At 37.4% G+C, this 237,255-nt stretch overlaps 2 protein-coding genes, 1 non-coding gene and 1 pseudogene across 16 annotated transcripts; 2 read left to right on the forward strand and 2 right to left on the reverse strand.

Moving 5' to 3' along the window:
- The first annotated feature begins 8,498 nt into the window (after window positions 1–8,498).
- LOC103793855 (bublin coiled-coil protein pseudogene) lies at window positions 8,499–9,129 on the forward strand (annotated as a pseudogene). Its single transcript, XR_013519306.1, has one exon. The product of XR_013519306.1 is annotated as a bublin coiled-coil protein pseudogene (transcript).
- Window positions 9,130–47,952: 38,823 nt separating this feature from the next.
- ZSWIM2 (zinc finger SWIM-type containing 2) lies at window positions 47,953–175,878 on the forward strand. Of its 10 annotated transcripts, XM_035304327.3 has the most exons (11): window positions 47,953–48,188; window positions 49,395–49,471; window positions 53,457–53,497; window positions 65,767–65,977; window positions 67,070–67,318; window positions 70,584–70,668; window positions 71,591–71,703; window positions 74,695–74,848; window positions 75,611–75,648; window positions 120,888–121,004; window positions 175,447–175,878. In XM_035304327.3, the coding sequence occupies exons 1-10, from the start codon at window positions 48,024–48,026 to the stop codon at window positions 120,973–120,975; spliced, it is 1,221 nt and encodes a 406-aa protein (XP_035160218.1). In that variant the 5' UTR covers window positions 47,953–48,023; the 3' UTR covers window positions 120,976–121,004; window positions 175,447–175,878. The 10 variants fall into 10 exon arrangements, with proteins under 10 accessions (XP_035160218.1, XP_035160217.1, XP_078183316.1 ...); XM_035304326.3 differs by lacking the exons at window positions 75,611–75,648; window positions 120,888–121,004; window positions 175,447–175,878 and adding exons at window positions 82,184–82,490; window positions 82,567–82,861; XM_078327190.1 differs by lacking the exons at window positions 75,611–75,648; window positions 120,888–121,004; window positions 175,447–175,878 and adding exons at window positions 82,184–82,370; window positions 82,567–82,861.
- On the reverse strand, window positions 134,326–134,432 carry LOC118154855 (U6 spliceosomal RNA). Its single transcript, XR_004745107.1, has one exon. It is a non-coding gene; the product is annotated as a U6 spliceosomal RNA (small nuclear RNA).
- Window positions 143,993–228,247, reverse strand: FAM171B (family with sequence similarity 171 member B). Of its 4 annotated transcripts, none has more exons than XM_035304317.2 (8): window positions 227,910–228,247; window positions 179,799–180,032; window positions 173,740–173,832; window positions 170,034–170,192; window positions 167,274–167,444; window positions 164,816–164,932; window positions 148,697–148,820; window positions 143,993–148,463 (listed from the first exon to the last, which is right to left on the reverse strand). In XM_035304317.2, exons 1-8 carry the CDS (start codon window positions 228,133–228,135, stop codon window positions 147,119–147,121), a joined length of 2,469 nt encoding a protein of 822 aa, XP_035160208.2. In that variant the 5' UTR covers window positions 228,136–228,247; the 3' UTR covers window positions 143,993–147,118. The 4 variants fall into 4 exon arrangements, with proteins under 4 accessions (XP_035160208.2, XP_035160207.2, XP_035160210.2 ...); XM_035304316.3 differs by having other exon boundaries at window positions 170,034–170,207; XM_035304319.3 differs by lacking the exon at window positions 227,910–228,247 and adding an exon at window positions 189,761–189,868.
- Window positions 228,248–237,255: the final 9,008 nt, after the last annotated feature.

The raw sequence follows: 237,255 nt of genomic DNA on the forward strand, positions 1-237,255 counted from the left end.
AATGTCTTGACCTTGTGATCCGCCTGCCTCGACCTCCCAAAGTGCTGGGATTACAGGCGTAAGCCACCGCGCCCGGCCAAGGCTATGTATTTAGAATCACTTCTTTTGAATTTTTATTACAAATGGGTAATAAATACACATAATCATACTTTAATAAGTTTAAACCACATGAGGGAAAAAAAAAAAAAAAAGAAAACTTGTGGGAAACTTTGGGAGCAGTGGGTGGGGTGGGGAAGCTCTGGCATTTATTCTGGATTCCCAGAAGTTTGCATGGAGTTAGCTGATGTGTGTAATAGCTAAGGCATTAAAAACCATAACAAGTGTTTCGTTTGCAGTTCAGAGTTCCTACTGTAAAATTAAAGTTTAAAAATGAAAAGCAGTCAGCAAAATTCTTCAGATAAATTTAACTAGAAATGACTTGTAACCAAGACCCACATTTTTATTAAATCGTTTCCACAGATATTTCAAAAAACAAAATTTTTAGGTCATTTAATATCTATATATTTAACCGGAAGTGAGAAAGGATTTATATATTAAGCTATAAATTTATTTTAATGAATATTTTGCTCTACACATGTTGCTCTACAGTATCTTGCTCCCGTATTCTTGTGGAATATTAGATAAGAAAAACATCTATAGCTACATTAAAGCTTAAACAATGTGTCGTGCAGTTGCAAAGATGAAATCAATATAAGTGCCCATCAATCATTAAGTGGATAGGGAAAATGATGTATACATACTATGGAGTATACCTACCACAGAATACTACTCAGCTGTAAGGAATGAAATAATGTCTTTTGCAGCAACTTGGATAGAAATCAAAGCCATTATTCTAAGTGAAGTACCTCAGGAATGGATGGGTACACTAAAAGCCCAGGGGTACCAGGGGACGGGTACACTAAAAGCCCAGACTTCATCACTATAAAAGTTATCCATATAGTGGAAAACCATTTGTGTCCATAAAGCTATCAAAATTAATTAATTAAATTAAATTAAAAATGTTTTGTAGCATCAGTTCATCATAATGTCTGTACTGTATTCATAAAGCGAAACATATACATTACTCATTCAATTTTAAGTTTGGGAAGCTGTTTTTTTTTGAGATTTTTAATAGAAATGGGGTTTCTCCATGTTGGTCAGGCTGGTCTCGAACTCCCAACCTCAAGGTGATATGTCTTCCTCAGCATCCCAAAGTGCTGGGATTTACACGGCGTGAATCACCGTGTCCAGCCGCTTTTTTTTTTTAGAAGGAGTCTCTGCTTTGTCTCCCCGGCTGGAGTGCAGTGGCACAATGGCTCACCGCAACCTCTGCCTCCTGGGTTCAAGTGATTCTCCTGCCTCAGCCTCCCGAGTACCTGGGACTACAGGCGCGTGCCACCCTGCCCGGCTAATTTTTTTGTGTATATTTAGTAGAGACGGGATTTCACCATGTTAGCCAGGATAGTCTCCATGTCCTAACCACGTGATCCGCCCATCTCGGCCTCCGAAAGGGCTGGGATTACAGGCGTGAGCCACCGCACCTGGCAGGGAAGCTCTTTTCTTAAATAGCAGCAGATTCTCGAGTCTTACTATTTTATTTTTAAGCTGGAAGAAGCAATCTTCTGTGGAAATTATGCCTAGGGTATTAAAGAATATAAGATAAACATCCTTATGTGATCCAAATACCTAAATTCTGAAAAACAGATTTTACAAATTTTCATTTCCTAAGAAGCTTTACAAAGGTCAGCAATTTTATACTTTCCATAGGAGATATTTTATACTTTTTCTCAAAACTATCTAATGATTTGTGGAATGTCAAAGTAAAAAAGTGATTGTGTATACTTTAGCACACAGCTTTTTCAAGAAAACAATAAAATTAGAAGGGGAAACAGCAAATTTTCATAAGTTAGCAATATCCTAGCAAAGGAATTTCAAGTTTTTCTCCTAAAAGCTTATTTTTCACCTTTGAAACATATTTCATTATTATGTTGCATCATTGTCACTAAAACAGTTTTGCTGCAATAACCTAAATGCTAAAAACATGATAGGGAGATTAGTAAGCGGTATAAAAATATAAAAAATACACTTGGATCTTTCCAGATCTTTTGTAAAATCATCCTTTATTAAATGCAAAGATTCTAATATTTTCATGAATTTAACATTTTTGTTTGAATACATTGTCGTCAGTTTAAAATTAAGTGCTAATAAAGAAATTCTTAGATGAATTAGGGAAAAATAAATCATTTCATCATTGGCACTCAAGGGGGTTCATTTTACACAACTTATCTTGAGAAAAGCTTGAAAGTATGTAACATTAAGCAGAGCTCTTCCTCCCCCTTGTGGTAGCTAAATGAAATGTAAATGCTGCCTAAGAGTTTTAACAGTTTTTAATGAAATCCCCCAACCTTGGCTAGATTATAAATGTTAACTAGAATTCAACTAATACAAAACACTTCACATTTCTTGAGAGTATTTAAGAATTGAAAGAGGAATTCATCATAACTTATTGGCAGTATCAAAAACTTTTGTATTTCTTTTTTATTTTAATTCAACATGCATATTTCTAAATATCTAAATTTCTTGATGCACAAAAATAGAGCACAAAATTAAAACTAGGTAGCACAATTATTCAGAAGATTTTAACTAGAAATGACTTGTTTCAAAGGGCCACATGTTTACTGAATAGCTTCCACAGGGTATTTGTATTTTAACATGACCAAAGAGAGGTGATAGACGTAAGGAATTGTTAACCTGAAAACATTGAAAGGGTCAGATTCACAGAAATGCTCTAAAATGCAGAGATTGGTAGCCTCCACAATGTTTCCTTTTGGGTTTTCAAGAGCCAACTGAGATAAAGCAGTTTAACTAAATTAAAATATAAGGAGGTTGAAACTTAGCTGCACTCTTCCCTGTCCAAGAGTCCTGCTGTCGGCCTCAGAAATGAGGCTTTATGTCCCTCTTTTCCAAGGATCCAATGTTTTCTATAGAGGCCTAGCATGGAGGTATAGGCTTAAACCTCACCCTAGTCAATGTCTTATCACACCATCTCTCATACCTCTTAAAAGGCCATAACACACTCTATCCACTGTTTTTGCTACCAGCACTCAGTATTGTATTACCACAGAGAAGAATAAACACACACATGCACACACACAAATTGAAGCTAACGTGTAAATGTTTGCTTGTCACGTTTGATAATTGCATTTAACAGGGATTTCCTGGAGATATGATACTTTAACCCAAAATAATGATAGCATTTTAGGTGCCACTGTATAAGGAACAAAACTATTGACCATCTACTTTAGCAGGTACTTTATTTAAAACTTTTATACATTATCTCATTTAACCTTCATGATGGCCCTGTGATGCAAGCTTACTTGTATTCAGTTCACAGATTTAAAACTGAGGCTTTAGTAGCAATTCACCCAAGATTACATGGTTGGCAGTGGATTCAATTTTCACAAACAGGTTTGTCTAGATCCAAAGCCTGGGTTACTCACCTTTAGCAAATAAGGATATATTTTTGGCCCAGGATTTTCAGGTGACTTTCAGACCTCAAATAAACATTGCTTTCTTTCTCTATCTATGCCTACTGATCTTTCTGGTGAGTTGGGAATCGTGTTCAGTGCATCAAATATGGAAGAAGTACTCAAGAATAAACATATAAACAAAAGATCACTAAAGTAATTTTCACCCAAGCCCCAGTATTTTTATTATTATTTATAGTTCTCTACGGAGTGTTTTATTACATTATGAAATTCTGTGGCATTCTAATTGAACCATAATATATAATAATCATTAGAAGCATTTGAATATTTAGCTGAATTTACTCACAAGTATTTATTAAAACCTATTAGGAATCAATTCCGTGCTAAACATTGGAGACAGAGTGATCATTATTGTCATCCCTACCCTTAGACCACTTATAGTTTATGGAGACTATATATGAGGAGTAAAAAATCTTCAAAACAACAGGATAATCACTCTGGTAGATGTAGAAAAGCCAGGAAGAATGACACCAAGCAGAGGGGCCACTAGACCCAGACTTATTTAGGGAATGACTTCTTAGGAAAAGGGATGCCAAACTGAGCCAGTGGAAGAAGGGAGAAAATAGTGTTCCAGGGGAGGGGACGGTACTAAGTAGACAAACATTTAAGGTACATAAGCAACTGGATTTTGTAAAATGCTTGATATGAAGCAGCAGAGAAAGACAGAGGACAGATTGAGAGACTTTAAGCCCAAATCAGCAATTTAGACTGGTTGGTTGTCTGTTTTTGAGACAAGAGTCTCACTGTTGCCCAGGCTGGAGTGCAGTTGATATAGGAGGTAGAAATTATTTAGGCAGATTGTAAGGGCAAAAGAGTCCTTGGCAAAGCTTCCCCTCTAACAAACGGCAGCCCCAAAAGGCATCCCCAAAAATCATTTCTTTTCTAACAAGAGCAGCCTGAAAAATCGAGCTGCAAACATAGATAAGCAAGCTGGAAGTTTCCACGGGGGAATACTGGCATCTATGCCAATAGAAAAGAGCCACCTGGGGGCCAGGCATGTCCAACATAAAGGCTCCATCTTCCCTTTTTTGTTACCACATGTACAGTAATAAAGAAATGGGCAACATGGCAAAGCTCAGGCAGAGGCATAATAAAAGATTAAGGTGGGGACTACCAGAGATTCACATCCTATGCAAATGGAATATCTGTTCCAACCAGTTTTTCATGTCCTGTGTAAATAAAACACTTCCTCCTCACCCACTCATCTATAAAATCCCCCTGTTTTCACTGTGGATCTAGCAACCCGTTTTTCTGGGACCCCTGTCTGCACCAGAGAGCTATTATCTATTAATCTTCCATTCTCAACCTCACTCTCTGTGTCTGCATCCTTGTTCCCGTGGCTATGAGACAATAAACCTCAAGTGTTACTCCAGACGATGAGGTCGCTTCACAGTGACATGATCTCTGGTCATTGTAGCCTGCACCTCTGGGTTCAAATTATTCTCATGACTCAAGCCTCCCAAGTAACTGGGACTACAGGCGGGTACCATCATGCCCAGCTAATTTTTGTATTTTTTAGTAGACATGGGGTTTCACCACGTTGGCCAGGCTAATCTTGAACCTGAGTTCAAAGCAATCCACATGCCTCAGCCTCCCAAAGTGCTGACATTACAGGCATGAGCCACTGTGTCTGACAATTTAGACTTTATAACGAAGGTAAAGCTAGTAAACTGATTAGCAAAAGAAAGACATACTATGATATGCATTTTGGATACATTACTCTAGAGAATTGCTCAGAAAGAGGCCGGGCTAGAGGTAGGAGACATATTGGAGACTATCTCAGGAATCAAGAAAATAAACAGATGACCAACTGAAGGTTATAATTGCAGCAATACTGAGAAATAGATGAATTTTTGGAATATATAAACCACATGATTTTTGAGATCTCTGATATAAGAAGTGAGAGAAAAAAACTCAGAGTAGATGTTCAGATTTTTGCTAACTGAATGAAAACACAAGTTGTGAAATATAAGACAATGAAGAAGATGGTTTAAGGAAGGGAGGAAAAATGAGAACATTTGATATTTCAGGAAAAATAGTTTGAATTGTTAAAGCCAGGTAATTTGTAGTCTGAGAAAAGTAAAGCATGTTTTACATGTGTATTGTAGAGAGTGGAAACCTGAAATAACTAACACTGAGAACCCAGGTGCGATCAAAAATGAAGAACCAGCGCTGGCCCCATCCTGACCTATTCTGATTTTTCACCACCAGTGCTCAGCCAGCGACACCCTGAGGCATGCAAGCACCTTCAGGTTAATCCAGGATGGCTGGTGCACTGGTGAATGAAACAAGAAATCAGTGGGGCAAAGAACAAGGGAAAATGAGGCTTTGAGACAGCTGAGGGTTCAGTGTTTAACAATAACAAGGACAGTAGAATAACTGAAAGGAAGAGTTAAAAATGTGGTTCTTGTCTGTGGCTGCATATCGGTATCACCTAGGGAGCTATATAATATACTGATCCTTGGATCCCACTTCTAGAGATTCTAATTTAATTAATCTGAAATGTAGAAATTTTGAAAATGTCTCCAGATACTCTACAGTGCAGCCAAGACTGAGAACAATTGAACTGTAATGGATATCGAATTGGTAATTGGTTGACTCTAAGATTTTAAAGGAGAAGTAATGAATTCTTCTTATGATTATTATTTAAAGTCTAGGATGTAGCTTAGAGAATAGCTGGATGAAGTGGTGTGGAAGTAAAGGACACCACAGATGTGGGAATCAAAGATCTGAGCAGAGAAGCAGATGAGCCATCTACATGGACAATAAAGTTACCCAAGGTGATGGCAAACTTGGAGTGGGAAGTCGGTTGTCTAGTTTAAGTTAATCTTAGATTTAAAAGACAAGTAGAAACCAGAAGTTGGTGATTCACTTTACAAATTATATAACATAACTCCTTAAACAAATCTAAAACTTAATATCTTATATGTATTTATAAAACGTTTATATATTTCATATTATTGTGTATAAAATAAAAAATGAGATAAACTGTAAAGCTAAATCTGTGGTATTAATAAAATCAATTCAGATTACTTAATTGACCTCTTCACCGGGGAAAATGTAGTACTGTATCGGTGACCTAGTCCCCCCCAACAGACCCCAGTGTGTGATGCTCCCCCTCCCTGTGTCCATGTGTTCTCATTGTTCAACAACTGCCTGAGTGAGAACATGCAGTGTTTGATTTTCTGTTCTTGTGTCAGTTTGCTGAGAATGATGGTTTCCAGATTCATCATGTCCCTACAAAGGACACAAATTCATCATTTTTATGGCTGCATAGTATTCCATGCTATATATGTGCCACATTTTCCTTGTCCATTATTATATCCACCACATATTAGAATGTTATTTAAAGATGCTCAAAGAAAAGACTAGATTGTAACTAGAGTAAATGTATTTAGAAACACAAGGAAAAATGTATTAATCATGAGCAATATAACCAGAAAGATAAATGCTGACATTGGTCCATCCCAGCAGAGATAAGTAGACATTGTTTACTAGCCTACACTTATTTCTATTGTAGCGATGCTGGTAAAGCCTCAGATCAAATATGTAACTTACTCTGATTCCATGTGCATAAAATCTATTTCTGGTTATTTGTGGGAAAAAACACTCTGACAAGAGGACAGGAGTGTTGGATTATGATGGCTGTTATATTCCTTGCTGTCAAATAACATGCCGGCTTTCTGATTTATACACTGCAATCTCCTGTGAATTTAGTTAATGTGAGTCATCCAATACATCCTTATTGTCAAATAACATGCTGGCTTTCTGATTTATACACTTCAGTCTAGTGTGAATTTAGTTAATGTGAGTCATCCAATACATCCTTATTGTCAAATAACATGCCGGCTTTCTGATTTATACACTGCAATCTCCTGTGAATTTAGTTAATGTGAGTCATCCAATACATCCTTATTGTCAAATAACATGCTGGCTTTCTGATTTATACACTTCAGTCTAGTGTGAATTTAGTTAGTGTGAGTCATCTAACACATCTGACTAATTATAGGGTATTGACAAGATTGAGTTTCTGGCCTTGTAAAGTTGGACCAGAGTAAAGTCATAAATGTCATAATTCTACTCTGTGTGACCTGTTGACCTCTTGGAATTTGACTGTCTGCTTCTGGAACCTCAAAGCTTCAAAAATTCCATAATGAAATTCTGTATTTACAGGAAGAGATTAGCTACAAGCAGATAGTAAATGGGGTCTCCTTCTGCCAATCAAGATATCTCCATGTGATTGACATAAGAACATTATAATTGTACATGTACATCAAGACTTCCCTCTCCACCCTACCAATTCATTTACACAAAAAAAGTCAGAATAAATTACTGTAGTTACAGATTTTTTTATTGTAACGATGCCTTTACAGTAAACAAATATCGTTGGGTTTTCTAAAAGTGAAATCATTTCAAGCATAATGAAGAAAAGGGGAGACAATATGATGTATTTGAAGAAAAGCTTTTAAGATATTAAAACTTCTAATATCTTTTAATATTTTAAAAATATGTAAACTTTAATATTCTGGGTATTGTGTTATGTACCCAGGAATGGACAAACCTGGCACTACACAGCATCATTCTTAGGTGGATGGCAGGAGGGTTCTGTACACCAGGACCAAGAGAAGAATGAGAATCAAAGGATGACTTCAGTAATGACTGGTCAAGGGCACCGGGTAGTCAAAGGAGCATGGAGAGGCAGGATTGGCACAGAATAGATCAGCGGAAAATTCCCCTAATGCACAGTGTAAAGAGAAAAACCTCAGGCTTTGGTATCAGATGAATCTGAGTTCAGTATTAATTCATTCCTAATTGGCTGTATGGTTTCTATATGATCCTCAATTTCCAAATGTGTGAAATGTGAATAGTAATTTCTACTAGGAATATCATGAATATTAAATACCAAAACAATAGTGACTGGCACAGAGTGAGTCCTCAATGATAGATGTTATTAAAAATTTGTTGATCGCCATCCGGCGCCGGCTTTCGGCACGACGATCGCCGCGTTCCATCGTCGCGCGGCCCTTCGGGCGCCCGATCCCGCAATGTCTGGCCCGAACGGGGACCTGGGGATGTCGGTGGAGGCGGGAGCGGAAGGCGAGGATGACGGCTTCGGGGAAGCAGAATACGCCGCCATCAACTCCATGCTGGACCAGATCAACTCCTGTCTGGACCACCTGGAGGAGAAGAATGACCACCTCCACGTCCGCCTCCAGGAGCTGCTGGAGTCCAACTGGCAGACACGCCTGGAGTTCCAGCAGCAACTCGGGGAGGACCCCAGCGATGCCAGCCCCTAGGCTCCAAGAGCCCCTAACCGGGCCCCCACCCTGCCTCCCTGGGCTAGACTCTGGCCTGGGTACTCACCCCCTGGCTTAGACACCTTCTCAGGGGTTGGCCTTCAGGGTCCCTGGGTGGGTCTGCCTGCCTGGTCCACCCTTCTGGCCACTCCCCTTGGCCTATCTGGGCCAGCCCCCACTGCCTGGCATTCCCTCCTGGGGCCAAGAGTGGGCCTGCAACCCACCCACTTGCCTGCCCACCCAACTCCTGGGCACTCCCCACTCTGCCCAGGCCTTGAGTGTCCAAATTAAACGGGTCTCCCACACACACACACAAAAATTTGTTGATCACACATACTTTGTTTAAAGGAAAGTTCATCTAAAAGATAAAGAGCCAAATTTGTTATGCTCAATATTCATTTATTTAGCATTTTTATATGCTAAAAAGAGCTTTAAAATATTTCCCTTAAGTATAATTTTCTTTTACTTACTACCAAAATCATTCTAATAACTTCATTTCTCTATAATTCTCTAAGGACTGAATCATTCTGTCACATATATTCACTTTCATCCATTCTTAGGAGTGTCTAAGAATATTCATTTGAGATCAATCTAGTCATACCATATATGTATTTAATCTGTTACATTAATTGAGATAAATATTGTTAGTCATAGTCACTACAGCATTTTATTACCTTGTCATGAAAATATATACAAGCCTTTTTTCATTTTATAAATATGAATTTTATTCAACATTGCCATCCCCTGGGATTTAGACTCACACCAAAGGTTGCATAGCATCCGATTATTTCATCATGGAATTGTGAAATTAAGAACTGTTCTGCCAGAGACTCCTGGTCGACAATAAATGGTGAAACCCAAGGCTCTTTTACTAACGTATGCCCTTAGTAGCTTGTTTTTAAGACAACAGTACAGAATGTTTCAGTGTGATTAAACTTGAGTAAACCTTAATTCACAGTTAACTTTTACCCACCTTCTGTTCTCTATCATTTCTCTTTCTTTTATGTTTGTATTTGTATGTGAAGAGATCCCAAAAGAAAAATGTGTATCACACAAAAAGGGATTTGTAATCAGAAAATATGAGATTCATTCTCTGGTTCCAACTCTGTGACTTAGGTAAGTTACTTAGCCACATTCAGCTTCAGTTTCTCATCTGTAAAATGTAAATTGTGTATACCTCAATATTAATTCATTCCTAATTGGCTGTATGGCTTCTATACATTGAAAAACTTGAGTAAAACATCTGTGAAGTACCTAGCCTCTAAGAGATATTCACCAAATGCTAGATGACTACTTTCCTTGTTTTATCTTTTTCTTTTCAGTAGTAATGATAATAGCAACTACCTTCACTACTTTGTGACTGCTTTTAGAGTAGGAAGAACGTGATCAATTTAACGAAAACTTATTCAAAGCACAACTTCCACTGTTATTCCACTAATCTTCATACACTTGGAATGTGGTTACAGAGAGGCTTTATATCTCTCAAAGAGTTATGAGGATTAAAAGAGAACTTTTTCAAAATACTGTCAGCTCTTTGAAGCATCTCTGTGCCTCAAAGTGAGTTTAAAGTGGTCAATAAATATTTGTTGAAAAAATGCTTGCTAAAGACTTAATGAACAAATAAAGATGAGTGTGCTTGGTTAATTGCGTTATACAAACACACACAGACAAGTATTCATTTTATATATATATATTTTTTATTATATATATAATATATATATTTATATATATTTTTTTATTTTATTTTTTGATACAAAGTCTCACTCTGTCACCAGGCACCAGGCTGGAGTGCAGTGACATGGTCTCGGCTCACTGCAACCTCGGCCTCCCGGATTCAAGCAATTCTCCTGCCTTAACCTCTCAAGTAGCTGGAACTACAGGTGTGCGCCACCACGCCCAGCTAATTTTTTGTATTTTTTAGTAGAGATGGGGTTTCACTGTGTTGGCCTGGATGGTCTGAATCTCCTGACCTTGTGATCTGCCTGCCTCGGCTTCCCAAAGTGCTGGGATTACAGGCTTGAGCCACCGTGCTCAGCCTCATTATATTCTTAAAAAGTTGAGAAGTAAATTTGTTTGGATCAATCTTCCATTTTGTATTCTTCCCTTTTGGTTTGACTTGAGCCAGTTCATTGAAAATGAAGAGTTACCTTAGATTACATACAAAACCCCGGGCTTCTAATGAAAAGACATTATCATTAATGAAATAAATGTCTATGCACCACTCTGAAAACCCAATTGTAGCAATTATTTTTTTCTATTCATCAGTGACAAAAAAACCTATTAATGGAACATGAATTGATAGAATAATATCTAAAGTTTCGTTTTTATAGTTATAAAAATAGAATTCTATTAGATTAAATCATATTGACTATAATAGTTTCATAAATACTATATCATCAATGATCTCTTAAATTTTTGATTATTTTTATTGTAGTATTCTAGTCCTAGTAATATACTTTGGAAATCAATAGCATTATTGCATGTAATGTTTTTACATCTAAGTACTAAGTATTTTCCTTAAGTGAGGATATTGGGGGGAGTCAAGGGAGGAAAGGAGAAAGAAGATGAGGAGGAGGTGGAGGAAGAAGAAAAAGGAGGAAAAATAGGAGGAGGAGGAGGAATCAAGCAGTCTCAGTAATAACAAAATGTAATGTCTTTAGATCCAAGAGGGCACAGAATCATGTTCTAGAGGACCATGATAAATACTCTAACAAATTGTTCCTTGTTCTTGCAACATTAACTTTGCCCTAAGAATCAAGTCCTTCCTTAAAAATGTTGAAACATCTGTTCTATCTTTCAAAGAAAGCCAGTAGTGAGTATATTTAGGACTATTTCAAAATGTGCTTTAAAACAGAATTATATGAGTTTTTTGCATTTTCTGTAATCCATACTCTGATTAATAAAGTATCTGTAAAACTTTAATACTACAGAGATGCAGACTTCTTTAAACTGACAACTAAACTTAAGTTTCTTCTTTGAAATAAACCTACTGATATACCATTTGTCATTAGACTTCTGAAAGCAAGTGAAACATTTTTCAAACTGTATTAGCTGCATATGTGCAGTATCAAGAAAAGGCAAGCCGTATGTTAACATTTAGGGTGAAAAATCAGTTTACCAACAAACCTCCAGGGATTACTTCTAAAGTTTCTCAGGGTGATGATGAGAGGAGGAAATAATGTACCATTGACCCCACACCCTCAGACCAAAGAGCTCTAAGTGTAAGCACTCCACCCTCACACAGCTGCATGGCCCAATTTAAGCGTATGATCTTGAGAGGAAAAAGTTGGGAAAAAAACAGAGAGATTGCACAACCCCAGAGATTTTGCCAAATGCTCCCCAGTTTGCCTGAGACACCCTGGATCTGGCTCTCAGACACGTTGAAAGGGCTTTCCTTGATCTCCACAAAGCCAGAAGCAGGGCCGTTCTAACAGCCAATTGATTCTCCTGGGTCAGTTAAACGCAAGTTCAGTCTCCTCGTAACATCTGCATGCAGCAGAGAAAGACTCTTTGTTGTCATGTCCAGCATCAGCCCAACACAAAACTGAACTAGCTAAATCATATTCTCTCTTCCTTTTGATATTCAGTGTATGATTTTCCTAAATAAAAATAGGCAGAGTTTGTTTTTTAATCAAATTAGGACATTAGGCTTCTCTTTTCTTTATATTGTTAGTTTTCAAGAAAAATTCTTTGTGAAAAAACGTTAAATATATTTATTCAATGCTACAATTAGAAAAAAATAGAATTTTCCAATGGTAAAAAACTGATAATGTCATCAGAAATTTAGAGCCATAATAGAATTATTTAAAACATCAATAGTCCTATGAAGATAAAAATTATTTATTTATATTATCCTCTGTGGCACAAGATACTCAACAGCTAAAATGTAAATGTTTTTCAAAAAAGTCTGGTTTTCGAGTCCTCTCCTTCAAACCGAGAAAGAAATGTAGGTGGGGTAAGGGCAAAGAGAAACCAAAAATAGAAAGGAAAAAAAAAAAAGAAGGAAGGGAGGGATGGGGAGGAGGAGAGGCAGAGAGAGAGAGACAGTAAAGAAATAATTCTTTCTTTTCCTTCTTTCTTTCCTTCCTTCCTTCCTTCCTTCCTTCCTTCCTTCCTTCCTTCCTTCCTTCCTTCCTTCCTTCCATCCTTCCCTCCCTCCCTCCCTCCCTCCCTCCTTCCTTCCCTCCCTTTCTCCCTCCCTCCCTCCTTTCCTTCCTCCTTTCTTTCCTTCTTTCTTTTTCTTTCTGATGAAGGCTTGCTCTGTCAGAGCAAACTGGAGTGTAGTGGCACGATCTCAGCTCACTGCAACCCCTGCCTCCTGGTTTCAAGTGATCCCCCTGCCTCAGCGTCCTGAGTAACTGGGACTATAGGCGTATACCACAACACCCAGCTATTTTTTTGTATTTTTAGTAGAGTTGGGGTTTCACTGTGTTATCCAGGATGGTCTCCGTCTCCTGACCTTGTGATCTGCCCGCCTCGGCCTCCCAAAGTGTTAGGATTACAGACGTGAGCCACCACGCCCAGACCACTACTTACTTTATAGTCTGAAGGGAAACAGTAATATTTCTAGGGGGATGATGACAAGCACTCTCTGATAAAGGTGTGCTGTGGTTAGGACTTTTGTGTTTGGTTCTTCATGAGGGACAGTCAGAGAAAATAATCAAGGTATGACTATTCAAATTTTCTTTGGGTCCTAAGAGCAAAAGTGCAAAACCAGCATAGTGTTTCCAATACAAACAGGCATACTCAAATTATATATATCCCAAGTGTGGTATGTAACACAACCAAACAAGAAAGCACTCATTTAGTCAGAGGTGGGTTTTTTTTTTACTTTTTAACCTGGGTATTATCTCAAACATGAGTTTTGTCTGTCTTTACTTTGGCAGAAAACCTACAAAATTCTGTTCTGACTGGACAATATCTATTTTAAGTCTCTTCAGAAGACTATACTCTTGAATGCAAACTGGAACTAGGTCATGATTTTGTACAGAGTCACAATACTTCCTATGCTACACAATTAACTATCCCCTAGAAGCAGCAAATTTATGTTTTACTATTTCATTCCTTTATACTAAGGGCAGGTGCATTATAACAGGTCCGCTATGTCCGATAGTTTATCCACATGACAAAGCCTTTCCTGATCATGGTCATTAGAAGATACAAGATATAGAGAGGCACTGTTTCTAAGGTACTCAAAATTTAAGTGTCCCAACTAAAAATATATATATATATATATATATATATATTTGTGCATCCCCTACAATTGCTCACTGAATAAATAAATTATGGCTTGTTCAATCAATGAAACCAGATACAGCTATTAAAAACGAAGACTATGAAAAACATAAAAAACATGAAAATGTTTGATATAATGTTAATTTGTTAAGAGAAAGTAATATTCAAAGTTATAAATGTATGTGTATATATGTTTGTATGTGTGTATATATGTGTATATGTGTGCGTATACACATACACACATATGGACTGAAATCTTGAAAACACATTGAAAAATATAGATAGAAAAGGAATCAAAATGTTCACAGTGACTGCGTTAATGTAGAAGTCTATATTATTATTTTTGTTTATTTTCTCTTTAGAAGTTTTGGCCGGGCGCAGTGGCTCAAGCCTGTAATCCCAGCACTTTGGGAGGCCGAGGCGGGTGGATCACAAGGTCAAGAGATGGAGATCATCCTGGTCAACATGGTGAAACCCCATCTCTACTAAAAATACAAAAATAATTAGCTGGGCATAGTGGCACGTGCCTGTAATCCCAGCTACTCAGGAGGCTGAGGCAGGAGAACTACCTGAACCCAGGAGGTGGAGGTTGCGGTGAGCTGAGATCGCGCCATTGCACTCCAGCCTGGGTAACAAGAGCGAAACTCCATGTCAAAAAAAAAAAAAAAAAAAAAGAAGTTTTGTAATGCATAGTTTTAAATATTTTTAATAGAAGGAGTTTAGAACACATATGCAAAACTTTTCATATCATTTTCTTAAGAAGTCCAATATGGAGCATAAAACTCTATTGTATGTATCTCTAGGATATATTCAGCTTGACCAAGGTAACACTTTAAACCCAGATACATAACCCTCCCTGAGTGAAGTAAGTTCTTTAGTTTTTAAAAAGCAAATTTGTATTTATGACAAAACATTAATCACAGACTAGAGACTGAGTTTTCTTTTGAAATAATATAATTAGGAATTTTTATCATACAAAGCAGAGGGGGACAATTTAAAATTATCAAGAACTTTTTAATTGCATGTTTTGAGAAATTGTGCTATTTCCAAACATAACTTTTTAATTCAACTGTTGTTTTCCTTTTTTTAAAAATGGGGACATCATTTCAAATTAAAGAAAATAATATGGCCAAAGCCACTTTTTATATCGTTTCTTTCAATGTTAAAGGGTTCCTAAGTACTGTATGCTGAAATTTAATCATATATCTTCAGTTCTGTCTGTAATGTTATTAGCATAATATTCTCCTAGCACAGCTCTACCAGCTTTTAACCTGCCTGACACTTTTCCTGTATTTGTGCTCTGTTTAACATAAGCAAGCCTGCAGCTTCCTGTGTGGTGGTGATAATGTATGCCTGGTTTTGTTGTTGGCTGCTGGACTGAAGGGGAAGACAATGCCCTTTGACCTCTGTCAAGTAGAATAAAGCTTATCAGATCCTCACCAGACAGCATTAAAGGAAGTGGGCTGAGAAGGCTGCTTCTGGTAGGAAACATATATTTTATAAAACTGTCACTGCTAATCTTTTTTACTATGGCACTAGAAAATCACTTCTGCAAATTTTAGTCCTTCCAGACAATGAAACCATACTAAGGTAAACTGAAGAAACTAACAAGAAAAGCATAACAGGCAATAAATTACTCTCTTTCAATGCCCTTCACCAAAAAAATGTACTCACTGTAATTATTGGAAATTGATTCTTAACTCCATTAAATGTTTAAAAGGTCAAAGACTAATGTAAACTTTTATAAATTTTTAAATCAAAAACAAATATATCAATTATTTACATTTAAGTTGTAATTGGCTTATTCTGAACTGAGTTCATTCAATCTCTTAGGAGATTCTATTAGGCGGAATATTGATAATCACCCATTCAAATCTCCTTGCCCTCTCCCCATCCCCACTCTTAAATGTACATCTTTTATTGAAACTATCCCAAGAGAAAGAACTGTGCTGCTGTGTTAAGTCAGTGTCACAAGACCAAAAGGCCACCCACACTAGAAAGAAAATGTAAATGTGGATAATGGACAGGGGCAATTGGACAAAATAATTAAGTATTCCTCAAATAAAGAGGGCAGCTCTATACAATTTCAACCTATTATTACCTTAAGGAAATTGAGTTCACGCTTTTGGATCTTTCATTTTTCAGCAGAAATCTGGAATCCAGATTGCCACATAAAACAACCCAATTAAAAAATTTAGGCAACATACTCAAAATTATTTTTTTACAAACAAAACAAAACAGATCTATCAGCTGAAGTTGGCTCATTAGCCACCATTTTGCAACGTCTAGTCTGGGAGGAACTAAATGACGAACAATTAGTCATCCTTTCAACATTACATTGAGTTTGTGGTGAGTAAGTAAAATGTGTCTCTACTTCTTGCAGGAATTTTGTATCTTGAAGCTAATGGGGTAAGATAGGTCCTAGAGGTTCCTTCTACTTGGATTGGGTCCAGGTGAAACCAGAGAAAGCTCCAGTGGAAAAGAAATAGAGAGTGGGAAATTTAGGCCAATTCCATTTTGCATCTTGGGATAAAGAATAAGAGGGGCCAGGCGCGGTGGCTCAAGCCTGTAATCCCAGCACTTTGGGAGGCCAAGGCGGGTGGATCATGAGGTCAAAAGATCGAGACCATCCTGGTCAACATGATGAAACCCCGTCTCTACTAAAAATACAAAAACTAGCTGGGCATGGTGGCCCGAGCCTGTAGTCCCAGCTACTCGGGAGGCTGAGGCAGGAGAATTGCTTGAACCCAGAAGGCGGAGGTTGCGGTGAGCCGAGATCGTGCCATTGCACTCCAGTCTGGGTAACAAGAGCGAAACTCCATCTCAAAAAAAAAAAGAATAAGAGTTGCTTCTGAGACTGCTTTGAATTCTAGCTCTGCTCACCAAGGAAACTAAATTGGGATTTAGTCTAAAAATCATTGTCATAGAAAGGACTGTATGTTGGTCAAATGTATCTCTTAGGCATAAGTCATTCCACTGCTAGGTGTGATAGGGTAATGGGTCACTGAACAGGGATTTGAGTTTTGGATTCAAGTGCTGATGAAAATTAAGAGGAGTTCCCCATTAAAATCTAAGACTGGAGAATTAGAAATATTATTAATAATAATACTTTAAATGTATAAAATGTTTACCAATATTTTCTATTTCCTAATTCATCAAGTCCATGAATAGTCAAAACTAGCAGCTTTATATAAACATTAACTTCTGAGAATGATTAAAAGTAAAATTATTATCAAATTTTTTAATGTATATGTAATTATTTACAATGAATCAATACTAATGTTAGTTTCTACACATAATATTAAAACTCAATCATACACACAAAAAATGTTATATGTGACATCAGCAAGATGTCAGAATAAAAAGCCCCAGACCCTTCTTCCTCTCATTGAGATAGCGATTCAACAATACCTGTACCAATTTCCTTTGTGAGAAATCTAGAAATCAGTCAAAAGGCTCTTTTAACCCCAGGAAAGCAGCAAACCAATGATATCAGCGCTAGTAGAAAAATTCATAGCATTCTATTCTCTCTTCCCCCAGTACTTTTCCCTGGCACAGTACCACATGATCAGGAGGAAACACTCAGCTCCTGGCTTCTCCCTGGAAAGTAAAAGAGAAGATGGAAATGTATTCCCAGTGTTTCAACTTTAGTGGAGGTTGCCAAGGGAATCAGCATCTGTCTGATCTTTCTTGAAATGCTAATGGAACCCAACAATACTCTGGCTCCCTGGGGGCCACTAAGAACACTACAGCTGAATAGCATGCTGTTACTTCAGAGGGACCACAGTACAGCAGGCAGAGGCTGATAGTGCCTGTATGGTCTGTTGCTTAGGGGCAAAGAAAAGAACAGGACTGGTGTTTTGCCTTTTGGGGGAGCTGCCTAAGGAACTGATTTCTATCTCTGTAGTCTCAAAGCCTGGAAAGCACTCAGCATATTCTAGATGCCTAAGGATCAATTAAAAGAAAAAATAGCAGAGCAATGTGCTCCTGTTCTAGAGGGCTCATGGTATAGCAAAGAGAAGCCAATATAGCTCAGTGGCTTCTCCCTCAGGGGGAAAAGAGAAGAGAGGAATATGCATCCAAAGATCCAGCTTTTGGGGGGGATGTCTGAGGTACTGTTTTCTGTTTAGTAAAACTCAGGGTGCTGATAAGACCCATAATCTTCTAGATGCCTGGGGGCCACTGAGATCAAGAACAAGCTGAGCAACATACTCAAGAGATGATACATCCAAAGAAAATTCTCAAAATTTCTAGCTAAGTTGATTGTGAATGGCTTTTCCTTTTATAAAGCCAATCTGTAAAGACTAGGAGAGGTGACTGTCTTTTCAAATGCGTGGATACCAACAAAAAGTTACAAGGAGCATGAAGGAAAATAGGAAAATAATCCAATCAAAGATACAAAAAAACAAACAAAAAGACCTCCATAAACCAACCATAAAGAAATGAAGGTATGTAAATTTCTCAACAGATAATTCAGAATAACCTTCATAAAGATGCTCAATGAGCTGAGAAAAAATGATACATGAACAAAAAGATAATTTCAATAAAGAAATAGAAAATATAAAAAGAAGTTAACAGAAATTTTGGAGAGGAAGAATGCAGTAAGTGAACTAAAAAATTAACTGGAGACCTTCAACAGCACACTTGATCAGGAAGAAAAAAGAACGAATAAACTTAAGAGAAGTCATTTGAAATTACCCAGAGTAACAAAAAGGAAAAAAAAGAAGTGAAGAAGACCTAAAATTCTTATAGTGGGCCATCAAGTGGACCAATATATGCACTATGGAAATTGTAGGAGAGAGGAAGAGAAGCGTACAATTTATTTGTTTTTAATTGAAGAAAACTTTCCAAATCCTAGGAAGAAAAGAAACATCTAGATTTAAGATGCCCAGTCTAATCAAAATAGGAGGATCCAAAGAAGTCCACACATGCTACATCATAATCAAATTGTCAAAATTCAGACAAAGTCTTTTGAAAGCAGCAAGAAAATAGTAACTTGTGATTTACAAGACAACCCCCATTAGAGTATTGGCAGATTTCTCTACAGAAATCTTACAGATGAGAAGAGAGTGTGATGGTATTGATGGTATATGCAAAGTGCTAAATGAAAAAATGGCCAACCAAGACTATTATATCAGGTGAAACTGTTTTTCAAAAATAAAGGAGAAATGCAAAGTTTCTCAGATAAGCAAAAGCTGAGAGAGTTCATCACTGTAAACCCTGTTTTACGAGAAATGCTTAATCTTTAAGTTGAAATGAAAAGAGGCAAAACAGCAACAGCAACTTTTATACAATTATATAAAAGTATAAAGCCTGTTGGTAAAGGTAAATATAGAGACAAATACAAAATACTATAATACTGTAATTGTGGTAAAAAAATAACTTTTAATTTTGGCATAGAGTTGAGACAAAAGTATGAAAATATCTACAACTATATTAAAATGATAATAGATACACAATACATTAAAAGATGCCAGCCGGGCACGGTAGCTCATGCCTATAATCCCAGCACTTTGGGAGGCCGAGGCGGGTGGATCACGCGGTCAAGAGATCGAGACCATCCTGGTCAACATGGTGAAACCCCGTCTTTACTAAAAATACAAAAAATTAGCTGGGCATGGTGGCGCGTGCCTGTAATCCCAGCTACTCAGGAGGCTGAAGCAGGAGAATTGCCTGAACCCAGGAGACGGAGGTTGCGGTGAGCCGAGATTGCGCCATTGCAATCCAGCCTTGAGTAACAAGAGCGAAACTCTGTCTCAAAAAAATAAAAAAACGATACACAAAAGAAAATGAGAGAGGAATCAAAGTATGTTCCTCCCAAAAAAAAAAAAAAAAAAAAAATCAAAGGAAGGCAGCAAGAAAGAAAAAAAGGGCAAAAGAACTATGAGATAGAAAACAATTAACAAAATTGAGGTAGTAAATTCCTCCCTGCCAATAATCACTTAAAGTGTCAATGGATTAAACTCACCAATAAAAAAAATCTAGAGTAGATATAGTGGTTAAAAAAAAGACATGATCCAACTCTGTGTTGAAGATTTAATGACACACACAGGCTGGAAATAAAAGAATGGAGAAAGATATTCCATTCAAATGGTAATCAAAAGAGCAAGAGTAGCCAAACTTAGACAAAATTGACTTTAAGTAATAAAGTGTCACAAGGAGACAAAGAAGGATGTTATAATCACAAATTAATAACATTCAACTTTTTATTATAAAGGAAGATATAACAATTTACCTATCTATTGTCTATCTATGTGCACTCAGCATCAGAGCACCTAAATATGTGAAGCAGACATTGAAAGAATTGAAGGGCAAAATAGGCAATGGCATAATAATAGCAGACTTAAATATACTACTTTTAAGATAGATGTAAAAATGCTCAACCAAATACTAGCACACTGAATTTATTATTTATATGTATATGTGAATATATATATATGTATATATGCAAACACATATATAAACATATTCTACCCAACAGCATCAGAATACACATTTTTCACAAGTTCACATGGTACATTCTGCATGATATATCACATTAGGTCACAAAATAAGTCTTAACAAATTTAAGAAGACTGAAATCATACAAAGGTCTTTTTCCAACCACAATGGAATGAAACTAGATATCAGTAGCAGTAGAAAAACTGGAAAATTCACAAATATATGGAAATAGAAATGAAACAGAAACTAGAAAAATATTAACAAAGAGTTGGTTTTTCAAAAAAATTGAGCAAAATTGACAAATCTTTAGCTAGACTAGAAAAAAGATAGAAGACTCAAATCAGAAATAAAAGAGGAATAACTGATATCACAGAAATACAAAGGATCACAAGAGACTATTGTTAATAGATTATTATATGCCAACAAACTGAATAACAGAAAAAAATGGATAAATTCCTAGGCATACATTACCTACAAAGAATGAATCATGAAGAAAAAGAAAAATCTGAAACAGATCAATAACAAGTAAGGACAGTAATACAGAGACTGCCATCTAAGAAAGGCCTAGGAACTGATGACTACACAGCTCTACTCTACCAAACATGTAAAGAACTAATATCGCCAGGTATGGTGCTTCATGCCTGTAATCCCAGGACTTTGGGAGGCCAAAACAGGTGGATCACCTGAGGTCAGGAGTTCAAGACCAGCCTGGCTGACATAGTGAAACCCTATCTCTACTAAAGAGACAACAATTAGCCAGGCCTGTAATCCTAGCTATTCAGGAGCCTGAGGCAGGAGAATTGCTTGAACCTGAGAGGTAGAGGCTGCAGGGAGCTGAGATCACACCATTGCACTCCAGCCTGGGCAACAAGAGTGAAGCTCTGTTTCCAAAAAAAGGAAAAAAAAAAAAAAAGAACTAATATCAATCCTTCTCAAGCTCTTTCAAATAATTGAAGAAGAGGGAACACTTTCTACCTCCTTTTATGAGGCCAACATTACTTTGATACTAAAGCTAGATGAGGACACTAGAAGAAATAAAAATTATAGATCAATACCCTAATGAACATAGACGTGAAAAGCCTCAACAAAATACTAGCAAACTGAATTTAACAGCAGTTTAAAAGGATTGTTCACTATGACAAAATGGAATTTATCCTAGGAATGCAAGGGCAATTCTACATATGCAAATCTATAAATGTGATATACCACACATTAAATAATGAAGAACAAAAATCACATGATTATTTTAATAGAGATGGAAAAAGCATTTGACAAAATATAACATTCTTTTATAATAAAAACTCTCAACAAATTAGGTACAGAAGGAACATATCTTAATACAATGAAAACATAAACAAAAAATAAAAGCCAACATGATAAACCCACAGCTAACAGAAGCTTTCCCTCTAAGATCAGGAACAAGGCAAGGATGCTCATACCTACCACTTCTATTCAACATGGTACTGGAAGTCCTAGCCAGAACAATTAGGGGAGAGAAAGAAATAGAAGGGATCCACATTGAAAAGTAATTTAAGCTGTCCCTGCTTCGGGATAACATGATCTTATGTATAAAATACTCTAAAGACTCCATAGAGAAAAAACAACAACAAACTATTACAACTAATAAGCAAATTCAGGAAGGTACATTGAAAACTCAAACATTGATGAAAGGGATTGAAGAAGACACAAATAAATAAAATGATATCCTGTGTTCATAGATTGGAATAATTAATGTTATTAAAATGTCTATACTACTTAATACAATCTACAGATTCAGTGCAATCCCTGCCAAAATAACAATAACATTTTAACATAAATTTTAAAAAGTCTTAAAATTTTATGAAAGCACAAAAGACCCTGAATGGCCCAGGCAATCTTGAACAAAAAGAATGAAGTTGGAGGCAACACACTGCCTGACTTCAAAATATGCTATGAAGCTACAATAAGCAAATACTGACATGAAAATAGACACATTGACCAAGAGAACTGACATGAAAATAGATTAACCAAGAGAACAGAATAGAGATTCCAGAAATAAATCCACGTTTATGGTCATTATTTTTTACAAAGTCCCAAGATACAATGAGGAAAGGAATGTTTCTTCAGTAAATAGTTTTTGGACAACTGATTATCCACGTGCAAAAAAATAAAATTAGATCCTTACATTAGATACAAAAATCAACTCAACGTGGTTCAAAACTTAAGGGCAACACTTGAAACTGTAAACGTTGCTAAAAGAAAACAGGAGAAAAGCTGCCTGAAATTGGTCTTGGCAAGGATTTTTTGGATATAAACCCAAAAGAAAACAAAACTAGACAAATGAGATTGTATCAAACTAAAATCTTCTGCATAGCCAAGAGAACAATCAACAGATTGAGACACAACCTACAGAATGGGAGAAAATATTTGCAAACTGTATATCTGATAAGGGGTCAAATTCCAAAACTCAGACTCAGTAGTAGGAAAAAAAATAACCCAGCTTGAAAATATACAAAGGACCTAAGTGGATATTTCTCAAAAGAAGATATAAAGATGGCCACAGGTATATTTTTAAATGCTCAAAATCATTAGCAATCAGACAAATGCAAATTAAAACCATAATGATATATCATGTCACATCTGTTAGAATGGCTATTACTAAAAAGTAAAAAGATAACAAGTGTTTGGCAACGATGTGAAGAAGGAGGAATGCTTGCGCCCCGTTGGTTGCAATGTAAATTATTATAGACATTATAAAGAACAGCACGGAAATTTCTCAAACAATTAAAAATAGAACTACTATATGGTAGATCCAGCAATTTCGTTTCTGGGTATATCCAAAGGAAATGAAATCAGTGTGTTAAAGAGATACCTGCACTCCCGTGGTCCTTGCAGCATTATCCACAATAGCCAAGGTATGGAGTCAACCTAAGTGTTCATCAACAAATGAGCAACGAAAATGCATATACAATGGGATACTTTTCAGGTTTAAAAAAGAAGAAAATCTTGTCATGGATGAACTTGAATGACATAATGTTTAGTGAAATAAACCAAGCACAGAAAGACAAATACTGCCTGATCTCATTTAGACGTGAAATCTAGAAGAGTTGCACTCATAAGAAGTAGAGAGCAGAATGGTGGTTAGAAGGGGTTGAGGTGGCAGTAGATGCTTGTCAAAAAGCACAAAATTTTAGTTAAATAGAAAAAAATAGGAGTTCCCTCTCTCAGCTTTGGAGCCTACCTCCCTTTGTCTCTGTACAGGGGAGCTGCTTTTTTCTTGCTTCCCACTTCTTTCTTGCCTATTAAACTCCCTGCTTCTTAAAACTGGAAAAAATAAAAAGAGAAAGAAGAGAAAAGAAAAAATAAGTTCAAGAGATCTATATGGTGTACTACATGGTGATTATATTTAATAATAGCATAGGCATGAACTTTTAAAAGTTCATGGAAAATGTGTATTATAAAAACTATGCAGCTAGGCTCAGTGGCTCACACACCTGTAATCCCAGCACTTTGGGAGGCCGAGGTGGGTGGATCACAAAGTCAGGAGTTCAAGACTAGCCTAACCAACATGGTGAAACCCCATCTCTACAAAAATACAAAAATTAGCTGGGTGTGGTGGCACACACTGTAATCTCAGCTACTCAGGAGGCTGAGGCAGGAGAATTGCTTGAACCCAGGAGGTGGAAGTTGCAGTGAGCTGAGATCATGCCACTGTACTCCAGCCTGGGCAACAGAGCGAGACTCTGTCTCAAAAGAAAAACAACAACAACAAAAAAACTATGCACAGATTTCAAAGTTTTCCTGCACCAAAATAAACTCATACTAACCTGTTATGGCATGTCTGAATGGGACCTAGTTACAGGCCTGAGGAAGAACAGCAGTTTGAAAGGAGACCCTAGCCCTATTTGAACAATATGAATTCTATTAAAACTGAAGCAAAAACAAACATCAAATTTATGGTGAACCCTGAGTAAAAGAATGGTGAAATCATTGGTACTTTATGAAAAGTTTACAGAGACAGTGCCCCAAAGAAATCAGCAGTTTACAAATGGATAAATCATTCTAAGGAGAGATCAGACAATATTGAAAATGAAGCCTACAGTAGCAGACCATTAATACCAATTTGAAAAAAGGAAATTAATCTTATTCATGCCATAATTGAAGAAGACCAATGATTAACAACACAAAAAATATCCAACATTATGGAGATCTCAATTGGTCCAGTTTACATAATTCTTACTAAAAAATTGAATTTGAGCAAACTTTCTACTTGATGGTTGCTGAAACCATTGCACCCAAATCAACTGCATATAGGAGCAAAGCTTTCAATGGAAATTTTATACAAGTAGAATAAGGATGCTGAAGCATTTCTGTGAAGAATTGTATCAGGAGACAAAACATGGCTTTACCAGTATTATCCTGAAGACAAAGCGCAATCAAACCAATGGCTACCAGAGGTAGAAATGGTCTGTCCACTCAAAACACAGAGGGCCAGTCAAGAACAAAGGTCATATCAACAGTTTTGGGGATTCTTGAGGCATTTTGCTTCTTGACTCCCTGAAAGGCCAAAAAATGATAACATTTACTTATTATGAGAGTGTATCAAGGAAGTTAGCCAAGCTTTAACCAGAAAATGCCTAGGAAATCTTCCCAGAGAGTTCTCCTCTACCATAACAATGTTCCTGCTCATTGTGCTCATTAGTCATTCACCTGACAGTGCTGATTTGGCGTCTTCAGCTTATTTTTCTTTCCTAATCTTAAAACATCTTTAAAATGCACTCATTTTTCATCAGCTAATGTAAAAAAGACTATATTGATACGATTAAATTTCCAGGACTCTCAGTTCTAATGGGATGGACTAAATGGCTGGTACCATCACTACAAGAGGGTCTTAAACTTGATAGAGCTTATATTGAGAAATGAAGATTATGTTTTTTTATTTTTAGCTTTTGATTTTATTTTTTATGAACTCTTTAAATTCCCCTCATACTGCATTCTTAAATTTGTTAAGAGAGTAGGGTTAACAAAGGTTTGTTAAGGGTTCTCACCACAAAAAACAAGAATGTGAGATAATGCATGCATCAATTAGCTCAATTTAGCCATTCCACAATATATACCTATTTCAGAACAATGCTTTATGTGATAATATGTGTAATTTTTATTTCTAAATTTAAAAATATAAATTTATTAAAATATGGTTTATATATATATATATATATATATATATATATATATATACAATGAAATATTTTTCAGCCATTTAAAAAAGAAAAATCTGTGATATGCAACATGGATGAACCCTGATGACATTGCTGAGTGAAATAAGCCAATCACAGAAGGAAAAATACTGCAGGATATTCCACTTATATGAGGTGGTAAAGTACTCAAACTCATCAAAGCAAAAAGTAGAATGGTGGTTTTCAGAAACTTGGAGGAGAGGGAAATGAAGAGTTGCTCTTTAATGGGCATAAAGTTTCTGTTATACAATATGAAAAGTTCTAGTGATCTACTCGACAACAATGTGCTTATAGTTAACAATACTATATTATGTGCTTATTTATCAAGATACTAAGAAAAAGAGTACTATAGTTTTATAGCATACAAATCACTTTGCTTGATGATATAATTGCAACCCAATGATGAAATTCAAAGAGTAGCCATTGGGACAACATTTGAATCAACTTGTCCATTTTTTCTCAAATGGAATTGTTCAGGTAACTTACAAATCTGTTTCATGGAATGTATAGCACTCAATATATTTTGACCACCTTATAGGTGTCAGATAATAGTACAGCTTTATTTGGGGACCTTCTAAAACTGATACTTCACTCTACTTTCAGCTCTTGGGACTCTAGAACAGTGTTAAAATTCTGAGTCTAAATTTGGCGCATAGTAATTCTCAGAATTTCTAGGATTTCAACATAATAATTACTTGTAAATCCTCACTCTCTCCATCTTTGCATTATTTCTGTAATCCATATCTCTTACCTCCAGTTGGAGATGTCTTTGTTAAAATGCTGCTGTGTCTGGTATCTCATATGTTGTGTAAGTAGCTTCCATAGCCTGTTTCTGCAGTCTCTACTCTCAGCACCTAATTTCCCAACATTTAGTACAGGCTCTTTTTGTTGAAGGAATAAACTTAGCTCATGTAAACATGTGGAAAGAAGGTATAGAGTAAATCTCATAGAACACAAAAAATGAAGAAAATACAGCCTTTAAGAAACTAGACCTGAACTGAAAAGTCTGTAGTATCAGGCTGGTCACCACATCTTGGCTTCTCTCTCTCCTCAGGAATATGTGCCTTGAGTCAGACTACCTACGTCCAAAATCTGGTTCTACTACTTACTAACTATATGACCTTAGATAAACTATTTAATCGTTTAAATAAGTTTTATTTTCCTCATCTGAAAAATGGGGATCAAAATAGAAGCTTCCTAAGAAAGCCGTTGGAACATTGGAGATGTAAAGTGCTTATTGTGATGCTTATAGTATGTAGTGAGTGTTCCATGTATGACTATCTCTCCTTATTTCTGTGTCTACACTGAATTACTCTGACTCATTGTGGCTGCCACTTTAAACCCGATCCATCTACTGTTTGGTTCATCATCCTATTTGAGTCAAGCAGCACAAACAAGTCTATGGTTAATGTTGGTTAACTCTCCTCCCGTGACCAAAATAATTGTGGGCCACAGTCAGGATTCTGAGACAGATGTGAACATGCTCAATTTACACAGGGAATGGGACCTTTCTTGGACATGGTGTCCTGAATCTATAAACTACATGCATTTGGTAAGTCCCTGGTCACAGTTAGAGTCATCTTTCTGCTGCCATTTCTAACACGTTAGTGGCGCATATAGGAGTAGGTCCAAAGTGTACTTATTTCTACTTGAGGATCTTTTTTTCTAGGTCTCCGAATAGCTATTTTATATTAAGTAAGTTATTTTTTCATCCCTCTGACCACTGGTTTTCTCAAATAAATAGCATAATTTAAGTGGATCTGTTGTTTCTCAAACTCTATCTCCATGTACCCATGGCAGATGGTGGCTCTCAAGGGCAACACTCTCCCTGGACTGTGGCACAGATGAGATGTCACAATAGATTACAGAAAACTGTAGGTACTTTCTTTGTAACTTCACCTCTTTGCCTCCAACTCAGAAAAAAATGTATGTGCCTCACTGGTTTAATTAGAGGACTTGAAACAACAAAAATAGATGTTCTCTAAGACCTTTTTGATTCTAAGTTATAAATCAAGACAAGCTCAAGACAAATTCAAAGACCCATTAGATAATGTACTTTCTTATTCTTAGCACTATTTCAAGAAATATTTCATGAAATGTCTTAAATATAGAAGAACAATTTATTTTAAATATCTTTCTAGTTTATTTTTGGATCATAGTTGAATATGGGCACTTTCTTTAGTCAATAACATTGGCCCTATTTGAAAAAGAGTTTGATATAAAAGTTTGAATTTCAGACTTACACCTGAAATTATCTTCTTTCCTCTAAATTATTGGTATAAATATGTTCCATTAACAAAAACATTTTTTAGTTTTTTATCATCTTCCAGTATTTCTGTAGGGCCAATTACTTTCTCAGGCTATTCCCACTGGGCACATCCCTACATTGATGCCAAAGAGAACAATTCTTTAAGCACAGGATTTCCTGTGCAGTTGCTGCAAAATTACAAGGACCTTGGCTGGAATAACTTTGAGCCAAGTCCTTAGTAGTAAGTAATAATAGCATATGTTGGACAGACTCCAAATAAAAATGTAGGTCTACCCACAGAAATTATTTTCATTCATTTTCTATTTTGTTTTAAAGATATTAACATGTTTCCCTAGTTCCACAAAGTAAAGGATATTTTCTATTATGTAAGGTTATGCATTATGCCTAATCTAAGAAAATGTATTCTTAACTATTAACTATTGTGAGACTCTAATGATAGCATTGCTAAGACTTTCTGATCTAGACGCATTAAATTTTATAGTTAATTCTCTCCTTTATTCTAGATAATAATATAAAAATCATGCTAAATTTGACTATAAAAGATAACTGCAATATCTTAATTTTTATTATTTAATATTTTTACAAATATAAATTAATTATATTTTATATAAATATAAATTATATATTTATTTATTATTCACTAATAATATAGTTTTCAGAGATCTGAAACCAGTACAGGAAATATTGGAGCAAGTATAGTAAGTAAATACCAAGCCAAATTCCAAAGAAGTGGAACTGTAATCATTCAAGTTAATGGATAGGTTGGAATTCCCCCAAAATGGCTTAGGTACAAACTCATTTCAAATAAATATGAAGTTAGTGTAGAAAGTAGTGGTGGAGGTTTTCTGACTATGGTAATCAAAATTCTATAACTGTGTGCTGCAATTGCAACCCAAACTGGCTTCTAGACTGAATGGCAATTTTCTCAGCAAGAAATGCCATTTACTGCAAATAACATAATAAAGTGACTAAATAACAAACACTTTCAATAATTTCACATAATGTATCAATAATCTGGTGAGCAGTTTCAAGGTGTGTTGTTGAGCTAATGATGACAAAGTTCTGGGGCATCCTACAGTTCCCTCGGCCTTTCCTTTAGACTTACAAGTGTCCTACCACAGCTCCAGATATAATTTGTCTAGAAGTGGGAATCTGGAAGGGGGAGGGAGAAATCTGGTACTGGAGTATGGGAATTTGTGTTTGTTCTTTTTTATACGGGAGAGAGACATCTTTCCTAAATTTTCTCCAACAGATTTCCCCTTGCTTCTCCTTTGTCTGAACAGTGACATGATGATTCTCAGGTGAAGAGTTATGAGAAATGGAGTACCTGACTAAGGAAAATAGGATTGCCATGATTGGCTCAGACCACTTCTAAGTTAGCAGAAACACATGTTGGATTTCATTAGCAATGAAGTGTCATGGCAAGGAGAAGAAAGCAGAAAGAAGGAGGAGGAGGAGGAGGAGTAGGAGGAGGAGGAGGAGGAGGACTGATACATACAAAAACATGAATGATTCTTAAAAGCATCATTCTAAATGAAAGAAGCCAGGCTCTAAAGCTACACACTATGTGATTCAATCATGACATTCTAAAAAACAGTCAGAACTAGAGGGATAGAAATAAGATCACTGGTTTTCAGAGACTCTGGAATCAGAAAGGGTATAGATTACAGAAGCATGAAAAAGATTGTTCCAATAATGGAAATGTTCTCTATCTTGATTGTGATCATAGTTATACAGTTGTACAAATTTTCCAAAATTCATAGAATTGTATACCCAAAAGAAATTACTTTTACTACATGTATATTAAACTTAAATTTAAAAAAACAGTTGGGGGAGTTTTCTGGTAAAGGCAACTAGTAGTGTATATTACAACTTTCTACATTAATCTTTCTCCTTGAGACCTCCAATATAGTCTGAAACTCCATCTGGGGAACTAGAATTAAATTATATTTTAAAGACCCTACCCCTACCCTTAAAGTAACCTAGGTCTAGAAAATCATTTCAGTAGAGACTAGTTAAAATGTTTCTTATTAAAAGAAACCTTTAACTTCTCATTTTGGGTTAGATGTCTCTGAATTAACACCTAAGGTCATATTGGAAGAAATTTTGGACATATTTCTTAAACGAGTATCAGCCATTGGCCTAATGCTTAAATGGAAACAGTGTTGGCACAATGCGAATGAACAGAACAACCACGGAAACTACTCAACAGGCCTAAAAAGTGTATAAATGACTTTCCCTATGACGTTATTTCTTTTGGTTTGGTTCACACAATAATGTTTTGTATAATACAAAAAAAAAAGTTACTAATCAGTTACATCAGTTACTAATGTGCTAAGTATATACAATAGCAAGTTTAAATAAAATCAAAAATTCAATTATTTCTGATTTTAAACATCCAGATGTTTTAAATCATGTAGACCAAACATTCAAATATTTCACTATTTCTTCTTCACTCCATCTAGATGTTTTATAATTTTAGAAAAATACTAAAGGTGAAAAATAAAGGGACTAAAATGAACTAAGTAGAACTGTTACTTTGACGAGGTTTTGAGAAATAGGCACTAAACATTGAAATAAATATCTTTGTTTTTTTAAACAATGGAGAATCTCCAGTATCCATTCTAAAACTTGAATTTGCTACTACCTTGCATCCATTCTCTAATCCTGAAAAGTAATTTGGAGATGAAGCATACCCTATCAGTTTACTTTTATCTCTTGAATGTGCAGTATCTCGCACCAACTTTCCCGAGCTTCCCTAGTTGAAGATTCAAACATAGTACTCTTACAAAGGCAGCAGTTTTGCTGAGTAACCAAACTTAACCTCCCAAAACAAAGCATTCTATTAAAATAACTTGTTTGGCACATATTAGGCTAGTGCTATTATTAGTTTCAGGCAAACAGATGTCTTCCTGGATAAAATCCAAGCAGGCATCTTTTATTTTTTGGCAAGCAGGTAACATATTAAATTATACTTTTTCCAGTTCAGTAACTTTTTAGCATTAGAAAGAGATAAAATCTTTTAATTCTATTAGATCTGAATTTTTAATCTACCCTTTTACAGTAGATATTATAACAATTTGGTTCTTTGTAAAATCAAGACAGTTAATTTTGTTTTCTAAAAATATTGATATACTAGCCAATGATATTAAAAGTACAAAACCAAAATATTTATAATTCTTTTGAGAGTATCAATATCCATTCTTTTAAAAGTAAAAATAAGTTAATATTCCTTCTGAAATGTGCATAATAATGTCAAAAATTAAAACATCTCTCAATTGTACAGCATACATGAAGGACTTTAAAATATACTAATCGCTTATACTGCAACAGATTCTTTTAACATGCAACCGAAATTTTCCTTTCCATTTTCCCATATTAAGAGACATTTTTAGCTATGTCCTCCTGTAAAAGTGATTTCTAAATTTAATCTTTAAATATTTGTATATCTGAAAGTTAACAGAAGTAAATGGTACAGAGACAACTACTTGTCCTATGATACATCCTGACCTTCCTCCTTTCAGTAACCAAACTCTATTTTTCCTGGCCTCTTCTGCCATCAGGAATGGCCATATGATATGAAAAGAAGTAATGTCAACAACTTCCAGATCATTTCCTTAAATGGAAGTTACTTTCCTCTTTTATCTTTCCTCTACTTCCTCCGTCCGCTTTCTTAGGGGCTGGCGCCAATGAGACAGCTTCAGCATTAAGGAACAGAGAAACCACAAAAGGGAAGGAACTTCAAATCCCAACTGACTTTAAGGAGAAGAGCCACCTACAGTCCCTGAACTGCTTACCTTCCTTACCAAATACAGACCAGCTATTTGGGGTAGGTGGTGGTGGTGAGGGGTGGTGTGTGTCAGTATTTTTAATTTAAATGGTTCAGATAGGGATGCCTGTATCACCAGCTCCTATGGTTTGAATGATGGTGTCCCTTCCAAAACTCATGTTGAAACTTAATCCCCAATGCAACAGCATTAAGAGATGTGGCCTCTGGGAGGTGATCAACTCATGAAGGCTCTGCCTTATAAAAAAGCACTGTTATAAAAGGGTTTAAATTTGAAGGGAGCACTTTCTAGCCTTTCCCTCCCTTCTGCCACATAAGAACAGCATTTCTCAACTCTAAAAGGTGGAACAGCAAGGCACCACTTTGGAAACAGAGAGAGCAGCCCTCACCAGACAGCAAACCTGCTGGAACCTTGATCTCGGACTCTCTGGCTTCCAGAAACAAGAGCAACAAATTTTATTGTTTACCAGTTACCCAGTCTGTGGTATTTTGTTTTAGCAGTACAAACGGATGAAGACATCAACCTTTTCCCTAGGACACAAAGAGCCCAGCTCTGCTCACTCATTGGACTGCACTGTTCTGACCATCATAAATGTTTCCTGCTAGATATATGGCCCACACTAAGCCTGCAGAAGCCCTCTTAGCTGTTTTGGTTAAATGTATCAGTAAAAAATATCTTTTCCTTCAGAGCTTCAGGTACCATACAAGCTCGCACTCTTGAGGCTCTCTGATTAGGGAAAGTCTACCTAGAAATAAATGCAACACAGAAGAAAACAAGACCAAGAAAAGAAGAGAGAGGATTGTCTTAATGATATCATTTAACCCCCTGCATCCAGCTGCGCTAAAGCTAGGTATACTCTAAGCTTCCAGGATGCAGGTTTTTGGGGCCAATAAATCCCCACTTTTGGTTAAAACTAATTAAAATTGGATTATTACATTATAACTAAACAATTCTTGACTCCCACAGCTCTGAGTTATAGACATTTTAATTGGCAGAAAATAATACCAAGACTGTTCTTTTAAAAACAATTTTTAACTTCAAAGTCATTCCCATGTTTCCAGGAATGTCAGGTTAAGATTGTTACTTGTCTTATTTTACACAGTCATTCTGGCCTTATATTAAAAGCTAAGTCTCTGACAATATCACCTCATGACACCAAGTTTAAGTGACATTTTTAGCCTTTTTTAGGGTTTGCTGTCACCCATACACACAAATACTTTTCTTTATGTATATTGCCATAGCAAATAATGCTAGTATATATAATTTATTTTAATTAATAATATTACAATTTGAGTTGTGGTTTATTTTCTTTTGGGGGATTATATGTAACATTTCTATCTCTTTTTTTAAGCTAATGAAAGACATGTGAGATTTATTTGAAAGAGAACTTTTAAACTGAATTATATGAAGATAAATGTATATTTCACCCTATTTTTGTTCTTCTCTATATAGAGTGTACACATAATTCATAAATGCAAATAGGCTCTGTTAAAAAGGCCACTCTAGTTCCACTAAGTGAAGACTCAGGAGTCTTGGCTATTTCCAGTCATTGCTAATACATTCAACCTAAAATATCTGAGCACCCTGTGCCAGGGAGACTTCTAAGCTTTGAAAATATTGTAGTGAAGAAAACAGTCAGGCTCTTACACCTCAAGAGATGAGTTTTCTCGGATAGATTGAATCTCCTCCCACCATCTGATCAGAGTACTCTCTTCAGGATTCAGCCCGTCACAGTCACCATCTTGAATGCCTTTCAAAAATCATGAATCCTGAGGGAAAATTAGAGTCACAGGTAGCTGGGAAACCTAGAGAGTTCCCAAACCTAGAGTCACAGATTCCATTATGTCCCTGTCTACCCAGCCCGGCACAGAATTCAAGCCCCTTACTGACCTAACCTCTCATATATTCTCATTCCCATACTACTCAGTCTTCCTTCGGATCTGACTGCCAATGCTCTCCTCTTTCCCAACACTCTTCTTTGTACTCTCTGAGATTCTTTTTCTTTTTTTTCTTTTTGTTTCATTTATAATTAGTTTATGTAGCAATGACTCGATATTACTTAGGCTGAAGGACAGTGATCAGCATAAATTTAATTCCTAGTTTGGCTGTTTGTATAAGTACTGAGAAAAATTGTTCATGTAACAACATGGGATAGGACAGATGGAGATGGACCTTTAGGTATTAGCAATATAAATCAACTATTGAAATCTTTTCCTGTTATATGCGAAAAGTCACATAGGGATGTATTATGAAAAATAATACCTTAATGATATATCAGTTCCTTCAATTGTTTTGAAAGCAAATAATTTATAAACCCCTGGTGTTCAAAAAATTTGTTTCTGAATCATTAGGGAGATTCACTTTCTCATCATCAATACAAATTTTTCTTTTGTTTGATGTCTCCATGATTTTATAACCTGGGATGATCAACATCAGATTAGATAATATATGATTTTGTTTGATAAAGCAAGAGAAATGTAGTTGCAAAAGGAAAGTAGAAGGAGAAAACAAGTGTGATATTTTCACTAATGCTCTAAGGCCAATTGATATTAGCAAAGAGTATACGTAGGAGTGGAGGATCAAGACATTAATCTCTAAATTATTCCAAGCCTATGTACTTGATAAAGTCTTTGTGCACCTCAAGAAGTGTGCATATCTCAGTTTGAAGACTGCTGATTAACTATTCCATAAAATCTCAACCTTGGGGCAGCTGGCTTTAGCAAATCTTGAGCTGCCATGTTCTTTGTTCCCTTTCTTTGAATAGTCATACTCCATTGAAATAGAGTCTGCAGTCTATACTCACTGTCTTCACTCTCTCATGTCCCATGTCATCCTCAATCTTGCTGTAAATAATAATATATTCTTATAACTACATAGAACCAGCTCATGTCAGAGTCACCAACACTTTCTTAATTCATAAATAATGTGACGGTCTCTTATTGCCCACATGTTTGGACTACTTTGCAGCATTTGACTGTGGTGTACCATTCTATTTTTCTTGAAATCCACTATTTTTTATGCTTGCCGCTTTATTTTATTTCCAGCTTGTTTTTCAGGATTCCCTTTTATTGCACAGTACTCCTAAAATGTTATTCTTCAAGGTTTCTGCCTTTGTCCTTTTTGTCTCCTCATTGAACAAACCCTGCCTGGGTGAATTTATTTACTTCTCTGACCCATTCTGCATTATGATAATTATTGTATCTCCAGCTCAAATATTTTTACAAAATGCTTGTGCTTTATAGCCAATGCCTGTCAGAACAGCTTCTGTTTGCTGTCCACTCCACTACCTCAAAATGGCAAAATCTGAGCTCATTATCTATCCTGCTGAACTCACAACTCCTCCTGAAATCCAATGTAGTTATGAATACCACCACCAAGACTTCTAAACTGGAAACTTCAAGAGACTTTCTCATTGCCTAGTTACCCGCATCCATAAGTGGCCAAGTCTTAATAATTAACTCTCTTTCACAAGTATATTATCTAATGGTGTCTTTAAATAATTCATTCCACTAACAAATATTTATTGCATACCTATTATGTTTCTGCTACTTTTTCTAATTATAATAAACAGAAGATTAAGATAAATATGCTCCTTGAATTTGTAGATGTTTATATATGTGTGTGTATATATACATCCATATATATATATGTATAGCTGATGAAGCAAGGTCAAGTCAACACAAAGACAAAGGCAATGATACTACATAAGTTAAAAATATCTAACAATAATTACCCAACACGTCCTCTTAACAAGAACACTTATCAGTCACCATGGCACTAAACTAGTCAATTATTGCTCATATCCTTTAAAGTGTATTTATAAACTAGATAACAGAAGGTGGAAATGTTATACTTTTGATTTTCCTCATCAGCCAAATGCCTCTCTTAAACTACAAAAAAAAAAAAAAAAAACAACACTGACTGAAAACCCAAAGTTCAGATGCAGGAAACACATTTATGGCTGTCCTTTCTGTCAGCAATTGTTTTTTTTTTTCTATTCCCTTGATGTAGATTAGCACCAAAGTTTAACTAATTTAAGCCGCTGACATTAATCTGAATAGGTAGGGGGGGAAAATAACATTTGAGTAGAGAATAGTGATTACAATGCAGAAGATGATTACATTATTAAATCTAAGTTTCACATAATAATTTTTGGAAAGATGAATAAAAACATGTTTATGAACAAGCAACGATTTAGTATTCTGTTTAGCTAGCCCAACAGCATTCAGGTTTACGGTGCTATGCTGCCACCTAGTGGAGTAAAAATAGAATCCCAATGCTTCCAAGAAATCTATTTTCAAGCTTTTCAACCTTAAGCTGTAGAATAAATAATACATACACACACAGACTCACGTGATATACTTATCATAAATATGCTAGAAGACAAGATGTCCTTGGTGCCAATTTAGTAAAAAATTACTTGAAATAATTTAAAACAGATGCTGTTTTCAAATAATATCTCACCAAATTCTATAAAAATTTGGTTATTTAAAAGTAATGAGTAGCTTTTTCTTCATTTTTATCTTAATCAAAGTTGTTTTTTTAAATGTAGCTAAATGAATCAGTTCGTTGATATAAAAGTGATCCTTGCCTCTCTGCATCCCATTTTCCCTTCCCCAAACTTATCATTATGCAGATAAGAAACATTTTCAAACATGTAAGATTTTATTATACTTTTGCTTTTTTAAAAACCTTTATTTTAGTTCAAAGGTACATATACATGTTTTTTATATAGATAAACTGCATGTCACGAGGGTTTGGTGTACAGATAATTTTGTCACCTAGGTAATAACTATAGTACTTGGCTATGTATAGAACTCTAAGTTAGATATTACTTTTTCTTACAATTTTGAAGGCATTTTTCTTTGTCTCATGGTTTCATTGTTGTTGATAAGTAAAAATCAATTCTGATTCCAGATCCTTTAATTTCTCTCTCTTTCTCCGCTTTCCTTCCTCTCTCCCTCCGTCTCCTTCCCTCCTCCCTCCCACTTCTTTCATCTCTCTCATTCTCTCCCTCTCTTCCTCTCCTCTCTCTCTCTCTCTGTCTCTGTCTCTCTCTCTCTCTCTCTCTCTCTCACACACACACACACACACACACCCCCCCCACAGAGTGTTGGATCTTCTGTCATTCCCCAGGATTATGAAATTTCACATCCATGAGCCTTGATACTGAGGACACAGAGCCAACCCCGTAGGTGTGAACTGCATAACTTCAGTTACGCATACGGAGTGCTTCCTTGGAGTGGTTCCATGTCCAACCTACACATCTGCACTCAGCAAGTGTGTTACACTTGAGGAGTCCTAGAATCAGTTCCAGGAAATGTTTTAAAATTATTTTTTAACAATTACTTCCCATTTCTTTTATCTGGTCTCTTTCTGGAATTTCTGTTAATCAGGTAGTGAACATGTTGTACTCTCTTGCAATATTTCCTCATTAGAATTCTTATTCTGTCTTTTTGTTGTTGATGGTGATGGTGATAGTTAGTTTTTGTTCTTTTTTTCCATTTGATTATTTGGGAGGAAATTTTCTCAGCTCTTACAATCATCTTGAGTTTTCTTTGTAATAATTTAAATTACTAAAATCTCTTTTCTATTCTCTTAATATTTCTTTATTATATCATTCTGTTCCTTTATGTTTCAATAGACATCTCTCTGAAATGATTATGCAAATTTTTAATAATTTTCTCTCTGCAGAATCTGTTTCTTCCTCATAGTTTTTTACTTTTCACTATTTGATCTGTATCTTTTATGTTAAAGGTCACCGTTAGATATCCAAGACTTGACTATCAGCTCATATTTTAAAGTGGGTGATGAAAAACCCCAGTTTGAAACACTGAGTGGGCAGGTGGGGCTTTCTGACTGAAAACATCACTGCAGGTAATCTGGCTGGACCATGCCATCAGGGAGCCCCTTTAATTAATATTTAGATATTTCATCAGATCCTAGGGAAGACTCTTACCTTTTTTTCTTGGAAGGCAAATTTCTGATAACCAGTGATCTAGTTATTAGAATAAGGAGGGGCTGAGATTCAGCCTCCAATATGCCTGTTAACGTAATATATTTTTTTAGTATGACATCACTAATTATGCTTTGTATCCCTCAATGTCCTTTTGTTTGGCCTCCCCCAGAGAGCAAATTTCTGCTGATTTACTTGGATGGAGGAAGTTACCTAAATGTTCAGAGAGGAAGGAGACCTGGGAATGTAACTCCTTCCTAAAGCAGCTTTCAATCAGTTTTCCTTTTTATAAAATATCATCCCACTGGACCCTCAGCTGCCAGAGGTAGCTAATCCCATAAATCCTTGGCTCTTTTAAAATTCTTCAAGGTCAGATGAACTGGTTATCACCCTTTTCAACACCCGTTTAGTATGGAGCTTTCACAAGTTTGCTATAATACTTGCTGCTCATCTGTCATTTCATTTTCCAAAATTATGTTGCTGTTGTCTCCACTCTGATCCCTTTTGTACTTGTGGGTTTATGTCTTTCATAATATTCCTTTACTATAGCTTCTGTGGGGTTTTGGAAAGTAGCTTAATTAAATTAATATGTTTAATTTACCAAGAAGCAACCTTGTATGCCTATTCAGCTAACAGATCTTTTTGCCACTAGGGTCACTGAGAGGAAAGCCAGAGCATGCTAAAGATATTGGTTTATAAGTGTCCCAATGCAATAGAACCAAAGATGATATTTAGAGAGTCTAGCTGTGCACTTCTACACCTAAATTACCTGAGACGTTATAGACATTATGATAGACATCATACTTTTTCAAAATTTGTGCCTCCAAAACCAGGTTATTTTAAAAGAAGGAACCCTCATTAATAGTATGATGTTACATTAGTTTGATGCAGTCTATGCCACTTTACCAGTTAAACCTTCAATTGTCAAAATCCTTAATTATAAATAATTGAATATAATTTTTTTAAATCAACTAAGCCTTCTTTTCTGAAAAAAAAAAAAAAGAGTGGTGCATGAAGATGAGTCCACACTTATATAGCCAACTTTTAAATATGCATCTCCATTAAAAATCTCACAGGCACCATAATCTTTTTTTTTTTTTTTTTTTTGTTACAGAAAAAAGTTTCACTCTTGTTACCCAAGCTGGAGTGCAATGGCACAATCTCAGCTAACTGTAACCTCTGCCTGCTGGGTTCAAGCAATTCTCCTGCCTCAGCCTCCTGAGTAGCTGCGACTACAGGCACACGCCACCATGCCTAGCTAATTTTTTGTATTTTTAGTAGAGACAGGGTTTCACCATGTTGACCAGGATGGTCTCAATCTCTTGACCTCGTGATCCAACCACCTCAGCCTCCCAAAGTACTGGGATTACAGGTGTGAGCCACCGCACCCACCCGATGCACCATAATCTTAACATGTCTGACCTGGACTTCAACATATGTCTTCCCATCTCTGTATTGTCATCTGTATTACCTATTGGCTAGGGTTTGGGACGCATCTCTGACTCGTCCTTTTCCCTATCATCCATATCTTATAGATTTCTAAGGCATTTTGATTCTATGCCTTAAACCCATTCCTTCTTTTATGTGTCTACAACTGTTAAGTTAATGCAGAGCCTCATTATCCTTACTCATTGGGACACCAAAAGCAGAGACTCACTTAAACTAATTCAAACAAGCAGGTTTATTGTAGCAAATAACTGAGAGGTCGCACCACAGTCTGGGAGGAGGGAATATTATAGAGATGACAGGAGGGAATATAATAGAGAAGAACCTCAGTGAGGTTAGAACTAGACAGTGTTATATATTCATGGTAACTCTGGTGACTTCAGCAGCAGAAGTTCAAAAAACTTTACTTTAGTGCTCTGTCATTAGTGTGACCATGCAACAATTCACCAATCTGCTTATTCCTATATCCCCATGACATCACCCCCCCATCAGAAAAAAACCCTTTTCCTCAAAACTTAGTTCAGTTTTCAACAAAGGAAGCCTAGATTATCTTCATGAGCCAGGCCACTGAAGTCAGAGTAGCCTATGAACTCTCATTAAATGTAGTCTCCACTCTTGGTCCAAGTAGCTGTAAGTAGAGGTAAAATGATGCATGCTACCTCCTATTCACCAGAGATTCCAGAAGGAGAGTTATCTGGAGGTGGGCACAGGTGTGCGGTAGAGCCCTCTTTTTTTTTCTTCATTTTACTTATGGCAACATTGCACAGACTAATGTAGAACTACATCAGTGGAGTTCAAGAAATGACTTTCGGAAATCAAAAGGTGGCATAATATCCCCATGGATATTTGCTCTGGGGCATCATGTCACTTTTAGATTTTCTCCCAAGGAGACTTCTCCGAGAACTAAAAATGAAACTATCATTTGACCCAGCAATCCTATTACTGGGTATTTATAAAAAATAAAAATAAATTATTCTCCAAAAAGATATGTGCACTCATAAGTTCATTGCAGCACTATTCACAATAGCAAAGACATGGAATCAGCCTAGGTACCCATCAATGGTGGATTGGATAAGGCAAATGTAGTATATATACACAGTGGAACACCATGCAGACATGAAAAAGAATAAGATTATATCCTTTGCAGCAACATGGATGCAACCAGAGACCATCACCCTAAGCAAATTAGCACAGGAACAGAAACACCACAAGTTGTCACTTATTAGTGGAAGCTAAACATTGGGTACTTATAAATATATAATGATGAGAACAATAGAAACTGGAGAGTACTGGAGGGAGGAGACAGAATAAGGCGAAAGGGTTGAAAAACTACCTGTTGAATATCACGCTCTTTGCATGGGTGACGGGATTATTTTTACTCCTAACCTTAGTGTCATGCAATATACCCATATAACAAACCTGCATATGTACCACCTGCATATAAATTAGAAGTTGAAATACGTTTTTCAAAAAAAAAGATTTGTCCCAAGTCAAAGTACAGTGTATTCTTGTTGACTCTGAACACACACACACACACTCTCTCTCTCTCTCTCTCTTTCTCTCTCTCTCTCTCTCCCCCTCCCCCGCCCCACCATTCCTTTTGCTTAAGGACTGTCATACTTTTCTATTTATAATCATCTTCTTTTGACTCTTCTCTGAGATTTGCAGGTGTTGTCATTTGTTACAAAGGCAATAGTCAATAATATATTCTAATTTTAGATCAGCTATTCACTCCTGTAGTGGAACTGAGAATAATGCCAAACTAACGTCAGAAAAATCACCATCTAGGTGGTAAAGAGAAGAAATAGACTGGTTGTACTTTCCAAGATAATGACTAAACAATTAAGACAAAATTAATACACAATTTTATCTAATATTAATTTGTTTTTTATTTACATAGACCATAACATCAAATATTTACACTGGTGATATTAAGGCCCATGAGTTCCACAAGGAAGATTCTCCAATGAGTAAGATACCTACATTTACACATTGACTGTTGGAAGCTGTGTATATGTTTAGAAAACTCTCAAAATGCTTTCATGTTGATTTTCTTTAGTATGGTAACTAAGATAATGTTGTCATATAATTATAGAAAAGATTCAATGAATACTACTAAAACTTGTATAAATCTCAAATTAGACACAGTTTCAATGGCAAGTAAACAATAAGAGATAACTTGTTTAAGCTTTAAAACAACATTTAAAGCTTTGTCATATATTTTAAAACAAAATAATCATAGACTTTTACAGCTGAAATGTCTTTTAGATAGGCTATTTAGGACACTTACCCATCATCCCTGAATGTCGGCATTCAGAATGCCGTGAAATGTTTTCTGTGATAAGAATCTCCAAGCAGTGTTAAGAGAGCCAGTTCATTTTTGGAAAGATGAAACTGTTCGAAAGTTCCTTTTTATAATCAGCTAAACTCTGCCTCTCTACAACATCAAGCACTCTTGAATGACATAGATCAAAATTGTATTATTTCTCTTTTAAGTGTTCTAAGAACTCCTCATAAAATTGTAGTGCCTGGCCAGGCATGGTGGCTCATGCCTGTAATCCCAGCGCTTTGGGAGGCCAAGGAGGGTGGATTACGAAGTCAGGAGTTCAAGACCAGCCTGGCCAAGATGGTGAAACCCCGTCTCTATTAAAAATACAAAAATTAGTCAGGTGTGATGGCATGCGCCTATATTCCCAGCTACTTGAGAGGCGGAGGCAGAGAACTGATTAACCCAGAGGCGGAGGTTGCAGTGAGCTGAGATCGCGCCACTGAACTCCAGTCTGGGTGATGGAGAGGAGCTCCATCTCAAAAAAAAAAAAAATGCAGTGCCCAAGCCAGGTGCTGTGGCTCATGCCAGCAACACTTTGGGAAGTCAAGGTTGGGAAGTCATTTGAGCTCAGGAGTTGGAGACTAGCCTTGGTAACATGGCAAAAACCCATCTCCACCTAAGAAATAAAAAATATTAGCTGGGTGGTGGTGTGGGCCTGACAATTCCACAAGCCTAAAATGCTACAAGAGGATTCTAATAATCCCAAATAGAAACTGAGGCAAACAAGAAGACTCCATCTACCCTCTTTTAAGGGCAAATACCAAACTTAGAAGGGATTAACACTATTAAGAATGAATAAAAAGAAAAATGCAAATAGGAAAAGTTTCTATAACAATAACAAAAAAGCATACCACTCAAGAGGTAGAGAAAGCATGTGCTTTAAAAAGGATGTTATTAATATTTTATAACGTTTTATATTATTAGTAAAATTAGCTAAAACATAGCCTCTATAAAAAAGTTTAAAAGGTGATGTAATAACTATCTGCAATTAAACAAGTGGCTGAGATATTTAAAAACTGCATGAGCAACGGTAAAGATAGCAAAAAACCCAATAATTTTAAAAAATGTTGTAAAATATGCAAATGACATAATTTTTAATGCATCAGGATAAGGAGGAAAAACATGAAAAGTTCTCCTAGAAAGCAGAATATTGGGGAAAAAAATGAGGAAAACAAATAATCGATAAGACTAACTAAAAACAAGCAAATAAAATGGAACAAAGTACAGAGAATTTGGGTTCCTCAAAAAGAACCTCAAGCATTAGAACAGAAGTAATAATCAATACCATCATAGACTAAGATATTGGGTTAATGACATTATCAGAAAAAAATCAGTGAAAGACAATTTATGAAATTATCTTGGTTGAAGTCTTAAAAATGAAGAATTTAAAATCTTCCAGGAAGAAACATGCTACCAATATATAAAAGTTAACACTTTGGGAGGCCGAGGCGGGTGGATCATGAGGTCAAGAGATCGAGACCATTCTGGTCAACAGATCGAGACCATCCTGGTCAACAAGGTGAAACCCCATCTCTACTAAAAATACAAAAATTAGCTAGGCGTGGTGGTGCACACCTGTAGTCCCAGCTACTCAGGAGGCTGAGGCAGGAGAATTGCTTGAACCCAGAAGGCGGAGGTTGTGGTGAGCCGAGATCGTGCCATTGCACTCCAGTCTGGGTAACAACAGCGAAACTCCATTTTAGAAAAAAAAAAAAAGTTAAAAAATTTGGGCTTCTAGTCACCTTACAAGCTAACATATATTTTATAGTAAATTCCTTTGTAATTAAAACTAGCTAGAATGATTCTACTGTCCAGAGTAATGTTGGTAGATGATTCTATTGTCCAGTGCAAAACCGTTTCGTGTTCTTGCCATCAGTGCCTCCCCGTTTCATCAGTCAGAATTCTTCCATCCATATTTGGTGTTTTAGTAGCTTGTGTTGAAATTATTTATTTGCCGATAGATCCATATTCTTTTTCTATTGCTGCAAAAGAAATGATCACAAATTCAGTGACTTAAAACAATATCCATTTACTAGTTTACAGATATACAGCTCAGAAGTTCAGGCAGTCTCAGCTAGGCTCTCTCCTCAGTGTCTCACAAGGTTGAAATCGATGTGTTACCCTGGGTGTGCTCTTCTCTGGAAGCTCTGTAGAAGAATCTTCTTTCAAGCCCATTCAAGTTGCTACCAAAAATCCAGTCCCTGGTGCTCAAGGTCTAAGTACCCCATTTCCTTGCTGGTGGTCAGCCAGAGGCCACTCTCTTCTTCCAGAGACCTCAGAATTCCTTGTCACATGGCTCCCTCCATCTTCAAAGCTGGCCCAAAACATTGTGCTTCCATTCTGATTTCTCCTGTCACCAGCCAGAAAAAACTGCCTTTAAAGAGTTCATGAGCTCAGATTAGGCCAACCAAAGTTATCTCCCTTTCAATTAACTCAAAGTCAACTGATTAGTAACCACAATCATATCTGCAAAATCTCTTTTGCCACATAACACTACATATTCACAGAGGAAGAAATCATTCAAGAATAAGGGTCACTGGGGTCACTGGGGTCTGTGACCCCAACGCCTACCTCAGCTCTCTTTAGTTCTCTTGTTGCAGGTTGAAACCTGATTATTTTGCATTTTTTAGGCTAGTCAGTGGAGGAGAAACTAACATTATTTAGTTAGCCTGGCATCTTAAAGTCCCAATCACACTCATAGTGGGTTACATACTTATTCATATTACAGCTGTATGTGCAAAAAGTTTAAAAACATTTTCTCTATAAACGATCCAATCACTTTTGGTAAATTTCACTCTGATCACAAGAAAATGACTTAGCAAAATATATTTTAGCCTGATTTTACTAAATAGTCTTTTAAATAAATGGTGCTCACTCTCAAAGAAAAACTGCACTGGATGGCGTTAAACAAGCAAGGAAGACTTTATTAAAGTCTACTGGAATATGGGAGTGAGATTAAACATGACTACTGAAACAAAAGGTGGCAGTTTGTAAGCACTGAGGTAAACAATTGGAAAAGCACTGGAGGACTTTAGGGTAGAGTTGGCCAATGTATTTAGGTCACCTGTATTTGCTAGTTGGCACTTATCCAAATTAGGCTCCTATGCTGCTGCAAAGACTAGGATATGAGAGCACTGTTTTTATTGGTGATTCTATTTCAGAGGATGGCTCCCAGGTCTGTGAGAAAGACATGACTGGTTGTCACACCTTCAACAGGCTGGGAGAATATTTACATCTTAAAAGGGTAGAGGAAAGAGTTTTTAATTCCAAGTTTTCTAAAGTGAATAAGAAAAGGGAGGTCAGGAATCTATAGTCAGGAGAAAACCTGTCTGCAGTTTAGTCAAGCTAAGTGGAATGTTAAGACCATTATAGTCACTATTAAGGATAAAATACCTAGAATTTTAGATTTCTACTCATTCCCTACTTCACCTCAAGAAGATATAGGAGTGTATGAAAAAATTAAAGGTCTGTAAACGTGTGTCTGATAACAAAAGATGACAACCTTAAATCCACCCAGTGTCCCCTAAACTCTTGCCTTCACTTCCACAGTAGAGACAGTCTGAATCGCTCCTTGTTAATGAACACCCAGTTGCGACTTTTTGACTTTTCTTAAGGTGGCTGTGCTGGTGCCTCCCTCTGGAATCCCTAGTTCTGTTTGCTTCCAGTCTTAAAGTCAATGTATTTTGTAACTTCTTTGTCAGATACCAGTATTCTGCCTTTCTTCTGTGTCTGTTCTCTAGAAGTAAACACAAACTCTTGTATCCATTTCATGTTTTTAATCCTAGAGAACCAGATCACTTACCTGTCTTCCAACGGCACCTCTGCATATTGCTTGCCATGTGTTAGACATGGCAAAAAGCTGAAGTTTCCTAGTAGCCTGCAACTCTGTAACACCATTACAGAAGTATGCTATACACACACACTTGCCCCAGGTATACAGTCATCTTAAACTCATCTCAATGTTTAAATCCATCTCTCCACATATTTCCACCTTCAACCCAACACACATATGCCCATATGGATCTTGGCAAGCTGACTTCTTCCCCTGACTTCTGTCACTTTTCTTCCTATCTCCTAGAGCATTCTTTTTCCTATAATTCCAAGGTCTAATACACTAGGTTTACCATTTTCTGTCTTAACAGGAGCAATCATAACTTATTAATACCTGTCTTTCATGACAATTGTATTGCTAAAGAGGTTAAACATTAATCCAAGAAACTCAGGTTTAAACTCAACCATCTTTTTTTTTTTTTTTTTTAGGCAGGGTCTTACTCTATCACCCAGGCTGGAGTGCAGCAGCACAGTCTCTGCTCACTGCAAACCTCCACCTCCAAAGCTCAGTGATCCTCACCCCTCAGCCTCATAAGTAGCTGGGACTACAGCCATGCATCATTATGCCTAGCCAAGTTTTGCATTTTTTGTAGAGACAGGGTTTTGTCATGTTGCCCACACTGGTCTCAAACTCCTGAGCTCAAGCAATCCCCCCAGCCTTGACCTCCTAAAATGCTGGAATTACAGGCGTGAGCCACCGCACCTGGCCCACATCTTTGTTTTTTGCAGTAACCACCTCCCTCTCACCTGGAGTAATATGCCACAGAATATACCTTAAGGAGGAAATTCAATTCTCCAATTTAATATTTGCAAAATGTTACCCCTATGGCAAACTCTTAAGAGATGAAGTAAACATATGGGATAGTAACCTGACTATAAAAATGTTTTTAAAGTCATAACCGACAGGTATAAAAACAAATGTCTTACAACTAGAGTGAAATTCTATCTAGCAATCTGTGCTTTCACTTTTTAACTTCTATGAAAGCATGAACACCGTTATTTTTACCATCCCTCCAAATGGAATTTATGAACCTATATTCCATTGATATAATGACTTGTGTCTTAAACATGTGACCCTTTGAAAATGTTTATCACATATACATGGAGCAAGTAAACAAGTATCACTATCTAGTTATAAGTAAAACACAACAGCTTTAACAATTTTTGCTGTTTTTAAAAAGTCCATAACTTTATTTTATATGTACACATATATATAAGGAAAGAGAAAAAAATTGTTGGCTAAATAAAGTGTTTTCACTCTGAAACCCAACTCATCATGCTATATAGCAAATATGGATTTCATTAATTTATTGAATTTTAAAGGTATACATATTGATATGTAAAATAATTTAATCCAATTTATAATTTCTTTTTCTCTATGAGTTTTTTCTAATGTTATAATGTATTACTTAAAAATCTAGTCCCATTAAATTGATGCTAAAGTTAGGAGTATGAATGTGAGTTGTTATTAGAATAAGAGAGTAAAAATAAAATCTAGTAAATAAAAACCTTAGACCTAAGATTTTTAAGGGTTGTATTACGTTTATCCAGGTGTCTCACCTGTGAAACCTGTCATTACCATCATTTTCTTACATTTTGTGCCTTTGCCATTTTCTGAGAATTCTCCTGCTTTTGACATAATCTACTTATGATTTCTACCCATGATAAAATAGGACAAATATCCTCTATCTTTGGCCACCAAGGCAAAGGTTACTGGGCCTCTAAATAGTGCTATCTCCTGCTTTTAATTTCCTATAGATATTTTAGTAATATGGCTTATTTTTAGTAATTATGACTCAAAATGTTGACCCATACATTATTACAGTTTTCTCCCTAAAACATGGTAACAAAGTTCAGAGACAATTTAAATTATTGGAGGTACAAATATTGCACACCTTGAAACTCTTACTCCTTAGTATACAGATTTATAAGTTTCATGTACCTATAGTCAATGGATTCTGTGCCACCACCTCCAAACATGCAATTAAAAAACGTTCCCTTACTTGAAGACCGTTCCCCTTCCAACATACACACACACACACACACACACACACACTGCAATGACTTAAGGATCTAGTTACTTCCCAAGTAGCTGGGACTACAGATGGCGCCTCTACGGGTGATGCGCTTCCTGGGGTTTAGACCTCCTGACTTTTACATCTTTCCCTGAGACTTGGTTAATCTGTGCACATAGGGAGCAATCCGAAAACGTTTGTGGAATGTTGTTGAACGTCAAAAATCGCTCTGGGCTCTGTAACCTCGGTTTTCTGATAAAGATGACGAATCACCACAGGATAATTTTAGCATCCAGAGTCCAGATTACAATCGGGTTTGCAACTTTCCTAACACGCAGGTTTCACCATCTCTGCCCCGGGGAAGCAGAAGAAGAAATGCAAGAAAACTGACAGCTATGCCTTCGGCCGCCAGCTTCCAAATCGGCCAGATGATTATTAAAAACACTCCTCAGGGGCGTCACTTCAAAATGCAGTGGAGGCTGGGGCAGAGTTACGGAATCCCCGCCAGCCCGCACCTTTGTTGCCCGCTCCTCGTCGGCGCAAGGCACGCCGGGACACCGCGGAGCCCAACCACCGTCACCAAGGCAACCAGCCTGCACGCCGTTATCTTGGACACCGACAGGCGCTTCAGTGAGCCGAGCAGAGGGGCCGCCTCCGCCCGCCCCCAGCTAGGATGCTTCGCGGAGGCTATAAGGCCTCTGAAAGGCGAAGACGCTTGAGCGAGAGCCTCAGCTGGCACCAAGATCAGGCGCTGAGTAGCAGCATCTACCTCCTACGAGAGATGGGCCCCACAGGCTTCCTGTTAAGGGAGGAGGAGCCGGAAAACAAGAATTTCCGAGTAACTACCGCCCCTACCGCCTGCTGTTCGCCACCAGCCCCGCCCACCGGGTTCCCCCCCACCCCCCCAGCCAGTTCCCCCTCACCCAGGCATACCCAATGTGTGTAGCCACCATCACAATCCCTGCAGATACTTGCTGCCTCACCCCTAACAGCGTCTCCCCGCGAGTGTTCCAGACTCTAAAAGATGTGCAAATTAAGAAGGAAATAGTATTTATTAGAAGTTTCTTTTTTGGAGGTTAAGATCTCAAACTGCAACTCTTGTAAAAGATGATGGCTCTTGATCTTTAGGCTTGAAAACGTGAGAGGCTTTATATGAATATCTGGTTTGCATTACATGTGTTCTTGGATCCGTTGTTAGTGGTCATTAGTCTTGTAAATCAAACGAAATGAAAATTCTACAATCTGCTAGCATACTGGAAATATTTGCTAAATAAATAAATTGATTTCCCTTTACTCTTTGTTCACCCTGAAACTGTATGAAGGCCCTATTAAAGGGTGGTTTAAATGGCAATACCTTGGAAAGGTATTAATGAATAAAAATTCAAGTTTGCTGAAAGACAACAGATATTTCATATTTGCATATTCCATTCTTAACCACTCAAAAATCAGCCACTGTACTACCTCCTAGGAGTTCACTTACAAAATTTTATGTTATTGTCCTACAGTTTAAGAGCTGAATGCAGTTTACTAGCCTGTATTTAAAGCATTTTTAAACTTGATTACTTTAAGACTTACTGTATTTAATTGTTTTAGCCAAACTAGTCTTGGTGAATAAATTTTGTCCTCTTCAATTAAATTAAATAAATTCACCGATTCAAATATATCAAACAAAATCCAAAATGAGTTACCTTACGAAAGGTACTTAGCTGCACCGCAAAGTAGAATTGCCTTACAGTAAGGAATTTAAGGGTTCATTTTTGCTTTTTTGTTTTTTGACTTTGGAAATTAGATTTATTTCACCTGCCTAAGAGCAGGTCACTTTAAAACCATTTTAATTTGTTAAGTTGCAAACAAAGATAAATAATGAAATGAAAAAATCAGCCTACAGACTGGTATCAAGAGTTAAGATTCTCCAGAAGAAATCTATTCAACGTTTTGGAATCACCTAAACTAAACTACCTCTTCAGATCTCTTTTATTAACTCAGGTTTGCTTTAACTCTAAAATTTTGCTGATTTTTTAATGTATGCATTTTTCTTTGAAAGGTTTTTCTAGGAAATCCTCATGTTTGTAACTGTTCCACATTTCTGCAAGGAGGGGAACTTTGTAAGCATATCTGCTGGTAGGTGACATTTTAATGAAGACCTTCCACAAAGGAACATCTTGGTGTGTTACATATTTTGTCTTCTTCATGGTTTGAATAACAACAAAATTAAAGAAATGTGGTGTTAGGGGAATATAAAGTTAAAATGGTCATGGCTTAATAATAAATTTTTCAGTATTTCCCTTTATTCTGAAAATTGAATAACATTTAAATTGAGAAGCATTTTATAATGTTAATGCTTTTAAATAGAAAAAAAATCAATTTTAGTTCTCATGTACAAATGTGAAATCTAACTAAAATGGGGAAAAATCCTGATCCCACCACTGATGATAATTATGTGGTTCATTTGAGATATGGTTGTGCTTCAACAAATTGTGTTTCCAAAATCACATTTTCTTGAATAGTAAATGTTCCATTTTCTGCATTTATTCATGGGAACTGAAAGCATTCACCTTTTCCATTATTGGTCTGTGGCCATCAAGTTTCAAAATATTTTTCTTTTTTATTAACATTTGACTATGAATCGTTTTTTAAATTTTCATTTTTTAAAATTTTTATATATTTGGGGGTACACGTACAGGTTTCTCACATGCATGTATTGCATAACGATGAAGTCTGGACTTTTAGTGTACTCATCACCCCAATAGTAAGTATAGTCTCTGCTGTCTCTTATTTCACTCTGTATGTCTATGTGAGCCATTGTTTAGCTTTCACTTTTAACTGAGAACATGCAGTATTTGACTTTCTATTTCTGAATTATTTCACTTAGGATAATGGCCTCTAGTTCCATCCATGCTGCTACAAAAGACATGATTTTTAAAATTTTTATGGCTGAGTTGTATTACATGGTAGATACACACACACACATACACACATACACACACACACACACACACACAGATATACATACACATTCACCACATTTTTTTTTGAGGCGGGGTTTTGCTCTCGCCCAGGCTGGAGTGCAATGGCGCCATCTCGGCTCACCGCAACCTCCGCCTCCCAGGTTCAAGCGAGTCTCCTGCCTCAGCCTCCTGAGTAGCTGAGATTACATACACGTGCCATCACGCCCAGCTAATTTTGTATTTTTAGTAGAGATGAGGTTTCTCTATGTTGGTCAGGCTGGTCTCAAACTCCCCACTTCAGATGATTTGCCCGCCTTGGCCTCCCAAAGTGCTAGGATTACAGGCGTGAGCCACTGTGCCTGGCCTATCTATATATACCACTTTTTATTTATGCAGCCTAAAATTATTTATAGTTAGGTTGATTCCATATCTTTGCTACTGTGAATAATGCTGTGATAAATATATGAGTTCAGGTATCTTTTTGATATAATGATTTCTTTCCCTGTAGGTATGTACCCTGGAATAGGGTTGCTGGCCATGGTAGCTCTAATTTTAGTTCTTTGAGAAATCTCCATTTTGTTTTCCATAAAGGTCATGCCAATTTGCATTCCTAGAAACAGTATGTAAGCATTCTTTTTCCTTCCCCAGGTCCTTATCGATGTTTGTTGCTTTTTGACTTTTAAATAATAGTCATTATAACATGTATAAGATGGTATCTCAGTGTGGTTTCAATTTACATTTCTCTTATGATTAGTGATGTCGAGCATTTTATCATATGTTTGTTGGCCACTTGTATTTTTTTTAAATGTCTGTTCATGCCCTTTGCCCACTTTTTAATGAGGTTATTGGGTTTTCAGGATATTAGCCCTCTGTCAAATAACGTAGTTTGCAGATATTTCTCACCATTCCTTAGGTTGTCAGTTTACTCTGTTGATTGCTTCATTTGCTGGTCAGAAGCTTTATAGTTAGTCTGTTCAGTTTTTCATTTGTTCTGCAGAAGCATTATTGTTTAATTAAGTCTATTAAACTATTTTTTCTTTTTGTTGCATTTGCTTATGAGGAATTGATCATAAATTCTTTGCCCAATGTCCAGAAGAATGTTTCTTAGGTTTTCTTTAAGGTTATTGTAGTTTAAGATCTCACATTTAGGTCTTTAATCCATTTTGAGTTAATTTTTGTATATGGTGAAAGCTATGGGTCCACTTTGATTCTTCTACATATAGCTACCTGATTTTCCCAGCACCATTTATTGAATAGGATGTCATTTCCCCAGCATATAATTTTGTTGACTTTGACTATAAATCTTTCAAGATAGAAGTAGAACTTTATTGAAGATTATGTCTACCAAATCTGAAATTTTTTCTCTAGTGTCAGAATCTATTTGTAGGGTAATTAACCTCTAGAAATATAAAAAAAATTTTCTTTAGTTTAAATCCAAATCAACTCATTTTGTTTTGCCTATCTATACTCCTACTAATAAATCGTTAATATTATTTTAATTTAGTTGATATTTAACATGAAAAAATAAGAAATTAAGAAAAGATTATGAGTTTCATATTTCCAATGCTTTTCTTTACAAGTAAAAAACATAGTTGTTATTTCTAATGTTTTTACCTACCAAGTTTTTTGCTCTTTCATTTTGATCAGTTTTTATTAAGCATCTAGTAACACAAGTTATTTACTCTACTTGACATAAAGATAAAATATGGTCCCTTCACAACTTACAATTTGGTATTATGATTACATTTAAAATTGTTTTTTTTTTACATTTTCATTTTATGTTAGGGCAAGGGTATTCTGTTTTCATTATTATATAACTCACTTTGTACAATATTGTAACGATTAAGTAAATGTAAATATAATAAAGTGTTTTATAATTAAAGTATATTTAGTATTTTTGAATAATAATAGGTGTTTCCCACTTTTTTTTAAAGGTCGCATTCATTTTAATTGGTAAAAATTAAAGATTTATTTTCTATTCTACATGCATAAATAGGAATTGAAAGTATTCACCTTTTCCATATTGGCCTATGGCAGTCGAATTTCAAAATATTTTTCTTTGCAATTAACATTTGACTATGAATCACTTTTTACATTTTCATTTGTTTTATTTTTATGTATTTAAGGGGTACAAGTACAGGGTTTTTTTTTTTTTTTGAGACGGAGTTTCACTCTTGTTACCCAGGCTGGAGTGCAATAGCGCGATCTCGGCTCACCGCAATCTCCACCTCCTGGGTTCAGGCAATTCTCCTGCCTCAGCGTCCTGAGTAGCTGGGATTATAATCCCAGCACTTTGGGAGGCCGAGGCGGATGGATCACGAGGTCAAGAGATCGGGACCATCCTGGTCATCATGGTGAAACCCCGTCTCTACTAAAAAAATACAAAAAATTAGCTGGGCAAGTACAGGTTTTTTACATGCATATATTGCATAGTGGTGAAGTCTGGTCCATTAAAGTGGTATATGTAGGAAAACAGCCATTTGGTACCCAATCCAGAAAATTACTCCATTTCCAAAGCAGTTTAAAGGCAGTACCGTAAGTACCTAAATCCCCTCATTATCCTTTCCCCATGAATGACTGTATGTCATTAGAAATACATGGGCTCGGCCAGGCACAGTGGCTCACGCCTGTAATCCCAGCACTTTGGGAGGCCGAGGCAGGTGGATCACGAGGTCAAGAGATCAAGACCATCCTGGTCACCATGGTGAAACCCTGTCTCTACTAAAAATAAAAATTAGCTGGGCATGGTGGCGCACGCCTGTAATCCCAGCTACTCGGGAGGCTGAGACAGGAGAATTGCCTGAACCCAGGAGGCGGAGGTTGCAGTGAGCTGAGATCATGCCATTGCACTCCAGCCTGGGTAACAAGAGCGAAACTCCGTCTCAAAAAAAAAAAAAACAGAAATACATGGGCTCTTTCTGACAAATTTCTTGACACCAAATGTCTTTTGTTTTCATTAATCATACTTTTTTTCACATATGGTTATTTTAAAATATAAGTTTAACAACTATTGTAACAGAAAGTTGAGTTTTAGGTTTATTCATAACACTTTCAGTAATGTAACTCATAATTCAATTTCTATTCTAAATATATGAAATGTCTTTTGAGGTTATGTCAAAAATAAATGTCTTGATTTTTTTTCTACTTGTGAATGTTAGGGTCTTGTTGAAAAAATTCAAGCTTCCGAGGAACCATGAATGTAAGTTTTGGCGTTTGAGTTTTTTGTTTTGTTATTTTATTTTACTGATTTAATATGATAATTATAAAATAAAAAATATGAGAATTTTTTATTTAACATTTTCTAAACTTAGATGGTTGTTTTTCTAGGGAATCCGGAAACTATCAGTAGCTCAGCTTGTTAAACCAAAGATACTTGGAACATTTTTCGTCTTTAAAAAAATGTAACTTTATATGTCATTTTCAAACTCATAGGCACTTAAAAACAGGTATGAAGCAATGGCTAGTTATTAAGTAGAAAAACATTTATGTATTCTAACAAAAGGTTACAGTTGGTTCTGTATCTAAAATTATTTTAATTGTGAGAAACATAGCGAATGTGATTTTTTTTAGATACCAGAAATAGACAGTTTGCATGGCACATTATATTATTCAAAAATGTTTGCTAAATGAAATTTTTTGCAAAGAGAGCAGAGTAAAAAGTAGTTTTTAGGTGAGTACTTAAATTGAGTTCAGAGCCAGTTATATAGTTATATAAGTTTAAATTCCAGAGTTCTTAAAAGCAAGAGAAAAAGAAAAGTAATTGCATTATAGGTCACTTAAATTTGTACATTTTATAATAAAGATACTGTCATGGTGAAAAGATTAACTGCAGTTGAGGAATTGTTTGACTTATATAGACCCATCTAAGAACTGCCACCATAGCATGTGTATACCTATGTAACAATCCTGCAAGATCTGCACATGTACCCCAGAACTTAAAGTAAAATTTTAAAAAACTATTAACAAATGTTTCTGATATTCATGAAGAATTAAATTGATAATTAGTTTTAATTTTTTTACTATTCAATGAGTATTGGTTTTATTTAGGCAAGTTTATTTCCCCCAGCTATTATATAATTATAACAGTAGACATATTTTAAAATTTATACCAGATAATAAATTATCATTAGTGTTTCACAGCGATTTTTCTTTTGTTCTCTTTTTCGCTCTATATATTCTATTAGAAATGTCTTCCATTTTCCATGTCTGCAACTATTAACTCTGTATCAACGATTCCCACTCTTACCAGCAGACCAATATTTCCAGTTGCCTTCTAGGCCACTCAATTTGGAGGTTCCATGGGCATCTTAAATCCTAGATTTCTCCATCTGTGGTCCCCTTTTAGATTTCCTACCTCACATACTAGCTTTCTTTTTTATTGTCTCTTCACAGCTATAAACTTTGATATTCTCTGTGATTTTTTCCCTCTCATCCTCTTCTGCCATATATTTACACATACCACAAATCCTGCTTGTTTTATATACAACTTGTTTCTCGAGTGTTTCTCTCTCCATACTCATTCTTATCTTTGTTACACTTTCCTCAGCCCTTAGTACCATTCTGTGTAGCTTCTTTGTTTTTTGTTTTTTTAAAAAATTTTTTATTGCATTTTAGGTTTTGGGGTACATGTGCAGAACATGCAAGACAGTTGCGTAGGTACACACATGGCAGTGTGTTTTGCTTCCTTTCTCCCCTTCACCCACAGTTGGCATTGCTCCCCAGGCTATCCCTCCCCAGCTCCCCCTCCTGCTGGCCCTGCCTTTTCCCCTCAATAGACCCCAGTGTTTAGTACTCCCCTCCCTGTGTCCATGTGTCCTCATTTTTCATCACCCGCCTATGAGTGAGAATATGCGGTGTTTCATTTTCTGTTCTTGTGTCAGTTTGCTGAGAATAATGTTCTCCAGATTCATCCATGTCCCTACAAACGACACGAACTCATCATTTCTGATTGCTGCATAATATTCCATGGTGTATGTGTCCCACATTTTCCCAATCCAGTCTATCATCAATGAGCATTTGGGTTGATTCCAGGTCTTTGCTATTGTAAACAGTGCTGCAATGAACATTTGTGTGCATGTATCCTTATAGTAGAACGATTTATAGTCCTTTGGATATATACCCAGTAATGGGATTGCTGGGTCAAATGGAATTTCTATTTCTAAGGCCTTGAGGAATCACCACACTGTCTTCCACAATGGTTGAACTAATTTACACTCCCAACAGTGTAAAAGTGTTCCTTTTTCTCCACATCCTCTCCAGCATCTGTTGTCTCCAGATTTTTTAATGATAGCCATTCTAACTGGCGTGAGATGTTATCTCAATGTGGTTTTGATTTGCATCTCTCTGATGACCAGTGATGATGAGCATTTTTTCATATGATTGTTGGCCTCATATATGTCTTCTTTCGTAAAGTGTCTGTTCATATCCTTTGCCCAATTTTGAATGGGCTTGTTTGTTTTTTCCTGAAAATCTGTTTGAGTTCTTTGTAAATTCTGGATATCAGCCCTGTGTCAGATGGGTAAACTGCAAACATTTTTTCCCATTCTGTTGGTTGCCGATTCACTCTAGTGACTGTTTCTTTTGCTGTGGAGTTTCATTAGGTCCCATTTGTCTATTTTGGCTTTTGTTGCCAATGCTTTTGGTGTTTTGTTCATGAAGTCCTTGCCTACTCCTATGTCCTGGATGGTTTTCGCCTAGATTCCCTTCTAGGGTTTTTACGGTGCCAGGTATTATGTTTAAGTCTTTAATCCATCTGGAGTTAATTTTAGTGTAAGGTGTCAGGAAGGGGTCCAGTTTCTGCTTTCTGCACATGGCTAGCCAGTTTTCCCAACACCATTTGTTAAACAGGGAATCCTTTCCCCATTGCTTGTTTTTGTCAGGTTTATCAAAGATTGTATGGTTGTAGATATGTTGTGTTGCCTCCAATGCCTCTGTTCTGTTCCATTGGTCTATGTCTCTGTTTTGGTACCAGTACCATGCTGTTTTGATTACTGTAGCCTTGTACTATAGTTTGAAATTTGGTAGTGTGATGCCCCCCACTGTGTTCTTTTTGCTTAGAATTGACCTGGCTATGCGGGCTCTCTTTTGGTTCCATATGAAGTTCATGGTGTTTTTTTCCAGTTCTGTGAAGAAAGTCAATGGTAGCTTGATGGGGATAGCGTTGATTCTGTAAATTACTTTGGGCAGTATAGCCATTTTCACGATATTAATTCTTCCTAACCATGAACGTGGAATGTTTCTCCAACTGTTTGTGTCCTCTCTTATTTCATTGAGCAGTGGTTTGTAGTTTTTCTTGAAGAGGTCCCTTACATTCTTTGTGAGTTGTATTCCAAGGTATTTTATTCTTTTTGTAGCAATTGTGAATGGCAGTTCGTTCTTGATTTGGCTTTCTTTAAGTCTGTTCTTGGTGTAGAGAGATGCTTGTGATTTTTGCACATTGATTTTATATCCTGAGACTTTGCTGAAGTTGCTTATCAGTTTCAGGAGTTTTTGGGCTGAGGTGATGGGGTCTTCTAGGTATACTATCATGTCGTCTGCAAACAGAGACAATTTGGCTTCCACCTTTCCTATTTGAATACCCTTTCTTTCTTTTTCTTGCCTGATTGCTCTGGCTAGAACTTCCGGTACTATATTGAATAGGAGCGGTGAAAGAGGGCATCCTTGTCTAGGGCCAGATTGCAAAGGGAATGCTTCCAGTTTTTGCCCATTCAGTATGATATTGGCTGTTGGTTTGTCATAAATAGCTTTTATTACTTTGAGATACGTTCCATCGATACCGAGTTTATTGAGGGTTTTTAGCATAAAGGGCTATTGAATCTTGTCAAATGCCTTCTCTGCGTCAATTGAGATAATCATGTGGTTTTGTTTTTGGTTCTGTTTATGTGGTGAATTACATTTATAGACTTGTGTATGTTGAACCAGCCTTGCATCCCCAGGATGAATCCTACTTGATCATGATGAATAAGTTTTTTGATTTGCTGTTGCAATCGGCTTGCCAATATTTTATTGAAGATATTTGCATCTATGTTCATCATGGATATTGGCCTGAAGTTTTCTTTTCTTGTTGGGTCTCTGCTGGGTTTTGGTATCAGGATGATAATGGTCTCATAAAATGATTTGGGAAGGATTCCCTCTTTTTGGATTATTTGGAATAGTTTCAGAAGGAATGGTACCAGCTCCTCTCTGTGTGTCTGGTAGAATTCGGCTGTGAACCCGTCTGGACCTGGGCTTTTTTTGTGTGGTAGGCTCTTAATTGCTGCCTCGACTTCTGACCTTGTTATTGGTCTATTCATAGTTTCAGCTTCCTCCTGGTTTAGGCTTGGGAGGACACAGGTGTCCAGGAATTTATCCATTTCTTCCAGGTTTACTAGTTTATGTGCATAGAGTTGTTTGTAATATTCTCTGATGATGGTTTGAATTTCTGTGGAATCTGTGGTGATTTCCCCTTTATCATTTTTTATTGCATCTATTTGGTTGTTCTCTCTTTTCTTTTTAATCAATCTGGCTAGTGGTCTGTCTATTTTGTTGATCTTTTCGAAAAACAGCTCTTGGATTTATTGATTTTTTGAAGGGTTTTTCGTGTCTTTATCTCCTTCAGTTCAGCTCTGATCTTAGTTATTTCTTGTCTTCTGCTGGGTTTTGAGTTTTTTTGATCTTGCTCCTCTAGCTCTTTCGATTTTGATGATAGGGTGTCAATTTTGGATCTCTCCATTCTTCTCATATGGTCACTGATTGCTATATACTTTCCTCTAGAGACTGCTTTAAATGTGTCCCAGAGATTCTGGTATGTTGTGTCTTCGTTCTCATTGGTTTTGAAGAACTCCTTTATTTCTGCCTTTATTTCACTGTTTATCCAGTCAACATTCAAGAGCCAGTTGTTCAGTTTCCATGAAGCTGTGTGGTTCTGGGTTGGTCTCTGAATTCTGAGTTCTAACTTGATTGCACTATGGTCTGAGAGGCTGTTTGTTATGATTTCAGTTGTTTTGCATTTGCTGAGCAGTGCTATACTTCCAATTATGTGGTCAATTTTAGAGTAGGTGTGATGTGGTGCTGAGAAGAATGTGTACTCTGTGGATTTGGGGTGGAGAGTTCTGTAAATGTCTATCAGGTTTGCTTGCTCCAGGTCTGAGTTCAAGCCCTGGATATCCTTGTTGATTTTCTGTCTGGTTGATCTGTCTAATATTGACAGTGGAGTGTTAAAGTCTCCCACTATTATTGTGTGGGAGTCTACATCTCTTTGTAGGTCATTAAGAACTTGCCTTATATATCTGGGTGATCCTGTATTGGGTCCATATATGTTTAGGATCATTAGCTCTTCTTGTTGTATCGATCCTTTTACGATTATGTAATGGCCTTCTTTGTCTCTTTTGATCTTTGTTGCTTTAAAGTCTATTTTTTCAGAGATGAGAATTGCAACTCCTGCCTTTTTTTGCTCTCCATTTGCTTGGTAAATCTTCCTCCATCCCTTTATTTTGAGCCTTTGTGTATCCTTGCATGTGAGATGGGTTTCCTGGATACAGCACACTGATGGGTTTTGGATTTTTATCCAATTTGCCAGTCTGTGTCTTTTGATTGGTGCATTTAGTCCATTTACATTTAGGGTTAATATTGTTATGTGTGAATTTGATAGTGCCGTTTTGATGGTAGCTGGCTGTTTAGCCCATTAGTTGTTGTAGATTCTTCATTATGTTGATGCTCTTTAGCATTTAGTGTGATGTTGGAATGGCTGGTACTGGTTGTTCCTTTCTATGTTTGGTGCCTCTTTCAGGAGCTCTTGTAAAGCAGGCCTGGTGGTGACAAACTCTCTGAGTACTTGCTTATTCGCATAGGATTTTATTTTTCCTTCACTTATGAAGCTCAGTTTGACTGGATATGAAATTCTGGGTTGAAAGTTCTTTTCTTTAAGGATTTTGAATATTGGCCCCCACTCTCTTCTGGCTTGTAGTGTTTCTGCCGAGAGATCTGCTGTGAGTCTTACGGGATTCCCTTTGTGGGTGACCCGACCTTTCTCTCTGGCTGCCCTTAGTATTTTCTCCTTTATTTCAATCTAGTTGAATCTGACGATTATGTGTCTTGGGGTTGCTCTTCTTGCTGAATATCTTTGTGGTGATCTTTGTATTTCCTGCATTTGAGTGTTGGCCTGTCTTGCTGGGTGGGGGAAATTTTCCGGGATAATGTCCTGAAGAGTATTTTCCAGCTTGGATTCATTCTCTTCATCACATTCTGGTACGCCTATCAAACGTAGGTTAGGTCTCTTCACATAGTCCGACATTTCTTGGAGCCTTTGTTCATTCCTTTTTGCACTTTTTTCTCTGATCTTGGTTTCTGGTTTTATTTCATTGAGTTGATCTTCGACTTCTGATATTCTTTCTTCTGCTTGGTCAATTTGGCTATTGAAACTTGTGCATGCATCACGAAGTTCTCGTATTGTGTTTTTCACCTCCTTTAATTCATTCATATTCCTCTCTAAGTTATACATTCTTGTTATCATTTCCTCGAATCTTTTTTCAAGGTTCTCAGTTTGTTTGCATTGATTTAAAACATGTTCTTTTAGCTCACAAACGTTTCTTATTATCCACCTTCTGAAGTCTAATTCCGTCATTTCATCACAGTCATTCTCCGTCCAGCTTTGTTTTCTTGCTGGTGAGGAGTTTTGGTCCTTTTTAGGAGGCGAGGTGTTCTGGTTTCGGGTGTTTTCCTCCTTTTTGCACTGGGTTCTTCCCATCTGTGGATTTATCCACCTGTCGTTTGTGTAGTTGCTGACTTTTCAATTGGGTCTCTGAGTGGATGCCCAGATTGTTGATGATGAAGTATTTCTGTTACTTGGTTTTTCTTCTACCAGTCTAGCCCCTCCACTGTATGACTGCTGAGGTCCACTCCAGGCCCTGCTTGCCTGGGGTGCACCTATAGCAGCTGCGGAACAGTGAGGGATGCTACCAGTTTCTTTTTCTGCTATCTTTGTCCCAGAATGATGCCTGCCAAATGTCAGTCTTCTGGATATAGAGGGGTCAGGGAGCTGCTTGAGGAGACAGTCTGTACTTTATAGGAGTTCAAGTGCTGAGCTATGAGCTCTGTTGTTCATTCAGGGCTGTTAGGCTGCTACGTTTAATTCTGCTGCAACAGGACTCATAAAAAAAACCTTTTTTTTCTCAGATGGTCTGTCTCTGGGGGGTTGGGGCTTTCTTTGTGAGTGTCTGTTGTGCTGTCCTGCCCAGCTAGGAGGCAGTCTAGTCACTATTTGCCTGCCGAGGCTCCGCCCTGCTGGTGTGAGGTTTACCCTTTTGCTGCAGGCTCTGTTCTTCTGATGCAGTCTCCACCCTGCTGCCATGGGCTATGCCCTGCTGCAGAGTCTCTCTGTTGTAGCAGGTTGCCTTGGCAACAGCAGGCTGGGTCAGCAATGGGCGTGTACCTCAGTAGGGGTGGATTGCCTCGGTAATGGTGGACGCCCCTCCTCCACAGAGCTGCACCGTACTGGGTTCAGCTGTGCCCTCAGGGAACCTCTCCACTGGGAGCGTTTGGAATTGCCGTTTTGTTCGTCCCACTGCGCTATCCCAAAAGCTGTATCCCTGGAATCTCCTGTGCTGGCTCACTGTCCAAGTCCCATTCAGTCTCAAGTTCAGCCCTCTGAAGTCTCAGATTTCCGGTTCAACTGGGCACCCGGACCAGTGCTCTTTGTGTGGAGCTCTGTGTAGCGCCACTGCACTTCAGCGCCAGCCGCCGGCCGCACCGGCTACCAGCTGCACCAGCCAAAACCTCTGCCTGGCGTCCCAGATCTCTTTTATACCTGGGAATTTCCCTGTTCTGTGGGCAACAAAGATCCGTCTGGAAATGTGGCCCTGACTCACCCTCTCCACACATTCACCGAGAGCTTCAAACCTGGGTTGTTCTCACTGCACCATCTTGAGTCCTTCCTCGCCTCTTTGTTTTTAATTGCTGTGCTTTGCACTTGGTCTTTCATCCTCTAGACAGACAGATGCTTTCTAAAATGTCACCCTCTTCTTAATCCTCTCTTTCATTCCATTCTTGCTTGTTGACTAGGTTGTATGATTTCATACATATTGTTTTCTTTTTGACTTCTCCATTTTATTCACTGAAGTTAAATGTTGGCCTCCCACCTCCAAAGGCTTAGTCATTCTCTACATTATTTTTCTGTATTATTCTTACAAGCTTCTATACTGAGGTTGTCCAATAGGAATATAATATACATATGTAATTTTCTAGTAGCCATATTATAAGTAGTGAAAAGAGACAGGGAACTAATTTTAATATATATTTTAACTTAGCCCAGTACATCAAAATATTATTGTGTCAACATGTAATCAATATAAAAATTATGAGCTATTTTACTGTTTTAATACTAAGTTTTCAAAATCTAGTGTGTTTGTTATACTTATAGTGCATATCCATTCTGACCCTATTTTTCAATGAAAATATTTGATCTGTATATAGACTTCCTAAAAAATTTTAGTTGAAAAATAGATTCACATATTCAAATTGTTACATGCTTATATATATATTCATAACTATAGATTATCAGCTCTAAGTTAAAAACTAAATTTTTAATTTTAAAAATTTGAAATTTAGTTTTTCAGTCACACTAGTCAAATTTCAAGTATACAATAGTTACCTATGGCTAACAGCTACCATATTCAGCAGTGCAGTTCTACCCGATTAAATTCAACAAATATTTATTATACCACACATTTGCCAGGAGCTATGCTAGGTACTTTTTATAGATTGAATCATATGTATTGCTGGTACATGAATGTTTTTTATCTAAAACACAGCAATTTTGTACTGATCAATTTAATATTTTATGTTGTATTATTATTATTTGCACTTATTGATGACAGCAACCATTCAGTCTACAGTAAGGATTTTTTTAATGTTTAAAATTAATCCTATGTAATTTGACAATTTGTACTTTCTTCTGAAATAAACATTTTTATATCTTTTGTATTTAAAATAAATTTTATATGGTAAACATTGAGAAAATTCCATGTGTAATACTAGAAACTATAATAATATTCAAAGAAAGCAAGTCTTAGTGATCTTGAAATTTTTCATTTAAATTAAAGCTAGAATAAACATACATGAAAAATAATTTAAAGAAAACTACAAATAATTACTGATTAGGATTACATATAGTATTTAAATAAGTGTGGAGAAAATGTTACTTGTAATAGAAGAGAAGAGTTTTGAACATCATTCAAGGATTCTTTTCTGAAAGGAATCTGGAAGCAATTATCTATATTGTATTGTTGCATATAAGAAACCTGAGACTCCATGAGGTGGCTCACTGTAATCCCAGCACTTTGGGAGACTGTGGTGGGCAGATCGCTTGAGGTCAGGAGTTCCAGACCAGCCTGACCCATATCAATGTGGTGAAACCCTATCTCTACTAGAAATGTAAAAATTAGCTGGGTGTGGTGGTGGGTGCCTGTAATCCCAGCTACTCTGGAGGCTGAGATAGGAGAATTGCTTGAACCTGGGGGAGGAGGCTGCAGTGAGCCGAGAGCTGAGATCATGCCACTGCACTCCTGCCTGGGTGACAGAGCTAAAAATCAAACAAACAAACAAAAAACACCTCAGACTCTCTTTTCTTTTTGAAGACCAACAAGGTGATTATATGAGAATTTTATTATAAAAAGTGTCAATTTTTGAACACTGAACATTCCTTTTTCTACAAATATTTTCCCAACAAAACCTGATTTACCACCTAATAATTTTAAATAAAATGACTAGTAAATACTACCTATTCTTTTTGTAATTAAATATTTATGAATAAAATGTAAACCTCATTAAAAGAAATTTTTCTAAATTCTTACCAGAAAGATATAAACTTTTTATTTTCTTTTTATGATTTTATATATACCATAAAACAGTCTAATAGTCTCTCAGAATTCTGTGTTCTGCTTTTATCAGACACTGTTACTTTATATTTTCAATGCTATATAATCTCTGTAATGAAAGTCATCAAAGGCTAGCTAATATTTCACTGAATATGGTATACTATAAGCAATTTAACATTCTTCCATTATTAGGCATTTAATTTATCTAACTACTTGTTATATAATTTGTACATGAAGCTTTTTCTTCTTTTCAAATATTTCTTTAGCCTAAAGTCTTATTGTGTTTTGGAGTAGAGGTGTTAATATTTTTATGTCTTTCTCCCATATGTTTTGCCAAATTTCTTTTCAGAATACTTTTGCTGATTTACACTGATTTCAGCAATATGTCACTTTCTTTAAGTTTTATTTGTTTTTTGGATTCTTGTTTTTGGCATATTTTAACTATAGTACTTAGCATGCAAAGAAAGATATTAACAGTGTATTTAAGAAATATGAAAATAAAGACAAATAGAAATATTTTGCCATGTTAGTAATATTTCTATAATTTTGTAAAGAAAGCCACACAAAGCAGGAAAAACACCAGATACAATGTTCATAATAATCTATCCATGCCCGATAAATTAAATAAGAAAATAGTTTCTATTCTCCAGTATATTTATTTAACATTCCTTTATGGAAGATCTAAAATGCCTTCAAATAACTATTTTAAATACAAAAGAAATAACATAAGGCAAACAAATCATAATATTTATTATTGTTTATTCAGTCAGTTTTATTTAGTGTCTGTGCTTTATTCTTATTTTAACTCATTTGTCTTCAATACCAATGAAATTGAACATCTTCTACTGCCGTGTTTATGATTTGTGTTTCATGTGAATTGTACTTTGGTTATCGAAAAAACTGCAAACATTTCTTAAATATTATAAGCATTGCTTTTTCAAATATTTTTCTAATCTGTTATAAATATTTTCTTTATGGATTTATTGAATTTTGTTATATATATGAATTTTTGTGTTATTAAATCAGATCATATGTTCTTTTCATGTTTATTGTTTCAACCCTTTAAACATTGTCTTTCTTCCATAGTATTGATAGTCCTTTGGAGTTTTTTCTTCTCATTTTATTATTATTTTTGTTCTTCATTACATAATAGCATCAGTGTGTAGTCACTTTGGTACAAGTTGGAGGTTGGTATTTGGTTTGAGTTAATTTTCCTCCATATTGTCACCCAGTTATCTCATAGTATTGGGTAATCCTTCTTTTCTTCTTTAACAATGTTCATTATTTAGACAGTTCTCATATATTATTACATTTATTATTTGTACAACACATCGTGACATCAGTTCAGGTTAGCTGTCTTGCTCTTTTCTTTCAAAATATTCCTATATAGTCTTATACATTAATTTTTTCAAATTCACTTTACAAGAGATTGTTTCTTCCTTTTATTTTCTAATTCACATTTTACCACACAGAACATTTTGTGGCCAACTTCTTTTATGAAATTTTATTCTTCAATATTTCTGTTGTCCCAGAGCATCTTCATTTCTGAAAGCACAATATTTTGTTTCTTTTTAATATTTCTTCCCTTTTTTAGAGAGCAGATGTTGCTGTGTCTCTGTGACAAATAGACCTTCTTCCCCAAAGTAATGGTTAATTAACGTATGATGCCCTCCAACGGTGCACTTGCCACACCACCTCAGACAGGGAACAGTGATTTCTGTATTGAAATGTAACTGTGCTGTTTTTAGTACTTTTAGGGTTTAGTTTGGGGGTGGGTCTTTCCAGAATAACAGAGCATTTCATTATCTTGGAAATAATTTAAAATTATATATATAAAATACACAAATTGAATAGAAGGCAGGGGACCAATAACAACTAGCATTTAAATTATGGCATGTTGGAAGGAGCAAAGGGATGGGCCAATGAATAAAGAATCTGGGATTCCCTGTTCAAAACTATAGGCACTTAGAACATCATTCCCTTAAGGATTACAGGATGGAGAAAATTCAGAATTCAAAAAATGCACATGCCAATGGCACAGGCAATGTAGTAACTAGTAGATTGTCCTGAGAAATACTGACCAAATCTCTTGAGGACAAGACTAATAAGACACTATTTTGTAGGTACACAAAACAGAAACAGAAAATACGCACAATTAAGTCTTGCTCCACTATTTTTTCATTCACATACTCATCTAGCAAATAGAGTAGCTACTCAGATATCCCTATTTCTTCCTTATATATTCATGTCCTAATTATTTTAATATTCTTATATGTTGACAAAATATTTGTTTATGGACAAGAGAACAGATCAAAGTATATGACATGATTGTGACACCAATGCAAGGATGAACAGTGCCATATTCAAGTGCACTGTTTGCATTGACTCTTCTTTAGTAACAAGAAAAAAAATAATTTTTATATTTTTAAAATGACTCTCTTCTGAAATTTTGGCTCTGAAAAAAATATATAAAGAAGTGGTCAGTGTCAGTGTAACAATTCAGTCAAAACTGTCTCTCTGATATTTGAAAGAAAATTCTAACTTTTGGCATAAGTTGTTACCTCTCTGTATCTCCAGTTTTGTGACTGAATTTTAATACTTTGGGATTTTTCACTAGCTGCTTTAAGGATGGGTCTTGGGGAAAGAGAGATAAATGACTTGCTTCGGGGGATACATCGAGTTCAAACTCCCCAACCAGGAACAGATGACAAAAACGAACATGTTAAAGAAGATGAATACATTAAACAGAAGGAAATTGATTCAGAGGATATCTGCTCTATTTGTCAAGAGCTACTTTTAGAGAAAAAGCTTCCTGTCACCTTCTGTAGGTGATGTATTTTTTTCTTTGGATTCTAAAATTTATGAAAAATTCTAAAACATGTTTGTGATTTATTACCTTAGGAGACATGATAGGGAAAAAATAGACAACCTTACCTACTGCTAATTTATATTTAATTAACATTATTTTGTTTCCTAACATATACATATATGTTACAAGCTGCATATATGCTCTTACTCTAAATCTTTCTGAGCTACACTTCAAGGGTGAAAACTGAAACATAATTTCATAATTATTTCTCCTCCCACCTTGAATAACAAGAGTAGAATAATTTCTGTGTTTTTATTTTATACACACGAGTAAATGCTATGGCATATTATATTTATAAAGAGTTTTCTGAAAGTAAAGATTATTTTACTTTGAAATTACAAAAATTATTTTCAGTTTTTCAAAATTCTATCTGTAAACCTAAATAATTCAATTTTGACATATGCACAAATGTTTATTGAGAGTCTAATATTCATACTTTTCTTCACAGCACTATAAAGTAGGACTGGAAAAATTGTGGACAGTCATTTGCCATTGCAATTTTTTATTCTTTTTTTCTTCTGATTATTTAACAAAACTTTTGTTCCTATTTTGGTTGTTAATCTGTCTGCTTCTATTGCATATTGTAAAATTGTTAACCACTTCCCCAAATGATATTTTTCTCAGTAGATATTTCTTTGGTAATATCATGTATTGTGTGACTTCTGGAAAAGTAAGGTGGCACCCTGCTCTCAGTGAAGCAGTTTATTAAAATAATAATATTATTTTCCTTTGTGTTAAGCCTATATTTATTCTCATTTTACAAATGAAAATATTTTAATGATGCAAAGTCTTTCACCATTTCATTAGAATGAAGGAAAATTTAGGTTTGGGATTTTATTGTATTAAAGATGATTGATTAATAGAGTGAGTGAGTAAGTTTGTGTGTGTGTATGTAATCAAGCTATATCTGAAAATCAGTTCAGAATCTATTTGTATGTGGAATAAAGATGGTAGCACAGAAAATTTTATTTATATAAATATATATAATATATACAATGGATCTATAAAACTGCTGTATACAAATGGCAAACTTGAATTTTCTCTCTCGTAGGTTTGGTTGTGGCAATAATATTCATATAAAATGCATGAAGATCTTAGCTAATTATCAGAATATATCAAACGTTTCCATGTTGAAATGTCCTCTGTGCAGGAAAGAGTTTGCACCATTAAAACTTATTTTGGAGGAATTCAAAAATGCTAGCAAACTTGTAGCTGCAGCAGAGAAAGAGAAACTGGACACACACCTTGGAATTCCCTGTAATAACTGCAAACAATTTCCAATTAAGGGGAAGTGTTATAAGTAAGTGTCATCTGTAAGTTATAAGCACGTGTTTTTATCTTTTTACATGAGAAAACTTTGAGCATTTGAGTACCTGATCTGTAGCCTCCCTCTTCCTACATATGCTGTTTGACTTATGTGATGGTTGCTTACTTAGGACTTGCAGACTGACCATCTATCTCAGTCTAGTATCTCAGGAACTCCAACCATTTTATTTTCTTCTGTATGGGGGTATTGGTTTGAGCTCTAGTCTAGATTGAGTCTGAAGTAGCACTCCATCCTAGAAGCTCTGGATACAGGATAGCTGGCTTTAGCCTAGATGAGTTTCCAAGCTCAGAGCCTTGCTGGATCTCTAACTTTATGTACCTTTCTTTGAACTACCTATGAGGTTATTGCCAAAAATTCCTAAGATTGGGCCAGAGGGATATTAACTAGATTGACCAAATATTTAATCCAGTCCCCGCTCCCAAATCACAGTGAGTACAGGTTTTGTTTTCTTTCATATCTTATACTCCAACAACAACTACAAAAAGTGGTAATTATTAGAGCAAACAATTTTCACTAAATCCCCCAAACTTTCCCACAATTGTAATGATAAAACATAAATTAATTGCTATGCCTGGGAAATTGCATTTTCTTAATTAAAATTTTAAGTTAACAGTACATTAAGAAGAGAACATTATTTCAATTTTTGTTACATTTTTTTTGAAATGCATCAGTTTGCTTTTCAGTCTTCTTAAATTACATTATGATGAGACCAATTTAAATTATGTGTATTAAAATTCTCTCATAAAACCATAAAATGTTATCATATCCAACAGCAAATTATACCTTTCTCCTTTAAATTTAGTTTTGTTTTCTATATGTGTTACACAGAAGAAAGTTAATTATTAACACAAGTGTTTATTGGAAAATGGCTGGCCTGAGAAGGCTCCTAGGGAGGATTCTCACTTGGGGAAAAAGTGCAGAATTTTTATAAACTTCTAGCAAGAGGTATTCAGTGAGGTTCAGGAACGTTGGTTAAAGAGGATTCTAGGAAAAAGAAGAACTTGATCTTTGGTATTAGCAGCCATCATATGGGGAATTTAAAATTTTCTCAAGAGGGGTAGATAGGACCAGCAAGGAGCTAACGTCACATGTTAAAGAGGGGGCTGGGACATGTAGGGGAACAAGGACATGTGAGGGCCACAGTGTAAATTTCTGAGTCCTTACAATCATTGTTCCTCAAATGGTTTACATGCAGCATTAGTATAAATCTTGCTTTTAGGTATGTTGTTGATGAGAGTGCACTCATGTCATTCAGAGCTTTCTGACTGCTCTTTCTGTCCTGGGGCATTATTCTTCCTACTAAGTAAACACATCACCCACTATCCAGCCCCCTGCCCACTGCCCTACACTCTCCTTTAAGAATATCTTTTCTTGTCTCATAACTTCTCCTCTATGGATTTCGCTAACAATTACTAATCTCTGTCTCCATTCTCTTTTATGAATTTAAGAATGCATTTTCAATGTTTGTGACTCCATCCTCCTTCCATTCCCTCGAGTACTGATATTTCAGTCATTGGCCTGAAAAACTATTTCCAATTCTTTTAGGAATATATTGAGTAGGAAACAAGATTAATTAGAAAGTTTCTTCATTACTTCTTCATTCAAATTTCAGAATTCAGCTACTGTATCTTTTAAGAGGTTAATTCCAAAATTATTAGATTGTATTAAAATACAGCGATGCTTTTTTTCTAGCCCAGCATACTTTGATGTATTGAATGAATTGCACCATTTCTCCAATCCATTGGTGTTAATTATTAAAATCTTCCCTGTATGTATTGAGTAATAATGAATAAATTTGCATTTGCTTCTTTTAAGATGTCCGAGGGCCATATTTTCTTAAATTTCTCATGGCAATAATCTTCTAAATCTTTCATAACTTGAATAAAAAATCAGTTTACTTGACTAATGCTCAGAATATTTTCAGTTTGGTAAGTTATGTTGCAAGTGATTAAAAATCCTCTGCTTGTCACAAAATTTTTATAAACAATATAACCTTGAGATTGGGCTTTTATGGAAAGTGGTTTTTTTTTTTTGGCTTGTCAATAGTTTTATTGAGATATTTTATATGTTTACCTTTTTCCATTCTGTGGGAAAAGAGAATATAATTCCTGTTTTCAAGAAATATGCGGCTAACTCTGGCATTCAAGATGCAACTGGAAAGCAGCACTGAATAATCAAATGACAGAATGTCTAATAGGCTGTAGATCCTATAGGAATTTAGAGAAAGAGGTAAATGAAAGCTAAGGTAGCCTGAGAAGGCATCATGGAAAGGGCATATGGTGGGCAAAATAATGGACTTCCTAAAATGCCCACATCCTTATGCCCAGAACCTGTATGTCAGGTTGCATGTCATAGGGGAATTAAGGTTGCAGATGAAATTAAGGTTTCTAATCGGCTGACCTTGAAATAGAAAGGTTATCCGGGATTGCCTGGATAAGCCTGTGTAATCATATGGGTTCTTAAATGTAGAGGAGGGAGTCGAGTCAGAGGGAAATGTTACTGGGAAAGAAAGGCAGAGAGATGCTACATTGTTTGCTTTGAAAATGGAGGAAAAGGATCACATGCTAATAAATGTAGGCAGCCTCTAGAACAGTGGTCCCCAAACATTTTGGCCCCAGGGACCAGTTTTGTGGAAGACAATTTTTTTCACAGGGCTTGTTGAGGATGATTTCAGGATGAAACTGTTCCACCTCAGATCATCAGATATTAGTTAGATTCTCATGAGGAGCGCACACCCTAGATCTCTCATATGTGCAGTTCACAATAGGGTTCACACTCCTATGAGAATCTGATGCCACTGCTGATCTGACAGAAGGTGGAGATTTGCTTGCCCACCATTCATCTGCTGTATGTATGCCCCGGTTCCTAACTGGCCACAGACCAGGTTGGCGCCTGGGGCTGGTGACCCCTGTTCTAGAAGGTGGAAAGGGCAAGGAAATAGATTCCCTCCTATAGCACCTCAAAAGTAACACAGCCCTGTCAATCCCTTGGTTTTAGCACATTGAAATGCATCTCAGACTTCTATCCTATCGAACTGTAAGATAATAAATTTGTGCAGTTTAAGCTAAGTTTTTAGTAAATTTTTATAGCAGCAATAGGAAACTAATACATAATGTGACTTGAAATGATCCTTGTCATGTTTAGATTGTTCCCAGGAAGTTTTGGTCAGAATTTTCACCCAAAACCATCACAATAAGTGGATTTTTTTCTTGTGTGTTTTGATGTTTTATATTTTTAGGTGTACCGAATGCATAGAATATCACTTATGTCAGGAATGTTTTGATAGCTGCTGCCATCTTTCACACACATTTACATTTCGTAAGGTACAGTATCCATCTTGAATCTAATATGGTGTTTCTATTTGTTCTGTTGCGGAGCTAAGTCAGTCTAAGAATAAAAAGAATACATAACACTGTGGAATAGAGCTGAATGGTTTTTAATACAAACCTGAAGCCATATTTTTAGGAGAACTCTTTTTCATAAGGATGCACAAGGCAACCAGTTCTTACACTGGTAATTTATAAAATCTAACACAATAAGAAAAATGTGATGACATAAATAAATTTTGGAACAGAAATTACAGCTATCAAACTTGAAAATTAGTTTTTAAAACCTCTCAACGTTACAAATTGGCTTGTAATGTAACACCAAAATATTTATGATTTTTTCTTAAAGTTTCTTACATAATAATGAAACATGGAATTTTACTGGGATCATTTAAACTGTGCACTTAAAAAGTATCTTCAGAGGCTAAATAATACTACCTTCTATTTACCAGGCAAGATAAAACATCCACAATTCATCCTGGTCAACAAGGTGAAACCCTGTCTCTACTAAAAATACAAAAATTAGCTGGGCATGGTGGTGCACACCTGTAGTCCCAGCTACTCGGGAGGCTGAGGCAAGGAGAATTGCTTGAACCCAGGAGGCGGAGGTTGCGGTGAGCTGAGATCGTGCCATTGCACTCCAGTCTGGGTAACAACAGCAAAATTCTGTCTCAAAAAAAAAATCCACAATTATTGTTATTATTTTTACCTTAAAAAGTAATGCCTTTATAGTAGCGACGCAATAGCATATGAGACTCACTAATAATTTGTAAATATTTTAATGTGTTAGAAAATAATATGTATGCTTTAAAATATTATGTGTTATTCATGTTATTGAAAAGCAGCCTACTAATTTTTATCCACAAAATGAAAATATCTATGACTTTGCAAAGTAACATCTACTTTCTACTTATTACAGAAAAGAAACCAACACTGGAGATTACTAGAAAAAAGCACAGAAGAAGTTGTACAATACATAGATACTAAAAATGAGATAGAAGAAAAGATATCACATTTTCAAGAAAAGCAAAGGTGAGGTTCCTAGTAACATGTGTGTCTTGTATGACAGAATCTTTGAATAACTTTTCAACTGGAATAAGTTTTATGAATTCATTTATTCTTATTGAGCACTTATATACTAGGTGACACTGTAGCATTCAACTGAAGAGCAAGGCTGTAGAGTTGGAATGCCTGAATCCAATCATAGTTCGACCACATGTTGTCTAGTTACTTCACTTCTATCCACCACATTTTCCTCATCTTTAAAATGGGAATAATTTTTCAAACCAGTATTGTAGGAATTTTGTGATAATGAAATGAGTTAATACACAATAAATATTCAACTAATGTTATCTGTTATTATTAATTTGGCCAGAAACTATACTAGATATGGGGAATACAGTAGTTTCCTCAGTACATCAAATAATCATTGAAGTAAGTGTAAAATTGAAACTGACATAAATTATGTTATAAAAAAAAAGATTCAAAGGTATCTGAAATTTGCCTTTGAAATAACTGGCCTCTAGGGAAAGAAGTTCTTTTTTGCTTCATTTCCCTTCTGTCTACTCTCTACTTTACCCTGTTGGAGGAAGAGTGCTGAGGAGATTGGTTATATTTCAGAACATTGATTCAAAACATTATTAGTGGAGGGGTCTTCAGACCTTTTATAATAGTACTGTTCAACTAAAGAAAATTTAGGCTGGGGGTGACGGCTCATGCCTGTAATCCCAGCACTTTGGGAGGCCAAGGCAGTTGGATCACCTGAGGTCAGGAGTTGGAGACTAGCCTGGCTAATATGGTGAAACCTCATCTCTACTTAAAAAAAATATTTAAAAAATCAGGGCATGGTGGCACATACCTGTAATCCCAACTACTCAAGAGGCTGAGACAGGAGAGTCACTTGAACCTGGGAGCTGGAGGTTGCAGTGAGCCAAGATAGCAACACTGCACTCCAGCCTGGACAAAAGAGTGAAACTTCATCTCAAAAAAAAAAAAAAAAAAAGAATAAGAAGAAGGAAAGAAAGAAAATTTATCATGTCATATAATATTGAAAAATTGTGTACATTATGAAATGCATAGAAGAGACAACTTCTAAAAGATGGGATAAAATAGAAGTTAAAAATAATAATTTCAATGAATCAACCAAATGAAAAATGTACCCACTAAATATATATAGCACTATATATATGTGTGTGTGTATAAATATCTATACATATATACACACACACATATAATACACCTATACCTTCACACATATATACATACACATGTATATGTAAGTTTCTATCCAAACCTCAATTGATATATAGCCCATGCCTTGGGTACTCCACACATTGGAGATCAGAGCAGTGATAAATAAAGCAAGCCTACACAAAGGCTTTGAAAGTCCATTTTCCCTGCACAGGTATTATACTTCTCCTATTAGAACGATAAGTTGTATAACTAATGGTTGGACTTAGGAGATATTGCGGGACAGGGAGTTGAGAAGAAGAACATTAGGGGAAGAAGGACATTTTAGGCAGAGAAAATGGAATAAATAAAGAGAATTTCAGAAAAAAGAAAAGTAGGTAACAACCTTAAAGGAGTTCTAAAAATATACATTTTTGCCGGGTGTGGTGGCTCACGCCTGTAACCCCAGCACTTTGGGAGGCCGAGGCGGGTGGATCACGAGGTCACGAGATCGTGACCATCCTGGCCAACATGGTGAAACCCCATCTCCACTAAAAGTACAAAAAATTAGCCGGGCATGGTGGTATGTGCCTGTTGTCCCAGCTACTCGGGAGGCTGAGGCAGGAGAATCGGCAAACAGAAGTTGCAGTGAGCCGGGATCGCACCGCTGCACTCCAGCCTGGCGATAGAGCAAGACTCTGTCTAAAAAAAAAAATACACACACACACACACACACATTTTAACTTAAATCAGATGACTTTGGTAAAAGCAATTTCTGTAATATGGTGGGGATGTATCTGTAGAGTAATGAGAAGTACAGACTTTTCTGAAGAATATATTTAACTTTGTTCTGAATGACTTTTGAATGATAGGGATACATCTGCCATTTTAACCAAGCTTTCTTTTTTTCTTAAAGATTTGTTGTATCTCTTTTACCTGTTGCGATGGCATCAAACAGCAGTTAATTCATAGTTTATCAGCTTAGTTATGTCAGTCAGCACTTCTGGTACAAAAATGGAGCTGGTACTTTTAGAGTTATGTTAACATAGTCTAACAATATTGAAGTGGTAAGAATATACCGCAAGTGCAAACAGATTTTCTTGGCTCTTATGATTTACCAGTTTGTCATAGTAGTCTATAATACTTAATGTGGCTTACTATACACTTCACTTCCTACCAGAAGACAGAGTGAATTTGTTTATAGTTTTCTAAACATTTGCCTAAGTGTGGGCTCAGACTAAAATATTATAATTTGAGTATATGATCTGCTTTTATTGACGTTAAAGTGCAACTCAAACTCAGAAATTTTAGGTTGGCATTTTTATTTGATATGACTATGTAGAACTTTGTTCTTTTTTTATTTTTTTGAGATGGAGTCTCACTATGTCACCCAGGCTGGAGTGCAGTGGTATGATCTTGGCTCACTCCAACCTCCACCTCCCAGGTCCAGGTGATTCTCCTGCCTCAGCCTCCTGAGTAGCTGGGATTACAGGCACCTGCCACCATGCCCAGCCAATTTTTCTGTATTTTTATTATAGATAGGGTTTACCATGTTGGCCAGGCTGCTCTCAAACACCTGACCATAGGTAATCCACCCACCTCAGTCTCCCAAACTGCTGGGATTACAGGTGTGAGCCACTGTGCGTGGCTAAAAACTTTGTTCTTTATGAAGTTGAATCAATATTGTTCAGGATCAATAAAATAGTTTTTTTTAACTTTATAATGTATGAGATTTATTGTCTTTAGTTCAAGAAAACCTAGGGTTTGATTACATTATTTATATAGAGGTTATTTACCTGTGCTATTGATCACTTCCTGATCTATAATAACATGTGAACACTTATTCTCATTTAGCCAAGTTCACACACCAAAACACGTTGTAAGATCACTGCCTCTCCGACTGATTACTAAGAATAGTAAGCTGCTTGCTCCAGGCTACCAGTGTCTACTTTGCTTGAAGGCATTTCATCTTGGTCAATATATAAGATTGCTACCATGTACTCACAAGGTAAAAGTCACATCATTTTAGTTTGACTTTCCCTGCAGGATCAATTTTCACAAATGAAGTGATAATTTAAGTCTTCCCTTTTACTTTTGAGTGGTACTCTGTACAGAGGTATTCACATTGCATAGCACATTTAGAAAGAACTACCACAGAGACTATTGAGAATGCAGCTTTGCTCCCTGAGGATGTATTTATAGTGATGAGTACTCATTTCTGTATATACTGGCTAGGAAAGATAAAATGACACTTTAAGTTAGATTCTTTTTATATACTTTAGTTGTCTGTAGAAAGAAAAAGCTTATAGAATACTAATATTTTGCTATGTATTTTTATGATTCTTAAGATGAAACAGAAATGCCTAAATTCACATAATTATTACTTTTTCCAAAGTTACTAGAATCACCATACTACTACTTGATCACTATATAATTGATTATCAACTATATAGTGGTTGATGACCAAGTTTTTTTCTAAATGAAGTCGCTTTAGCAAATGAAGCTTCAGTAATGAAGCTTTAGAGTCATCCTTACTTAAAATGGCCTATTATTTTATTTCCAAAAATTTAGCTTGTTATTTTATATCTTACTGTCATCAGATCCATTTTCAACTCCAGTTGGTTATGACTTTTTTTAAATTGCATTTTAGGTCTTGGGGTACATGTGAAGAATGTGCAAGATTGTTACATAGGTACACACATGGCAGCGTGATTTGCTGACTTCCTCCCAGTGACTTTCTTTTTTTTTTTAATTTTTTATTGGATTATAGGTTTTGGGGTACATGAGCAGAGCATGCAAGACAGTTGGGTAGGTACACACATGGCAGTGTGCTTTCTTTTCTTCTCCCCTTCACCCACATTTGGCTTTTCTCCCCAGGCTATCCCTCCCCACCTCCCCCTCCCACTGGCCCTCCCCTTTTCCCCCCAATAGACCCCAGTGTTTAGTACTCCCCTTTCTGTGTCCATGTGTTCTCATTTTTCATCATCCACCTATGAGTGAGAATATGCGGTGTTTCATTTTCTGTTCTTGTGTCAGTTTGCTGAGGATGATGTTCTCCAGATTCAGCCATGTCCCTACAAAAGACACAAACTCATCATTTCTGATTGCTGCATAATATTCCATGGTGTATATGTGCCACATTTTTCCAATCCAGTCTATTATCAATGGGCATTTGGGTTGATTCCAGGTCTTTGCTATTGTAAACAGTGCTGCAATGAACATTCGTGTACATGTGTCCTTATAGTAGGATTTATAGTCTTTTGGATATATACCCAGTAATGGGATTGCTGGGTCAAATGGAATTTCTATTTCTAAGGCCTTGAGGAATCGCCACACCGTCTTCCACAATGTTTGAACTAATTTACACTCCCACCAACAGTGTAAAAGTGTTCCTTTTTCTCCACATCCTCTCCAGTATCTGTTGTCTCCAGATTTTTTAATGATCGCCATTCTAACTGGCGTGAGATGGTATCTCAATGTGGTTTTGATTTGCATCTCTCTGATGATCAGCGACGATGAGCATTTTTTCATATGATTGTTGGCCTCATATATGTCTTCTTTCGTAAAGTATCTGTTCATATCCTTTGCCCACTTTTGAATGGGCTTGTTTGTTTTTTTCCTGTAAATCTGTTTGAGTTCTTTGTAAATTCTGGATATCAGCCCTTTGTCAGACGGGTAAACTACAAAAATTTTTTCCCATTCTGTTGGTTGCCGATCCACTCTAGTGACTGTTTCTTTTGCCGTGCAGAAGCTGTGGAGTTTCATTAGGTCCCATTTGTCTATTTTGGCTTTTGTTGCCAATGCTTTTGGTGTTTTGTTCATAAAGTCCTTGCCTACTCCTATGTCCTGGATAGTTTTGCCTAGATTTTCTTCTAGGGTTTTTATGGTGCCAGGTCTTATGTTTAAGTCTTTAATCCATCTGGAGTTAATTTTAGTGTAAGGTGTCAGGAAGGGGTCCAGTTTCTGCTTTCTGCACATGGCTAGCCAGTTTTCCCAACACCATTTGTTAAACATGGAATCCTTTCCCCATTGCTTGTTTTTGTCAGGTTTATCATAGATTGTATAGTTGTATGTATGTTGTGTTGCCTCTGGTGCCTCTGTTTTGTTCCATTGGTCTATATCTCTGTTTTGGTACCAGTACCATGCTGTTTTGATTACTGTAGCCTTGTAGAATAGTTTGAAATCCGGTAGTGTGATGCCCCCCGCTGTGTTCTTTTTGCTTAGAATTGACTTGGCTATGCGGGCTCTCTTTTGGTTCCATATGAAGTTCATGGTGGTTTTTTCCAGTTCTGTGAAGAAAGTCAATGGTAGCTTGATGGGGATAGCGTTGATTCTGTAAATTACTTTGGACAGTATAGCCATTTTCACGATATTAATTCTTCCTAACCATGAACACTGAATGTTTCTCCATCTGTTTGTGTCCTCTCTGATTTCGTTGAGCAGTGGTTTGTAGTTCTCCTTGAAGAGGTCTCTTACGTTCCTTGTGAGTTGTATTCCAAGGTATTTAATTCTTTTTGTAGCAATTGCGAATGGCAGTTCACTCTTGATTTGGCTTTCTTTAAGTCTGTTATTGGTGTAGACGAATGCTTGTGATTTTTGCACATTGATTTTATATCCTGAGACTTTGCTGAAGTTGCTTATCAGTTTCAGGAGTTTTTGGGCTGAGGCAATGGGGTCTTCTAGGTATACTATCATGTCGTCTGCAAATAGAGACAATTTCGCTTCCACCTTTCCTATTCGAATACCCTTTATTTCTTTTTCTTGCCTGATTGCTCTGGCTAGAACTTCCAGTACTATATTGAATAGGAGTGGTGAAAGAGGGCATCCTTGTCTAGTGCCAGATTTCAAAGGGAATGCTTCCAGTTTTTTCCCATTCAGTATGATATTGGCTGTTGGTTTGACATAAATAGCTTTTATTACTTTGAGATACGTTCCATCGATACCGAGTTTATTGAGGGTTTTTAGCATAAAGGGCTGTTGAATTTTGTCAAATGCCTTCTCTGCGTCAATTGAGATAATCATGTGGTTTTTGTTTTTGGTTCTGTTTATGTGGTGAATTACATTTATAGACTTGCGTATGTTGAACCAGCCTTGCATCCCCAGGATGAATCCTACTTGATCATGATGAATAAGTTTTTTGATTTGCTGTTGCAATCGGCTTGCCAATATTTTATTGAAGATTTTTGCATCTATGTTCATCATAAATATTGGCCTGAAGTTTTCTTTTCTTGTTGGGTCTCTGCTGGGTTTTGGTATCAGGATGATGTTGGTCTCATAAAATGATTTGGGAAGGATTCCCTCTTTTTGGATTGTTTGAAATAGTTTTAGAAGAAATGGTGCCAGCTCTTCCTTGTGTGTCTGGTAGAATTCGGCTGTGAACCCGTCTGGACCTGGGCTTTTTTTGTGTGGTAGGCTCTTAATTGCTGCCTCAACTTCAGACCTTGTTATTGGTCTATTCATAGTTTCAGCTTCCTCCTGGTTTAGGCTTGGGAGGACACAGGAATCCAGGAATTTTTCCATTTCTTCCAGGTTTACTAGTTTATGCGCATAGAGTTGTTTGTAATATTCTCTGATGATGGTTTGAATTTCTGTGGAATCTGTGGTGATTTCCCCTTTATCATTTTTTATTGCATCTATTTGATTGTTCTCTCTTTTATTTTTAATCAATCTGGCTAGTGGTCTGTCTATTTTGTTGATCTTTTCAAAAAACCAGCTCTTGGATTTATTGATTTTTTGAAGGGTTTTTCGTGTCTCAATCTCCTTCAGCTCAGCTCTGATCTTAGTTATTTCTTGTCTTCTGCTGGGTTTTGAGTTTTTTTGGTCTTGGTCCTCTAGCTCTTTCAATTTTGACGATAGGGTGTCAATTTTGGATCTCTCCATTCTCCTCATATGGACACTTATTGCTATATACTTTCCTCTAGAGACTGCTTTAAATGTGTCCCAGAGGTTCTGGCACGTTGTGTCTTCGTTCTCATTGGTTTCGAAGAACTCCTTTATTTCTGCCTTCATTTCGTTGTTTACCCAGTCAACATTCAAGAGCCAGTTGTTCAGTTTCCATGAAGCTGTGCAGTTCTGGGTCTGTTTCTGGAATCTGAGTTCTAACTTGATTGCACTATGGTCTGAGAGGCTGTTTGTTATGATTTCAGTTGTTTTGCATTTGTTGAGCAGTGCTTTACTTCCAATTATGTGGTCAATTTTAGAGTAGGTGTGATGTGGTGCTGAGAAGAATGTGTATTCTGTGGATTTGGGGTGGAGAGTTCTGTAAATGTCTATCAGGTTTGCTTGCTCCAGGTCTGAGTCCAAGCCCTGGATATCCTTGTTGATTTTTTGTCTGGTAGATCTGTCTAGTATTGACAGTGGAGTGTTAAAGTCTCCCACTATTATTGTGTGAGAGTCTAAGTCCTTTTGTAAGTCCTTGAGAACTTGTCTTATGTATCTGGGTGCTCCTGCATTGGGTCCATATATGTTTAGGATCGTTAGCTCTTCTTGTTGTATCGATTTTTTTACCATTATGTAATGGCCTTCTTTGTCTCTTTTGATCTTTGTTGCTTTAAAGTCTATTTTATTGGAGATGAGAATTGCAACTCCTGCTTTTTTTTGCTTTCCATTTGCTTGATAAATCTTCCTCCATCCCTTTATTTTGAGCCTTTGTGTATCCTTGCATGTGAGATGGGTTTCCTGGATACAGCACACTGATGGGTTTTGGATTTTTATCCAATTTGCCAGTCTGTGTCTTTTGATTGGTGCATTTAGTCCATTTACATTTAGGGTTAATATTGTTATGTGTGAATTTGATACTGCCATTTTGATGCTAAGTGGCTGTTTTGCCTGTTAGTTGTTGTAGATTCTTCATTATGTTGATGCTCTTTAGCATTCAGTGTGATTTTGGAATGGCTGGTACTGGTTGATCCTTTCTATGTGTAGTGCCTCTTTTAGGAGCTCTTGTAAAGCAGGCCTGGTGGTGACAAAATCTCTGAGTACTTGCTTGTTCGCAAAGGATTTTATTTTTCCTTCACTTCTGAAGCTCAGTTTGGCTGGATATGAAATTCTGGGTTGAAAGTTCTTTTCTTTAAGAATGTTGAATATTGGCCCCCACTCTCTTCTGGCTTGTAGTGTTTCTGCCGAGAGATCTGCTGTGAGTCTGATGGGCTTCCCTTTGTGGGTGACCCGACCTTTCTCTCTGGCTGCCTTTAGTATTCTCTCCTTTATTTCAACCCTATTGAATCTGACGATTATGTGCCTTGGGGTTGCTCTTCTTGCGGAATATCTTTGTGGTGTTCTCTGAATTTCCTGCAATTGAGTGTTGGCCTGTCTTGCTAGGTGGGGGAAATTTTCCTGGATGATGTCCTGAAGAGTATTTTCCAGCTTGGATTCATTCTCTTCGTCCCCTTCTGGTACACCTATCAAACGTAGGTTAGGTCTTTTCACATAGTCCCACATTTCTTGGAGACTTTGTTCATTCCTTTTTTGCGTTTTTTTCTCTAATCTTGGTTTCTCGTTTTATTTCATTGAGTTGGTCTTCGACTTCAGATATTCTTTCTTCTGCTTGGTCAATTCGGCTATTGAAACTTGTGTTTGCTTTGCGAAGTTCTCGTATTGTGTTTTTCAGCTCCTTTAATTCATTCATATTCCTCTTTAAGTTATCCATTCTTGTTATCATTTCCTCGAATCCTTTTTCAAATCTTTTTTCAAGGTTCTTAGTTTCTTTGCATTGATTTAATACATGATCTTTTAGCTCACAAAAGTTTCTCATTATCCATCTTCTGAAGTCTAATTCCGTCATTTCGTCACAGTCATTCTCCGTCCAGCTTTGTTCCCTTGCTGGTGAGGAGTTTTGGTCCTTTCTCGGAGGCGAGGTGTTCTGGTTTTGGGTGTTTTCCTCCTTTTTGCGCTGGTTTCTTCCCATCTTTGCGGATTTGTCCGCTGGTCGTCTGCGTAGTTGCTGACTTTTCGATTGGGTCTCTGAGTGGACACCCTGAATGTTGATTATGAAGTATTTCTGTTGCTTGGTTTTCCTTCTACCAGTCTAGCCCCTTCGCTGTATGAGTGCTGAGGTCCGCTCCAGACCCTGCTTGTCTGGGGTGCACCTCTAGCAGCTGTGGCACAGCGAGGGATGCTACCAGTTTCTTTTTCTGCTATCTTTGTCCCAGGATGGTGCCTGCCTAATGTCAGTCTTTTGGCTATAGAGGGGTCAGGGAGCTGCTTGAGGAGACAGTTTGTACTTTATAGGGGTTTAATTGCTGAGCTGTGAGCTATGTTGTTCATTCAGGGCTGTTAGGCTGCTATGTTTGATTCTGCTGCAACAGAGCTCATTAAAAAAACCCTTTTTTTTCTCAAATGCTGTGTTGAGGGGTTTGGGCTTTATTTTTGGATGTCCGTTGAGGTCCTGCCCAGCTAGGATGCAGACTAGCCACTGTTTGCCTGCCGAGGCTCCGCCCTGCCGTTGTGAGGCTCACCCTGGCTCCGCTGTTCTGCTGTTCTCCGCCACGCCCTGCGGCGGAGTCTCTCTGTTGTAGCGGGTTGTCTCGGCAACGGCTGGCTGCGTCAGCAATGGGCGTGTATCTCAGTTGGGGCGGGTTACCTCGGTAATGGTGGCCGCCCCTCCCCCTCAGAGCGTCTCGGGCCGTCTGCACGGGGCTTGTTTGAAATTGCGGTTTTGTTTGTCCCACTGGGCCAATCCTAACGCTCTGTTCCTGCAATCCCCTGGGCTGGCCCACTGTTCAAGTCTAGCTCAGTCTCAAGTCCAGCCCTCTCACGTCTCCGGTTGCTGGTTCAACGGGGCACCCGGACAAGTGCGCCCTGTGGGGAGCGCTGGGTAGGGCCGGACGCCGCCACCCCGGCTGCCGGCTTCGCCAGGCGGAATATCTGCCTGGCGTCCCACGTTTCCTCTTCACTTGGGAATTTCCCCGTTCTGTGAGCAACAAAGATCAGTCTGGAAATGCAGCTCAGACTCACCTCTCCGCAGACACCACGAGAACTCCAATCCTGGGTTGTTCTCACAGCGCCATCTTGAATCCTCCCTCCCAGTGACTTTTAAAATAATTTTCATTAGAAATAATTAGACAGCAGTGAAATTAATAGCTTTAAGTAGATAGTTTTTAACAAAATTACAAGAGTGCTATCCATAAAAGTCTTTGCATTTTAATATCAAAAATGGAAATCAGTCCCTACATCAGTTATATTTAGAAGTGAACTTCTTCAAAGTATTTTCATAAAACCTGATAAATTATTATTTTTCAATTTGCTAAATATTTTTAATAATCACACAGGTATAAAACTGGTAGAAATTTATTTAAATATTATAAAGATTATTATAGCTCTGATTAGCTATTTTTTTTTAAAGTTTCACAGGAAATGTATTGACAATTGGTTAATCCACAAGTGCAATTCATGCCCTATTGATGGAGTAGTCATATATAACCCTTTAACTTGGAAAAATGCAGCAATGAATGGACAAGCACATCAGTCTGTTTCAAACAGAGACATCATTCATCTATCAAAGCAAGAAGAACCAGAACTTTTTATTCCTGGTACTGGATTAGTCTTAAAACAAAATAGACTTGGAATTTTACCTAGTATACCTCAATGTAATTTTGATAAATTGAATATGCTTCAAAGCCCAAAAGATGCCTATGAAAATATAACAATCGGTTATCTATGCTCTATCAAATTAGATAATTCAAGTAAATTAACCTATGAATATAAAATTAGCCATCATTTCCCCAGGTATCTTCAAGATCTACCCACTGCATCATTTGGAAAACTACCATCTGAAACATTTCTTCCTCCTATTGTTCATAAGAACACTGTATGTTCCACTGGAATGGAAAATCCATGCATCAGTGGGAAATACCACACTAGTCAAAGCCAGATGACCAAAGGCTGTAAATGTAATAACCACAACCTAAAGAAGACCCCTGGTACTAAAATAAGAGGAGACAACAAAAGAACAACTTTACTTCCAGAGGATTTCAATCTTATTGTCAATTGGGACACAGCTAAATTTAGTTTGTCTAAAAGATATAATAACTGTATGGGGGAAATTAGACAAAAATGTAGTCATCTATCAAGACAGCCTGTGTCTCATTCTGTAAACAGAAAAAGTGCTGAGCTATCTTTAATAATAGAAGGAGTTCAATTGTGAAAAAGTATTTTTGTTTACTGTCAGAAAATATTTGAATGTTGAATATAAAAAATGTTTTGTATAGAACATAAAAAGCACATATACTCTTGACAAATGTATATAAAATTCTCTGCTGGAATTTGCCTACTTATCTATAAACCACTCATTACACTTAAAGGAAATGATCTCATTACTTTTTTTTTTTTAATTTTACTTTAGGTTGTGTGGTAAATGTACAGATCATGCAGGGTTGTTGCATAGGTACTTACATGGCAAGGTGGTTTGCTGCCTCCATCCTCCCATCACCTATATTTGGCATTTCTCCCCATGTTATCCCTCCCCAACCTCCCTACCCTCTGCTGCCCCTCTTTTAGTTCCCCCCAACAGACCCCAGTGTGTGATGCTCCCCTCCCTGTGTCCATGTGTTCTCATTGTTCAACACAGCCTATACGTGAGAACATGCGGTGTTTGATTTTCTGTTCTTTTGTCAGTTTGCTGAGAATGATGGTTTCCAGATTCATCCCTGTCCCTACAAAGGACATGAAATCTAATTTTTTATGGCTGCATAGTATTCCATGGTGTATAGTGCCACGTTTTTCTTGTCCAGTCTATCATTGATGGGCATTTGGGTTGGTCCCAGGATTTTGCTATTGTAAACAGTGCTGCAATGAACATATATGTGCATATGTCTTTAATAGAATGATTTATAATCTTCTGGGTATATATCCAGTAATGGGATTGCTGAGTCAAATAGAATTTCTATTTCTAGATCCTTGTGATCTCATTACTTTTAAGACTTACAGCATTAGTTGTCTTCATGAGTATATTCAGGATATTATAAATAACGAATAATTTTAGAGCCTTTATCTTATTTTACACTGATTTTAGAAATGTTTTACTTAAATTAAGGAAATAGATTTTTCCTACATTGAGTCACCGTTTTCAAATATTTCTATGGTAACATATAACATCCAGGGATTACTCCCTTGTACTTCTGTATTTTTTTTGCATTATTATTGCACTAGTAATTATTATAAACCCATTTTTAAAAAAACCTTTAAAAACTCCACAAAGGAGTTTTGTTATACATCAAATAAGGATAAAATGAAATACTATCAGCTATGTCATACTTCTAATGGTTTTACTGTTTTATTTTCAAGAAACTTATATAAGTACTACCAAATTTCTTGATGCAATCACTATTAAAGGATCTGTTATTTAAAACCTGCTCTATTTTCAAAGTAACCATTGTTTCAAAATGTTCATTTGAAAAAATGTAATCCTTAGATTTTTGTTTATTTTTAAATTATATGGCTCAGCTTCTTTTCAAATATTTTTCAAATTATTGATGCTATATTGATTTTTATTATCTGTCACAAACAAAAAAACACATGATTTTTTTTATCATGGTAATAATGGAATACACAGGCCTATTAAACAAATCTTGAAGATATCCAGCAAAATTCTTTGAAAAGGCATTTTCATTTAAAGAAATCATTAAATTCAGGTTAATCACAAACGGAAAGTAATTAATAAAGTGTAGTTCAGAAATAATAACTAAGTTAATTACAATATGAGCTGCATTTGAAAACTGAATGAAAGTTTGTCTTGTTTATGATATACAAATGGATGGCCAAATATATTTATCAGCAATTCAGAATTTTATCAGCCTATTTGTCTTGAAAGATAGAGTTAAGGAAACTGCAAAATAATTTTCCAATTAATCAAATATTATTTATGTTCCTATAGATATTTCACTCTTCTTTCTTTATGTTTTTTTCTTGAACTTTTATTTTAAGTACCAGGGTACATGTGCAGGATGTGCAGGTTTGTTACGTAGGTAAACATGTTCCATAGTGGTTTGCTGCAAGGATCAACCCATCACCTAGGTATTAAGCCCAGGATCTATTAGCTGTTCTTCCTGATACTCTCCCTCCCTTCACCCTTGAAACAGGCCCCAGTGTGTGTTGTTCACCACCAGGGGTCCATATGTTCTCATCATTCAGCTCCCACTTAAGTGAGAACATGCAGTGTTTGTTTTTCTGTTCCTGTGTTAGTTTCCTGAGGATAATGGCTTCCAGCTCCATCCATGTCCTTGCAAAGGACATGATCTCATTCCTTTTTATGGTTGCATAGTAGTCCATGGGGTATATGTACCATGTTTTCTTTCTCCAGTCTATCACTGATGGGCATTTGGGTTGATTCCATGTCTTTGCCATTGCAAATAGTGCTGCAACGAACATACATGTGCATGTACATTTATAATATAATGATTTATATTCCTTTGCATATGTACCCAGTGATGGAATTGCTGAGTCAAATGATATTTTTGCTTCTAGATCTATAAGGAATCGCCATAATGTCTTCCACAATGGTTGAACTAATTTACACTCCCACCAACAGTGTAAAAGCATTTCTTTTTCTCCACAACTTCTCCAGCATCTGTGGTTTCTTGACTTCTTAATAATCATCATTCTGACTGGCATGCATGAGATGATATCTCATTGTGGTTTTGATTTGCGTTTTTCTAACGATCAGTGATGTTGAGCTTTCCTTCATATGTTTGTTATACACATGAATGTCTTCTTTTGAGAAGTATCTGTTCAGATCCTATGCTGACTTTTTAATTTATATTTTTCTTATAAATTTGTTTAAGTTCCTTGTAAACTCTGGATATTAGACCTTTGTCAGATAGATAGATTGCAAAATTTTTCTCCCATTCTATAGGTTGTCTGTTCATTCTAATGATAGTTTCTTTTGCTGTGCAGAACCTCTTTAGTTTAATTACATCCCATTTGTAAATTTTTGCTTTTGTTGCAGTTGCTTTTGGAGTTTTTGTTATGAAATATTTGCTTAGGCCTATGTCCTAAATGGTATTGCCTAGGTTTTCTTCTAGGGGTTTTATGGCTTTAGATTTTCTATTTAAGTCTTTAATCCATCCTGAGTTAATTTTTTGTAAGGTATTAACGAAGGGGTCTAGCTTCAATTTTTTGCATATTGTTATCCAGTTCTTCCAAACCCACTTATTAAATAGTGAATCCTTTCCCCATTGCTTCTTTTTCACTCTCCTTTTTAATATAACTCTTCAAAAAGAATACACAATGTTTTAGAAAACAAAACATATATGGCTATCAACAGTAAAAAGTTAGAATGCTAGTTGAGACAAACAATGCTATAAAATTCATTTTTTAGTTATGAGAAAGATATGTATACTATTCTTATACTAGTCAAACTGGTTAATAATCATTCTGCAATTTTAATTTTATTGCCATAATATACCATATATCAAATATCAATGATTATTAAAGGAGAGTAGAAATTAACTAATACAGTAATGATTCCTTGACCACATAGCAAGCTTTCCTCAGACTTGGGGATGTAAATTAGGTGACTCAACAAGGAGAAGTTAAATAATTTTCATTTTTTTAATCAGACAAAATAAATTGCACAAAACCTTTCTGATTTCTAAGAATAGTTTATCTTATTTGTGAGGAAGAGGAAATGGCCTGAGATCAGCATAAAACATACTTCTGGGCAGTGGTGAATAATCTTGACAGGCTGGTCAGGGCCTAGAAGAGGAGAAATTGAAAGACTGTAGGCAAGTAAGTCTAGGGTAAAGGCATGTGGATGAACATGTGGGAGAAGGCACTGCCAAAAGCTCTGTCCATTGGAAAAATTTTCTCTCACCAGTTTGGGCAGTGTATCTCCCATCTACCACAAAGAGAGGTAGAGAAAATTAGACAAATTAAAGAAACATTTAGAAAGTGATCAATAAGGAAAAGAAGAAAAACAAGTCTAAAAATGCTTTTTGTGCTAGATATTACACGTGCTCACCAATACTATCTGGCTCCTTTGCAGGCATTTGAGAAACGACACTTCCCAGCATCATTGGAGTCAGGCAGATTTTGGGACTAGCTCTGACCAATGGCAGTTGCCATCCATTTTCATATTGCACCCACATACCCAGATGACCCATTCAAAAACCAAGCCGAAGTTTTTTCTGTGTCAGCTTGTTGTAGATATGTGCCAAAGAAGGGACACTATCCAACATTGGTGGATAAGATGGGAGTCTGGGCTCTCTGTGCAAGCATCTTAACTTCTGACTTGCCATTCTGTATTATGATGGTTTGCTGCCAGCTTTATGATGCAATGGATCTATCTGACAGACCCCAGCTGCTAATAGGCATTTGTGGATAAATAATCCATCATTTGGTATCCCATGGTCAGGTGCTTCATCTCCACCAGGACATGCCATCAGTTGTTTTTCAAGGGCATATTAGATGACCTTGTTCCAGAGCCTCAGGTATATACATGTGATTCTGCATGTTGGGCTTTCCAGAAGCTGCAAAGGTCATCTTTACCTACTTCCAATACCTCTAATATTATAGAGTCTACCGGGTTGCATGGCCAAGCAGCAAAACTGCTTATACCACTGTCTAGACTTGTAGCCGAGTTTTTCCTGTTCTGGGCTCCCCCAAATCTGACAGCCATTGGTATTATCCCGCATATGGGCCACAGCAGTAATCTCACATATAGAATAATGAAATGTGCCACCCACATAACTCAAAGATGTTGACCTTTTTTTTTTTTCTTGTGGTGAGAAGTATAAAATGTGGTAAGTTGTCTTTTATTTTGGAATGAATATCCTGGCATATCCCTGTTCATAGGAACCCTGTAATTTTAATAATGTGAAGGCCCCTGAATCTTTGTAGGGTTTATCTTTCATTCTGTGAAGCACTTATGTCTTAACAAGGATTATGACAGCAACTTTTTGCCTGTCTGGCCCGATTAACATAACAGCATTGATGCAGTAAATCAATGTACTGTTCTGCAAGATAGTTTTTTCTCAAATAGTTTGGAGGGTGGGAGAGTTGGCATAGTCCTAGGGCAAAACTGCAAACATATAATATTGCCTATTCTGTGTGAACAACAGCCCCTTCTTACCTTAGCAGAATAGAACATATTCACCATATTAATGGATTTATATGACATACCTGAGAACATAATGATCTTCTCTAGCGAAAATACCACATTTGACATGGCTGCTGCAATTGGGACTACTACTTTTTTTTAAGTTTACAGTAGTCTGCTTTAATCTTCCAGGATCCTTCCAGTTTTTGCAGGGGCCATGCTGGGAAATTTGGTGGACATTTAATAGGGACCAACAACTTCACATCTTCTAGCTTCTTATGGGGGTGGCACTAATTTCGACCATCTGCATAGGAATGTGATACTGGTTTTGATTTATTATATTTGCTGAATTTGTATAACAATTTTAAAGATTTACACTTTCCCCCTCTTCTATGATTACCTTTATGCCACAGGCCAAGAACCCAATGTAAGGCTTGTACCAATTATTTAGTATGTTATTCTCAATTATACTTTCAGGGACTACTGAATAGATCTGAAGAAACAGTGGGCCTGAAAAAAAAGCCAGATGTTTCCCAGGATTCCATTTACTACCTGGTCTCTATATGGCCCCACTTTAGAGGGGCCATAATGATGCTTCAAGTATTGAGTATGAGTGTCATTTCTTACATGTCCAAAAACCCTTGAAGTGTTTGGCTGTCCCACTTTTAATGCATGGCACTAGGGTGATGCATTAACTAATCTCAGTTTGCTTGGGACATTTCTAATTTTACAACAAGAGTCTCATGTTCTAAGATGTCCCTCAGTTCTGGGCAAATCTGGATGGCTGATTATTCAGAAAAATCACCCAAGTAAATGACATTTGTGGAAGGAGTGGGAAATGTATTTTTAAGGATATTTGCTATGGTATTTTAATTTCCTTCCTGCTGGAGTCTTGGCCTCCAGGTCTGAAAACTACCTCAGGTCCAGCAATTTGGTACTAGACTACAACTTTTAACAAGGGCAGTTGCCCTTGGTCTCCTGGTCATTCATCCTTGATTTCTTCTGACAGGGCAAGCTAAATAGAGTACCCTTGTTGTAGTCCCATCTGTTTTGCCCCTAGTGACAATCTGTTTAATAAACTATTTTCATCTCAGTGGGTCAGGCCTCCTAGCTGCTACTCTGTCCCTGCCACTTATTACAATAATTGCATTCACTTAGAATTTGGCAGTTAAGTACTATCACCTGGCCTTTATTAGGTGTTCAACTCACTGCTATTAGTGAACTTATTAATAAGAGCCTCTTCTAACATCAACTCTGGGTTATAGAAGAGAGCCACCACTGAACTTTTACTGATGTCAGTGCCCTGACACCAGTACATTGTTTGTGACCTTGGTAATTGGTGTCTTTTATAGGCCTTCCCATGGAACATTATCATCAGATGGGGCTCCTGGCTTTACAAAGTACATTTACTCCAGCATGACCATTTCCATGGGTTTTAAAATCCGTTGATCTACTATCTGCAAATATTGTCTATATTTCAACTTCACAGAGCATTGGTCATTGCTTTTTCTATGCTTCCAGAAGCCATCTATATGTACCATCACTTGGAGTCCATTAAATCCTATTTCATAAGAATGTTCCCATGTCAGTAAACTCTTCCCTGCCCAATTTTATTTTCAGGCATGCTTGATTGAGTTCTCTCAGGAGTCAAATCCACGGGTTCTCCTCCAGTACATGCCAATACACAATGGCTAGGTCTTGCAGCTTCTTTAAGGTACTAAGCACTATTAGAGCTAGCATATTTCTGGCTGGGTTATGCTGTGAATTAACCCGAGTGTTAATGCCTGGTGGCCATAACAGGAGGCACATGTGGTTTTGTGACGGTGAGGGCTCTTCATTACCTTCAAGTAAGGTGGGCGGGCAGCCCTTATGAAGAAGGGGTGGCCCACTTCTGCATTTTTGGAGATCAGAAGAGTCTGGGGTTCAAAATTTCTAGGGACGATCACAACCAGATGTTCTCAAGTGTCAGGGTCCTGTTTTTTCCAGCCGTGCCTTGATACTGTCATAACCAACCTGCCTCAATGGGGCATTTTACCTTATCTGGAGCTCTACTACAGCATTTACTCCTGGTCCTCAGCTTCCTCTGCCTTCTTGCAGCATAGTGCCTTTTCGTAAGCTACTGTAAAGGTGCATTGGATTTCAGGCTTGGTGTTCAATTGCCCATAGTTTTTCCTTATTTTTTTTTCTTGGGTTGTAATGAGCTTAGCAATAGCCATCTGTTCTTGTTGTCCTTATGGTAACTATTTCTCCAGTGCTTCTCAAAGGTCTGATACTTCACACCAGCTAGCATATACTCTCCCCACCCCCAATGGCATACCTTCACAACTCACTGATCTAGAGAGTTTTAATAGCAGAGCATCCAGCCACCTTATGCCCAGAGATGTCTATATTCCACTTGCCGGAGACAGGGTCCCCATTGCAACTGTGCTGAAAGTGATCTGGCTTGTAAACCCTGTCGCATTACCTACTTTCTCAGACTTTCTCATTATCAACTTGCATAGGTTGTTTCTTCCAAAAAGAGACATTTCAATAGAATTTGTTATGAAGGCTATGTATCAAACATTAACACATGTGCAAAGAAGGGGCCGGATCTTAACTATATTTAAAATATTGATAGTTTGTTCATTTCTCCTCACCCTAATCTCTTCCCTGAAGAAAGAAAACAAGATTCAACAGAGGGAGGAGAGTTGGAAAGCACTGGTCACACTCTCCCACAATAGATATAAGATGTAGGCCATCTCAGGAAGGGTGTGCGCTTGAGCTAGATAGTACATAAGCTGAGGCAGTGCAGCTAAGGCAGACCCTCAAAAAGGGTCTGCTGAAAGCATTGTGAGCAGCTGAGGCAAAAAGCCCTTTCTTGAAGGCTGATCTGGGTAGTGCATCACTCATCTGCCATAGATAGAGATGGAGAAAATTAGACATACTAAAGAAACGTTTAGGAATTAATGGTTATGGGAAGAGGGAGAAAAAGAAGTAAAAAACTTTTTTTGTGTGTGTGGTGGATACTACTTGTGCTCACCAACACTATCTGGTTCCTTTCTGGGTGTCTGGGAAACTATACTTCCTAGCACTATTGGAGTTAGTCAGAGCCTTGTGACTCGCTCTGACCAATGAAATGTGGGTGAAAGTGAAGAACATTATTTCCAGCCAGCGATGGTGAGAAGCTGCTGCACAAACCAGCCGCTATTCCCCAGCCACAGTAACTGAGAAGCCACATATCTCAGGTGGCACATCAACAAAATAATGGAGCCTTTATCAGCCTGCATCCTTGAGGTAAGCAATTATAAATATAGGTTGGGACCCCAGAAGAGAGGGTTCGGTGCAAATACAAATTTAAGAGTCATGAGCATGTAGATGAAAGCTATGTGAATTGCTGATATCAACCAAGGATTGAATCCTGAGTAAATACAGGACAATAGAGAGAGCTCTGAAGACTCCAGCATTTAAACTTAGGAAAAGATGCCAGCAAAGGAGATTGGGGAAGAATGAGGAATGTTCTAATCTGGGAATGAAGAATGCAGTTTCGCTTTAGCAATAGGAAGGCATTAGTGATTGTAGCTAGGAGAGTTTAAGTGACAAAGGCCAGTTGGATTGGGTTGGAGAGAGAATGGCAAGTGAGGCAGAGTGTATTCATAATTCAAGAAGGAAGATTATGAACGAGAGGAGGGAGAAAATAGCTTGAACTGGGAATGTCTGTTTCAGAGATTTTTTTCAAAGCAGTGGCAAACTTTTTTTTTTTTTTTTTTTCCCCCGAGACGGAGTTTCGCTCTTGTTACCCAGGCTGGAGTGCAATGGCGTGATCTCGGCTCACCGCAACCTCCGCCTCCTGGGTTCAGGCAATTCTCCTGCCTCAGCCTCCTGAGTATCTGGGATTACAGGCACGCGCCACCATGCCCAGCTAATTTTTTGTATTTTTAGTAGAGACGGGGTTTCACCATGTTGACCAGGATGGTCTCGATCTCTTGACCTTGTGATCCACCCACCTCGGCCTCCCAAAGTGCTGGGATTACAGGCGTGAGCCACCACGCCCGGCAACATTTTTAAATGTCATTAAGACACAGCTGATGTGTGTGATGATTGATAATGGTAACATTCCTGAGTGGGGAAGAATCTAGGCACAGACACTTGACACAATTTCTGAATTTCTCTTAGCCCTTCATGAGAGTCATGGGGTTTAAGAGCTGAAAGAAATTTTGGAGATAATTATGTTATCTTTATGATGAAAATGAGGTTTAAGTGTTTTACTGTCTTATCTGTGGTCACACAACAAGTGAGGAACCAAAACTACAGAAAAATTCGTATTTCCTTGATCCTAGTCTGACTCTCAGCTTTTTAATTGAAGGAATATTGTACTACCCAATTTATAAACTAATCTTTTGTTGATAAGTTTGCTAAAGAATGTTTTCTGAAGCTCATAAAGGCAAAACACTGTTCTTAGTATGAGGTATGGTTACCTTATAATCAATAATGTACTTAGCAAATACTTCATGACTAATATGATTAATTACTACATATGTAATGTTTGTTGCTTATGCATATGATAAATTTTATTTAAAGAAACCATTAAATGAAATATTTAAAGGTAAATGTTTGCAGGAACATTTTCAAAAGCAATCAGAGGATTTAAAGCTAATGGAATTCCTTTTTTAAAAAAGAAAGTGACTACTGTGAAACAAGTTCTATTTTTATGTGTTCTTTGAAGAAGTTGACCAATTTTTGTAAAATTGAAATGTCCTTATTGTGTGAGTGAATAATCTGTCTTGGGTGGAGAGAGCATTTTTCAAGCTAAAAATAGGAAATATTGATTCACATAAAAGATAATTTGGCATGACACAGGTTTAAATCACTAAAGAGGCTTAATGTTTTGAAGTTTAATTTCAGTTTACAAATAAACTTTTCTATTTTGTGGCCATCTGTTTCACAAATAAAAACACATTTCCAAGATATATGATTCAAACACTCAAATTACTGAGAAAGCATAGTAAGATATAACACTAAAGATCAATTTGATCCTCAGATGCTCTAATAGTAGCTTTATGCTAGTGTATTCTTCTTGTAGTACAAAACAGCAAAAGGACAAAGAAAATTTAAATGTTTTGAATAGTTGGTTTTACTTGGAAAACTGTCAGTAATGGACTTGAGGCATGCTCAATGATAATTCACTAGTATCTGGGCCAGACACTGTGGCTCATGCCTGAAATCCCAACATTTTGGGAGGCTGGGATGGGAGGATCACAGCCAGAAGTTCAAGACCAGCCTGGGCACCATAGCAAGACCCTGTCACTACAAACAAATAGAAAATATTATCTGGGAATGGTGGCACATAATCGTAGTCCTAGAGACTGGGGTGGCTGAGGTGAGAGGATCCTTGAGCCCAGGAATTTAAGGCTGCAGTGAAGGAGGATCACACTGCTGCACTCCAGAATGGAGACAGAGCAAGATCCTGTCTCTAAAATATATATGAACAAGATAATCAAGGTACAATGACAAACATTCCTTCCTTCCAATGATTTGTAACTCCAGGAGAAACATGTGCAAGCAAGGAATAATAGGTTCCTTTTACACATTATAAAACCACTGAAATATAATTTCCCCCAAACCTTACATACCCATGTCACTAATTCTTTAAAATAATGGCTTGATTCTTATAAGTTTTTTCTTATTATGGGTAATAAAATTAATGATTTAGAAGACGCTAAAATTTTAAAGGTCCATTACAGAAGAAATAGAAGAAGAATATAATGGTCATGGTTCTGAAATGCAAAATTTCATAAAACAAGTTATTTTGCAAAAAATGTAAATTATCATAGTACTATAAAATATATTGAAATAATTTGTATCAAAGTAATTATGTGGTTACTTTCAAATAAAATAAAACCTTTACAAATGTGGCATCAATTTTGAAAATATAACACCAGCACTGATTTATAATCTTTTGTTTGCAAGAAAACTTCTTCCAAAATCATAATTTTAACAATTCTACTTCCTGATTTTACTGTAGACTGTAGAGTGCTAAGGAATTGTGAGCACAACTGTTTATGATATCTGTTCTTTTGCATTTGCTGAGGAGTGCTTTACTTCCAATTATGTAGTTAATTTTAGGATAAGTGTGATGTGGTGCTGAGAAGACTGTATATTCTGTTGATTTGGGGTGGAGATTTCTGTAGATGTCTATTAGATCTGCTTGGTCCCTAGCTGAGTTCAAGTCCTGGATGTCCTTGTTAATTTTCTGTCTCGTTGATCTAATATTGACAATGGGGTGTTCAAGTCTCCCCCTATTATTGTGTGGGAGTCTAAGTCTCTTTGTAGTTCTCTAAGAACTTGCTTTATGAATCTGGGTGCTCCTGCATTGGGTGCATATATATTTAGGATAGATAGCTCTTCTTGTTGCATTGATCCCTTTACCATTATGTAATGCCCTTCTTTGTCTCTTTTGATATTTGTTGGTTTAAAAACTGTTTTATCAGAGATTAGGATTGCAACCCCTGTGTTTTTTTGCTTTCCATTTACTTGGTAAATCTTCCTACATCTCTATTTTGAACCTATGTGTATCTTTTCACGTGAGATGGGTCCCCTGAATACAGCACACCAATGGGTTTTGATTCTTTATGCACTTTGCCAGTCTGTGTCTTTTAATTGGGGCATTGAGCCCATTTATATTTAAGGTTCATATTGTTATGTGTGAATTCGATCCTGCCATTTTGATGCTAGCTGGTTGTTTTGCCCATTAGTTCATGCAGTTTCTTCGTAGTGTTGATGGTCTTTACAATTTGGTATGTTTTTGCAGTGGCTGGTACCTGTTATTTCTTTCCATGTTTAGTGCTTTTCTCAGGAGTTCTTGTAAGGCAGGCCTGGTGGTGACACAGTCTCTCAGCATTTGTTTGTCTGTTAAAGATTTTATTTCTCCTTTGCTTATAAAGCTTAGTTTGGTTGGATGTTAAATTCTGGGTTTTAAATTATTTTCTTTTTTTGAGACGGAGTTTCACTCTCATTACCCAGGCTGGAGTGCAATGGCGTGATCTTGGCTCACCGCAAGCTCCGCCTCCTGGGTTCAGCCAATTCTCCTGCCTCAACCTCCTGAGTAGCTGGGATTACAGGCACGTGCCACCATGCCCAGCTAATTTTTTGTATTTTTAGTAGAGTCGGGGTTTCACCATGTTGACCAGGATGGTCTCGATCTCTTGACCTCGTGATCCACCCACCTCGGCCTCCCAAAATGCTGGGATTACTAAATCATTTTCGTTTAGGATGTTGAATATTGCCCCCACTGTCTTCTGGCTTGTAGAGTTTTTGCTGAGAGATCCACTGTTAGTCTGATAGGCTTCCCTTTGTGGGTAACTTGACCTTTCTCTCTGGCTGCCCTTAGCATTTTTTCCTTCATTTCAACCTTGCTGAATCTGATGATTATGGTCTTGGGGTTGCTATTCTTGAGCATTATCTTTGCAGTGTTCTCTGTATTTCCTGATTTGAGTGTTGGCATGCCTTGCTAGGTTGGGGAAGTTCTCCTGGTAATATCCTGAAGAGTGTTTTCCAACTTGGTTTCATTCTCTCCATTGCTTTCAGGTACACTGATCAAATGTAGGTTTTGTCTTTTCACATAATTCCATATTTCTTGGAGGCTTTGTTCATTTCCTTTCACTCTAATCTTATCTTCTTGCTTTATTTCATTAAGTTGATCTTCAATCTCTGGTATCCTTTCTTCAATTCAGCTACTGAAACTTGTGTATGCATCACAAGGTTCTTGTACTGTGTTTTTCAGTTCCATCAGGTCATTTATGTTCTTCTCTATGCTGGTTATTCTCGTTAGCATTTCATCTAACCTTTTTTAAGGTTCTTAGCTTCCTTGCATTGGGTTAGAAAATGCTCCTTTAGCTCAGATAAGTTTGTTATTACCCACCTTCTGAAGCCTGTTTCTGTCAATTTATCAAACTCATTCTCTGTCCACTTTTTTCCCCTTGCTGGCAAGGAGTTGTGATCCCTTGGAAGAAAAGAGGCATTCTGGTTTTTGGAATTTTCATCTTTTTTGAACTGACTTATTCCCATCTTTGTGGATTTATCTGCCTTTGATCTTTGAAGTCAGTGACTTTTGGATGGGGTCTCGGAGTAGATGTCATGAGCAAAAAATAGGAAAATATGATAGTGATAATTCTCATATATAATATTTTTAACCTTCAGTTGATTATTTTGACAATTGAAAGATTTAAATTATATTACTTTATGTTATAAGTAGTGTAAAATTCACCCAATTTATCCTGGATAATTAGTCTTTTATATGATGTTTAACATGGTTTAAAATTAAATCTGGGCTGGTTATGGTAACTTGCATGTAATCCCAACACTTTGAGAAGCTAAAGCAGAAAGATCCTTTGAGTTCATGAGTTTGAGACTATCCTAGGTAATATAGCAAGATCACATCTCTACAAATTAAAAAATATATATACATATGTGTACGTGTATATATGAATATATGTATATATGTATGTGTATATACATATATATGTGTGTATGTGTATTATGTATATATAAAATCTGAAATACATCATATTTATTCTCTAGCTATCCAAATGTCTTCATCATTTTATAGGATAATATAAAATTGACAGTACCTGATTAAACAGGAGCCAGAGATTCCTACACTTCAATGACAATTACATAATTTAATGTTTAAAAAGTGTTGTCTGGAGGAAAAGTGACCAAAGGAATATGAAGAAATATACCTTTAATGGATTGCATGATAATTTAGCTGTATGATTCATAGTAGTTTTCCACACAATGCACTAAAAATTAACTTTGTCTTTGTAAGAGTTCAAAGGATTATTTTAATTATGAAATGGATTGTATGAAGTTATTTTAGTTTAAATTTTATAACATCTTTGTTGTGGCTGGAGCCCTATTATAAATTTCCAGAAAATTTGCATAGTAGTTCATTTCCATAAATATTATTCTTTTTATTGCAGTTTTGGGTTTGGGGTACTTGTGCAGAAGATGCAAGATAGTTGCATAGGTACACAAGTGGCAGTGTGATTTGCTGCCTTCCTCCCCTTCACCCACATCTGGCATTTCTCCCCATGCTATCCCTCCCCAACTCCCCCCCAGGCTGTCCTTCCCCGATACCCCCCAATACACCCCAGTGTATAGTGCTCCTCTCCCTGTGTCCACGTGTTCTCATTGTTGATCACCTGCCTATGAGTGAGAACATGCGGTATTTCATTTTCTGTTCATGTGTCAGTTTGCTGAGAATAATGTTCTCCAGATTCATCCATGTCCCTACAAAGGACACGAACTCATCGTTTTTGATTGCTGCATAATATTCCATGGTGTATATGTGCCACATTTTTCCAGTCTAGTCTATCATCGATGGGCATTGCGGTTGGTTCCAGGTCTTTGGTATTGTAAACAGTGCTGCAATGAACATTCGTGTGCATGTGTCCTTATAGTAGAACGATTTATAGTCCTTTGGATATATACCCAGTAATGGGATTGCTGGATCAAATGGAATTTCTATTTCTAGGTCCTTGAGGAATCACTTCACTGTCTTCCACAATGGTTGAACTAATTTACACTCCCACCAGCAGTGTAAAAGTGTTTCTGATTCTCCACATCCTCTCCAGCATCTGCTGTCTCCAGATATTTTTATGATCACCATTCTAACTGGCGTGAGATGGTATCTCAATGTAGATTTGATTTGCATTTCTCTAATGGCCAGTGATGATGAGCATTTTTTCATATGTATGTTGGCCTCATGTATGTCTTCTTTTTTAAAGTGTCTGTTCATATCCTTTGCCCATTTTTGAATGGGCTTGTTTGTTTTTTTCTTATAAATCCGTTTGAGTTCTTTGTAAATTCTGGATATCAGCCCTTTGTCAGATGGGTAAACTGCAAATATTTTTTCCCATTCTGTTGGTTGCCGATTCACTCTAGTGAGTGTTTCTTTTGCCGTGCAGAAGCTGTGGAGTTTCATTAGGTCCCATTTGTCTATTTTGGCTTTTGTTGCCAATGCTTTTGGTGTTTTGTTCATGAAGTCCTTGCCTACTCCTATGTCCTGAATGGTTTTGCCTAGATTTTCTACCAGGGTTTTTATGGTGCCAGGTCTTATGTTTAAGTCTTTAAACCATCGGGAGTTAATTTTAGTGTAAGGTGTCAGGAAGGGGTCCAGTTTCTGCTTTCTGCACATGGCTAGCCAGTTTTCCCAATGCCATTTATTAAACAGAGAATCCTTTCCCCATTGCTTGTTTTTGTCAGGTTTATCAAAGATTGTATGGTTGTAGATATGTTGTGTTGCCTCCGATGCCTCTGATTTGTTCCATTGGTCTATATCTCTGTTTGGTACCAGTACCATGCTGTTTTGATTACTGTAGCCTTGTAGCATAGTTTGATGTCCAGTAGTGTGATGCCTCCAGCTGTGTTCTTTTTGCTTAGAATTGACTTGGCTATGCGGGCTCTCTTTTGGTTCCATATGAAGTTCATGGTGGTTTTGTCCAGGTCTGTGAAGAAAGTCATGGTAGCTTGATGGGGATAGCATTGATTCTGTAAATTACTTTGGGCAGTATAGCCATTTTTACAATATTAATTCTTTCTAATCATGAACATTGAATGTTTCTCCATCTGTTTGTGTCCTCTCTTATTTCATTGAGCAGTGGTTTGTAGTTTTCCTTGAAGAGGTCCCTTACGTTCCTTGTGAGTTGTATTCCTAGGTATTTTATTCTTTTTGTAGCAATTGTGAATGGCAGTTCATTTTTGATTTGGCTCTCTTTAAGTCTGTTATTGGTGTAGAGGAATGCTTGTGATTTTTGCACATTGATTTTATATCCTGAGACTTTGCTGAAGTTGCTTATCAGTTTCAGGAGTTTTTGGGCTGAGATGATGGAGTCTTCTAGGTATACTATCATGTCATCTGCAAATAGAGACAATTTGGCTTCCACCTTTCCTATTTGAATACCCTTTATTTCTTTTTCTTGCCTGATTGCTGTGGCTAGAACTTCCAGTACTATATTGAATAGGAGTGGTGACAGAGGGCATTCTTGTCTAGTGCTGGATTTCAAAGGGAATGCTTCCAGTTCTTGCCCATTCAGTACGATATTGGCTGTTGGTTTGTTGTGAGTAGCTTTTATTACTTTGAGATACGTTCTATCGATACCGAGTTTATTGAGGATTTTTAGCATAAAGCGCTGTTGAATTTTGTCGAATGCCTTCTCTGCATCAATTGAGATAATCATGTGGTTTTTATTTTTGGTTCTGATTATGTGGTGAATCACGTTTATAGACTTGTGTATGTTGAACCAGCCTTGCATCCCCGGGATGAATCCTACTTGATCATGATGGATAAGTTTTTTGATGTGCTGTTGCAATCGGCTTGCCAGTAATTTATTGAAGATTTTTGTATCCATGTTCATCATGGATATTGGCCTTAAGTTTTCTTTTCTTGTTGAGTCTCTGCTGGGTTTTGGTATCAGGATGATGTTGGTCTCATAACATGATTTGGGAAGCATTCCCTATTTTTGGATTATTTGGAATAGTTTCAGAAGGAATGGTACCTGCTCCTCTTTGTGTGTCTTGTAGAATTTGGCTGTGAACCCATCTGGACCTGAGATTTTGTGTGTGGTAGGCTCTTAATTGCTGCCTCAACTTCAGACCTTGTTATTGGTCTATTCATAGTTTCAGCTTCCTGCTTGTTTAGGCTTGGGAGGATACAGGTGTCTAGGAATTTATCCATTTCTTCCATGTTTACTGGTTTATGTGCATAGAGTTGTTTGTAATATTCTCTAATGATGGTTTGAATTTCTGTGGAATCTGTGGTGATTTTTCCTTTATCATTTTTTATTCCATCTATTTGGTTGTTCTCTTTTTTATCAGTCTGGCTAGTGGTCTGTCTATTTTGTTGATCTTTTCAAAGAACCACCTCTTGGATTTGTTGATTTTTTGAAAGGTTTTTTGTGTCTCTATCTCCTTCAGTTCTGCTCTGATCTTACTTATTTCTTGTCTTCCGCTAGGTTTTGAGATTTTTGGATCTTGCTCCTCTAGCTCTTTCAATTTTGATGATATGGTGTCAATTTTGGATCTTTCCATTCTCCTCATATGGGCACTTATTGCTATGTATTTTCCTCTGGAGACTGCTTTAAATGTGTCCCAGAGATTCTGGTATGTTGTGTCTTCATTCTCATTGGTTTCGAATAACTTCTTTATTTCTTCCTTCATTTCATTGTGTATTCAGTCAACACTCAACAGCCAGTTGTTCAGTTTCCATGAAGCTGTGCGGTTCTGGGTTGGTCTCTGAATTCTGAGTTCTAACTTGATTGCACTATGGTCTGAGAGACTGTTTATTAGTATGTCAGTTGTTTTGCATTTGCTGAGGAGTGCTTTACTTTTAATTATGTGGTCAATTTTAGAGTAGGTGTGATGTGGTGCTGAGAAGAATGTATAGTCTGTGGATTTGGGGTGGAGAGTTCTGTAAATGTCTATCAGGTTTGCTTGTTCCTGGTCTGTGTTTAAGCCCTGGATATCTTTGCTGATTTTCTATCTGGTTGATCTGTCTAATATTGACAGTGGAGTATTAAAGTCTCCCACTATTATTGTGTGGGAGTCTAAGTCTCTTTGTAAGTCATTAAGAACTTGCCTTATGTATTTAGGTGCTCCTGTATTGGGTCCATATATATTTAGAATCATTTGCTCTTCTTGTCGTATCAATCCCTTTACCATTATGTAATGACCTTCTTTGTGTCTTTTGATCTTTGTTGCTTTAAAGTCTATTTTATCAGAGATGAGAATTGCAACTCCTGCTTATTTAGGGTCTCCATTTGCTTGGTAAATCTTTCTCCATCCCTTTATTTTGAGCCTTTGTGTATCCTTGCATGTGAGATGGGTTTCCTGGATATAGCACACCGATTGGTTTTGGGTTTTTATCCAATTTGCCAGTCTGTATCTTTTGATTGGTGCATTTAGTCCATTTACATTTAGGGTTAATATTGTTATGTGTAAATTTGATACTGCCATTTTGATGCTAGCTGGATGTTTTGCCCATTAGTTGATGCAGATTCTTTATTTTGTTGATGCTCTTTAGCATTGGGTGTGTTTTTGGAATGGCTGGTACTGGTTTTTTCTTTCTATGTGTAGTGCCTCTTTCAAGAGCTCTTGTAAAGCAGGCCTGGTGGTGACAAAATCTCTGAGTACTTGCTTGTTTGCAAAGAATTTTATTTTTCCTTCACTTATGAAGCTCAGTTTGGCTGAATATGAAATTCTGGGTTGCAAATTCTTTTCTTTAAGGATGTTGAATATTGGCCCCCACTCTCTTCTGGCTTCTAGGGGGTTTCTGCCGAGAGATCTGCTGTGAGTCTGATGGGCTTCCCTTTGTGGGTGACCCGACCTTACTCTCTGGCTGCCCTTAGTATTTTCTTTTTCATTTCAACCCTGCTGAATCTGACGATTATGTGCCTTGAAGTTGCTCTTCTTCATGAATATCTATGTGGTATTCTCTGTATTTCCTGGATTTGAATATTGGCCTGGCTTGCTATGTTCAGGTAGTTTTTCTGGATAATATCCTGAGGAGTGTTTTCCAGCTTGGACTGATTCTCTTCGTCACATTCAGGTACACCTATCAAACGTAGATTAAGTCTCTTCACATAGTCCGACATTTCTTGGAGACTGTTCATTCCTTTTTGTGCTTTTTTCGCTAATCTTGCCTTCTCTTTTCATTTCATTGAGTTGATCTTTGACCTCTGATATCCTTTCTTCTGCTTGGTCAATTCGGCTGTTGAAACCTGTGCATCCTTCGTGAAGTTCTCATGTTGTGTTTTTCAGCTACATCAATTCACTCATATTCCTCCCTACATTGTCCATTCTTGTTATAATTTCCTCTAATCTATTTTCAAGGTTCTTGTTTCTTTGCATTCAGTTAGTACATGTTTTTTTAGCTCACAGAAGTTTCTCATTACCCAGCTTCTAAAGTCTTATTCTGTCATTTCATCACACTCATTCTCCATCCAACTTTGTTCCCTTGCTGGTGAGGACTTGCGATCCCTTGCAGGAGGTGAGGTGTTCTGGTTTTGGGTGTTTTCCTCCTTCTTGCACTGGTTTCTTCCCATCTTTGTGGATTTATCCACCTGTCATCTGTGTAGTTGCTGATTTTCAGATTGGGCCTCTGGGTGGACGTCCAGATTGTTGTTGATGAAGTTATTTCTGTTTCTTAGTTTTCCTTCTAACAATCTGGCCCCTCTGCTGTTGGACTGCTGAGGTCCACTGCAGGCCCTGCTTGCCTGGGGGTCACTGCAGCAGCTGCATAACAGTAAGGGTTGCTATCAGTTTCTTCTTCTGTTATCTTTGTCCCAGAATGATGCCCACCAAATGTCAGTCTGATCAGTCCTTTGTGAGGTGACTCTTTGGATATACGGGGGTCAGGGAGCTGCTTGATGAGACAGCCTGTTCTTTATAGGAGCTCAAGTGTTGAGCTGTGAGCTCCATTGTTCTTTCAGAGCTGCTAGGCAGGTACGTTTAAGTCTGCTGCAGCAGAACTCATAAACTGCCTTTTTTCCCCAGGTGCTCTGACCCAGGGAGTTAGGGCTTCATTTATTGGTATCCACTGCATTCTTTTTTCTTTTCTTTTCTGGGATGTTCTGCCCAGCAACGAGGCAGCATAGTCACTTCTTGTAGAGGCTTTGCTTAGCTGCTGTGCGTTCTGCCCTGCTGCTGGCTCTGCCCTGCTGCCCTGTGTATTTCCCTGCAGTCCTGTTTATATGGGTGTGGTTAGAACTGCCTCAGCAATATTGGCTCACCTCTATAATGGTGGACTGTCTTTGTTATGGTATCGGCAACGGCAGGCTGTGTCAGCAATGGCAGACTACCTCTATAGGGGTGGAGTGCCTCAGTAATGGCAGACGCTTCTCCCCACAGAGCTGGGACATCCTAGTTTTAGCTGTGCTTGCTGTGAAACTTTCAACCCCGAGCGTTTCCAATTGCTGTTTGTTTTTTTGGGCATGGTACCCGCCGAGCCTGATCACCTGGCTCTCTTCCTTGGAGCCCTTTTTTTTTCCTTAAGTTGAATGGTTGACTCTCTCCCAGGTGTTCTAGTCACCTGCTGAAAGGGTGCTGGGATCTGTGTGATTTCCCATGTGGCGACCCACTGTGCCGGCTGAAACAACGTGGCTGCCCGGTAATCTCCTGGCCTGGCTTTATGTTTCAGTCCCGTTTAAACAGATGAATGGGCAAATCCGCCTTCCCAGATCTCCAACTGCCAGTTTAACAGGACAACCAGACCAGTGTATTTTGTACTGAGAGCCGCTGTGCTGTGGTGCCAGCCGAAACAGCCACACCAGCCAAAAGAGCCACCCTGGCCAAAACAGCCAAACTGGTGACCTGTGGGTCTCTTCCACCTGGGAATCTCCTGGTCTGTGGGCAATAAAGATCTGTCTGGAAATGCAGTGTCCACTCACTCTCTGCGCTTTCACTGGTAGCTGCAATCCTGAGCTGCTCCTACAGTGCTACAGTGCCATCTTCCCCCAAAGTCTTGAACTCCTCTATGAATATTATTCTATTGAAGATATGTTCTCTTTGTTTCTTGGAAAGATACCTCATATAATAAGAACTATTTATTTTCTGAAATAATTTTCATTGAATATATTACACTGAGGTTCCAGGCTTCTGAAACTTTTAACTCAAAAGACTGTGTGTGTATAAACATATGTTTTGAAAACTTTTCCTTGGGCTCTCAGGAAAGTATTACAGAAGTAAATAAGTAACTACATGAATAATAAGATACAAATGTTCAGGAAACAAATTTGCTATTCACCACACGATAAAACCTCTATTCAAAGGGACAGAGGATATCGTTATCCTCAAGGACCTTACCACTGAGGAAGGGTGATAAATAGACAAGCTAATTTTAGATAGTAAAAGAAAACAGAAAAAAATAAGGACATAACATGTTAGGAAGTATCTAAGGATTGAGGATCAGAAGCCAATTTAGATGGAATGAGAGAAGGTCTCAGGAACTCAACAAAAACAGAAACAGGAGCATGGCAAGAAAGGGAAGCACAAAATGGGGACTGCCAAGATGGCACGGTAGGAGCAAATCAGGATTGCAGCTCTCAGTGAAGACGCAGAGGGTGAGTTCAATCTGCATTTCCAGACGGATCTTTGTTGCCCACAGAACGGAGAAATTCCCAGGTGTAGGAGAGACACGGGATGCCAGTGCAGCTGTTAAGGCTCGCGCGGCCACTTTGGCCAGCACTGCAGTGCAGCGGCACTCCGCACAGAATGCACTGGTCTGGATGACCTGTTAAACTGGCAATCTGAGATTTGGGAGGGCAGATTAGCATATCCATCTGATTAAACGGGACTTGGACAGCAAGCCAAACCAGGAGATTACTGGAAAGAGATGTTTGAGCTGGCACGGTGGGTCACTGCATGGAAAATCACACTGATCCTGGTGCCGTATCAGCAGCCAACTGAAACACCTGGGAGAGAGTCAACCGTTCTACTTAAAAAAAAAAAAAAAGGGCACTGAGGCAGGGAGCCAGGCAAACCCATCCAGGACATAGGAGTAGGCAAGGACTTCATGAACAAAACACCAAAAGCATTGGCAACAAAAGCCAAAATAGACAAATGGGATGTAATGAAACTCCACAGCTTGTGCATGCTTTGCGAAGTTCTCGTGTTGTGTTTTTCAGCTCCTTCAATTCATTTGTATTCCTCTCTAAGTTTTCCATTCTTGTTATCATTTCCTCGAATCTTTTTTCAAATCTTTCTTCAAGGTTCTTAGTTTCTTTGCATTGATTTGGAACATGTTCTTTTAGCTCACGGAAGTTTCTCATTACCCACCTTCTGAAGTCTGATTCTGTCATTTCATCACACTCATTCTCCATCCAGTTTTGTTCCCTTGCTGTTGAGGAGTTTTGGTCCTTTGTAGGAGGCGAGGTGTATTGGTTTTGGGTGTTTTCCTCCTTTTTGTGCTGGTTTCTTCCCATCTTTGTGGGTTTATCCACCTGTCGTCTGAGTAGTTGCTGACTTTTTGATTGGGTCTCTGAGTGGGCACCCAGATTGTTGATGATGAAGTATTTCTGTTACTCAGTTTTCCTTCTAACAATCTAGCCCCTCTGCTGTAGGACTGCTGAGGTCCACTCCAGGCCCTGCTTGAACTCCCCTGCTTGAACTCCCCTTCACCACAGAGCTGCACCGTACTGGGTTCAGCTGTGCCCTCAGGGAACCTCTCCACCGGGAGCATTTGAAATCGCCGTTTTGTTTGTCCCACTGCGCTACCCCAAACGCTGTTTCCCTGGAATCTCCTGGGCTGGCTCACTGTCCAAGTCCCATTCAGTCTCAAGTTCAGCCCTCTCAAGTCTCAGATTGCTGGTTCAACAGGGCACCCGGACCAGTGCGCTTTGTGCGGAGTGCTGTGTAGCGCCACTATGCTACAGCGCTGGCTGCCGGCTGCACCGGCTGCCCGCTGCACCAGCCAAAACCTCTGCCTGGCGTCCTGTGTCTCTTTTATACCTGGGAATTTCCCCGTTCTGTGGGCAACAAAGATCCGTCTGGAAATATGGCCCTGACTCACCCTCTCTGCACATTCACTGAGAGCTTCAATCCTGGGTTGTTCTCACTGCACCATCTTGAGTCCTCCCCCCAGGAATACATTTAAAAAATACTTTGCATACATTTATCAACACATTGCTTCTGGGGAATAGTGGATTGTGGATCATCAGGCAGCAATAATGCTTAATAGAATTTATCACAATGCACATGTTGATAGAATATAAATCAGTATCAGTACTACAAAGTGTGAGAACATGTGTTTGAAGTCATGCTTTATGAATCAAAATTACCACTAATAAATTTGGAGCAGTCATACTAGAAGAAACACTGAATTATCTTTCTATTCTATCTGTAGAATATATTACAAAATTTTCACATTAAATGCGCTGCTAAAAATAAAGGACAAAAATATAGAATGGGTTTCCTGGCCAAGATGGCTGCATAGAAGCATCTAGTATGTGCTGCTCTCATGGGGAGGAGAAAGAGTCGTAAGTGAGTAAACATTGGCTCTTGAACTCGATTGTCCAGGTGAATGTGTTGGTATTCATCAAGAGAGCAACACAACCCACGGAGAACAGAGACAAGCAAGACAAGACAGCTGCCCACCTGGGATTGGCTTGGAGCCAGTGGAGGCTCCCCAGCATGGGGAAATATGAATGAATAAGAGCCCCCAGGGACCTCCAGTTCTGCCATGAAACTTTGCAACCCTGGGCTCAGGAGATCTCGTGTGATCTCCCCTCCAACCAGGACCTCCAGACTGACATGGAGACCTATATGGAGTCTGGGCAGAACCACTGCTCAGGTTCACATGAAGTCCCAGGGGCCTTGAACCCCTAGGAACTCTGGCACCAGTGACTGCAACTCCAGCAACAGAGAAGGCCGGACTCCCTCACACAATCCCAGGACAAGGGCTGAAACCATAGGGCTGAGGAGTGGATGGATTACAGTCTTCACCTCCATTGCATCTCAATGCATAAGGCCAGCTGGCCTGAGACCCTAGCATGACCACGCCAGCCCCGCTTGAACTCTTCAGCTGGTAGTACTTCTGCACTTCCCTGAGATAATCTCCAAGTGGTAGCAGGCAGGCCTGCCATTTTGCTGCCCCACAGCTCCTGTTCCTGTTGCCCTCAGACTTGGGAGGGGAAAAAGTGATTAAGGACTAACACAGGCCTCCAGCAAACACAGTTAATTGCTTTACAGAAAAGCAGCCAGACTTTTCCACACTGGTAGCTGCTCCTGTTACTCCTCATTGGGCAGGGCCTTTTGACTTGGACCCCCAGCACAACCACTCTGCCCTGGCCTGAACGCCTGAGTGCGGAGGCAGCTTTGCATTTCCCTAGGGAGGATATCGCAGAGATAACCTACAGTCCCTCTACTAGTGCAGCTGCAGTGGTATCACTGTCACTGCCCTTCAGCTAGGGGAGGAACAAAGGGCCTGGTTGCATTTATGGCATTTCCAGTAAACTGCAGCCACCATATAGAGAGGAATCCAGTCTCATTTTACAGTAATCTCCCACCCGCTACTCTTGGCCAGGTAGAGCCCCTGGCTGGCAACTGCAGAGCAGTTTTTTCACCTCCCATTGAGCACAGTCATTAGTAGTGGCTCTGTGTTTCCCTAGGATGGAGCTCCCAGAGGCAGCTGACAGCCCCTCTGCCATTGTAGTGTTTCTGTCCTTGCTGTCCTTATACTGGGGAAGAAACAAAGAACCTGAGTGCTTTATTCATTCTTCCAGCACATTGCAGCCACCCAAGGAGAAGAGACCAGTCTGTCTTCCCTGCAAGCCCCCTACAGCTCCCGCTTCTCATCACTAGGCAGGACCCTCCAGCCTGGGTCCACAACACAGCAGCCCCACCCCAGGCTGGTCACTCCACTTGGTAGTGGCTCAGCATTTCTCTGGGGTGGAGCACCAAGAGACAAGTGAAAGGCCTTCTGCCATTGCCACTGCTAAGGTCTCTGCCCCTGCTACCTCCAAGCTGGAGGTAACAAGCCTAAGCTCACACCAGGGATGCAGTGTGCATCCCAGGAGTAGCAAGAGTGCAACCATAACTGAAGTGGAGGAGGAGTCCACAGTCTCAGAGCACCAAAAAGGAGCACAATTGCAAATTCTCGTAAATAAAAAAGAACCATGTAGCTGAGCAAGAGCCTACCTACTGATAATGACACTTAAGTGCTACATAATGGATCACAGTCCAAACTTCAATACCAAAAATACTTTGCTAATATGCAACCCCATGAAACCAAGGACAAGAATTTGGCTACAAATAAAGACCCTCTACAATGGGCTCTCTGAAAACATCCAGAAATGAACCCAACTGACTTTACTCAAATAGCACAACTGTTAAAGAAACATCAGACCACATGAGTAAGAAGAAAACTAATGTAAGTAGTCTGGCAACTCAAAAAGCCAAAGTGTCTTCTTTCCTCCAGCTCCACTAGTTCCCTAGGAATGATTCTTAACCAGGCTGAAATGACATAGAATTAAGAATAGGAATAGGAACAAAGATCAAAGAATCTAAGCATTGCAATAAACAGTACAGGGACTGAAATAAAAAAGGACCGTTTTAAGAAGGAATCAAACTGATAGAGCTGAAAAACACACTATAAGAATTTTTTAATACAATCACAAGCATTAACAGCAGAATAGACCCTGAGCAGAATAGATTATGAGGAAAGAATCTCAGAGCTCAAAAACTTGTTATCTGAATGAACTCAGTCAGATAAAAATAAAGAAAAACCAATAAAACTGAACCAAATCTCTAAGAAACATAGGATTATGTAAAGATATCATATCTATGATTCAGCATCCCTGAAAGAGGACAGAAAACAAGCAACTTGGAAAACATATTTGAGGATATCATCCATGAATATTTCCCCAACCTTACTAGAGAGATCAACATTCAAATTTAGGAAATGCAGAGTACCCTAGAGAGATACTGTAAAAGATGACCATACCCAAGACACATATTTGTCAGATTCTCCAAGGTCAATATGAAAAAAAAATATTAAAGGCAGTTAGAGAGAAAGGACAGATCACCTACAAAGGGAACCCCAGTAGGCTAACAGTGGACCTTTCAGCAAAAATCGTACAAGCCAAAAGAGATTGGAGGCCTATATTCAGTGTTCTTAAAGAAAAGAAACTCTAAGAATCTCATATGCAGCCAAACTAAGTTTCATAAGCAAAAGAGAAATAAGATTCTTTTCAGACAAGCAAATGCTAGGGGGATTCATTATCAACAGACCTGCCTTACAAGAGGTCCTTATTAATTATGGAAAGGAAAAACCTTACCAGCCACTACAAAAAGACACTTAAAATATATACACCATTGACACCATGAACCAAGTGTGCAGATAACCAGCTAACAACATGATGACAGGATCAAATCTGTACATATCAATATTAACCTTAAATGTTAACAGACGAAATGCCCCAATTAAAAGACACAGAGTGCCAGGTTGGATAAAGAAGTAGGACCCAACTGTATCCTGTCATCGAGAGACTCATCTCACATGCCCTGATACCCATAGACTCAAAGTGAAGGGATGGAGAAAAATCTACCAAACAAATGGAAACAAACAAATGAACATGTGAACAAGGGTTGCTAGTCTAATTTCATAAAAGACAGACTTTAAACCAATGAAGCTTAGAAAAGACAAGAGTGTTACATAAACGTAAAGGGTTCAATTCAGCAAGAGAACCTAACTATGCTAGATATTTATGCACCAAACACAGAATCACCCAAGTTCATAAAACACATTCTTAGAGACCTATGGAGAGACTTAGATAACCATATGACAATAGTGGGAGACCTCCAACACCACACTGACCATGTTAGATCATCAAGGTAGAAAACAAAGATATTTAACCCTTGAACTCCCTATTTGCCCAAACAGACCTAGCAGACATCTACAAAATTCTCTACCTATAAACAACAGAATGTACATTCTTCTCATCTGCACATGGCACATAATCTAAAATTGACTACATAATTAGGCATAAAAGAATTCTCAGCAAATTAAAAAAAAGTCATACCACACTCTCAGACCATAGTGGAATAAAATTAGAAATCAATGACAAAAAGATCACTCAAAACTATACCACTACAAGGAAATTAAACAACCTGCTCCTGAATAATGAAATTACTGCCTAAATAATGAAATTAAAGTAGAAATTAAAAAAAATTAGAACTAATGTGAACAACATGCCAGAATGTCTGGGACATAGCTAAAACTATGTTGAGAAAAATGTTTATAGCACTAAGTGCTTATATCAAAAAGTTAGATCTCAAATTAACAGTCTACCATCACACCTTGAGAAACTAGGACAAAACGAGAGAAAAACAACCCCAAAGCTAGCAGAAAACAAGAAATAACCCAAATCAAAGCCAACCTAAATAAAATTAAGACATGAAAAACCATACAAAAGATGACTAAAACCAGAAAATTTTTAAAAAGAATAAATAAGATACCACTAGCTAGAATAATTAAAAAAGAGAAGATCCAAGTAAACATCAGAAATGAAAAAGGGTCTATTACTGATGCATATAAATACAAAAAAACCTCAGAGACTATTATGAACACCTCTCTGTACACAAACTAGAAAACCTGTAAGAAATGGATAAATTCTTGGAAACATACAACCTCCCAAGACTGAACCAGAAAGAAATGTATACCCAAACATACCAGTAATGCATTCTGAAATTCAATCAGTAATAAAAAGCCTGCCAACCAGAAAAAGTCCAGGAACAGATAGATTCACAGTCAAATTTTACCAGACATGTAAAGAAGACCTGGTACAATTTCTACTGAAACTATTCCCAAAAATGGAGGAGGAGGGATTCTTTGCTATTCCATTTTATGAGACCAGCATCATTCTGATACCAAACTTGGGCAAAGACACATACAGCAAAAAAAGAAAGAAAACTTTAGGCCAATATCGTTGACAAGCATAGATACAACAATCATCAACAAAATAGTCGCAAACTGAATCGAATAGCACATCAAAAAGCCAATCCACCACAGTCAAGCAGCCTTTTTCAGTTTTTAATTTTCTTTCTTTTATTATTGTACTTTAAGTTCTGGGGTACATGTGCAGAATATGCAGATTTGTTACATAGGTATATACGTGCCATGGTGGTTTACTGCATTTATCGCCCTATCATCTACATTATGTATTTCTCCTAATGCTATTCCTCCCCTATCCCCCCACTCCCTACTCTCCCTCCCCTAGCCCTTTACCCTCCAAAAGGCCTCAATGTGTGATTGTCCCCTCCCTGTGTCCATGTGTTTTTATTGTTCAACATCCACTTATGAGTGAGAGTATGCGGTGTTTGATTTTCTGTTCTTGTGTCAGTTTGCTGAGAATGATGGTTTCCAGCTTTATCCATGTCCCTGCAAAGGACATGAACTCATCCTTTTTTATGGATGCATAGTATTCCATGGTATATATGTGCCACACTTTCTTTTTGCAGTCTATCGTTGATGGACATTTGGGTTGTTTCCAAGTCTTTGCTATTGTGAGCAGTGCTGCAGTGAACATACATGTGCATGTGTCTTTATAATAGAATAATTTATAATCCTTTGGGTATATACCCAGTAATGAGATTGCTGGGTCAAATGGTATTTTTAGTTCGAGATCCTTGAGGAATCTCCACACTGTCTTCCACAATGGTTGAACTAATTTATGCTCCCACTAACAGTGTAAAAGCATTTCTGTTTCTTCACATCCTCTCCAGCATCCATTGTCTCCTGATTTTTTACATAATTACCATTCTAACTGGTATCTAAATGTGGTTTTGATTAGCATTTCTCTAATGACCAGTGATGATGTGCTGTTTCTCATGTTTGTTGGCCGCATAAATGTCTTCTTTTGAAAAGTTTCTGTTCATATCCTTCACCCACTTTTTGATGGGGTTGCTTTTTTCTTATAAATTTGTTTAAATTCTTTGTAGATTCTGAATATTAGCCCTTTGTCAGATGCGCAGATTGCAAAATTTTTTCCCTTTCTGTTGGTTGCCAGTTCACTCTAATAACAGTTTATATTGCTGTGCCAAAGTTCTTTAGTTTAATTAGCTCCCATGTATCTATTTTGGCTCTTGTTGCCATTGTTTTTGGTGTTTAAGTCATGAAGTCCTTGCCCATGCCTATGTCCTGAATGATATTGCCTAGGTTTTCTTCTAGGGTTTCTGTGGTGTTAGGTCTTATGTTTGAATTTTTTTTTTTCTTATTTTTGTATTACATTTTAGGTTTTGGGGTACATGTGCAGAGCATGCAATACAGTTGCATATGTACACACATGGCAGTGTGTTCTGTTTGCTTTCACCCCTTCACCCACAATTGGCGTTTCTCCCCAGGCTATCCCGCCCACCTCCCCCTCCCACTGGCCCTCCCCTTTTCCCCCCAATAGACCTCAGTGTTTAGTACTCCCCTTTCTGTGTCCATGTGTTCTCATTTTTCATCACCCACCTATGAGTGAGAATATGCGGTGTTTCATTTTCTGTTCTTGTGTCAGTTTGCTGAGAATGATGTTCTCCATATTCATTCATGTCGCTACAAATGACACGAACTCATCATTTCTGATTGCTGCATAATATTCCATGGTGTATATGTGCCACATTTTCCCAATCCAGTCTATCATCAATGGGCATTTGGGTTGATTCCAGGTCTTTGCTATTGTAAACAGTGCTGCAATAAACATTCGTGTACATGTGTCCTTAGAGTAGAATGATTTATAGTCCTTTGGGTATATACCCAGTAATGGGATTGCTGGATCAAATGGAATTTCTATTTCTAAGGCCTTGAGGAATCGCCACACTGTCTTCCACAATGGTTGGACTAATTTACACTCCCACCAACAGTGTAAAAGTGTTCCTTTTCCTCCACATCCTCTCCAGCATCTGTTGTCTCCAGATTTTTTAATGATCGCCATTCTAACTGGCGTGAGATGGTATCTCAATGTGGTTTTGATTTGCATCTCTCTGATGACCAGTGACGATGAGCACTTTTTCATAAAATTGTTGGTCTCATATATGTCTTCTTTCGTAAAGTGTCGGTTCATATCCTTTGCCCACTTTTGAATGGGCTTGTTTGTTTTTTTTCTTGTAAATCTGTTTGAGTTCTTTGTAAATTCTGGATATCAGCCCTTTGTCAGATGGGTAAACTGCAAAAATTTTTTCCCATTCTGTTCGTTGCTGATTCACTCTAGTGACTGTTTCTTTTGCCATGCAGAAGCTGCGGAGTTTCATTAGGTCCCATTTGTCTATTTTGGCTTTTGTTACCAATGCTTTTGGTGTTTTATTCATGAAGTCCTTGCCTATTTCTATGTCCAGGATAGTTTTGCCTAGATTTCCTTCTAGGGTTTTTATCGTGCCAGGCCTTATGTTTAAGTCTTTAATCCATCTGGAGTTAATTTTGGTGTAAGGTGTCAGGAAGGGGTCCAGTTTCTGCTTTCTGCACATGGCTAGCCAGTTTTCCCAACACCATTTGTTAAACAGGGAATCCTTTCCCCATTGCTTGTTTTTGTCAGGTTTATCAAAGATTGTATAGTTGTAGATATGTTGTGTTACCTCCGATGCCTCTGATTTGTTCCATTGGTCTATGTCTCTGTTTTGGTACCAGTACCATGCTGTTTTGATTACTGTAGCCTTGTAGAATAGTTTGAAATCCGGTAGTGTGATGCCCCCCGCTGTGTTGTTTTTGCTTAGAATTGATTTGGCTATGCGGGCTCTCTTTTGGTTCCATATGAAGTTCATGGTGGTTTTTTCCAGTTCTGTGAAGAAAGTCAATGGTAGCTTGATGGGGATAGCGTTGATTCTGTAAATTACTTTGGGCAGTATAGTCATTTTCATGATATTAATTCTTCCTAACCACGAACATAGAATGTTTCTCCATCTGTTTGTGTCCTCTCTGATTTCGTTGAGCAGTGGCTTGTAGTTATCCTTGAAGAGGTCTCTTACATTTCTTGTGAGTTGTATTCCAAGGTATTTTATTCTTTTTGTAGCAATTGTGAATGGCAGTTCGTTCTTGATTTGGCTTTCTTTAAGTCTGTTATTGGTGTAGACGAATGCTTATGATTTTTGCACATTGATTTTATATCCTGAGGCTTTGCTGAAGTTGCTTATCAGTTTCAGGAGTTTTTGGGCTGAGGTGATGGGGTCTTCTAGGTATACTATCATGTCGTCTGCAAATAGAGACAATTTGGCTTCCACCTTTCCGATTTGAATACCCTTTCTTTCTTTTTCTTGCCTGATTTCTCTGGCTAGAACATCCAGTACTATATTGAATAGGAGTGGTGAGAGAGGGCATCCATGTCTAGTGCTGGATTTCAAAGGGAATGCTTCCAGTTTTTGCCCATTCAGTATGATATTGGCTGTTGGTTTGTCATAAATAGCTTTTATTACTTTGAGATACATTCCACTGATACCGAGTTTATTGAGGGTTTTTAGCATAAAGGGCTGTTGAATTTTGTCGAATGCCTTCTCTGCATCAATTGAGATAATCATGTGGTTTTTGTTTTTGGTTCTGTTTATGTGGTGAATAACGTTTATAGACTTGCGTATGTTGAACCAGCCTTGCATCCCCAGGATGAATCCTACTTGATCATGATGAATAAGTTTTTTGATTTGCTGTTGCAATCGGCTTGCCAATATTTTATTGAAGATATTTGCATCTATGTTCATCATGGATATTGGCCGGAAGTTTTCTTTTCTTGTTGGGTCTCTGCTGGGTTTTGGTATCAGGATTATGCTGGTCTCATAAAATGATTTGGGAAGGATTCCCTCTTTTTGGATTTTTAAAAATAGTTTTAGAAGGAATGGTACCAGCTCCTCTTTGTGTGTCTGGTAGATTCGGCTGTGAACCAGTCTGGACCTGGGCTTTTTTTGTGTGGTAGGCTCTTAATTGCTGCCTCGACTTCTGCCCTTGTTACTGGTCTATTCATAGTTTCAGCTTCCTCCTGGTTTAGGCTTGGGAGGACACAGGAGTCCAGGAATGTATCCATTTCTTCCAGATTTACTAGTTTATGTGCATAGAGTTGTTTGTAATGTTCTCTGATGATGCTTTGAATTTCTGTGGAGTCTGTGGTGATTTCCCCTTTATCATTTTTTATTGCATCTATTTGGTTGTTCTCTGTTTTCTTTTTAATCAATCTGGCTAGTGGTCTGTCTATTTTGTTGATCTTTTCAAAAAACCAGCTCTTGGATTTATTGATTTTATGAAGGGCTTTTCGTGTCTCTATCTCCATCAGCTCAGCTCTGATCTTCGTTATTTCTTGTCTTCTGCTGGGTTTTGAGTTTTTTTGATCTTGCTCCTCTAGCTCTTTCAATTTTGATGATAGGGTGTCAATTTTGGATCTCTCCATTCCCCTCATATGGGCACTTACTGCTATATACTTTCCTCTAGAGACTGCTTTAAATGTGTCCCAGAGATTCTGGCATGTTGTATCTTCGTTCTCATTGGTTTCGAAGAACTTCTTTATTTCTGCCTTCATTTCATTGTTTACCCAGTCAACATTCAAGAGCCAGTTGTTCAGTTTCCATGAGGCTGTGCGGTTCTGGGTTGGTTTCTGAATTCTGAGTTCTAACTTGATTGCACTATGGTCTGAGAGGCTGTTTGTTATGATTTCAGTTGTTTTGCATTTGCTGAGCAGTGCTTTACTTCCAATTATGTGGTCAATTTTAGAGTAGGTGTGATGTGGTGCTGAGAAGAATGTATATTCTGTGGATTTGGGTGGAGAGTTCTGTAAATGTCTAGCAGGTTTGCTTGCTCCAGGTCTGACTTCAAGCCCTGGATATTCTTGTTGATTTTCTGTCTGGTTGATCTGTCTAATATTGACAGTGTAGTGTTAAAGTCTCCCACTATTATTGTGTGGGAGTCTAAGTCTCTTTGTAAGTCATTAAGAACTTGCCTTATGTATCTGGGTGCTCCTGTGTTGGGTCCATATATGTTTAGGATCGTTAGCTCTTCTTGTTGTATTGATCCTTTTACCATTATGTAATGTCCTTCTTTGTCTCTTTTGATCTTTGTTGCTTTAAAGTCTATTTTATCCGAGATGAGAATTGCAACTCCTGCTTTCTTTTGCTCTCCATTTGCTTGGTAAATCTTCCTCCATTCCTTTATTTTGAGCCTTTGTGTATCCTTGCATGTGAGATGGGTTTCCTGGATACAGCACACTGATGGATTTTGGCTTTTTATCCAATTTGCCAGTCTGTGTCTTTTGATTGGTGCATTTAGGCCATTTACATTTAGGGTTAATATTGTTATGTGTAAATTTGATACTGCCATTTTGATGCTAGCTGGATGTTTTGCCCATTAGTTGATGCAGATTCTTTATTTTGTTGATGCTCTTTAGCATTGGGTGTGTTTTTGGAATGGCTGGTACTGGTTTTTTCTTTCTATGTGTAGTGCCTCTTTCAAGAGCTCTTGTAAAGCAGGCCTGGTGGTGACAAAATCTCTGAGTACTTGCTTGTTTGCAAAGAATTTTATTTTTCCTTCACTTATGAAGCTCAGTTTGGCTGAATATGAAATTCTGGGTTGCAAATTCTTTTCTTTAAGGATGTTGAATATTGGCCCCCACTCTCTTCTGGCTTCTAGGGGGTTTCTGCCGAGAGATCTGCTGTGAGTCTGATGGGCTTCCCTTTGTGGGTGACCTGACCTTTCTCTCTGGCTGCCCTTAGTATTTTTTTCTTCATTTCAACCTTGTTGAATCTGACGATTATGTGCCTTGGGGTTGCTCTTCTTGCGGATTATCTTTGTGGCGTTCTCTGTATTTCCTGCATTTGAGTGTTGACCTGTCTTGCTAGGTGGGGAAATTTTCCTGGATGATGTCCTGAAGAGTATTTTCCAGCTTGGATTCATTCTCTTCGTCCTTTTCTGGTACACCTATCAAACGTAGGTTAAGTCTTTTCACATAGTCCCACATTTCTTGGAGACTTTGTTCATTCCTTTTTGCGCTTTTTCTCTGATCTTGGTTTCTCATTTTATTTCATTGAGTTGGTCTTCGACTTCAGATATTCTTTCTTCTGCTTGGTCAATTCGGCTATTGAAACTTGTGCATGCTTCGCGAAGTTCTCGTATTGTGTTTTTCAGCTCCTTTAATTCATTCATATTCCTCTCTAAGTTATCCATTCTTGTCATCATTTCCTCAAATCTTTTTTCACGGATCTTAGTTTCTTTGCATTGATTTAGAACATGATCTTTTAGCTCATGGAAGTTTCCCTTTATCCATCTTCTGAAGTCTAATTCTGTCATTTCGTCACAGTCATTCTCCGTCCAGTTTTGTTCCCTTGCTGGTGAGGAGTTTTGGTCCTTTCTACGAGGCGAGGTGTTCTGGTTTTGGGTGTTTTCCTCCTTTTTTCACTGGTTTCTTCCCATCTTTATGGATTTATCCACTTGTCGTCTGCGTAGTTGCTGACTTTTCGATTGGGTCTCTTAGTGGACACCCAAATTGTTGGTGATGAAGTATTTCTGTTACTTGGTTTTCCTTCTACCAGTCTAGCCCCTTTGCTGTATGACTGCTGAGGTCCATTCCAGGCCCTGCTTGTCTGGGGTACACCTATAGCAGCTGCGGAACAGTGAGTGATGCTACCAGTTTTTTTTTCTGCTTTCTTTGTCCCAGTATGATGCCTGCCAAATGTCAATCTTTTGGATATAGAGGGGTCAGGGAGCTGCTTGAGGAGACAGTCTGTACTTTATAGGAGCTCAATTGCTGAGCTGTGAGCTCTGTTGTTCATTCAGGGCTGTTAGGCTACTATGTTTGATTCTGCTGCAACAGAGCTCATTAAGAAACCTTTTTTTTTTCTCAAATGCTCTGTCTTGGAGGGTTGGGGCTTTGTTTTTGGATGTCTGTTGAGGTGTCCTGCCCAGCTACTAGGCAGTCTAATCACTATTTGACTGCCAAGGCTCCGCCCTGCTATTGTGATGCTTGCCCTGTTGCTGCATGCTCTTGCTGTTCTGCTGTGTTCTCCACCACGGGCTATGCCCTGCAGCGGAGTCTCTCTATTGTAGCGGGTTGCCTCGGCCACGGCAGGCTGCATCAGCAGTGGGCGTGTGTCTCAGTCGGGGTGGGTTGCCTCGGTAATGGTGGACGCCCCTCCCCCACAGAGCGCCTCAGGGACCGTCTCCACGGCGAGCGTTTGGAATCGCCGTTTTGTCTGTCCCACTGCGCTATCCCACACGCTGTTCCCTGCAATCCCCTGGGCTGGCCCACTGCCCAAGTCCCTTTCAGTCTCGAGTTCAACCCTCTGAAGTCTCAGATTGCCGTTTCAACAGGGCACCCGGACAAGCGCGCCCTGTGGGGATCGCTGGGTAGGGCCGGCCGCCGCCACCCCGGCTGCCGGCTTCTCCAGGCAGAGCCTCTGCCTGGTGTCCCGTGTCTCCTTTATACTTGGGAATTTTCCCGTTCTGTGGGCAACAAGGATCAGTCTGAAAATGCAGCTTTGACTAACCTCTCCGCAGATTAACCGAGAGCTTAAATCCTGGGTTGTTGTCACAGCGCCATCTTGAGTTCCCATGTTTGAATCTTTAATCCATCTGGAGTTAAATTTTGTCTAAGGTTTAAGGAAGGGCTCTAGTTTCAGCTTTCTGCATATGACTAGCCAGCTTTCCCAACATCATTTATTAAATAGGAAATTCTTTCCCCATTGTCAAGCAGGCTTTATTTCTGGGATGCAATGTTGGTTCAATGTATGCAAATCAATAAATGTGATTTATCATATTAAAAAACCACATGATTATCTCAATTGATGCAGATAAAGCTTTCAATAAAATTAAGCATCCCTTCATGTTAAAAACCCTCAACAAACTAAGAATTAAAGGAACATACCTCAAAATAATAAGAGGGTTTATCTCTATGATAAACCCGTAACCAGTATCATCCTTAATGGGCAAAAGCTGGAAACATTCTTTTGAAAACTATCGTAAGACAAGAATGCCTAGTCTAACCATTACCATTCCTATTTAACATAGTACTGGAGGTCCTTGTCAAGGCAATCAAGAAAGAGAAAGAAATAAAAGGAATCCAAATAGGAAGAGAGGAAGTCAAATTATTTGTTTGCAGATGATATGATTTCATACCTAGAAAAACCACATAATTTCAACCCGAATGCTCCTAGGTATGATAAACAACTTCAGCAAAGTTTCTGGCTACAGCATCAATGTAAAAAAATCAGTAAAATTTCTGTATACCAATAACATCCCAGCAGAGTGCCAAATAAAGAATATGATGCAATCCAAAATAGCCACAGACAAAAGATAAAATATCTAGAAATACAACCAGGCAAGTGAAAGACCTCCACCACAAGAATTACAAAACACTGCTGAAAGAAATCAGAGATGACACAAATGGAAAAACATTTCATGTTCATTGATAGGAATAATTGACTATTTAAAATGGCCATGCTGCCCAAAGCAATGTACAAACACAATGCTATTTCTATCCAACTACCAATGACATCATCCACAGAACTAGAAAAACTTTTCTAAAATTTCGTATGAAACCAAAAAGACAGCCCAAAACAGCCAAGCTAATCCTAAGCAAAAAGAAGAAAGCAGGAAGCTTTGTTTACGTTACCTGACTTCACACTATATTACAAGGATACAGTCACCAAATGGCATGGTACTGACACAAAATAGACACGTAGACAAGTGGAACAGAATGCAGAGCCCAGAAATAAAGCTACACACCCACAACTATGTGATCTTTGACAAAGTAGGCAAAAACAAGCAACTGGAAAAGGACTCCCTATTCAAGAAATGGTTCTGGGATAACTGGCTAGCCATATGCAGAAGATTTAAACTGGACCTTCTCCTTATACCATATACAAGAATCAACTCAAGATGAATTAAAGACTTAAATGTAAAACCTAAAACTATAAAAATACTTAAAGAAAGCCTAGGAAATATTATTCTATACATAGGCCCTGGCAAAAATTTTGTCACAAAAACTCCAAAAGCAATTACTGGGGGGAAAAACCAGTTGACAAATGGAACCTAATTAAGCTAAAGAGCTTCAGCACAGCAAAAGAAACCATCAACAGACTAAATAGGTAATCCACAGAATTAGAGAAAATATTTGCAAATACCATGCATCTGACAAAAGTCTAATATCCAGAATCTATTAGGAACTTAAGCAAAAAAATTGTTAAAAAGGGGGACAAGTATTTGAACAGACACTTTTCAAAGAAAATATACACATGACCTAGAAGCATATGAAAAAAATGTTCACTGTCACTAATCATTAGAGAAATGCAGATCAAAACCACAAGGAAGTCTTTGCCCATGCCTATGTCCTGAATGGTATTGCCTAGGTTTTCTTCTAGCGTTTTTATGGTGTTTGAATCTTTAATCCATCTGGAGTTAATTTTTAACACAAGTCAAAATGGCTATTATTAAAATGTTTAAAAAAATAACAGATGCTGGCAAGTCTACAGTGAAAAAGTAATCCTTATACACTGCTGGTGAAAATGCAAATTAGTTCAGCCACTATAGAACACGGTCTGGTAATTTATCAAAGAATGCAAAACAGACCTAACATCAGACACAGCAATCTCATCATTAGGTATATACTCAAAGGATTATTAACTGTTCTATGAAGACACATGCATGCATATGTTCATTGCAGCACTATTGACATAGTAAAGACATGGAATCAACCTAAATGCCCATCAGCAGTGGAACTGACAAAGAAAATGTGGTACATATACACCATGGAATATTATGCATCCATAGAAAAGAATGAGAACATGTTTTTTGCAGTAACATGGATAGAGCTAGAGACCATTATCCTAAGCAAACTAATGCAGAAACAGAAGAACGAACACCACCTGTTCACTTATAAGTGAGAGGTAAATATTGAATACATATAGAAACAATGAAGAAAACAATAGAGGCCAGATTCTACTTGAGGGTGGATGGTAAGAGAAGGGTGAAGATTGAAAAATTACCTATTGAAATCTATGTTATTACCTGGGTGATAAAATAATAGGTATACCAAACCACCATGACATGCAATTTATTGTAGAACAGACTTGTGCATGTACCCCTGAAACTAAAATAAAAGTTAATTTAATAAATAAGATAAATGTAATTAGCTCTTCTTCCATTTGTCTGTCTCAGTGTGAAAAATCTATATGTGTGCTAGTATATGAAAACACTAACTGGCTTTTTCTACCTCACTTAGCGGAACTTCTAACCAGCAAAAAATTAATGCATTGCTTTTGTTAATCTGGAACATGCATAGAAAGTTGAACTGGTTAGTACAGTTAGTCACAAGATTCTTACTAAAGCTTTTGTGAAGATTGCCATTATCATCAAGACCCAACTTTGAGCCCCATTGTAATGAATTCAAGTTTGGTGAGCTAACTGTCTTTTTTTTTTATTTCATTGTTTGCTTTTTTTTTTTTTTTTTTTTTTTTTTCAGTGAGGGCAGCAGAGTAGTTTTGTGGCTATTGTTGTTCAGCAGTACAGTTTTTAAAACATAACACTTGATTATATTTATAGGGAGACCAGCTGTCCTAGTAGGCCAGGCTCTGGAGAAGCAATGTGCATTAGAGAAGTCATGTGCCACCAATGGCTGTGGATCGTTTGAAATGTTATCAGGTCAACTTGAAATGAGCGGTAAGTGTAAATTCACATCAAGTGTTGAAAACATAGTATAGAAGAAAAAAATGTAAAACAACTCAATTATTATATTGATTGTATGCTGAAATGATAATATTCTGAGTGTGCTGGCTTAAATAAAACATAACTAAAATTTTTAAAAAACAGACATGAAAAAGATACTTGAAAAATCTTTCAAAACAAAATAATCCAACACTTGTGTGGCCAAGGGAAGAAATATAGAGAGACAGAGAGTGTATGTGGTCAGGAATTTAATATTGTTTGTCAGGAACTTGTGATGTTTGTGTTAAGGGTAAGATATTAAATTTTGTAATATATTGTGATTTCCTTTCTCAATTTTTTTTCCTTCAACTTTTTAGTTCCAGTGTACATGTGCAGGATGTGCAGGTTTGTTACACAGGTAAACATGTGTCATGGTAGTTTGCTGTCAACCCATCACTTTGGCAGCAAACCCAGCATCCATTAGTTATATTTCCTGATGCTCTCCCGTCCCCTATCCCTTCCCCTGAGAGGTCCCAGTGTGTTGTTCCCCACCAGGGGTTTGTGTGTTCTCATCATGCAGCTCCCACTTATAAGAGAGAACATGCAGTGTTTGGTTTTCTGTTCCTGTGTTAGTTTCCTGAGGATAAGGGCTTTCAGCTCCATTTATATCCCTGCAAAGCACATGATCTTGTTCCTTTTTATGGCTGCATAATATTCGATGGTATATATGTACCACATTTTCTTTATCCTGTCTATCATTGATGGCCATTTGGGTTGATTCCATGTTTTTCTTGTTTTGAACAGTGCTATAATGAACATATACCTGCCTGTATTTTTATAATAGAATGATTTATATTCCTTTGCATATATACCCAGTAATAAAATTGCTGGGTCAAATGGTATTTCTGACTCTGGATTTTTGAGAAATCACCACACTGTCTTGCCCAATGGTTGAACTAATTTACACTCCCACCAACAAAGTAAAAGTGTTCCTTTTTCTCTGCAACTTCACCAGCATCTATTGTTTCTAGTGTTTTTAATAATCACCATTCTGACTGGTATGAGATGGTATCTCATTGTGGTTTTAATTTGCATTTTTCTAATGATCAGTAATGTTGAGCTTTTTTTCATATGTTTGTAGGACACATGAATGTCTTCTTTTGAGAAGTGTCTGTTCATGTCCTTTGCCTACTTTTTAACAGGGTTGTTTGTTTCTTTTTTTTCTTGTAAATTTATGCTCCTTGTAAAAACTGGATATTAGACCTTTGTCAGATGGACAGACTGCAATTTTTTTCTCCCATTCTGTAGGTTTTCTGTTCACTCTAATGATAGTTTCTTTTGCTGTGCAGAGCTCTTTAGTTTAACTACATCTCATTTGTCAATTTTGGTTTTTGTTGCAATTGCTTTTCACGTTTTCATCATGAAATATTTTCCCATGCCTATGTCCTAAATGGTATTGCCTAGATTTTTCTTCTGGGGTTTTTATAGTTTGGGGTTCTACATGTAAGTGTTTCATTCATCTTGAGTTAATTTTTGTTTAAGAGATAAGGAAGGAGTACAGGTTCAATCTTCTGCATTTGGCTAGCCAGTTGTCCCAGCACCATTTATTAGATAGGGAATCTTTTTCCCATTGCTTGTTTTTTACAGGTTTGTCAAAGATCAGATAGTTATAGGTGTCTGGTGTTATTTCTGAGTTCTCTATTCTGTTCCAATGTCTATGTGTCTGTTTCTGTACCGGTATCATGCTGTTTTGGTTACTGTAGCCTTGTAGTGTAGCTAGAAGCCAGGTAGCAGAATGCCCTTCAGCTTTGCTCTTTTTGCTTAGGATTGTCTTAGCTATTTGGGCTCTTTTTTTGTTCCATATAAATTTTAAAATAGTTTTTTTCTAATTCTGTGAAGAATGTCAATGGTAGTTTAATAGGAATAGCATTGAATCTATAAATTACTCTGGGCAGTATGGCCATTTTTACAATATTGATCCTTTCTATCCATGAGCATGGAATGTTTATTCATTTGTGTCCTCTCTGATTTCCTTGAGCAGTGATTTGTAGTTCTTATTGAAGAGATTCTTCACTTCCCTTATTAGCTTTATTCCTAGGTATTTTGTTATTTTTGTAGCAATTGTAAATGGGAAGTAATTCACAATTTGGCCCTATGCTTGCCTGTTGGTGTATGGGAATGCTAGTGATTTTTGCACATGTATTTTTTTTATCCTGAGACTTTGCTGAAGTTGTTCGTCAGTGTAAGAAACTTGTGGGCTAAGATGATGGGATATTTTTTTCTAGAGATAGGACCAAGTCATCTGCAAACAAAGATAATTTGAATTCCTTCCTCCCTATTTAAATACCCTTTAGTTCTTTCTCTAGCCTGATTGACCTGGCCAGAACTTCCAATACAGTGTTGAATAGGGGTCATAAGAGAGGACATTCTTTGTCTAGTGCTGGTTTTCAAGGGGAATGCTTCCAGCTTTTGCCCTTTCAGTATAATATTGACCATGGGTTTGTCATATATGGCTTTTATTTTTTTAATGTATATTCCTTGAATACCTAGTTTATTGAGAGTTTTTAACTTGACAGCCTTTTCTGCATCTATTGAGATAATTATGTAGCTTTTGTTTTTAGTTCTGTTTATGTGAGGAATCACATTCATTGATTTGCATATATTGAACCAACCTTGCATCCTGGGGATGAAGCCAACTTGATCATAGTGGATAAGCTTTTTGATGCGGTGCTGGATTTCATTTCCCAATATTTTGTTGAGGATTTTTGCATAGTGTTCATCAGGAATATTGGCCTGAAGTTTTCTTTTTTTGTGGTATCTGTGCCAGGTTTTGGTATCAGGCAAATGGCCTCATGAAATGAATTAGGAAGGAGTCCCTCCTTCTCAGTTGTTTGAAATAATTTCAGCAGAAATGGTACCACCACATTCTGCCCTTGTATTCCAGAACTTAAAGTAAAATGAAAGAAAGAAGGAAGGAAGGAAGGAAGGAAGGAAGGAAGGAAGGAAGGAAGGAAGGAAGGAAGGAAGGAAGGAAATTGTAGCACCTCTTCTTTGTACCTCTGGTGAAATTCAGCTGTAAATCCATCTGGCCCTGGGCTTTTTTTAGTTGGTAGGCTATTTATTATTGCCTCAATTTTGGAACTCATTATTGGTCTATTCAGGAATTCAGTTTCTTCCTGGTTCAGTCTTGGGATGATGTATGTGTTCAGGAATTTATTCATTTCTTCTAGATTTTCTAGTTTATGTGCATAGAGGTGTTTATTGTATTCTTTGATGGTAGCTTGTATTTCTGTGGGGTCAGTGGTGACATCCCCTTATCATTTTTGATGGTGTCTATTTGATTTTTTTCTTTTTTCTTTATTAATCTAGCTACTAGTCTATTTATTGATTTTTTAAAACCCAGCTCCTGGATTCAGTAATTTTTTTAAGCATTTTTGTGTCTCTATCTTCTTCAATTTTGCTCTTATCTTGGTTATTTCCTGCCTTTTAGCTTTGGGTTTTGTTTGCTCTTGGTTCTCTTCTTTTAGTTGTGATGTTCGGTTGTTAATTTGGCATCCTTCCAGCTTTTCTTCTTTCCCAACACTACTTTAGCCATGTCCCAGAGATTCTGGTACGTTGTTTGTTCTCAGTTTCAAAGAACTTCTTGATTTCTGTCTTTTTTTTTTAAATTATACTTTAGGTTCTGGGGTATGTGTGCAGATTATGCAGGATTGTTGTATAGGTACACACATGGCAATGTGATTTGTTGCTTCCATCCCCCCATCACCTATATATGGCATTTCTCCCCATGTTATCCCTCCCCAACATCCCCATTCCCCCATTGTGCCTACCCTGGCCACCCTTACAGACCCCAGTATGTGATGCTCCCCTCCCTGTGTCCATGTGTTCTCATTGTTCAACACTTGCCTATGAGTGAGAACATGCGGTGTTTGATTTTCTGTTCTTGTGTCAATTTACTGAGAATGATGGTTTCCAGATTTATCCATGTACCTACAAAGGACACAAACTCATCACTTTTTATGGCTGCATAGTATTCCATGGTGTATATGTGCCACATTTTCCTTGTCCAGTTTATCATTGATGGGCATTTGGGTTGGTTCCACATCCTTGCTATTGTAAACAGTGCCACAATGAACACACACGTGCATGTATCTTTATAATAGAATGATTTATAATCCTTTGGACATATACCCTGTAATGGGATTGCTGGGTCAAATGGAATTTCTGTTTCTAGGTCCTTGAAGAATCATCACACTGTCTTCCACAATGGTTGAACTAATTTACACTCCAACTAACAGTGTAAAGTGTTCCTATTTCTCCACATCCTCTCCAGCATCTGTTGTCTCCAGATTTTTTAATGATTGCCATTGTAACTGGTGTGAAGTGGTATCTCAATGTGGTTTTGATTTGCATTTCTCTAATAACCAGTGATGATGAGCATTTTTTGATGTGTTTCTTGGCTTCATTGATGTCTTCTTTTGAAAAGTGTCTATTCATATATTTCACCCACTTTTGGATGGGTTTGTTTTTTTTTCTTGTAAATCTGTTTTAGTTCTTTGTAGATTCTGGATATTAGCCCTTTGTCAGATGAGTAGATTACAAAAATTTTTTCCCATTCTGTTGGTTGCCAGTTCATTCTACTGATTGTTTCTTTTGCTGTACAGAAGCTCTGGAGTTTGATTAGATCCCATTTGTCCATTTTGACTTTTGTTGCCAATGCTTTTGGTGTTTTAGTCATGAAGTCCTTGCCTGTGCCTATTTCCTGAATGGTTTTGCCTAGGTTTTCTTCCAGGGCTTTTATGGTGTTAGGTCTTATATTTAAGTCTTTAATCTATCTGGAGTCAGTTTTAGTGTAAGGTGTCAGGAAAGGGTCCAGTTTCAGCTTCCTGCTCTTGGTTAGCCAGTTTTCCAAACATCATTTATTACACAGGGAATCCTTTCCCCATTGCTTGTTTTTGTGAGGTTTGTCAAAGATCAGATGATTGTGGATTTGTGGTGTTGCCTCTGAGGCCTCCATTCTGTTCTATTGGTCTACATCTCTGTTTTGGTACCAGTACCATGCTGTTTTGATTACTATAGCCTTATAGTATAATTTGAAGTCAGGTAGCGTGATGCCTCCAGCTTTGTTCTTTTTGCTTAGAATTGACTTGGCTATGCAGCTCTCTTTTGGTTCCATATGAAGTTTAAGGTGGTTTTTTCCAGATCTGTGAAGAAGGTCATTGGTAGCTTGATGGGGATAACATTGAATCTGTAAATTACTTTGGGCAGTATGTCCATTTTCACAATATTGATTCGTCCTAACCATGAGCATGGAATGTTTCTCCATCTGTTTGTGTCCTCTCTTATTTCGTTGAGCAGTGGTTTGTAGTTATCCTTGAAGAGATCCTTTACATCATTTGTTGGTTTTATTCCTAGGTACTTTATTCTCTTTGTAGCAATTGTGAATGGGAGTTCACTCGTGATTTGGTTCTCTGTTAGTCTGTTATTGGTGTATAGGAATGCTTGTGATTTTTGCACATTGATTTTGTATCCTGAGACTTTGCTGAAGTTGCTTATCAGTTTAAGGAGATTTGGGGCTGAGATGATAGGGTCTTCTAAATATACAAACATGTCAACTGCAAGTAGAAACAATTTGACTTCCTCCTTTCTAATTGAAGACCCTCTTTTTTCTTCTTGCCCAATTGCTCTGGCTAGAACTTCCAATACAATATTGAATAGGAGTGGTGAGAGAGGGCATCCTTGTCTAGTGCCAGTTTTCAAAGGGAATGTTTCCAGTTTTGCCCATTCAGTATGATATTGACTATAGGTTTGTTATAAATAGCTTTTATTATTTTAAGATATATTCCTTCAATACCCAGTTTGTTGAGTATTTTTAGCAAAAAGGGCTGTTGAATTTTGTTGAAGGCCTTCTCTGCATCTATTGAGATAATGATGCATTTATTGTCTTTGGCTCTGTTTAGGTGGTGGATTACGTTTATAGACTTGCATGTGTTGAACCAGCCTTGTGTCCCCAGGATGAAGCCTACTTGATCATGATGGATAAACTTTTTGATATGCTGTTGCAGTCTGTTTGCCAGTATTTTATTGAATATTTTTGCATTTATGTTCAGCATGGCTATTGACCTGAAGTTTTCCTTTTTTGTTGAGTCTCTGCTGGGTTTTGGTATCAGAATGATGTTTGTCTCATAAAATGATTTGGAAAGGATTCCCTCTTTTTGGATTTTTTGGAATAGTTTCAGAAGGAATGGTACCAACTCCTCTTTGTACCTCTGGTAGAATTCGGCTGTGAACCCCTCTGGACCAGGATGGTTTTTGGTTGGTAGTGTATTAATTGCTGACCCAACTTCAGCCCTTGTTATTGGTCTATTCAAGGTTTCAATTTCTTCCAGATTTAGGCTTTGGAGGGTGTGTTTATGAATTTTTCCATTTCTTCTAGATTTACTGGTTTACATGCATAGAGTTCTTTGTAGTAATCTCTGACTGTAGTTTGTTTTTATGTGGAATTGGTGGTGATGTCCCCTTTGTCATTTTTTTGCATCTATTTTATACTTCCTTTTCTATTTTATTAATCTGGCTAGTGGTCTGTCTGTTTTGTTGATCTTTTCAAAAACCAAGGTCCTGGATTTATTGATTTTTTTAAGGGTTTTTTTTTAATGTCTCTTTCTCCTTCAGTTCTGTTCTAATCTTAGTTATTTCTTGTCTTCTTCTAGCTTTTGAGTTTTTTTTATCTTGTTCCTCTAGCTATTTCAATTTTGACAATAGGGTGTCAATTTTAGATCTTCCCTTGCTTCTCACGTGGGCATTTATTGCTATAAATTTCCCTCTAGACACTGCTTTAAATGCATCCCAGAGATTCTGGTATGCTGTGTGTTTGTTGATCTGTCTAATATTGACAGTGGAGTGTTATGGTCTCCCACTATTATTGTGTGGGAATCTAAGTCTCTTTGTAGGTTGTTAAGAACTTGTTTTATGTATTTGGGTGCTCCTGTATTGGGTGCATATATATTTAGGATCATTAGCTCTTCTTGTTGCATTGATCCCTTTACCATTATGTAATGCCTTTCTTTGTTTCTTTTGATCTTTATTGGTTTAAAGTCTATTTTATCAGAGACTAGGATTGCAACTCCTGCTTTTTTTTTACTCTCTGTTTGCTTGATAAATCTTCCTCCATTCCTTTATTTTTAGCCTATGTGTGTCCTTGCTCATGAGATGGATTTACTGGAGACAACACACTGATGGGTCTTGACTTTTTGTTCAATTTGCCAGTCTGTGTTTTTTTATTGGGGCATTTAGCCCATTTACATTTAGGGTTAATATTGTTATGTGTGAATTTGATCCTGCCATTTTGATGCTAGCTGGATGTTTTGCCCATTAGTTGACACATATTCTTCATTGTGTAGACGGTCTTTACCATTTGGTATGTTTTTGGAGTGGCTTGTATTTTTTGTTCCTTTCCTTGTTTAGTACTTCCTTCAGGAGCTCTTGTAAGGCAGGCCTGGTGGTGATGAAATCTCTCAGCAATTGCTTGTCCATAAAGGATTTTGTTTCTCCTTTATTTGTGAAGCTTAGTTTGGCAGTATATGAAATTCTAGGTTGAAAGTTCTTTTCTTTAAGGATGTTGAATATTGGCCCCCACTCTCTTCTGGCTTTTAGGGTTTCTGCTGAGAGATCCACTGTGAGTCCTATGGGCTTCCCTTTGTGGATAATCTGACCTTTCTCTCTGGCTGCCCTTAGCCTTTTTCCCTTCATTTCAACCTTGGTGAATCTGATCATTATTTGTCCTGGGGTTGCTCTTCTTGAGGAATATCTTTGTCGTGTTCTATGTATTTCCTGAATTTGAATGTTGCCCTGCCTTGCTGGGTTGGGGAAGTTTTCCTGGATAATATCTTGAAGAGTATTTTCCAACTTGATTACATTCTCCCCTTAACTTTCAGGTACATGGATCAAAAGTATTTTGGTCTTTTCACACAATCCCATATTTCTTGGAAGTTTGTTTCTTTTCACTCTTTTTTTTTCTCTAACCTTCTCTTCTTGCTTTATTTCATTGAGTTGATCTTCAGTCTCTGATATCCTATTTTCCATTTGATTGATTTTGCCATTGAAACTTGTGCATGTTTCACGAAGTCCTTGTTCTGTGTTTTACAGCTCTTGTCAGGTCGTTTATGTTCTTCTCTAAATTCGTTATTCTAGTTAGCATTTTGTCTATCATTTTTTCAAGGTTGTTAACTTTTTGCACTGGGTTGGAAGATGCTCCTTTAGCTTCAAGAAGTTTGTTATTACCCACCTTCTGAAGCCTGCTTCTGTCAATTTTGTCAAGCTCATTCTCCATCTAGTCTTTTTCCCTTGCTGGCAAAAAGCTGAGATCCCTTAAAGGAGAAGAGGTATTCTGGTTTTTGGAGTTTTCAACCTTTTTTGCATTGGTTTCTTCCCATTTTCATTGATTTATATTCCTTTGGTCTTGAGGTCAGTGACCTTTGGATGGTGTCTCTGAATAGTTTTATGTTGAAACTATTTCTTTTCATTTGTTAATTTTTCTTCTAATATGGCCCTCTGCTTCTGGTCTGCTGGAGTTTGCTGGAGGTCTACTCCAGACCCTGCTTGCCTGGGAATCACCAGTGGGAGACTGCAGAACAGCAAAGATTGCTGCCTGTTTCTTCCTCTGGTAGCTTCATCCCAGAGGGGTATCTGCCAGATGCCAGCCCTCCTGTATGAGGTATCTGTTGGCCCCTAGTGAGAGGTTTCTCCCAGTTAGGATACATGGGGGTTAGGGAGACACTTGAGGAAGCAGTCTGTTTCTTATCAGAGCTCAAATGCTGTGTTGGGAAATCTGCTGCTCTCTTCAGAGCTGCCAGGCAGGGACATTTAGATCTTCTGAAGCTGTACCCACTACTGCCTCTCTTTCCAGGTGATCTGTCCCAGGAAGGTGGGGGCTTTATAAGTCCCTGATGGTCTACTGCCTTTTTTCAGAGATGCTCTTCCTAGAGAGGACATCTAGTGACAAAGTGCCTGCAGTTTGTATTTCCCACCAGGATTGCTTATAGTGTGAGATGCCCCTCCCCACACCGAGCTCTAATGACCCAGGTTGAGCTCAGACTGCTGCACTGGCTGTGAGAATTTCAAGCCAGTGGATCTTATCTTGCTGGTCTCTGTGGTGGTAAAACCTACCGAGCCAGGCCACTTGCTCTGTGGCTTCAGCCCCCTTTTCAGAGGAGTGAGCAGTTCTCTCTCACTGGTGGTGTCCTAGGTGCCACAGGGGTATGAAAACAAACAAACAAACAAAAAACAAAACTTCTTTGGCTAGCTTGGTTTCTGCCCAAATGGCCACCCAGTTTTGTGCTGAAAACCCAGGGCCCTGGTAGTTGTGTAAGTACCAGAGGAAATCTCCTGGTCTACAGGTTGTGAAGACCATGGGTAAAGTGCAGTATCTGGGCTGGAGTGAAGGAAACAGTCCCTAATGGCTAGGAGAGGGAGTTCCCAGCCCCTTGTGCTTCCTGGGTGAGGCGATGCCCCATCCTGTTTCAGCTCACCCTCCTTGGGTTGCACCCACTGCCAACCAGTACCAGTGAGATGAACCAGGTACCGCAGTTGGAAATGTGGAAATCACCTGTCTTCTGCATCAGTCTCACTGAGAGCTGCACATTGCAGCTGTTCCTACTTGGCCATCTTGCCCAGGATCCCTGAGTTAATTTTTTTCTGATATAAAACAGCATCTAATTTTATTCTGCATGTTTCTATCCAGTAGTCCCAGCACCACTTATTGAATAAACGCTCCTTTCCCCACTGTTTATTCTTAGTGCCTTCATAAAAAATCAGTTGACTGTAAATACTTGGATTTATCTGTGCAGTCTTCATTTATTTGTGTTTGTCTGTGTTTTTGTGCTGGTACCATGCTCTATTGGTTACTATAGCATTGCAGTATATTTTAAAGTTAGGTAGTATGGTGGCTTCAGGTATGTTTTTGCTCAGAATTGCTTTGGCTTTTCATGGTCTTTTACATTTCTATTCAAATTTTAGAATGTTTTAAATTTTTGTAGAAAATGTTATTGGAATTTTGATAAGGATTATACTGAATCTGTAGATTTCTTTGGGTGATGTGGACATTATAACAATATTTTTCTAATTCCTGTACATGAGATATCTTTCAATTTGTGTCTTCTTTTTATTATTATCTTATATAGTTTTCAGTGAATGAATCTTTTACCTCCTTGGTTAAACTTAATTCTAAGCATTTTGTTTTCTTTATAGCTATTGCTATTTGGATTGTTTTCTTGATTTCTTTTTCAGATAATTCATTGTTAGAAAGACAACTGATTTTTGTACATTGATTTTGTATCCTGCAACTTTAATGAATTTACTTATTAGGTCTAAAAGTTCTTTAAAGCTTTAAAAAATTTTTAATATATAAGATTAGCACCTGTAGAGACAATTTACTTCCTTTGTGATTTTAATATATTTTTTCTATTGCTTAATTTCTCTAGCTAGGACTTCCAGTCCTACTTGAATAGAAGTTGTGAGAGTGAATACTGTTCAAGATCTTAGAGAAAACACTTTAAACTTTTCAAAATTGAGTATGACATAAGCTGTGGGCTTGTCACGTATGGCTTTTATGGTTTTGAGGTGCATTCTTTATGTAACTAATTTATTGGTAGTTTTTATTGTAAAAGAATGTTGAATTTTGTTACACAATTTTTCTTGATGTATTGATGATCATATGATTTTTATCCTATATTCTGTTGAAGTGGTATATCAATTTGTTGATTTGCATATATTGAACCATCTTCACATCCCATGAATAAGTCCCACTTTATCACAGTGAATAATCCCTTTAATGTGCTGTTAACTTGGGTTTGCTATTGTTTTGATGAGGATTTTTGCATCTGTGTTCATCAGGGTTATTGGATTGTAATTTTCTTGTAATGGTTTCTGGCTTTGGTGTCAGGGTATTGCTAACCTCATATAATTCACTTGGAAATTATTTCTTTTTCTTTGCTTTTAGGAAGACTTTCAGATGGATTGGTATTAGTTCTTCTTTAAATATTTCATAGAATTTAGCAGTGAAGTAATCAGGTTCTTGGCTTTTTTTGTGAGTGATTTTTAAAAATTATTAATTCAATCTTCTTGCATGTTATTGATCTGCTCAGATTTTCTACTTCATAATTCAGTCTTAGTATATTGTGTATATCTAGAAATTAATCCATTCCTTCTAAGTTATTCAATTTGTTGGTATATAATTGGTAATAGTCTTTTTATTAACCTTTTTATTTCTGTGGCTTTAGTTGTAATTGCTCCTTTTTCATTTCTGATTTTGAGTCTTCTGTTTTTTTCTTAGTGAAAGATATATCAACGTATCTTTAAAACAACAACAACAACAACAACTCTTAGGTTTATTAATATCTTCCATTGTTTTTCTAGTTTCTATTTTTCCTGGCCTGATCTTTATTATCTTTCTTTTTTTTTTTATTGCATTTTAGGTTTTGGGGTACATGTGAAGAACATGCAAGATTGTTGCATAGGTACACATATGGCTGTGTGCTTTGCTGCCTTCCTCCTCATCATCTATATCTGGCATTTCTCCCCATGCTATCTCTCCCCAACTCCCCACCCCCTGCTGTACCTCCCCTATTTCCCATGACAGACCCCAGTGTATGATGCTCCCCTCCCTGTGTCCATGTGTTCTCATTGTTCAACACCCACCTGTGAGTGAGAACATGCAGTGTTTGATTTTCTGTTCTTGTGTCAGTTTGCTGAGAATGATGGTTTCCAGGTTCATCCATGTTCCTACAAAGAACACGAACTCATCGTTTTTAATGGCTGCATAGTATTCCATGGTGTATATGTGCCACATTTTCCCTTTGCAGTCTATCATTGATGGGCATTTGGGTTGGTTCCAGGCCTTTGCTATTGTAAACATGCTGCAATGAACATTCGTGTGCATATGTCCTTATAGTAGAACAATTTATAATCCTTTGGATATATACCCAGTAATGGGATTGCTGGGTCAAATGGAATTTCTATTTCTGGTCCTAGAGGAATCGCCACACTGTATTCCACAATGGTTGAACTAATTGACACTCCTATCAACAGTGTAAAAGTGTTCCTATTTCTCCACATCCTCTCCAGCATCAGTTGTCTCCAGATTTTTTAATGATCACCATTCTAACTGGCGTGAGATGGTATCTCAATGTGATTTTGATTTGCATTTCTCTAATAACCAGTGATGATGAGCATTTTTTCATATGTTTGTTGGCCTCATGTTGTCTTCTATTGTAAAGTGTCTGTTCATATCCTTCACCCACTTTTGAATGAGCTTGTTTGTTTTTTTCTTGTAAATCTGTTTGAGTTCTTTGTAGATTCTGGATATCAGCTCTTTGTCAGATGGGTAAACTGCAAACATTTGTTCCCATTCTGTTGGTTGCTGACTCACTCTAATGACTGTTTCTTTTGCCGTGCAGAAGCTGTGGAGTTTGATTAGGTCCCATTTGTCTATTTTGGCTTTTGTTGCCAATGCTTTTGGTGTTTTGGTCATGAAGTCCTGGTCTATGCCTATGTCCTGAATGGTTTTGCCTAGATTTTCTTCTAGGGTTTTTATGGTGTTAGGCCTTACGTTTTAGTCTTTAATCTATCTGGAGTTAATTTTAGTGTAAGGTGTCAGGAAGGGGTCCAGTTTCTGCTTTCTGCACATGGCTAGCCTGTTTTCCAAACACCATTTATTAAACAGGGAATCCTTTCCCCTTTTTTTTGTCATGTTTGTCAAAGATCAGATGGTTGTAGATATGTTGTGTTGCCTCTGAGGCCTCTGTTCTGTTCCATTGGTCTATATCTCTGCTTTGGTACCAGTACCATGCTGTTTTGTTTACTATAGCCTTATAGTATAATTTGAAGTCAGGTAGCGTGATGCCTCCCGCTTTGTTCTTTTTGCTTAGAATTGACTTGGCTATGCAGCTCTCTTTTTTCTCTATGAAGTTTAAGGTGTTTTTTTTCCAGATCTGTGAAAAAGGTCATTGTTCGCTTGATGGGGATAGCATTGAATCTGTAAATTACTTTGGGCAGTATGTCCATTTTCACAATATTGATTCTTCCTAACCATGAGCATGGAATGTTTCTCCATCTGTTTGTGTCCTCTCTTATTTAGTTGAGCAGTGATTTGTAGTTCTCCTTGCAGACGTCCTTTATGTTCCTTGTTAGTTGTATTCCTAGGTATTTTATTCTCTTCGTAGCAATTTTGAATGTCAGTTCGTTCTTGATTTGGCTCTTTTTAAGTCTGTTATTGGTGTATAGGAATGCTTGTGATTTTTACACATTGATTTTGTATCCTGAGACTTTGCTGAAGTTGCTTAAAAATATGGAATGCTTCATGAATTTGCGTGTCATCCTTATGCAGGGACCATGCTAATCTTCTCTGTATCATTCCAATTTTAGTATATGTGCTGCCGAAGTGAGCACCATTATCTTTCTTATACAAACTTTTTCTTGGTTTGTTCTTCTTTTTTCAGACCCTTTTGGTGTAACGTTAGTTTGCTTATTTGGATTTTTTTCTTAGTAATGTGTGCATTTACTGCTTTTGCTTCATTCCACGAGTTTTCATCCATTTTGTTTCCATTTTCTTTTGTATTAATCTCTATTTTAATTTTTTTGGATCCATTAGTTGATCAGAAACCGATGGTTTAATTTCCATATTTTCATGAATTTTCCAGTCTTCTCATTGCTTTTTATTGTGGTCAGAAGAGAGATTTGAGATTATTTCAATCTTCTTAAATATGTTTTATTTTGTGATACAACATATGATCAGTTCTGGAGAATGTTTCATGTGTGTTTGAGAATAATATGTATTCTGCTGCTGTTAGATGGTATGCTCTCTCTATATGTTTGCTGGGAACCTTTGTTTTAGTACTCAAGTTTACTTTATCCTTATTGACTTTTGTTTCTTTTTGTATAGATAATATATCCATTATTGAAAGCAGAATATTAAAGTCTGCCACTCTTATATTGCTACGTATTTTTCCCTTGTGTTAATGTCTGCCTGTTATATTCAGATGATTTGATGTTAGGTGCCTATATATTTATAATTGTTATAATCTCTGATAAATTGATACCTTTATTGTATAATGACCACTTTTGTCTAATTTTACAGTTTTCGACTTAGTCTGTTTTTTCTAAGTATAGGCACCCCTGCTATCTTTGTTTACGATTTGCATAGAATATATTTTTCCATTCACTTACTTTCTATGTATCCTCAAGCCTAAAGTGAATCTTTTGTATGCGGAATATTATTGAATCATATTTTTTGACTTGTTAATTTTTTAAAACATTTCAATCAGTTTTTGGAGAACAGGTGGTGCTTGGCTACATGAATAAGTTATTTAGTGGTGATTTCTGAGAAATTTGGTGCGCCAAACATCCGAGCAGTGTACACTGTACCAATGTGTAGTTTTTTATCCCTCTCCTTGATCCCATCCTTTCCCCAGGTCACCAAAGTCCGTTGTACTATTTCTACACCTTTGCATCCTCGTAGTTTAGTTCGCAGTTATCATTGAGAACATAAACTGTTTGGTTTTCCATTCCTGAGTTACTTCACTTAGGATGATGGTCTCCAATTCCATCTAGGTTTCTGCAAATGCCATTATTTCATTCCTTTTTATGGCTGAACATACCACAGTATGGTTTGGCTGTGTCTCCACCCAAATCTTATCTCGAATTCCCACGTGTTGTGGGAGGGTCCTAGTGGGAGTCAATTGAATCATGGAGTAGGTCTTTCCCATGTTGTTCTTGTGATAGTGAATAAGTCTCATGAAATCTGATGGTTTAAAAAAAATGGTAGTTTCCCTGCACAAGCTCTCTCTTTCTTTGCCTGCCACCATCCATGTAAGACATGACTTGTTCCTCTTTGCCTTTAGCTATGATTGTGAGGCCTCCCCACCAATGTGGAACTGTAAGTCTATTATATGTCTTTCTTTTGTAAATTGTCCAGTTTCAGGTGTGTCCTTATCAGCAGCGTGAAAATGAACTCATACATATATACATGAAAATTTATCCACTCATTGATGAGCATTTAGGCTGCTTTCATATTTTTGAAATTGTGAATTGTGCTGCTATAAACATGCATGTGCAAGTATATTTTTCATATAATACCTTCTTTTCCTCTGGGTAGACATCCAGGAGTGGGGTTGCTGGATCAAATAGTAGTTTTACTTTTAGTTCTTTAAGGAATCTCCACACTGTTTTCCATAGTGAAATGATTATTCCCTCAGATATGTTTTCCAAACATTTAGATTTCTCTTCCTCAGGAACACAAATTTTTCTCAGGTTTGGTTTTTTTACATAATTTCAACTTCCTGAAGGTTTTGCTCATTTTAAATTTTTTTCTTTTTCTGTATTAAATTGGGTTAATTTAAAAGCCTTCTCTTCAAGCTCTGCTGTTCTTTTTTCTGCTTGTTCAATTCTATTGCTGAGCTGTTCCAGTGCATTTTACATTTCTCTAAGTATGCCCTTCATTTCCAAAAGTTTTGATTTTTTTTTTTTTTTGAGATGGAGTCCCACTCTGTTGACTAGGGTGGAGTGCTATGGCATGATCTCTGCTCACTGCAACCTCTGCCTCCTGGGTTCAAGGGCTTCTCCTGCCTCAGTCTCCTGGGTAGCTGGGATTACAGGTGCACACCACCATTCCAGAGTAGTTTTTGTAGTTTTAGTAGTGACGGGGTTTCACCATGTTGATCAGGCTGGTCACGAATGCCTGATCTTGTGATCCACCTACTTCAGCCTCCCAAAGTGCTGGGATTACAGGTGCGTGCCACCGCATGTGGCCTATTTTTTATTTATGCTGTTTGTCTAGATAGTTTTCTATTCATATCCTGTAATATTTTAAAAATTTCTTTGAGTTTGTATTCACCTTTTCCTGGTGCCTTCTTGAGTAGCTTAAAAACCAACCTTCTGAATGATTCTTCTGGCAATTCGGAGATTTCTTTTTGGTTTGGATCCATTTCTGGTGAGCTATTGAAATCTTTTGGGAGTGTTACATAACTTTGTTTTGTCATATTACTAGAATTCTTTGTTTGTTTGTTTCTTCCATTTGGTTAGACTATGTCAAAGGGAAGATGTGGTGCTCAAGAGCTGCTGTTTAGATTCTTTTGTCTCATGGTGATCCCCTAGGGATGGGGCTTTCTGAGGGCTGAACTATAGTGATTCTTGTTTCTCTTCTGAATTCAGCCACCCAGCAGAGCTACTGGGCTCTGGGCTGGTTCTGAGGAGTGTTTGCAAAAAGTTCTATGATGTGATCCATCTTAAGGCCTCTCAGCCATGGATACCAGCACCTGGTCCAGTGCATGTAGCAGGGGAGTTTAGTGTGGACTCTGTGAGGGTCCTTGGTTGTACTTTTGCTTAGTGTGCTGGTTTTGTGTTGGTTGGCCTCCAGCCAGGAGGTGGTGCTTTCAAGAGAGTATTAGCTGCAGTATCACAAGGAGTATACAAGATTGCCCTAGGGCTACCTTCTTAAGTATTTGGGTTTCTCAAGTGGTAGGTAGGGGCCACAGAGCTTCCAAGAGATTATGTCCTTTGTCTTCAGCTACAAGAGCAAGTAGAGAAAGACCATCTGGTGGGGGCAGGGTCTGGTGTGTCTGAGCTCATACTCTCCTTGGGCAGGGCATACTTTGGCTATTGTGGGGGATGGGGATGTGGTTCTCAGGCCAATGAAATTACATTCCTAGGGAGTTTATGGCTGCCTCTGCTGCATCATGCAGCTCGCTAGGGAAGTGGGGGAAAGCCAGCAGTGACAGGCCTCACCCAATTCCCACCCAGCTGAAAAGGCTGGTCTCACTCCCATGGTGTCCCCACAACCACAATGAGTTCATTTCCAAGCAGCCAGTAAGCAGGGCTAAGAATTGCCCCAGGATACAAGCCTTCCTGCTGAGAAAGCAAACAGGGCTTTTGGGTTTTTTGCCTCCCACAGTCTGCAGGCTCTATGCTCATACCTGTACTCCAGGTTATTCCCTCGCCTAGTTTCTGTCCAGGAAACTTCACCTTCAGTCGAAATTGTTACAAAGGTCAGCTGAAAGTTTCCTTCCTCCTGTTATCTTTCCCCAATTCCACTGGCAGCCCTCCCCAGGGACACCTATGAGATAAAGTCAGAAATGGTTTTCCTGGGGACTGAGAGTACTCACAGGGCTATGCCCGTGCTTCTTCTACTCCCATGTTTTGCTCAGCTCTCTAAATTTGTCTCAGTTCCAGGTAAGATCAAATCCTTCTCCTGTTATATGGACCTTCAGGTTTCCCAGTTATGGTGTGTTCAGGGGTGGATGTTTCCTCTTTTACACTTTGAACACTCACGGTTTTTTGGCTGTTGCACAGAGCCTGCAACAAAAATCTGCTTTCTCAAAAGGGTCTGTGGATTCTCTGGCTTTCTTGGTATGTTACTGCACTAGTTCTTGGAGCAAAAGTTCACAATGTGAGTCTCCACAAATTGCTCTCTCTGTCTGAGTGGGACCTGCAAATTAATCCTGCCTCCTATCTGCCATTTTTTTCCAACTGGGATCATATTTTTTAATCCATTTAACACTATGTCTTTTGATTGGAAAATATATTCATTTGCATGTAAAGTAATAGTTGATATATAAGAACTTTTGCCATTTTGTTTATTTACTATTTAATTATTCCTTTTTTCCTTTATACCATTCTTTTCTTCCTCCTTTGTTATTTGTTATTTTTGGAGTGCATGCTTTGATTCTTTTTTGTGCATCCACTAGAGGTTTATTTTTTTCTTTGTGCTCACCATGGGGCTTATATGAAACATCTTGTTCTAACATTCTATTTTGAACTGATAATTTAAGTACAATAGCATACTAAACCCACACTTCTACTTTTCTTATCACCACCTTTTTTATTTACATTTTACATTTTTCTATTTTGTCTATTTATCAACAAATTGTAGCTATATTTTTAATACTTTGGTCTTTTAACTTTTGTACTAGAGTTAAAAGTCATTTACGCACCATTATTACCCTATTAGAGTATACTGGATTTGACTAAATCCTGTGAATTTTGTACAGGTGGTCCACAACTTACATTGGTTTGTCTTATAATTTTTTGACTTTATAATGGGCTTATCAGGGTGTTAGCATATCATAAGTTGAGAAACATTTGTACTTTCATGTTTTCATGTTGCTATATAGCATCCTTTTGTTTCAACTCTAAGAACATCATTTCTTGTAAGGCAGGTCTACTGGTGATGACTTCTCTCAGGTGTTTTTTTTTTTTGTCAGGGAATGTCTCTCTGTCCTTCATATGTGAAGGACAGCTTTTCCAGGTATAGTATTATTTGTTGACAGTTTGTCTTTTTCTTTCTACACTTTGAATATGTTATCTCACTTCCTCCTGGCTTGTAACAGTTTTATTTAGAAGTCTGCTGATAGTCTTATGAAGGTTCTTTTGTATGTGATAAGGAACTTTTCTCTTGGTGCTGTCAAGGTTCTCTTTGTCTTTAATTTTTACAATTTGATCATAATGTGTCTCAGAATATTCCTTTTTGGTCTGATATAGTTTGGATATTTGTCCCTGCCTAAATCTCATGTCAAATTATAATTCTTAGTTGGGTGGGAGATGTTTGGATCATGGAGGCAAATCCCTTGTGGCTTGGTGCTGTCTTCATGATAGTAGGTTCTCACAAGGTCTGGTCACTTAAAAGTATGTGCACCTCCCCCCCATTCTGCCTCTCTCTCTCTCTCTTTCCCTCTTTCTCTCTCTCTCTCTCTCTCTCTACTAATTTTGACATGTGACATGCCTGTTCCCCTTTCACCTTCTGCCACAAATGAAAGTTCTTTGAGAAGCTTCACCAGAAGCTGAGCAGATGCCAGCACCATGCTTCCTGTAAAGTCTGCAGAACCATTGGCCAATTAAACCTCTTTTCTTTCTAAATTACACAGTCTTAAGTGTTTCTTTATAGCAATGTATGAACAGACTAATATAGGGTCAATCTTCTTTAGAGTTTTTTGAGCTTCATGAATCTGGATGTCTATAATCCTTTCAATATTTGGGAAGTATTCGGCTAGTATTGCTTTATATATACTTTCTGCACCTTTCTCTCTTCTCTTTCAAAAACTTCCAAAATTAATATATTTGTACATTTGATAGTATCCCATAAGTCCCTTATGCTTCCCTCATTCTTTTTCTTCCTATAATTGGGTAATTTCAACTTCTCTCTCTTAAAGTTTGCTCAGACAACAGCCTATCACTAGCTGCACAGATGGGTGTGGCTTCCTGTGGGTTTCTGGGAAGGTTTCCCCTGGGTCACCAGGTATTTCTCTGGACAAGCAGTGTTGGCCCTAGCCCACAGATGAGAGGGATTAAAACAGTTGAAGGCCTGCTTCAGGTTCCACAGCCAAGACTAAGGTTGACAGGCCTGCCTCCAGGAACTCAGATAAGCATGTCTCCCCATGCAGACCTCATCGGGCAGGACTGCTTGCAGTCTGCAGCTGACAGATCTGAAGACAAGTCTCATAGCCATTTCAGGGTCCACAGGAAGAAACAAAGTCAGCAGGCCTGTCACTCAGGCATAAATGGATGTGACTCTACCTGGGTTCCTTGGTGGGTGATTCTGGTAGCAGGATCAAGGCCAAACATACCTGCAACTGAGTCCTCAGGATAACAGGGTCATTTCCAGGTCTGGAAAGGGGACCATAGCCTGTGAGCCTTCTACATGGGAACACTTCTACCCTCTAGAATTGCCTTCCTAGGTCTTGAGCTCCAGTAGGCTTTCACAAACTCCTATCTGAATTCCAGAGCTCCCTGAAAGGCAATTTTGCCTTTGTTGCTTGAGGGGATATAAGCAGGGGATCTCCTATTTTACCATCTTACCGATGTCACTGCCTCCCTGTCTCAAAACACTTCCAGTTTTTCCATTGAACAAAATCCATTATCATTCATCTAATTCATAACTCCATTAATCAATATTTATTGAGTACATACTATAATAAAGGTACTGTTAAGAATTGGTGGAATTATAAAGCATGGTTTCTTTCCATAGGATCTTATGATCTAAGGAGACAAACATAAACCAGATATCAAGATATCAACATAATTATTTAGTAAATGCAATCAGGCAGTACTTTCTTTAGAAGTGAAATGAGCTCATCTTGAGACAGATGACATTTTTGAAATATCCTGATTCAGATTAGTTTCTTACTAAGGCTAATTTTAATAGTATAAAATCTTGCCTTGACTTTAAAAAAAAAAAAAGGCAGGAAATACAGGTCCTTTCAAGAAGAGTAAGTACAATTCTCTTATCCCTAATTTATTACAGCTTGCTCTTATATCTCATTATGAAAAAAGAAAATAATAGAACGGTAGCAAGCATTACTTTTTGAGATACCAGAGTTTCAGAAAGCAGGTATGTGCTAAGGATTGTTAGCATAAAATTCCCTTTCAAGGTTCTGTTCTTGTCATTTTATTTACACATTAAGGGAAAAAAACCTATTCAGAGAAATAATTGTTGCCTTCCTTTTTTTTTTCCCCAGCTCCATCACTTCACTTATATTCCTCTCTAAGTTGTCCCTTCCTTATATAAGTATAAGCATTCCCTAGAAATAATTGGGTAAACTCCTTAATTATAAATCTCATCTACTTATCATTAAATCCTCTTCAATGGTCAAAATTCACATCAGTAGTATTTTGTTAAATAAATCCATGGAATAATGGCAAGCAACTCTTTTAAAAATCAGAAATAAACACTAAATTTTTAAAACAATGAGAAAATATCTGCAAAAGCATGTTAATAATTATACCTTTTTATATTTTATGAACACAAATCTTTCAGAAGTTATCTAAATCAGAAATAAGGGTTTTGAAATCGTTTTTATAAAATGTTAGGTAGTGATAAATTTAAGCTGAATATTTTTTGAAGTATTTTTATATGAAAAACAAAATCTTTATTTTTGAACTGAAATATGGAAATGTGCACAATAAAAATTCTGAGATATTTACTCTACGTTGCTTAATAGCCACTATTACCCTTTTCAGTATAATATTTAGAAAATGTTTCCAACTAAGCTGTTCAAGTGTAATAGGTCCAGAAACCCTTGGGAATGTAATTATCTTATTTGTTTTGAATCAGACTGCCTGCAGTTAGTCTAGTGTTTTAATAAGGTCTACAAGGATTAGAACTAGTCAACATATGCATTATGAAACCCCTAGTCAACCTGAAGAACAGAAAAAAAAATCAACTCACGAGAAAAATGTGGTACTCTTGCAACACTGTGGAATATCATTCAGAACCATAGCAAGGGTAAGCTTGAAAACCAGGAAATATAAGTTTCAATTAAGAAAGGCTTTGTTACCTAGACACAAAAAATAGCTTATGCTTCTCAAGATGTGAACTTTCTTTTTAAAAAAATAATCTGTAGGTTTCCATCAACATGTGAACATTCCCAAAAGAAATAGGAAGCTCTTCATCTACTAAAGCTAACAAAGTACAGAAAATTGTTATTGCAATACTTTAACAAACATCACAGGTGGTTTTAAAATGTGATCTTTAAGCTTAGCTATTTTGGAAAGAAAATGGTTATTTTTTTCTAAAACATGTACCATTATATATTTGATGAAAATGCTTTTTCATAATTTGTCATTGAGTTTATTAGCTTTTCAGCATTTAATATGGCAAATTGTGATTGATTTCTAGACTACTTTTTTCTAGTCTGACTCTGAGGATATTATTTAAAAGAAAATCTTAATAGAAATCTACAGCCCCCAGATAAAAAGGCTCAAAATGAAAAGATAAAGACAAGTCAAAGAAAGAATATTTAGATGGAGCAAACAAATTCAAATTTAATAGGGCAGTTTTCTCATAAAAATTAGCCCTCCAGTTGATTTAGAGTGAGCTTACTGATATAAGTAAGCTGTCTCCCTGTGTATACATCTATCAAGAAATCCACCTATAAAAAGAGGTCCACAGGGTGATTTCATGGGGACCAGATAAAGAAGCACTGTGGTGTAGTTTAAATATTTTTCCAACATTTACTTCAAAGAAAGAATCCCGATTATCTGCCAGTTATGAAGTACCAATAGGTGAATCCTTTTTGATAAACTGATTAAAATGTCTCTTAATTCGATCCAACTACTTTTCTTATAACTCTTACATCTCAGTCTTCTCATATTAGTTTCTCTTTTGAGATGAGAATGTGATGATCAGTTCTTGAACATCATCTGTTTGGCAGCTGTTTCTGATTTATGAATAGTTTTGTTACAAACCAGTATCATGTTAGTTCCCCTATGGCTCCTCCAGGGGCTGTTTCATTCCTGATAAGACTAAGACTCTCCTAGATGGAGACCAGGCTCCCTAACAAGGGTAGCTATAGCTTGGCTGGCACATGCAGGGATCAAAGTGATAGTATTTATCATAAAGCCAGTGTTGGGAATTAAAATCTCTACTATACTTGTGAGAGAATTCAGAGTCCAATTCCCATTAGAACTGGCCAAAGCTATTTCTAGTACCATACCAATTTATAAACGTTATAGGAAATGTCTAAAAACATGGCAGTCAAGGTAATTCTACAAAGTATTCTAAAGTCCCTGACTACAAACTGCCTGAACTTAAATATTGTTCAACTGATTAAGCAGAAAGGATCTTGAAAATCTAACCCTTTAAGTATAAACAGCCTTTACATTATTATTTAGACTCAGGATTAAGAGTTCAAAGAATATTTTAAAAGAGGGTTTGAGGGTTTACTCTATCATTTCCTCACTTAGGTTTTTTGGGATTTGTAATTTATTTTAGATTCAATCAGATTGTCTTAAGTCTCCTCATCGGATGGAAAACTATGTGTCTATACTCAGCTCTAATAGTCAAAATGGGAACTTTGGAGACATGGAGTATAAAGATATATCAAGTTCATTATATAAACAAAAGGTTTATTTTAATGTAGGAGATATAATAAATAAAAAGTAATTGAATATTTACAAGACGAAATGGCAATATAGGGAAGAATGTTTTCTAGTTACCAAAAATTAAACAATGCACCAAGTACATTTTAGATTTATTTTATTATTTTTAATGAACTATGTTTAACATTTTACAAATCTTCAGGTTAGTTTTCAGCAGTAAATATAGTAGTAACAGCAATAAATACACTGAAATATGAGATTTCTCTGAAAGAATACAAAAAATAGTAACACCTGGAAATGAGAAGGCAAAATGTCAATTCTAGATCTGAAATATAAATTAATACAGCTGAATTTGTTTACAACGCTGGTACATGGGGAAATGAGAAACTCATGCCTTATAAATAAATGTGTGACTTTGAGCTTCATCTTTCTGAGAAGTTTTGAGGGACATCATTTGACCCACAGATCTCTAAAACCCTATAAATATTGATACCAGAGGATTTGAACACATAGTGATCTGAAAATGATTGCTAAAGCAAAGAAGTGCTTTTATTCCTCAACATTTGTGATCTTTGTGGTATACTACGTATTATACAACTGCATAAAGTCATAAAAATTGATTTATAAAGTCTCAAGATCATATGTATTAAAATACATATAGCTATGCTTTAGTAAATGAATCCATCAGTTGAGAGAGAGTTTGCCTTTAATATATATCCAAAGTATATACAAAGGATCCACAAATGTTTACAATTCGTGACCAAAATCATCTGGTTTATATTTGAAAAAATCTTGGTTTTCAATTTAAAAATTTAAGAAAGTTGTGAATATTGTTTATTATTACTTGGGTTAAGAAAAAGTAGATGGCTTCAGCTTTTTAACAGGAAATTTGTGAACTACTCACAAATGAGAAGTCACACTCTTTTGATCATTAGAAAAGATAAATTGCCTATAATTCCCAATTGAGAACAGCATGTGCAGTGTAAAAAATAAGGTTTTATTTTGAAAGCAAACAAGTAGTTCTAGAAAAGCCCTTGGAATACATCGTCTCATTTCCCTTACACGAAAATGAATAAAATAAGTGGCATACCTGAATGGTATACCTTTATACCAATATGTGTATTTCATTATCAAGCTGAGATGAAACATTTTTATTTAAAGGTGGGAAAAATAAACACTTAAAATATAACATTTTGCTATATAGTTTTCTAACTTCATTCCAACATAAACAATTTATCAATATATACTGTATTCAAAAAAGGATAAACAAGAGAGAAATACTACTTACATGCAAAATTTATTGTTCCAACATGAAACACTAGGTCTATGTTTAATAAAACTGCACATCTGTTTGATTTGGCTAACTGAAAGAAAATGCACACTTAAAAACGATGTTATTATATCCTTCTAATAATGCAAGTCTATATCAAAGGCACTTCAGCAGAGCACTAACTTTAACCTTTTCCAAATCAATTTTATTCATGTTGCTTTTGATGTCTTTCTGTGTAAGACCAATAAGAAGCCTTCTCTAATTGTTATGAGCCTTAGCACTTAAAAAAATAAAAGGAAGCCTAGGTATTACCCATGACATTTATTTCTTCTATGGATTGGGGTAATATATGGCAAATATTTTCCTAGGGTTTTTATGTTCTTTGGGTTTATACAGAATGGTAGGATGTTAACAGGTTAGATGTTGCAGGAAAAGAAAATGGCTGACATCTAAGATCTTGGGGACAAAAGCCGTTGTCTGTCATTGCACATCTAGCCGCAATTACACTGAAGCTAATGTAGCTATTCTGGTTCACTGAATTTGTTTACATGGTTTGGGTCTCTATGTTGCTCCCATATTGAAGAGTAGGGAGTGAAAAATGAAGCAATTTAGAATTCCCCACTCCCCTAAAGGGAAAGGTGCTTCAGACATTTGCCTTCAGGGAAATTTTAAGAAAAATGGGATCAGGTAATTTTAATGAATAATGAGCTTTTATTTTTAGGATGTATAAATGATAATTCAAAATTAAAAACATAATTAAAAATAGTTCATATTGAACACTTGCTGTGATGAAAATAATATAGATATATTACTTACTTACAAACTGAAAAAAGAAGTTGCAAAGGCTATAAGTGACTTAAGGAAAAACTTACTTTTCCCCTGAAATTGAAACTGTTTTCCTCAAACATCTTTTATGCAAATAAGTATCTGGATATACAGCTACTATCCTGAAGGCACATCTGAGCCTCAGGAAAATGGCATTTCTTTTTCTTCTCATCAACAGTTAAGAAAAAAAAAATCAATGTTTATTTTATCTCCACATATTTTATTAAATTTTAGTGTTCAAAAAACTTTCACATTGTTGATTTTTTAAATTTCATAGCCTTTAAGTGACTGAGTTCCAGTTTTTAGAATAGAAGAAATATATTAAATCCAATCTATCCTGAAAGTACCCGTGAGCCTTAAACCAAAGTCACAGATTGTTTTTTCAGATTTGTAAAAAGTTTTCCTTGACAGCTAAACTTGCTCCATTGTTGAGGGGAAGAAAAAATTATTTTTAAAAAAACTCAGCATTAGAGCATTACTTTCTCAAATTTCTAAATTAAAAATTAACATCTTAACTTATTTTGTGAATTTATATCCAAAAACAACCTAAGGGCTGGTGTATCCCTCTCTAATGATCAAGTAGCTTCTTTCCCATCTTACATGAACGTATGATTTATATTCGGGATGATACAATACACATGCTGTTTAAAGATCAAACAACATTTTCTTTGAGATAACTCCAGAGTAACATCAGTCGAGGTCATTTATCAAGTTATTTTTGAGTATAGGCAGAAGAGGACATAATAGTAACATTTAAAAAAATATGATGCCTGAAGACAGTTTTGTTTTAAATGTTCCATGGGGTAGTCACCATGGTAGAGGCAACATTTTTGGAGGCAACTTGAGGAGTATATGTTTCACTGTTATGCTTAAGAGAGTACAGCCCAAACTGGCTGGCTGAGCAACATTTTCAGATAACTAACAACTTGATGCTATTTTACATTTTGAAAACTTGGATATTATAAATTCATCACCAAAAATAAATGAATAGGCCAGAAAAAGCATTCCTTGGTATCTTTCTCTCCGATTACTAAATTACCATTACTCTGCTTGAGACACATCCAAGAACCATGAGATTTCTCAGTCTCAACTTCTTATGTTCATACTGTAATTTACAACAAGAAGCAAGAATAAACACCACAACACAGCAGACACACAACCCCTGCTGGAGTTAATTTATGGGAATCAGTGGGCGTTCCTCTCGCTTCTTCCAGATATTAGTCTTACTATCTCTTTTGGCTAGTTGTGGTCTGCCCCTTCTTTTAGTGGGGGATGTATTAGCTTCAAAATCTTCAACAGTGCTTTTCCTTCCAGGGGACTCTTCCCCAGGGTGCTCCATGATCACTCCACTCCCTCCATCTAGGATGTGCCTTAAAGCTGGGTCCTCAGGGGAACAGACCGTGGTTCCACTCTCACTGCTGCTTAGGTCTAAATCTTCTAAGTAAAGGATCTTGGGCTGATGCATGCTTTTGATAAATGTTTTCTCCCTCTCAAGCTTTCTACTTGAGTGAAGCTCATTCATGTCCACACCAGAGTCCAGACTGGTGTCATTGCTCTGGGTTCTCTTGCCCTTTTTCAGGTCTATAAAGGAGTGCCTCACTTGCGCAACTGGTTTTCCATCAAGAGACACAAACCAGGCTCTGGGATGGGGGGAGGGCTTTCCTTTGGACAGCTCCAGAAGGGTCTGTTCTGAAATTCCTTGAAGTTCTGATGAAAATGGAGTCATTACAACAGCCTCATTTAGTGTTCCAGGAACAGAGACAGATTCCAGTAAGCTGCTTGAATATCGGCTCCAATCTGAAGCCTGGGATGGCAAGCTCTGTTGACCTTCAAGTATGATATCTTCTTCCCTGGCATCTGGGGGTTGTGCATGAGAATGAATCGGCATTTTGGGCAATGTCTGTGTAAAGTTCTCTCGATTTACTGGTTCCATCAATTGGCCATAGACTAACTGTCCCTTTCTTGGCAAAGTAGCTGACTTAGCAGCATGTAACTGTTCTGGAGTGGAGAAAAGGTCAGATGTTTGAAGGATGGCAATGGGTTGGCTGTAAATATGCATAAGCTGTTCAGGAATATGGGAACGCCCATACGCTTCCTCATTACCTGTGAGATACCTCTTTTCATCTTGAGCATCACCTAGAGATGAAGATAGATTGTTGTTAATATATTTAGGTTGTTTAGACCCTACATTGGGTTCCAAAGACTGTGCTGGATTTCTTGAGTAATTATTTTGATTGACTGATAGAAATGAAACATCTTCATTGTAGATTTTAAAATCATCTCGAGTTTTTACCATGGAAACTCTTTCTTCTGTTTCTGCCTTTGATGGTTCCTTTTTCTGAGGACTATAGGAGGAGTTTTTGGCATTGAATAACTGTGCCTTGTCCTCAGCTTTTAATGCAACTTTAACTGTACTGATATGATTTATGTGTGTTGTTGAAGTTGTCTGGTCTCTCTTGAGGACCTCAAGTTTAGTGATATTTCTTTCTCTTTTCTGTGAAGTACCACATTTATCCCTTGAGTAGAAGAGAAGGCAAAAAATATTTAAAAGTTATGTCACAAATGGTTCATTAAAAAAGAATACCTCTACAATTTGCATATCATATATTCAATGCTACTGTTCAAGATATGTAGATTAAAAATAATGGATATAAGATGAAACAATTTCTACAACTGAACTTTTCAATTTACAGAATATACTGAAATGATAGAGTAACTTGATAGTTTTCTGTGTTATAATTGTTCTTACCTGCAATAACAAAGTAGTACAGCAAAAAATCCAATGACAATGACTATTGTTCCTCCTAATATGGCTGTAAGAAACACTGTGTGGTAGGCAGTTATGTCCTTGGAATCTTCATTTATACCTGAACCTACATGGTTCAATATAAACAAAGAGAACATGTTATTTTAGATCAAATTCTCAACTATGTCACATCCTAGGTTAGGCAAATTGAATAAGGGTACACACTTCTATTTTTTTGCTCTCATTCTGTGACAGACTTCCCTGTGGGTGAAGTAAACTTTCCTTATCCTTTGGCTTAATTGACTGACTTGCTTTAACCAATGAAACGTGAGCATCTTCAGTGAGGGTGCATGGTGCGGATCTTCCCTCTTGCTCATGCCTTCTAATATGTGAATAGCATATCCCAGAGAGTTGCTATTCCTTCAACTTGGGGTCTAGAATGAGAATATCTGTTGAACTGAATGAAACCAAGTCCAGCAATCCAGCAGATAACCTGAAACACTCATGAAATGTAAGTAGCAAATAAGTGTTTGACATTGTTAGCCACTGAGACAGCAGGGTTGTTCGTTACTGCAGCAATGGCTATTACAGAATATGCTGAGATGCTGCTATAGAAAGCTTAAAACATTTAACATTGGCTTCTCGGCTAGGCAGTGAGAAAACTGTTTCAAGAGGCAGTAAAACTGGTGACCCAACTAACAAAAATTTGGTAGAAATACTCTCTCCCAGTTTATTTTAACTAATTTGAGCTTTGTGCAATGAGCTTTTGAGATAGAATGTTGATATTCAAATGCATTTATTTAATCTTTAAAAATTTTAAAGACAAATTCACAAAAGTATTTACAAAGGAAGCAGGGATCTAAAGAAATAGAATCCAAAAATGCTAAGACTTGAAGGATTAAGAGTTGTAGCTCCTTCTACCTGGGCTCTAGAGTAAACTGAGCACAACTGATCCACTATCCTCCTGCTATGAGAACGTATATGTATGAATACCATTGTGATAAGTTTTACTGCAGCAAATGCTGACTGGGATGATTTCAACATAAAAATAAATGCTACTAGTAAAAACATACATATAGACCAATGAAACAGAATGGAGAACCCATAAATAAATCTATACATCTACAGCAAACTCATTTTCAACAAAGGGGCCAAGAGCGTATATTGGGGAAAGGACAGTCTCTTCAATACATCATGCTGGCAAAAGTAGATATGCTTATGCAGAAGAATGAAACTAGACTCTTCTCTCTCACCATACATAAAAATCATAAATTTAAGAACTCAAACTATGAAATCACCAAGAGAAAACACTGAGGAAACTCTCCAGGATATTGGTCTCGACAAAGATTTATTGAGTAATGCCCTGCAAGCAGAGGCAACCAAAGCAAAAATGGGATAACATTAAAGCTTCTGTAGCGCAAAGAAAACAACCAACAAAGTGAAGAGACAACCCGCAGAATGGGAGAAAATAATAACCAGGATATCTGAGGAACTCAAACAACTCAATAGGAAAAATTCTAATGATCCCATTAAAAAATGAGCAAAGGCCTAAATAGAAGATTTCTCAAAAAAGACAAACAAATGGCAAACAGGTATGAGAAAAGAGGCTCAACATCTTTGATCAGAGAACTGCAAATCAAAACTACAATAAGATACCATCTTATCCCAGTTCACATCGCTTGTATCCAAAAGACAGGCAATAATAAATGCTTACTGGTGAGGATGTGGAGAAAAGGGAACCCACATATACTGTTGGTGAGAATGTAAATTAATACGGCCACTATGGAGAACATTTAGAATTTTCCTATTATATGACACATCAACCCCACTGCTTGATATATTAATACATACCCCAAAGAAAGGAACTCAGTATATAAAAGAGATATCTGCACTCCCATGTTTACTGCAGCATTGTTCATGCCAACATTTCAAAGCAAGCTCAGAGTCCATCAACAGATGAATGGATAAAAGAAACATGGTGTGTATGTGTATGTATATATATATAATGGAGTACTATTTAACCATAAAAAAGAGATGTGATCCTGTCATCTGCAACAACATGAATGGGACTTGAGGACATTGTGTTAAGTGAAATAAGCCCAGCACAGAAAAACACACTTAGCATGTTCTCATTCATTTGTGGGAGCTACACATTAAAACAACTGGCAGAGGCTGGGAAGGGTAGTGTGGGGTTGAAGGGGAGTAGGGATGGTTAATAAAAAAATTAGCTAGTTAGAATGAATAAGATCTAGTATTTGATAGGACAGAGTGAATACAGGCAATAATTGTACATTAAAAAGGTATAATTAAAAAGTTTATTACACAAATGATAAATGCTTGATGTAATAAAGACCCCATTTATACTGATGTGATCATTATGCATTGTATGCTTGTATCAAAATATCTCATGTACCCAAGAAACATAAACACCTATTATGTACCCATAAAGATAAAAAATTTAAAAACTTGATAAAAATGAATGCTATTGGGCAGCCAATCTTGAGGTAATCTGTTTCAATATCACAAAGACTTAATTGTGCTCAAAAAGGTGCATTATAAGTCTACTTATCAGTATCAATTAGATTCTAACATGTATTCAGGGAGATAGGGTAAGAAGAGTGAGTGGTGGGGCAACTGGTTTCTGGTCATCTATCTCTACCATGAAGAAACATCCAGAATGAGGCTCCCACCTGCACTGAGGACACTGAGGGACCACTACCTCTTTATCTTTCAAATTTTGCACTAATTTGATAAAAGTAAAGTAATAATAATAAGATATTAGGAAAAACAGCATTACAGTTACGCATGTAGTCTTTAGAGTCAAAGTGTCTGAATTGTAATTCTCACCTCATCATGTATTTTTATGTAGTCTTGGGAAGGTTTCATTTCTTTGTATCTGGTTCTCTCATCTGTGGAGCAGTAACATTTATATCTAACCCATGTGAACTGTAGAGGCTTAAATCAGTAAATACTTGTGAAATACTTAGACTGGTGCTTGACTCATGATAAGCACTCAGTGTTAGCTATACCACACTACTGTTGAATGCAGCTTTAATGCTGTATTAAAACAGGCATTCTAATGTTGGCTATGATTTCACAGATGGTGACTGATCTATCTTATTTAATAGGCAAATAAGTACAGCAGTATACAATATGAAATTTTGTCAAAAAAAATGAGAGTAACTTTCTGTTCTCTGTAGATTTGTATGGCGGATTGCTTTGATTATAACTGGGCATAAATGAACATGTTTCCAGAATGGAGTAATGCTAACAATTTTTACCCCACAGGAATCCAACAAAACTCACATTTGGAAACAGGAGGTTGACATATTGAGTTTGCCCCAAATCCTATATGTATGGCAGTAGCAAGAGAATGCAACTGTCTGTGTGCATGTGTGTGCGTGCATATGCCTAGAAGATAGAAAGGTAAAAAATCAGTCTTTTCATTCAAGTATATTTAAAAATGCCCACTCAGTTCTACATGAAGTTTAAGGTGGTTTTTTTCCAGTCTGTGAAGAGGGTCATAGGTAGCTTGATGGGGATAGCATTGAATCTATAAATTACTTTGGGCAGTATGTCCATTTTCACGGTATTGATTCTTCCTAACCATGAGCATGAAATGTTTTTCTGTCTGCTTGTGTCCTCTCTTATTTCCTTGAGCAGTGGGTTGTAGTTCTCCTTGAGGAGGTCCTTCACATCCCTTGTTAGTTGTATTCCTAGGTATTCTATTCTCTTTGCAGCAATCATGAATGGAAGCTCAGTCATGATTTGGCTCTCTGTTTGTCTGTTACTGGTGTATAGGAATGCCTGTGATTTTTGCACATTGATTTTGTATCCTGAGACTTTGCTGGAGTTGCTTATCAGCTTAAGGAGATTTTGGACTGAGATGATGCAGTTTTCTAGATATACAATCATGTCATCTGCAAACAGGGATAATTTGATGTCCTCTCTTTCTATTCAAATACCTTTATTTCTTTCCTTGCCTGACTGCCCTAGCCAGAGCTTCCAATACTACGTTGAATAAGAGTGCTAAGAGAGGGCATCCCTGTCTTGTGCCAGTTTTCAAAGGGATTGCTTCCAGCATTTGCCCATTCAGTATGATATTGGCTGTGCATTTGTCATAAATAACTCCTATTATTTTGAGATACGATCCATGATTACCCAAAAAAAGCCCACATAGCCAAGACAATCCTAAGCAAAACAAAACAAAAAAACAAAAACAAAAACACAAAGCTGGAGGCATCACGCAACCTGACTTCAAACTATATTACAAGGCTACTGTAATCAAAACAGCAAATTACTGGTACCAAAACAGAGATATAGACTAATGGAACAGAACAGACACCTCAGAAGGAATGCCACCCAACTACAACCATCTGATCTTTGACAAATCTGACAAAAACAAGCAATGGGGAAAGGATTCCCTATTTAATAAACGGTATTGGGAAAACTGGCTCGCCATATGCAGAAAGTTGAAACTGGATCCCTTCCTTATACCTTATACAAAAATTAACTCCAGATGGATTATAGATCTAAATATAGACCTAACACCATAAAAACCCTACAAGAAAACCTAGGCAATACCATCCAGGACATAGGCCTAGCCAAGGACTTCATGACTAAAACACCAAAAGCAATGGCAAAAAAAGCCAAAATAGACATGTGGGATCTAATTAAACTTAAGAGCTTCTGCACAGCAAAAGAAACTATCAATAGAGTGAAGCAGCAACCAACAGAATGAGAAAAAATTTTTGCAATCTACTCGTCTAACAAAAGGCTAATATCCAGAATCTACAAAGAACTTAAACAAATTTACAAAAAAAAAACCCCATCAAAAAGTAGGCAAAGGATATGAACAGACATTTTTTCAAAAGAAGACATCAACGAGGCCAAGAAACATAGAAAAAATGCTCATCATCACTGGTTATTAGAGAAATGCAAATCAAAAGCACATTGAGTTACCACCTCACGCCAGTTAGAATGGTGATTATTAAAGAAATCAGGAGACAACAGATGCTGGAATGTGAAGAAATAGGAACACTTTTACACTGTTGGTGAGAGTGTAAATTAGTTCAACCATTGTGGAAGACAGTGTGGTGACTCAAAGATCTAGAAATAGAAATTCCATTTGACCCAGCAATCCCATGATTGGATATATACCCAACGGATTATAAATCATTCTATTAGAAAGATGCATGCATACGTATGTTTACTGTGGCACTGTTTACAATAGCAAAGACTTGGATATGATACATTGGATAAAGAAAATGTGGCACATATACACCATGGAATACTATGCAGCCATTAAACAAGATGAGTTCATGTCCTTTGCAGGGACATGGATGAAACTGGAAACCATCATTCTCAGCAAACTGACAGAAGAACAGAAAATCAAACATCACATGTGCTCACTCATAAGTGAGTATTGAACAATGAGAACACAGGGAGGGTAGCATCACACACTGGGGTGCAGGGGGTGGGGGGACTGGGGAGGGATAGCATTGGGAGAAATACCTAATGTAGATGACAGGGCAATGGATGTAGCCAACCACCACCATGGCACAGATATACCTATGTAACAAACCTGCACCGTCTGCACATGTACCCCAGAACTTGAAGTATAATAAATCAATAAATAAATGCAAATTTAAAACATTTGTTTATTAAACTCTGTACCGAACCACCTACTCTCCTACAGCAATCTGAAAAATTAATCTCTTGCACTTAATATTTTTTCCAAGGAATTCTAAAATTCTATTTAAACTTTAAAAAACAAATTAACCACATTGTAACTAAAGCAGCTCCAGCACACCAAACACTAATCAGCTGATCACAGGAACAATTTTGATTTTATAGTAATAATCCTAAAATGTTTAGGGACATCAGGGATTGTGTCATAATCAACATATATTTATTTGGTCTCTGCCCCTAGTTCTGGGCACAGAGCTCTTAAAACCCTTGGAATTTCCTGAGCAACAGGGGTGCTGGAAGTGTCTTTTGTTCTATTATGTAGTCTTTGACCCTGTTTCCTAACATAGAGCTCCTAAATTCCTTGGAATTTTCTGGGTGTTGGGAGTATATTTTGTTCTAACTTGATGCTGGGCAGGCTAATGCTGGGGGTTTGGTGACCGACAAGCCATGATTAGAAGCCTATAGCTTTCAGCACCACCCCGAATTCTCCAGGAAGGAGAATGGCGGAGATTAAGTTAATAATTGATAATGCCTGCAAGAGAAAGCCTCAAGTATAGGGGTTGTAAAGCCTCCAGATTGGTGAACACATCCACAGGCCAGACAGGTGGTATACCCCAACTCTATAGGGGAAAAAGCTCCTGTACACAGGACCCTTACAGACCTTGCCCTATGTACGTCTTCACTGGGCTCTTTATCTGTATCCTTTATCAATTTCTTTATTACAAGCTAGATAATGTAAGTACGTGTTCCCTGATTTCTGTGAGCCATCATAGCAAATTATCAAACCTGAGGAAAAAATTGTGCAAACCCCCGATTTGAAGCCAAGTCAGATGGTGTGGGTAAACTGAGAACCTACTGCTTGCAATGGGCAGCTGAAATGGGGGCAATCCTGTGGGCTTAAACTCTCAACCTGAGGTGTCTGATGCTAACTGTAGGTAGACAATGTTAGAATAGAATTGAATTATAGGATAAAATCAGCATCCACTGAAAACTGGAGAATTGGTTAATGTGTGGAAAGGCCATGTGAAGACATCTTGAGAAAGTGGCCATCTAGCTAGAAATCTGCAAGGAGCCTAACCAACCCTGACAGCACCTTGACCTTCGACTGCTAGCCTCCAGAATGTGAGAACATAAATTTCTGTTATAGCCAGTTATTACTCTGCAGTTATTTGGTTATGGCAGCCTGCACAGACTAATATAATATCTGATTCTCTCAATTTAGAAGAAAACTCATACTCAGATGGGTAAGTACCTATTTCAAGCTCACTCAGTTAATTGCAGGCAGAGTAAGGGCTATCATTAAGTTACTCATATTCCAAAGTAGTATCACTAGAAGGTCTCTAGTTCAAACTAAACAAGAATCCCATACTTTTATTTTAGTACTCATCCAAACAACATCTTTTCCAACAAATAATCTGGAACAGAACTTCCATGTGGTTTTAGAAATTAATTTTGGCTTTTGTAATTCATAAAGCTATCTTATGTAATTCAGTCATTTTAGATATATTTTTAGTGTAAGTAAATTTCTCTATAAAATTTAAATACACCTTAGATTATTTTTATTAAAAATGAGTTAAAATATGAAATTAAATATAGTTTTCATCAATATTTCACTATAGTTGCAAATACAGAATGAGATAAGGCCAGACAGCTGGCAAGACTGTATGATATTTGCCTCATGAAAAGCAAAAGTAACCACCCTCTGGTTTCTGAATAAATAATCCTGTAAGCACTAAGATCAAATAGAAATAAAAAGAACATTTCTCAAGGGGAGGACTCAAGATGGCGCTGTGAGAACAACCCAGGATTGAAGCTCTCGCTGGATGCGCAGAGAGGGTGAGTCGGGGACGCATTTCCAGATGGATCTTAGTTGCCCACAGAATGGGGAAATTCCCAGGTATAAAAGAGACGCGGGACACCAGGCAGAGATCTTGGCTGGTGTAGCTGGCAGCCGGTGCGGCTCCGGCCCGCGCCGGAGCACAGAGGCGCTCCACAGCGCTCCATACAAAAGCGCACTGTTACGGGTGCCCTGTTGAACCGGCAAACTGAGACCTGAGAGGACTGAACTTGAGACTGAACGGGATTTGGACAGTGAACCAGCCCAGGAAATCCCAGGGACACACTGTTTGGGGTAGCGCAGTGCGACAAACAAAACAGCGATTCCAAACGCTCCCAGTGAGGAGGTTTTCTTAAAGCGCAGTTCCGTGGGGGAGGGGCGTCCGCCATTACTGAGGCAATCAGCCCCTATTGAGGTGACGCAGCCTGCCATTGCCGAGGCAACCCGGTACAACAGAGAGACTCCGCTGCAGGGCGTAGCCCGTGGCAACAGGGTGGAGACCACAGCAGAAGGGCAGAGCCTGCAGCAACAGGGTGAACCTCACACCAGCAGGGCGGAGCCTCGGCAGGCAAATAGTGACTAGACTGCCTCCTAGCTAAGCAGGACAGCAAGGCGAACACTCACAAGGAAAGCCCCAACCCCCGCCCCCCAGACAGAGCGTCTGAGAAAAAAAGGGTTTTTTTTATAAGTTTTGTTGCAGCAGAATTAAACATAGCAGCCTAACTGCCCTGAATGAACAACAGAGCTCACAGCTCAGCACTTGAGCTCCTACAAAGTACAGACTATCTCCTCAAGCAGCTCCCTGACCCCTCTATATCCAAAAGACTGACATTTGGCAGGCATCATTCTGGGACAAAGATAGCAGAAAAAGAAACTGGTAGCATCCCTTGCTGTTCCTCAGCTGCTATAGTTGCACCCCAGACAAGCAGGGCCTGAAGTGGACCTCAGCAGTCGTACAGCAAAGGGGCTAGACTGGTAGAAGGAAAACCAAGGAACAGAAATACTTCATCATCAAAAATCTGGGTGTCCACTCAGAGACCCAATCGAAAAGTCAGCAACTACACAGACGACAGGTGGATAAATCCACAAAGATGGGAAGAAACCAGTGCAAAAAGGAGGAAAACACCCGAAACCAGAACACCTCGCCGCCTAGAAAGGACCAAAACTCCTCACCAGCAAGGGAACAAAGCTGGATGGAGAATGACTGTGACGAAATGACGGAATTAGACTTCAGAAGGTGGATAATGAAAAACTTTTGTGAGCTAAAAGAACATGTTTTAAATCAATGCAAAGAAACTAAGAACCTTGAAAAAAATTTGAGGAAATGATAACAAGAATGGATACCTTAGAGAGGAATATGAATGAATTAAAGGAGCTGAAAAACACAATACGAGAACTTCTCGAAGCAAGCACAAGTTTCAATAGCTGAATTGACCAAGCAGAAGAAAGTATATCAGAAGTGAAAAATCAACTCAATGAAATAAAACGAGAAACCAAGATCAGAGAAAAAAGTGCAAAAAGGAATGCACAAAGTCTCCAAGAAATGTGGGACTATGTGAAGAGACCTAACGTACGTTTGATAGGCGTACCAGAATGTGACGAAGAGAATGAATCCAAGCTGGAAAATACTCTGCAGGACATTATCCAGGAAAATTTCCCCCACCTAGCAAGACAGGCCCACACTCAATTGCAGGAAATAAAGAGAACACCACAAAGATATTCCGCAAGAAGAGCAACCCCAAGGCACATAATCGTCAGATTCAACAAGGTTGAAATAAAGGAGAAGATACTAAGGGCAGCCAGGGAGAAAGGTCGGGTCACCCACAAAAGGAAGCCCATCAGACTCACAGCAGATCTCTTGGAAGAAACTCTACAAGCCAAAAGAGAGTGGGGGCCAATATTCAACATCCTTAAAGACAAGAACTTTCAACCCAGAATTTCATATCCAGCCAAACTGAGCTACAGAAGTGAAGGAAAAATAAAATCCTTTGCGAACAAGGAAGTACTCAGAGATTTTCTCACCACCAGGCCTGCTTTACAAGAGCTCCTGAAAGAGGCGCTACACATAGAAGGAACAACCAGTACCAGCCATTCCAAAATCACACTAAATGCTAAAGAGCATCAACATAATGAAGAATCTACAACTACTAATGGGCAAAACAGCCAGCTAGCATCAAAATGGCAGTATCAAATTCACACATAACAATATTAACCCTAAATGTAAATGGCCTAAATGCACCAATCAAAACACACAGACTGGCAAATTGGATAAAAAGCCAAAACCCATCAGTGTGCTGTATCCAGGAAACCCATCTCACATGCAAGGATACACAAAGGCTCAAAATAAAGGGATGGAGGAAGATTTACCAAGCAAATGGAGAGCAAAAGAAAGCAGGAGTTGCAATTCTCATCTCGGATAAAATAGACTTTAAAGGAACTAAGATCAAAAGAGACAAAGAAGGCCATTACATAATGGTAAAAACAATCGATACAACAAGAAGAGCTAACGATCCTAAACATATATGGACCCAATACAGAAGCACCCAGATACATAAGGCAAGTTCTTAATGACTTACAAAGAGACTTAGACTCCCACACAATAATAGTGGGAGACTTTAACACTCCACTGTCAATATTAGACAGATCAACCAGACAGAAAATCAACAAGGATATCCAAGGCTTGAACTCAGACCTGGAGCAAGCAAACCTGATAGACATTTACAGAACTCTCCACCCCAAATCCACAGAATATACATTCTTCTCAGTACCACATCACACCTACTCTAAAATTGACCACATAATTGGAAGTAAAGCACTCCTCAGCAAATGCAAAACAACTGAAATCATAACAAACAGCCTCTTAGACCATAGTGCAATCAAGTTAGAACTCAGAATTCAGAAACCAACCCACGACCGCACAGCTTCATGGAAACTGAACAACTGGCTCTTGAATGTTGACTGGATAAACAACAAAATGAAAGCAGAAATAAAGAAGTTCTTCGAAACCAATGAGAACAAAGACACAGCATGCCAGAATCTCTGGGACACATTTAAAGCAGTCTCTAGAGGAAAGTATATAGCAATAAGTGCCCATATGAGAAGAATGGAGAGATCCAAAATTGACACCCTATTGTCAAAATTGAAAGAGCTAGAGGAGCAAGATCAAAAAAACTCACAACCCAGCAGAAGACAAGAAATAACTAAGATCAGAGCTGAACTGAAGGAGATAAAGACACGAAAAACCCTCCAAAAAATCAATAAATCCAAGAGCTGGTTTTTTGAAAAGATCAACAAAATAGACAGACCACTAGCCAGATTGATTAAAAATAAAAGAGAGAACAACCAAATAGATGCAATAAAAAATGATAAAGGGGAAATCACCACAGATTCCACAGAAATTCAAACCATCATCAGAGAATATTACAAACAACTCTATGCACATAAACTAGTAAACCTAGAAGAAATGGATAAATTCCTGGACTCCTGTGTCCTCCCAAGCCTAAACCAGGAGGAAGCTGAAACTATGAATAGACCAATAACAAGGGCAGAAGTTGAGGCAGCAATTAAGAGCCTACCACACAAAAAAAGCCCAAGTCCAGACGGGTTCACAGCCGAATTCTACCAGACACACAAGGAGGAGCTGGTACCATTTCTTCTGAAACTATTCCAAATAATCCAAAAAGAGGGAATCCTTCCCAAATCATTGTATGAGACCAATATCCTGACACCAAAACCCGGCAGAGACCCAACAAGAAAAGAAAACTTCAGGCCAATATCCATGATGAACATAGATGCAAAAATCCTCAATAAAATATTGGCAAGCTGACTGCAACAGCAAATCAAAAAACTTATTCATCATGATCAAGTAGGATTCATCCCGGGGATGCAACGCTGGTTCAACATACACAAGTCTATAAATGTAATTCACCACATAAACAGAACCAAAAAAAAAAACCACATGATTATCTCAATTGATGCAGAGAAGGCATTTGACAAAATCAGCCCTTTATGCTAAAAACCCTCAATAAACTCGGTATCGATGGAACGTATCTCAAAGTAATAAAAGCTATTTATGACAAACCAACAGCCAATATCATACTGAATGGGCAAAAACTGGAAGCATTCCCTTTGAAATCCGGCACTAGACAAGGATGCCCTCTGTCACCATTCCTATTCAATATAGTACTGGAAGTTCTAGCCACAGCAATCAGGCAAGAAAAAGAAAGAAAGGGTATTCAAATAGGAAAGGTGGAAGCCAAATTGTCTCTATTTGCAGACAACATGATAGTATACCTAGAAGACCCCATCGCCTCAGCCCAAAAACTCCTGAAACTGATAAGCAACTTCAGCAAAGTCTCAGGATATAAAATCAATGTGCAAAAATCACAAGCCTTCCTCTACACCAATAACAGATTTAAAGAGAGCCAAATCAAGAACGAACTGCCATTCACAATTGCTACAATAAGAATAAAATACCTTGGAATACAACTCACAAGGAACGTAAGGGACCTCTTCAAGGAGAACTACAAACCACTGCTCAACGAAATCAGAGAGGACACAAACAGATGGAGAAACATTCCATGTTCATGGTTAGGAAGAATTAATATCGTAAAAATGGCTATACTGCCCAAAGTAATTTACAGAATCAATGCTATACCCATCAAGCTACCATTGTCTTTCTTCACAGAACTGGAAAAAACCACCATGAACTTCATATAGAACCAAAAGAGAGCCAGCATAGCCAGGTCAATTCTAAGCAAAAAGAACACAGCGGGGGGCATCACACTACCGGATTTCAAACTATACTACAAGGCTACAGTAATCAAAACAGCATGGTACTGGTACCAAAACAGAGATATAGACCAATGGAACAGAACAAAGGCATCAGAGGCAACACAACATAGCTACAACCATACAATCTTTGATAAACCCAACAAAAACAAGCAATGGGGAAAGGATTCCCTGTTCAACAAATGGTGCTGGGAAAACTGGCTAGCCATGTGCAGAAAGCAGAAACTGGACCCCCTTCCTGACACCTTACACCAAAATTAACTCCAGATGGATTAAAGACTTAAACATAAGACCTGGCACCATAAAAACCCTAGAAGGAAATCTAGGCAAAACCATCCAGGACATAGGAGTAGGCAAGGACTTCATGAACAAAACACCAAAAGCATTGGCAACAAAAGCCAAAATAGACAAATGGGACCTAATGAAACTCCACAGCTTCTGCACAGCAAAAGAAACAGTCTCTAGTGTGAATCGGCAACCAACAGAATGGGAAAAAATTTTTGCAGTTTACCCATCTGACAAAGGGCTGATATCCAGAATTTACAAAGAACTGAAATAGATTTACAGGAAAAAACCAAACACACCCATTCAAAATTGGGCAAAGGACATGAACAGATACTTTACGAAAGAAGACATATATGAGGCCAACAATCATATGAAAAAATGCTCATCGTCACTGGTCATCAGAGAGATGCAAATCAAAACCACATTGAGATACCATCTCACGCCAGTTAGAATGGCGATCATTAAAAAATCTGGAGACAACAGATGCTGGAGAGGATGTGGAGAAAAAGGAACACTTTTACACTGTTGGTGGGAGTGTAAATTAGTCCAACCATTGTGGAAGACAGTGTGGCGATTCCTCAAGGCCTTAGAAATAGAAATTCCATTTGACCCAGCAATCCCATTACTGGGTATATATCCAAAAGACTATAAATCGTTCTACTATAAGGACACATGTACACGAATGTTCATTGCAGCACTGTTTACAATAGCAAAGACCTGGAATCAACCCAAATGCCCACTGATAATTGACTGGATTGGAAAAATGTGGCACATATACACCATGGAATATTATGCAGCAATCAGAAATGATGAGTTTGTGTCTTTTGTAGGGACATGGATGAATCTGGAGATCATCATCCTCAGCAAACTGACACAAGAACAGAAAATGAAACACCGCATATTCTCACTCATAGGCGGGTGATGAAAAATGAGAAAAAATGGACACAGAAAGGGGAGTACTAACCACTGGGGTCTATTGGGGGGGAAAAGGGGAGGGCCAGTGGGGGGGGGTGGGGAGGGATAGCCTGGGGAGAAATGCCAAATGTGGGTGAAGGGGAGAAGCAAAGCAAAGCACACTGCCATGTGCGTACCTCTACACAACTGTCTTGCATGCTCTGCTCATGTACCCCAAAACCTAAAATCCAATAAAAAATTAAAAAAAAAAAAAAAAAGAAAAAAAAAAGAAATTCCATTTGACCCAGCAATCCTATTACTGGGTATATATCCAAAGGACTATAAATCGTTCTACTATAAGGACACATGCACACGAATGTTCATTGCAGCACTGTTTACAATAGCAAAGACCTGGAATCAACCCAAATGCCCATTGATGATACACTGGATTGGGAAAATGTGGCACATATACACCATGGAATATTATGCAGCAATCAGAAATGATGAGTTCGTGTTGTTTGTAGGGACATGGATGAATCTGGAGAACATCATTCTCAGCAAACTGACACAAGAACAGAAAATGAAACACCGCATATTCTCACTCATAGGCGGGTGATGAAAAATGAGAACACATGGACACAGAAAGGGGAGTACTAACCACTGGGGTCTACTGTGGGGAAAAGGGGAGGGCCAGTGGGAGGGGCAGGAGGGGAGGGATAGCCTGGGGAGAAACGCCAAATGTAGGTGAAGGGGTGAAAGCAAACAGAACACACTGCCATGTGTGTACCTATGCAACTGTATTGCATGCTCTGCACATGTACCCCAAAACCTAAAATGCAATATAAAAATAAGAAAAAAAAAAAGAACATTTCTCTTAATTATATATGGCTAATTAGTCTCAGCTTCTCAAGAGGCTGAGGTGGGAGGATCCAGAGTTTGAGCCCAGCCTGAGCAGGCAACACAGCAAGACTCGATCAAGAAAGAAAATTCAAACTTGCCAACACAGAATGAAAATAAAAATCAAACTGGATTTTAAAAACTAGACAAAACAGAAAGCCTTCAAAATAATAGTCATAATAATGTTAGGTGACAGAATGCTGCAGATAAACATATGTAAAATATCACCCATGTTCTGGATCAGGATAAGTCCTAGGACAATTCCTAATCAGCATGAAATACCCAGGTAGCAACTACCCTCAGCTGTGAGCCAAAACACTTGATAAACCAAAAGAATTATCTCTGACACATAATTGAAGATTATGATGTACTTGCATTCAACTTTCACTTTAAAATCTCCACTAAAATAACACTAAATGTTTTGCTTTGTTTTTATTCTGTAAAAACCCAAACCTAAAAGAATAAAGGAAAATAAGCTAACATAATTGACTTAGCAAAGCTGGTGGTAGGGAAAGCCAAGAAGCAATCTGATTTATGCCAACCCATATTCAAAAGGCCCAGGAAGTGGTAGCAGACCGACATTGCAACCATTCTAGACTACTGAAGGTTAGAGAATGCTTTTTACAACATTTAATGGCTAATATATGCAATGTTTGAATATTCTGACAAATGTACACAACTTGAGATGGATGTAGGGTTTCCTGAGGTACAAATTATCTAGATACTTTGATAATATGTTAAATATAAGAAAACAAAATGCTCATTTCTCCTAGAGTAGTAACAGATCTTCCCTAGTGAACAATTCATCGTTTTGCTCCCCAGACTCTATCTTTCTTCATTTCAAAATGTCAGACCAATTTCCATTGATTACAGGGGTGTCCAGTCTTTTGGCTGCCTGGGCCACTCTGGAAGAATTGTCTTGGGCCACACATAAAATACACTAATGATAGCTGATGAGCTTTAAAAAAAAAAATCACAAAAAAAACTCAATGGTTTAAGGAAGTTTACAAATTCAAAGCTGTCCTAGGCTGCATACAGCCTGTGGGCTGGGGGGTTGGACAAGCTTGATTTGGTGCAACCCCAATCTTTTCTTGAATGATAGTGTCCACAGACTGTTTCCAGGAGCCCTTCCTCTCCTCCTCTATCCCCACCAAGTAACATGTGTGTTCATGACCCAAGAGTGGGCCAATGGGATGATCATTTTTCATCCCTAGAATGTAAAAAAATTACTGGGAAGGTTTGGAGCCAGCCAACACACAGCAGCAACCTGGCAAAGGTAGTAAAGCAGGCCTGCTAACTAGGCCATCTGGCACAGCAGGGATTCCTGCCTTTCAGCAGCTGGTTCCTTCAGCCTTCCTTAGGATCCTGTGAACTGCCTACATCTTTCAAATATAGCATATTTTTAAATTACTCAAAATCATTTTCTGTTGTTGCTTGCAACTCAAAACTCTAACTGGTTTGGGCAGAATTTATCCATAAAAAATTAAGAAAATACTTGATTTGAACAAACTTCATTCTTCAGATTCATCATACATAACTTTAAGAGACCTTATTGTTCATGGAGCTTAAACTTGTACACATGAAAAAAAAAAAAAGCTGAGATCAAGTTCCTTTCCCATTGCCATACAGCTGGTAAGTGGCAGTGCTTAAAATAAAACAGGTCTGCTGCTATCAATTCCAAGACTATTTGAATTGCAAGTTTTAATTACTTTCATATTTTGCAATACCTCTAGTTCCTGGAAGTGGAGCTGCTATCCAGTAGCCCAAATGTGGTGCATCATATATCCACATTAAATGACTGTTATGTTCCTTGACCATTCCCCGACCTTGATTTACCCAGGCACCTAAAAAGGAAGGTATGTAAAAAGTACTAGTTAGTCACAGTTACGTATCTTAAGAGCTGATGATCATGCATAGAATACTTTATGGGACTTTTTCAAAGATTATGAAAACTGGAGCAATATAGGATAATATATATCACATCATGTTATAATATATAGCATATCTTATAATAAACAGAATAATTTGAATGATTTGTTATGACCAAAAAAAAAACATTGTAAATAAACTAAGGATGGCCAGGCACAGTGGCTCATGGCTGTAATCCCAGCACTTTGGGAGGTCAAAGTGGGCAAATCACGAGGTCATGAGATCGAGACCATCCTGGCCAACATTGTGAAACCCTGTCTCTACTAATATACAAAAATTTAGCCAGGCATTGCCTGTAGTTCCAGCTACTCAGGAGGCTGAGACAGGAGAATCACCTGAATCTGGGAAATGGAGGTTGCAGTGAGCTGAGAGCGTGTCATTGTTCTCCAGCCTGGGTGACAGAGCAAGACTCTGTCTCAAGAAAAAACAATAAAAATAAACTTAAGGACATACTTACAAAAATCATGACTCTCCAGATAACTATTTAAACTGCATATTAAGATATCGCTCATGGCCTTAATTTTTTACTAAATATTGTTTTGGTCTAGTGCTGTTGGTATTGTTCTTACAGAACTAGATCTTCTAAACTTTCAATAAATCCTACCTCTTTCAGCAAAATTTGCTGTCAGTAGAAAAAAAGAGTTTAGTAAAACCTATGCCCTTTATGAAGTTGTATTTATAAATAGCATAACAAAGCTATTTGAGTTTGGTGTATATTGGTTTACTGATTTATTATAGTGAATTATCTGCAGCATGTAAAAAAGTATTTTAATAAGGTAGAGAAACTTAAAAATGATGACAGTAATTTAATCTATTGCTTTTAAATAGTCCACAAGTGTGACATCAGTGATAAATCAATTCGAAAATGCTGCCACTGAAAGGTACATTAGAGAAAGGCATTGGCCAGAGAGAACAATCAGCAACCAGGACTCAAACAGCAGATATTCGTTTTTAAAGTGCCTTAACACAACTTTCTCATTCAACAAATCTGGAAACTCAGGTCCAAATAAATTAAATGACTTGTTTCAAACAGTACTGCTGGTAAAGGGACTAGACTCCAAGTCTTAGGTACTTAATGTAATGATTTCAGTAGCAAACTATCATGGTTACATAGTTTCCACTCTTAAAACATAGATATATTACTGCTTATCTTCTACAGTAAAAAAATGTATGTGGTTTTTTTTTTTTTTGGCCTAATTACCCACATGAAATCCCATTCCAAGTCTCCTTAGAGGATCTGTTGCTCCCTATTCACAGTCAACATGACAGTTTAGGTTTCCATCCCCAGCTTCAACTTGTGACCCGAAGTCTAAATAAATCTGTGCATTCAATTTGCAGGTCACAAAGGCGAGTTCTAACAAGGGCATGCAAACTCCATTCTATGACTACAGTGAGTCCACTGGCTTGAGCTATACATAGCTCCAAAGACAATCTCTCCACCAGGCTTCAACCTGGCTAAGTCTAACATTAGAGCACCTACAGCCTCTTGTCACTCTGAAGGGAAATCCTATCCTAGAAAGGTGCTAACACAGAGTAAACAGATGAGAGTGAAGGAGGAGAGAAACCAAGCCCACATCCTGTGAAACTGTCTAGACTATAGCATGACTCACCCAAGGAAGTCCTACCTCTGAACTTTTCAGTTATGGGCTGATCATTTTTCTTTCCCATTTTTTTTTTTTTTTTTTTCTTTTTTGGTAACTTACACTCCTACCTTATTTACATGGGAACCCAGGAACAAAACAAAGGGAAGTGGAGGAAGAAAATATACATATAATTCCAGCTGCTATTTAGAAGGCAAAACCCAGAGAACAACACTAGTATCTAAGGGCTTTCTCTGGAAAAATAATTACTCTATCTCTTAATAACATAATGTTATTTATTTTCATGAAACTAGCATACATTTCTCAATTGCCTTCAACCATTCTTTTAGATAGGTATTATGAGCTTATCAAAACAAAAACAAACTTCTAAGAGGAGAGATAATTTTTAAAAATTATTTCTGCCTCAAAATGTTGGTGGTATAAAAAGATAAGAGAATTAATAAATAATGCTATTTTTGACATGTGCATTCCTATCATTTCCCCCAATAGTTGTAATATATTAATCAAAGTGAGGTCAATTTTGGTCACTAACAAAGTAAATAAATTGTGATGTTATTGAAAAACTAGAGCTGTATCAAGTTCTAAGATAAGACATTCAGCTGCTCAACTGATACATATGCAAAATGTTCAGACTATTTTAACCTAGCTCACATACCTGTGTTCATATCAAATGTCCAAGCAGGTATGCGATCTCCTGCACTTATATCATTCCGACGTAGAAAAGGAAGAGAAATCTGAATAGAGCCATTGACCTTTAGTTCTTTTCCTCCAGAATATATTTTCACACATATTGCAGCTAGAGGAGTCAATTCAATGTTTTCAAAACCTATAAAAGAGGACAGTTTATTAAAAGCACATGTAAACAGAGGTGGTAGTTACCTAATAAGTTATTATGGGTCTAAAATAAGGAACTCCTCTATTTCACCAAGGGTTATGTATTTTAATATTAAACACTGAATACACATTAAGGATTTTTAAAATGTAATTTTTAAATATTGTATAAATACAGGCTGTGCAATGTTAATACTGACAAATCAATATAAGCCAAAGTTATCTAACTAAAGTCATCTAATTTAAGGGTGCTAGAATCCAATTCAATATTTTTATAAACCCAAAATAAAAAGAAACAACCAAAAAAACCTATCTCATTACAGCATCATACTCAAATAAAGGCTCTGTCACACACCATCAATGCAGACGTGGATTTGAAATATCTGGCCCTCCCTTTTCCAAGACCATCTGTTTCAAGGAGTGCTAGAACCCACAGATCCAGCTGTACTCCTTACATAAAAAGCATTCAGATTAAAAGTATAATTTTTAATGAAGAGGTTTAGCAATTAAACATGAAACAAAATCACTGTGTAATAATATCATTACTTGATAAAAATTATGTCTTAATATACTTGATTATTAATACAATTGAAAAAATATAAACTTAGAATTCAAATATAATACCAGACTTCAAAACTTGCAAAGCAGGAGAAAGGGAGAAAACAGAATTGGTTATATTGTTTTGCCTCAAGTGATTACACAATTTAGAGTATGCTTTCTTAAATATCAGGAACTATCTATAGATGTCTATTACTCTGGAGGGAGAGAGGGAGCAGAAAGTGCCTTTTGCTTTTGAAATATTAGCAATGTCAAAGTTATACTATATACCAGAATATTTATGAAGAATAAAAATATGATTATAGAGGTTACAATTACAGTTTTTCTACAAATAGATGGAGAAAGTATATTTTTATCTATCTGCTTTTGGCCTATACTTTTGGATCTCTGGCTTCAAAACTAGAATTTTGTTCATTCACTTAACAAATATTTACAAAGCCCCATATGGGCCCCAAAGACACAGTAAATAATTTCTAATATTGTCTGCAATACTTTTTTCACAATCATTACTATCAAATATCCTTTTCCCCCCATGTATTTATTCTTCATCAGTTTCTTTCCCCACCCAAATGTAAGGGCATGATAATCTAGAAAAGGAACATAATCAAGTGGTAAAGGAAGGCCTCCTTTCTGAGGAGGGGACATCTGAGCTGCAGCCAAATGGGAAGGAACTCCAAGAATTTTATAGGCAGAATAAACAACTCCAAAGCCTCCAAATCAGAAGCAATCTTGGCAGGTGCAAGAAAGAAAGGTGACCGCAGGGGAGAGAGGCAAGAGTGGAGTGCCCTGGCAGCCATAAAAAAGTCCTAGATGTGTGCAGCAGGAAAAGCAGGTTTGTAACAGAAGAATGAGTGTCATCTGGCTGGGGCACTGATAGCATCAACTACAGCAGGCAAAACTCTATCAACCAAAATACGTATTTGCTCTTATCACTCATTGCTGGCTGCTCCCCAAATGAAATGAACCAAAAATCTGGAAAAAAAAAAAAAAGAAACTATCAGCATTATAGGCTGTTTGAGGTGATTTTAAACAGTGGATTTTCCCTTAGGTTGCAACAAGTGGTAAAAATGGTAATACAGGCCTGGTGAGGTAGCTCATGCCTGTAATCCCAGGACTTTGGGAGGCTGAAGTGGTTGGATTGTTGAGCCCAGGAGTTAAATACCAGCCTAGGCAACATGTGAAACCCCATCTCTATTAAAAAAAAAAAAATTAGCTGGGTGTGGTGGTGTACACCTATAGTCCCAGCTACTTGGGAGCTCAGGTACGAAGATCACTTGAGCGTGGGTGATTAAGGCTGCAGTGAGCCGAAATCATACCACTGCACTCCAGCTTGGGACACAGAGCAAGATCCTATCTCAAAAGAAAAAAAAACTGGTGGAATAAATGTGGATGTACAGAGGGAAATGATGTTTTTAAGGGGGTTATTTATGAACGTATTTTTAAATGTAAAATTGCATTGTTCCCTTAACTTTTATATTATGACAGCCTTAGATGAGTGCTGTTGACTCTGGAATGCACATATTTTCAATATTTATATCTTATTCAGAATAGGAAATATTTACAATAGCTTACTCCAATCTAGAAACTTAATAAACTTGTTTATTTCTCAATTACTGATACTTCTCATCAGTTTGATAAAAATGAATAGGTCAAATTTAAAAATATGCAAACTAAATTTTAGTTTTTAAATGTATTAAATTTCCAGTTATACAATAATCATAACCATTTTCTATACCTTACCTGCTTTGGATCAAATAAAATTTAATAAATTTAAAAGAAATCAAAATTTCCATTCACTTGAGATAATGTATGCTGAATTTCTCTTTCATTGAATAAAATATATTTCATTAGATAAGGGAAATTTTTGTTATATACATTTTAATGACTAGATTTATGCCTCAGTGACATGTATTATCCATAGCTTAAATGAATATCAAATAGTAGCCATCTAAATAGCTAAATATTTGATGAAAGATTTATGTACTAATGTTTCTTATAACTACATTAAGCAAAAAGTAGATAATACCTGGTTTACTGAGAGTAATTCCAGTTGTATACAGAAAATTGTCCACTTTTAAAAACTGTTGTAGAACTGTAAGATAGCCGGTAACATTGCTAATATGATGGCTGTCAGGAAGTTTAATTAACGCTTTTGAAAACTGAACACTTGGTTGAGATTTGGCATCTGGAAAAAGGAAACCTCATTAACGAAGAGATAAAGGCATGTTAAGCATAGGAGCATTCATCAGGACTTTCTTCTTTAAAAGAAGCAAGTACAATTATTGCTAAATATCATTAGGATCTTCTCATGTAATTATTTTAAATTCAAAACTCAGAAATTTTCCTTTCTTTAGATGACACAAGGCACCTTTGTACTTGATTGATTCTGCTGCCCGGAATTTCCTCACCTTGTTTTTCCCACTCTGAGGAACCCCACTCTTGACATTTTTAGCCCATGTGGTTCATTTGAGGTCTCATTTCTATAACAGTAGTGGAGTTGATGGTCCATGCCAGAATGGGCTGAAACCAATTAAAAGCATCTCATCTTGGCTACAGTGATTTGATCAATGATGGGCCCTGTCCCAAGCACAGTTAATGAGATGTAATGTGAGTTTTGCTTGGACTGGATTTCATGTGAGCAGGTATACATCCAGGGGTTGTAACAGCTATCTTGCAATCAAAAATGGAAGCTTGTTTAAAAATGAAGGCAATATTCAAAGCGTGGACAGTTGAGAAATGGAGAGAGAAAAACTAATCTTCAATTATTTCTACTAAAGTCCTGACTGAGCCATGTCTAAAGTTGGTCCTATTCCTATACTTATCTATAAGAGACATAAATAAATGCTTCTTATGGGCTTAAGCTAGATTAGGAATGAATTTTTAATAACTTGCACAAAAAAGTGTCTCTGATAATATTCAGCCACATACTTACATGAGTAGGTTTCTCTATCAGTTAACTAATCATGCATTAAATGTATTTCAAATGCCAGGTACTCAATTTATAAATATCTCAGCAACTGAATTTTTCCTAAGTATAAATATCTCAGTATCTTCTAAAATTATTTATCAAGTGAGACCTCAGTGACAATATTGATATTTTTGTAATCAACAGATTTTGAATTTAACAATTCAAAGATCAATTCTTATACCTGAAAATTATTAGAAACATCAGCTTTTGCTTTGATCTTTAGTAAGATTACTGACGAAAACAGAAGCAATCAGTTAAATTATTAACAAGCAATCAGTTAAATAGAAAAGACATCAGTTTTTAAAGAGCTGCATGATAATAAATGATAAATAAAACAAGGTAAGAGTTCTCTGTGTAGTTTTTGAGTATGTGAAGCTAGAAAAATAATACCTGGAAAATAGTCAAGAAAAGTAACATAATTATATGTTCTTGTTTGGTTGCTGAGGATGCAATCTGATGCCTTCTGATCACTTACAGATACTACCTACAACTTGCTCTTTTAAAATGTGGCTTAATTGTGTTGAAGATCCAAATTTCTTACAACTGAATATGCATACTAAGCAAAATGTCTAGCTGAGTTTCTGTAAGGTTTTGTACATTCCTAAATTTTCTAATTTCTCCTTTTGCCACAAATACATGAATGTACGTGCTTAATTTCCACTGTACAAACCTGATGTAACATTTTATGGGAGTTTAGCAGTAAGGATATATATTTTTTACAGAAAGATTTAACATCATTATAAAACATTCATACTTTCCTGTCTAGCCTTACAAATGGGCCACCTTTTAGGAAAATGAGACAATAAAAGGAAGTGATCTGAGAATTCAAGAGGACTCACGGTGTTCTCACAGAAACCTGCCAAGGCATGGCCAGTACTTTCCAGACAAATGAGTGCTTACCATTGGTTGGGATAGTGGCAAAGGTTTGGTACAGTACATGGTCACACAGATCCACTTCACGTATTCCAGCAGAAACTATGACTTTTAATGGGGTTTGAAAATGCCAGTAAGGGGTACAGATGCATCAAAACAAAACACTGAAGAGAGACTGACGAATCTAATTTCATTAAGGCCCCAGCAGAATTAAACATAGCCCGTCTGTTTACTTGTGGTTCTTATTTACTTTCCATTCTTTCACACACAGCTCCACATCCACCATTCTCCCATACACAGCAAAAACCACTGGCTCAAAATTCTGGCAAGGCCAGGCATGGGGTTCATGCCTGTAATCCCAGCACTTTGGGAGGCCTAGGTGGCTGGATCACTTGAGGTCAGGAGTTTGAGACCAGCCTGGCCAACATGGTGAAACCCCATCTCCATGAAAAATACATGGTGGTACATGCCTGTGGTCCCAACATGGTGAAACCCCATCTCCATGAAAAATACAAAAATTAGCCAGGTGTGGTGGTACATGCCTGTGGTCCCAGGCTGAGGTGGGAGGATCACTTGAATTCAGGAGGTAGAGGTTGCAGCAAGCCAAGATTGCACCACTGCACTCCAGCCTGGGTGACAGAGCCAGACCCTGTCTCAAAAAATCTGGCCGGGCATGGTGGTGGCTCATGCCTGTAATCCAGCACTTTGGGAGGCTGAGGTGGACGGATCACCTGAGGTTGGGAGTTTGAGACCAGCCTGACCAACACAAAGAAACCCCCATCTCTACTAAAAATACAAAATTAGCTGGGTGTGACAGTGCATTCCTATAATCCCAGCTACTTGGGAGGCTGAGGCAAGAGAATCACTTGAACCCAGGAGGCGGAGGTTGCAGTGAGCTGAGATCATGCCATTGCATGCCAGCCTGGGAAACAAGAGTGAAACTCCATCTCAAAAAAAAAAAAAAAAAAAAAAATCTGGCAAATGCCTTGGTATTTCGTAAGTAAAGAGATTCTACAGCCTCAGTAAACTGCTTCAAGATTCATCAAGCTCTAGTTTATTTTTGTCCCAAATAATAGTAAATTTTCTGGTTTAATACTGTAGGGATAAAAAAGATAGCACCTAAAAATGAAAAGAACTTTCACAGACAGTTCTTTTTACCATGATGCTCTTATTGGGCTCTACCCTGAGGGCTTTCTCACTTTCTCAGCCATTCATATTATGCTTTAGACCTAAACATTAATTCACCAATACAAAACAAACATGCCAATTTTTGTCACTTATAGAGGTTTCCTAAAATATGCAATAAAAGCCACAGAATTCTGAGGTTTTAATGGGTATGGGGAGATAATAATGGAACTATCATCTTCATGATTGGTAAAGTAGAATTGGAGGACACAGTTTTAATCACTAGCCAAACTATGCTTCTGCATTCTTCCCCTTGGGATACACGAGTGAGGCAAATCACGTCTACAGAGCAGACACTTAACTACTGAGTCTTAGGCATCTTCCACAAAAGCAACAAAATTAATGCTGGAGGCAGGAAGGAGGCAATCTGTAGGCCTGAGCAACATGTGTCCTGTCTGCTCCTCAATTTCACCCACCACGGAAGCCCCAGTAAGAAATGTGATTTGGAAAGAATAGAAGTTCTTTATAATGTGCATATTTGAGGGGCTAAAATAATAAAGGAAAAAATGATTCCTGCTATATGAAAAACCTACACCATTAATTTGATAGTAAAATAAGAATCAGTTCAGATCAACTTATAGTAAGTACTAATCATACTGATCAATTTAGATTTTTCTCAAGTTATAATTCACACTGATTCTTAGTGAAGAACTACAGTTATACGACAATAACTAAGTGTTTACTTAGTAAGAAGTATTGTACTTACCAGCTAATTTTCCAGTAATTAAAACAGTGTCTTCAAATAGCCATATATTTGCTTGGCTTTGCGGGAACAGTGAAAGTGTAACTGATGAATATACTGTGAAATGTAGCACAATTAGAATATTTTACTTAATTCAAGGGGAAAAATTAGAATAAATATAGTTCTGTAACAGCAAGTCCTAAAAAGTAGAGGAAAAAAACTACTTGATGGGAAGAGCCATTCAAAACAAAGGAAGGATGAATATAAAATATGATGGAGGAAATCACAATAAAGTGAAAAGAAAAATAGTTATCACTATTTATTTTACTAATCTTTTCTATTTGATAATAGTAGTCTATAATAAGGTGATGGATGATGTTCTGTAACTAACCCCAGATGTAAATGATCAAGTCGAATGCTTGAATAACCCCCGATATATTTTCTCTAATTGTTACCTGTTATTCTTAAGATTAAAAAAATTTTTTTCTTGGCTCCATGATTCAGAGTTCTCTAGATAGAAACTCTATCCACTTTTCATTTTTTCCTTCCCACATAAGAGCACAACGCTCTTCTGCACACAGTGTGGTTTGCCAAAAGTTTGCAGAGAAGGAAACAATTTAGCACCCAAAATGATTCAAAGGCAACCTTTAGTAGCAATGCAGGATGGAGCTAAACCTGCCTACAAGAGTAGGCAGCTGAAATACCTGTTGGATGAATAAGTGAAGATCACATGAAAGATATTATTTCAAGATTGGAGCAGGAAGCTGGGACAAAAGACTATTTTATAAGCAAGATCAAAGCAAACTTATCAATCCTCCAAAAGAAAAATTAGTTTTGAGGAGTTCCCAAAGCCCAAGTTCTTGTTTGATATTTTTCTTTGTGCTGTGTATTTAAAATTAACATAAATGGCATGGCATCCTCAAATCTCTTAAGAGAAAACACAATTGCATGGAAATCCTTTTATTATTTTGAGATATTTCAAATAATTCTTAAAAATATGGAAAAAAGTAAAATATAAAAAGTATACAATGATGGACAGAGGTAAAATAAAATACACTTTTCTCCTTCCACAGGAAAAGCGAACTGCCAAATAAAAATGTAATTTCAGTTTCAGAATATATTAACATACAGATTGATTAATGGATTTATTAAATTGGAGAGGTTGGAAGGCTATGGTTTGAACCTCAAGGTGATTATATAAGTAAGGCATTATCCCATATTTGGATACTTTCTCAATCACACATCTACAAAACACGAGGAGAATCTTTCTGAACCTCACAAACACAGTCAGATTTCTTTTCACCTGAAAATTGTTTCCTATTACAAAAGGGATGTAATACCCACTGCGAAAGACTTGAACACAGAAAATAAGACAAAAGTGATTCTCATCGCAACACCACCACAGGGACAATCATTAATAATATTTTATTATAGCTCTTTGTTGGTTATTCCTGTGATTTTTTTTAAAAGACAGCAAGTTATGATATTGTATACAGAATACTGTCACCCTGCCTTTTCCATTTAATAACATAAGCATTTCTCTCAAAAAACACTTTTCATAATATTTTAACACACATATTTCATTTATTAAGGTATAAAGATTTATGTATTTACTGCATTAATCTGATAGAATGCTTCGATTTCACTATTACAAAAATATTGCATCAACATCCTGGCACACGAATACTTGTCCACTGTATTTAATATTTTAATGCATGTTTATTTGTGCAGATTCGAAAGGTGAAATACTGGGTCAAAGTTTATGAAGACTTTGAAGACTTTGATTCACACATTTCAAAATTGTTACCCAGGTAATTTTGCCAGTTTGTACTTCTGTTAAGAATGTTTCAGAATGCTGGTCCTATCTTGTTTGACCACATCAAAGATCAACTTTTTTTTTAGGTAAAAAAAAAATCTAAGACTCGTGTATTTCTTTGGTATACCAATCTTAGATTATTAGATAAAACATGTTGTCATATTCACTAACCATTTGTATTTCCCGTTTTGAAAATCAGTAGGCCATGATTTTGTCCATCTACCTTATTTAGTTAGGGCCTTGGCATTTGCTTATTAATTTGTATGAATTCTTTGCATATTAAGGCTATCATACCTTTACTGTTTCAAATATTTTTCCAACCTCAGTTGCTTTTTATGTTTATGACATACAGGAGTTTATTAAAATAAGTTCATATCTAGCTTTTATTGCTTTTAAGTTTAAACAGACCATACTAACTGAAAGATCAGATAGTTTATTTTCTTATATCTAATGTAATTATTTTCTACATTTGATCTCTCTAAGCAATATATTTTTACATATGAATCATTAATTTATTCCAAATAGTTAACCAAAATATCTCAATATCATTTACTGACTATTCAACCTTTTTTCAATGATTTCTAATGGCATCTTTTAATAGATAACATTTCTATAAATACTAAGTGTCCAATATGTACCATAATACAAATTATAAAACTCACTCTTGATTTTGTAGATATATTTTAGTTGTAATGGCAAATTGCCCCAGGAGATATATTTTAAAAATATTCCCATGTATCTTTACACATGTATTCTTTAAATATTATTTTTGCCAATTTTGAAAAATGAACTAAATTTACAAATTGTGGAAGAAATGAAATCTTTACAATAATTCAGACTTCTTAAGAAAAAATATTTTTCCCATTTTTCCAGGGCTTTAGTTTATTTGTTTGGTTTTTTTAGGTCTATTAATAACATTTGGAAGTTTTAGTATCCCCACATAAACAGCTGTTTTACTTTTTGGCCAGTCAGGTTTCCCTGTATATTTTATTTGTTGCTATTGTTCTGAGAGGGGATTTCTTTTCATTGTTTGCCCTATCTGGTTACTACTGCTGGTTTATAAGAACATGTACCAGGGCCGAGCGCGGTGGCTCAAGCCTGTAATCCCAGCACTTTGGGAGGTCGAGGCGGGTGGATCACGAGGTCAAGAGATCGAGACCATCCTGGTCAACAAGGTGAAACCCCGCCTCTACTAAAAATATAAAAAATTAGCTGGACATGGTGGCGCGTGCCTGTAATCCCAGCTACTCAGGAGGCTGAGACAGGAGAATTGCCTGAACCCAGGAGGCGGAGGTTGCCGTGAGCCCGAGATCGCGCCATTGCACTCCGGTCTGGGTAACAAGAGCAAAACTCCGTCTCAAAAAAAAAAAAAAAAAAAGCATGTACTAATTTGCTATCAATAGATCTGTTGAAATTCCATCAATTTTAAGAGTTTTAAGTTCAATGCTCTGTAGTTTTCCAGAGCATCATATGACCGATCACCATCAGGAAATGACAGTGGTTTGGATCTTCCTTTCTAATAGTTATCCGGTTTTTTCTTTGTCTCTTAATATCTAAAAAAGAAAGAACTACTGCAATGTAAAATAATATGGATATCCGTGTTCTGCTTATTTTAGTAGGATCATCTCTAATGTTTTATAGTTAAGTATGATTGTGAGATATTTACCATGTTAGGTATGTATTTGTTGTTACAGATTTTAAAGAGCTTTTTTCTTTTCTTTTTTGAGAGCCTCACTCTATCACCCAGGCTGGAGTGCCATGGTGTGATCTCCGCTCACTGCAACCTCTGCCTTCTGGGTTCAAGTGATTCTTCTGCTTCAGCCTCCCAAGTAGCTGAGATTACAGGTGCACACCACCATGCCCAGCTAATTTTTTTTAATTTTTAGTAGAGACGGGGTCTCACCATGCTGGCCAGGCTGGTCTTGGACTCCTGACCTCATGATCTGCCCAACTCGGCCTCCCAAAGTGCTGGGATTACAGGCCTGAGCCACTGTACTCAGGAGAGTTTTTTCCTAATTAGACATGGATAGTAAATGTATAAAGTCCTTTCAGACAACTACTTATAATAGCATATGGTAGCTGTAATTTTTTCTATTAATATGATATGTAAAGACTTTGACACCTTTTTAATCCGGCAAAGATAAGATGTCCTACTTGGTCTTGACATAATGTTACATTTAAATAATGGCAAAATTCTTTTTACTCTTCTGTTTTAGGATTTTTGCTAGTAGAGTTACAACTAAGATGGGTCCATATAGGGATGTGTATGTGTATAGGAAAAAGAGTACATATAAAGGCATTTAACATTTTTATTACTTTTGTTAGGTCTTAGAATCAAGGCTATGACAGTTTTGTAAAATGATTTGGAGTACTTTAAAAATCTTTGAATTGGGTTATTTGTACCTGAAACATTCTATCCAATGGTTATTAGTCTATACCATCTACTACCAATATATATCGTATGTCAGAAAATTATTCATTCTATTGAACTTTTTAAGATCCTTGCCATATAAAATTTGGTGTAGAACATTTTCATGACATTTTAAAAGCTTTTATTTCTCATATTTTCCTTGTCTATTTCATTCATTTTTATTTAGATAAGCAGATGTATGTATAATTTATTGTTTTTTTCAGAAAACTAGCATTTTGTCAATTATCTTTTCTTTAAATCCACTTTGATCTTTATTATTTCCTTTTTCTTGTTTTATTTTCTAGCTTACTGAATGAATAGTTGTGCTTAATTTCTGTCTTTTGAGAACAATTAATGAGTTCACCTCAAACACATTCATATTCTAATTTTCTAGTTATAACTTATTACAGTTTTATTCATATGAATTTTATTGAATTCATTTCTTTCTCATTCTAAATTGAAATAATGGCTCAAGAATGCAAATGTTTCCAATATGAAACCAAATAAAACATCTACATTCTAACAAGAGCTACCATAATGACTTGAAAAAGATGGACAACTTGATGTATCATCCTTCCAGTGAGTCAGTTTCATTCTATTATCTCATAGGGCACATTGTTCCCAATATTCAGTTAGTCATACTAAGTGCTACCAAGTCTTTCTTCAACATGTCTCTTGTACTCACCCCATCCTTTCCATTTGCTCTCTTGCTTCAGTCTGTTGTTACTATAAGCCACGAGCACTGCCGTCACTTCCTAGCTCTCTGAATCCATTTTAGCCCAGCTGCTGGCTTTCATTATCATTATACACTGTTGAGTAAATCCAGTTTCCAAACAACCTACACTCATTGTGCTCAAGAATCCACTATAACAACTGTCATATTATTCAGCTCATAAGTCCTGTTTGTCTCATAATTTAAGAACATCCTTTCTTCATCTGGCCCCACTTTACCTGGCCCACCCTGCTTCTCACCGATTCTTTGGGCATGCCAATCCCTTTACCACAGGCAAGCTATGTCCAGAGCAGAGCTCTTGCTCAGGATTACTTCAAATATCTCTAGAAGGAAAAATGCCTTCACGATTGCTATGGTCTGAAAGTTGACATCCCTGCAAAATTTATATGTTGAAATCCTAACTTCCAAGGTAAGGTAGGGTTGGGAGGTGATTAGGTCAAGAGGATAAAGACGGAAATGGGTCCCTCTCTTCAATAAACTCAACCTAATTCACTAAAGTGTAATTCATGAAGTAATAGTTATAAAGCGCAGAACAAGTGCCAGGTGCAGGAGAGACCTTGAGGTGGCATGGAGACCCTGTATGGGTCATGTAGCTCTCTACTGGCCATTCCTATCACACACAGCCATGTTTTGGCTACCTGGGCTCCCCTGAGGACACAGGATTAATCCTGCAGGTTCTGGAGGACAGAGCCAAGACCAACATGTTAGGGAGGTTTCAGACAGTTTATCTATTAGGACATAAGACCCTTGCGTGCAAGCAGAACTAAAACAGGCACAAGAGAACTTGTTTGCCCATTCTACCATGTGAGGACAGAGAGAAGACATTATCTCCAAAAAAGCAAGTCCTCACCAGACACAGAATCTGCTGGCACCTTGATCTTAGACTTCCCAGACTCCAGAACTGCAATAAATAAAATTTCTCTTGTTTACAAAGTTAGGGTATTTCATTATAGTAGCCTGAAAAGACTAAGTCAATGTTTTCTTCAAACTGGCACTCCTTTCTAACCTCTTATATTGACTTTACTAAGCATTCTCATTTTCAGCTTACCAGAACAAGATATTCCCCAAACAGAGAAAAAAAATCATTTACATTTAGCAAAAACAAAACACATTTAATTGCTTACTTGGCATTCTTCCGGTTTTCCAAGGCAGAGGGGTCAACACGTAGCCATCTTTGTAAGCAATAATAGTTAAACTAAATCCTAATTTGTAGGGTACTTTTATCAACACCGCTCCATTGTTTTGAGTTACTGTGGAATTTGTTTTTGTGTAGTTTACAAACACTTCTACAATTGCTTGGCTCAGGTGCTGACGACTTATGATGTCATTCACCTGGACTTTCAGCATAAATACAGACACTGGAAGAGAAAAAGGTAGAAATTACAGTATGTTGTATCCTAGAATACATAGGTCATAGGCTTTCAATGTCATTCAACATAACTAAATAACAGTACAAAACTGTTGTTAAATTTAGGAACTACAAATAAATCACATAATAATCAAGAATTCATTATTACTCCTCAAACAAAATTAATTTGAATACAGTCAAGTGCTCCCTAACAACATTTTGGTCAATGGTGGACCACATATATAATCTTCGAGAAGATTATAATAGAGCAAATTCCCATTGCCTAGTGACATCATAGCCATCATAGTGTAGCAGAGCAATGCATACTCACGTGTTACCGGTGACGCTGGTGTAAACAAACCTACTGTGCTGCCAGTTGTATGAGAGTATAGCATATATAATAAAACTTGATAATAGATGACTATGTTCCTAGTTTATGAATTTACTATACTTTTTAATCATAATTTTGACAACACAGTTCTTCTACATAGGAAAATAAGTTAACTGCAAAAAGACTCAGGCAGATTCTTCAAGAGGTATTCCAAAAAAATAAAGGCACTATTATCTTAGGAGATGACAGTTGCATGTGTGCTGCTGCCTGTGAAGACCTTCCAGCGGGACAAGATGTGGAAGTGGAAGACAATAATATTAATGATTCTGCCCTGAATAGGCCTGGGCTAATGTTTATATTTCTGTCTTAGTTATTTTTTTAAATTGTACTTTAGGTTCTGGGGTCCATGTGCAGATCATGCAGGATTGTTGCATAGGTACACACATGGCAATGTGGTTTGCTGCCTCCATCCCCCTATCACCTACATCTGGCATTTCTCCCCATGTTATCCCTCCCCGACATCCCCATGCCCATGCTGTCCCTCCCTTGGCACCCCCCAACAGACCACAGTGTGTGATGCTCCCCTCCCTGTGTCCATGTGTTCTCATTGTTCAACACCCACCTATGAGTGAGAACATGCAGTGTTTTTCTTTTCTTGTGTCAGTTTGCTGAGAGTGATGGTTTCCAGATTCATCTGGTTTTTAACAAAAAAAAAAGTTTAAAAAGTAAAAGGTAAAAAATAGAAAAAAGCTTATCAAATAAGGACAGAAAAAAATTTGTACAGTTGTACAATGTGTTTCTTTTAAGCCAAGTGTATTACAAAAGAATCAAAAAGTTTAAATTTTTAAAAAATTTATGAAGTTGTAGTAAGCTAAGGTTAACTTATTGATGAAAAAAATATTTTTTCTGAATTTAATATAGCCTAAGTACACCACTGTGCAGTGTTTACAAAGTCTACAGTATTATACAGTAATATCCTAGGGCATCACATTCACACTCACCCAGAGCAACTTACAGTCCTGCAACCTCCATTCATGGTAAGTGCCCTTTACAAGTGTACTATTTTTAAAAAATCTTTTGTATGGTCTTTTAATTGTCCCTTTTCTATGCTGAGATATGTTTAGATGCACTGACGCTTAAAATTGTGTTACAGTTGCCCACAGTATCCATTACAGTTACATGCTGTACAGGTTTGTAGCTTGGGAGCAATAGGCTATACCATATAGCCTAGTTGTGCAGGAGACCTCACCATCTAGGTTTGTGTAAGTATACTATGATGTTCACAAAACAATGAAGTCACCTAACAAGGCATTTCTCATAGTGTATTGTTATTGTTAAGTTATATATGGCTGTATTTGTTATTAAGGCACAATATTACTCCATTTTTTTCCTATCAATTAAAAAAGGAGAAGAAAGGACAGCAGCAAATAATAGGTAGAGGTTCTCTCTTAACGAAAATACATTTTTATTGTGTCTCACTAACTCTAATGCTATCAATAGCAACAGGAGACAAATTCCTAGAAAGTCAGAAATGGGTCCCCTTTCAGTGCCAACCTTCAAGCCAAAGAAAGCCTGAAACCTGAAAACTGAACTGCCAGTTCTGGACAGAGTCCTTGATCAGAGTGAGAACCTCCATCCTAGTCTTACACTCTCTTGATTGGTTCCTTCTGGATGATGCCTTTTAAAAACGAATCGAATAGTGCTTTCCCCAAGACCACACATGGACTATTCAGCCTGTACTTTCCCATTTTAAGCCCACAAAAACCCCAGACTCAGCCTCACAGATGACTACCCTGCTTTCAGGGTTCATTCTCCACTGAGAGCTTTCCTTCTGTTGCTCAATGATTCTTCTCTCCCCTACTTACTCTCTAGTGTCTGTGTACCTTATTCCTCTTGGCAATGGGACAAGAACCTGGAATTCACCAGATTGCAGGCAGCAGAAATGAACAAGCTGTAACCCAACTTCTGCCCACTGGGCTGTGGATGGTGGGAATAAAATAGCTGTATTCCCATTCACCAAGTTAGAGAAGTAGAGGGCTGCAACACTTCTGGAAGCTCAAACCTCAGGACTCCCCAAGCAAGAGCTGTCACACCCCTTGGGGCTCCATGATCACTGGCATCTTTGAGTTTTTGGGTACCACCATGTTCTTCTAGTCTAGACACCAGCACCCAACACAGAAGCCACTTGTGGCATGCCCAGTCCAGCCACAGGCTGTGCGTGGAGCCACAGCGGGTACGGGATCTGAGCAGGCATGAGCCAAGCGCAGCCTGCTGGGCTGAGCAAGACCAAGACAGTGGTGGCTGCAGACATTTCTAACTGTCAAAGCAGCACCAAACAAATTCTGTAACACCATCAAGTTATATAGATTTAACACGTTCCAAATGTAGTCAAAGCTGTTAGAATAAAATGCCGTTACTGCATGGCTAGCTCTTATTTTTTTCTGTTGTCTGAAAAGCAGATGATGTTTTTCAGTGCCAGATATACAAACTATCAAAAAAAAGTCCTTTTTTAAAATATAAAAAAGCACTATCCATTACGTATATAAGAAAACAAGGCGGGGCATTATGGCTCACGCTTGTAATCCCAGCATTTTAGGAGGTTAAGGCAAGAGGACTGATTGAGGCTGGGAGTTTAAGACCAGCCTAGGTAACATAATGAGACCCTGTCTCTACAAAAATATTAAAATTAGCTGGGTGTGTCTGTAGTCCCAGTTACTTCGTAGGATGAGATGGGAGGATCATCATTTATCTCAGGAGGTCAAAGTTGCAGTGAGCCATGATCACACCACTGCATTCCAGCCTTGGCAACACACTGAGACCCTGTCTCCTAAAAAAAAAAAAAAAAAAAAGAAAGAAAGAGAAAAGAAACTAACATATGTTGAGGAAAATGAAAACTAAAGCCTGTTTCTACCTAAGCCTCTGATCTTACTGTTTAAGTACAGATCTTGGTAACGTCTGCCTAAGAAAGAACTTGTACCACCATGAAAGTGTCTTTGCAAGCATGTATCACATCTCTGTGAAAGATGCTTTCTTTTCCCCTATAAGCAATCTCTGGAGTCAGTCACCATCCACCTCTGCCATTCCTGAGATATGTGACTTTGGGTAAGTTAGGTCTCAAAATCCACTTACTCATATGTAAAATCAGGAAAATAGTTAACTACTTTGAGATAATAAAATGAAATGATATGTCCAGTACAGAGCTGTGTATCATTTAATTTGATTAGTAACAAAAATTATTATTCCACGATTAGAAAGCACTTCACAAATATTACAGTACACTGATGAGAAATACCATAAATATTGATTACACTGCAATGCATCTGCATAAACCTATTTTAATCAAAATTTTTATCAAGAACAGTGTATCAGATTAAAATTCTAGTCAATGTTGACTGAGCCTCAATATTGCTACCAAAATATGGTTATACCTTGTCCATTCTAGCTTTGTTAAATTGGACTTTAAATTGCTTCTGGATCATAAAAAAGACATTTTTAAATATAAATAGAATGTTTGTAATAATCACCCAGTCCTACGGAAGATACAATACACCAAGCTAGAAAAAAAAATAGCTCTGATCCTTTCTAGAGTCTAAAAAGTTAAATGTTATCCAAACACTTCTCTCTCTCTCTCTCTCTACACACACACACACACACACACACACACACACACGGAAAGAGGGAGAGACAGAAAGACAGACACACAGACAAACATATTTCAGGATACCTCCTCTTATAAAGATTTTAACCATAATAAGAACTAAAATGTTCTGGGGGTAATGAGCCAAGCATTGTGTTAGTTTTTAAGTTCATATTCTATTTACTCTTCAAAAAACCCTCATTGGAGAGATGCTATTTTATTTTATACATATTGATAACTGAGAGTTGCAGAGGTTTGAAAATGAGCCATGGCTAACCCTCGGTAAATGGAGGAAACAGGACATAAACTCAGGACACCTCTCATTTAAAGCTTATGCTTGTAAACCATTGCCCTACATCTGCCTGGTTACTCTCTTAAAAGCAATTATTATCTCAGTTTAGAGTGTGGAGTTGGGAAGAATTGATTGAGAAAAGCAAAGAGATGATTGTATCAAATCACACCTTAAATTGAGGTTTCATTAGTCTATCTGAAACACTGAATTTCCTGAACAACAATCTCATATATATTTAAATGTTAATATGGGGAAGAGATTCCAATATAATACAGAGATAAGTAAAGTTTATCCATACATCTGCTTTGGCATATTTAATAATAGAGAACCTTATGAGAGGTCAAGGTACTTTGAGTAGTCATTAGTATCATTACTTTTAAGAGATAAATTGAAGAACATTCAGTCATAAAAGGCCAAATAAGCCATAGGTCTTAAGCTGTTCATCAAACTGTCTTTCAATTGTATCAGAAATTCAGCCCATTAATAGTACTTTTTATAAAAAAATATATTTGTAACAATTTAAAACTCAAAAGATGAAGGTAAAGAATAAATACATGTGTCTGAGATTGCCTTTGCAAAAATTAGAAAATTTAAATGGTTGGAGAGATTTGACCTAGCCAACCCCCTTCCTCTTGCTGGTAGCCTTGAAGCTAACTTAATTATTCCTGGGTTAAGGCTGGGCTAGCATTGGGAGATATTTAGTTTATAGTTTAAATAATAATAGCCCTTCCTCCAAACATAACTGCCTTTGTAAAGCTAATGAGACCCATCAGGATAGAAGAATGTGAGGAGGCTGAATTCTAAGGTGTAGATTGCCAATCATTAGTCTGGAGGTCACAACTTCCCCAATTACTCCTACAAATAACACCACTACTGTAGAACCTAAGGATTGGCCTTTTGAGATGTCTTTTCAAGTTTTTTGCATATCTGATGGCTCCACCACTCCTGTGGCAGCACCCAGAAGCAACTCAGCTCAAGAGGATAGCTTTGACTCCCTATAATTTCATCTCTGACCCAACCAATCGGCAGAAAGCACCCATTGTCTAGCCACTGCCACTGTCCCCCCTTCCCCACTTCCCCCAAACTGATAGCAGTGATAGCTTGTGTGGAGCAGCCACTGTGAGGGCGCCAGCTGCAGTGTGGAAGGCATGGCTGGGACTTCAAAATCCACAGGACCAGAGGGACCCCTGCCTCTACCGAGTTGGTGGGGCAGAAGGCTGTACTCCCAGGCACAGCTGCAGCCTGACAGCTGTGGCTCCAGACCCTGGAATCTCTCTGCTCTCAGGGGCCCAGGAGTCCCTTCTGCCCCCCAGGCTTGAAAGTGCCTGCTTCCACTGTCTGCCCTCTCCCTACTCCCAGTGCCAGCTCTGGGGCAAAGCAAAGTTGTGGCCAAGAACAGGCACTGTCACAAGCCAGCTGGATGTGCACACACTTGGGGCAGCACTGATAGGCCAGCCCCCTGCCATCTAGGCCACCTCCGGATTTTGGGGACTGTTGGGCACAGGAGGGAAACAGTGGGGATTGAGGGTGGCTCCATGTGGGCTTGTGGGTACCCCCTCAGATAAACAACCTGGGCACCATGGACAACATGATTGATGGCAGGAGTCAGACAGGTCCCTGGGCAGAAAGGGGTGGGTCCCCAGTGAAGCCCTACCTTCAAGCTAGGGATGACCTGAAGCATGAGGGCTGGGCTGCCAGTTCCACAGACCAGAATGAAAACTTATGGCGCATTTTCCAGGCCCACACATGGCCACCCATGGAACAATCAGCATGCACTTCCTCCCCTCTGAAGCTCATAAAACCCCTAAACTCAGCCAGAGTCAAGCAGAGGACAGGATGACCTGCCTGCAGATAAAAGCTACCCACTCTGGGTCTCCTCTCCACTGAGGGCCACAGAGATGTTGGGATGAACTGCCTGTAGGTAGGAGCTACACACTCTAGGTCTTGTCTCTCTGCTGAGGGCTGCACACTTGTCAGGATGACCTACCTGCAGATAGAAGCTACCCACTCCAGGTCTCCTCTCCCCTGAGAGCCTCTACTCATTGGGTTGGGATGACCTGCCTGTGGATGAGCCTCCTGGGTCTCCTCTCTGCTGAGGTCTGCAGAGGTCCACTCTGGGTCTCCTCTCTGCTGAGGGTACTCATTGGGATGGCCTGCCTGTGGAAAGGAGCAACCTACTTTGGGGTATCATTTATACCGGCACTGATAACACCCATCCTACAGTCTCCTGAGAGCTTTACTTTCACTCAATAGAGCACCTTCTCACCTTGCTCACCCTCTAGTTGTCTATGTACTTCCTTCTTCCTGGACACAGGACAAGAACTCAGGACCCACTGAATAGTGGGACTGAAAAAGCTGTAACAAATACAGGCTGAAACATGCCCCTCTACTCACCACATTGCAGGTGATAAGAAGGAAAGAGAAGAGCTGCAGTCCTTCAGGGAGCCCAGACCTAGGAGCTCCCTGAGCCAAGGTGGAGACTCTCTTTGAGGTTCTGCAGTTTCTGAGGTCTCCAAGTTTCCAGATGCCACCATGTTCCCCAATGCCTATAGTGAAAGCCACTTGAGGTACACCTGTTCCAGCCACAGCCTTGCAGGGAGCCACCACTCATGCCGGCACCTGGAGCCGTCTGCCTTGTCACAGCCAGCATGTATAGTTTTGTGCAGTGGCTGGACCCCATACTCACATACCCCTCAATGTTCTGTGCCTGGCTTACCCTTGGCAAGCATGGGATCCAGGCTAGGAGAGTGAGCCAAGTGCAGGCTGCCAAGCCAAGTAGGAAGAATGAGCCCAGTAGGCCTGAGCAAAACTCAGGTAAAGGAGTTACCAGCACAAAGGTTTCTGTCTGGCAAAGTGACACTCCAAGGATCCTGTGACAAAACTACCTTTGAAAAACTTCCAAGTTCTTGGAAAAGGCTGATTTGAGTAATAAACAAACTGGTATCGTGTTCAGCTGGCTCTGCATGAACGAAACTCTTTCTTCATTGCAATTCCCCAGCCTTGATAAATCAGCTTTAACTGGGAAGCAGGCAAGAAGAACCCATTTGTCAGTTACATACCAACCCATACATACATGCTTGTATGCATAGATCATAAAAATCTCAATATACCTTTGTAAAATATGTAACATCAAATCCATATTATTGATTAAAAAAATGAAGATTCAGATATGTCACGAAAATTGACCAAAGTCTCATAGATGGTAAGGGGCTATGTCAGCCTTCAAATATACCCATTGTTATAGTCAGAAGTCAGACATGAGTAAGGCAGGAGAGGACTTAACCCCACCAGGAATGTCAGGCAAACATCAGGCAATGGTTAGGCAGTTGTTAAACTCTCTCTATATAATAATAATCGGTCACAGCTGGCACCAGGGAAAGGCAGTCTCCCAATAGATAGAAAACCTAAAACTGGTGATTAGCAGCTTCCTGATAAGATCTCAGGATTTGGGCTCAAGCACGTGCACGAAGATGTAAAATGGCAGAATTTACCTCTTCATACTTCAGTTTAACTGACATATGACCTTCCTCTAGGAACATATGCCTGGTAAGGGAAAAATGCCTCAAGTGAGCACGTGTACAACTTGAGTAAACACACCGCACATGCAACCACTCCCAAGTGCTGACAGGCCACTGCACATGCAGACAGCCTACTCCTACGGAAGAATATGAGAAGTAAAGCAACCCTGCAAACGGCCAACATATAAGACCCCAAGTCAAAAATCAAACCATGCAGACCACATGGATTCACCACTGCTAATGCCACGAAGGACTCCAAAGCCATCTTTGCCCCATGGAACAGTGGTGCTTGGGGTGACACTACTAAATTAACTCAAGTAATATATGATTGCAATCATCACTGAGAACTTAAATTCTTATTTAACATCATTAAAAAGAAAAAGCATCCCCTGGCCATACACACACATATTCATGCCAAACCACGTCCTCAAACTCAAATGGAAAATACAATGCTGGGGTTAAAAACATTTTTAAAAAGGTTATGATAGTAATATATGTCAATGGCGCCCAACGTTTTTGGTACCAGGCTCTGGTTTCATAGAAGACTTTTCCATGGACCAGATGAGGGGGATGGTTTCAGGATGATTCAAATGTATTACATTTATTGTATAATTCATTATTATTACATTGTAACATATAATGAAATAATTATACAATTCCCCTCGGTGGGAGCCCTGAGCTTGTTTTCCTGCCACTAGATGGTGCCATCTCAGGATGCTAATGGTTGCTGAAACTGAATTACCTTGGAAAGTCTATGAGGCCCTACCATTGTGCTTTCTAGTTCTTCCCTGGTCCCTCTCCTTCCAGAAACTGGATTGTGCAGCCCTTCCAGCTGATCTGTGAACTATATAACAATCTTTCCTAGAAAGTATTTTATTTCTTGTGGCCATAGTTGGTTTCTGTTGCTTACTCCTTAAGTAAGCACATTAAATATGTACAACTGTAAATAAAAGACAATATTTAATAGGCCACTCTATCTTTTGTGGAATGTGAAGGAAATCAGGATAATGCCGAGTACCAAAAACATGATAAACCATATGAGAGACAAACTGAACATAACTACAGCATAAGGGAATTGGGATTCCCTATTCAAATTCAGTAAAAGATCCTGTTCAAACCAAATGTACCTACAATGGCTCCTCCAACAGCATATTCAATAGCAAATTTTTATTAATTTATTTGCTTCAATAATCAATTTCAGAAATTCTCAGAGCCTTTGGATTTACAGACAAATCCCAATGTGTGGTAAGATCGTAAGTGAAATTTGCAAAACAAACAACCAAAAAAACAACTGCATATTCCATCTGTTTCATCCTTGTAAAAGTACAGTTGCCAAAACAAGACACATTAAAACCCTCCTGACGTTCTGAAGCTGGATTTGATTTATAAAATGTTTTCTAATCCAGAATGGATGATTTTATGTTTTCACATGTAATAATAATGTTAATGTAAATCTGATGAGAAAATATACTTAGGAAAAAAAAAAGATTTGCAAAGGTAAAATCTTGATGATCCAAATCACAATCCCCCTCTCTGATGAGATCACCTATATCTGTATCTTAAAATGCTTAGCAGATTTAGTACATAATACAGGCCTGACCAACAGGTCTTCTCTAGCTCAACATGGGAAAAACCGACTTGCAGTTGTTTCCTCTCTAACCCCACTCAGTTAAAGCTGACATTGTAAGTTACAGGTTTTATACATACATGTTTACTTGTATGACACACACACACACACCCCTAGCGCAGTGCTGGAAACTTTACACATATTGTCCAATTTCATCCTAACACACACCTGTAAGACGTTTCCCAATGTTAAGGCAGGGAAATTGAGATTAAAACTGCACAGCTAAAAACGTTATAACCAGAATTCACAGACAAGTACTTCTGACTTCAAGTCCCATGCTCCACATTAACTCTTACTGAAAAGCATTAGGGATTTGGTTTTCATCATACTTACTAACTTATTTTCTCATCTCACAACCAATGCTCAGAAGGAAATGCTCATTCACTGACTCTCTCAGCTTCTTTTTCCCATCATCAACCTTGGTTTGCCTCTTACCCCAGCACAAATCACAGCAAAAGCAGCATTTTATAAAAACGAACAACAACAAAAAAACCTCAGCTGAAAGCCTGGTCAAAGTAATTAATGAGGCATGAACAACTCTTTTTTTCCCTTTTTTCCTTCTTTAACCTGTTTATGACTTAAACAGGATGCTTCTGATTTCTCTGGTGCCAACAGCTTGATCAAGCCAATAGCACAGTCAGCCAGAAGCAATATATATATCCCTAATAATCACCTACTAGTTCTCTCCTCCAACAAAAATACTTTGGCATTTAGATATACCAGAATCCATGATTAAATACACAATTTTCAGCCAGAGGTGCTTTTGTCTACCTACTCTTCGCCAGTGTAATTTTTTAGCTTTCCATGAGCATATTTATTTTCTCTGTCACTTAATTATAATCATTATGTCTTGCCCACATAATCATCTTTTCAACATGTCACTATCGGTTTTAAAATAGTTCAATATTAAATGATTTCAACTGCACCCTTAGAAAACATATAATCTAAATGTTGAGAGAGACAAGTAAAAATAAAATACATATCAGTGAGCTATGTCCTGAGGTTGCTGGAGGAGATTTAACTATTTAGCAGATGATTGCAAGCATTGTTAAGTAGTGAGAATAGCTAAAATTCAAATAATAATAAATATGTACAGAAGAATATTCTAGAAAAAACATATTTGAACCAACACTATATTATGGTTTTCCTATAAAAGACAAACGGGTAACTAAAAGTCCAAAAGAGCTTTAAAAATACTGCTAACTACATAAATTTGGGTGACAGTTATATCTTTAGGTAGGTGGGCTTAAAAAAATCACAATCCCACTTCTTTTCAAGAGAATCTGACATCATCCTATTTTGTTGTCACCATACCTGGAAAAGCCACCTCCTTTGCAGATTTCTCCAGTATAAAAACTCACCTACTTCTTTTCCATTATGTGTCAAAAGCAAGTATCTATAATAATTTCATTTCATATGGGACAACTTTTATCTCCTACAGGGATATACACTGCTAAAATAAAAGATTTTATAAACAAATTATAGGTCAAATTTTAAAAACAGTATTTTAATGAAATAAATTCAAAAAACTTGATTGAGTTTTATGTATCCTGAGAACTAGGAAAAATGAAGAATACAAAAATATAGTGGAAAAAAATAGTTGGAAATAATGGAAATGTTCATGATATGAATTCATTCAACAAATGTTTACTGACTACCTACTCTTGCTCAAATCCGCATGAGACGGGGATTGAGGATACAGACAGTAATAGAATATAGGATTTCCCTGATGTATAATTCTGAGGGAAAACAACATGTCAAAAAAATACAGAATTTCTGATATTATGACAAAGGAGGTAGAAAAACAATATTGAAACAGACAAGAAAACTTTTTATAGTATCTAACACAATCTTCTAGAAATTATGTAGAAATTAGTTTAGAATATGTATAAAAATTTCTCTAAGTATCCAAACATACAAATCTAATATCTACTTTGATATCAGTTTACACTATCTTTTTTTTTAACAGGAAAAATGTCAACATTTTGAGTCTAGATCATCTGAGAGCCTACCCATGAATTCTCACCTATTTTTCATGATCTTTTTGATCTACTTCTGAGAAGACTTTACGGTAAGAACCTAAAAGATGCCAAGCTTCTGCTTAGCTCCCAAATCAGGCTTCTTTGGGGTCATTCATAGGCCTAGTTTGCTCTCTACCCACCATTTTCACACAAAATATTCAGCTTCCGAGAAATCTCAGTTTAGAGGTAGGTATACAAATACATGAAGAAATGAACAAAAAACATCTGGTTCCAAATTTAAATGTCTTGGTATTTAAACAATTAGTAGAAACATAACCATCATGGTCACTAAACAGAATATCAATTATTTTCTAACTCTTAAGTCTGGCATTCAAAATTCTCTAAGATCTGGCCACCACCTCCCTTTCCAATTTTTTTCCCCCATTCATCATACTCATACCAGATATGGGCAAATTACCGCCTGTTTGCCAACTTTGATCCCCTCTGATTTTGTAAATTAAGTTTTACTGGAACACAGTCATGTTAATTCATTTATATATTCCCTGTGGCTACAATGGCAAAGTTTACTACAGTGATATCTGGCAATCTACAGAAAAAGTTTGCAGAACCCTGTTCTATACTGTCTCATAAATGGGTCACTGGTCACTAACCAAGAGAACCCACTTTCCTGCTACAACATAATTATTCTTCTCTTTCTTCCATCTGAAATACCCTTTTAAAAATCTCTACCTGTCAAAATTCTAACCTATCCTTCATAGTATAGGTCAAATGCCCCCTTCTCAAATAAATGTGCCTTTAGCCCAACCAAATAGGATCTCCTCTTCTGTATTGACCAGATTAATGACACATGATATATTCTGGTATGTTTTCCTTTTCTGTGGGTCTTCTCTCAGCAAAAGTCAGCTTCTTGACAGCCCCTATTGTTTCCAACTCAGTATGAGTCATACTAAACCTTAAGCTTAATAAGAGTTAGCATGTGGATACTTACTAAATGAGAGGGATGGGGAAAGAGAGGGAAGAAGAGAAGATGAGCTGCAGAGAGAGAAGGAATGAAGGGAGAGCGGTAGAAAAAGGAGAAAGATAAAGACCAAAAGTGGCCAAGCACCTGAAAACAGTAATGATAATTGCAGGATTTCGGTAGGGGCCACCAGAAATTACAGCCAGCTCTCAAGGCCCAGTATTGGGTACAAAATTTTAAGCTTAATCCCACAGTTGACAGTGAAAAATATTTTATATTACTGTTAATAATTACAGCAAGAAATAAATAACATTACTCTTCCTTTCAGAAATCAATACAATGTTTTCTCATAAGAATATTTAACCTGCAAATTTTGACTAGAAAAAAAATTTTGACCAAAGAATGCTACCAGGGAGTAGCAAAATTTCCTAACTATAAGGCAAATGTATCCTAGAAATTAAAATTTTTATTTTTACTACTATAAAGCAATATCAGCAAAGTAGTTTTAGGAGTCTTTCTCCCAAGGTACTAGCACAATTTCCCTATTTAATTGGAATGAGGGCTGAAAGTTCAGAAAAGGCAACAATGAAGGAGCTTATAAAGAAAAAGGACCATATTATTATACATTCTGAAAAGTAGGGAGGAAAGGACTTAATCAGTTTACTCTCTACAGCATTTCAAATATGGACACACAAGCCTCCTTCTTTTAAAGAAACAAAAGAGTGCTAAATTAAAAAAAAAAAATCAGTAAAATAGAAAAGCCTCCCTTTCACTGCTTAAGCCCCAAATTGGATCCCAACTCTCATTGGCTTTGAGGTTTAAAAGAAACAGAACTGTGTGTGTTTGAAGCACAAATTTACTTGCCGTAAGCTAATATTTATGGGAGAGAACAATCTCAACTCTAAGAATAAATTAATGAGATAGAATAAAGACATGATCTCCAAAGGTATAAAATGTTATAGAGCAAATAAAATACACTTTTTATCCATTAGGACTGAAGGCTTAAATAAGTGTGATTCACCAACACTAATGAAATGGATAACATAAAAAGGGCCTTTACAACTTAAAAACTAGCACACAATAGAGAACTCAACAGGGAACAAATGAGAGCTGAGCCATTACTACTTGGACTCCGATCCTTCTTGCCTACCTAAAGGACCGCTTTCCACAATGGAAATCACTCAATCTGACTGAAGCTCCTAAAACAGATTGTCCAAGCTCACTCCACAGGCATTTATCATTCTGACTTGTTTTTTCCTCCCAATTTTTCATCCTTCCTTAGAATCACAAGCATTTATTCACTTACCCAACCACTTATTCAACATTTATTAAGGATACTGTATGTGATGGCACTAGGTACAGAGAGACAGAAGAGCCTTCAGCCCAGTGAGGAAAGCTCAAGATCATTTTAATTTAAATGTTTGAAAAAGCATTGGTCACTACTGCCATGTAAGTGCTGAGCACCTAACTCAGACTAAGGTGACAGCACTCCTCTGTGAAGAAAAAAAATCAGAATTGAGTTTTGAAAATGGGGTTGGAAGGAGTGAATAGCATAGCTCCCTAAACCTGGAAATTCAATCACAGATACTTATCCTTTAAGCCTCATCTTGGATATCCCCTCTGCACTTAGGCATGGTATGACTGATTTCCCCTAAGTTCAGGGTCATGTTTGGCATCACAGATGAAAAGAAGACAGAGAAAGTATTTTTTTTCCTGAGGTTACTCAGCAAAAATTCTTAACAACTGAGGAAAAAACAAAGAGGTTAAGAATAATATGCAAAGTCTCTGACAAATAAGAAATACATGAGCTGACGAAACATAAGATATTCCTCCTTAGAAGAAAGATGGGAATTTAGCAATTCATTCAGCAAGCATGTGCTGACTGACTGACATCACCCTCTGCGCTCAATGTCCTTTTGTGAGCCCACTGCATCTTTCAGCTCATTTTCACTCCTTTATCTTCATCCATTGTGATCCACAACAGCCTCTCTATGCTTCCTTGAACATGCCAGTCACACTCCCACCTCCAGGTCTTTGCATAGGTAATTCCTTCTTCCCAGAATTGTCTTCTCCCTAAAATCCAAATGGCTTACTCCTTCACTTTCTAAAAGTTTTTGTCAAAATGACACTTCCCATTACTCCCGTCCTCCCAATCTGACTTTCCTGTGTTTCAAGGGTCCCATGACCACCTTAAGGTTGGTGATTCACCAAAAGGACTCAAATGTCCTTTTACAGGTTATACTCACAACTATGCTTTATTATAGGAAAGGATGAAGAATAAAACAACAGGAAAAAATATATTTCTTCTAGCCGTGAGCTGCAAGGACACATGCAAAGTGTCTCTGCATAGGAAAGCCAATTGAATCTTAGGGTACAAAGCTGTCAAGGCATTGGTCATGTAGACACACTTCTGCTACATAATAATTTCAGCAAAAGAAGTCAGAGTAGCAAAACCACAGGACTTCCCACATAAATATCAAGTGTATATCATGATCTTGCTAAATAATCCTCAGAAATCCAGAATGAAGTCTGGAGAGGACTATATCATCTCTAGGCCAAAAGGAGAATCAAGCTATTGCTATTTATATAATTAATACTCTGAAAAGAATTTATTGTCCAAAATTGAAAATGCCCACAAAAAAATTATTCCCCCTAAGTTCCTAAAAAGGATGCAATATCCCCCAACACCACCAAATAATTGCAAAGTGTGATTACTATTTTGAGCTGCACAACTCTAAGCCAGGAAAAATTGGGTAAAACAGAACTCATTATTGGAGTCCATGTTAACACTTTTCAATAGAATGAACTTTAAGATAGAGGTAAGCATCTGTACCAACTGGGATGGCCAGTGGCCTCCACCTCCTGCCAAGAGAACTGTGTAGCACAGCCCAAAGGCCATCATCTCTGTCTATGCCCCATGCAACTGGACAAACCAGTTCTCTGTATCCTGCAGCAGAGAACTTTTCTTTACCATTGGTGCATCATGCATTCAAAACTTGATCACTGGTGTATCACGCATTCAACTTTCAAAACCATTAAAATGTCTAAAAGTTGATCACAGAATAAAAAAATTTGGTACTGTAAAGTATATGTAAGCACAGTGCCTTGAATCGAGTTAAGTCCTTTTTTAAAGTACCTATTTTTCGTGGTTCCATATCTTTAATGCTGAAACAAAAGTGTGATCAGTCTTTTCTTAGAATATATACATAAGCTTATCAATTGAACATCTAAAATGAACAACATAAGATTGGAGAAAAAATAGTAAAAAGAAATGAACAAAGCCTCCAAGAAAATATGGAATTATGTGAAAAGACCTAATCTACATTTGATAGGTGTACCTGAATGTGACAGAGAGAATGAATCCAAGCTGGAAAACACTCTTCAGGATATTATACAGGAGAACTTCCCCAACCTAGCAAGGCAGGCCAATATTCAAGTCCAGGAAATATAGAGAATACCACAAAAATATTCCTCAAGAAGAGCAACCCTGAGGCACATAATCGTCAGATTCACCAGGGTTGAAATGAAGGAAAAATGCTAACGGCAGCCAGAGAGAAAGGTCAGGTAATCCACAAAGGGAAGCCCATCAGACACAGTGGATCTTTCAGGAGAAACACTACAAGCCAGAAGAGAGTGGGATCCAATATTCAACATCCTTAAAGAAATTTCATATCCAGCCAAACTAAGCCTCATAAGCAAAGGAGAAATAAAACCCTTTATGAACAAGCAATTGCTCAGAGATTTCATCACCACCAGGCCTGCCTTACAAGAACTCCTCAAAGAAGCACTAAACATAGAAAGGAACAACCAGTATCAACCTCCAAAATGTATCAAATGGCAAAGAGCATCGACACAATGAAGAATATGCGTCAACTAATGGGTAAAACAACCAGCTAGCATCAAAATGGCAGGATCAAATTCACACATAACAATATTAAACTTCAGTGCAAATGAGCTAAATGCCCCAATCAAGACACAGACTGGCGAATTGGATAAAAAGTCAAAACCCATTGGTGTGCTGTATCCAGGAAACCCATTTCACATGCATGGATATACACCGGCTGAAAATAAAGGGATGGAGGAAGATTTACCAAGCAAACAGAGAGCAACAAAAAGCAGGAGTTGCAATCCTAGTCTCTGATAAAATAGACTTTAAACCAACAAAGATTAAAAGAGACAAAGAAGGACATTACATAATGGTAAAAGGATCAATGCAACCAGAAGAGCTAACGATCCGAAATACATGCACCCAATATAGGAGCACCCAGATACATAAAGCAAGTTCCTAATGACCTGCAAAGAGACTTAGACTCCCATACAATAATAGTGGGAGACTTTAACACTCCACTGTCAATATTAGACAGATCAACAAGACAGAAAATTAACAAGGATATCCAGGAGTTGAACTCAGATCTGGACCAAGCAAACCTAGTAAACGTTTACAGAACTCTCCACCCCAAATCCACAGAATATACATTCTTCTCAGCACCACATTACACCTATTCTAAAACTGACCATATAATTAATTGTAGGCAAATCACTCCTCAGCAAATGCAAAAGTACAGAAATAATAACAAACAGTCTCTCAGACCACAGTGCAATCAAATTATAACTCAGGATGAAGAAGATAACTCAGAACTGCACAACATCATGGAAACTGAACAACTGGTTCTTGAATGTTGACTGGATAAACAGAGAAATGAAGGCAGAAATAAAGATGTTCTTCAAAACCAACAAGAACAAAGACACAACATACCAGAATCTCTGGGACACATTTAAAGCAGTGTCTAGAGGAAAATTTACAGCAATAAATGCCCACATGAAAAGTAAAAAAAAGATCTAAAATTGACACCCTATCATCAAAATTGAAAGAGCTAGAGGAGCAAGATAAAAAAAACTCAAAAGCTAGCAGAAGACAAGAAATAACTAAGATTAGAGCAGAACTGAAGGTGATAGAGACAGAAAATACCCTTCAAAAAATTAATAAATCCAAGAGCTGGTTTTTTGAAAAGATCAACAAAATAGACCACTAGCCAGATTAATTAAAAAGAAAAGAGAGAAGAATAAGATAGAGGCAATAAAAAATGATAAAGGTGATATTACCACAGATTCCACCGAAATACAAATTACCATCAGAGATTACTATAAACAACTCTATGCATATAAACCACTAAACCTGGAAAAAATGGATAAATTCCTGGATACCTTCACCCTCCCAAGCCTAAACTAGGAAGATGTTGAAACCCTAAATAGACCAATAACAAGGGCTGAAGTTGAGGCAGCAATTAATAGCCTACCAACCAAATAAAGCCCAGATCAAGATGGGTTCACAGCTGAATTCTACTAGACATACAAAGAGGAGCTGGTACCACTCCTTCTGAAACTATTCCCAACAACCAAAAGTAGGGAACCATTCTCAAATAATTTTATGAGACCAACATCATCCTGATGCCAAAACCTGGCAGAGACTCAACAAGAAAACTTCAGGCCAATATTCATGATGAACATAGATGCAAAAACCTTCAATAAAATACTAGCAAACTGATTGCAACAGCAAATCAAAAAGCCTATCCATCAAAATCAAGTAGGCTTCATCCTGGGGATGCAAGGCTGGTTCAAGATATGCAAGTCTACAAATGTAATGTACCACATAAACAGAACCAAAGAAAAAAACCATATGATTATCTCAATAGATGCAGAGAAGGCCTTTGACAAAATTCAACAGCCCTTTATGCTAAAAACTCTCAACAGACTAAGTATCAACAGAACATATCTCAAAATAATAAAAGCTATTTATGACAAACCCACAGCCAGTATCATACTGAATAGGCAAAAACTGGAAGCTTTCTCTTTGAAATCTGGCACTAGACAAGGATGCCCTGTCTCACCACTCCTATTCAAGATAGTATTGGAAGTTCTAGCCAGAGTAATCAGGCAAGAAAAAGAAATAAAGGGTATTCAGTTAGGAAAGGAGGAAGTCAGATTGTCTCTATTTGAAGATGACATGGTTGTATCTTTAGAAGACCCCATTGTCTTAGCCCAAAATCTCCTGAAACTGATAAGCAACTTCAGCAAAGTCTCAGGATATAAAATCAATGTGTAGAGATCACAGGCATTCCTATACACCAATAACAGACTTAAAGAGAGCCAAATCAAGAACATACTGCCATTCACAATTGCTACAAAGAGAATAAAATACCTGGGAATACAACTAACAAGGAAAGTAAAGAACCTCTTCAAGGAGAACTATGAACCACTGCTCAATGAAATAAGAGAGGACACAAACAGATGGAGAAACATTCCATGTTCATGGTTAGGAAGAATCAATATTGTTAAAATGGCCATATTGCCCAAAGTAATTTATAGATTTGACGCTATCACCATCAAGCTACCTATGACCTTCTGGAAAAAAACACATTAAACTTCATACAGAACCAAAAGCAAGCCTGCAGAGCCAAGTCAATTCTAAGCAAAAGAACAAAGCTAGAGGCATCACGCAAGCTGACTTCAAACTATAGTACAAGGTTACAGTAATCAAAACAGCATGGTATTGGTATGAAACAGAGATATAGACCAATGGAACAGAACGGAGGCCTCAGAGGCAGCACCACACATCTACAACCATCTGATCTTTGATAAACCTGACGAAAACAAGCAATAGGGAAAGGATTCCCTGTTTAATAAATGGTGTTGAGAAAACTGGATAGCCATGTGCAGAAAGCAGAAACTGGACCCCTTACTAACACCTTACACTAAAATTAACTCCAGATGGATTAAATACTTAAACATAAGGTCTAACACCATAAAAATTCTAGAAGAAAACCTAGGCAAAACTATTCAGGACATAGGCATAGGCAAGGACTTCATGATTAAAACACCAAAAGCATTGGCAACAAAAGCCAAAATAGACAAATGGGATCTAGTTAAACTCTAGAGTTTCTGCACAGCAAAAGAAACAATCATTAGAGTGAACCAGCAACCAACAGAATGGGAAAAAATTTTTGCAATCTACCCATCTGATAAAAGGCTAATATCCAGAATCTACAAAGAACTAAAATAGATTTACAAGAAAAAAACAAACCCATTCAAAGGTGAGTGAAGGATATGAATTGACACTTTTCAAAAGAAGACATATATAAGGCCAACAAATATATGAAAAAATGCTCATCATCTTTGGTCATTAGAGAAATGCAAATCAAAACCACATTGAGAAACCATCTCATGCCAGGTAGAATGGTAATCATTAAAAAATATGGAGACAACTAATGCTGGAGAGGATGTGGAGAAATAGGAACACTTTTACACTATTGGTGGGAGTGCAAATTAGTTCAACCATTGTGGAAGACAGTATGACAATTCCTCAAGGACCTAGAAATAGAAATACCATTTGACCCAGCAATCCCATTACTGAGTATATATCCAAAGGATTATAAATTGTTCTATTATAAAGACACTTGCACACGTATGTTCATTGCAGCACTGTAGCAAGGACTTGGAACCAATCCAAATGCCCATTGATGATAGACTGGAAAGGGAAAATGTGGCACATATATACCATGAAATACTACGCAGCCATAAAAAACGATGAGTTGGTGTCCTTTGTAGGGACATGTATGAATCTGGAAACCATCATTCTCAACAAACTGACACAAGAACAGAAAATCAAACACGGCATGTTCTCACTCATAGGCAGGTGTTGAATAATGAGAACACTTGGACAAAGGGAGGGCAGCCTCACACACTGGGGTCTGTTGGTGGGGGGGAACTTGTGAGGGACAGCGAGGGGTAGGGAGTTGGGGAGAGATAACATGGGGAGAAATGCCTTATAGGTGACAGGGATGGAGGCAGCAAACCACATTTCCATGTATGTACCTATGCAACAATCCTGCATGTTCTGCACATGTACCCCAGAACCTAAAGTGCAATAATTAAAAAAGAAAGAAAGAAAGTAAGTTTTGGAGTCTTTTTTTGTGCAATCTTAATGCTACATACTTTTATTAAGCCCCTACTTTATGCAAGATCTGTACTAGGCACTGAGGGAGAGAGTGATAGTATCAAGAAAATTACAGGTAAAGTGAGTTTAGAGAACTGTACAAGTAAATTATTCTAGTTAACAATGTTAAGCAAGAAATCATTTATGAACTCAGTGTACATCTAAAAGGTGCTTGTTCACTGTATTGTCTTAGTAAGAATATTCTAGAAAACATGTTTTCTTTGAAAAAAGCATTTAGTATTCTAAATACACATTTATTTTCTGAATGCATGACTGATTGCTTGAGTAAATGATGAAATATTAAATGAGAATCTTATAAAACCTCAAGATTATTAATTTTCATAATGTGTTACTATTGTTAACCTTCTCCAGAATGCTTAACTCTCTTGGCCTAGACCAGCAATTCTCAACCCTGGCTATACATTAGACTCACTTAGGAAAGTCAACTTTTGGTACCTTCCCAGGACTCACCCCAGTACTAATTAAGTCAAAATCACTGCAGATGGCATCCAGAGAAACATATTTTAAAAAGGTTCCAGATGATTCTAGTGCACACCCAAGAATGACAACCATTGACCTAAAATGATCAATAGGTAATATCCTGAAGGGATAGGGATATGACCTAAAGCCATCTTCTTCGGTTCATATTTAATTGTTCTGTTTCTCTTACTATAACAATAATAATTGAAACTGCTTAACTTCAGTATCATTGATATTCCATGGCCTACCCCTGAAGCACCACAGAGGATCAGAGATATAGAATACTGACAAAAATGAAAGCTGACCTTTGGTGGCTACCAGATCTGTAGATAGTTATTCTTTTTTATAAACAAATTACTATTATCTGCCATTTTCTGCTCATTTATTTCTGCATCCTTCCCATATTGGAAATATCTGGTTAACTCAGGGTTTCGGTACATTTAACATGTTTCATTAGAGGTTTTTTTTTTTTTTTTTACATCATCTCTACAGAAAACTTCGAAAATACAAAATCTACAGAGAAAAATAAAAAGATTTCCTAATCCCATTTTCAGAGGTAACTTGATTTCCATCCAGACTTTTAAAAGCATACTGAAAAAAAATAAACCTACAAAATTCAGATTGTATTGTGTCCCTGTGATTACTTGTGTCTACATTTGTATAAGCATGGTAAGGTATTAAAGAAACTCACCAAATTGTTAATGTTGACTATGTCAGTAGGTGCCATTGTGGGGAGGGGATACTATGTGACTTTCCAAAATGTATGACATGACAACTACAATGAGCATGTATTAAGTAGGAGGGGGAAAAGAAAATTAAAATTAACCAGTAAAGAATATTATGGCCAGGCACAGCGGCTCATGCCTGTAATCCTGCTACTTTGGGAGGCAGGAATTTGAGACCAGCCTAACACAGTGAAACCGTGTCTCTACTAAAAATATAAAAATTAGCCAGACATAGTGGTGGGTGCCTGTAATCCCAGGTACTCGGGAGGCTGAGGCAGAAGAATTGTTTGAACCCAAGAGGTGGAGGTTGCAGTGAGCCGAGATCGCACCACTGTACTGTAGACTGGGCTACAGTGAGACCGTCTCAAAAAAAAAAAAAAAAATAATATGATATGCTGTGTTCTTCAGTTAAGATTATATTGCAAACATGCAACCATGGTATTGAAAAATTCTAAAATTATCTTGTTTCTTATTTAAGAAAATTCTATGGATTATTTAACTATTTTCCTATTAGCATATGTTAGTCCTAATTTTTCACATTTGCAAACAATGCTTTAATCAAATTTATTTTCATATACCTTTGTCTGAATTTTCAATTGTTTCCTGGGGAGGAGAGATAATAGGTCAAAGCTGTGAACTGTTCATAGCTTCTTGATAGGCACTGCTAAAATGCTTTCCAGAATGTGATACCAATTTATACTGTAAGCAGGAGAGTATTCCTACTTTATTTTACCATATTCGATAAATCAATGTGACTGCTCCTCTCTCCCTAGGGAGTTAACAGGAAAAAGAATGTTGAGTATGCTTTGAAATCATTATATTTTCTTTTCACTTACCTTTCATTCCCAAGACTGTTGTTTTGTTTTTTCTCACAACAGTCTCTTGATAGGTTAAGAGAGCTTCTTATAAAGAAAGTTAAACACACAAATAATAGCCTGACAGAGAGCAACAACAGTTCAACAGACACTGTTTTGTTGTTTGGGGATTCCATTGGTGAACTCACATAATTTATTTACAGTGAAATGAAGTGGGGAAAACTTAATGAAATATCCATTTTTCCCTTTTACAGAAGGCTTTCTCTCCTTGTTCTATCAATGCTCAAAGTATGTTTAGATCAATAAAGAAAAAAATGGAATTCAGAAACTGCAAGATACATGCTTCAGCATGTCCTTAGAAAGGGTTTGAACCTACTGTTGGCATTTCATTTACACAGATTGGACACACCATGCTGGGAGAGTGGAGAAAGTGGTTAGATTTAAACAGAATTAGTTCGAGTATTTTCTCCAATGTTTCTCTGATACCTTTGTAAATTGTAGTGTTTTCCCTGTAATTTAACATCTGAAAGGAATGCTGACCAGTAAATGGAAATTCAGGTGCTATGAGAACATTGAGGGCCTAAAGCATAGCACAGCATGAATAGCACAGCATGAATGGGATGCAGTCTGCAGCACTAGTAGATAGCCACTATACTGCCAGGAAGGCCTGGAAATTCTAAGCAAAATAAGAAAAATATTAAATTGAAATATCTTAAAAGAAAAAGCAAATATGATACAACACATGTGCAGTACACATTTCATACAAAAGAAAAGCCCATAAGGTAGCATCTCAGTGTTTTTTAAAAATTAAGATATCAATTAAATTTGCCTCAGTAAACCTGAACATTGACCAGGCATTAAGTAAAATGCCAGGTCCAGTGGGAGTATACGGCATTATAGCTTCTATTTATTCAACACCTCCCTCCTTTGTGTTAGCAGCTAGCTGTGTTAGATGTGTATGTAAGTATATTTAATATTACCCAATTTCAAGCCTGAATTAATTCAAAATCTAATGGGAAAAGGCATACAAAAGGATATGAACAAAGTATTATAGGGATAAAGAAAAGGTAAATAAGAATTCTAAATGAGGGAATATGAGATATTTTCAACTAGGAAATAATTGAGACTGAATTTGAAAGAGTAGATAGATTTAAAAACCTAGAGTTGAGTCAAAGGCACATCAGGAAGAAGGAATAACATGAGAAACGGCACAAAATTTGAAAAAAATAAATGCCATGTTAAGGGAATGACAGTCAGCTGCAGCAAGAAAAAAGCCTGGGAACAATGGAAAGGACTGGATTTCATTCCACTGCTGACATAAGGAAGGTTGAACTGTGTGCAACAAGACCTTTTTGGAATAGAAAGGTATCTCTGGGAGCAATTTGTAAAACGGCCTTAGATAGTGAGAACTGGGTATAGCTATTGAAATAGTTTAGGAGCAAGAAAAGAAAATCAAAATTAGAGCAGAGGCAGTGACAAAGGAGGATCCGAAGCAAACACATTTTGGATCTGGCAAGTGACACAATATTCAGATTGGGGAAATTTTAAATGATACTAAAATTTTTGAGTTTCAATAACCAGGTGAACAGAAATAATATTCATTTATTTATGGTAACATTTATTGAGAATCTAATAATTGTCAATCAAGGTGACAGGCACTGACCATCAGCCAAACAGAGCAAAACAGCAATAGACCATACTCCATAGGACTGGATAGTTTAGCAGGAGGCTGCAGACAAATCCATTGGTCATTACAGCTGAGCGTGAAGAGCTTACTTTAATAAGTCATGTGCTTTAGAAACACACAGCAAGCCCAGACTGGGAAATTCCAGAAAGATTCCTGATAGAAGTGAAAGGTGACACCAGAAAGTCTCTGCTCACCTTAACAAGCAGAAGTTATCCAGACAAAAGAGACTTCCAGATAGAGAGAAAAAGAATACTGAGGCTTAAGATAGCAGCCAGCAGGAACTGCAGACAGGGAATGGAACCCAAGAGAGGAGACAGAGAAATGGGAGGGGCATCTGATCAGAAGCATCCATTACAGCAGGCTCATCTACTGTCCTGCTGGAAAGAAACATAAATGAACTTTTAAAGTCAGGCCATCTTGGTGATTCAACAATGGAACTCTATGTAAAAGATCTCTCCTCTTAATACCAGAACAGTAATTACGTAATCCCTTTGAGAACCTTATTTATGTATGGATCTCTTCTTACTCCCATCCCAACTGCCCCAGAAGCCCTAGCAAAGAAAAGCGTGCACTCATAAATACACAAAAATTCTGCATGCAATTTCTTCGGCCCAGAGATTCCCATAAACTAAGGTTTAAAATATTTATTTTTATATTTAATCATGCTCCTTTTTACATTTTTTTAAAGAGTAATTAAGTACCACTGCTGTTTTCAAAAATGTGCTCTGACTTCATAAGTAAGGATGGGCCTTTTCCAGAGACACTGTACTGTTTATTTTAAGAGCCAAACAGCCAGGTTTCTAACTCAGCTCCATCTCTCACTACCCACGTCACTGTGGCAAGTGACACTACCTGTCTGCCTGGATTTCATCTTTGAAATGAGCCCAATGACAGCACCTGACTGACAGATATACCTCACAGGGTTATCAGAGGATTGCATAAAATAATATTCTCAATGTGCTTAGAATGGCAACTGGCCTGAAGTATTACTAGAGTAAGTACAACAAAAGAACAACTCCCAAAAAAATAGAAGAGGAAAACATGAAAAATATTGTGTTATTAACCAGGAAAATGCAAACTGTGCAACTACTTTTGAAGGGAACTTACACAGACCTAGAAATATTGTAAATGTCCATACCACATAATTCAGCAATTCCATTTCTTGTATGAACTCTATATAAATTGTTATACATCTCTAAAAGGAGATATGTACTAAACAGATCATTGCACCCTGCATACTACCAAACCAAAAAATAAAGCCTATCTGTCAATCAGTGTGGTTTATTTATACAATGGAGTATTTTGCAGTAATTACAGTAAGTTAATGAGATGTAAATATATCAATGAGGTAAGTCCTTCAAACATGAAGTGAAAAAAACTGCAAAAGGATATGTGTAATATGCATATACATCTATTACAGTTTTTTAAACATAAAATGATTGACACCAATTTAAGACAGTGATTAATTCTGGGTAAGGAAGGAAAAGGGATAAAAATGAAGGCTTGAGTCTATCTTTGATTTTTATTTCTTAAAAGACAGGCCAGGCAAGGTGGCTTAGGCCTGTAATCCCAGTGCTTTGGGAGGCTACAGCAGGATGATCCCTTAAAGCCAGGAGTTCAAGACCAGCCTGGGCAATACAGTGAGACCCTATCTCTACAAAAAATAAATAAATAAAAATTGGTTGGGCATGGTGGTGCCACACCTATAGTCCCAGGTACTAGGGACACTGAGGTGGGAGGATACCCTGAGCCCAGGAGTTTGGGGCTGCAGTGAGCCCTCTGGCCTGAGAAATAGATCAAGACTGTCTCTAAAAAACAATTTTAACTTAAATTTAGATTTTAACAAGAAGGAGAGACAAAGGTGAAGCAAAGAGAGCAAGAAGCTAATATTTGATTAATCTCAGTGGTGAGCACATGGGTACCCATCACATATAAACTTAGCTTCATGTTTGAAATCTCAAAGATTTAAGAATTTAATAAAAACAAAATAGAAGTGGAAGAATTCATTACTATGGTAAATATGTGAATAAATATAAAAATACAAACTGAAATCTTAGTTCCTATCTCCTGCTTAAGTTCTACTAGCTACAATTCTATCTAGAGACAAATAGCAAAGAAGATTTCTATTACTTTCCAGCCACCCTCTTTCATGTAGGTGATCAAAATATGGTTATCACAAAGCAGGTAATTACATAGTAAATTGTTGGAAAATCAGTTCCTTTATAATTGAAAGTTTGTCTCTTGTTCCCTGAGTTCCCACAGCACTTTTAAATGTTAACAGAGCATATTATGAAATCCTACCTTATATTTTTATGTTTATGTCCTCTCTGCCTTTATAAACAGTACCTTGAAACCAAAAAACTCAGTCCTGGCCAGGTGTGGTGGGTCATGCTTGTAATCCTACCATTCTGGGAGGGTGAGGCCTGAGGATTGCTTGAGCTCAGGAGTTCAAGACCAGCCTGGGCAACATGGTGAGTCCCTGTCTCTATAAAAAATTTAAAAATTAGCCAGGCATGCTGGCATGTGCCTGTAGTCCCAGCTACTTAAGAGGCTGAGGTGGGAGGAGGGCTTGAGTGCAGGAGGTTGAGGCTGCAGTGAGCTCACTGCAGCCTCAACCTCCTGCACTCACACTTCAGTGTAAGTGTAAGTGTGCCACTTAGACTTCAGTATGAGTGACAGAGCAAAAAGTCTCAAAAAACAAACAAACAAAAAAACAACCCCTGCCCCCAACACACCCCTCAGTTCCTTCAAAGAGCAAGCCAAAGAGATTCTGGGCTTAATAAATGTTTACCTGCCCTTGTTATACTGAATGTGAGATATGTACTCTATGCCCATCTCTCTATTTGACTATTGAATAATTTTCCATTTTGCAGTTTGGCATATCATATTTTTAAAATTATTGGATATTATAGACTTTAAGGAATTACCACGTCTGAAATAAAATTTTCTAATTCTTGCTCTTCTGACAAAGCCTGAGGGAATAACACAGACTGCTTTAGGTTAAAAACTGAGCGATCTTCAAACCTTTTATTTAGCCGCTATCTAGACACAGCTGCCTTATTAGCCTTTGCTGCACTTGTCAATCATTTCCACCTAACTGATCAAGAAGCAAACATTTATCCAGCAACCTAACTACTCAGGAAGTGATTACTGTGAACCCAACACAAGTACAGGGATGATGCTTTCCTGCCATTAGCAGGGCTCTGAAAGCACAGAGCAAAAAAGATCATTTTAATGTGGCTGAATCCTTTATTTTCAGTTACAACCAATGTGAACTAAAAATAATTCCTAAACAACACTCTGATTCTTTTTTGTCCTGCCAATTCTAAACTTTCATTTGATGTATTACTTTAATCTGTACACAATTTATAACATAATTAGGAATTTTTGGTAAACTCCTGATGATCCTGTTTGGCCTTTATAATTCATGACTTTCTTCTGCTTCCTACTTGTAGGCACAGAATAAATAGTAAACAATTTCCAGATACTTTTCTCTTAACGTGTAGTTTCTTTCATCTTTTAACAAAAATCACATAAAAGGTTGTTTTACTTGTGAATATTGTTACCATTAGACATTTTTTTAACTATTTAGATGCAAATACCCTACCAATTTGAGAACTCAACCAGCCTCAAATTTCACAGCACACATTCTTCCAGATCTAATCAATATATTAATCAATCAGCTACCTCCATTATGATGTTAATGCCTTTCTCTGTTGTGAAGTGATAACTGCAATACTAAAGAGAAACATAATTTACTTCTCCTTTGAGGTAAGTATTTAAAAAATAAAAGATTTCATCTGCTCCACAGCAGAATTCTAAAAAGACTGTTCAAAGTCACTCCATTTTAATGGACAAATAATACTATCTACCACAACACCACAATGCCAAGACTAGCAAAGAAAAAAGAGAGCTGTAAAACATTCTTGTTTTTCCCATAAAGAACATTATCTTTTCAACAAAAAGTTTTCCACAGGACCACAGCCAGTATTTGTTAGCTTATTAGTATGCTGGGAATATTCTAGCTCAGGTTAAGATTTTCTGGACAGAAGAATAAAAACTACTGTTTGAATTCAAACCAAAAGGCATCAATACACTAGTGAAAAGTCAAAGCTCAGATGAATACCGCACTGATTTTTGGCTTTCAAATACATTTTTCTTGCTTTCTTGTTTTAGGTACTGTTCCAAAGATAATGTTGTTTCTAGGTTGTTTTAAAAGAAAAAGAGTAATTTTATTCCACAATATGCTTTAATACTTCTTACTATACAAATATATGCACTTTTTAAAGTGCATTTACAAGAAGTACAATTTGTTATAGAGGAAGCAAAATTTGTTTTCATTAAAAACAAATCTGGCCTCATTTAGTAGAAAGTTATAAGATGGGTATATGCCTTTTCTCTCTACCTATTCAACCCTTACTGATAGTATATAAATCAATAAAATAAAAGATTTGTACTTCTAATTTAATTTACTAAAAGTAATCTCTAATACTTATTGTTAAGTATCTATTGAATTAGGTATTTTACACATATTATCTCTAATATTTACATATATTATCTCTAATACTTAATAATTCTGCAGGGTGTAATTCTATCACAGAGGAAGTTTATTGAGTTTGCTCAAGATCACTCCTAAGAAGGGGAAGAATAGATTTCAAACTACAGTTGCCATTACACTAAAACCCATGCTCTAGCCACCAAACCATGCAGCCCTAGAATGAGTCCTGCTGGTGATACGACTGGCAGTCCTGCTGATTCATATAATCAGCAGAGAACCCTGATCTGAGTCCTGCCTCCCTCAACAACCCTTTAGACCACCACTCTTTCACTTCACGCTCTCCAGGGCAGTAACACAGGCCTTCCTTCAAGTCTCAAACTCACCAAGGTCTTTTTTGTCCAATAATACAACCATGAACTGATGTTTAGCTGGTCACCCAGTTTTTTAAAGTGCCAAAAAGCAGTTTATTGATAGTCCTCATTTGTTATGCTTTTTTTGTGTGTAAAAAATAGAACTTTTATTTGATAATTATTGAAAACTGATTAATTAAATGTACTTGTTTTCAATATAGATTTAGAAATGTGTTTTTGTAAGCCAGAGCTCCTTGAGCAGTATTTTGAGGAGAGGAAAAAGAAGGTTCATGCTGGGAAGACAGAATCCAAGGACATTTAAATTAGTGCTGTGAAGTGAATGAATAAACAGAGGTGAGAAAAAGGATGTGAGCAGGAGTGAGAAGGCATGAGCTTATCATCATGGACCAAAAAGTGACAAAACTCAGTGTTAATAAGAGATGAAAATAAAAGCAGAAATGGAAAGAAACAAAAATACAGAACAGGGAAAGAAAGCAACTCTAAAAAGTGCTCCAGATTTAAGAATTATACTACAGTATATTAATATCATGATTGACTGACAGTTTTTCAACTCAAAGCATCTTACAGTATTACTCAAGTCATCATCTTCCCATTTATTTTAATACCATCAGCATTTACCTCCAACTCATACATCTCAAATTTTTTTTAATGAAAAAGAATGTTGGAATACCTATTATGTGTCTGGCACTATGAGAGGCATGAGGATACAGCAGAAGAACAAAGAGATTACAGTACGTGGAGCTTACTCTAACAAGGAGACAGACAGCTATCAATTAGTTCCATTTAAACAAATGTTGGGATATACTATGGGTACAAAGAAAAAGGCAGAATGAGAGATTATGTCTCATAACAGTGCACTTAGATAATTAAACATTAGAAAACCATAGAAAAATTAGCAAAATAAGGAAGATAATAACATGTCAAGTAAATACTGTTTAAATTATCCCGAACATTTTGGGAGTAAATATATAAATAACAAAAGACACTTAATTCCTTTGATACTTTCCTTAATATATATATTCATAACATATAAACCAACATGATTTTATTGAGCACTTACTAAGCACAAGGCATTCTGGCACATAAAATGGGTGAATAAAGTACCTATGCCCTGAAGGAATTCAGAAGCTCAAGAGAAAGATAAGATCAACACACCAGAAACAATTAGAAACTAATTTAAAATGCCATGTTATCAAATACTACCTCACCAAATAGAGATGATAAGTGATATAGTTAGATAAAGATAATCATGGACCAGAAAAGTCTCATGGAGAAAGCACAGCTAAATTGGTTTCTGCTGGAGTTTGGAATATAGAAGAGGTAGGATAGTGTCAATGGAACTTAAACTTTGTTTGATACTTAAAAGTGTCAACAAACTTAAAATCTGCTTGAAGTTAGGGCTTAGTGTAAGAAATAACATATAGAGCTAGTAAGACTTTCGGTTTAAAGTTACAGAAATCCAACCAGAATTTGCTGAGTCTAAAAAAAAATTTTTTTTAAATCAAGTCATGGAATACAAAGAAGGGTTATATAAACAGACTAGGAAGTTAATTATCCATCCAGATCTTGGAAATGACTAGAACCAGGAACTCCATTTCCGTGTACTGGCTTCATCATTTCCGTTAACAGTCTGGCTGGTTTTCTCTGCAGGGCGAGGACTATGGCAGATGACAACTTCTAGTTTTTACATCTTACTATTTCCATCATCAAATGCGGCAGGATGATGGTGGTATAATCAGAATAAAGTTGGGAAGAAGTACCAGACAGCCAATGCTATATACATTCACCATAAAAGTTACAGCCAAAGAGCAGAGTTGACCAATGGGAAATGACCCAAGATTGGTGGTAGGAAATGACCAAAGAACAAAATAAATTGAAAGCCTAGAAAAGAGTATGTAGCTAAATTATTACCTTCATATAACACCTGGATTTACCACAATCTGGAGCACATATAATATTAATGAAGTATGCAATTTGCAAAAATAAAACAGGCCAAAGTAAACCTTCTTTTTGTCTCAGACCCATCTATAAGATTCATGTATTCATTTATTACTTGAAGTTCTATACTTTCTTCTCATTTTTACATTGCTTATTTAAAAGTTTTTAATAATTGTTTTACCATTACCATTTCAAAAAATAAATATGACTTGTATACTGAAAATTATCCAGATCTTAAGAATGGTATGCTGAAGCTTTTAGAGATGAAAACTCAGGGTGTATATATAAGTAAGCTTCAATTTGTTCTGCAATATTGTGTGTGTGTGTGTGTGTGTGTGTGTGTGTGTGTGTAGAAAGATGGTAATAGAGATAAAGCAAATGTGATGAAATTTTAACAACTGTTGTATATTGGTGGAGAGCATATGGACACATTACCCAATTTCAATTTTTCAATTTTTCAGAATATTTCAAAGTGTTCATTATAAACAATTGGAGGTAGATAGAATCCTCATGGAAACTTCAAATTTTAATTACAAAAAAAAAAGAAAATTTAGGAAAAGCAATATTTCAGCCAGAAGCATGTAGCATGGGTATGGTTTGAGTTAGAAGGAAGAAAAAATGGGGAGCCCTAACAAATTACTGTAATCATCCAAACAGATGGTGCTGGGGCCTAGACAGGGAGAGTGGCCATAAAAACCAAACAGCAGGAACAGACACTAAAAACACTGTCATTGGACACTTAAAAAAGAGGGAGAAGACAGAATTAATGAAGATTCCATGCCCCCCAAGTTGGGTGAGTAGATAAATGGTGGAAATAAATAAGGTCTAAAGAGGAAGAGGAAGCAAATCTTTTGGGTTAAGACAGTGCCTTTCATTAAACAGATTTAATACATGTTGCCTCTTCCATATAAGTACAATTCACACTCTGAATGGTGGTGCAAGTGGTATAATCTCTTGCTTAGTCTCTAAAAGCCCAAAAACACAGCCTACCACACAAGTACCCTAAGAACACTGGGCTAGAGCCCGAGGGAGAACAGCCATAGTCAGCCCATATGCTTCTCCTGTTAAGCCACCTGTTTCAGTGTCTCAGTTCCCCCAGCCTGGAATAGTTACAGGATTTCAGAGATTTTTAAAAATGCAGAAACTGCATGACAAGGTGCTTTATGTGATAAGAACAAACTTCAACTGTATCTACAAAAATACATCAATGCATATAGCTTAAAGTAAGTGTGATGCCCCTTCTTCAGATTTGGTAATTTCCAGTTAAGCAGCCTCTTGCTATGAGTACATTTCTAGGCTAACCTGAAAAAAAGAAAATTTCATGAATATATAAAATTCCTCATATTTATTAGTTTTCATGAATTTTCCAATTTAACAGAAGCCCAGGCAACTGCTATGTGCAATTATATTTTTTAAAAGTCTCAATTCAGATGTTGCAACCACAATAATGAACATATTTTAAATCATTCACTGCCTTGTAGTAGGGTGTGGAAATGAAATTTGAGGTCACTGAAAAGGAAAGAAGGAAGTCATTTCATGATAGATTGGGGAAAATGGCCAGCAGGCTGGCGCAGGTAGGAAAGAGAGGTTATAGAAGACATCATCACACAACTGGTCTGCGTTGTATTCATGTTGAGGATTGACATGTTCAGGAAACCACAATCTGGCCAAGATGGTGACACTCCCACTGTTTTTGTGGCAGGGGAAAGTATTTCTATTATATAACAATGTAAAGGCAAAAAGTACCACCTGCTAGCTCACAGTAGATCTCAGTAAATTGATAGAAATGGCGCTTATGTCTGAAATCTGAATTGAGTTTCTTTATTTAGGACAGGAAGATACATTACCAGCCTGGTTTCTTCAAGAAATGTGGGTACTATGGAAGAAGCTATTTTTTCTTTTCTAATAGAAAATGATAAGCCCTAAAATCAGGAAATAAAATGTAAAATTCTAGAGACTACATGATGAAGTTTGGATGTGTGTCCCCACCCAAATCTCATGTTGAAATGTAATCCTCAGTGTTGGAGATGGGGCCTATGGGAGATGACTGGATCATGGGGGCAGATTTCTCATGAATGTTGTAGCTGTTCTTGTCATAGTCAGTACTTGTAAGATCTGGTCATTTAAAAGTGTGGCACCTCTCACTCTCCCTCTCTTGCTCCTGCTTCCTCTATGTGGGGGGCCTGCTCCCTCTTTGCCTTCTACCATGATTGGAAGCTCCCTGAGACCTCCCCAGAAGCAGATGCTGTTATGCTTCCTGTATAGCCTGTAGAACCATGCGCCAATTAAACCTCCTGCTTAAAAATTACCCAGTCTCTGGTATTTATAGCAGGGCAAGAATGGTTTAGTACACATGGTGTATCTTTTTCTATCCTTTTACTTTCAACCTAAGTATATCATTACATCTGAAGTAGTTTCCTTTAGATAAATGTGTTGTTGGGTTATGTTTCTTTTGGTTGTTTTTCTTCCAGTCTTCCAATCTGTAATTTAAGTGCTGTATTTGGACTATTGATACTTAATATAATTGATAATATGTCAGAGCTTAAGTCTGCCACTTTATCATTGTCACAGGAAGAAAAAATACATCTCAGTCAAAAATAAAATAATTTCCTTTTTCTGCCATTTTACATAATTTTGAAACTCACTTTAACTGTGCTTTCTTCTGGGAAACTCAGCCCAAATTACTTTCCCCCAAACCTGTTTCCACAGTAGCCTATACAAAGCTCAAATATACTTATCATACTCTATTAATTATTTGTGGTCTTTTTATTTATGTCCCACTGAGTGTTCTCTGCAAGCAGTGACAATGTATTTTATTGCTATATATTTGGCACCATGCATAGTGCCTGGCAAATAATAGACACTCAATGAATTTTGTTTAAAAAGAAAAAGAAATAGTAAAATTAGTCTTGTAGGAATCTTGTATATTATCACCAACCCCATAGATAAACCAACATACAATGTGCTAAATTTGAGTAAACGCCAAATTTTGTTTTTCAAAGCAGGTACCTTCATCCAAAACCATATAGTTTGACCACGTCAATCCTAAAGTCCTACATCCTTTTCCCTACATAAGATCCTTTTCATATATACCCTGTCTGGAGAAGCCAGCCTAAGCATGTGAATGAACAAACATATTCAATTACCCAAATAGTTATCTATATGGAGACCTTCATTAATTCATTCAATCGATATTTATACAGGGATGTAGCCCCAAGCAAAGCAATTATTGCACCTGGCCTGATCTGGCTTCCAAACCAAAGGAAAAGATAAATATGGAAATATGGAACAGGTGCCTAACCCCGAATTAATTACAGACCTCCTACAAGGTAGGAGGTGCTTCTGAGAGGACCCTAGTTCAGACTGGAAAGTCAATGGAAAAACCTTTTTTAAAAAAAGTGGTATTTAAGTTAATATCTGAAGTTTGAATGTAATTAGCCAGGTGATTGGGGTTGGGGATAGGTGGTGCCTGTGTTGGATGCGGCTAGTGTTACAAACAGAGAAACAACCTCTGTTAAGGCACCGAGGCACAAAACCTGTCACTCCTGAGGTACAGAGAACTCGAGCAGTGATGAAGTGGGAAAGAAGCTGGAGTTGAGACTGCAGTGGTAAATCATGCAAAGCCTTACAGGTCACATTACGATTTTTGACTTGGTTCTCAATGTAACTAGAAACCTGATTAAATGTGTACTTAAAAATAATCATTACAGGAGGGCAGGGTGGGGACTGTTCCAAAGCTTCTCTGGGAAGTTTGGATTTCAGAGCATCAAGAATGGACATAAGGAGGCTGACTGATGTGCTAATATGAGCCAGTGCTAAGAGTAACCTGAGCTAGACCAGAGACAGTGAAGGTGGGGAAAAATTAACAGATGAGAAATATATTTAGGAAGTAGACTCCTAAATGGAGTTTGGTGATTGATTAGATGAAGAGCATTGTAAAGCTAGTAGCAAGCACAGCACCAACTACTCTCACTCACTGGCTGCTGGAGCACTTTATTGGTTTTTAATAACAATAAGGAAGAAAATAATTATTCTGGCAATCAAGAGTCCAGTTTTAGACATTATTAAACTGAGATACCTGTGATATATCCACATAAGCATATCAAAATAATTGGTAGATGGTTTCAGTAGTGAGCTCTAGGGAGTCTTAGCATATAGATGGTATTTAAAGCAACTGGAGTGGATGAGATCACCTCGGGGAAAGGAGACTGAAAAGACAGTCAGAAAATGTTAAACAGAAATATAACTTTTTTTCTACTTTCATGTTTCAGAATGTAAGAATATTTTAATGACCTGTATATTAGTTTCAAATGTTAAGATTATAATATTAATATATAATTTTTGATATATAATTATTAAAGTACAAATTATTTGAGTTATAGACTTTCTACTGTATGATTAATAAGGGGTATTGATAGGGAAGAAAGCAGAGTAAATTGGGCCAAAATATTTTCATCTGCCTTTGTCAAACCTATCTCAAAGCTGTTAAATCCATGATGAGTCAACGTACAGTCCCTGCATAGCGTCCTAATCTTTAAGCCAGTCCTTACATACAGAAAGCACAATCACCAAAGCAGGACTGGGATTTATCAGGAGTGTCTATATCTTTTTCACCTTCATTTCCATGCCCTAGCTTATTCTCTAAAGCTGCAGCTTTCCAAGCTCAACACATGCTACTATTTATCTTTGGAACATCAGAATGTGCTGAGATACAAATTTCTCCTTTTGGATTTCCAAGTGAAAGACAAATTCTGTAAGACAGAGCTAGGCCTTAAAGTACAGAAATGCTCTCTGCTATTTTGATAGTCTCTTGCATTTCCAATGTAATCAGTTATTAATGATACCATGAGAGGTGTGAATGAAAAAAAAGAAAAATATGGGTTTCAATGAGTTTAGAGATGATATTAATTCCAAAATCCTGGAACAGCACTAATGATAAAAATAGCAAGTTAAATTACAGATTTAAATCATATAGGCTGAAGTTATTATTTTGACCCCAAAACAGCTTAGAGACCAAAGATTAATACTTATCTCAGGAGGGAGGAAAAGGTTTAGGTTTTTCTAAATGCCTTCTTTGGGAATTACTAACAACCAGGGTACGACCTTATCTACTAAAACTGATTGAGGTTTACATAATCAAGCCTGAAGGGAGTAGATGACTGGAAAATCATCAGAGCTAATATTAAGATTATTAACTTAATCTCAGTGACTATCTTCAGTGGAAGAGTCAAAAGCCAAGATGCAGAGAGTTTCTGGAGTGACTACCAATGAATTCTGAAAAAAGGGTTTTCTTCAGGTATAAGGTATCCCACCTGTTTATTATATAACAAAACCTGGATATGAGACAATCCCAAGTCATATGATTATCACATGACTTGGATTTTTTATTGATAAATGAAGATATTTATTACATATTGGCAACCATTCCACCAACAGAATAGAGAAACCAACGTTGAAAGAAGTGACTGAGAGATGTGCATTCTAAGCAATCACATCTTTTAAGGGTTTGGAGCCTTCTGGTTGGATTAGTTATACTGCTGTCATGCTTGCTAATTATACCCATCATAGCTGCACAATAACAACAAAAAAAGAGCCTTCACATGTTAGGAAAATACAATGTTTTTTGATCTGTTATTTGAGTCTGAATGTTACCTTTGTTCTCTTACTAAGTCCACTTACAAAGGCTTAATTAACCATGGTAGGTTTTCTGACCCCTTTCATGGGTCAGAGATGCCTTTGAAAATCTCAAAGCAAATTGAACACTAGATAACTGCAGATTGTCCAATTAATTTCAGGGTTCTCAGGACCCCCCTACACCCTTCTATTGACTCCCTAGAACCTCTGGGTGCCATGAGGTAGGGAGGCGAGAATTGGACACCATACCAAACAGCAGACTAGCTAAAACAGGGACGGGGCAGAGGCAGCTTTCCATAAGTCATGCCCACCAGTGTGCCATGGCGACACCCTGGAATTACCGCTCCTTTCCATGGCAATGACCCAACAACTCAAAAGCTACTGCCTTTTCCCTAGAAACCTCTATACAAACCATCCTTTAATGTATATATATAGTTAAAAGTAAGTATAAATATGACTGCAAAACTGCCCAGAGCTGCTACTCTCTGCCTATGGGGTAGTCCTGCACTGCAGGAGTAGTCACTGAGTTATATATAATACCATAGGAGCTGTAACATTGATGCTTTAACAAAACTGCTGTTTTCTACCCTACCACTGACTCATCAACTGAATTCTTTCCTGGGTGAAGCCAAGAACCTTCACAGGTTAAGCCCCACTTTGGGGCTTGCCTCCCCTGCAGCAATAAAGTAGAAAGGAATGAGAGTCCTTTACCTATGCGTGGGGTAAAAAAAGATTCACTACTTGTGATGCCCTTCCTCCTCCGTGGTCTATTGATTTACCTGACTCCCTCTCTCTTTTCTTGAGCCTCCAAAGTCTTCATTTCCAACATCTTTACATCTCACATTTGCCCAGCTTTATTGGTGCATAGATTTCTTTCTTATTTGAAATATTATACTAGGGTACAGAAGCGATTTTAAAATACACATTCTTTTGCCTTCTGTGATTCAAACTTGAAGCAATTGGTAGTGAAAATTTTCAATTATGAACAAGCTCACCCCATCATATTTGCTATGAAGGAAATCAGCAAATTATCCCTAACAGTTTTATCAGACTTTGTAACTGCCAGTGTTACCACAATTTCTTTTAAGGGTGTCTACCTTAAAAGAATGTCTTTTAAGGGTTTCTAGCTCACGTCTTATCCTTTTCTAACATTGCCAGAGCAAAGCACATAAGAGACGGCCATTTCTACCTCATTCGAGGTATAAGAGCCTATGATTCTAAGAAAGTTTATTATAAAGAACAGTATAATCTAGGAAGGGAATACTTCTGTTTTTAAAAAATTATTATATATTTTAATCAATATTAGGCATTGCTTCATTGTAAATAGGATTGGATTAGTTGTTTCATATAATAGTATAAAATTTTTATAGTCAAATTTTGATTAATATAAAGAAACTGGAGTTTTTGGAAGTATTAAGTCAGAATCAAACAGCACAAATATACTGAAAAATATACGTCAGGAAGTACTTACTTTATGAAGAGAAGTTATTTGTCTTTAAGCACAAATGCTTGGAAAGTACCAGTTCACTTAAATATAAATAAGTAGATGGGTTTTTTAAGTTCAGGTATACAAACTGAATTAACCATAATCCCTTGCATGACACACCCTTATCATTGATCCATGAATGGTTTGTTATTCTACTATGCCCATTATTTTGGTGACATTTTCTCCCCTTACACAGAAGCATGTTCTTCATCTATTTCATTCTTACAATAAATGGCTATTTTTTCTGGTAATTTTGTTTCAGTCATCCAGACGTTTATAAACAAACACTACTCATACAAATGTCAAAGAACATTAGCAGCATGTTTCAAGTTAAAAAAAAAAAACATAATTCATTTAATTATACTGAGCTATAATTGACATCTTAATTTTTACCCTTTCCCAAAACACAGGAAAGGAGGCAAGGGTGGAATGCGTCAAACTCCAGGAAATCTGCCATCTCTAACTCCTGGTTATAGCTAATCCATTAGGAAAAACAAATCACCTATCTACCCATCCTGTTTCTGTTTGTATCATGTTCCCATTATTAAAACGCAGAGGAATAGGTCAGTAGGTATAAAAGCATGAACACTAGTTTTATTTTATTTTAGAAAGGACAAAGGATATGGAATTCTATAGTGTCTTTGGAGCCCAGGGACCTCACAGCATGAGCTATGAGTTGAAGCTGAACATTTCTACCAGTTGACCAATCAACTGGTCACCTAAAACTCAGCTAGAATTTGGGATCCACAGATACAAATTGCTGTTGTTTAGCCAAGTAAATGTTCTACATCTCAGCAGAGCTAACAAGTTAATTAAAAATATGTAATTTAGCTGGGCACAGTGGCTCAATGCCTGCAATCCCAGCTACGTGGGAGGCTAAGGCAAGAGAATCGCATGAACCCAGGAGGCGGAGGTTGTAGTGAGCCAAGACTGCACCACTGCACTCCAGCCTGTGGGACAGAGTGAGACTCTAACTCAAAAAAAAAAAAGATACATATATATATAAAGATTTATTTATAATTTATAAATATATATAGATGTATATAACAAATATATAAAGATATCTATAATTTATAAATAATATTTCTTTACTGAACAGGAAAAAAACTGAACTAAGTACAAGAAGTGATTATATTGATAAATGAACTATTTACTTAAATCTTAAATTATCCCTAAATTGTTATGATATAGAAATCTGCTTGAGGAAAAAAACTATATTAAATAGAAATTGAAATGTCACACATAAATGAAATTAATTTTAAATCTCTTACTTCTGTGTAAGATATAGAACATTAATATGAAGAACTTTGGCATTATCAACTCAAGGTTTGAAGAGTAATACTTTACTGAGGCATGTTACAGTTCTGGTTCACTAGGTCCCTGAGGCATATTTGACACATTAATCATGATGGAAAGTGATTACCATTTCCCTGACACCTGCTGCCTTACATGAAATGGTACTCTGAATCACTCACTCATTTTAGGCCCAAATAAACTGGACTTATATTCACAGACATTATTAACAAGTATGTAAGAATACAGCCTAGTCACTGTGACACAAACAATCATAAAAGAAAAAAAAATTAAATGGCACAGAATCCGATATGGCTTGGACATGTGAATTGTGCTGACATAAAAGGTCAATTAAAGAATCTCCAGACAGACTCTTGAAAGCAAACAGAGCTATTTTCTTAAGCGTACACAGTTATATACCAATTAAAGTTTTGGTCAGCAGACCATATATATGACAACAGTGGTCCCATAAGAGTATAATACCATTTTTACTTTGCCTTTTCTATCTTTAAATACGCAAATACTTAAAATTGTGTTACAACTGCCTATAGTATTCAGTATAGTCACCTGCTGTCCAGATTTATGGCCTAGGAATAATAGGCTATACCGTATAGTCTAGGTGTATAGCAGCTGTACCATTTAGCTTTGCATAAGTACACTCTATGATGTTCACAGAACAAAATCACCTAATGATGCATTTCTCAGAAAATGTCCTTATTGTTCAAGAATGTGGGACTGCATTTCACCACCACACATACTTTTCATGGTTTTTAGACTCTTTCAGGTAAGTTTTTTTTTTTTTTTTTCCCTGAGACAGAGTCTCGCCCTGTTGCTCAGGCTGGAGTTCAATGGCGTGATCTCAGCTCACTGCAACCTCAGCCTCCCGGGTTCAAGCAATTCTCCTGTCTCAACCTCCCAAGTAGCTGGGATTACAGCAATGTGCCACCATGACTGACTAGTTTTTTTTTTTTTTTTTTTGTATTTTTAGTAGAGATAGGGTTTCACCACATTGGCCAGGCTGGTCTCAAACTCCTGACCTTTTCATCCACCCGCCTCGGCCTCCCAAAGTGCTGGGATTGCATGTGTCAGCCACTGCATCCAGATAAGTATTTCAAAGCAAACTTTACCAGTAGTGAATGGAAAACAGTGTATCCATTTCCTAGCTAAGGCAATTGGACAAAAGAAAATTAAGAAACATTATATTAAGCCAAGTAAATGAATGACAACAATACCAGAGCTAACCTAGTCAGACAGTACATTGAAAGAGAATCAAGTTCAATATTTATATACTTGGGGAAAGAGCTTTGTTTCAGAAAAATAATTGGTACAGTTTCTACTTAGTCACATTAAGAACACTGTAAAACCACGACTAAAACAAACTGGACTCAAATTCAACACAATGGTATTTGTTTTCAACTTGTTATCAACACCAAGAAATAACTCCTTTTGGTTATTAAAACCCTGGAAAGAAATCATAGTTACCCCATCTGGGAATACGGCCTTTGAGGCCTGATTACTTAGTTAATTACTAATCCTACTTTTCCTACTGATTTTTCAAATTCCTTGAAAAGAAAAAAGTAAGTAAATAAGTGCTTTTATGGATGGGAGATCTAAGTGGCTGCCAAGGGCAGGAGAAAATGGTGAGATGTAGGACAAGAAGTACAAAGTAGCAGATATGTAAGATGTGTATGACTAGAGACCTAAGGTACAGCATGAGGATTATACTTAGAATATTGTACTGTACACTGGGAACTTGGTGAGAGTAGATTTCGGTGTTGTTACCACACCAAAAAACCAACTATGTGAGAGGATGGATATGTTAATTTGTTTGACTATAGTAGCTATTTCACTATGTATAAGCCTATAAAAACATCATGTTGTTTTACTATAATATATACAATTAAAGAATAAAGTTAGCCAGGTACAGTAGCTCACATCTGTAATCCCAGTACTTCAAGAGGCTGAGGTGGGCAGATCACCTGAGGTCAGAAGTTTGAGACCAGCTTGGTCAACATGATGAAACCCAGTCTCTACTAAAAAAAAAAATACAAAAATTAGCCTGGCATGGTGGCACGCACCTATAATCCCAGGTACTTATGAGATTAAGGAAGGAGAATCACTTAAACCCAGGAGGTGGAGGTTGCAGTGCACTGAGATCACTCCACTACACTCTAGTCTGGCCAACAGAGCAAGAGTCCATGTGGAAAAAGAAAAGTTAAAAAGAAGTTTAAATTAAGTTATTTTAAGAAAAAGTATACAGTAATACCATCCATTAAATTTCATTATTTTTTAAGTAATCATTTTGTTAAGATAGGTAGGTTTCAGCTACTTAGAATATTGCAGAAAAAAACATTTTTAACTCCAAAAGTGTATCAGTTGGCCCAGCAATTCCACTCCTAGGCATTTATCTGACAGATATGAAAACATGTTCACACAAAGATTTATATAAGAATGTAGCAGCTTCATTCAGAATAGCTAAAAGTGGAAACAACCCAAATATCCATCAACAGAAGAATCAATAAACCGATCTGTGGTAATTCATACAATGGAATACTATTCAGCACTAAAAAGGAATAAACTACTAAATATGCTACAAAATGAATTAAATCTATGGATATTATGCTAAGCTGAAGAAGCTGGACACACGCTATATAATTCTATTTTGTGACGTTCTATAAAATGCAAATTTAATCTACGATGAAAATGAAATTAACACAGCAGGCATCTCCGGGTGAGGGACAGGAATTGCCTGGGAATGGGGTATGAGGAAACTTTCTAAAGTGATATAGACATCTATATCTTAATAGGGTGATGTTTACATGGATATATCTATTTGTTAAGAGACTATAATATAATATGTACATTTTATATGTGTACATTTTACCTCTAAAAGGGCCTGTTAAAAAAAGAGCCCAGTCCATCCTACCCAAAGCAGTTTAGAGATTCAAATGCAATCTCTACCAAAATACCAATGGTCTATTTCACAGAAATAGAAAAAAAAAAAAACAAATTTATATGGAACAACAAAAGACTCCAAATATCCAAAGCCATCCTGAGCAAAAACAAAAGCTGAAATTGGAGGAATCACATTACTGGACTTGAAATTATACTTCAGAGACATAGTAAGCAAAACAGCATTGTAACTGTCATAAAAACAGACACAGAGACCAATGGAACAAAATAGAGAACCCAAAAATAAATCCATTCATCTACAGAGAACTCATTTTCAATAAAGGTGCCAGGAACATAGATTAGGGAAAGGAGAGTCTATTCAATAAATAGTGTTGGGAAAACTGGATATCCTTATGCAGAAAAATAAAACTAGACCCCTATCTCTTGCCATATACAAAAATCAAATCAAAATGGATTAAAGATTTAAATCTAGGACCTCAAACTATGAAACCATCATAAGAAAACACTGGGGAAACTATCACAAGAAAACGCTGGGGAAACTTTCACAAGAAAACACTGAGGAAACTCTCCCTGCAAGCACAGGCAACCAAAGCAAAAATGGATAAATGGGATCACATCAAAATCTTCTTCAGAGCAAAGGAAACAATCAGAAAAGTGAAGAGACAATCTACAGAATGGGAGAAAATATCTATCAACTATCCATCTGAGAAGGGATTTTTAACCAGAATATATAAGGAACCCAAACAATTCACTAGGCAACAAATCCAAAAATCTGCATAAACATTTCTCAAAAGAAAACATACAAACGGCAGCCAGGTACATGAAAAAATGTTCAACATCACTGATCATCAGAGAAATGCAAATCAAAACTACAATAAGATATCATTTCACCCAGTTAAAAATGGCTTTTATCCAAAGATAGGCAATAATGAATACTGATGAGGATGCAGAGAAAAGGGAACCCTTGTACACTGCTGGTGGGAATGTAAATCAGTACAACCACTCGGGAGAATAGTAGGTTCGTCAAAAAACTAAAAATAGAGGTATCATATGATCCAGCAATACTACTACTAGGTATATACCCAAAAGAAAGCAAATCACTATATCAAAGACCTATCTGTATTCTCATGTTTATTGCAGCACTATTCACCATCGCCAAGATTTGGAAGCAACCTAAGTGTCCATTAACAGATAGTGGACAAAAAAAAAATATGTGATATATATACACAATGGAGTACTATTCAACCATTAAAAAGGATGAGATCCTCTCATTTGCAACAACATAAATGAAACAGGAGAACATTAAGTGAAATAAGCAAGGCACAGACAGAAAACTGCAAATTCTCACTCATTTGTGGGAACTAAAATTTAAAGCCATTAAACTATGGAGCTAGAGATTACAATGATGGTTACCAGAGGCTGGGAAAGGTATTGGAATGGGGGAGGAAGTGGGGTTGGTTAATGAGTATAAAATTTTGTTAGGTAAAATGAATAAGATCTACTATTTGATAGCACAACGAGGTAACTGCAGTCAACAACAACTTATTGTACATTTTAACTTAACTGAAAGTATAACTGAAATGTTTATAACACAAATAATGTTTGAGGTGACAGATAACTCATCTACTCTAATGTGATAATTACTCATTTTATGTCTGTATCAAAATATCTCATGTATCCCATAAATATATATACCTACTATATTCCCATAAAAGTTAAAAATTAAAAACAAATCCCATGTAGTGGAAACAGATAGAAGTATGGGTGAAAAAAACAATGGTAAAATTTTGACCATTGTTCAAGATGGGTGACAGGTATAGACTTTTATTATACTATCCTGTTTACTTTCTATATATTTAACATTTTCCAAAATAAAAAGTTTAAAAAGAGGTATCACTGAAATATGCAATCAAAAATTTTCATACCATGAAAATATGCCTCTCAAGAAGCTTTATCTGTACTTACTTCTATGATCTCTGGAGATCCCCTGTGTCTCTGCTTCACGTAGAGAATTTTAAATGGAGCTCATTATTTTTCCCCAGCTCTTCTCGCCCCCAACCCCAGCATGCCTCCCATCTAACAGGACATCAGAATGAATATAATATGGTTGTCTCAACTACCACTAGCCCTCAAATTAATTATCAGGACCCTCAAATATTTATTTCTAACAAATACTGATATAGATGGAGAAATAAGAGCTGTTGCATACACTGGAGAAAACAACTGATTTGATGGATACCAACCTTAGTCTTTATTTTCACTACTCTCTGAAGATGGTGTTTCTATAAGTTAATGAGAAAATGGAAATGTACTTTTTAAAAATACTGATTTTTTAAAATTTTCACATTCGAGTTTATTTAAATCTTGCTTTCTTGTTTCTCAGCAATACAAAGAGCCATACATTTTTAGAAAGATAAAATCCAGAGAATACTAAGCAATGGTCAGTTTACTATGGACTGATAAGGCTTAGTCATACATCAATCACTGAATGTATCATATTCGTTTTCTAAATTTTGCCTGAGAAAAGTCCTACAGTTTTTCATATGGTATGTCCAAAGAATCAGAAGCATCATACAAAGGTGAAGAATGAACTCAAGCTTAATCACAGCAATTTAAAGTTTAACATGTTAAAACCCTCCTATGTCATAAGAGGATTAACTATACTCAGATAACGAATTATGGTTCATGCATGTAAACTCAACATTTTGGGAGGCTGAGGCACGAGGATTGCTTGAGCCCAGAGTTCCAGACTTTGAAACTACCCTGGGCAAGAAAGCAGGACCCTATTTCTAAAAAAAAAAAAAAAAAAAAAAAAAAAGTTAGCTGGGCACAGTGGCATGCACCTGTAGTTCAGCTACTCAGGAGTTGAGACTGCAGTGATCCATGATCACACCACTGTCTCAAAAAAATTAAAAAAAAAACAATAAATTCCTGACAGAACCTAGTAAGTAGGCCCAAGTACTGGTATCAATCAGTTTTCTATAGTCAGCATAAGATAAACACTGAAATTAACTAAAAGATCCAAAATTTACATACTTTATAACGTCTAATTACAAATTTTCTTACCTAACATTTATTTTTATACATCCCCAGCTAAATTCCAATGGAGAATTTATCCAATGAAGAAGAGCAACTACTAAGAAAATGAAAGTGATCCTTGATGCCAGCACATTGATTCATTCATTCATAAATCCATTGAACAAATGGTTGAATGTCTATGGGTACCAACCAGGTGCTCTTCCAGATACTAGAAATATAGCACTGAACAAAACAAAGTCCATGCTTTCCTAGAGCTTATGTTCTACCAAGGGAAAACAGGCTTATTAGAACAGCTGAGAATAGTGAGTACCATGGAGGAGAATGAATCAGGGTAAGGGCAAAAAGGGTGTGCAGATTACCATTTTAAACACCTGGTCAAGACCTCTCAGTTACTGAGACACTTAAGCAAACCTGAAAAATATGAAGTTTCCAGAATTCCAGGCACAGAAAATGGCAAGTGCAAAGGCCAAACACCTGGGTCCTCTTGCAAGCCAAAGAAAACAGAGCTAGTGTGGCTACAAGGGAGTGAATTAGGGTAAGGGCTAAATGAGACGAGACAGAAAGGAGGATACAAAGGATCCAGACCTTCGTAGGCCATTTTCAGGATCTGGGCATCTAGTATGAGAGAGATGGGAAGCCATTGGAGGACTGTGAGCAGAAATGATCCTATTTAATTTCTCTTTAAAAGATTCCTAGCTGTGTGAGGAGAACAGACAGCAAGCAAAGGTTGAAACAGGAAGACCAGTTCAATGGAGAGATCACAATGCATTCAGAGGAATATTTTAACTTCGTTTATAAGCTGTGCTGCATTGTAAGCCTCCGTATTCCAATAACTAAAACAGCAGTCAATTGAATTCCTCTCTTGTTTGCCATTGGCTTGGGTAATTAGTGTTTGAGGAAGAAGAGTCATCATAGGTTACTTTTAAGGTTCTAGCTTGATATATTGAATAGTGGTTCCTTTATCTCAATCTAATAGGTAAATAAAACAAAAACTGCTAATTTCCCAGACAATCATCCTTTTCAGAATATTCCCTCACAAACATTGAAAGAAAACATTTTAATTTGCATACTCGATTCAGGTTTAATATTATTGCAGTTATTCATAACCCTAATCATAACATATATATTACAGTAGTCAAAATCCATTTAATATTCCTGAAAAGCAAATGAAAATAAAACCCACACTCTCCTAGACTTCCACTTCATAGTGAATTTATGAAATTCACTATGAATATCTCTTTTAATGAGGCCAATCTGCTATATCCAATTTCCTTAACTTTAGTGAACAGCATGTCTAACAGCAGCCTCACCCAAACCATGTTGTTATCACTTTTAGTTATTAAAAGCTGGGTAGGAAAACCATTATACACTGCATACCTTTCAAGACTTTTAGCCACACTTGAGTGTTATTAATTGGTGGAAGAGGGTGTCAGAAACACTTGCTTTCCTGCACACTTTGGTGACTGCATCCTATGCTCAGAGCACTCTGATAAATTAAATCATCGTGGCCGTGTCATGAATCACAGCTGGCATGCCTATGTACTGCTTTTTGATGATGAGCAAGCAATACAAAATGTGATGCTGATTCCACTCCTTACAGTCTAATTTTCAGCACTCATATAATACTACCAGGCAGGATTTTAAAACAAAAACAAATGTCATAATAGAATTCACTTTGGTTTCACAAAATCTAAGCCCTCGTGCCAGAAAATTGAAGCCTTTTTTTTTCTTTCCAAATAACAGCATCTACAGCCAGGAAGCGAAGTGGGTTGGGAGGTAGGGAGATGCAATATACATGGATCATCCAGCTATTTGCTTAAACATGGAGCTTTAATGGTGGGAAAGAGGAACCGGGGAACTCTTATAGCCACCTATACTGCAGCCGTATTTCTACACCTACATTGAACAGAGTCAAGAATCTGCCTCATTTAAGTTCTACTAACAAGTAAGGAGATTTCCCTCTTTAGGGATAGGTTTTGGCTGTAGGACCGCCACTCCAGACTTTACCTTGTGTGTCCTCCTCTCCTTTTCCCTTTTCTTCAATTACAAACTCCTATTTGATTTTGTTTTGCTTCATCTTATTGTACTAAAGGCATTCTTTGCAATAAGATGAACCCTTAAACCCTTCTTGGGATAAGGAAAAAGAGAAATAAATAATAAAATACATCAAGATTTCTCTCTCCATGGCTAAATTTAAATACAGCAGGCATGGAGAAATGGTGAAAGGGGTGTGTGGGTGTCCATGGCAAGATTTCTCAGTCTCTCGGAGAGAAAAGGATAGAGAACAAAATGCATAAGGGATTTAAGAACGGCGTGTGTGTGTGTGTGTGTCTACAGTCATTCCCAGGGTGGAGGGTAGAATTCAGGAAGAAGGGAGGGAGACGAAAAGGATCATCAAATCAACCCAGGCAGTCACCCACCCCCAGCTTTCCAGACCCTCTTCAACCCACTGCAGTGCTGAGCTGCCCAGAAAGCTCATTACCCAAGGGGAAGATTCCCTACACCAGATCTAGGGACCAAAGGCTGGGCAGCCAGTCTAGGAAGATAGATCAGGAGGGATGGTGACACAGACGAGCAAGTGGATGGGGATGGGGATGGCTATGGAAGGGGCGAGGCCATAAGAGATCACCGGCCGAGCCTGAAAGGCCGGGCTGGGCAGCCAGGACCTACCTGGAACCGTCAAGGTGGAGGATGCCCCAGGCACTTCTGGCCTCTCCTCCTCAGCCTCCTCCAGCTGCTTTTGCTGTTGCTGCTGCTGCTGCTGTTGTTGGATGAGGCTGAGGTCGGAGCGGCTGAGTTCCGCTCTGGCGGCCGCGGGGACCAGCCGCGCCTTCAGCAGCACGGCGGCCAGGCCGAGAAGCAGGGTGCAAGGGACGCGCCGGCAGAGCCTCGCCATGGCCGAGAGCCAGAGGGCCGCGGCGGCATATTGCGGGGCTCCGGGCGGCGGCGGGCGCCAGGGCTGCGGGCTCCCGGCAGCGCCTGCTCGCTCGCTCCCCCTCGCGCTGTCTGCCAAGCACTCCCTCACTGGGAGCAGGAGGAAGCCCGGGAGGCGGTGGGGGAGGAGGAGGAGGGAGGGGGAGTTCGGATCCTCGCGCACGTGACGCGCGGGGAGGGGCGAGTCGGGGCCCGAGGCCCCGCGCCAGGCAGCCACCTGGGGCCGGGCTGCTAGGAGAAGACGCGGATGCTGGGGCTGAAGCCCGGGTGGAGGCCCCTAGAGGAAACAGGAAAAGGAGGCCTTCTGGGAGCTGATAGACCCTCATAGCCTCCACTCCCCACTGAGGCACTGGGAGAATCTGCAGAAAGTGGAGTAAAATTCTCTCCACCTGAGCCCAAAGTAGCAGAGAAAGTGGTATATTGATTACCACCATCCAGCACATAACGTGGCACCAACAGATCAAAAGTCCGGGATCTCAACCAAATAGGCTTAGCTAGAAGTTAAACTGCAGCGCTTCGGCTTTTACTAAACTTCCTTTCTCGGCCCTAGTGGGAATTTCTTTCCATATCTAAAATATTCTTAATTACGTTTTGTCTAATTCTTGCCTACACTTTTCATTTGTTCAAAAAAAAAAAAAAAAAACAACTTACTAAATACTAGTTGCTTACCGTGTGCCAGCATTTCTTCAGGTGCTTAGAATAAGTAAAATACCCTGCATTTCAGGAGCTCACAATCTATTAGGGAAAAGATACACAGAAACAGATTAAAACCCAATGTGGTGGCGCAACCAGAAAAGCATTACAAGTCCAAAAGTCTCAAAAATTGAAGAAAATATCTTGTGTGTGAAGGGGAATGAAACACCAGGGAGGTAGAATATGAAAAAGAAGACTTCTGGCCAGGTGCAGTGGCTCACTCCTGTAATCCCAGCACTTCAGGAGACCAAAGCAGGCAGACTGCCTGAGGTCAGGAGTATGAGACCAGCCTGGCTAACATGGTGAAACCCGGTCTCTACTAAAAATACCAAAAGTAGCCGGGCGCAGTGGCAGGCCCCTGTAATACCAGCTACTTGGGAGGCTGAGGCAGGAGAATTGCTTGAACCTGAGAGGTGGAGGTTGCAGTGAGCCGAGATTGTGCCACCGCACTCCAGCGTGGGCGACAGAGCGAAACTCTGTCTCAAAAAACAAACAAACAAAAAACAAGACTTCCACACAGGAGAAAAGGAGAAATCAGGATCAGGAACATGGAAGTGTGTGTGTGTGTGTGTGTGTGTGTGTGTGAAGCCCAGAGGTGTGTAATAGCACAGTGGGCTTAGAACAGTGCGAGCAATGATTCTAACGGAGGAATGACAGTGTTTTAGATTGAAGAGGAGCGTGGAGACCACGTCATTAAAAAATAATAATGGCAAGCATTTCTGTAGTACTTACTGTGGCCAGGCACTGTTCAAGTACTTAACATTTGTTAACTTCTGTGATAACCTTGGATGCTGCATACAGAAATTGAAATTGACACTGTAGATGATAATGAAAAAGTTAATCAGGGAAGAGACTTGCTATCAATTGTGCATTTTATTTTTTTGAGACAGAGTCTCACTCTGTCTCCAGGCTGGAGTGCAGTAGCACGATCTTGGCTCACAGCAATCTCTGCCTCCCAGGTTCTAGTGATTTCCATGCCTCAGTCTCCCAAGTAGTTGGGACTACAGGTGTGTGCCACCATGGCCGGCTAATATATATATATATTTTTTTTGTATTTTAGTAGAGACAGGGTTTCACCACGTTGGCCAGGATGGTCTCCATCTCCGGACCTTGTGATCCTCCTGCCTCGGACCCCCCAAAGTGCTGGGGTTATAGGCGTGAGCCACCGCGCCCGGCCCAGTTGTGTATTTTTGAAGGATCACTTTGCTATCAGTACGGTAGATGGCTTAGAGGGGGATAAATTGGAAGAGAAGATGCCAGTTTAGAGGTGTTTACCAAAACCCATGAGGAGATTCCAAAGGTCATTGAAACTGAAAAGGAGAAGGAAAGAGTGAGAGACACAGTATTTAAGCCTACAGTTAGCAGATACGGTTAATTGGGAAGAGGAGGAGATATGCCCAGTGTGACAGCTAAGTCGACAAATTGAGTTCTTAGGTGGCTGCTTATGACCTTAAGATTAACTGGCCTGGAGTAATGAGCCTCGGCTTGTTCCAGTTGTGGTCTCTTTGTATTTGGAGTACCTGTGGGACATCTCATAGTGCAATATAAATGTCCTTTACTGTGACTTCGCCCCATTTATCATCCTAGTTCATTGTTCCTTTCCACCCTCATCATTCTTACCTTGCGCTTCCCAGTGTTTTCAATATGCTGAAAAACAACAAACTTCTCAGTACTGGAAAATTATTTTTTTGATTAATCAAATGAAAATAGTGTATTATAACTTATGGTTTAGATGTTTTATCCCTTCCAAATCTCATATTGAAATGTGACCTCCAATGTTGTAAGTGGGGACTAGTGGGAGGTGGTTGGGTCATAGGGGAGGGTCCCTCATGAATGACTTTGTACCCTCCTCATGGTAATAACTGAGTTCTTCCTCTGAGTTCACAAGAGATCTGGTTGTTTAAAAGTGTGGCAACTCCCTCCTCTCTCTCTCTCTCTCTCTCTTGCTTACTCTCTCACCATGTGACACACCAGCTCCCTTTTACCATCCACCATGATGGTAAGCTTCCTAAGGCCTCATCAGAACAGGCTCTGGCACCACACTTCCATTGCACAGCCTGCAGAACTGACTCAAAGTAAACCACTTTTCTTTATATCACCCAAAGTTTACTGCAATGCAAATGGACTCACACAATAACCATATATAAAATAAAAACAGGCATTTGGCATATATTATCTCATTATATCTTCAGAGTATCTCTATAAATTAGCTCTCATTATCCTATTTAGCAAATGGAAATACCAGCAATCAGAGAGGCTCCCTGTCTTGCCAAAAGCTACATTTATAGTGTGTGACTTTACCTTTCCACACCATTTGAAACTTCTGTTTGTATTGTCTTTTTAGCGATTTTTTTAAACAAAAATAAGCTATGTGGGCCACATAATTTTTTAAAAAGTAGATGCTAAAGTGAGGCCCCTCACACTAAACATCATTCTTCCGTCAGGACTTTCCCTGGTCTGTGTGAGCAGGAACGTTTGTGGGAGGGGCTCTGTGTGGGAGGGGCTCCAGAGCTGAATGCAGCAAGTTTCCATTAGTCACATCAAGCTGTTTTTATTGCAATCTCTTCCAAGTTACCTCTGCTGCTGGAGAGAAGAAGGGAGAAAATGGAAATGGCTCCAAAAACCTGACCAGTGGATCAGAAGGAAAGGAATACTGGCTGCCAGGATTTCTGTCATCCTGCCTTGGGGTAACCAAGTTATTTTTAATATAGTAGAAGCAGACCTTCTGGAGCCAAGGCCACTGGATCATGGACCCCAGTAAAGGGGAAGGGGTCAAATCTTTCAATACTATGGACTGTTTCAAGAGATAAGTGTCAGTCAAAAGTATATAAATGGTTTTTAAGTGCTTCATTATTCGTGTAGTTTATACTTAATTTCTGTGCAATATAAAAAAGCCATATTATCTGATGCGATTGGGGCTAGTAGTTGGCAAATCAAAAAAGTTCATCAAGAGACCAAAGTCAATACAGCTTAAATGTATTGTAACCCACTTATTTCACCCTAGAATAAATAAATATATTTCATTTACAAATATTTTGGTATAGGGCCAAGAATTTTTCTTTGAGTATTCAACCACATCCTGGAATTTGAGGTCATGAACCACAATTTTGATACACCACTATGATTTGCAGGTTTATTTAGTTTAAATGGAAGTTCTCAAAGACTCTTCCTACACAATTAGTGTGCCAAGTCCTTCTATGTTCAATTTTTTCTCCAAACAGGTAGAATTTTCTCACAAACTTAGTATTAAACTTAGTTTTTATTTGTATTATTTATTTATTTATTTATGAGACAGAGTCTAGTTCTTGTCACCCAGGCTGGACTGCAATGGAGCAAACTCAGCTCACTGCAGTCTCTATTTCTCAGGTTCAAGCAATTCTCCTGCCTCAGCCTCCCCAGTAGCTGGGATAACAGGTTCATGCCACCACACTCGGCTAGTTTTCATATTTTTAGTAGAGACTTGGTTTCGCCCCATTGGCCAGGCTAGTCTGAAACTCCTGAACTCAGGTGACCTGCCCACCTTGGCTTCCCAAAGTACTGGGATTACAGGCGTGAGCTACTGCACCTGGCCTAAACTTACTTTTAATAGGAAAAATTTACTTCTTTCAAATCCATATTGTGTCTATTCCTTATAACACATGGAACTGGCAAAAATAAAAAGAGTTTGTAAAAAGTATAACTGACTTTTGGCACAAGCACAACCAACTGATAGGAGTAAACATAGGCAGATATTCAGAAGATGTAAGCTGATAGCTACATTTGCCATAAATGTTAGTCTGTGTGTTTTACAAAGGAATTTAAAAACCCAGTTAATCCAACAAGTTAATTTCAGGTACATAGTCCATGATAGAGTTTATGCTAAATGCAATGTAATCATTAAGTTTAGAAATTCATCATTTTTAGAAAAATGCCCCAAGAGCCATCAGAAAGCAAAGCACAATAACTATACACATATAATTCCTCCTCACTTAAAACCTACTGGTACCTCACCATTACTCTTAGCACAAATCCAAAATTCTGAACATGACTTACGAAGTCCTTTGCAATATGTCCCCTGACTACCTAGGTTCGGGTTCATTTTTAAATTTTCCGGCATACACATACAAACACACAGGCACACACACACACGGGAGGTTCTTCTATTCCTTTGAACTAGATTTGAATTACCCCTAGACCTGAAAATATGTGATTTCCTCTGCCTAGAAGTTTACTCCTTCACCAGTTTAACTGTCAAGCTCCCCTAGAGCCTGAAGAGTTCAGGTTAGATATTACTTCCTCCAGGATTCATTCCCTGACACCCTTGGTTTGATTAAGTGCCTCTGTTGTGAGCTTGCATGGCACCCCATATTTCCCATTATGATCTTATTATTTAAAATAGGCATTTACTTGTCTGTATCCTCACCACTAGTCCCACAAGAGCCAGGACCATTATGTTCACAGCTATGTCAACAGCTCCTACCATGATACCTGACACTGCTTGTTTGATTACTTGGCTGATTAAATGAATAAAATAATTTTAAGAGGTAGAACTATTGATTAAGCATGGAGGATCATGGCATTATACTGCTCTGGTATCAACACTCACAAGTTATTTAACTTACATGAGATTCTAGGCCTCAATTTCTTCAACTGTACAGTGGGAGAAATAATAGAACCTAAAAAAGCTAACAAAATAAAATAACATGTGAAATACTTAGACTATCTGCCCAAAATAGGAACTCTTCAGTAAATGTTGCCTGTTATTTATTTTGTTAAACTTATATATGGTTGTTCTGTTTTGTTTATATATACTTATATGTATATACAAAAAAAATTTACAAAACAAAATGCGTATTATATGCAATCACTTCTCATTTTTTTCGGTAGTCAATACTCCATTAAGTCACCATAAACATTGAATTTGCAAACACTGAACCATTCATCCTAGAGAAAATACACAGTTAGGCTCCTGTGAACCTCTGGTCACAAGATTTTTGTCAACAGATCAATATATAACCTTGTTTTATGTGTGTTTCTGTTTAAAGACACCATGTTTATTATATATATTATTGGTTCAATAACACTAAACTCACGGACAATAGCACTGTAACTCATGTCTAAACAAAGCTTACATTACACTTGTATTTTCCCTGTAAGGCACATCACAGCCTTCTGGTGCTTAGGAGCACTAGACAGCACTTCAGCACTATACTGGAGAGCCATTTTAAACAACAACATCCCCAGGTAAAAGCACACAACTGTGAAAAATATTGCCCTAAATAGAACACAGAAAGGACACACTTCTAGTTTAAGAGCTGAACAAGAAGGAAGACCATCTTCTTGTTTGATCTCAGCTGGGAATGTGCATGTTGGGGGACTCCATAGCTGCATGGAAGAGAATGAAGTAATGAAGTTGGACCCTTACTTTACACCATTTCCAAAATTTAACTAAAATTGGATCAAGGACATAAATATAAGAGCTAACATTATAGAATGTCTAAAAGAAGTATAGGGATACATTTTCATGATGTTGGGTTCAGCAATCGTTTCTTGGATATGACACCAAAGGACAAGCAACAAAAGAAAAAATATATTGAATTTTATAAAATTAAAACATTTATACATCAAAGGACACTATCATTAAAGTGAAAAGACAACCTCCAGAGTGAGGGGAAAATGTGTAAGCCATATATATAATAAGGGTCCAGTAGCCAGAATATAAAAAGAACTCTTACAACTTAAAAACAAAGTGACAAACAACACAACAATATTTAAATAGGCAAAGGACTTGAAAGTTTCAAAGAAGTTATAAAAATTTGTTTCAAAGAAGTTATAAAAATAGCTAATAGGCACATGAAAATATGCTGAACATCAACAGTCATTAGGAAAATGCAAATTAATCACAATGAGACACAACTTTATACTTATTAGGATGGCTATAATTTTTTTTAATGGAAAACACATGTTGGCAAGGACAGGGAGAAATTAGAACCCTCATACATTGCTGGTGGAAATGTAAACTGGTGCAGCTGCTGTGAAAAACAATTTGGCAATTCCTCAAAAACTAAACTAAAATTAAGGGTTATATAGCAGGCAAGAAATAGAACTATGTGTTGGAAATCAGGGATTAGGGAAGAGTAAGGAAGAAGACTTGGTCAACAGGAAACAGGTGGTTGGTTAGGCAATCATGACAAGTAAGAGGTCTGAGATCTCATTGTCCAGACGACATGATCTGTTAAGTTTCAGTTCCTTGATACTCTCTGGGAGGTCTGCTGGTTCCTTTCCTGAGAAAGGAACTCAGATAACACAAACGTAAATTTTTCAAGTTTTAAGACTGCAGGGGTCAATTTCTATGTTTATTTAAAAGAAACTCTAAATATCAGTTCTTTGGGACAATTGGCCTGGTTTCCGCAGACAAAAAAAAAATGGCCCCAAAGATGTCCATAAGGTAATTCATAGAAGCTGTGAATATGTTATTTTACATGTACTTTGGACTGTAAAATCCAAAGTGCCTTAAAAGGATGTAGCAGCAATGTAAAACGAATTTATTATTCAATACATGATAAAGTAATAAATCTTATCCAGTGACCAAGACCGCATGCAACTGGGAGAGGATAGGGAGTTGGTAGGGTGAAGAGTGGATTAGGAGAATTAGAAATGAGCAGAAGGCATTATTTCTATATGGTAAATAAACCAGATTCTCAGTTCTGTCATTGAGTCACCACTGTACTGCAGCTACTTTAGGGTTCCCTTGAAAAGCTAGGGCTGTCCACTGGAAATATAGAAAAATTAGTTACTGATATGTCATGTCTATTTGTTGAGAATTATTAAATACCTGTGGGATGATTGAGAGAAGACCTTTCTGGTTCAGTGGGTGCTAGTGATTTAGCATCATATGGTGGAGAAGTGCTTGGTTCTGGTTTAATAGTCAAGGTGCAAGTCAGAAAGCCAAAATTGGTATTACTATCAAATAGAGAATTTACTTACTTAATATTTTTTTTTTGTTTTTATTTCTTCACTAAAGTATACCAAAAAATTCAAAATTATTGATCTGTCTGCAGTCTAGGTGCTAATATTCCTGAATTTTTAAGATGTTTATGTGCTTATAATTTCAAAAGCAACTTTATCTGCATTGTTCAAAGATGAAAAAAAGTATAAGCCACCAGAATATTCTATGAAAAATTTACCATGTACCCTACACAAGATAAAAAATAATTTATATTACTCTGGCGAAGAATATTATTCTCCAAATTGAAAACTGCTACTAATAATATAGATCAGTTGACACTTTTTGAATAACTTATGGTAACTAATTAATATTCTAAATACAGGATTAACTAAAAAGTAACCCCTAAAGACTCCATTTCAACACTTGAATATCTGAGAAAGGTAGTAAAATAACTTTGAGATTAATTAATTTGAAACAAAGTAGGTATTTTAAAATAATGTGAAGGTAAATTACTATGTAATGACCAAAGTTAAAACCTAAGCACTACTTTCATTAAAACCAATTATACATTTGCTATGCTTCAGAAAAATGGGTTTGATAAGGAAATAGTATAAAAGGAACCATAACCAAATACCTCTGTAGGAAAGTAAGAATACTTTAGAAAGTGAATACACACATTACTTGGAAAAATATTGTTGTTGTACCAGTTGATATTCGGGCATTGCAACCTATTCACTAGATGACAGCAATCCTATTTTATGAGCTATGTCTAGGAATCTAGGCAGTGTTCCACAGCAGAAAGCATACTGGACCAGGAGTTTGAATGTGTAAGCATTAGTCTTAATCCTTCTAGTAACTGCCTTGGTCAAGTAATGAATTCTCTAGGCATTGTTAACATTATGAAGGGGTTGAGGTAAACTTATTCTAACTTATGGCTTTCAGGAGTTTGACCTTGATGTGCCTAAAAGGTGTCCTGCTTGGAGTTCACTGAGCTTCCAGAATTGTAGGTTGCTATTTTTTAAATTAAGTTTGGAGTTTTTGACTTGAAATAATTCGTCTGCCCCATTCTCTCTCTGAGACTATTTTTCCACCTAGATTGTCCCACAAGTCATTAAGACTTACTTTTTCTTTTTTTTCCCCCCTCTGTACTTCAGGTTGGATAAATTCTGTTAATCGAAATTAATTGATCTTTTATTCTATGCTACCCTACTCTACTTTTGATCCCCCTCCAATGAATTTCTAATTTCAGATGTTACTCTTAATCCTAAAATTTTCATTCACGTGTATTTTATTAGTTTCCCAATCTTTCCTGAAATGCCCATCTCTTCACCTATCGTATTCATGTTTTCCTACAGAATCTTGAGCATTTTCATCAGAGTTATTTAAAGTCCTGTCAGCTATGGGTACACAAAGACATACAGAATGGACACTGGAGACAGAAATGGGAGAGTGAGAGGGAGT

The sequence above is a fragment of the Callithrix jacchus genome, chromosome 6 (genome assembly GCF_049354715.1).
Source record: "Callithrix jacchus isolate 240 chromosome 6, calJac240_pri, whole genome shotgun sequence".
Classification (NCBI taxonomy): domain Eukaryota; kingdom Metazoa; phylum Chordata; class Mammalia; order Primates; family Cebidae; genus Callithrix; species Callithrix jacchus.

Bases quoted from the DNA above. Each gene is read 5' to 3' on its own strand.
- ZSWIM2 (XM_017973891.4), top strand. From the start codon at position 48,024: ATGCTTCGCGGAGGCTATAAGGCCTCTGAAAGGCGAAGACGCTTGAGC. The intron at 48,189-49,394 runs GTAACTACCGCC...TTTCTTTGAAAG, and splicing joins CGGAAAACAAGAATTTCCGA to GTTTTTCTAGGAAATCCTCA. The intron at 67,319-70,583 runs GTAAGTGTCATC...TTATATTTTTAG, and splicing joins ATTAAGGGGAAGTGTTATAA to GTGTACCGAATGCATAGAAT.
- FAM171B (XM_035304316.3), bottom strand. From the start codon at position 228,135: ATGGCGAGGCTCTGCCGGCGCGTCCCTTGCACCCTGCTTCTCGGCCTG. The intron at 148,821-164,815 runs GTATTGCAAAAT...TGAACCATGTAG, and splicing joins TCCACTTCCAGGAACTAGAG to GTTCAGGTATAAATGAAGAT. The intron at 148,464-148,696 runs GTAAGAACAATT...CTTCTACTCAAG, and splicing joins GTACTACTTTGTTATTGCAG to GGATAAATGTGGTACTTCAC.